Source organism: Anabrus simplex, chromosome 5, assembly GCF_040414725.1.
Source record: "Anabrus simplex isolate iqAnaSimp1 chromosome 5, ASM4041472v1, whole genome shotgun sequence".
Classification (NCBI taxonomy): domain Eukaryota; kingdom Metazoa; phylum Arthropoda; class Insecta; order Orthoptera; family Tettigoniidae; genus Anabrus; species Anabrus simplex.
The window spans coordinates 119,894,849-120,159,694 of record NC_090269.1 but is presented as its reverse complement, the minus strand read 5'-3'; the positions used below and the strand labels follow the sequence as shown (position 1 = coordinate 120,159,694).

General features: G+C 41.1%; 2 protein-coding genes across 3 annotated transcripts in view; one reads left to right on the top strand and one right to left on the bottom strand.

Moving 5' to 3' along the window:
• The first annotated feature begins 21,394 nt into the window (after positions 1-21,394).
• On the top strand, positions 21,395-145,270 carry LOC136874678 (sodium-dependent nutrient amino acid transporter 1). 2 transcript variants are annotated; one of them, XM_067148316.2, is made up of 12 exons: positions 21,395-21,426; positions 45,222-45,311; positions 47,081-47,339; positions 64,512-64,728; positions 75,335-75,605; positions 78,548-78,651; positions 86,141-86,327; positions 109,588-109,764; positions 113,291-113,390; positions 116,698-116,874; positions 128,310-128,404; positions 144,352-145,270. In XM_067148316.2, exons 2-12 carry the CDS (start codon positions 45,234-45,236, stop codon positions 144,571-144,573), a joined length of 1,887 nt encoding a protein of 628 aa, XP_067004417.2. In that variant the 5' UTR covers positions 21,395-21,426; positions 45,222-45,233; the 3' UTR covers positions 144,574-145,270. The 2 variants fall into 2 exon arrangements, with proteins under 2 accessions (XP_067004417.2, XP_067004418.2); XM_067148317.2 differs by lacking the exon at positions 47,081-47,339 and having other exon boundaries at positions 21,407-21,426.
• Positions 145,271-257,967: 112,697 nt separating this feature from the next.
• LOC136874389 (thioredoxin reductase 1, cytoplasmic-like) overlaps positions 257,968-264,846 on the bottom strand; it is a 12,786-nt gene continuing 5,907 nt past the window's right edge. The window contains exons 2-3 of the mRNA XM_067148026.2: positions 263,390-263,497; positions 257,968-259,433 (exon numbers count right to left, since the gene is read on the bottom strand). Of these exons, the coding sequence (XP_067004127.2) occupies positions 257,968-259,433; positions 263,390-263,497 (1,574 nt within the window). The remainder of the gene's footprint in view (positions 259,434-263,389; positions 263,498-264,846) is intronic.

Below are 264,846 nucleotides of genomic sequence, written 5' to 3'. Positions count from 1 at the left end.
ATGTGCTTCATTTTTGTTTTTTCTCTCCGGAATTACCTGCCGGTGAATCATGAGACATTTATGGGTCTCTGAGTTTAGCAACCTTTGAGTAATCTATATAAATAAAGTTGTAGGGGGCCCGTTGTCTGTAATTTGGCTTGTTTTGCCAATTTTTCAGATATTTATCCGTTTTAGGTCAACTCAAGACCGAATCGATGGTTTTTATTTTTCGTGTCTGTTTGTCTGTTTGTTCCACCATCACGGCAAAACGGCTGGATAGATCTCGACCAAACTTCATATTTAGATTATATTCATCCCACGGAAGATCTCGATATGCACATCATTTTAAAATCTTTGAATAGGCGAGGGGTTTATAGGAAAACCAGAACGGTTTTCCTCCATTTTCTCTTATGCTAATGATTTCCTCTTAACTCCGTGGACCGTATGTGAAACGTCTCTTCATTATAAACAACTTTCGTTATGTTCATAATTTACCTTACCGGTACTCTTCAAATGACGGAGTAATTTACTTTCTTCTGCGGGTATCATGCTCTGCATTGAGTGACCGACAGACCGACAACGAACCTACAGGTTACCATGGCAACGTCCCTGACTGCATGATAGCAGGGAGGTAACGTATTGCCATTTTGCTCATCATGCATTTAAATTCGTGGTTGTTCCTTGGGTAGAAGGCAAGAGAGGCATCAATCGGCCATTCTGCGGGATATTGGCGGAATATCGTTGGAGGTTATAACCGTCCTCGAATAGCTTAACTAATAACATCATACATACATACATACATTATCATTATAGACTGTTATGCCTTTCAGCGTTCAGTCTGCAAGCCTCTGAGAATTTACTAAACGTTGCCACAATCCTCGATTTGCAACTAGTGTTGTCGCCTCATTTAGTTCTATACCTCTTATCTTTAAATCGTTAGAAACCGAGTCTAACCATCGTCGTCTTGGTCTCCCTCTACTTCTCTTACCCTCCATAACAGAGTCCATTATTCTCCTAGGTAACCTATCCTCCTCCATTCGCCTCACATGACCCCACCACCGAAGCCGGTTTATGCGTACAGCTTCATCCATCGAGTTCATTCCTAAATTAGCCTTTATCTCCTAATTCCGAGTACCCTCTTGCCATTGTTCCCACCTGTTTGTACCAGCAATCATTCTTGCTACTTTCATGTCTGTTACTTCTAACTTATGAATAAGATATTCTGAGTCCACCCAGCTTTCGCTCCCGTAAAGCAAAGTTGGTCTGAAAACAGACCGATGTAAAGATAGTTTCGTCTGAGAGCTGACTTCCTTCTTACAGAATACTGCTGATCGCAACTGCGAGCTCACTGCATTAGCTTTACTACACCTTGATTCAATCTCACTTATTACATTACCATCCTGGGAGAACACACAGCCTAAATACTTGAAATTATCGACCTGTTCTAGCTTTGTATCACCAATCTGACATTCAATTCTGTTGAATTTCTTACCTATTGACATCCATTTAGTCTTCGAGAGGCTAATTTTCATACCATACTCATTGCACCTATTTTCAAGTTCCAAGATATTAGACTGCAGGCTTTCGGCACAGTCTGCCATTAAGACCAAGTCGTCAGCATAGGCCAAACTGCTTACTACATTTCCACCTAACTGAATCCCTCCCTGCCATTTTATACCTTTCAGCATATGATCCATGTAAATTACAAACAGCAAAGGTGAAAGATTACAGCCTTGTCTAACTCCTGTAAGTACCCTGAACCAAGAACTCATTCTACCATCAATTCTCACTGAAGCCCAATTGTCAACATAAATGCCTTTGATTGATTTTAATAATCTACCTTTCATTCCATAGTCCCCCAGTATGGCGAACATCTTTTCCCTCGGTACCCTGTCATATGCTTTCTCTAGATCTACGAAACATAAACACAATTGCCTACTCCTCTCGTAGCATTTTTCAATTACCTGGCGCATACTGAAAATCTGATCCTGACAGCCCCTCTGTGGTCTGAAACCACACTGGTTTTCATCCAACTTCCTCTCAACGACTGATCGCACCCTCCCTTCCAAGATGCCAGTGAATACTTTGCCTGGTATACTAATCAATGAGATACCTCGATAGTTGTTGCAATCCTTCCTGTTTCCTTGCTTATAGATAGGTGCAATTACTGCTTTTGTCCTTTCTGAAGGTACCTTACCAACACTCCACGCTAATTTTACTACTCTATGAAGCCATTTCATCCCTGCCTTCCCACTATACTTCACCATTTCAGGTCTAATTTCATCTATTCCTACTGCCTTATGACAATGGAGTTTATTTACTATCCTTTCCACTTCCTCAAGCATAATTTCACCAACATCATTTTCCTCCTCCCCATGAGCTTGGCTGTTTGCAACACCACCATGATGATTTCCTTTTACATTGAGAAGGTGTTCAAAATATTCCCTCCACCTCTCCAGTGATTCCCTGGGATCTATTATGAGTTCACCTGAATTACTCAAAACACTGTTCATTTCCTTTTTCCCTCCCTTCCTAAATTTTTTTATTACTGTCCAGAAAGGCTTCCCTGCTGCTTGAACTAGCCTTTCCAGGTTGTTACAAAAATCTTCCCACGACTTCTTTTTGGATTCAACAACTATTTGTTTCGCTCTGTTTCTTTCATCTACGTACCAATCCCTGTCTGCCTCGGCCCTTGTTTGGAGCCATTTCTGATAAGCCTTCTTTTTACGTTTACAGGCTGCTCTCACTTCATCATTCCACCAAGATGTTCGCCTTTTCCCATCTTTACACACAGTTGTTCCTAGGCATTCCCTTGCTGTTTCTACTACAGCATCCCTGTATGCCACCCATTCACTTTCTATATCCTGAACCTGCTTACTGTCTACTGTTCGAAACTTCTCACTAATCATATCCATGTACTTCTGTCTAATTTCCTCGTCCTGGAGATTTTCTACTCTTATTCGTTTGCAGACAGATTTCACTTTCTCTACCCTAGGCCTAGAGATACTCAGTTCACTACAGATCAGATAGTGGTCTGTATCATCGAAAAATCCCCGAAAAACTCTTACATTCCTAACAGATTTCCTGAATTCAAAGTCTGTTAAGATATAGTCTATTATGGATCTGGTACCCCTAGCCTCCCCCGTGTAGCGGTGAATAGCCTTATGCTTGAAGAATGTATTCGTAACAGCTAAACCCATACTAGCACAGAAGTCCAGCAAACGCTTCCCATTCCCATTAGCTTCCATATCTTCCCCACATTTACCAATCACCCTTTCGTATCCTTCAGTTGCATTGCTAGGCTGGCTAAGAGAGCGAGCCTAACCTCACATCCGCCATCTTGGAGGGGCTTAACCTAACTTTAAACGCGTAAGTGAGCTAGCCTTACCTCACGGTGAGATCTAACCTCAGTTTTACAGCCGGATGTCCATCCTGACGACTATGAGAGCGAGCCTAACCTCAGAATCCGCTTTCTTGGAGGGGCTTAACCTTACTTTTTACGCGCAAGACAGCAAGTCTAACATCATGAAGGAGCCTAACCTCAATTTTACGGCCGAATGCCCTTCCCGACGCTATCTTGAGTAGTAGGGCAATGGGTATTCTCGAGATGTAATTTTGAGTAGTAGGGCAATGGAGATTAGCATAATAGAGCACACCTAACCTCATGGAGGAGGCTAATCTCAGTTTTACGGCCGGATACCCTTCCCGACGCTGTCTTGAGTAGTAGGGCAATGGGTATTCTCGATGCGTTATTTTTAGTAGTAGGGCAATGGAGATTAGCATAAGAGAGCACACCTAACCTCATGGAGAAGCCTAATCTCAGTTTTACGCGCGAATGCCCTTCCCTGCGCCAATTGCTCAAGATGGTGGCTATACGCAGCTCCTTAAGAGACGGATGAAGGGAGCTTGCGCAAAATGGAGGCTGCTCTTAGGAGACGGTCAAGGGCGCTTGCGCAAGATGGTTGCTATACGTAGGCTTTTATGATACACCCTAGGGACGTTTGCGCAAGATGGCGGCTATCTAATTCTACGAGATGGAGCTATACACAGCTCCTTATGAGACGGCTTAAGGGTGCTTGCGCAAGATGGCGGCTGGTCTTAGGAGACGGTCAAGGGCACTTGTGCAAGATGGCTGCTTCACATAGGTTCTTATGAGACTCCCTAGGGATTCTTGCGCAAGATGGCGGCTATCTAATTCTACAACATGGCGACTATACATAGCTTCTTATGATACGCCTTAAGAGCGCTTGCAAAGGATGGCTGCTATACATGGGCACTTATGAGACGGCCTAGGGACGCTTGCGTAAGATGGCGGCTATCTAATTCTACAAGATGGCAACTATACATAGCTTCTTATGAGACGGCTTAAGGGCGCTTGCATAAGATGGCTGCTATACATAGACTCGTATGAGACTCCCTAGGGATGCTTCCGCAAGATGGCGGCTATCTAATTCTACAACATGGCGACTACACATAGCTTCTTATGAGACGGCCTAAGGACGCTTGCAGAAGATGGCTGCTATACATACGCTCTTATGAGACTCCCTAGGGATGCTTGCGCAAGATGGGGCTATCTAGTTATACAAGATGGCGGCTATACACAGCACCTCATGAGACGGCCTAGGGGTACTTGCGCAAGATGGCTGCTGCTCTTATGAGACTCCCTAGGGGCGCTTGCGCAAGATGGCTGCTATACACAGTCTCTTATGAAGAAAGATAGCTTAGAGGCTACTGCGCAAGATGGCAGCTGCTGTTATGCATGCGCTGGAGGGCAATTTGAAAATCCACATGCTCTTGTTTGTAAACAAAACTACGTGATGTTTGATAGCGGCCATCTTTAATCAACAAAGCATCGTGCTGCCATCTTTAGCTACTACCTTTGAAATGTGGTGGCGAGCATTTTGAAAAATTCCACGTGTTTTTTGACAGCAGTCATTTTTAATCCACAGAGCACAGTGCTGCCATCTTTAGCTACTACCTTAGGTACGTGGTAGCGGGCAATTTGAAAAAATCCACGTGCGTTTTTGATAGCGGCCATCTTTAATTAACAGAGCATCACGCTGCCGTCTTTAGCTACTACCTTTGAAATGTGGTGGCGGGTAATTTGAAAAATCTACGTGGTTTTGACAGCTGCCAGCCGCCATCTCTAAACAACAACGCATCGCGCTGCTATCTTTACGGCACTATACCGCATCCTTATACATGTGGTAGAGGGTAACTTGAAAAATTTCGCGTGCTTTTCTGACAGCTCCCATCTTTAATCAACAGAGCATCGTGCTGCTATCTTTACAGCACTAAACCTCATACCTTTGAAATGTGGTGGCGGGTAATTTGAAAAATTCTACGTGCTTTTTTGACAGCTGTCAACGGCCATCTTTAAACAATGGCGGCTATACATAGGCTGTTAAGGTCGCCTCCTCCACCTCCTCCACCTCCTCCACCTCCTCCACCTCCTCCACCTCCTCCACCTCCTGCTCCTATGTCAAGGCATAGCTTTATATCTCTATCGAACAAGTTTAAACCTGCATCGCGAAGGCAAGGGTGTGCACGTCTTGCAGCGATAACATCATTGTGCATGTTTATACATGCAGATCACAAAAGAAGTGATTGAAACATAACAAGACTAGAATCAAACACTGTACTCGATGTCGTTAACTTCAACATGCGTTCAGAACATCGTCTGATGTGTTCAGATCACTAAATAAGTGATTAAAACATAACAAGACTAGAATCGAACACTGTACTCGATACAACATGTGTTTAGAACATGTCAGTGGTACCTTTGTTCTAAGAAGATCAGATTACAAAAGAAGTAATTGAAACATAACAAGACTAGAATCGAACACTGTATTCGATGTCGTTAACTTCAACATGTGATCAGAACATTGACTGATGTGTTGCGATTAAAACATAACGAGACTAGAATAGAACACGATACACGATGAGGTTACTTACAACATTGTGTTCAGAACATGTCAGGGGATACCTTTGTTCTAAGAAGATGGATTCGAACAAAGAAAAAGTAAGACTGGAATTCTGAACAGCTTGTGCAAGATAGCGGCTGTTATAACGTCCTCCTCCTCTTCCCGCTCGGTTAAGGCATAGCTTTATATCTCTATCGAACATACAACACGATCTTATGCATAAGGCAGTGCACATACTGCGTAGCCAACTCGCTCGGTAAACGATAATATGAACACAACAAAAGTACAACTTTAAATGATTTGCCTTCTATCATTTGTCTTGTGCGAAAATCAAAAAGTACAGAACAAACCATACTGCGTAGCCAACTCGCTCATTCAACGATAATATGAATATGTCAAACGTACAACTTCAAATGATTTGCCTTGTCTTGTGTGAACATAAAAGAGTATGGAACAAAAACCATACTGCGCAGCCAACTCGCTCGGTAAATATAACCTGATTTAGTTACAATAGAAACGTTCAAACCCTGTTCTCTTATCGCAACTAGGGGAAAGTGAAATTAAACAGAATGCCTAGTGCTATAAGAAATAGATTGGTTACATTCAAGCCCCTAGCAGTCGATCAAGTTATCGCATAAACATGTAACATGAAATAATATCGGTTCGGAAACGTATTGTTTCAACCTGTTGGCATGGGTTACAAGCATGTAGCTCATGCGGAAAGTAAAATTCAACAGAACGCTAGTGCTATAATAAATAAATAAATAAATAAATAAATAAATAAATAAATAAATAAATAAATAAATAAATAAATAAATAAACACTCACTCACTCACTCACTCACTCACTTACTTACTTACTTACTTACTTACTTACTTACTTACTTACTTACTTACTTACTTACTTACTTACTTACTTACTTACTTACTTACTGGTCTGCACTATAGTCCTTATAGGTCCTTGGCCTCCTTTATCACCTGCCTCCATTCATCTCGGTCCTCAGCTTTTCATCTCCAACGTTTAACTCCTAACTTTCTAAGGTCATCCTCAACATCATCGATACATCTTTTCCTTGATCTTTCTCTCCTCCTCCTTCCATCAAGTTTTCCTATAAACACCTTTTTAACGGTACAGGTTTCTGCCATTCTCTGAACATGACCGGACCACCTAATTCTTCCCTGCTTAATTTTAGTAACAATATCTGGCAGCTCTACATTTTTTCTCATTCCCCACCCATCCTGATTTCTTACTGCACCGAATATCTTTCTCAATATCCTCCTTTCCCACCGTAACAGCCACTATCCTTCTCTAGAGGTCATCACCCAATATTCTGATCCATACATTACTATTGGTCTTAGTACTGTTGTGTATATTTTAATTTTTGTATTCCTGCTGACATTCCTGGATTTAAACATATTTTGCAAGGCGTAAAAGCACCGGTTTCCACTTGTTATCCTCTCCTGTATTTCCACGGAGGTTTTATTGTCCTCTGTTATTATAGAGCCTAGATATTTGAAAGATGTGACCCTTTGATTTTCCTTCCCATTTAATCTTACTGTGGTCCTTCCTCTTACTCCCTCTGTATCTCCCTCTTCATATATTTTGTTTTGTTTATATTCACTTCTAGTCCTAGGTCCCGTGCTTTCTCTTCTAATACTGAGTAGCTCTCTTCAAGAGCTCTTTCATTTCTTGCAATAATTGCTACATCATCAGCATATGCTATCAGTTGTACTAATCTGTTCAAAATGGTTCCCCCTGGGTCGATAGGCAACTGACGGATTACTTTTTCCAATGGTAGCTTAAAAAGCAGTGTGGAAAGTACATCTCCCTGTCTTAGTCCTCTCTCCACTAAAAACTCCTCTGACAGATTTTGCTCCACTCTCACCGTGCATACTGTTGTTTTCAAGGTAATTTCTGTTAATCTAATCAACTTCCTCGGGATTCCAAATTCTTTCATAATCTTGTAATTTTTACCCTTATCTAGACTGTCATATGCCTGTTTAAAATCAACATACAGCTGATGTAGCTGTTTGTCATATTCGTAAAACTTCTCTAGCATTTGTCGTAATATAAATATCTGATCCAGAGTAGAGCGATGTTTTCTAAAGCCTGCTTGGTAATCCCCTAATATTCTTTCCATCCATAATTCAAATTTTAAGGCTAGTACCTTACCAAAAACATTGTACGTTCCATCCAGCAAGGTGATCCCTGGATAATTTCCACATACTGCCTTACCTCCCTTTTTATGTATTGGGTAAATTATACCCAATGTCCAATCCTTGGGTATTTCCTCCTTTGTCCAAACCTCCTTAATCAATTCATAAACAGCCTTTTCTATTCCCTCTCCCCCATATATCAACAGCTCTGACTCCATTCCATCTTCACCTGGGACTCTATTATTCTTGAATGCATTAATTGCAGCGTTGACCTCTTCTAAGTCTGGCTGTTTTACTTATTCATCTTCCGATTCTCTTTCTTCCCCATCAACATTTATATTTTGCTCCTCTCTATCATCTTCATTATTTCCATTGAGTAACTCGTAAAAATACTCCTGCCATCTTCCAATCACTTTGCTTTTACCACCCAGAAGGTTTCCATCTTTATCCTTGAAGAAAACAGCTCTTGGTTGAAATCCTCTCTTAAGGTCTTTTGTTCTTTCTTTAATAGAACTTTCGTACCTCGTTTCTATCCATCATTTAATCCAGCTTTTCGATTCTCTTTCTTTCAAACGCTCTTTTCTTATATCTACATATCTTATCTACTCTTCTTCGTTTCTCTCTATACTCTTCTACTGTTTGTCTTCTTCTCCTTTGAAGCATTCTGTTCCTAGCATCATTCCTCTCTTGGATTAATGTTGAAAATTCCTCATCAAACCATTCTGCTCTCTTTACCAATTTCTTCCTTCCCGGGGTACTATCTGCAACTTCACTGATAGCTGTTTTCAGTATCTCCCATTTATCTTTCACTTCTCCTTTCTCCCATAATTCCCTTCTTATTTCTAAAGATTCAGCCATTTTCTTTTTGTATTTCTCTTGCGATTCCTCATTTTTTAGACCTTCAATATTGTGCTTTGCCTTTCTTCTTATTTTTTCCGTTCTTGCCAAATCTATTTTTTGTCTGTACTTGACTCTAACAAGATAATGGTCTGTATCTGCATCAGCACCTCTGCAGCTTCTAACATCCATAATATCTTATGCATGTCGCCTGCCGTATGTCGCCTAGGATGCCAAGTACTTTTAATTATCATCTGCTTTCCACTCACAAAATCAGTCAATCTCAATCCGTTATCCTTACTTACTCCATGCAGGTTTTCTTTCCCTACTATGTGTTTGTACACCTCTTCTCTTCCAATTTTTGCATTTAATCTCCAAGGATAATTTTCACATCGTGTCTTTGAACTTTATTAATTTCTTGCTCCAATTTAGTATAAAATGCATCTTTCTTCTCATCTTCTGCCTTCTCAGTAGGGGCGTACACACAAAACACAGTTACGTTGAAGAATTTTGCCCTAATTCTCACCGAACACATCCTATCATTGATTGGAGTAAAGTTGATCAGGCTTTGCTTTACCGACTTATAGATGAGGAATCCTGTGCCATTACTGCCTACTTCATCTCCACTGTACATCAAGATATGTTGTCCAGACATCATCATCCCTTGCCCTTTCCATCTTAGTCCCTGTAGAGCTGCTATTTTCACTCCATACTTATTCATTTAATTCCTTAATTCTTTCAACTTGCCAGGTCTCTTCAATGTCTTAATATTCCACGTTGCTAATATAATACAATTTTTCCTTCTCTTTAGCCGTTTTTCTCGCCGGTTCGTCACCAAGTTTTCCAGTCCTGCTTTATTCATTCTTAAGGTATCCGTAACAGTGTTTTTACGAGGTAGGGGAGTTAACCCTACGCTCAACCCCCAACTTGGAGGACCGTAAGAAATACACTGCTTACATTTAAGTCCCTAGCAGTTGAACAAGTTATCGCATAAACATGTTACATAAAATATCGGTTCGGAAACATATTGTTTCAATCTGTTGGCATGGGTTACAAGCGTGTAACTTACGCGGAAAGTAAAATGAAACAGAACGCCTGGTGCTGTAAGAAATACACTGCTTACATTTAAGTCCCTAGCAGTTGAACAAGTTACCACATAAACATGTAACATGAAATATCGGATCGGAAACATATTATTTCAATCTGTTGGCATGGGTTGCAAGCATGTAGCTTGTGCAGGCGAGGGCTACTATGCAAGATGATTGTTAAATGCTGAACCGAAAAAATAATTGTGCTACACATGATAGGGAATGAAACCCATGGGTTACGTCTTATCAGAAGGGCAAAAGGATGAAAGGACTCTTCCTCCTCCTCCTCCTCCTCCTCCTCCTCCTCCTCCTGACCGCGTCCTCCTCCTAGCGATAAAGGGCTCCTCCCCCTCTACCACCTCACTGCGACCTCCTCCTCCTACAAGGAGTTAGCTAAAGTTAGTAGATTTTTAACAGCAGCAACATCCTCATCTGTTGTTATCTGCAATAACGCTTCTACTTTGTTAAGTGTAGTAAATTAATCTCTACCGGTAAATGGTTCTGTGTTCAGAACTGAAGAAATTCATGCCACACATAACAGGGAATCGAACCCAGGGATCACGTCTTATCAGAATTACCTAATAAAGAATAAAATCCCCGACCTATTAGTAGTGCAATGAGTTGCGTTTTTATAACAGAAATCAGTATCTGCTTGATAGTTTTTAGTGTTTGGAACACTGAACTTTTCAAGATAACAGCAGTGAGGTTAGCGATGTTCTGTTGTTGGATTTTAAATTCCGCGCTACGACATGCATAAGGTGGCAGCCTTGAGGTTTAGCGTCGTGAATATGGCAGCAGTGACGTTAGCGATGCTCTATTGTCCTTAAAAGTGAGGTTATTTTTGTATGTGAGTCAAGATGACAGCTGTCAAAAAAGCACGTGGCTTTGTATACAAATAAGAGCACGTGGTCGTGACGTCACTGTCATGTAGTATGCTAAGTCAGCACGCTAAATTTAAAATCCACATCCACGTGGTTAGAACGCGTCAAAAGCCCGAAGATTTTAAATTCCATGTTCTACATCGTTAAGAGCAGCAATAAGAATAGCCATGTTTAAAAATCTTGTGAACATAGCAGCGGTAAGAATAGCGATATTTAAGAGCGTGCGCACACCACCTATCTATTATGCATGCATCAACTATCGTACTAAACTCCTTCTGCTAAAGTGTACAACAATCGCATGTGTGTGTGTGTGTGTGTGTGCTGCTATCTAGCATGACCTATGCGCGCGAATTTAAAGCACGAGTTCTAACCACGTGGGTGTGGATTTTAAACTTCGCGTGCTGACGTAGCATACCACGTGAGCGTGACGTCACGACCACCTGCTCTTGTTTGTAAAAAAATCAATGTGCTTTTTGACAGCTGTCATCTTGGCTCACATACAAAAATAAAGGTGTGAAGTACATCGTCAGCATCATTACAATAAACACACAATGGATTGCTCGCTCTGCCTGTTCTATGTAGACATTTTCTAAAGTATCTGTGGCCTGTCAAGAGCTGCGTAAGGTAATAATTAACTTCACCGTGTGCTCGTGCTATCCAGTTAAACATGGTATTAGCAGCATTTCTCTTGTGGATCTTCCTGCCATCATTGCTGCCTTCGTTCCATTCGTTTGCCGTAAGCCAGTTTCTGTAATTCTTAAAGCTGATCTCCGCTGTACTGAAGCTATCCTTCGTCGGCATTTTTCATGATGATGATGATGATGATGATGATGATTATGGTGATTTTTAAAGGGGCCTAACATCTAGGTCATCAGCCCCAAAATGTATTGATTGGTAATAGATCCTTATACACTGTTCGCCCTTGGAGCTCTGTACTGATTGTATAAGTAGCATCTCAATTATTTCATTCTGGGCTGTGTGAGTCCTGCACATCAGGCACCACCTTAGGCGAGAAGAACCCTGTAAAGGGCTCGTAATTGAACTCAATACTACCCATACAACAGCCAGACATTCTAACCCACCCTTACCCAATACTATCCTACAGTATGAAATTTGTTACATAATGACATTCGTACATTACTTCCGGAAAAACCCAACACACACACCCGCACTCACCCACACACCCATACACACCCACACACACGCTCATACCCACACACCCACACCCACCCACACAAACAAACCCACACACACACAGACATACATCTTAGCCTATTTCACATCTTCTGATGATCGACTGACAACTCCAAAATCTTCTGATGGTTAGCTAGCGACTCCTAAATCTCCTTATTGATAAACTGCCGACTCTAAAATCTGCTGATGGCCAGGTGGCGACTTCAAAATCTTCTGATGATCTCCATCGTCAGTCAACTTCACTTCCATCTTGGTGAAAACGTGGGAGGACGTTTAATGCATACAGTAGTCCTGCTTCCGAAGGAGTTCGGTTTTAGAAATGAAACTACCTCGCTGACATAGCTCTTCTCCTAACAGCAGTGTAACTTCCGACATGGAGAAGGCCCGTAAGCACTCAATGTAGGTAAGACATTATTGGCATGCGTTGTTCCCTGGATATCTGTATGTTCCACCTATCTCCGAAGAGGTAGGTGGTTTGTGACTTGCCGGTATCAATGCGCTGTTCCGCGCTCCCCTGTCGACCTGTAGTGTGTGTAAGTCGGTTGTGTGTGATTATGTGGGCATGCGTTGTTGAAGATCGTACTCCTTATGTAGCCAAGGTGCGGACCATACAGTGAACAGCGCCGCACGGCAGTAATACGTTTAGTATTTACTTCGGGCGTTAAATGTTCCCAGAGAAGAAAGTCTTACAGGGGTTCCTTCATTTTGTGGGTCAGACATTTCTTTTATTTCAGAACAAATACATGCCACTATGCAGTAAATACTATAACTAAATACAGAAGATGGTGGATTTTCAATGAATCTGAATGTAAATCTATTCGCCATTTATTTGCATTTTACTGTCAAGTATCATTTTTCTTATGTTACTATTTCTCATAGCATATTTGCCATATAATCATATATTATTTAGTCCCACGAAGGCCTAAGTAAATTTAATTAGTTCAGAATCTTCGTAGTCGAACAATAAACACGATATCAATATCAATATTATTCAAAGAATAAGAACTGTTTCCGTGAAAACTAAAACTTTCCTCCCCAATGTATTAGCATTTGCAATTAATTAAGCTACCCTGTATTTATATGTTTTGCTGATACGGTGTTTGTATTTTCAAGTGGAATGTAAAGAGCAGGGATGGGACGGTTCGGTTCAAGAAAATCCCACATATATTGCTTAGAATTGACTGCTGGTTGCCTGCTGAGATGCCAAAGACGATGTTACCCAGTTACACGCCCCTAGCATTTGTAATTAATTGAAACAAAAATAGACCTATTGTGTGTACTTTTTAAACTTAACCTGATGCTCGGTTCTTATACCGTACTGAACAAATAATAACCTATAAGGGGCGATCAAGATGTTTCCGTTCGACGGCTGTACAGTCCTGAATCGAGATGCCAATCAGGCAAAATCGCCGTGAGCATTTAGGCACTCATCCCGCCGACGCACCAGGTTGAAGATCCCCGTGTACGCCAGCGTGAAGAAGTCCGCGACCGCCTGCAGCACATTCTTGTCTGACAGTCAACGTTGACCCTTCAAGGCCTTTTCGAGGGGACTGAAGGCGTGATAATCGCAAGGGGAGAGATCAGGACTGTAGGGCGGATGCTCGAGTGTCTCCCACTTGAGTTGGCGTAATGGATGAGGCTGGCCTCCCAGATCGACCGGCGTCTTCTGTCGAAACGCGACCCGCGCGGAACTTTGTGCACCATTCCACAACGGCGATTTTCGACGGGCATACACAGTCTTCATTCTACGATGGATATCCACCAGTGTTTGTCCTTCGGCAGCCAAGAACAGGTTAACAGGACGTTGGTCCTGTTTGGACGCATTTGGTAATAAGGTCGCCATAGCTCACGTGGCCGCATTTAATGCATTCACCTCGGCACAACACGACTGCCACATGAATCCCTGTGCCTACATGTCCGTGCTTATATACCCGATCGGAGTTACGCTACGTTGCATGTCCGCTGCCGCAACGCCCTCAAACAGAAACTTTTTGATCACGGCTTATATATTGGACTCATTTTAATTTTTGAATGCTAGTATTCTGATATATGTGATCCTTAATAATGTTATTGCGTGCAGCCATGTTTGATTACTACCTGTCAAGCCACTGTATACACTTCCTCTGATCATGGAAGTACAGGTATATTATTCTGTGATGTTTGTACTCTCTGATTCTCCGACCTTCTCCAGCTTCTTAATACACTTAACAGATGGCAACACTTACATGCTGCTAATAGAAAACCTCCACGTGCGAATAGACGAGAAGGTATCAAGTCGACTTGCCTTTTGTATAACTATTTCCAGTAATAAAGCGCTGGGAAGACCTCTTGAAAAAGTGTGTGTCTAGTCATAAAATAAAATCACTAAATGATCACTCCAATAATTGCAGGAGAAGGCTTACCCTAACCCGCAATACATTCTGTACTTAGCAGGTTGCTAAGCGACTAACACTTTATTTAATATTCTGATATATGCGATTTTCAACCTTAGTAATATAATTGCATGCGGCCATGTTCGATTACTAGCTGTGAAACCAGAGAGTATACACATCTTCTGATAATGGAAGAATACTATTTTCTGCTAGGTACTCTTTGATTCCCTGATCTTCCCCAGCTTTTGAATATAGTCAACAGATGGCAGAACATTCCTAATAACTTAAATGCTGCTTAATGGAAACAGCCGGGCTGAGTGACTCAGACGGTTGAAGCGCTGGCCTTTGACCCCAACTTGACAGGTTCGATCCTGGCTCAGTCCAATGGTACTTGAAGGTGCTCAAATAGGCCAGCCTCGTGTCGGTAGAGATACTGGCACGTAAAAGAACTCCTGCGGGATAAAATCCCGGCACCTCGGCTTCTCCGAAAACCGAAAAAGTATTTAGTGGGACGTAAAGCAAATAACATTACATTATTAAAAGGAAACAGTGTACGCACGTACAGTAGTGAAGGTATCAAGTCCACTAACCTTCTCTATGACCATTAATAAAGCGCAAGGACAAACTCTTGAAAAAGTGGGTGTCTACTTACCCGAACCAGTATCCAGCCACGGACAATTGTATGTTGCACTATCTCGGGCAAAATCGCTTGAAAACGTTACGATCCAGATAGGGCTGAATTGTGGAACCACAGAGAATATTGTATGGAAAGAAGTTTTATGAACTACATTACCGAATTAAATGTTCATAAAACATTGAAGAGGGCAGGCAAGGCAATGTGACTGAGACATGCATATCAAGACGAGTTATCTGACCTATTTTTAAGGAATGCTCCGGAGCAGCGCGGGTCCACTAGTCATTATTATTATTATTATTATTATTATTATTATTATTATTATTATTATTATTATTTCTTTCTTTCTTTCTTTCTATCTTTCTTTCTTTCTTAATTGGTTTACCCTCCAGGGTTGGTTTTCCCCTCGGACTCAGCGAGGGATCGTACCTCTACCGCCTCAAGGGCAGTGTCCTGGAGCGTGAGACGTCGGGTCGGGAATACAACTGGGGAGAATGACCAGTACCTCACCCAGACAGCCTCACCTGCTATGCTGAGCAGGGGACTCGGCGGGGGGTGGAAAGATTGGAAGGGATAAACAAGGAAGAGGGAAGGAAGCGGCCGTGGCCTTAAGTTAGGTATCATCCCGGCATTTGCCTGGAGGAGAAATGGGAAACCACGGAAAACCACTTCCAGGATGGCTGAGGTTGGAATCGAACCCACCTCTACTCAGTTGATCTCCCGAGACTGAGTGGAACCCGTTCCAGCCCTCGTACCACTTTTCAAATTTCGTGGCAGAGCCGGGTTGGCTGCTAATCACACTAACCACTACACCACAGAGGCGGATATTATTATTATTATTACTATTATTATTATTATTATTATTATTATTATTATTATTATTATTATTATTATTATTATTATTATTATTATTATTCGCTAATCGGCCAACTAGTGACTACGGTAAGTCTCATTATATATTCTGGCGTTTATTCAACTTTCGTTTGATCCAGTAGGTTTTCATTAGCTCACTGTGTGTCCGGCTCAATGGCTAAATGGTTAGCGTGCTGGTCTTTGGTTACAGGGGTCCCGGGTTCGATTCCCGGCAGGGTCGGGGATTTTAACCATCATTGGTTAATTTCGCTGGCACGGGGGCTGGGTGTATGTGTCGTCTTCATCATCATATCATCCTCATGACGACGCGCAGGTTGCCTACGGGTATCAAATCAGAAGACCTGCACCTGGTGAGCCGAACTTGTCCTCGGACACTCCCGGCACTAAAGCCATACGCCATTCCAGTTCGCTGCGTCGAGCACAGCGTTCACCCGACCACTTTGCACCAGTTATCCACTTCACATCTCGAAAAGTCCCAAAAGTCTCGATACTTGTCCTGAAAAGTACTCGTCTGTGCGCGTTTTCTGGTCGTAGACCCATTTCTTCGAGGTTTTTTCTGAGGTTAACGTACCAGGGAATTGTTGTTTTCGAGTCAAAATTGTTAAAAATGCGTTTTGTTCATCGAGAGTCGTTCATCCGTCGTAGGTGACCGTAGAAACGAGTCCTGCGTTTGCGCATAGTCTCCGTGATCTTCTCCGTCTTTGAGTGGACTTCTTGTCCGGATTTTTTTATGCAGAACCAGCTTTTGTAATGTGGGCCAAGAGTGCTGTGGAAAATATTTTTCTCTTCGTTCTCTAACTGAGCGAGCGCACATTTCTGAGAGAGGATAAGGCATTTTTATTTGTCTTCATTCTTCTTGCGTTAGAGCGTACTAGGGACCACGTTCTAATTTCAATTATTCATCCTTTGTTGTTGTTGTTCCTCCTTCCCTTCCTTCCAATATTCCTTCATTGTTTCACTACGTTTATTTCTTCTTTCTTCAGACCACTTTGTGCCGGTTTTCTTTGGCTGCCTCCGTTGGAATCCTCCCATCTTCAAAACATTCATCGTGAAAATTTCTCTTTCCATTACTTCTTCTTCTTCTCTGATGTTGTTTCTTTCCAAGTCTTTTTTTTATCTCTTGAATCCAGGTGGTTGTTGACTTTTTCTTCCAAAGGTACGTGAAGAACTTTTTGGTTGGTCTACCGTCGTCCATTCTGTAAATATGTCCAAAAATAGCAGTCTCCTCTTCCGTACTGTTATATATATGTTTTCTACGTTCTGATAAATTTCGTTATTACTTCTTAATTTCCAAAATTCTGTAGTTTTTAAAGGGCTTAATATTCTTCTTACAATACCTACTTTCTAGTACTTCAATCTTTCAAGTTTATAATTGAGTACTAAGCATTCAGTGGCATATAAGCATTCTGATTTCACAACTGTGTTGCTGTGCTTTATTTTAAGATTTTTGGATAAACGTTTTTGTTGTATGTAATTTTTATTTATGCTCTTTCCATTTTGTGTATCCTTGCCTCTATAGCAGCTTTCTCCAAACCATTTTATTGAATTTTTTTTATATTCGACATGAATTTTGTTTTCTCTTCCGAAATTCTTAAGTCTGCCATGTTGGCTCTCTATTCCAGAAGATTTACTTGTATTACTGCATTACTTAGGCTTTCAGAGAATATGGAAAAGTTATCTGCAAATGCTAGGCAATTTATTGCAACACCTTTGTTCTTTCGCTCCAGCATAAGTGGTAATATCTTATGGTGCTTCAATTTTTCGTTCCAAATTCTCACAAATTTTTCCAAGATACAGCTGAAAAGGAGTGGAGATAAGCCATCAGCTTGCCTGACACCTGTTTTTATTTTAAAAGGTCGTGATATATCACCCATAATTTAACTTCTGAGATTGAGTCTGTAAGGGTTTCGCAGGTTTGCGAATTTGGTTTTAATTCCAAACTCACGTACGGTTTTATCTAAGATTTCTCTATCAACAGAGTCAAACGCATTTTTAAAATCGATGAATGTTACGTTTATGTCTTTCGAGTTCATTTGCCTGTGACGAATTATTGACTTCAAGTTGAATATCTGTTCAGAGCAGGACCTGCGCCCTTTGTAAGTCCCACCCAGCTGACTGTCAAGTGTAGATTGTACTCTGTTGAGTAATATTGTTGTGAATACTTTATAAGCAATTGGTATAAGAGGAATACCTCCATAATTGTCGACATCTTGCTTGTTACCCTTCTTATGTAATGGGTGTGTTAGAGCCACTTTCCATTCTTCTGGTATCCTTCCTGTTTTCCAAATTTCTTAAAAAAATTATTTGTAAATCTTCAATGATTTCTCGTTCTGACCATTTCAAAAGTTCAGCTGTTATGGAATATTCGCCACTAGCTTTATTATATTTTAGAGATTTAATTGCATCTTTAATTTCTTCGACAGTTGGTGGCAAATCAGAATTTAAGTTTTCATGAATCTCTGGAAATTGTGGCTTGGTTCCGGACAGTTCAGAATGTTCTGAAAGTGTTTTGCAGGTATTTCACAGTTTTCAGCATTTTTAAGGCCAGTTTTACAATTTCCTTCTCTGAAACAAATACTGGGAACTTGATAGCCCTTCAAGTTATTCTTGAAGGTTTGATGGAAGTTTCGTGAATTATTTTGTAAAAAATTATCCTGTATTTCCAGTAGATGTGATTTTTTATGGGATCTTTTGATACTCCTTATAATTCTTGCTGTTTCTTTCCTTTGTAGTTTAAATATCTCATAGTGTTCGTTCTTTCCAGAACATTTCCATATACTCCATGTTTTCGTTCTTTCCGTTACTGCTTCTTCGCAAATGTCACTCCACCAGACCTACTCTTTTGTTTTAGCTGACCCAAATATCTTTCTTGCTGCAGTGTTAATTTGTTTTGACACTTCTTGCCAATTACCACGTTGAGTTATTTTAATTTCATTCTGAAAATTCTGAATTGCTTCTTGAGAAATGTTGAGCTTAAATTTAAACATTTATTGCAGGTAAATAGTCCGGTGCCTTGAGGTCTATATGAGACTTGTTCTCACTCAAAACTGTCGCTCCGGTGACATCAATCATTACAATGGGATGCGAAAGCACATGAAGAACCCCACTTAAGTGGCAAATACAGCGCATCAATGCGGACTCATTAGGAGGAAAGAATGTTGAGTTTATCTGTGTTCCGAAGTATCTGTGGAACGGCAGAGGTGAAAGAAGGTGCGGGGGTGAACAGGTCCCAAAATACGAAATTAAAGTTAAGATAAAATTTAACAAGGTTATATTTTCTTTTAAAGATTAAGAAATAACAAATAGAACAGGTACTCAGTAGCCGAAACACAATTCGAAAATGTACAATTACAATGATTACAGGATTTGGGCTCCGAGAGCCAGACACCTAATTCTTGAGCTATAAGCCCAACCTTACGATATACAGAATTCAACAAAGGGGCAGAAGACCCCAATCATGCCCAGGAGCACTTGCTCCCAATTACACAGTAAAGCCTCCTCGAGGCGCGCAGAAAACACAATTTTAGAAAGAGCAACCCGCTCTTAAGTTCCAGCCTATCAAAGGCGACACCAAACTCCACTTTCAAGTTGTCCTCCCAGGACATGAAAACAGGGGTTAAACACCCAACCTACTGAGGCCTATTAAGTAAAGAAACAGGTTAATTACCTGGCCTCTAAAATACCAACTTGAGAGGAGGCGAAGCTGCACTCCTAACACATTTTGTTTAAAACCTACTTGGCACTAGGCCGTTAATGCAAGGGGTGACTTATATGAGAAGACAATTTACATTACGCTAGACTGGAAGAAACGGTTGAGAAAATAAGTTCACCTCAAAGCAATATGAGTGGGAGCTCGAGAGGGTTAAGCACTCTCTATCCAAATTTATAGTTTAAACAGATAGAATTGATACCGAGTGTCTTTACATTTTAAGGGAAAGTTACATTGTAAAAGGCTTCGGACCTGCCCCGAGAGTTAAACTGCTGAGCTAGCAAGAAAATAAGTTATTAAACGGCCATTACCTTGTGGATGAACTGCTGCCCGAAGAAAGAGGCGCTTCCCGCCCCCTGCTACGTACTTTACACACTGAAAGATGTTACTGAAGTGGCGCGGAGACCCGAAAATCAGCAGTTTATATACTCTCGCGGAAAGTTCGAGGCGTTTCAGGAATGAGAACACCCTCCCACAAGAATTTTATTGGCTAGGGTTAAGCAACATATCCAAGTTGAAGAAGATACACCTGATTGGTCATAAATTAATTAAAGAAATTCGGGATTGGCTAAATTCAAACCTGGCGGAAGGAAGGGGTTAATATTGCCAACATAAACAATAACTGAAAGAAATTTAACAAAGAACAAACTCATGAACACAAAATTTCTTCAGAAACATAGTTCTTTCACTTCGCACTAGGGTGCATACTGTAATTGTATTTCTTCGGTAGTGCCATCTGGAAGAGAATGTCCACACTTCTTACTACAGGCAAAACAAAAATACATCGAAAACGACCCAGTTCAGAAACTTCAAAATTTACAAGTAGTGACATCTTCTGAGAAACTAAAAAATTAACACCGTAGATAAAGTTCAGACTTCCTCCAGTAGAGGAGTTTCAACTGGCGCAAAGTTTGAATTAGCGGCATGGAGGTGTACCACCCGGTACAATCTGTATTATATTTCATTAGTATTTTTGATTTCTTTTGTTTCTTGGTTGGTAACATTTTCAGCTTAATTTTTGAAGGATAGTGGTCAGAGTCAAAATCCCCACTTCTTATTACTTTAACATTCATGACTTCTCTAATATTCTTTTGAGAAATCGCTACATGGTTTAATTGAAATTCGCCTAACATCGGACTTGGAGATCTTCAGGTTTTAGCTTTTCTTGAGAGTTTCTTGCAGAAGGTCGAAATTAACTTCAGTTGGAAGAATTTACACAGGTTAATAAGCCTTATACCATTCGTGTTGGTTCTTTCATGTGCTGCATGTTCCCCTGCAGTTTTTCTGAAGATCTTTTCTCTGCCCATTTGAGCATTAAAATCTCCCAGTAGTATGATAGCATTTGATTTTGGAATTTTAGATATTTCATTGTCCAGTAGATCTCAGAATTCTTCAGTTTTATTAGGATTCTTCTTTTTATTTTTATTTTTATTATTAAGATGTTTAAATAAGAATCATAATTATCAATGTTTTCCTGTAAACTGATGAATTATTTTATATTCAAACAGGTTTCATAAACAATTTAATTTTGTCAGTATTAGGTCATACTACTGTATTTGCAACTCTTTTTTAATTGGACCGCTGAGAGTCTGATTGGTTCGAGGAAGAGGGCAGGTTCATTGTCGTATCACAGCTCTTGGCGTTAGTCCAGTTTAATAATGTGAGCTGCAGCCGTGGGGTGGGGAATAGGGGGATACACAGTATATTATAGTGCGGGGTACTTGACTCATCAGTGTGATGAGCGACTGCGGGTCAGGGTCTAGTGTACCACCTCCTCCGGTAAGTGGTGCAACTTACAAATGACTGAAAGCTTTAAAATATCTTCTCCTTAATTCTAGTATCTCAATACAAAATACAAAAGGGAATAACTGTCAGCGAAATAACACTTGAAATACATCTCTTTGGAGAACTTTCTACAAAGTTATGGTCTCAATGAATACCTGCATCTATTAGTTTCTCCAAACATGTCGTGATATTTTATGTAAATTTATATTAAACACTGCATGTTTGTTTACTTAAAGTGTCTTACAATGGCTATTCCCATCGTTATATGTCATGTACTTCATGGTTTCAAGTAAATATATTTAAGATAAAATGTGTCTGTAATGGAAAGAAATATGAGTAATTGGGAAGAACAACAAACATGGGAGATAAGTATAAATTAAATGTATAGGGTGGATTTTTATTAGCTTCTCTGGGAAGATTTGTAACTTCAAGGTCGGTTATATCAGATATTATATTATTACATGAGTTATGGTAGACTAAGTTTGAAATATATATGAGTTACTGAATAGAATGCCTTTGCTGGCGAGATGTAGTGTTTACAATGCATTATGTCTTCTGGTATGGGCTATATCAAATTTGTTACTTTCATTGACCTGTCTCAGTCTCATCCTTGGCTTCGACAATATGAAAGTGACTGAGGTATGAGTGATGCTAGTAATACCATTGCTTATGCAGCCAGTCCCTGTTATGAATGGTGTGAAACTATCGCTCATAGGGTCGGTTGGTGCATGCATTTCTGTGGGCTTGGCAGACTGATATGTAATAGCAACTGCTGGCTCGGTGAGGAAAGCAACGGGAAACTACCTCACTCCTCATTTCCCTAGTATGCCTCTTCAGTGACGCCTAGGCTATGTATAACAGCTGTTGGTGGAGCTGCAGAGGATCAAACCAGCCTTCGGGCTGAATACCCAACATACAACATACACTGAATAGAAACAGTAAAATTAGATGGATTAAATTATCTGTAAATATTCCGACGTTAATTTTCAGTCAAGAAGTGTCGGGCTCTATGGCTGAATGGTTAGTATGCTGGCCTTTGATCACAGGAGTTACGGGTTCGATTTCCGGTCGGGTAGGGAATTTTAACTTTCATTAATTAACGCCTATGGCTCTCTGACTCCTTGATTGAAGGTTCAGCGTTGAGGCCTTCGGTTTAGAGGGTTACGGGTTCGACTCCCGGCCGGCTCGGGGAGTTTAATCTCGTCTGATTAATTCTTCTGGCTCGGAGACTGTGTGTTTGTGTTTGTCCCAACACTCTCCTCTTCATATTCAGACAACGCAACACACCACACTAGCAACCACCACAGAAAAACGCAATAATGTTTACATCCCTCCACATAGGGTTGGCGTCAGGAAGGGCAACCAGCCGTAAAACAGGTCCAAACCCATATGTTCGACACAGTTCGCAACCGCAACTCCAAAGGTGTGGGAAAAGTAGAAAATAACAACAATAATAAGAAGAAGAAAACGCTAATTCCTATGGCTCGGGGACTGGGTGTTTGCACCGTGTTCAGCATTAGAAATCATCTTAGGAGAAGTCCCATTCTTACAGACGCGCAGGTCACCTATAGGGAGTCAACTCTAAAACATACTCCAGGCCTCTCTGGAGGCCACATGTCATTATTATAGACAAGAAATAGTTTCCTTAATTAACTCATATTTCATTTCAAAAATGTAAACCAATTAGTCTGATGATGGTGGTGGTGGTGGTGGTGGTGGTGGTGGTGGTGGTGGTGGTGGTGGTGTTTATTGTTTTAAGAGGAATTGGTCTGGTCGGGGCTCGCTATAATTTAAAGTAATTTAAGATGATCGGATACAACATAGTAAGCCAAGTTTGCAGTGTTTGTCTGTTGATATCTTGATCATTGGCATGGGAGTTCCAGCTTTACGTGGAATTTGAACCACTGAGACATGACTTCTTATTTCATAAATCCTATATGCATTGGTCGCGGGGACCGCGGTGTAGGAGTAGCGTGCCTGCCTCCTACCCGGTGTACTCGGGTTCGATTCCTGACCGGGTCAGGGATTTTTACCTGCATCTGAGGGCTGGTTCGAGGTCCACTCAGCCTACGTGATTACAATTGAGGAGCTATCTGACGGTGAGATAGCGCCACGGTTTAGAAAGCCAAGAATAACGGCTGAGAGGATCCGTCGTCCTGACCACACGACACCTTGTAACCTGCAGGTCTTTGGGATAAACAGCGATCGCTTGGTAGGCCATGGCCCTTCGGGAGCTGTTGAGCCATGGGGGTCGAACCGCAGTCGTCTTGATGAGAAGCCAGTAACAATGCTACTCAGCTTCACGCTCCCTGATGATTGGATACAAACAACGTAAACAAATGAAAGTTATCTCCATTAGAGGCCATGAGGGTCCCTGAAGTAGTGAAAAATGAAGGAAGCAAGCTTGAAATTTCGTGATCTTGTGATCATAAGTAGGGAAATGATTTTTAGCTACTAATAAGTTAGAATGGCCAGCGTTGAGGCCTTCGGTTCAGAGGGTCCTGGGTTCAATTCCCGGCCGGGTCGGGGATTTCAATCGCGTCTGATTAATTCTTCTGGCCCGGGGACTGGGTATTTTTGTTTGTCCCAACACACTACATTACCAGTCACCACAGAAACACGCAATAGTACTTACATCCCGCCATATAGGGTTGCGTCAGGTCGTAAAACATGACCAAATACACATATGTGTGACACAGTTCGCATCCGCGAACCCGCAGATGTGGGAAAGTGGAAGAAGAAGTAGAGGAAGGAGAAGAAGAAGAAGAAGAAGAAGAAGAAGAAGAAGAAGAAGAAGAAGAAGAAGTTAAAATGCAAACGTATTTAACCGAGACGCAAATGTTTTCCACCCGTACAACAGTACTGCAATGAGGTTTGCATAAATGTTAGCGATCTGAACTAACAGAACCCCTAAAAGTTATGCAACCCACCTCCATTACTGCAGAGCGGCTAGCTGATACTTGCGCCTTGTTCAAATACGTTTACATTCTCACCTATTTGTGGCTAAAAATCCTTTCCCTAATCATAAGTCACAGAACAGACGGTTCTGCGCAGAACCGAATCACAAGAACGTGATATTTTGTTTCGAAATCCCACATTCACTGTCTGGGAGTTCCTGGCTGTCATGCGGGTCTCAAAGTTGTTAGATTCTGTGACAGACAACGGAAAAGGACTTTGGATACTGCGAGTTCCTAAATTTATTTGTTTCTTTTTTCCACCACTTGTGCCACACCTTGGTTGAATTGCGAGTGCGATATGTGTCACGCAAGTCGACTTGTCCCAGTTTAACGCCGGATGCCCTTCCTGACGCCTCATGATTATTTTTACTACTACTACTACTGTGTGTTTCAGTGGTGGTTGACAATGTGGCGCGTTGTAAATGTACACATTCATAAAATTACTTTTGACATATAGTTAAGAATTGTTCCTTGCTTTTAATAGACAGGCAAGTAACCTTTAATTCCAACTTACATTTTTATGAAATAGGCCTACCCTAATATGTGGAAATCTAAATTCCTAAATTCCTGGTAAAAATATAAGTTTTGGGCGCGTTTAGAGAATATATATTTACGTATTGCCTACCGAGTCAATAGTTAAAACGATAAGAGGTTTATGACCAATTTAGCTTGGAGGGAAAAATTATCAACGAGGCTGTATAAATACATGCATTTCCTACGCTAATTTCAGTAAAGAACAAAACTTTTATTTTGTGGGGGGGGGGGGTATTATAAGATGTTTAGTAATCATAATCATCGGGATGTGCATTTTGTGTTAGGTTTTCTTTATTCAATTTGCTTTATGTCGCACCGACACAGATAGGTCTTATGGCGACGATGGGAGAGTAAAGGGCTAAGAGCGGGAAGGAAGTGACCGTGGCCTTAATAAAGGTACAGCCCCAGTATTTACCTGGTGTAAACATGGAAAAAACCCGGAAAGCAACCTTGAAAGCTGCCGACAGCGGAGTTCGAACTCACTATCTCCCAAATGCAAGAGTTGTGTTAGTTTGTTTCCACATAGGAATAAGATTTTACATTTCGAATATCACATGAATTGTCCGGGGTATGAAAAGAGTCTTATCAGAATGATATGTCTGACAATGTGCGAACTAAATCACGTTACATCTAAGATAAATTGAGGGATATGCCTCATCCATGATTTGAGCACCTTAACATTAAACCAAGTTAGTGGTGGTGGTCTGTGCTCTTTTCTGATGACATTGTAGTTTGGGGAGATAATGATGAGGAAGTACAGATACAAGTTGATTTATGGAATGAGAAGATAATAAATTTTGGAATGAAGATTAGTACTGCGAAAAGCAAGACTTAATCATGAGGAGAGATAACAGAAAATCCAGGAGAGTGATAAAAATAGAAAATGAACTTCTTGAAGTAGTGAAAAATTTTAAATATTTGGGCAGCATGATGTCACAAGGTGGAAATTTGGATGGAGAAGTTGATTTAAGAATACAGCAGTATCCAAGTTTCTACCATTGTATGGAACAAAGATGTGCCAGTGAAGTGCAAGAAGGTTTTATACCCGTCCTTTTATAAACCTGTACTGACCTATCCTTCAGCAGCCTGGACGTTGACTAAGCAGAACCAAAGCAAGACACAAGCAGGTGAAATGAGGTTCTTGAGGAGCATACAGGTAAAAACAAGACGAGATAGAATACGAAATGAGGAAATAAGGAGAAGCGTGGAAGTGTGTAAACTTCAAGAAGAGATTGATATAGCAAATCTAAAATGGTTTGGACACATGATGAGAATGCCAGGAGAGAGAATACCAAAGAGAACATTCATGGATGCAGTGACTGCACAGAGGCTTAGGGAGCAGCCTACAATAAGATGGGAGAGCTCTGTTGTGGACTGTATTGCAAATAGAGGAGTCGATAACAAGAAAGTACTAGAAGAGGAATGGTGGAAAGTAAGGTGGAGGACGTTGGTATACTACCCTATCCAAAGAGAATCTGGAAAAGGGAATGGATGGAGTGGTGGTAATTATTGTTTCAAGAGAAAGTGCAACTGGGCTACCATCCTCTCCCACAGAACGAAAAGAGGAAGCGTTTCGACACTTTTAAAAATCAGGGCATTGGCAAAAGAAGGGGAAGGGCCAAGAAGGGCATGGAAATGAAAGACAATGAAGCAGGGTGTAATGCTAGGGCCTGCAATGAAGGCGGCCCTTTAAACAGACTCCTCGTAAATAATCTAGCCTAATGTCACTGCACAGAAATGACATGGGTGATTTGAGGAGTCAGTGGAAATACGTTAATTTTTACAATTTTTACATAAATAAATTGTCACTTGGTTGCACGTAACAGCAGTTTACACTCGAACCTCGATATCTCGAACCTCCATTACTCGAATTTTCAGTATCTCGAAGTAATATACATTTCCCAGCCGTTTGTCCTGTTCTTCACGTTTATTTATTTATCTATCACTCGAAATTCGGTTACAAGAAATTCTCGATTTCTCGAAGCAAACATTTGCTTCCTTGAAGCAAAAAATACTCTGTAACTCGAATTTTGTGCAGCATTAACTGTGCAATACGGCATTTGTGGTTTGTGAGGAACAGTTGACAAGTAAAGGAAAGGTTACAGTGATGCTGGGAGCCGAAAAACTAAAATGTGTAGTGATCGGACAATCGGCAAAGCATCGCTGTGTCTGGGATGTGAATTAATTACCGGTCACGTACGAGAGCAACCCCCGAAGTCGCGGATGACAAGCTGCATTTACGAACCTCGGCTGCCGGGTATTGACGAGAAGTTTCAACGTGAAGGGTGGAAACGCTAACAGTAACAGACAGAACAGACTCGAAATCAAATTTAATTCCTGTGGAGATTCGAAATATCCAGGTTCCACTGTTTATAGCCTAATGCCACTGCACGGAAATGATGTGCGCGGTTTGTAGAATCAGTCGAAGTAGTTTGATTTTTACAATTTTGACATAAAGAAATTGTCACTTGTTTGTACGTAACAGCAGTTTGTTTTACTGAGTGTAAGAGTACAGCCATCCCTCGTAACATAGCGGCACGCTCCTCAGAAACTACCTGCACCAAATTGAAATACCCAAATATCATATTCTACTTAGGAAATTATACTTTCTTTATGTGTAGAGTACCTAAAATATTATTAAGCACAAATTTTGCAGAACATTTTTCTTTTGCCACACTTATTCGACGACAATGTATAATGCCAATAAGAAGTTGGTGTAGAAAGAATCAGTCAACTCAGTTTCGAACGAACTCTTTTTGTGCCAAGTTAATAATAGGCTTATCAGTTGAGCGGTTTCATAGTTTTCAAACTTTATTTGAACAGTTTTTTATTTAATTTTATTCGTGTATTTTTCTGTGTTGTAATCGAATAAATTACAGTTAATGAAACATGAAATCAGGTAAAGATAAATGGTTCATGGTTGGAAGTTCAGCAGCGCATCGGCCTCTCACCGCTGGATACCGTGGTTCGAATCCCGGTAACTCCATGTGAGATTTGTGCTGGACAAAGGGGAAGCAGAACAGGTTTTTTCTCCTGGTACTCCGGTTTTCCCTGTCATATTTCATTTCAGCGACACTCTCCAATATCATTTCATTTCATCTGTCAGTCATTAATCATTGCCCCATAGGAGTGCGACAGGCTTCGGCAGCCAGCACAATTCCTATCCTCGCCGCTAGATGGGGCTTCATTCATTCCATCCCTGACCCGGTTACTGGCAGAAAAATAAGTTGTAGGTTTTCATTTACAATCTTACAAGAACGAATAATCTTTTTTTTTTTTTTGTCATATAACTTGACACAATATTGCGTTACATCTACCTGCTGTAATTAAATGTATAAAAAGTTATTCATAGGTTTTACATTTTATTTGAAGGGGGACCTAATTTTATTTTGGCCGGCGGGTCCATACTACTGTACATTCGTTACACACCAGACTGAAGGCTTCGTAACCTAATGCCATCGAGGTCGGAAGAGAACAAGAGTTGGACAAGGGCGGTTGGATAGTAAAGATGAAAGTGAGAAGCCTAGTACAAGTAGCAACAACATCAGAATCAGCTAAAGGCCTCATGGTCACCAACTTACACTCCAAAATTGAGAGCCCCTAAGGCCCCGTTTTAGTAATCCTTACGACAAGCAGGGGATACCATGGTAGTGTTCTACCACCTTTACATTCGTTTTAATGTGTTTCCCAATAATAATAATAATCATATACCTTATAATAGCATGCAGACGCATTTTGATTTTACGCCATGTAGGATGCATGCGTGTCAATTGCGACCTTCCCTTTTTACTCTACTAGATGGCAGAGCAAACCGGATCTCTCTTGGGCGATCTGTGGCTGAATTTTAATTAATTTTGTCGATTAACCACCAACTGTGTCACCAGAGATATTTTACTTGCCAACATCACACGACATGGAATGTAGAATGCACTTTCATTCACCCTTCAAAATCCCGACTGCCTCGGCATCTGGAGGCCGACACTCTACCACTGATCCACAGGGGAATGAACAGAACAAGATTGTGACTTTTCTCTTCACTAACTGCATGGTAAACTCGCCCAAGACCTAAGTGTCTACTCGATAAACAATCAGCGGTGAATAAATACTTTCTGTTCGCTATGATGCAACCTCCTATTAAATTTATGCAGACCTAACTTATCCTCGTACGTTAGGTTAGCGTGATAACAGTAGGGCAGCACGTTACGGAGCAGGAAACGACCTTCTCTAGCGGATACAATCCTGGAACGTCCTTGTCTAGACATACGTGGTACGTGCCTGATATCTCAGAGCTGTCTCCATCTGCCAGTAGTCACGAAATATTCAACATTAATTAGTACGGCCAGTATCCAGTATTCGGGAGATAGTAGGTTCGAACCCCACTGTCGGCAGCCCTGAAAATGGTTTTCCGTGGTTTCCCATTTTCACACCAGGCAAATGCTGGGGCTGTACCTTAATTAAGGCCACGGCCGCTTCCTTCCAACTCCTAGGCCTTTCCTGTCCCATCGTCGCTATAAGACCTATCTGTGTCGGTGCGACGAAAAGCAACTAGCAAAAAAAAAAAAAAAAATTATATTTCTCCATGCCATTTCTAATTCCTAGTTGGGGGCAGAGAGAAACATCGAAATAACCACAGAGGTACTTATTTAATAAATATCCTTCGAATTTTCCTTAGATTTTAATGTACGTAAAGGCGTACTCCGGGGATTATTCGACGATACACACCAGTATCTAATCTTTAGTAAACTAAGTATCTCTAGGCCTAGGATAGAGAGAGTGAAATCTGTTTCCAGACGAATAAGGGTAGAAAATCTCCACGACAAGGAAATTAGACAGAAGTACATGCCTATGTTTAGTGAAAAGTTCCAAGTTTCAAACAATGTACAGCAAGTAAATTCAGCATATAGAACGAGATTGGGTGGCATACAGGGATGCTGTAGTAAAAGAAGCAAGGAAATGACTAGGAACAACTGTGTGTAAAGATAGGAAAAAGCGACCATCTTTGAGGAACGATGAAATGAGGGCAACTTGTAAACGTAAAAGGAAGGCGTATCACAAATGGCTCCAAACAAGGACTGATGTAGACAGGAAATTATATGTAGCCAAAGAAAAAGAGCAAAATAAATAATTGTTGAATAGAATAATAATAAGAAGAAGAAGAAGTCATGGGAAGATGTCGATAATAATTTGGAAAGGCTAGTTCAAGCGGCAGGGAAACCTTTCTGGACAATAATAAAGCACCTTAGAACGGAAGGGAAAAAGGAAATGAATAGTGTTTGGGGGAAATCAGGTGAACGCACAATAGATCCGAGGGAATCACTGGACAGGTGGAAGGAATAATTTGAAAATCTTCTCAACGTACAAGGAAATTTTGCTGTTGACGTCGCGAGCAACAGAGCTTATGAGGAAGAGGACACTGATGCCATTTAAATTATGCTTGAAGAAGTGGAAAGGATGGTAAACAAACTTCATTGTGATAAAACAACAGGAAGAGATTAAATTAGACCTGAAATAGTAAAATATAGTGGGAAGGTAGGGATGATATGGCTTCCCAGAGTTATAAGATTAACATGGAATGTTAGTAAGGTACCTTCTGATTGGACGAAAGTATTACTGTAATTGCGCCTACCTCTTAGCAAGAAAACAGGAAGGATTTTAATAACAATCGAGGTATTTTATTGATCAATATACCAGGCAACGTGTTCACTGGGATTTTGGAAGGGAGGTTTTCGATCAATGGTTGAGAGTAAATTGGATGAAAACCAGCGCGGTTTCAAATCACAGAAGGGCTTTCAGGATCAAGGTAATTGAAAAATGTTAAAAGAGGAATAGACAGTTATATAGTATGTTTACGTTTCGTAGATACAGAGAAGGCATATCGTCATTGAAGAAACCAAACCTCGTATGTGGCATGCTCTTCCTATCCATTATTTTCCTTAAGACTGGTCACGCTCCCAGCCACATATGGATATGCAGTCCATCAGAACAAATTTCCGTTGCGTTCATTTTCCTATGCTTCCGGGTAAAAGAAAGTGAAGGGAAGTTAGGGACTGGAATAACTTACCAAGGGAAATGCTCAATAAATTTCCAATTTCATTGCAATCATTTAAGAAAAGGCTAGGAAAACAAGAGATAGGGAATCTGCCACCTGGGGACTGCCCTAAATGCCGATCAGTAGTGATTGATTGATTGATTGATTGATTGATTGATTGATTGATTGATTGATTGATTGATTGATTGATTGATTGATTGATTGATTGATTGATTGATTGATTGATTGATTGATTGATTGATTGATTGATTGATTGATTGATTGATTGGACCTTACTGTACCGTACTCTAGGAATACATGTTTGCGCGACGAATGTACTCACTCTTACAGTATACTGTAGTTAAGTTTCATTTTTCTTTACACTTTTGCATAGGAAAATGAACACAACGAACATTGTTTTGATGGACTGCATATCCAGATGTGATATGGCTGGGGGCGTGACCAGTCGTAAGGAACAAAATGGACAGGAAGAGCATTGTGACATACGAAGTTTGATTTCTTCACTGACGGAAAAATGATAGCCGTACTGAGGTATTATTGGATTTAGAGTAGATTAATAAAAACAATCCAGGGCTACTGCGAGAACTGATGATAGAATGAATTCTTGGTTCGAGGTAATTCCAGAGTACAGAAAAGTCTGTAATCTTTCACCTTTGTTCATACTTCATGTGGATCGTTTATTGAAAGGTATAAAATAACAGGGAGTGATTCAGTTGGGTGAAATAGTAAGCAGCTTCGCCTACCCGACGACTTAGTCTTAATGGTAGATTGCAGAAAGGCTACAACCTAATATCTTGAAAATGGGTGCGATGAGTATAACAAAACTAAACTAAACTAAAATGAAGACAGTATGGAAGAAACCTGAGGGAAATGAATGTCAGGTTGTGATACAAATTTGGAACAGTTATATAATTTCAGATATGTATTTAGCATGTGTATTCTCCCAGGTTGACAGTATAATAAGTGAGACTGGATCAAGGTGCAGCAAAGCTAATGCAGTGACCTCGGAGTTCCCAACCATATTCTTTAAGAAAGAAGTCAGTTCCCGGATGAAACTATGATTATAGGTACTGGTCTGTTTTCAGACCAACTTTGCTCTATGGGAGTGAAAGCTGGGTGGAATCGGGATACATTATTAATGAGTTAGAAGTAACAGACATGGAAGTAACGAGACATCACTGGTACAAAACATGGGAGGATGGTACGCGGAACGAGAATATTAAGGCTAAGATAGAAACGAAGGGTCACGGCCAACTCGCCCGGTAAATTATTATTATTATTATTATTATTATTATTATTATTATTATTATTATTATTATTTCGGAATTGGATTTGCGTCGCACCGACACAGATAGGTCTTACGGCGACGAAGGGATAAGAAAGCCCTAGGAATGGTAAAGGAAGCGGCCGTGGTCTTAATTAAGGTACAGGCTCAGCATTTGCCTGGTGTGAAAATGGGGAAACGATAGGAAACCATCTTCAGGGCTGCCGACAGTGAGGCTCGAACCCACTATCTCCCGGATGCAAGCTCACAGCTGCGCGCTCCCCCAGGCCAACTTGCCCGGTATTATTATTATTATTATTATTATTATTGTTACGGAGATATCCGTGGTAGGTAGAGGTGAAAGAAGGTGCGGGTGTGAATGGGTTTCAAGCTACGAAATTAACGTGCAATGTAAAATTAATTTAAAATTTAACTAGGTTATATTTTCTTTTCAAAGACAAGAGATAACAATCATAACAGGTACAGAGTAGCAAAAATGTAGGTACAATATTACTGGGTTCGGGCTCAGTGCCCTTACTTCATAACTCTTGGGCAATCAGCCCCGCCTTACTCCCAAAGAAAATTTTAGCCAAGGGGCAGAAAACCCCATTCCTGCCCAGGAGCACTGGCTCCAAACATTACACATAAAGCCTGCACGAGGCATACAGAAACAAATTTCAAAGAGCGATCCGCTCTCAAAATTGTAAGCCTATCACAAGGCCACACCAAACTCTACCTTCAAGCTGTCCTCTAAGGACGTATTTACAGGGGTAAAATACCCAAACTACGGAGGTCTATTACATGAAAAGAAGGTTGATTACATGACCTCTAAAATAACAATTTGAGAGGAGGCGAACTTGCACTCCTAATACACTTTGTTTTTAAAACCTAATCTGGCTCTGGGGCCACTAACGCAAGGGCTAATCCCATACTACAGAGGTGACTTAGAGAAGAACACTTTACATTACATAAACGAAGAATAGTTTGAGAAAATAAGTTCACCTCAAAACAAATGTGAGTGGGAGCTCGAGAGGGTTAGCACTCTCTATCCCAATATGTAGCTTTACAAGAAAAAGATGAAAAGAGTAATTACATTTTAGGAAAAGGTTACATGATGGAAATGCTTCGAACCCGCCGCGAGTGTTAAACTGCCGACCTAGCAAGAAAAGAAGTTATTAATAGGCCATTACCTGGTGTTGAACGGCAGAAGAAGAAAGAGGCGCTTCCCGCCTCCTGCTATGTACTTAATACACTGAAAGATGGAACAGAAGTGGCCCGGAGACCCCAAAATCAGCAGTTTATATCCTCTCGCGGAAGATTCTAGGCGTTAGGGGAAAGAAAACACCCTCCCACAAAATCTTTATTGGTTCGGGAAAAGAAACCCCTACATAGAGGAAAAAGAAACACATTATTGGTGGAAAATTAATTAAAGAAATTCGGGATTGGCTAGATCCAAACTAAGGGGAAAAAGAGGGGTATACAGCCAACTTAAACAATGACAGAAGGAAATTTAACAAAGAACAAACTCTTGAAATAAAAATTTCTCCAACAAAATAGTTCTTTGACTCCGCACTAGGTCGCACTATTGTTGATCTTCAGTAGTGTCCTCTAGAAGAGAAAGTTCACACTTCTTACTTCAAGCGAAACAAAAACACATCAAAAGTGACACAGTTCAAAAACTCAAAATTTTCCACGTGGTGACATCTTCTGAGAAAGTAGAGAATTAATAGAATAGATAAAGTTCAACCTTCCTCCAGAAGAGGAGTTTCAACTGGCGCAACTTTTAAATAAACGGTGTAGAGGTGTACCGCCCGGTACAGACCTCCCCCCCCCAAAAGTTCCTCCAAGGGGTAACACAGAAGAACATAAGCTTTGTTTCCAAAATAAGGTCCAAGTTTTGATGTTGATATTAAGATTAATTGCGGAAGCATTTATAAGATTTTAGTAATTTGGTTGGTTGCAATTTCAAAATTTTGTTGTTGCAGGTGCAGTAAAGTTTTTCTGTTGTAGTAGTTGAATTTCTGAAGATAAACCTTTAATGCTTAAAAGTGAAGAAAAGTTTTGCAATGTCCACCAAATATTGTTGTTGAATTCCCAAGTGTAATTATTGCTTATGGTGACTGTCCATGTAGTTGATGTAGATTGAGTCGGATGGCCAGACCGGCCGTTGCAGCTTGCGTCCAACGGAGGCCGCTCGGACCCCTCAAGTACCCTGAGATACCGCTCGCCCGCACTATGAGGGGAGCAGAGGTGTTGAAGTACGCCGCGCCCGCGGTGAACAGATACAGGCTGCGGGCATGTAGTAGGTCGTGCGCCGCACATCAGCCTTGGCCGGGAGGAGAGCTCCGGCTCGCCGTGCACATGTCGTCCTCGCTGGAGAGGAGGGGGCCCATCCCCCTCCCCAGTCGCTGCACGGTGCTGCGCGGCTGCGGGGGCGCTGAAACATTAAAGCTAGGCGGCAGAATTGTGTTGGACTATCATCTTCTTTGAGGGTACAGGCTTGTGGAGAGGTTGAGGGGCCAGCGGCGTGTAGATATCCATGGCATTTACTATTATGAAGCCACAGTGTAAGGTGGAGCAGGAGACGGGAGCGTGGTAATGGCCGTGGCAAGAACAGGATGGCAGTTTAACGTTTCGGGGCAGGTTTTACACAAGGCTTACATCTAAAACCAAAATATTACAGAAGGGGCAGAATGCCTTAAAAGTGAAACTCAAAAAAAATATAACCTTCATATCCTTTCAAAATAATATGAAGCAAGTTAACACAGAAATTACACCGGTTTCACCTGGGACAGGTGAACTCTAAATATCCTCTCGGTGGCTGGATTACTTAGCAATAAGGTAACCGGCGTAAGAAAATCGAGAATGATACAAGGTCCATGAAATCTGGGGGCAAGCTTGCCCGCGGGAACAAAATTTTTGACCATAACCTGGTCACCTACCTTCAAAGTGTTGGGTCTCCGTCCACGATCATACCTTTCCCTAACCTTTTCATGAGACACTTTAAGATTGGCTTTAGTCTTCTTCCAAAGATCTTTAATGTTATCCGGATCTATTGTCTCGGGTAGAATGTCATTCAAAGACCAGAGGTTAGAGAGCGGCGAGTTGGGAACAAACTTGAACATCAAGGAAGCTGGAGTAAACTTGTGAGATTCATGAACCGCCGAATTCAAAGCAAAAGCTATCCAATGCAGGGACGTGTCCCACCTGGAAGGATCTTCATGATGATAGGCAATGAGTGCGGACCTGAGATTACGGTTAACCCGTTCAGCCAGAGATGGTTGAGGATAATAAGCAGATGTAGTTACATGAGAGATGGACAAGTCAAAACAGAATTTACGAAATAAATTAGATGTAAAAGCCTTAGCATTATCAGATACAATATATTGACACGGACCAAAAGAAGCAAAAATAGAATTTAAGCAAGTAATTGTAGACTGAGCGGTAGCCAGCTTAGTCGGGAATAACCACGAAAATCTTGTAAAACCATCTACACATACAAAGATGAATTTGTTGGCATTCCCCTTTGACTGGGGGAAGGGTCCTACATAATCAATATACAGGCGTTCCATGGGGCGCGATGCTTGATGCGAAGACAAGAGGCCTACCTTGGTGGACATGGTTGGTTTACTGAGCAAACAAGATTTACAAGCTTTTACAAGTTCACGGATTTCACCGTCCATACCTTTCCAGATGAACATTTCACGAATCTTTTCACGAGTTTTAAAGATACCCAGATGCCCTCCTAATGGGGTCTCATGATAATACTTGAAGATCATAGGTACAAGAACCGCTGGAACAACAACTTTCATCAACTTATCATGCCTCGAAGGGCAACATAGAACACCATTCCTCAGAACATAAGGGACAGCATGTTCCCCAGAAGAAAGGGTTTCCATTATAGGAGCCAGCGTCGGATCTTCACGTTGGTATTTCTCAATATCCCTAAAAAGCATGGGAGCATCTGTTAGGATGGCATTAACCTCGGATAGTATGGACTCGGAAGGTGATGAACTGTCGACCGGTTCGTGGGTTTCGACGTCGTTATGAAACATACGGCTGAGTCCATCAGCAACAACATTTTCGGTACCTCTGATATGTCGTACATCAAATTGGAAGGCAGAAATACGGATGGCCCAACGGGCTATACGACCAGTACGACGCGGCCTACCTAAGACCCAGCTTAAGGCTTGATTATCTGTCTCCAGGTCGAATTTGACATGTTCCAGATAGAGACGGAACTTTTCTAAGGCGAATAAGACTGCCAACCCTTCGAGCTCATAGATGGAATACTTGGCTTCTTGAGCCGATAGAGTCCTAGATGCATAGGCGATGGGACGCCTCCCTAGTTCAGTCTCTTGAAGAAGGACTGCAGCTACAGCTGACGACGACGCGTCCGTTTGGACGATGAATTTCTTCGAGAAATCAGGCATAGCAAGTACAGGGGCATTACAGAGAGCTAATTTAAGATCTTCGAAAGCGGCTTGTTGAGAAGGTCCCCACTCGAATTTGATGCCTTTCCTACGAAGAAGGTTTAAGGGCGCCGCTCTATTAGCGAAGTTAGGAATAAACTTCCTGAAGAAATTCACCATACCAATGAATCTAGCGATACCTTTGATGTCCTTAGGAGGTTTAAAATCACGGATGGCCTGTGTTCTAGAATGATCGACAGCTACCCCATCGGGTGACACAATATGCCCCAGGAATGACATTGAGGGCTTAGCAAAGGCAACCTTGGACAACTTAACAGTTAACCCAGCCTTACGAAGGCGATCGAGAACTTCTCGCAGATGATCTAGATGTTCTTCAAAAGTCTCGGAAAATACGACGACATCATCCAAGTAGTGATATAAGTACTCAAATTTGATGTCGGAAAAGACCCTATCTAGTAGTCTAGTGAGCACAGCTGCCCCCGTGGGGAGCCCGAAAGGCACGCGGTTGTATTCGTATAAATTCCAGTCCGTGGCAAACGCTGTAAGATGTTTAGACTCCTCGGCAAGGGGAATTTGATTATAGGCCTGATTCAAGTCCAAGATAGTGAAGAACTTGGCCTTTCGAAACCATGAAAAGCAAGAATGAAGGTCGGGAAGGGGCACAGATTGCAACACCACCTTCCGATTGAGAGCCCTGTAATCAATGACAGGCCTGAAGCCTCCTTGGGGTTTCGGGACTAGAAAAATAGGCGAAGAATACGCTGACTTAGAGGGCCTAATAATACCATCCTTCAACATCTGATCGATGATTTCTTTCAGAGCCTTCATTTTAGGTGGAGATAGCCTATACGGTGGAAAACGGACAGGAATCGAATCCGTAACCTCAATTTTGTATTCAATAAGGTCAGTAACACCAAGAGTATCAGAGAACACCTCGGGAAACGACTGACACAGTTTGCGAATACTATCAGCCTGCTCCTCAGGTAGATGTCTAAGGTCTAACAACATCTCATCCTGGGTAGGCGAAATAGATGAACATGATACAGAATTACACTTTAATAGTGGGATTTTATAACTAGAAGCAAATTTGAATGTGCACGACCTAGACCGGAGATCGAGCACAAGACCAGTGTGAGAAATAAAGTCAGCTCCCAATATAATGGGGCAAGACAATTGCTTGGCCACAAACAATTTAACTTTCCATGTAAACTTAAAAACACGAATTTTGACCAGTAAGGAACCTAGAATTTCTAATGGAGATGAATTAGCCGAAACGTATTGAACAGGAGAAGAGACATAGTCAGGGAGTTTACAAACAGATTTCAATTTAGAATACCAATCAGCCGAAATAATGGAACAAACACTGCCTGAATCTAAGAGAGCTGTTATAGGCTCGTTATTTAACTCAATCTTAAGAAAAGGAACAGGTGCGGGGGTATCCGCCGCAATCCTAAGACACTCTTTAGGGCATTCAAAAGATGAATTTGAAGGCTGGTCGTTCTCTGCATTTACAACCTGTTTACTAGGGCTGAGTCTCGGGAAGATGGATTAGTCGGCTCAGCCGACGCCACTAGTCACTTTTTATTATTGGCATAGCTGGAATTTGCACCAGAAGTTGAGCAGGAGGGGGTGCTATTTGAGTTTGGGCAATTCTTGGCGATATGTGAGAAGGCCCCACACTTAAAACAGCCTTGTGATGACCCTGCTCCATTCCTTGTCCCACTTGACTTGATCAGAGGACACTTATTCCGCAGATGGTCAGGCGACCCGCAAGCATAACATTTACGGGGATTGACTGGTCGGCGAGGTGGAGGCCGAGTGTTACTAAAGGAAGGCGGGGGTTCTTTCGCGACACGCAAAGAATCGGCGTATCTAACTCCTTCCGCTGAGACTGCCAATGCTTCAAGTTCCGAGAACGTTTGCGGGCACGCCGCGAAACACAAATATGACCTATAGGATGGTGAAATACCTTCCACAATAGCTTGTACAATTTGATCCTCAGGGAAGTGAAGAGCAAACACCCTAGTATAAAACTTAATATCTTTGATGAAGTCTGCCAGGTTTTCATCCAAGCGCTGTACCCGATAATAGTATTTCTGAATAAGGGAGGACCTGGCCCTAGCCGGGATGAAGTTAGCTAGCAAATGGGCATGGAAATCCTCAATAGAAGATTGCTCAGCGATGGCTCTAACTATTTTGTCAGATAGAACACCAATAGCATAAGGATAGATAATTTGCAAAATTTGACATGGGGAAAGAGAAAACACAAGGGCATGATCCTGAAATTCCACTAGAAATCTTAAAAATGAAATTACGTCACTGGTGGTGTTGACGGAAAACTTAGAGATACCTCTAAGCAACATTGCCAAAGGATGAGGCAAGCTGCTGAACCCAGGTGACATAGTCGTTAAAGGTTTCAATGGCAAAGAAGTTAATTCAGAGCGGATGTTACTCAATGACGCACGGCGTTCAGATTCGTTGTTCGATGGGGCAGAGATAGTTTGAGCAGCAACGGTTATCCTATTGACTTCTCCCTGGGGAGGCTCTTCCTCGTTACCTACATTCACCGTGGCGGGTTGATCAGTTTTGGGAGGAGCTTCGCCGGTTAGCAATTGAGTGACCTTATTAGACAATTCAGAAATAGTTTCAAGGAGCGTATTAGCTTGCTTCCTCTGAACGTCATTCACCTTTAGAGACAACAGATCATTAACTCTATTTGCAAAGTGATACAGCTTGCCTTGCACACGCTTAATTTGATTAGGAGATGGATCGTTTTCATCAAAAAAGCTGACTACCGATGCTAGCCCAGTAATATTCTCGACAATCGTGGAAAGAGAGTCATCAATTTCTTTCTCTCCCAAATTGGGGATGGAAATGGGCAAATCAAGGGACTCTCTAAGCTTGTTAGTGTCTATTGCAACCGTGCCTCCAGATTGAACGTTTCTGATAGTTAACTCATATATCAACTCCTCTTTGCGCAAGTAGTTAAGGAGGAGAACATCGCGAGGGCCGGGCATGATGACAGAACAATTTTGAAAAACTCAAAAAATTCCAGCAACTGAGAAAATTGTTAGAGTTCGAATCAAAGCAATGTTTAGCCGTCAAAAGGGGCTAAATTGAGACCCATTCAACCACGCTCTGCTACCACTTGTTACGGAGATATCCGTGGTAGGTAGAGGTGAAAGAAGGTGCGGGTGTGAATGGGTTTCAAGCTACGAAATTAACGTGCAATGTAAAATTAATTTAAAATTTAACTAGGTTATATTTTCTTTTCAAAGACAAGAGATAACAATCATAACAGGTACAGAGTAGCAAAAATGTAGGTACAATATTACTGGGTTCGGGCTCAGTGCCCTTACTTCATAACTCTTGGGCAATCAGCCCCGCCTTACTCCCAAAGAAAATTTTAGCCAAGGGGCAGAAAACCCCATTCCTGCCCAGGAGCACTGGCTCCAAACATTACACATAAAGCCTGCACGAGGCATACAGAAACAAATTTCAAAGAGCGATCCGCTCTCAAAATTGTAAGCCTATCACAAGGCCACACCAAACTCTACCTTCAAGCTGTCCTCTAAGGATGTATTTACAGGGGTAAAATACCCAAACTACGGAGGTCTATTACATGAAAAGAAGGTTGATTACATGACCTCTAAAATAACAATTTGAGAGGAGGCGAACTTGCACTCCTAATACACTTTGTTTTTAAAACCTAATCTGGCTCTGGGGCCACTAACGCAAGGGCTAATCCCATACTACAGAGGTGACTTAGAGAAGAACACTTTACATTACATAAACGAAGAATAGTTTGAGAAAATAAGTTCACCTCAAAACAAATGTGAGTGGGAGCTCGAGAGGGTTAGCACTCTCTATCCCAATATGTAGCTTTACAAGAAAAAGATGAAAAGAGTAATTACATTTTAGGAAAAGGTTACATGATGGAAATGCTTCGAACCCGCCGCGAGTGTTAAACTGCCGACCTAGCAAGAAAAGAAGTTATTAATAGGCCATTACCTGGTGTTGAACGGCAGAAGAAGAAAGAGGCGCTTCCCGCCTCCTGCTATGTACTTAATACACTGAAAGATGGAACAGAAGTGGCCCGGAGACCCCAAAATCAGCAGTTTATATCCTCTCGCGGAAGATTCTAGGCGTTAGGGGAAAGAAAACACCCTCCCACAAAATCTTTATTGGTTCGGGAAAAGAAACCCCTACATAGAGGAAAAAGAAACACATTATTGGTGGAAAATTAATTAAAGAAATTCGGGATTGGCTAGATCCAAACTAAGGGGAAAAAGAGGGGTATACAGCCAACTTAAACAATGACAGAAGGAAATTTAACAAAGAACAAACTCTTGAAATAAAAATTTCTCCAACAAAATAGTTCTTTGACTCCGCACTAGGTCGCACTATTGTTGATCTTCAGTAGTGTCCTCTAGAAGAGAAAGTTCACACTTCTTACTTCAAGCGAAACAAAAACACATCAAAAGTGACACAGTTCAAAAACTCAAAATTTTCCACGTGGTGACATCTTCTGAGAAAGTAGAGAATTAATAGAATAGATAAAGTTCAACCTTCCTCCAGAAGAGGAGTTTCAACTGGCGCAACTTTTAAATAAACGGTGTAGAGGTGTACCGCCCGGTACAATTATTATTATTATTATTATTATTATTATTATTATTATTATTATTATTATTATTATTATTATTACCGGTTATGGTGTACACTGCTGTCCCTACAGTCTAGCAGAGGCAAGCCTGTCTCTTACCAGGAGATCCTATATCCAGTTTGTGTTTAGATTAGAGATTTTTACCTGGATCGAAGGGCTGATTTCATGTACAGTACATTCAGCCTAAACGAGGGCAATTAATTGATATAGCGGTGATATAGCGACCCCGGTGTAGAAAGCGAAAAAAAATAGCGGAGAGGATTCAACACGCTGACCGCGTGTTACATCATAATCTGCAGGTCTTCTGAACGAGTAGTGGATACATGGTAGGCCAAAGCTTTACAGCTATGAGATTTAGAATGGTATGTTACACTTTTCAATGCAGCCAGTGAAATGTCGTCCATCACAGATGTTCCCTGAAGACGGGCGGGAGTACACGAAAACCCCTCTCATGGTCAGAACTGCACAGGAGTGATTATTGAGGCCATCACTAATTTAAAACCAGAGCAAGTGCCGATTAGGGAGACGCGAAGCCCTTGTGCAGTCAAGGTCAGAGGACGGCCTGCTGCAGTTAACTAATTCAAGGTCATCTCAGTTTAGATTCCTAACCTTAAAGCGTTCACCCTTAAAAATAAAATAATTTCTTCCTCTACCGTGGCATTTTCCTCCATTGTCTGGCGTAGGCTTTAATGAGAATGGAGCCGTGTTTTACGGCCAAATGTCCTGCCTGACACCAATCCTGTTATTGTAGCGGCTGGTAGCGTGGTGTGCCGGCCCCGTGGTGTAGGGGTAGCGTGCCTGCCTCTTACCCGGAGGCCCCGGGTTCGATTCCCGGCCAGGCCAGGGATTTTTACCTGGGCCTGAGGGCTGGTTCGAGGTCCACTCAGCCTACGTGATTAGAACTGAGGAGCTATCTGACGGTGAGACGGTCTAGAAAGCCAAGAATAACGGCCGAGAGGATCCGTCGTGTTGACCAGACGACACCTCGTAATCTGCAGGCCTTCGGGCTGAGCAGCGGTCGCTTGGTAGGCCAAGGCCCTTCAAGGGCTGTAGTGCCATGGGGTTTGGTTTGGTTTGGTTTGGTAGCGTGGTGTGTCGTTTGTAGATGAACGGGTATATTCAGACCAACACAAATACCCAGGTAGGGACCTGCATTTTTTCGCGTTTGCGATAACACCAACTTTAAAAAAAATATTCCCTAAAATGCTAAGGAATGTATTGTTCCTCTTGACAGAGCTCTTTCTCTCTGGAACCCTACTTATCAATAAAAAAATAACGTTGTTAACAATTCGAAAATTAGACAGATTTATGAAACAATAACGCGAATATGTCAATTTTATAAATTTTATATGCATAAGTGTTTAGTCCAGTAATGGAAATGTCGACTCAGCACTAGTGGAAAAACTGAAGTCTACTCCATTCTTTAAAAATGAGAATGATTCAGTGATCACAAAAGGGTACAATGAACTTCAAGAACAAACCAATCACATTGCGAGATGGAAAAATAAATATTGTGAAAGTTCTGATTAGTTTGCTTGACAGACATCCTGAGTTTAGTGGCAGAACTCTCCAAACTGTGTGGTAAACATGTGCTAATGTTGACTGTGAACGTTTCTCTTCACACTACTCAGGAGATTTGAGCTACTTGCATTAAGGCAGGAAAGTGACAATGTTCTTTGACAGTTAGAAAAAAAAGTATATTTCTTTCATATTATGCCTTCTTCAGTGATAAAAATGTGTGTGTCTTTAAATAAAACTACATATTGTTCTACAATAATTTATTTTCATGAAAAGGTACCTTTAAAATCCCAAAACATGATAATAACATGATTAAAAATAACACGAAATTCTTCAAAAATAACCCCGATTTTCACTAAAAATAAATGGAAAAATGCAGGTCCATAGCTATAGGTCATTTCATGTTAAGAAAACAGTGTTGCCATATCGAACGGCTCTGCTCAACAGCATAACGGGGAAACCGTGGCATATACATCGGTGAGCCCGCCTCTGTGGTGTAGTGGTTAGTGTGATTAGCTGCCACCCCCGGAGGTCCGGGTTCGATTCCAGGCTCTGCAACGAAATTTGAAGAGTGGTACGAGGGCTGGAACGGGGTCCACTCAGCCTCGGGAGGTCAACTGAGTAGAGGTGGGTTCGATCCCCACCTCAGCCATCCTGGAAGTGGTTTTCCGTGGTTTCCCACTTCTCCTCAGGGCAAATGCCGGGATGGTACATAACTTAAGGCCACGGCCGCTTCCTTCCCACTTCCTTGTCTATCCCTTCCACTCTTTCCATCCCCCTGCAAGGCCCCTGTTCAGCACAGCAGGTGAGGCCACCTGGGCGAGGTACTGGTCATCCTCCCAGTTGTATTCACAGACCCAGAGTCTGAAGCTCCAGGACACAGCCCTTGAGGCGGTAGAGGTGGGATCCTTCGTTGAGTCCGAGGGAAGAAACCGACCCTGGAGGGTAAACAGATGAAGATGAACAAGAAGAAGAATATATCGGTGAAACTCAGTACTTAAGTTCAAAATAAAAGAAGGAAGAAACTAAGCTACAATTTTAAAAAATCTACGGTACAGGGGTTGTAAAGGACGGAGAGGGTGGTTTATTTATTGTTTTACAGCAACATGCATAGACTACTGAACATACGAAACCTCAGTATTGAAGTTCAAGGCAAAATGGGGGAAAATAGACAACAGGTGATTTTTATAGGCTCGGGGTGGGGTCTGCAGTTAATTGCATTTAATAAATTTGCCCAGCAACGCCGGATACTACTGTGCCGTCATTTCACCCCACGAAAAGAATGATAATAGTTAAATGCTCAAATGTGGCAAAAATACAATGCCTAGAACTATGCGGTCGAAAACGATGTTTACTAATGCAAGGGGTTCATTCGACCGGCCGCGCTGAGTAACATGCTGCGAGTGTGACTCTGTTTCTTATCTCTTCATATTCTGACGTAACCTGCCCGCTGGCAGTAGTTCCCCTGTTAAAATCAGTTGGTAGACACCCCACACATCACTTATGCATGCGGGACATTTATAAGTAGAAATTACGGTGTCCGTGAGCCACCTGGTATATTTATACGAGTTTAGTTAATGTAAGAACGTGTAATTAATAGTATATACTTTATTATTATCTGTATATATGGTATGTAATCCACTGCAATATTGTGCAACACATTGTAATATCCAGAAAAATACTAGGTGAGTCGAGAACTATGGAGAACCTTCCTTCCAATTGTAACTATGTATTAAGCACTCTAGAATTTACTAGAAGATATGCTGTGACATATCCTTCTAGAAGCCTGGCCAGGCGACGTATATAAGGAAGCGGTCTTGATGGTGGAGTGGAGTTATTAGTTAGTTGGAATTGTTTTTGTGAACACGTGTTGTGGTTAGACCGACACGCTAATGTAAACAGTGCTTCGTGATAGGCAGTTGTTAAAGATGGTGGTTTGTTGATGTGTGTGTTTTGTTTGTGACGGCAGTTGGTTAGGTTATGTGTGATTAATGTGTAATAATTAATTGTAAATAGATATCATGGTACGTAAGTTGACAGCATTTTGTGTGCGTCTTTGTGAATAGATCAAGCTGAATGCTGTCAAATACCATGAGCAATCCAGGCCAAAATATTTCTAATTCCTTAAAAATGGTACCATACCCGATCGTGGTTACGTTCAATGTACGTTTTATTATACATTTCTTGAGATTTCCCACAACTGTATGATGGAAACAGCACATTTTGAGCAGACCCTCCTCAATTTATTCCGCCGACTCTTGTACGATCAGTGGACTGAGTAGGTACGAAACATTGTTTTAGAAATTCTTAATATTAAGATTTATTGCTAACTAGTATAAAAATCGATGTTAAACATAGGCTATATTTCTAGGAGCTGAAAGACATGGGCAGAGGACATAAAGGTACAGGGAAATCCTCCTGTAATGGTGCATTACCTCCTGTATCAGAGATGAATAACAAGGTGAGTATAAGAAGAGCTGCGATACATTCTTCCTTTAAAATACGATTGCTTTAAGTGATATGTGATCATAATATATTGCTACCTAGACTCAAGATCTTATGTATTCATATTACTAGGCCGACATATGCTCCATAGCGCAATTAATCAATTTAATCAATTAATTAATTCATGCTAATGAATTGTCTTAAGTCAAATGTAATAGTTATTTATAAAACGTGATCATAAATTGTTTCTACACCTAATATTGAGACAGAGAAAGATGTAAAAGAATCGAAGAGGCTATGATTGCTATGTACTCATTCTTTTAGCGGCTCTGAGTGGATTTTATATATTTCACTGAATAGTTTACTCTTCGAATTGAAGAAATTGACTATGAAATGAGGTATACATTCCATTTCTATGGCAAGAAATTCCTGGCAATAGTGGCAGAACTATCTGTATATACAGTTTTGCCACAAAGTGGACGAACCGCCTTTTGTTTTGTGAACATTTATGTTAAAATGTCGGTAACTGTGTTAGCATTCACGGTAACAACGGTAAACATACAATGCGCAGTCACGTTGCGTGAAGTAATAATAAACAAACATGGTTAATCAGAGTCCGTTTATCATCGAGCAGTGACTGGTGACGGCGGTGACGGCAGTGAGTACCGTGAAAATAAAATTTCTACATCGAAATTTTTACAAGGAAAGCAACAATGGTGGGGTGGAAAAAATACGCATTCGCAATCGGAAGTGTGACAGACTTTTCCCGAAGTGGTTAGGCCGACAACTTTGAGGGAAACATGCCACGCTTTTGATGTCTCACTGCAGAACTCTCCTCAAAAATCCGCACAGAAAAGGTCTGCAGCGCTTGGTATTTCTCGTTCGACTACGGTGAAGCGCATGAAACGGGATTTAAACCTCTAGTCTTGTCATTCATTTCACATTTATGAACTGAGATATAGGCTACCACATGGATCGAAGAGACTATGGTTGCTATGTGCTCATTCTTTTAGCGGCTCTGAGTGGATTCTATATATTTCACTGAATAGTTTACCCTTCGAATTGAAGAAAAACGTGCTCGGTTCGCCCGGAACGATGTGGGTTCGAATCCCCGTCAGGAAGTCGTAAAATTTAAGAAACGAAATTTCCACTTCCGGAGGTGCATATAGCCCGAGGTTCTCTCAGCCTACACCATCAGGTGTGGTTCTCGCGTGAAATATCTCGCTAACACGGAACCCAAGAATCGCTTCTAGATGTCAACATTGGTAAACAGACCGCCAAAATGGCACCATTTCAGAAGGTCACAAGCTGGTAGTTGTTCTTCTTCTTCCTAGCGATTTAACGTCGTACTAACACAGCGAGGTTTTCGGCGACTGTGGGATAGAAATAGGCTAGGAATGGGAAAATAGTGGCCGTGGCATCTGTCTGGTGTGAAAATGGAACCGAGGGAAACCCATTTTCAGGGCTGCGGACGATTATAGAAGGCACTCCGGCCCGATATGCTTGATAGTATGCATTTCAATACTACAGTCACATCGAGGAGAGTCTGTCCAACCCCACCGATGTAGGACTGCGCCAGTTCGAGCAGTGCCACACTGAATTCTGTCCGAGACAGATTGAAACCAGCTATTCTTCTGGTAGGGTCACAGAATTCAATGAGGCCACAAGCTGATGAGTTTAACCATTCTTATCTCCAGGCATTTTGGAGGTTTAACTGAGTAGAGAAGTGTTAACGATAGGTAACGTGTGTGCCAGTGATTACAATTTGGTATTGTTCTGTTAAAGGTTCCTGACCCCATGGCTCGCCAGCAATGGTCTCACCGGCTGGACTTCCTCATGTCGTGCATCGCAATGTCAGTAGGACTGGGTAACATCTGGCGCTTCCCCTACATGGCTCACAAGAACGGGGGAGGAGCGTTCCTCATCCCTTACATGATCGTCCTTATAGTGATTGGCAAGCCCCTCTACTACCTTGAGATGGCCATGGGACAGTTCACTGGTTATGGCTGTGTCAGGGTGTGGAACGTTATACCAGCTTTCAGAGGTGCGTACCCAAATTTAATGTCAAACTGGTGAGTGAGAAGGGCCTTTGCTTTAGCGAGCGTATCAGGAAACCGTTCCTTAATCAATTGTGTACCTATCGATTAAAAGACTTCACACTACCTGTTTCTACACTTCAGGAAACTTATTTCACCATAGTAACAATATTATGGCATTCATCACAAAGAATAGAAGGGCATAAGCATTTCGATTTTAAGTGAAAGTTAATATTCATTGAAAGTTACATCTTACCAACATAGTGTACCTCGTCGACCGTCATTTCCCGTGGTGACTTTCTCAATTTGCCACTCACATGGGTGACAATTAATGCTCACAACGGGGTACATTATCCGTATCGTGCCTTTTCCCATTACTTTATCATAAACTCCGGCCAATAATTCATTATCTAATGTTAGGCGGCCAAATAAATATAATGAATTCCCGCACACTACAAGTTATCATACGGATGGGAATGAGACATGAGGGCATCATCCTAACTCTGTGACCTTATATGAATATAAGTGTCCAGTCTTGTCCTAATATTTGAATATTTCATCCCGTCCGATATAAATACTCCTTCGCCTTCATCGATTTTTACTTATTCTGTGAAATATCTCTTACTTTTCATGTTATGATATCAATTACATATATATTCACTGCACGATACCTTTCAGGGATAAAATTTGTGATAAAAGTATATATATCCGTTTTTTTTACGTGGACTCAACTGAAGATAATGCACAGCCTCATCCTTAAGTCCATTCGTAAACCATCACAGCTCAATTGTAACCCATAACTAAGCAAAACTCTAGGTTCATTTACCAAACAGCTAGTTCATATGCCTCCAAATACCTTTACGAATTATAAAATAAAGAAATAAATGAATGAATAGTAAGAATTCCAATCAAAGTTCTTATCACCTAGTTTATTGAATAATAAAATGATAGTACTTGGAAAATAGTAAAGGAAATCATCTACATGCTCATTTGTATTCACTGAATTCCAATCCCTAAACAAAATATTGTAAATATTTCTTAAAATATTATCTGAATATCATTAATAATAATATTAATTACCATTTAAATATTTTTCAAATATCAATCATCGATGTTGTAACATCTTGTATTACTGTTGAAATAACATCTAAGTATTATTCAAATTTAGGTTAAATATCAAGAATGATGTTTACATATTGTTCAATTGTCCTTTAGAATCATTATACCATATTAAAAAAAAACTGTAGAAATATTTTCAAAATATTATTTAAATCCCAACCAAGTGTCCTCAATTTTCTCAAATGAATTAAATATCTTTCCTCAAGAGTTTCTGACATAGCGTAAGCAACATAAGCGAGTTCCAGAAATCATGGCTTAAAAATTGCCATTCATTATCATATTATCGTAAATCACCTTAAAAAAAATATGTCTATAAAATGAACTTAAATATCCATAATTTTTCCTAAAAGTGTGTAGGAGTAACCTAACACAACATTCATGTGTCAACAAGCAAGTTATTCAACTGATAGTGTCATACCATGATTCAAAAATAACAATAATCTATCTGCGAAAGATTTCGAATAAAATCGTAAATGAAAGTCATCTATTAATGGATGGTAATTTTATGGATCATGAAAACATTTCCTAATTCCAATCATGTCTTTGACCAGAAATCAACTTGAAGTTAGCCTAGCATGTGAAATATTTCTAGAAAAATACTAAGTTTCTCTCGTAAATACGTTACTTCTAGGATATACTCTTGATGATCGTACACCATAAACAGCCTGTAAGTTTAAAAACCTCATATGGTTGTATTCGTATTCCATTTAACCCAACATGACATGCTACCGTATATATCGCGTGACAATAACAACAACATTAACCTAATATCGGCGTTACGCTGCATAAATTCCACCAATTATTAATATATGCCATATTTTCGCCATATACGCAACTTACGTCTCATAATTCCTCATAAATCATCTTTACTACCATAAATCCAACCTATATTCTTGCGCACAATATCCTCATTTCATTGTACATATCGACATTTTCATTCAATTACTTCAATTGCTGCTTTACGAGTGTCACGAAGTACGTATATTCCACTAAACACAATATCATAACATGTCATAAGTTTATGATATTAAATAACACAAGTAACTATATTCCTCCTGCAATTAAAGGCATGTATTAATAATTCAGGCTATGTTACTCACGTTTTTTTATGACGATTAAACATCATGCCATTTCCTTCTGTCTTAGAGTACGATCTCATTTCATTGTACATTGTATTAAGCTTTATTTGCATTATGAAAGACGTATAATCCTGTCACAACGTTGTAATACTGATTTTCAAAGCTTTCCTCAAGTAAACAAACATTCCTATTCTGTTCTGTTCGTGAAGTTGATTTGGGCTCGTTATTTCACCCTGACACAATACTGTATTATATTTGTATTAGCTCTACACACGCACACAATTAAACATGCCTATACATGGAGTATAAATTTTTGGTTTGTCAAAGACTAACTAGATCCGAGTTCTCAAACGATTACATGGATTATTTTTCAAAGACACTATTCATGGAGTTTATATCTCGATGAACCAGATATTAACCTTGCTGTACAAATATTTCAACTTAAACACACACTATTATTCGCACAAATCTAATAATTTAACTACGAAAATTAACTATAAGGAACTCCACTTATCTTGCTTCCGCTATTCCGCTGGGCTGGATTTCATCCTGGGTCTTCTTTGGACAGCATGTCGCGTTCATGTGCTCGTCATTGCCGGTAACTGGACTCGGGCTTCGGGCATGCAGAACGGTTGGTTAGGGTTCCTCCAGATTGTGACCCCATATCCTTGAATTACTCAGCCATGATGTCTCCGTCGATTACATGCAATAATAAAAATATATTGAAGGTCGTCATTAGATACATGTTTCAATTATGAACTGAACAATCCAGGGTATATTCTCTATCTTTTTAGCAAACACTAAGAAGGTGTAATATTTTATATAGTAGTCAAAAATGTTTTCTGCTTGACGCTGATTTTAAAATGTAAACTGGCGACTTCTCCTGCGAGATCAGATCTTCCTTCCTTGCTCTTCTTCCGCGCCAGATATTAATAATTCGTATATGAAATTTGATGTAATTTACTTTACTTTTCGCATATGGTTGTAACTGTATTAATAATTTCTCTTCTCCAGCTTCAATCCCTTCTCTTCTTGTATAGAATCTCGTTCGATACTTCGTTCCGAAATTGACTTCTTTTTAGATTTTTTTAAGCGACTCTTGTTTTTTTAGCTCGGGATAACAATACAATTTTTTTTTCACGGCCGCATGGATTCGTTAGGTCTGTCCGTCTCAAGATTTATTCACGTCCTACTCGACTTGACACATCTGCAGTTTTTCTCTCGACGTGTTCACGGCCGCATGGACTTCTCAAGTCCGATCGTCACAACTGTATTCCGCGGCTTATTTGATTCTTTATGTCGGTGTATTTTCCTAGTAATATATTATTTTTTTTCATACAATTTTCATCATTCCATCGCGATGCATGGCAACTATCAGCGATATAACTGCCGTTCATGACGCAAACTGGGCAATGAAATGGTACATTTTGCTCCCCGTCAAAAGTAAATAAATGTTCTGTTCGCAGTACATTTATTTTGTTTTCTCTTCTGTATTCAAATGGAGCTTTCATTGACCTGTTTGTATAATTCTGTTATTTATGATTTTAACATTCTTTAAGCCTTATCCATGATCTTGTTTAAAGTACAACTTCATGTTGGCAGCATTGTGTGTGTTTCTATATGTACCTGTCAAGTTTTCTATAATGTAGGCGTTGTTACCTAATACCTTCTTTATGATGTATGGGCCGTCGAATAAATGGACAAATTTGGAAAATATGCGTTCTGATGCATTTGAGCTAGGTGACTTTCTTATCAGCACCATATCATTAATCTGAAAGGTGGATGAAATCTTTTATTTTGGACTCTTTTCCGTCGCCTATCAGCCTGTCTCCTCAGTCTTTCGTTTACCATCTGGTTGATTTCTCCGCTACCAGGTCTTTGTTCGTCATTCTCTCCAAATATTGTATCCCATGGCCTCTTCGGATATTGATTTAAATGCACAACACTAGGTATCTGGTCGGTCGATTCATGGACAGTATTGTTAACACTTTCTTCAATTATGTTTAAAACGTCAATCCACATCCAATGACTCTCAGAACAATATATCCTGCAATATTTTGATATTTCCCGCATACAGCGTTCTACAGGATTGGCTGAAGGATGCCTAACGGAGCATAATATCTGTTTAATTTGCATTTCATGCATCGCTTCTTGAAATTCAGCCGATGTAAATTGGGTGCCTCTATCTGTTAGCATTTTCTTCGGCTTTCCCATTTTAGGTATTACGCCTTTATTTATTGCTCTGAGTACCTGCTTGGTTGTGGCTCTTTGAATTGGCTGCAATGTTACAAATTTTGAAAATATGTCCATGGTCACAACTATATATTTACGTCCTTTAGTGGCTGATGGTAGTTTACCAAAAATATCTATTGCAAAAATTTCTCTTGGTGCTGTCGGTAATATGGCAATTGGTTCGTGCTTAGTTAAAAATGAATTGTGCTTCGTTCTCTGACAAGTATCGCAAGTCTTAATGACACTCCTGATTGTTTTTCTAATTCCCTTCCATGTAAATCTTTCTAATATTGTTCTTGCTACTTTCTCCATTCCTCCGTGTCCTATAATCCTATGAGTATGCCAAATCATTTCTTTCTGCAATGCCTGCGGTACCGTTATCCTTAATTTATTCGTATCCTTGTTAATATAGCTCATTAGCATTCCGTCCTTCAGTACATACTGATTGTTCTCATTCGCTCGCCTGTTATCTTCTGGATCATCACGCTCTATTCTTATAATTTCTTGCGCTAGTTTCTCATCTGATCTTTGCAAGTAAGCAATATTCCTTAGTCTTTCTAGGAATTCTTCGTCTTGTTGTATTAACTCAATATGCTGTATTACTTCTTCTTTTTCTACAGGGTTTCTACTCAGTGCATCTGCAAGGATGTTACTTTTCCCACTACAATGTTCTACTTTGAATTGAAATTGCTGAGTAAATAAGATCCATCGTGTGATCCTCTCACTTGCCATTGCCGCTTTGAGTCCAAATTCCAAGGCTTTATGATCCGTTCGAATTGTTATCGGGTATCCGTATATAATTTTCTTCCACTGTTGTAGCGCGTACACAATGGCTAGTAGTTCTTGCTCAGTGGTAGTATAACTTAGCTCATGTTTTCGCAGTTTACGACTGGCAAATGCTAAGTAAGTTCGTTTCCTACTTTCGTCCGTTACCTCTTGATATAAACAGGCACCTATTCCAACATTGGAAGCGTCAGTTTGAATCACGAATTCCCTGGTATAATCTGGATATCCCAGTTTTACACTATTGGTTAATAATCTCTTCATTGCAAGAAATGCTTGCTCTGTCTTGTCATTCCATTTCCATTTGTTGTTCGATTTTAACAGCTCTTGTAACGGTGCTGCTGTATCTGTGTAGCCCGTGCAGTGATTCGCGAAAAACTGGGTCATTCCTAAAAATTGCCTGACTTGCTTAATTCTTGTCGGGCGAGGAAATTCACATATCGCTTGTATCTTTACTGGATTTGGCTTTATTCCTTCACCATCGATAACGTGTCCTACAAACAGTGTTTGCTCTTGGCAAAATCTTGATTTGGCTAAATTAACTTTAAAACCAGTATTTTCTAGATTTTCTAACAGCTTGTTGAGTTTGATACAGTGGTCATCAAAAGTTTCGCTTGCAAAAATCAAATCATCCACGTAGCATGTCACGTAATCTTTGATCTCAGGTAATAAATTCCTGTCCAGAGCTCTTATTAATACAGCGCAACTATTTTTTAACCCAAATGGCAATCTGCAATATGCGTATGTTTGATTATCAAACATAAATCCAGTTAAGAGTCTTGATTTTTCTTCTAATATTATATGGTGGAATGACGATGTGAAATCTAAGTTTGTAAAATACTTCATGTTCTTGAATCTCTTCACTATTTCTTTGATTTTCGGGACTTGATTATATTCCGGTATTAGCTTTTCATTCAATTTTCTAGCGTCGAGACATATTCTCAGACTCCCGTTACTTTTCTTCACAATTACAATTGGACTTAAATATGGTGTTGTAGTCTTAATGATTATTCCATCATCTACCATTTCTTGGATAAGTTTCTTTACATCTTGAAAGTACTTTTCAGGGACGTCGTACAATTTTCCCTTATATGGTGACCAATCATTCACTACAAGTTTGTATTTAAAATTTGGTATCTGGCCAGGTTTGTCCTTAAAGATCTCAGAATATCTTTCTAAAATTGCATTCAACTTCTGTTTTTCCTTAGCATTCAGCTTGGTTTCAGCAATCTTTTTCCATATACTTGGTTCTTCCCTCTCATCTTCAACACTCAAAATCTTTTCTAAACTTTGTATTATCTCCTCTTCTTCTTCTTCAGATTCACTCAGCCTCCTTTGTGCCGTATATTCTTCCGCCTGTCTTTGTATTTCTAATCCCTCCATTTTCATATGTTCTGAATCCTGTGTTTCTTCATTCAGTTTGATTCTTTCTTTTGTTCTCTCACCATCAACCTCGATAACGGGTAATCTTATTTCCTGTTTTCTCAAATCAATGGTCATTCCTGTGGCTACCATAAAATCAATCCCAAGAATGATGTTATATTTTATTCTATTCATTATTATGAACGGATGTTCGAATATCATTCTGCCAAGTTTTATCTTCAAGTATGTTTGTAATTTGCACTCAACTGTTTTATCCGGTATTATTCCTCGTATTTTAGTTTGCGCAACTGGTATTACAGGTAATTTATCCTTTCGATTGATTTCATCAAACAGTATTTTCGACATGACGCTTATGCTCGCTCCAGAGTCAACTAAGCAGTGCGTCTTCAGCCCGTTTACCCGCACAATAATAATGGGTAAGCGTGCTCTGATACCAATATTATCTTTTTGCATATCTTCCAATAATTCATCTGGATCTACATCCCAAGATTCAATTTGTAAAATACACCAGTTTTCAATTTGGTAATTCAACTTATCCCTTGTACTATTTACTTCTTTCCCTAATCTAAAATTGGCGTTTTTTTTGTTCCGGGTATCCAACACATATGCCTGGGCTTCCGGGTTTAGCTTTTGTTCATCTCTTTTTTTTCTTTTATACTCTTGTAATTCCAAGCTCTCGGCTCCTTCTAAGTCTCCGTTTATGATCCGATCCTTGATTGTGTCTTCCCATTTCTTCTTCTCTTGGGTCTCTCTCCTCAGATCCTGAATATATTGCCTATTTCTGTTTTCTCTTCCGTCATAATTGTTAATCTGTCTTCCACGATATATAGGTCTCCTTCTATAATTGCCTCTATCTCCACTATTCCTGTATTTGTTATATGGTCGATGATATGGCACAAATCTTCCGTTTCCATCTTGCCTTCCGACCTCGTGACACTCCTGCCTGCACCTGCATCGGCTCTCTTCCCTCATACTTTCCTCATCTTCTTTCCGTTCTCTTCTTCTATGATCCCTATCATTTTCTCTCCTTTCGGTAAACGATTTCCTCTTGTCGTTTTCCCGAGTCAGTATATTTATTACTTCTTCATTGTTCGGGCTTCTATTTATTCTATTCGATGTATGACTAGATGTCATATCGAGTTGTCTGAGTATACTCTCCATTTCTATTGCCGACTCTACATTTGCAGCCGCAAGTAGCCTTTGGATCTCTGGAGGGAATTGTTTTTGTATAGTTTTTATCGCCTCCAGTTCACTAGGCGCTGAGTCCAGATCTTGAAATCTATGGAACTGGTATGAAAAATACTCGCTGTATCGAGTTTGTGCTGTTGATGAGTATCTCTTTGAATACAACTCTAATCTGAGATTCTGTTGAATCTCAGGATTCCAAAATCGTTTTAGAAAGGCTAATTTGAACTCTTCATAATCGTGAAAAGTATATTTAAAAGCCTGATACCAAAGGTTTGGGTTGGCGTCTAGGTGTTTCTCGACTACCCTGAGCTTTTTCTCATCTGGTATCCTGTTTTCTCGGAAGTACTCCTCAATTTCACGCAGAAATCTATTTGGTGACATGGCTGCGGTATTGTTGAAATGTCTAGGTCGGTCATCGTAAGTTTTAATAATATTTATGATAGCTGGATGTCCATTGCCGTTAGTTCCTATTATAATGTCTTTATTGCTCTGGTCTGTTTCTCCAGATACAGTCGGTGTTCCCTCTCTCTCATTAATCTGCACTTCCACCATCCTCTGTTCATTCGGTTGCTTGGATATTACCGATTTTGTTATCTGGATTTCATTTTTAATATTTTGGATCTCCTTCCTCATCTGATCCAATCCTTGCTCTGTCCTAATCATTCTTTCTTCGGTTTCATTCTTATTCTTTTCTATTTCTTCTTTTATGATACCTATTTTATCTCCAATCTGGTCACGCGCTGTAATAAAGTTCACTTCCATTGTTTTGTTCGTCGTTTGTACAATCTCGTTTATCGTTTCTATCTTTCCTTCGTACTGATTCCATTTTTCTTGTGAATCTATTTTTATTGACTCCATATTGTCAGTTAGTCTCTTGATCTCATCCTCTTTCAAGCTTTGAATATACTTCTTACTTTCTGTTAATTCGCTTCTGATTCTATTTACTTCTTCATAGATCTCCTTATTCTTATTTTCCATTGTTTCAATCATTTCGGTTCGAAGATTCGTTAATCCATTTTTTATTTCGAAAACTTCTCTTCCGATTTTACCAATTTCTGTTTTCATCATCTCCTTCTGCCTCTCTTCCATTTTTCTTATCTCTTCCATCTGGTTTCGCTGCAGCTCTTCCTGTTTCTGTTGGTACTCTTCTTGAAATTTTCCAAATAATTCTCCCAACTGCTTCTTCTGCATCTCCTCTTGTTTTTTGATCATTTCTTCTTGTTTTTCTTCTTGTTTTCTGCTCATCTCTTTCAATATTTCTATTATTCCTTTCTGCCCTTCTTTTGCCTTTTCTAACTCCTCGGTTATCTTCTCTATCTCCTCATCCTTTTCCTTTTGGTATTCCTCAACTTGTGACCTCAATTGACTAATAGTCGCCATTTTATGTCTATTATTGCTTAGCTTCGCTAAAGATTCTATTTTGCTAATCGTTTATAGTTTGCAACCAATAAAATATATCAGTATTTCAATTCAGTATGGGATCTACAATCTGGTCTCCCCCATATAACCAACCGTCTCATTATCCCAGTTATTTCAGAAACTTGAGGAAAAAAAAACAATCATTCTTGATATTTGGGAACTTATTAACCTATTTGCTATTTCTACCTCAACAGAAAAATCATATCATGATCTAAATTAATATTATTAACTATCTAAATCTACTAACTATATGAAATATCTCTGCTATATTATTCACTATCATTATCATCCATTTCTTCTTCAGCTCCCTTCCTCGATCACATGACTCCTCGCCTAACTCTCAACTTCTTCTTTCGGTTTCCCTCGTATGCATCGAATCTCAACCTTTTGCTTCCTATCAGTCTTGCCCCATCTCTGGGTGAAGCTTTCTCATGTCCAACACTTTCTATGTAACTCTTGATGCCTCGTATATCCTCAGATCCACTGCGTTTCTGGGTGTCAATCAATGCAATTATTCTTCTCCAACGACGAGCGTTAGCTAATGCAAAAACTATTTTCCAGAAACCACATTTGTATGTCAAATAATAGGCCAACAATTATCTTATAGTTTGGTTAGGCATCCTCAGCCTTGCTTCAACGGTAAGTATCAATCAATGTTCATAATTATCTTGTCATTGGACTGAGTGTCCTCAATTTTACTTTCATGTTAATGCTAACTCGATGCTGTGCCCCTGGGTATCCACAATCTTGCTTCACTAATGAGCATCAATTATCACACCTGGGTATCCTCCAGGGTATCCTCAGTTTCGCTACAATGATGGGCATCAATTAATGATGTGCGCCCAATATTTATATCTTCAACTATCCTGTGTATCCTCAGTCTTTGCTCACGAATGGGCATCAATTAATGGACCCAGGTATCCTCCAGGGTATCCTCAGTATCGCCCCACTGTTCGGCGCCAAAATAATGTACCTCGTCGACCGTCATTTCCCGTGGTGACTTTCTCAATTTGCCACTCACATGGGTGACAATTAATGCTCACAACGGGGTACATTATCCGTATCGTGCCTTTTCCCATTACTTTATCATAAACTCCGGCCAATAATTCATTATCTAATGTTAGGCGGCCAAATAAATATAATGAATTCCCGCACACTACAAGTTATCATACGGATGGGAATGAGACATGAGGGCATCATCCTAACTCTGTGACCTTATATGAATATAAGTGTCCAGTCTTGTCCTAATATTTGAATATTTCATCCCGTCCGATATAAATACTCCTTCGCCTTCATCGATTTTTACTTATTCTGTGAAATATCTCTTACTTTTCATGTTATGATATCAATTACATATATATTCACTGCACGATACCTTTCAGGGATAAAATTTGTGATAAAAGTATATATATCCGTTTTTTTTTACGTGGACTCAACTGAAGATAATGCACAGCCTCATCCTTAAGTCCATTCGTAAACCATCACAGCTCAATTGTAACCCATAACTAAGCAAAACTCTAGGTTCATTTACCAAACAGCTAGTTCATATGCCTCCAAATACCTTTACGAATTATAAAATAAAGAAATAAATGAATGAATAGTAAGAATTCCAATCAAAGTTCTTATCACCTAGTTTATTGAATAATAAAATGATAGTACTTGGAAAATAGTAAAGGAAATCATCTACATGCTCATTTGTATTCACTGAATTCCAATCCCTAAACAAAATATTGTAAATATTTCTTAAAATATTATCTGAATATCATTAATAATAATATTAATTACCATTTAAATATTTTTCAAATATCAATCATCGATGTTGTAACATCTTGTATTACTGTTGAAATAACATCTAAGTATTATTCAAATTTAGGTTAAATATCAAGAATGATGTTTACATATTGTTCAATTGTCCTTTAGAATCATTATACCATATTAAAAAAACTGTAGAAATATTTTCAAAATATTATTTAAATCCCAACCAAGTGTCCTCAATTTTCTCAAATGAATTAAATATCTTTCCTCAAGAGTTTCTGACATAGCGTAAGCAACATAAGCGAGTTCCAGAAATCATGGCTTAAAAATTGCCATTCATTATCATATTATCGTAAATCACCTTAAAAAAATATGTCTATAAAATGAACTTAAATATCCATAATTTTTCCTAAAAGTGTGTAGGAGTAACCTAACACAACATTCATGTGTCAACAAGCAAGTTATTCAACTGATAGTGTCATACCATGATTCAAAAATAACAATAATCTATCTGCGAAAGATTTCGAATAAAATCGTAAATGAAAGTCATCTATTAATGGATGGTAATTTTATGGATCATGAAAACATTTCCTAATTCCAATCATGTCTTTGACCAGAAATCAACTTGAAGTTAGCCTAGCATGTGAAATATTTCTAGAAAAATACTAAGTTTCTCTCGTAAATACGTTACTTCTAGGATATACTCTTGATGATCGTACACCATAAACAGCCTGTAAGTTTAAAAACCTCATATGGTTGTATTCGTATTCCATTTAACCCAACATGACATGCTACCGTATATATCGCGTGACAATAACAACAACATTAACCTAATATCGGCGTTACGCTGCATAAATTCCACCAATTATTAATATATGCCATATTTTCGCCATATACGCAACTTACGTCTCATAATTCCTCATAAATCATCTTTACTACCATAAATCCAACCTATATTCTTGCGCACAATATCCTCATTTCATTGTACATATCGACATTTTCATTCAATTACTTCAATTGCTGCTTTACGAGTGTCACGAAGTACGTATATTCCACTAAACACAATATCATAACATGTCATAAGTTTATGATATTAAATAACACAAGTAACTATATTCCTCCTGCAATTAAAGGCATGTATTAATAATTCAGGCTATGTTACTCACGTTTTTTTATGACGATTAAACATCATGTCATTTCCTTCTGTCTTAGAGTACGATCTCATTTCATTGTACATTGTATTAAGCTTTATTTGCATTATGAAAGACGTATAATCCTGTCACAACGTTGTAATACTGATTTTCAAAGCTTTCCTCAAGTAAACAAACATTCCTATTCTGTTCTGTTCGTGAAGTTGATTTGGGCTCGTTATTTCACCCTGACACAATACTGTATTATATTTGTATTAGCTCTACACACGCACACAATTAAACATGCCTATACATGGAGTATAAATTTTTGGTTTGTCAAAGACTAACTAGATCCGAGTTCTCAAACGATTACATGGATTATTTTTCAAAGACACTATTCATGGAGTTTATATCTCGATGAACCAGATATTAACCTTGCTGTACAAATATTTCAACTTAAACACACACTATTATTCGCACAAATCTAATAATTTAACTACGAAAATTAACTATAAGGAACTCCACTTATCTTGCTTCCGCTATTCCGCTGGGCTGGATTTCATCCTGGGTCTTCTTTGGACAGCATGTCGCGTTCATGTGCTCGTCATTGCCGGTAACTGGACTCGGGCTTCGGGCATGCAGAACGGTTGGTTAGGGTTCCTCCAGATTGTGACCCCATATCCTTGAATTACTCAGCCATGATGTCTCCGTCGATTACATGCAATAATAAAAATATATTGAAGGTCGTCATTAGATACATGTTTCAATTATGAACTGAACAATCCAGGGTATATTCTCTATCTTTTTAGCAAACACTAAGAAGGTGTAATATTTTATATAGTAGTCAAAAATGTTTTCTGCTTGACGCTGATTTTAAAATGTAAACTGGCGACTTCTCCTGCGAGATCAGATCTTCCTTCCTTGCTCTTCTTCCGCGCCAGATATTAATAATTCGTATATGAAATTTGATGTAATTTACTTTACTTTTCGCATATGGTTGTAACTGTATTAATAATTTCTCTTCTCCAGCTTCAATCCCTTCTCTTCTTGTATAGAATCTCGTTCGATACTTCGTTCCGAAATTGACTTCTTTTTAGATTTTTTTAAGTGACTCTTGTTTTTTTAGCTCGGGATAACAATACAATTTTTTTTTTCACGGCCGCATGGATTCGTTAGGTCTGTCCGTCTCAAGATTTATTCACGTCCTACTCGACTTGACACATCTGCAGTTTTTCTCTCGACGTGTTCACGGCCGCATGGACTTCTCAAGTCCGATCATCACAACTGTATTCCGCGGCTTATTTGATTCTTTATGTCGGTGTATTTTCCTAGTAATATATTATTTTTTTTCATACAATTTTCATCATTCCATCGCGATGCATGGCAACTATCAGCGATATAACTGCCGTTCATGACGCAAACTGGGCAATGAAATGGTACAATAGTTTCCATTACCGAGCTCGATAGCTGCAGTCGCTTAAGTGCGGCCAGTATCCAGTATTCGGGAGATAGTGGGTTCGAACCCCACTGTCGGCAGCCCTGAAGATGGTTTTCCGTGGTTTCCCATTTCCACACCAGACAAATGCTGGGGCTGTACCTTAATTAAGGCCACGGCCGCTTCCTCCCCATTCCTATGCCTTTCCTGTCCCATCGTCGCCATAAGACTTATCTGTGTCGGTGCGACGTAAAGCAAATAGCAAAAAAAAAAGCATAGTTTCCATTATAAAAGGTAGTGTCTCATATGTACTGAATGTTATAATTTATGAATAAAAATAAAATGATATTTAAACTGTGTTCCACTCAAACCAAGCTGATTACACATCATCGGTCTAATAAAAGTTACCACTCAAATGAACAGTGGTATAGTCTGAAAGGGGAGCAAGGAAGACTGGTGCCCATCCAAATTACTTCCTTCAGGCGGTGCAGGAATAAGCCGCGTTCGCGTGTATGCGCGGGTGCACCCGCTTCCGCTGATTCACACACAGCGGGTAAATTAGAGCCGCGCAAAACTCCCTGCACTTTTCAGCAGATCCTTTTCAACACACTTTTCAGTGTAAGTAATAAATATGGACCATCATCATCTTCGTTTACTCTACCTTCTACACTTAAGGAAAAGGAAACGAAGGCGGAGAATTTGGATGCACCCAGTGATAGGACAGACAAGTCAGATGGGAGTATTTGCCACACTGTTTCATGACTTGAGAATGGACGATGGCAAGTTTTGTTAATCTATTTTCGGATGTCAATATACTCCTTTGATAAACTTCTGCGTAAGTTACACAACTATCTCCTTCGGTAAAACACCAAAATGAGGCATTCCATGTCACCATGGCTCTGTTGTGCTTGTTCTGGATGTATTCTTCCAGAGATTGGTCTCACAACACTGGTATTTCCGACACTTATGTTGTTAAGTTTTCAGTGTCTATTTCGGGCTCCATAACAACCGCAGTAAATCACACATCGTGAGTAGAGGGGGCTTCGATTCCCTCCTCACGAATAAACTGATAAATAAATAAATAAATAAATAAATAAATAAATAAATAAATAAATAAATAAATAAATAAATAAATAAATAGTCCGCCTCTGTGGTGTGGTGGTTAGTGCGATTACCTGCCACCCACGGAAGCCCGGGTTCGATTCGCGGCTCTGCCACGATATTTGAAAAGTGGTACGAGGGCTGGAACGAGGTCAACTCACCCTTGGGAGGTCAACTGTGTAGAGGGGGCTTCGATTCCCTCCTCAGCCATCCTCTAAGAGGTTTTCCGTGGTTTCCCACTTCTCCTCTAGGCAAATGCCGGGATGGTGCCTAACTTAAGGCCACAGCCGCTTCCTTCACTCTTCCTTGTCTATCCCTTCCAAACTTCCCATCCCCTCATCCGGCCGCTGTTCAGCATAGCAGGTGAGGCCGCCTGGGCAAGGTACTGGTCCTCCTCCCTGGTTGTATCTCCAACCCAAAGTTTCTCGCTCCAGGACACAGCCCTTGAGACGGTAGAGGTGGGATCCCTCACTGAATCCGGGGGAAAACCAACCCTGGAGGGTAAACAGATTAATAAATAAATAAATAAATAAATAAATAAATAAATAAATAAATAAATAAATAAATAAATAAATAAATAAATAAATAAATAAATAAATAAATAAATCAATCAATCAAATTTAGCAACACTTCCGATGAGTTGGAGCAGATCTACTGATGACGCGGGCGCGGTCGACCTGCTGTGTGTGATGACATTCATAAATACTAATGTCCAATAAGACATAACCGCGGGTGCGGGGCCGCGATTCACTACGGACTCCCCACTCAGACATTTCTCCCGTGCGCGGTTACTCTCCGCCTCCGCGTCATCTGAAAGATTCTATTTGAGCAGTCGGTTTTTACTTTAGGAGGACCCGCGCTAAGCGCGAAAGCGGGTCGAACCCACGCCGTCTGAAAGAGGCCACATCGCACAGGATTCACTCCGTCAACATTAAGAATCCCAGCATGTTTAACAAATGCAGCTTATTGTTGTAACGTCCGGCTCCATGGCTGCGTGCAATGTAAATATCGAAACATAGAATAAACGACTTAATATATTTTTAAAAAAGGCTAAATGGTTAGCGTGCTGGTCTTTGGTCCAGAGGGTCCCGGGTTCGATTCCCGCCCGGGTCGTGGATTTTAACCTTAATTGGTTAATTCCGATGGCTCAGGGGCTGGGCCCTCATCTTCGCAGACATGCAGGTCGTCTAACAGGCCGTATGCGAGAAAAAAACCCGCACCAGGCCTCTCCAGAGGCCATACGCCATTATTATTATTATTATTATTATTATTATTATTATTATTATTATTATTATTATTATTATTATTGTTCTAATACTTTAGCTGTTCATCATCCTCATTATTTAAATCGGAGGGGGCGAATTATTTAAAAAGTCATTATTTAAATTTTAATGATTTATGGTATCGGGACAGGCTCGGTCCAGGTACCTCTAGTTGACGTCCATGGGTGAACAGCATGTCTGTGAGGATGAAACCCTGTCTACGATGAAAACTAATATTGAAGACGATACAGATACCAACATCCAGTCCCCGAGACAAAGGAAATAACCAACGAAGGTTAAAATCTCGACCTGGTCAGGAATCGAACGCTGGACCCATTGGACCAAGTGTCAGCATGCTAACATGTTAGCCACGGAGCCACACCGTCGTGTCGTCATCGCGAGGTGCTGTAACTCTTTTGAGGTACACCCTCGAAGAAGGTGAGCTGTACGTGCTCTTTTAACCACACACCAGCCCTCCTGCCAATCCATGACAATACCAGGAATTGATCCCAGGCCCCCTACGATGACAGCCAATAGCGCTAGCAATTACGCTATGGAGGTGGACCATAATTTAAAACAGAGGAGGTGATGTATCGAAAGTAAAAACATATAGACACTTTGCCTCTAAGCAATGCTGGTAATAGTAATTATTTCTTTCTTTGCCCAATCCCTACATTGCCGGATTTCGTAGTCTGCCGTTAACAGACGCACTTTTGACTAAATGGACTAAAGCTGCAATGAAGCCATCCACGGCATGTACATGATACCAACCGAGTATTCTGCTCGAGATGGAAATTAACGAAAGCCATGTCTAACATTGCCGAGAGTCGTGTTTTCTTATTCTTACAAGGCAAAGTTTAGCCCGATCCAATAATCAAGTCGTGTGCTATAACAAATTAAGTATTTTTTCAGCTTTTAAGTCAAGCTCTAGGTTGGCCTTACCGGGATGGCAGAGGAAACGAGACCGATAGAACCGTGTATAGATCCTCTTTAATTTGTTCGTAGCGGTCGTTGAAATATCCAGCTTTAAAATAATGGATTCTGTAGATAGTACTTGGATCGAGGTGTGGAACAAGATCCTCATTTTCTTCGAAGGACGTGAAAGCTTAGGAATATTGTCATCGAATTCTCACAAAATCGCCAGTAATTGCAATTCCGGCCGATTCATCTGGGATTTTAAAATAAAAGAGTAATGTCCATGTGGTTAGCAACATAGTGTAGAACTTCTCATAGTTCGGAGATTTTTTGCTGTTAAACATGAGAATCCTTCATTTGTAACGGTTCAATGTTTCAGGAATAGCGTACGGGCAGATCCTTGCCAGTGCAATGGCTCTCACCTTCTACTGCGCCCTAATGGCCATCGCACTCTTCTATCTGGGCGCATCCTTCGCGAGCGAGCTACCCTGGGTGTACTGCGACCCCGAATGGGCTGGCGACAACTGTGTGGACTCCATCAACAGGACAGTGGACAACAACACCAAGGCATTCACCTCAGTTGAGCTCTACTTCAGGTGCGTGGTTCTTCTTCTTCTCCTTTTTTCTTTTTATTCCTTCAAACGGGCCAAATCGGGAGTGATGGTGGTGGTGATTGATTTTGTTTTGTTCCTTGTCTATCCCTTCCGATCTTCCCATCCCCTCACTAGGCCCCTGTTCAGCATAGCAGGTGAGGCCGCTTGGGCGAGATACTGGTCATCCTCCCCAGTTGTATCTCCCGACCAATGTCTCACGCTCCAGGACACTGCCCTTGAGGCGGTAGAGGTGGGATCCCTCGCTCAGTCTGAGGGAAAAACCAACCCTGGAGGGTAAACAGATTAAGAAAGAAGAAAGAAAGTAATACTGTATCTCTATATCTACCACTTGATCCCATGTCCGACTCGTTGGCTGAATGGTCAGCGTACTGGCCTTCGGTTCAGAGAGTCCCGGGTTCGATTCCTGGTCGGGTCGGGGGCTGGGTGTTTGTGCTGTCCCCAACATTCCTGTAACTCACACACCACACATAACTCTATCCTCCACCACAATAACACGCAGTTACCTACACATGGCAGATGCCGCCCACCCTGATCGGAGGGTCTGTCTTACAAGGGCTGCACCCGGCTACCAATAGCCACACGAAATTATTATTATTATTATTATTATTATTATTATTATTATTATTATTATTATTATTATTATTATTATTATTATTATTATTATTATACTTGTACGTTTTCTTGATACGGGGTAGGTAAGAAGTGAGATGACTTTATATGGCATGTTTTCATGGCCAATTGCCCTTCGTGACGCCAACCTCAGTTGAGAGCTAATGAATATGAAATGAATGATGGTGAATTAAAATGGGCAAGGAAGTGGAAGGAATCGCCTGTGGCCTATGAATAGGAACTGTTCCTATATTTTCATGGCAGTGAGACTGGGGAAAGTATTGAAAACCATTCCCAGGACAGCTGATGGTGGGGTTCGAACCCACGCGTCTCCCGAATACAGAACTTGGCTCCATAATCGTAGCGCGATAACACGCGCGGAGTCTCCGCTTGGTATTATTAACACCTGTCATCAAAAATATCGAATGCGTTCGATTTTCAGATGAGATAGCAATTGTAGCAGACTCGGAGAAGTAGTTATTTAAGATGCTGAATGTATTGCCATCAGCATTGTCAGATTCACGCTTAAACATTAATGTCAAGAAGACCAAGATATTAGTTGTGAATAAACACCCTGAACGAATTCACGCCAACATTAAGCTTACTGACAAGATAGTCGAACAAGTCACAAGTTTCCCTTATCTAGGAAGCCTGATCACCAATGACAACAGGTGCAGCAAAGAGATCAAACTTGCTAAAAACGTGTTTAGTAATAAGAGAAATCAGTGCAAATTTAGATATTGGAATTAGGAAGAAATATGTGATTTCTTTTGTATGGAGTGTGCTGTTGTATAGGTGTGAATCTTGGACAATCAGAGATCATGGTTGGAAACGAATGGAAGCGTTTGAGATGTTGGTCTGGAGACGAAAGCTCAGGATTAAATGGGTTGGAAAGAGAACAAACAAAAGCGTTCTAGAAGAAATTCAAGGGAAGAGAGAACTGATGTTAACAATACAAAGAAGAAGAGCTAAATTCACTGGCCACATCTTGTGACACAACACCTTTCTTACCAATCTGCTGGAAGGAAAAATCACGGGGAAGAAAGGCCGAGGACGACAGAGGAAAAAGTTCCTTCAAACGAGGAGCTGAGGACAGGAAAGAATAGTTGCATAGACAAGGCGTTGCCTTGAGACACTGATGATGATGATGATGATGATGATGATGATGATGATGATGATGATGATGAAAAACGGACAGTAAGAGAGTGTCTGATGATATCTTACTTTGTAACCTTATACAGTGTTTCCTTACCGAAGCAAATCAGGTTCCGTAACTTCCCAAAACGTCACTTCATGTACCACATCACAGCGATAGGTTTGCTTCCCATATTTTCCCGTTGTTCGCAACGCAGAATGTCGCTGTCGTTTAACCGTACCATGACGTCAATATTATACATGTCCGCCTCCATAGCTAAATGGTTAGCGTGCTGGCCTTTGGTCACAAGGGTCCCAGGTTCGATTCCCGGCAGGGTCGGGAATTCTAACCATCATTGGTTAATTTCGCTGGCAGGGGTCTGGGTGTATGTGTCGTCTTCATCATTATTTCATCCTCATCATGACGCACAGGTCGCCTACGGGAGTCAAATCAAAAGACCTGCACCTGGCGAGTCGAACATGTTCTCGGACTCTCCCGGCACTAGAAGCCATACGCCATTCCAATATTCTGCATGAGAGGTAATGATACAGGAATGCGGGTTCACACCAGTTGCCAAAGTAGTTGTTGGAAGCACAAAAATGTCATCGAATGAACCTTTTAGTAATTGATGCATTTTCCATCACCATCATGAAAAATATTCTGGGCTGCACCAGCAATTCAAAAGGCGATTTTAACCGTTGAAAGGGAAACGATGCTCAGCGAATTTCTCCAGCAAAAAGCCACCGTGAACAATGAAAGATGATAATAGGTACTTACATCCTCATTAACATATTGTTAAGGACAGATGATTGGAAATAAAACGGAAAACCAAGAAGTAAAATAATAGGAGAGGGGACGCAAATCATGGGATATCAAAGGTACGAAGAGAGGAGGACGAATGCAGATCAGAAAGACAAATAGCTGCAACAAATTTTCAAGGGAATTTTGATGTAAGTGATGAAAAATAAGCAAAAAATATTATTTGAGTGATACCAATAGTATAATGGAAGTAAGGAAACGAACCTCCAGGCTGATCGAAGGATAAGTGCATCCTAGAGCAGCGGTTATCACTTATCAGCATTCGAGAGACCACAACACGGAAAATACTTTTTCTATAAGAGGAGAGCCGTCCCAACAAATTTACTTTTAAATTCTTTTCAAATTTATTTATTTAACTCTTATAAGTTTTAATAATTAAATGTTGCATGATCTTAAAGGGAGCACTATGAACACGATGTGATATGTTGCCAAAAAATGAATGAATTATCATTCACTGGATGAATACAATTTTTTAGCATTTTGCAGTTCCTTCAAGCCAGCATTGACATTGACCACAAAAATGTTACAAGCTTTAAAACGGTAATCGTTGTATTATTATATTGATTGTAATAATGATAGTTGGATAAAATAATATTACTGAGAAAAATTATCATGCACTGTACTTCAGCAGAGAAGTCAGCAGATACAGTAGGAGGAGTAGCTGAAGGATATCAACTTAACAGCGAAACACTTGTCACATATACATATTGAACCCGACAGGGGCATGATCCAAGGACCTTTGGTTGATATTGATCTTCGTAATGACGCACGCAATGCTATTTAAGGGAAATAATGCTGAAACTGATTAATATTCATATCATTGATAGAGATAATACCGAAACTAATTAATATTCATACCATTGAGATGGATAAATTGTGTCCTTTAAAAATTATTCTACGAGATTTCTTTGTCTGCAGCTTATTGCGCAGTATTGTCCTTTGTGTGGCGGGGGCCCGCAGAGGAAGCCAAACCAACTTAGACCCGGGAGGGGTTATGAATGGGGATTCCCCGTGACATCACTCGAGAGAAGTCATCCCTCCTCAAGACTCACAGAATGAGGGGAAACCAACTTTTTCGAAACGAAACATAGGAGCCATCTTGGACTCGGACTAGCCAACTTAATTACCTACGATCCAGAAAATTAATGAAACTCAAATTATGGAGTCGTCTCCCGATTTAAAAGGGATAAATGTCACTGGGACATTTATTTAGAGTGTTTAATGTCCCTTTTCTTGATAACTTTCAGAAGAAGAAAGAATACTGTGTGGTTTCTGCGTGGAAAAGTACTGGGCCATCTGGTTAGTCTCATGACACGTCCTCGAAGAAGGGAGTTCACCCCGCAAGGAGGGGGAAGCCGGACAGATTTTAATTAATTGAAGGAGATCCACCGAAGGATAATGGAATGGTTATGTCTCAATCGCATCAACTATATATTGGTCACCGATTAGCGGTACTATTATACCTCGAGTATGCCGTGAATAGGCGATACGCAAATTAGTGGAAGGGGTATCGCTCCCTTGTAAAAACTACTGCAGTAAGGGACGAGCGTCATTCGGGGCTAGCGGCTCATCGACGGCGAAGCTATGCTCGGTTAAGCCCTCGTTAGTTCTTTGTTCAAGTGAAGTTAACTCCCATTTAAAGTGAAATAATAGAATTCGCATAAACAGTGTATAGTTTGGTTTCTGTGACGCCAGTGTTAACCTTTTTATAAAACCGTGATGTGTAAAGTAATATTATTATCATTACTATAGCATAATAATCTTACGTAGCAACAGACTGAATAGTGGCCGAGAGATAGACGAGATTCGGTACTGAACCGCGGACTACGTAGTCGCTTACGAGATCGTGACCGCACGTTCACAGTGAACGCTGTTAACCGGAGTGTGAATTAAACAGTGACGTTGTGTGTGTACAGGATTAACTGCCAGCGGCTCCACCAGCATCGAACAATGGATCTTCAACTTCAAGATGGAATGGAAATGGAAGTAATCATTGCGGTGCCCATGGACCAGAAGTAAGCTCAGGATGGACCTCCTGAGCTGACGAAGGTGTCATCATGTGATAGAGATGAGTACAAAGTTTCAATATCTGGCATGCATAGTGGGAATGGGAAATGTTTATTGTAAACTGACGCTATAAGAGATTAAAGATGTAGTCCTGTTGAAATAGAGCGCCGAAATGTGCGCGTAGTTGTTAATTCTTAGTTTAGGAAAACGACGACAGGTCTGAGTAATTGATTGTAAATAATTTAGGGAATATAATACGTTAGCTTTGCATGGGGTAGAGATTTATTCAATTATTTCTTTCTTGGGAGATTCTGTTTGTTTATTGGCGTCAGAAGACCAGGAGTAATCAGTTTAGGGGAGTGCAGTGAGAGTAGTTATTAATTAGAGTAATCATTAAATTGATAAGTGCATGGCAAGTAAAACGGTAAGTACTACAGTGCGTAGGGCACGTAACTACGAGGCTCAGCGGCCGAACTGACAGCCAAAAACCCCACCCTTTGAAATACTTAGTTAGGAAGTGATATGATTTAAATTGATTATGTGATTAAATTTACCAGGAAGTGATCATAATGCGTGTGTCAAATATCAATCCGTGTGAATATTAATTAATGAATGTACTGCCGTGTGACGATAAAGCAACCATGTGCTGACCATCGATTAATTAGCAGTCAGTAATCAGATGTTAATTGCCGCGCGAGCACTTAATTGTGTTGTAATTGCTGAATAGATTCCGCACGATGACCGTGTATAATTAATGTAGCGGGTAAGCCATGTAGGACGGCAGGAATAATAATAATAATAATAATAATAATAATAATAATAATAATAATAATAATAATAATAATAGTGATGTGGTTCATGTTTGTGGGTTACTGTAGTCACGTCCTAGTTCGTGAACCATGGGCAACGGCTGAGTGGCCTAGTAAGTGGTCCTGAGAGTCGGGATACCAGTTGCTATGGAATGGGAGTGGGCATCTCGGACATATTCTGAGTCGTGGTCCTCCTTGTGCTCAGGCGCTAGGACTATACAATCCACCGGTGGTCCATAACCCGTTAGAGGAGAGATCCTCACTTGGACTATGTGCAAGTAGGGCAGCATCCTGCTTCATGAATTTACCGAGCTCAGAACACTTTAAGCAAGCCTCGGACCTATGGGAGTAATGGAGTCCCACTCCCATTTGACAGGCGAGGGACTCCTTGGAAACAACTTGGCGAACGAAATGGAATTCGATGGGGAGCTATCAATATTAATGGGGCTTATGGAAGAAAGAAAGTAGAACTGGCTGAGTCAGCAAAGAGGATGCATCTGGATGTGCTAGGAGTAAGTGATATTCGGGTAAGGGGAGATAACGAGGAAGAGATAGGAGATTATAAAGTGTACTTGACGGGTGTTAGAAAGGGAAGGGCAGAGTCTGGGGTAGGGCTCTTTATCAGGAATACCATTGCACGGAACATAGTTTCTGTTAGGCACGTAAATGGGCGAATGATGTGGGTAGATTTGTCAGTTGGAGGAATTAGGACTAGAATTGTGTCCGTGTATTCACCATGTGAGGGTGCAGATGAGGATGCAGTTGACAAGTTTTATGAAGCATTGAGTGACATCGTAGTCAGGGTAAACAGCAAGGATAGAATAGTGCTAATGGGCGATTTCAATGCGAGAGTTGGGAATAGAACTGAAGGATACGAAAGGGTGATTGGTAAATGTGGGGAAGATATGGAAGCTAATGGGAATGGGAAGCGTTTACTGGACTTCTGTGCTAGCATGGGTTTAGCTGTTACAAATACATTCTTCAAGCATAAGGCTATTCACCGCTACACGTGGGAGGCTAGGGGTACCAGATCCATAATAGACTATATCTTAACAGACTTCGAATTCAGGAAATCCGTTAGGAATGTACGAGTTTTCCGGGGATTTTTCGATGATACAGACCACTATCTGATCTGTAGTGAACTAAGTATCTCTAGGCCTAAGGTAGAGAAAGTGAAATATGTCTGCAAACGAATAAGGGTAGAAAATCTCCAGGACGAGGAAATTAGACGGAAGTACATGGATATGATTAGTGAGAAGTTTCGAACAGTAGACATTAAGCAGGTTCAGGATATAGAAAGTGAATGGGTGGCATATAGGGATGCTGTAGTAGAAACAGCCAGGGAATGCCTTGGAACAACTGTGTGTAAAGACGGGAAAAGGCGAACATCTTGGTGGAATGATGAAGTGAGAGCAGCTTGTAAACGTAAAAAGAACGCTTATAAGAAATGGCTCCAAACAAGGGCCGAGGCAGATAGGGAGTTGTATGTAGATGAAAGAAACAGAGCGAAACAAATAATTGTTGAATCCAAAAAGAAGTCATGGGAAGATTTTGGTAATAACCTGGAAAGGCTAGGTCAAGCAGCAGGGAAACCTTTCTGGACAGTAATAAAGAATCTTAGGAAGGGAGGGAAAAAGGAAATGAACAGTGTTTTGAGCAATTCAGGTGAACTCATAATAGATCCCAGGGAATCACTGGAGAGGTGGAGGGAATATTTTGAACATCTTCTCAATGTAAAAGGAAATCATCCTGGTGGTGTTGTGAACAGCGAAGCTCAAGGGGAGGAGGGAAATGATGTTGGTGAAATTATGCTTGAGGAAGTGGAAAGGATGGTAAATAAACTCCATTGTCATAAGGCAGCAGGAATAGATGAAATTAGACCTGAAATGGTGAAGTATAGTGGGAAGGCAGGGATGAAATGGCTTCATAGAGTAGTAAAATTAGCGTGGAGTGTTGGTAAGGTACCTTCAGATTGGGCAAAAGCAGTAATTGCCCCTATCTATAAGCAAGGGAACAGGAAGGATTGCAACAACTATCGAGGTATCTCATTGATTAGTATACCAGGCAAAGTATTCACTGGCATCTTGGAAGGTAAGGTGCGATCAGTCGTTGAAAGGAAGTTGGATGAAAACCAGTGTGGTTTCAGACCACAGAGAGGCTGTCAGGATCAGATTTTCAGTATGCGCCAGGTAATTGAAAAATGCTACGAGAGGAATAGGCAGTTGTGTTTATGTTTCGTAGATCTAGAGAAAGCATATGACAGGGTACCGAGAGAAAAGATGTTCGCCATACTGGGGGACTATGGAATTAAAGGCAGATTATTAAAAGCAATCAAAGGCATTTATGTTGACAATTGGGCTTCAGTGAGAATTGATGGCAGAATGAGTTCTTGGTTCAGGGTACTTACAGCGGTTAGACAAGGCTGTAATCTTTCACCTTTGCTGTTTGTAGTTTACATGGATCATCTGCTGAAAGGTATAAAATGGCAGGGAGGGATTCAATTAGGTGGAAATGTAGTAAGCAGTCTGGCCTATGCTGACGACTTGGTCTTAATGGCAGATTGTGCCGAAAGCCTACAGTCTAATATCGTGGAACTTGAAAATAGGTGCAATGAGTATGGTATGAAAATTAGCCTCTCGAAGACTAAATTGATGTCAGTAGGTAAGAAATTCAACAGAGTTAAATGTCAGATTGGTGATACAAAGCTAGAACAGGTCGATAATTTCAAGTATTTAGGTTGTGTGTTCTCCCAGGATGGTAATATAGTAAGTGAGATTGAATCAAGGTGCCGTAAAGCTAATGCAGTGAGCTCGCAGCTGCGATCGACTGTATTCTGTAAGAAGGAAGTCAGCTCCCAGACGAAACTATCTTTACATCGGTCTGTTTTCAGACCAACTTTTCTTTACGGGAGCGAAAGCTGGGTGGACTCAGGATATCTTATTCATAAGTTAGAAGTAACAGACATGAAAGTAGCAAGAATGATTGCTGGTACAAACAGGTGGGAACAATGGCAGGAGGGCACTCGGAATGAAGAAATAAAGGCTAATCTAGGAATGAACTCGATGGATGAAGCTGTACGCATAAACCGGCTTCGGTGGTGGGATTATGTGAGGCGAATGGAGGAGGATAGGTTACCTAGGAGAATAATGGACTCTGCTATGGAGGGTAAGAGAAGTAGAGGTAGACCAAGACGACGATGGTTAGACTCGGTTTCTAACGATTTAAAGATAAGAGGTATAGAACTAAATGAGGCCACAACACTAGTTGCAAATCGAGGATTGTGGCGACGTTTAGTAAATTCACAGAGGCTTGCAGACTGAACGCTGAAAGGCATAACAGTCTATAATGATAATGTGTGTATGTATGTATGTGTAATAGTGATCGGGCAAAGATTACCATTGTAATACCGGAGTCGCGTTGTGAAAATGACGTGATACTGTTGGGTAAATATGTGTTGAATTCATGGTGATTTGCGCGAGTCTTTGAGACCGCAGTTTATTGTAGACGTACTTCCGAGTGAAGTGTTACTGTTTCCTTTTAAAAGGGAATGTCACGCGTGTTATGTGGGCTGTTGACCCTTGGGGTGGCGGACGCGCCCGTCTGACCTTGCCCCAGTTGTGTTTCCTTTTTTTTTTTTTTGTTTGGGTGTCCCGTAAGCTGAGGAAGGAGGGACATTGCTGTTAAAGAGAAGTTGGCTTCTTTGAATGGCAAAATATGTGATTTACCTAACACGCCAGAGCAGTGTAGTTATTAACAAGCGACCCGGCCGATAATGATAATGTTTGCCAATGAATCATTGTTAATTGTTCGAGTATAATATAGATAGGGATTACAGGACGCTGCCTTCATCGCAAGAGGTTGTCAGTTCGATGCTCAACGTAGGCATAGGAGGCCTACAGCGTCAGAAGAAAGATCAAAGTGCCTTTACGTATTTGTTGCATATCATGTATGATTTATGTGTTCTTTATGCCATGTGTGGTTGTAAATAAGGTCAGTGGTGGTTCTGTCCATCAGCTTGGCGATGTCTATAATAGCGAGGGTCGGTTCGAACCAGGTGTTGTATCATATGTGTGTATTTTCTTTTACGTCATTTCATTGGGGAATCTAGGTCTTCATTAGAATAGGGATTGCTCAGACGTGTTGTCGGGTGCATGTTAGTTTTATGTGTTAGTGATAATATAGCCTCAGTGTTATGATAAAATTACCATTCGCTACATGTCACGATACACCACTTCGCGGTAAACGTACTCATTTCTATCAAGCCTAACGAACAGATGTTCACATGACAAGTCGCAACAAACATTTATAAATTCTAATGTAATTCATTAGTGTTATTTAATGCGCCATTTCCCATCATCATTAAGGTTGAATAAACCGGTTTGTGAGTTAAATATTTTAATTCGAATGTGTTCTCATTTTAGTTATGTATGCCCCGCTTCTCCTCCCCTGTATGCCTTTAAGTTTACTTTAGTTCAGCGCCTATTTATTTCGTTCTTCTTGACCCATGTGCGACCCTGTAGATTCCATGCCGGTGCCATTATGGAGGGGGCGGGTGCAAAATGTTAAATGATTTTATATGCAACACATGTAATTTTATGTATAAAAGGGTGTGAATCTCTCAGTTCTAAAATATAATCAGGAAAATTACTCTCCTAAGAATATTTCCACTGTAATATACTTATTCGTAAAAAAATGCTTAGAAGAGTAAAAATAACCAGAAAAATATCTCACGGCCCGGTGGTTGAGAAGCACTGTACTGCAGACAAAATATAATTACAAAGCCCGGATTTTTATGCAGAAACAGGTTAGATTGCAAACTAATTTGGTTGGTAGGAAGTGTCGGCCACCCGCTCTTCCATACTATAGCAAGAGTAACATAAATTAAAGGGGTTCGCCTTACCCCTAATATTTATGCAAACCGCGTAGCATAATCGTTGTGAAGGTAGACTATACTTGCTACTCGCTTCAGTAAGTTTGCAATCTAACCTAATCTAACCTAATAATGCATCAAAATCTGGGCTCTAGTAATTACCAATGATCGGACCAAGGAAGTATAAATAGCCTAATGCTGGACAAATTCGAAGTCTTGCGGCATCCATTATTCCTATAATTCGTAATGAGGAACAAACTAATCGATCCATTTCGGTTTATTTTATTTCTTGTTTAATAATCTCATTTCACTGTTATAACACATGACAATGTCCCGTAGGAACTTCGTGCTGAACGAGGTACCGAACATTGAGGGCGGTATCGGGATGCCGCACTGGCGTCTCACAATCTGCCTGTTCTTCTCGTGGATCACCATCTTCGTAGCGATTGTTCGCGGAGTAAAGAGCTCAGGCAAGGCTGCCTACTTCCTGGCCATGTTCCCGTACGTTGTGTTAGTGACTCTTCTGATCCGTGGTGCCACACTCCCAGGAGCGAAAGATGGCGTCCTCTATTTCTTGACACCACAGCTTGAGCGTCTCAAAGATCCAGAGGTAAGTGGAGAACAGTCCATAATTAATGTGGGGTTGGTATATTCATTTTACGTGATAGGAACTAGGGAGAAAAGTCATGATATTTTCTTAAAAAGAAAGTATCCTTTCCATCAGCATTAGTGAATATACGAGTATATACTGTATATAAATTTGAAAATGTAACAAAATTGTAAGAAAACCGCAATACTAATACCTATATCTTATATATCAAAAGAAAGGTCTCCAACTCAGGATTACTAGAAAAATACATTGGCAGAAAAAATATCCAAACACCATGAAATAAGGAACGTAGAATACGGAAATTTTGGCAATATATTTGTCGAGGCAACATATTTAATTGATTAAAGGTACAAGACTACAGGTTAATATCCACGCTAGAAAAGCCATCGCACTGCCGGGCTGAGTGGCTCAGACGGTTAAGGCGCTGGCCTTCTAACCCCAACTTGACAGGTTCGATCCTGGCTCAGTCCGGTGGTATTTGAAGGTGCTCAAATACGACCGCCCCGTGTCGGTAGATTTACTGGCACGTAAAAGAACTCCTGCGGGACTAAATTCCGGCACCTCGGCGTCTCCGAAGACCTTAAAAAGTAGTTAGTGGGACGTAAAACAAATAACATTATTATTATCATTATTATTATTAAAGCCATCGCAAATATGCGCCATGCTGGTCCATTAATAACCGGTGTAATCGCCTGATTGTTGAATGCAGGCATGCAAACGTGCAAGCATTGTGTCGTACAGGTGCCGGATATCAGCTTGCGGGATAGAGTTCCATCCCTGTTGTATTTGGTCGGTCAATACAGGGACTGTTAATGTCGGTTGTGGATGACGCTGGATTTGTCGTCCAGTGATGTCTCATACGTGCTCGACTAGGGTCAGACCGAGGGATCGAGCAGGCCAAGGCAGCATGTCGACACTCTGTAGAGCACGTTGGCTTACAACAGCGGCGTGGGGGCGTGCATTATCCTGTTGGAAAACACCCCCGGGAATGCTGTCATGAATGGCAGCACAACAGCTCAAATCATCCGACGAACTTACACATCTGCAGTCAGGGTGTGTGGGATGACAACGAGAGTGCTCCTGTTATCACACGAAATCGCTCCCCAGACTAGAACTCCCGTTGTAGGTCCAGTGTGTTGATACCGCAAGCAGGTGGAATGCAGGCACTCAACCAATACACTGCCATCACTGGCACCAAGGCAGAACCGGCTTTCATCGGAGAACATAACGGACCTCGACTCCACCCTCCAATGAGCTCTCACTTGACACCACTGAAGTCGCAGACGGCGGTGGTTTGGGGTAAGTGGAATGCACGCCGCAGAACGTCTGGCTCGGAGCTGTCCTTCAAGTAAGCGATTTCGAACAGTTCGTTACGTCAATGTAGTGCCAAATGCCGCTCGAATTGCTGCTGCAGACGCAGTCCGCTGCGCCACAGCCATACAACGAATACGGCGGACCTCCCTCTCGGTGCTGCCACGGGGACGTCCGGAGGCCGGTCTTCTTGCGAGCGTACCTTCTCGTGACCACTGCTGCCAGCACGCATGCACAGTGGAGACATTCCTACCAAGTCGTTATCCAATAGCGTGGAAGGAAAATTCACCTTCACGTAGCGCTATTATACGGCCTCGTCCAACCGCAGTGAGCTGTTGATACTGGCCTCTTCGTCATCGTAAAGGCATTCTTGACCCACTCAAGTCTCTGCGTCCAATTTCACAGGTAACTAGCGCTCTCGCACAGTACAGCCCGTATTTAAAGCAAACCTGATGTGCAACGTCATAGGGCCGCTACTACCGCCATGCTAATGCGATTTGTGGGAAATTTTAATCATCTTTCAGATGTTTAAACGGAACACATTCGTTAATCTACCTCAACCCCTTCTTGGTGTTTGGATATTTTTTCCGCCAGTGTATAATTTCTTTCATTAAGTCCTTCTTTTGCGTAAAATAGTAATTTATTCGAATAGGGTGATGCTTAGGTTATTGCAGTTAATTGTATCGGAAGGCAGATGGCTCTATGAAAGCGGTTTCTGCTGATCTTTCTATGTCAGCCCGATAAAGGGCTCTGTGAAAGTTATCTGTGCAGATATTCCTATGTTAGTCCGACAGATGTCTCTGTGAAATCAAGTTATCACCAAAATGTAAGTTGTTGCTCCATGTTGGTTATAATAAGCGATGTATTGCAAAATTATAAAATTAGAAGTAATTACAGGTGCTCCAAGAATCAGGTAATTTACCTATCTAGGACTGGATCTGTGTCTACTGACAGTAACCTGCCTTTCAAACTCAAAGGGAGGCAGTTACCGTTACGTCCTGCTTTCGCAATGACCATTAACAAAGCACGGCGTCAAATTTTTCACAGAATGGGCAAAGTATTTACTTATCTCGGTGTGTTTTCAGCCATGGTCAGTTATATTTGGCATTTATCAGAGTTAAAACTGCGAGGGATGTCAAAATTAAAATTATTACACCAGTTCCCGGAACCTGAAGTGTATTTTACAAGAAAACGTAGTTTCAGTGAAAAACTAAAATCGGTCGATGGATAGGACAGTCAAATGCAGTCAATTATAGTGAACTGTAGCCTACTTTATTAAAGTGATTCTTGAATGTTACCAGCATGCACAAGAAGATTATGATAGGGCAATCGTCAAGGTTAAAAAATCCATATTTATATTCACAACGGAAGTGTAAGTTAAAAGGCAAATCAATGGTCTTCCGGAGTGCAGTATATTTTCCGTTATTTTTCTCACGCTTCCTGTATCATCAGTTTCATTTTTTAGCCTTTGTTCGCAGCTATTGCTGCGACAAGCCACTAGTTTATTTATCATTTCGAATTTTTTAGAGTTGCATCAACCTGAGTATGAGCAATACGCATTACACATAAACTCTGAATATATTAAAATGTGTACTTTTCCATTGTTGTTTAACACCAATATTTTATGATAGGTCTGGTACGATGCAGTCACCCAGGCGTTCTTTTCACTCACCGTGTGTTTTGGCACTACAACAGCGTATTCATCCTTCAATGACTTCCGTAACAACATTCACAGGTAAGCTACATTTTCTGTCCACGACCTATGAATATATATATATATATTGAACCCTTGAACTTACCATTCCATCGTTGGTCGGCCACGGCTGCTACAGTAGAACAATATAGAACTCTTAAATCATGGGTCGTTGCGGGAATAAATTCGGTCACGATCTTAACCAAACGATGGGGTTCAGAAGAGAGCCTAACTGCTTGAAATGAGGAGCAAATATGTGCTTACTAACTTTTATTAAATTCGAAATGGCACGACAACATTATTATTTTAATATAAATCCTTGAAAATAAAAAAATTATAAATCATTTATTATTGAATGTTTCAAACGCAGTCACACTGCATAGCGTTGCTTTATTTCTCACAGTATCGAAGAGTTGCTTCGGAGAAATTAATACATTAGTGGACAGCGAAACTGAAAAACTGAAAAAGGAAAGACCTGAAAACCGGGCACCTATTACTCCAAACGAGAACTGAGAATTAATCAACACGATCCGTGGAAAATCTGACTTTCAACAAGTAGAACGCCTTATTTCCTCTCAATTAAGGTTATCCACCAATCGAATACCCTTACGGATACGGAACATCCGCCGAATGGACCCTTAATCGAACCAAATTGACTATCAGTTGCTTTGGATAGGTTGCGAAATATTATGGGAAAGCATGGTGTTCACTACGAGTTAACAGCATCATTCACAATTGAAATAAAATTCCACCATGTATTTGTCATTCATGACACCCTTAAGTGATAAGGTAATCCCGATGCTAAATGTGCATCACCCAAACAACTGTTCGGAAGGAACCAACAACAACATGATCAGCGAGGATCTTACGTTACGTCGTTCTGAAGGAACAAAACTGCGAAATGCAGGAAACACTTATTCAGCACGCATTTAGAAGAAATGCCAAACACTGAAGTTAATTAAAAAGTTATAAATCACTTGAAAAGTATTATTATCAAATCGATTTTCAGGTTAGAAATGGTTATGTTACGCTTAATAAAATTACCAGTCCACATTGAAAAATACAACAACTTTAAGGAATTCTTTCCTTTGAAAACAATGACTACCATTACAGATCCATCTACTTATTGTTTGTCCCAACACACTACCTATAAAGTGATCACTAAATCGAATTCAACTACGTATAAAATGAAAGTACGACAAAGATTGAAAATAAAATAATATTACTGGCTGACGAATCGAAACCACATTCGCAGCTCAAGTCTCGCACTGATACATTGAGTGTCAATATGCACACTATCAAACGAAATTGACGTTAGAACGACAAAACAATTAAGTCCGTGAAATAAAATAACATATCGAAGTCATTAAAACTCAACACGCATGGAGAATTGCGGTAAAATATTTAATCACCATCAGATCGATATCCAAATGTTTGGGCAACCCTCATTCGCCGATAACGGTCCCATATCTTAGGGAACACCTTCCAGCTGTTGGAGCTGCGCACTAGTTGGCCTCATTATTACCGATCTAACCCTCTTCATATTTCATATTTTACTGTAGATGCTACCTTCGTCCAAGTCACTTCGCAAAAACAAAAAAACATCTAATCTGAGACTTGAGTATGTACAGCTGACATCCCAGACCTATCGTCGGGCTCACTTAAAATCTGTACATCCTAACACTAATCTCTATGTACACGATACCTTCCAAATTCTATCGTCGGGTGTGAACTAGGACGTCTCATCATCAATATACTCCAAGGATAACATGTGACGTCCTAAATCTATGGTCGGGCGTAAATAATGGGTCGTGCTACGCATCCCCTAGCATATCAGACGAACTAGCAATTTCAAACCAACTCTAACATTTCAATTGTAAACCTGGTCAGACATAACACACAACGGAACAACGTCTCTTACTATTAAACAAACGCAAGTCGAAAAATGCAGTAAGTCTCTATCTCGTTACAGAACGTGAGCTCGAAAAATAAATATACGTGACGAACAATCCCCCAACTCAAACACAATCTCAGCCTGTGCAATGAAGTTTTTAGCGAAGAAATGATAATTCCCAACACACGTCTACTATTTAGTGGATGTATTCAGAAATAATAATCATCACTACCGCATTGGAAACTCTCAAATCGCCTACCGTTAATTTCCAAATATTTATATCTATGACTATCCCGTGAAACAAAATTCAATAAATTTACACGGTCAAACAACACCGACCGTGTATTCTAAATGCTCTTTTATCCTTGAGGTCACATTATCTTAATATTCATACGGACTTTACGTAACTAGTCACATGACTTTTACTACCAAGATTTTTAATCTTTACTAGAGACGTTTTCACTTGGGATCTTACTAGAAATCTACGGTGCCTCACACAGTAGTCGTCTCAAATTTCGGATTGTTAGCGGAATACAATACAGCCTGTCTCACAAATAATTCCTCGGCAAACATAGCCTGTCTCAAACTCATTCTCCTCGCCTTATCCCAGCGGTATCACTCAAAATCCAGGCTCCCTTTCATCTTCAGTATTCCTATCCCTCTCATCTCCACATATATAAATTCTTCGCTCTCAATCCATTTTTCTTATACTTCCAAGACCCTTTTCATATTTCATCTTCTTGTGAAAACAACAACCATTATAAAATTCACCTCTTTACTTTACTGTTACAACAACTTTCGGACCTCGAGAATACAAGAACAAACCGCGATTTTTTCTTATCATCGACATATACGATGTCACAAAATTTTACTTCCCATGAATAAAACATAACTCTACCGAATTTCACTGGAATTATCTAAATGCCTGCGATCCTTGTAAAACATACTGGTTAAATGCACTTTCAACATAGGAAAATTTTATCCCGCGGTAGACATTATTATTATTATTATTATTATTATTATTATTATTATTATTATTATTATTATTATTATTATTATTATTATTATTATTGACAAAAATTTCTGAATTCAACTGATATTTGAAATTAAGACATTCGCCACGACTACTTTACCATTATAGCTTTCCTAATTTTCCTCACTTCGGACAATATCTCATAGAACATTAACACCAGATATAAACGTCGCATTTTACAGCTTCTAGACGTGAAATTTTACAAACTAAAATTTTCACACGCTGACCAAAATTATAACACTTTTCGCCTGATAATTACAAATATCAACCCGACAATCATCTTGAAAAATTTGTTGGGACAGACAATAAAATCTAACTATAACGTAATACAAATATAGACAGACCTGCAAGTGGCGTCACCTCCAGTATTCTGGCTACATTGTCACCAGCTGACCTCGTGCTTTTAGCCGCACATTGGTACAAATAACATCATCTTCTCCAACATATTAATCTTACAAACACTGCCTTTTCACACGATATTAAATTACAACACAAATCACGCACTTTCCTCGTTATAATTTGTACAACAAACCTCCCTCGTTCTGCAGTCAACTGCGACTGTCAACCTTCTTCCCAGAGTCGTCTCTCTGTGTCACCCTAACACAACAGGTGTTCAACAGATAACGAAATCAGAAATACTCTGACTAGCTTCCCAACTCTCTTAACACTTTCAAACACACATGAGGTGATACAATAAAAACTGCTATGTACTTTAACAGACGCCTATTCTTTCACAGTTTGTCGGCAAAAGTTCAGAAAAATTTCTATCACCTTCCCTTTCTAACAGAAGATGTGGACCTCAGCTACGAACACGTACTAAGTTATTCGTAGATCAATTTCGTACAATTTTCTGCTGACGACGGGCGTAAGCTGCCGCTGCTTCAAAAACCAGATCGACACTGAAAAATATGCAGTGGGGGGTTCCCTTTATAGTCGTACGAGTGACGCCACACACACCACTAAGCTTGATTGCGTAATCTGCCAATTTCGCGTCCAATAGACCGATTCTCATGAGACTTGTTCCAAAATTCCGGATAGACTTGTGATTTATTTGGATGTTAATCTCATAATTTTACCACACTCGCAACAGGTGAAATGAATTATTTCTGCCCGGGCGTTTCGCGGGTTTTCTTCATCCATTGACCTTGGCACGTGGAGCTAGTCCTCGGATCTGACGCTGATTTGTACTTAGGCTTAACTGCATTTATGTTTTACCCTGGGGGTTCTGTCTTCACGTAGGGTTTAAGAATAATTTAAATTATTTATTTCTTTATTTACTGTGTTGCCAAAACCTCTCGTTACGCAGAATTCCGTGAATTTGAAGAATTATTATGTGCTCGAAGTCCGCCGAGGTGTCACGGTATTTCACGAGCTTACCGCGGGTGAAATCGTTCCCACGCGACAGCGAGGCTTTTAGAAGCGCAACATGGCTGCTCTCAAAAATAAAAGTAGCTTGTTATTTTAAATAAATATTGAGGAAAATAAAAAATATTTTTGTCATCGTAAAATTAGGGGTTCATGTCTCGAATGGACTCAAAATCGACTGGAGCGATCTGGCTGAAAATACCCGTGAGAGGGTTTTAGGAAGTGGTTTGAACGAAATCTAATGGGTAGTTCGGCAAAGGGCTTAAGAAAGGTGAAGAAAAGAAAATAGGGGAAGGTAAGTAAACCGCATGACAAGTCCGATCAGCGGATTGCCTAACCAACAGTATGTGAAGATTATGTGTGTTTCTTAAAACTTATCATCATCATCATCATCATCATCATCATCATCATCACCATTATCTTCTTATTCTTATTCTATAAACTGTATATAAAAATGAAAGGTTCAAGTTCAGTCCCCATGGCATAGGGTGTGTGAAGGTGTGCTATTTTTTGCTATTTTGCTTTACGTCGCACCGACACAGATAGGTCTTATGGCGACGATGGGACAGGAAAGGCCTAGGAATGGAAAGGAAGCGGCCGTGGCCTTAATTAAGGTACAGCCCCAGCATTTGCCTGGTGTGAAAATGGGAAACCACGCAAAACCATCTGCAGGGTGCCGACAGTGGGATTCGAACCCGCTATCTCCCGGATGCGCGCTACTAACCGCACGGCCAACTCGCCCGGTGAGAAGGTGTGAAGAAATAAAATGTCGAAAATGACAGAGATTACGGGTGAATGTGTGTGTATGTTTCAGCATAGTTCTCAACCAAACATGATACTCATATAACTTACTGTTTGGGAAAGAAAACTGTAGGGTAAGACACCCCTAAGGGCGGGGGTTGAAAGGGGGGGAAATATTAAAATAAGTAGAAAACGACTAATATTAAAAGTAAAAACGATGTATGTTAATAAATATAGTTTCTTATTTTGCATTTAATTAAACTGTTTAGAAAAAATCTAACGCAGCACGTAACTCATTAATTAATATAATTATTGGTCATGGATCATGCTATTTTTCTTCCAACAAAAATAATTTTTGTGTTATTCACAATATTCTTTTCAACTCCATTTTCGTGCTTGAAATGCCCGTGCTAGTCTTGATGGACAAGAATATTGAGAATTCACAGACATAGCACTTCCATTCGTCGGCGCTAACCCTGCATCTCAGGAAGGAAACAAAAGACGGCACGATGAAGCGGAATGCCACAGAAGAGAGTCGTGTCTACAGTCTCCGTAGTTACGTATCTATATTTCTCTATTAATAATGGTATTTATTAATTTACCGCTAATTTTACTGTTGATTTGTGTCCATTTAGGACAAAAATTACACTGAAATTTCATGAATACAGTTCGTTCACATAACCTACGCCGGTGAAGAAAAGGAATAGTTTATAAAAGAACTAGAAGAAACAATGAGAAAAATACCAGTGGGAGATTTTCTCATGATTAGAGCATTCTTAAGTAGGCAAGTGTAAATATTTAATACTAAAAACTAACAGGGTGTGGGGTAATAAGCTTACTTTTGACAACATACCATATAAGTTCTGGGAAAAGGAGATTGGCGTTCGGTTTCCCCATTAAATTTGAGGTTATCTAATTCTGTCATTGAAATAATACTATAAATTCATTTGATGGAACAAAATATATTCTTTAAATAATATATAAAATATAGTGAGTCTTGTTGCGATAAAACAGATGAGAATATGAAATTATGACATTGCAACTGAAAGAAACTAGGCATGAATTTGAATTCTTCTTGACCGGACATTTAACAATTTATACGAAATATATCCCTCACTGTTTCACTCGACTGTACCTTCAACACTTTGAGTGTAATTACGACGTATTCCTTAGATCTGGTGTTTACTGTAGATGTGTCACGCCTAATTTGGTGATGTATCCATGTGACTGCTTCTTCTCCATATTATATGATTTCTTGGTAAATCTGTATGGTATTCGACTGAGTGACCGTCCAACTTTGGCCTCACTCTTTCAATGACCAAAGACTAATGCTTCACTGAGTCTTCTCCATCTCGTTCCCTTATTGACCAACTGTGACCTCTGCTTCCAGTAGAATAATGACTGTCCACTTATCCATTTGACTTCTTCACTGTTCAGCTTCCGTTTAAATAATGACTGACGCTACAATATGCAGCCACCTTATATAGACGTTGGTTGACGCAGCTACGTAACCTCCAGAAATAACAATAATTTACTCCCACCCGCCTCAAACTGTTGCATGTAATGGTGAAATCCCCTGGGGCGGCCTGAGTATCTGAGTTCTTTGCTAAATGCTCACGATGACGTAGCCATGACGTGGCGATGACTCTGCATTTACTCCAGGAGTATTGCACAATGTAACAATGTCACACTCAACATCTGATATATATAACAATTCTCACTGTACATGTCTTGAGTGTTATTCTACACATACGTATATATGCATACATTTAACTACAATTATGCAAGCGACAAGCGTTACAGAATTGAATTGAATAAGAATGATAATTACAATAATAGTAATAATATCACAGATAAAATAATACTACTGAAATAATAATAATACAGATAAAATAATAAAATAAAAAAATACAGATATCATCTTGTAACGGGATTTGAACCGTTACACAAGTAGGACGGGAAAGGAGTGGACACACAGAATAATATGGAGGATTTGGGCATAGTGAAGGAAAAGTATAACGTAGCAGGATATTGGAGACGGGACAGAGTTTAGAACTAATGTTTGTAAACATTCTTTATAAACAGAGAGAGAGAACAACAATTATGTACAAGAGCGGGCATATCATTAGCCAAATATGTTACATTGTAGCGATGAAAAGGCAACAGATTGCAAGGTTATACCAGGAGAAGCAGGTGTTGGACAGCACAGGAATGGACAATATCACCTAACGATTCAGTCTTGTTGGTTTGCACAATACCTTCAGCGATTGCAAATATAGACTGGTACCCTGTCGGAATTATTCCACCGATTATTCCCCCCCCCCCTTCCATCCTCCTCGTCGTATCTCTCTCTCGATCACACACACACACTCACACACAGGTTCTTCCAGTGTCAACACATGGCCTATCCGCACTTAACTTCCCTGAATGCTGCTTAGAAAATAATTTATTATAATTTGCCGTAAATCACACAAAATAAATTCAATCTTTCTGTACAGGGACACACTCATTGTGACGTCGCTGGATACCCTGACCAGCCTGCTGGCCGGCTGCACAACGTTCGCCATCCTGGGGAACCTCGCACATGAACAGGGCGAGGACGTTAGAAATGTAGTAACTGTGGGCACAGGACTTGCCTTTATCTCCTACCCGAGTGCCATCGCCAAGTTCAACGTAGCACGCCAGGTAAGGACCTCGAACTTGTGTAGCTCATTAGATAAAAACAAGTAAGGACTCTTAACGTATAGAGCACACCAGGTCAAAACAAGTAAGAACTTCAAAAATATACAGCACACCAGGTAAAAACAAGTAAGAACTTCAAAAATGTACAACACTCCAGGTAAAAACAAGTAAGAACTCCAAAAATGTACAGCACACCAGGTAAAATCAAGTAAGAACTTCAAAAATGTACAGCACACCAGGTAAAACAAGTAAGAACTTCAAAAATGTATATCACACCAGGTAAAAACAACTAAGCCGGGCTGAGTGGCTCAGACGGTTGAGGCGCTGGCTTTCTGACCCCAACTTGGCAGGTTCGATCCTGGCTCAGTTCGGTGGTATTTGAAGGTGCTGAAATACGCAGCCTCGCATCGTTAGATTTCCTGTCACGTAAAAGACCTCCTGCGGGACTAAATTCCGGAACCTTGCGTCCCGAAAACCATAAAAGTATTTAGTGGGACATAAAGCTAATAACATTATTATTATAAAAACAAGTAAGACGTCCAAAAAACGTATAGCACACCAGGTAAAACTGGGTATGTATGTCGTTCACTGAAAACCCTGTAGTATTAAGCGGGAAACATTGCTATTGAATATCTTTGCTCTAAGGTAGGCAACTCATGGTGCAGTGTCTGCTTTTAATTGTTTTACCCTATGACGCACCCGCCGGAGGGAGTTGCAAATTGACACCATACATTCTAGTGTTTATGAGGCACCTCCAGTATATAAAGGGCATTAGTCGCACGAATATTTCTATTTGTTCTCACCAAAAATTATTACATTGTAAACAATAAGAATGTCATTAAAATGATCATATTTCATTTTCTTTCCTCTTTCTTTCTTTCTTTCTTTCTTTCTTTCTTTCTCAATCCGTTTATCCTCCAGGGTTGGTTTTCCCATGGACTCAGCGAAGGACCCTACCTCCTCCGCCTTAAGGGCAGTGTCCTGGAGCATGGAACTTTTTGTGGGGGGATACAACTGTAAATAAGGACCAGTACCTCGCCCAGGCAGCCTCACCTGCAATGCTGAACAGGGGCATTGTGGGAAGATGGGAAAATTGGAAGCTTATATACAAGGGAGAGGGAAGGAAGCGACCGTGACCTTAAGTTAGGTACCAATCCGGCATTTGCCTGGAGGAGATGTGGGAAACCACGGAAAGCCACTTCGAGGATGGCTGAGGTGAAAATAAAACTCCCCTCTACTCAGTTGACCTCCCGAGGCTGAGTGGCCCCCGTTCCAGCCCTCGTACCACTTTTCAAATTTCGTGGCAGAGCCGGGAATCAAACCCGGACCTCCGGGGGGTGGCAGCTAATCACACTAAACACTACATCACAGAGGCGGATATATTCAATTTTACACTTTGAAAACTATAAAGGATATTTGTATTGATGTAGCATATGTCCCTGATATTTTGCGGAATTTTTCTACGTCGGGATTCACAGAGATGCACTTAGGAACTACTCACACGTTCAAAGTGGTGCGTTCTCTTAGGGTACGGACCGCGGTTTGGAAATTAATATGCATGTTTCTCCAACGAAGGCTAACAGCTGGTATAAAATAAAACTTGTCCGATTTGACGCAAGGGCAATTTTCTCTGTCTTACCCGACTACAGCTTTCTACACTCGAACTAGCAACATACGAGTGAGTAATGAATACTCCATTTTTTAAGGGAAAACAAGGCACATCATTCAAAAACTTTTTTATTGTTCATTTTATGGCTAACTGATCAACACACTTTGATTAAAACAGTGAAACACTTGACAATGCATAGGTTATATGGTCTTAATTGAAGTATATTACTCTCCGTTCTCTCTAGATTTAAGAACAAGTGGTCTTACTAAAGTATGAAGACATATAACGAGATGTAGCTATATACGAGGTATTACAGAGATTAAGAACTAAATACGATATTTTTTACGGTGATGAAAGAGGAATTCATTTCCAGCATTTAAGCATGCGAGACGGTGGTGCCTGCATGGAGCATGGTGAGAGTTTTGGTGAATCGTCACAGAGTATGCAGTAGAACTGAAAGGACTTAAACCTATTATCACAAGCCTTATGACGATTCATAGTAACTTAAGTGCGGCCAGTATCCAGTATTCGGGAGATAGTAGGTTCGAACCCCACTGTCGGCAGCCCTGAAGATGGTGTTCCGTGGTTTCCCATTTTCACACCAGGCAAATGCTGGGGCTGTATACCTTAATTAAGGCCACGGCCGCTTCCTTCCCACTCCTAGCCCTTCCCTGTCCCATCGTCGCCATAAGACCTATCTGTGTCGATGCGACGTAAAGCAACTAGCAAAAAAAAAAAAAAATTCATAGTAAAGTTATGCGTCCTTGAAACTTCTAGAGGTTTGAATAAACTGGAGAATGCTGGGAAATTATATTCTGAAAGGGATACCTTTTTTTTTACATTTTGGCTTTCGGTCTTAAGGACCATTTATCCAGTTACAACTTTGTATGTTTCTGATTATTAATTATGAATTGACAATTTTTGCATGTTTCTGGTTATTAATTACGAATCGACTTTGAAGAATTGAACTTATACATTTAAGACAAGCAAAAACAACCAGCCCCCGAGCCAGAGAAATGAACCAGACGAAGTTAAAATCCCAGACCCCGCCGGGAATCGAACTCGGGACCCCAGTGACCTAAGAAAGGCATTCATTAACATGCCAGTAAATGTACTGACACAAATCTCCGGCTTTAAGCACCTTGAAATACCCATCGTCTCTGCCATGAAACCAACCTCTAATTCCTGAATTTAAGTGGCACTGATTTTTTCCTCACTCTACAGAGATTTTATAGCTTACCCAGAATGTTGACAAAAGTGAGTCACTATTGTAACAGCAGCAGGGGCGGCCGTACCTTATGTGCAGAAGTGCTGCAGCACATTGTCTATTTAAAAAATAAATACTTTAAAAATATTTTCTGCAATCAAACACAGTGCATTGAAACAGACGTCAGGCAAAGAATAGGAAATGAGTTCAACTCCTCTCACAACCAGGTAACTAGTCGTGCGTTCCACGCCGGGTGCTGTTCAGATCACAGCTCAGCGAGAATTTCTAATCTTTTGCCAGAAAGCGGGAACTCTGCCTTTTGCGCATGCGTGCCCAACTTTTCCGATGTGCTGTGGAAACAACAGCCTAGACCGCCAAGACATAACTTCACAGCGAGTCGTCGTTCGATCACAGAGACAGCACTGGTCACACTTTCATTTCGACCGAAATGAAAACGTGGCAGGTAGCACCCTCTTGGCTCAACTGTAGTATTTAAGAGGAGATCGCTCAAAGCAAACGGGAAAACAAAATACTGTAGAGCTGTTCCCGCCAGATCGTTTAATACTCCCAACTTGCCTATTCCATAGCCACATTTGTAAATCGATGAGCTACAAAAGTTGTACTTTATGTGTTGTCAAAATGAGGACATGATATTGTGATTTCTTTAATTACAAAATGTCTATTGTCGCGGCCACCAAATTAGGCGAGTGAGGAAAACTGCGCTGTCGTCAGATATGGGAACGGCAAAGCGACAGATAGTTGAGAGTCGCTTACCTCCGAGCATGGATTGGCAACGCTGATCGTGCAGTGCTGTCAAGCTGAAGCCCATCCGCTCCAGGCCACCTTACCCACTTGAGTCTAGGGAATGTCGAATGAGCAGCCATCATCGGCTTTGCTCGTGACTGCTCGAGAAACCTCGGCGTTTAGCACCTCCTACCTATCATGGCGATTTCGCGCCACGTGTGGAGCAGGAGAAGAAGAAGAAGCTTTGTTTTGCTGTCAGGCATTGTCGAGCGCGGGGAGCCGCTCCCACGTTTTAAAGTATGAATTTCTTTCATTCTTGAGCAATAGTACAAATAAAATCTGTCCCTCCAGACGCCGTACATGTTTGTATAACTTTAAAGCCTAGAGTTTTAAGTACGGTACTTAACTATATTTTTAAAGCGTTTTCAAGTCCCTAAAAAATAATCAGGCGGCAAGATTGAACAAGGAACGTTACCGGTACGTGTTTAAAATTGATAAAGTAAATAATGATTTTTGCTTCTTTCTATTAGTACAATAGTTGAATGTTAATACTGATAGTAATACTAATAAAACTCAATAAGGATTTCACTTTGTTCGAATCCTTGGCTGTGACCGTCATTTCAGAAGGTCCCGGATTTGTTTTCCATCCGGATCGAAGATTTTAATCACGCCTAATTACTTCTGGCTCATAGACTGGGTGTTAGTGTTTGTTCCACCACTTTTCTCTTAATATTCCGACAACACACTGAGCCTCCCTGTCACAGACGGCAGCCCGTCGGCCTCTCACCGCTGGAAAACGTGGTTCAAATCCCGGTCACCCCATGAGGGATTTGTGCTGGACAAAGCAGAGGCAGGACAGGTTTTTCTCCGGGTACTTACGCTTTTTTCCTGTCATCTTTCATTCCAGCAACACTCTCCATTCTCATTTCATAGTATCTATAAGACATTAATAAATCACCTTGGGAGTGGCGATCCCATCGTACTAATAGCCTAAATATGCTTAATTCATTTCATCCTTGATCCGGTCAAGGAAAACAGAAGGTAGCTTTTTAAATTCAGACAACACACACTGCACTCCCAACCACCACAGAAACTGCAATAGTGATTACTAGACTTCGGATATTTAGGTGTTAAAAGGTCATTTTAGCTGCCTAAAAGACTGTCAAGTAGTTTCTAAAATACTTTTAGGCAGCTTCAATTGTACGTATTTTGATAGGCATTAAGTTAATTAAAATACCATACTTATTTTGCTAAATTGATAATCACTACTGATCTGCATTTAGAGCAGTCATCCAGGTGGCAGATTCCCTACCTGTTGATTTCCTAGCCTTTTCTTAAAGGATTGCAAAGAAATTGGAAATTTATTGAACATCTCCCTTGGTAAGTTATTCCAATCCCTAACTCCCCTTCCTATAAACAAATTTTTGCCCCAATTTGTCCTCTTGAATTCCAACTTTATCTTCATATTGTGATCTTCCCTACTTTTAAAGACAAGACACCACTCAAACTTATTCGTCTATTGATGTCCTCCCACGCCATCTCTCCCCTGACAGCTCGGGACATACCATTTAGTCGAGCAGCTCGTCCGTCTCCTTTCTCCCAAGTCTTCCCAGCTCAAATTTTGCAACATTCTTGCAACGCTACTCTTTTGTTGGAAATTGCCCAGAACAGATCGAGCCGTTTTTCTTTGGATTCTTGCCAGTTCTTGAATCAAGTAATCCTGTCGAGAGTCCCATACACTGGAACCATACTCTAGTTGCAGCCTTAACAGAGACTTCGTGGGCTGAATGGTCAGCGTAATGGCCTTCGGTTCAGAGGGCCCTGTGTTCGATTCCCGGCCGGGCTGGGGATTTTAACATTCACTGGTTAATTTCAATGGCCCAGGGACTGGGTGTTTGTGCTGTCCCCAACATCCCTGCAAATCACACATAACACTATCCTCCGCCATAACAACACGCAGTCACCTACACATGGCAGATGCCGCCCACGCACTTCGGAGGGTCTGCCTTTCATGGGCTGCACTCGGCTAGAAATAGCAAACACGAAATTTAAAAAAACAGAGACTTATATGCCCTCTCCTTTTACATCCTTACAACAACCCCTAAATACCTTCATAACCAAGTGGAGAGATGGGTACCCTTTAGTTACAATCATATTTATGTGATTACCCTAATGAAGATCTTTCCTTAATTTAAGACCTAGGTATTTACAATGATCCCCAATGGGAACTTTCATCCCAACAACCCAGTAATTGAAAATGAGGACTTTTCCTATTTTTGAAAGTCACAACCTGGCTTTTAACCCCGTTTATCATCATCTCACAACATTATCGAGGTCATTTTGCAGTTGCCCACAATCTTGTAACTTATTTATTACTCTGTACAGAATTACATCACCTGCAAAAAGCCTCATCTTTGATTCCACTTCTTTACACATATCATATAAGAAACCGTAAAAGTCTAATAATACTGCGTTGAGGAATTCCCCTCTTAATTATTACAGAGACAGATAAAGCTCCGTCTACTGTAATTCTCTGAGTCCTATTTTCTAGAAACAGAGCCACCCATTCAGTCACTCTTTTCTCAAGTCCAATTGCACTCATTTTTGCCAGTAGTCTCCCATGATCCACCCTATCAAATGCCCACCATAGGTCAATCGTGATACAGTCCAACTGGCCTCCTGAATCCAGGATATCTGCTATATTTTGCTGGAATCCTACAAGCTGAGCTTCAGTGGAACAACCTTTCCTAAACCCAAACTGCCTTCTATCAAACCAGTTATTAATTTTTCAAACATGTCTTTTATAATTAGAAACATTGCTTTCCCAACGTTTACATGCAATGCATGTCAAACTGAATGGACTGTAATTTTTAGCTTTATGTCTATCACCATTTCCTTTATACACAGGGGCTACTATAGCGACTCTCCATTCATTTGGTATAGCTCCTAAATGCAAACAATAATCAAATAAGTACTTCAGACATGGTACTATATCCAACCCATTGTCTTTAGCATATCCCCTGAAACCTTATGAATTCTAGCTGCTTTTCTAGTTTTCAACTTTTGTATCTTACTGTAAATGTCATTCTTGTCCTAGGTAAATTTTAACACTTCTTTAGTATCACTTACCTCCTCTGTCTGCACATTATCCTTGGAACCAACAATCTTTACATACTGCTGACAGAATACTTCTGCCTTTTGAAGATCCTCGCATACACACTCTCCTTGTTCATTAATGATTCCTGGAACCTCTTTCTGCCTTAAAGTACCTATACATACTCTTCCATTCTTCACTAAAATTGTATGGCTGTCAATTATGCTGACTTCTTTGCTAGATTCAATTTCCTAGTAAGTTCCTTCAATTTCTCCTTACTTCCAGAGCCATTTCTAACTCAATCTCTTTCCAACTTGCATCTCCTTCCTAGTCTCTTTACTTCTTTGTTATACCGTAATATAGTGGATCTTTACCATTCCTTACCACTTTTAAAGGTACAAACCTATTTTCACATTCCTCAACAATTGCTTTAAACCCATCCCAGAGTCTGTTTACATTTTTATTTACCGTTTCCCACCAATCATAGTTATTAAAAACTCCCTCATGCCTGTTTTATCAGCCATATGGTACTGCTTAATAGTCCTAATTTTTATATCTTCCTTTCTTACACATTTATTTTTAACTAGCTGACCCGACAAATGTTGTTCTGTCAAAAATAAATTACAATGGAAGGAACTCGAATTCAGTCTGTACTGCACGCAAAAATCAGAATAATGCAAATGATTACGTTATCAACATCGAATGAGTTAATTTTCTACTGCTACCAAAAGTTAATAACAAACTACTGGAAAAATGTATTTTCATAACCTGCAATATGAATATCTTGATTGTGAATAAGGAAATGCTGAAATAGGTCACAGCATATCACTACCTAGAAATTACCCTGATAGACTAACATAGATGTGAACTGTTCAGCAGGTCTATATTTTTTGGATATTTGTAAGGAAATATATGGAATCTGTTCTTGTTCCTGAAACTAATGAGTACAATGGATCTGGTGGTGGAATCAATGGCACTAATTTCATTTTGCCATTTGCGCAACACAATCCAGCGGCTTCATTTTTGTATTTCATTGCCTTACAATATTGGCACACTGAGTTCATAGATACAATAGCAACGCACTGGTAGGCACTGTAGTCAATCGAAACATCGTAACTGAAAGCAGCTCGATTCAAAGTTGCAAGATTATTAGGTGAACGACGCGCTGCACGGGTTTGTAATATCCCAATCCTTTCAGTTTCATTTCACTCTTCACGTTGTTGTGCAGTTCGATTAAACTGAAAATTAGCTTGGCTTGTAGTATGTGGAGTTCTTCGACCAAAGTTGCTCCGCCCGCGTCTAATAGGCGGCATGAGTCTTGAAATGAGTATACTGTACATGGAAGCACACACAAAATAAACCACTCAATCGAAGAAATAGATGAACTTGTTTGTTGAGAATCAAATATTTAAAAACAATCAGGATAGACAAAGGTCTCCAACTATAACAAAACACAACACTGCATGCGACTATCTGGAGAGCGTATGTTTGGGAGATCCGTACCAGCAGTCGAGCCAGCCAGCGGATAATATAGTGGATCTTTACCATTCCTTACTACCTTTAAAGGTACAAACCTATTTTTACATTCCTCAACAATTGTTTTATATATATTAAATTGGCACCGTTGGCGACGGGGGCCGGGCTCGCTACTGCGGGCACCGCTGACGTTGGCCCGGCTGGCGACGGGCTGCGCTAACGTTAGCCTTGCTCGCAGACGGATTTCAGTTGTACTATAAGGTAGGGGAAATTGGGCAGAGTTAAAAGGTCACTTCTAGAAAGCTTTCTTGCATAATTTAAAGAGTATTAATACCCCGCATAGGTATATAAGGACATCAGACTCTCCTCAGCTTCATTATGTCTGCATTAACACCACCTTTGAGCTGGTTCGTTCAAAGTGCCGAGTTGGCGGAGCTGCCGATTGACTGATGTGAAAATGGGAAACTACGGAAAACCATCTTCACGGCTGCTGACAGTGGGGTTCAAACCCACTATCTCCCGGATGCGAGCTCACAGCTGCGCGCTCCTAACCGCATGGCCAACTCGCCCGTTAATAAGTTAATTAATATAGGCTACTACTATACTACTTATTTGTGTGATTTTTAAAATTCCTACAACACCCTAACAGGATGAAAATTGCTGGTTATTACTGCAAACAGAATAACGCACAAGAATTAAACAATTCTTAACTGCAGTTAATAACTCGTTACGGGGAAATAAACAACTTTATTCACCTCTTTGCTGCAAACGTCACAGGAGCAACTCCTGTAACCACTTTTTAATTAAAGACGAGTTGTAACCTGACACTTTCAGCATAATTCATACACTGAACAAACGGAAACACCAAAATATTCTCACAGAATGAAATGCAGTTCTTTTCGCCAGAAGTCAACGGATACTGTGTCATCTTCTGCCTTGTGACAAACTACGGGAGTGTTCACTGCAGGAGGTTCTTAAGGCATTTCGGAGAGTGGTTTATAGCTTCCCGATTTTAAAATTTTCGTAAAGACTGAACATAAGCCAGCAAATATTTTATTTTCTCGAAATATACTGAAAGGCATTTTTAACCGATTTAGGGATAAAAATAAGAATTATATAGGTTTTAACGTCAATTCAGACATTTTTAAGCACAATAGGAGTACAGTTTCTAACTTAATAAATACATGAAACGTGTATATACAACTTCATTTTTAGTCATTTCTTCAAGAACAAAATACGTCTTTCCCTAAAATCTGAGGGCTGGTGATTACATCCCTCCACAGAGTTGGCGCCATGAAGCGAGACATGTCACACCCCCGAATCCACATATATGGGAAAAGCAGTAAGAGGAGAAGAAGAAGAATATTTTTTGTTTTATATATTTTATTTTAAATTTTTCATCAAATAATATATAAACATAAATTTCTTCATTTTCACAAAAAACAGGAAATTTATAACTAATCAGTAGCTAACAAACAATTTAACCACCTAAAACAAAAATCAAGGACAACTTACATAAAGGCAATACTACTGTACAGTAATTGTGGGTAAAACTGAAGACAGCATTTTTTCAGAGATGATAAATTCAATATTGTCAAGAAAGACCGCACTAATACCATCCAAAAGAATCTCAAATAAATACTCAAAAATCCTCAGTTCTTGTTAAATGAACAGCAGACACTGCAATTGATTAACATGAACCCCAAAATACCAACTGCAAGAGCACTCCTTAAAATACACAATATAAACAGGGCCAATGACTTTCGATGTGACGCCTCTTTAAACAACAAGCATCATCCTCATCATCAAAATAAACATACCGGACTTGTGTCTAGGAGCAGCCATAATCGGCTTTAATAGACTTCTGCAGTGTTTTGGGGGTCCACTTCATGAAATAGTGAATTAGTTATGTGAATTAACTGCTTTATTGCACATTGCAGTGAACTTTTTATGCTTGCACAATGGACAATTTCGTATGTAGTGAGTGTAATAAATTTTTCAATTATAGGAAAACTTTAAATCATCACGTAAGAACAAAGCACACTAACAAAAATCCTAAATTTTCGTGCGATTTGTGTAGTTTTACCTCTCACACAAAATACAATTTAGAACGACATAAAAATTCACAACATAAGACTGCGAAGTGTGAACAACCTCAAGTAAAATGTCCGCTTTGTGTAGCAGAATGTGCTACAAAATCCGATATGGTGGCACATTTTATTAATTTTCATGAAATTCGTATCGCAAAGGAAAGTTTAAAATTTGCGAATGAAGAGGATTTCCTTAAGTGGAACCGTGAAAAAGAAAATTAGCAAGTGTGTGAATTTGTTGTATGTCGCTCCAAGTACGAATGTAAAGATGGTTCCTCTAAAATGAAATACAGGTGCCACAGGGATGGGACCTTTAACTCAAGGGGTAATCATGAGCGTCACCAGAAAGTACTTGGAAGCAACAAGATAAGTGGTCATTGTCCAGCAAATATTGATGTTACTTTTCAGTCTGGAGAAGTGCATGTTTCATTTTGTGCAACTCATGTAGGCCACCAAGAAGAGTTAGGTCGCATGAGATTATCGCTGTCGGAAAGAAATGACTTAGCGAGGAAGATTGCGATGAAAATTCCTTTCGATAGAATCCTTGATGAGGTTAGAGATTCTATTGGTGAAACTGACATTGAACGCATTCATTTTCTGACCAGAAAAGATCTATTTAACATTGAGCAAGAGTACAATTTAAAATCTGAAGCTGTGCGGCATGAGAATGATTGTACGAGTGTCGAAGCATGGATTCGTGAAATGGACGAACGTGGAGGAATAGTACGCTTTTACAAGGGTCAAGACATGTCTTCTATGCTGTACCCTCAATTAAAACCAGAGGACTTCGTTCTAATTATAATGCATGAGGCGCAGCAAGAAACGTTACTACGATACGGCGACAAGTTCACTTGTATTGACAGCACACATGGTTTAAATAAGTACGAATTTGAACTAACTACCCTCCTAGTCGTAGATGGCAAGTTCCAAGGATTTCCATGCGCGTTCATGCTATCAAATAGGACGGATGCATTTGTGATGGAAGTGTTTTACAGAGTTATTAAAGAGGCTCTGCAAGTGACACTACAGCCAAAAGTGTTCATGTCAGACATGGCAGAAACATTTTACAGTGCCTGGCTATGCGTAATGATGCCTGCCAAATTCCGCCTGTTCTGTTCGTGGCATGTTGACCGTGCTTGGAGGAAAAACCTTTCTAAAGTTAAAGGCCGAGAGAAACAGGTGGAGGTGTACAAGGAGCTCAGAGTATTGTTGGAGGAAAGAGACGAGGCTGCTTTTTCGAGAATGCTCTATCAAGAAATAAATAAATTAAAAAGTGACCCTGACACAAGAGATTTTGGTATTTATTTCGAGGCCAATTATGAACACTCTGCAAGTAGCTGGGCTTATTGTAAACGTCTCAATGCCAGCCTCAACACTAACATGCATCTAGAGCGCATGCATGGAGTAATTAAACACATATACATGGAGGGTAAGAAGCCTAAGAGACTGGACATCGCAATCCATATCCTCATGCGATTTGTGAGAGATAAACTTTATGACCGCCTTATTTACATGAATAAAGGCAAACACAAATAAACTCTCACAAATAAGACTAAGGCATGCCAATTCATTATCGTTACAACCAGGAGAAATTATTTGCAGTGAGGATGTATGGACTGTTCCATCCACGAAGAAAAGTGAACTGTACGAGGTCAGAAGAACGGGTGAAATGAATTGCGGCTGTGACCTGAAGTGTACAGAGTGCAATACCTGCATTCATTCATACGTTTGTACATGCCACGACTCTTCCATTAAATTTAATATGTGCAAACATATACACCTAGCGGCTAAATATATTGGTGGTGCTAATGAACACTATTTAGAATCAGATACAAATGTAGTCATTCAGGAAGCACCTTCAAACGAAGAAAAGGACATTATTCTGAAGGAATTGCATAATCCCATGAAAAGAAGGCTAAGTGAGGACATAGAAGAGCACAAGGCCAAGCTTCGAGAAAAATTTGAAAGCATTCTTGCAACAATAGAATCACCAAAACATGTAGATATAATTGAGAAACAGCTCCAACCAATAATCCCAACTATACATGCCCATAGCACAAAAGCGATGATCAGCACACCACCTTCTACTTCAAGGGGGATAAAGTGTGAAACACAGTGACGATTATTTTCCACAAAAAAAGTCCCATAAGAAAACTTCTTCTTCCTTGTCAAGGCCTACTGGCCTACAGGCAATTGCTGCAAATTTGTTACTCCACTAAGAAAAATGTGTTATAGGCCCTACTTCAGTACAATTGTTGGCTGCACCTGAGCAGTACTGGTGGAGATGTTCCATTTTTTCTTCTTCTTCTACTTCTCTCTCCCTCTTGTGTGGACTCCCTCTTTTTCTTGATCCCAAAGCGCCCTTCATGCTGCTGCTGGGAAGATTCTGTGTTGGCACAGAATTGGGTTTTAGCCTAAAAAAAGTTTATTGAAACAAAGTTAATATTCATATTAATTATACACATTGCTTTTTGAATAAGCCCATGCTATAGTACTATGAAATGCAAAACTGGTAGGCTATAATAATACAGCATATAAATTACAAGAATATGATGAACTGTTATGAAATACCAATCAATTTCATAGTAGTTGTGTAACAGCCCAAGATGTATTATTATTATATTATTATTTCTTGTGGTCCATGGTGTGGGTTACTGCAGTCACCGCCTAGTTCGAGAACCACAGGCAACGGCTGAGTTGCCTATAACATGGTCCTCAGACTCGAGATACCCTAACATATTCCAAGTCATGGCCTGCTTTGTGCTCAGGTGGCTAGGACCCGTCAGGGGAGAGGTCGTCACTAGGACTATAAGTAAGGTAGCATCCTGCTTCACAGAATCGACCTACCTTGGAACATTTCAAGTAAGCCTCGGACCTATGGAAGTAACGGAGTCCAGGATACAGGCATACAATAGAGAAAGAATGGGTGGCATACAGTGACGCAGCAGTAAAAGCAGGAAGGAAATGCCTAGGAACAACCCTCTCTAAAGGTAGTGAAAAGCAAAATATTGTCGGAATGACAGAGTGAAGGCAGTTTTCAGCGTTCAGTTACCACGGGCCAAGTCCTCAGTGTATCTGTGCTCCATGCGGTGGAGCTTGTCATAGGTATCGCACACTTATCTGTCCTCAGAGAAAATAATTGCTGACATGTTTCTGCTGCAACTAATATTTACTCCCCGTTGTGAGTAGTGAAATGTTGTTTGGTGCCTTTATTATATAATAATAATAATAAATTGCAAGATACTATGCTGTAATGTGCAAAATATTCATGTTCAAATTATGCTCATGTTTTTCTAGTGTAACTTAAAGGATTTATGAACTGTAATTTAATCTTATGACCATTGACTGCAATAAAATACTAAGTTATTATTATTATTATTTAACTCACAGAGGCTTGCAGACTGAACGCTGAAGGGCTTAACTGCCTGTAGCTATGTATGTATGTAATATTCATTTTCTCTATTTCAAGCAATAAAGGGAAGTTAAGTTTTATACACAAGAACTATTTAACTTCATAAAGCATAAAATTACAGGCCAGTCAGTTTGACATGCATTGCATGTACGCTTTGGGAAAGCATTCTTTCTGATTATATTAGACATGTTTGCAAAATTAATAACTGGTTTCATAGAAGGCAGTTTGAGTTTAGGAAATGTTATTCTACTGAAGCTCAACTTGTAGGATTCCAACAAGATATAGCAGATATCCTGGATTCAGGAGGTCAAATGGACTTTATTGCGATGACCTATGTAAAGCATTTGATAGGGTAGATCATGGGAGACTACTGGAAAAAATGAGTGCAATTGGACTAGAAAAAAAGAGTGACTGAATGGGTGGCTTTTGTTACAAGCCCAAGTCAAGGCTTGGAGTGGAGGCCTCGCCCACACATGCTAGAGAGGCATCCTTGGTTCCTCCACCTGGGTGATACGGTGGTTCAGGTGAAGTGGGGCTGGTGACTGAGGTGAAGGCTCACTGCGGGGCGCTGGAACCAACACATCACTTTGCTCTACGTAGCCTGGCCCGAACTCAGTCATGATAATGCCAAGTGGAGACCACGTGAGTAGGCCTACTGAAGGGGGAACAAACCTGGCTAGGTTCGGGCCAGGGGCGGACCGCTGGATGGACGACTGAGGGGCGTGGTCTCTGCTACGGAGAGCCTAAGTTATGGGAGGACAATGTATGGCTGTATGGCTCACCACGGATGGTAGGAACGACGCTCAGGACCCTAGAAGGGCCAAAAAACCTATGATTGATTGAAATATGTTTGCTTAAAAAGAGCCAATTTCAAAAATTTCGATATCAAGGGAAGCCATGGAAGCTCCAATAGAGCATATCCAGGAGCAAGCCCAAGATGAAGAAATGGAGACAGAAGTCCCAATTGGACAGGCTGTCGCTGACTCAAAACAAGAAATGGCAACAGAAGCTCCAGTAGAGCAGACTCCTACTACAAGCAAAGCAGAACGTCCATAGAAACAGAACTGAAGATTTCTGCCTCGAAAATCAACAGATTTCATATCGACAGACCACCTCGCAACAGTGCATATTACAAGGAAAGGAAGGGAGCGAGGAAGGAGGCCAAAATAGCGACTGGAACTTGGACGGAGAAGAAGCCAAGGAACAGGGATCGGCGAGAGGCTATCCCTCCGACAATGCCCAAAAGGCTGAGGCCATCAAGTTCGGCTACAAAACCGCCCGCCAAAAACCAGAAAGAAGAGACGGTCATGTCCTTTTCGGAAAGACTAACTTCAATCAAGGTAGCAATAATACCTTAAACCTCTCCAGATGGGAAACTGAAGGAGGATGACGTGAAGGAACTTACATTTGCTCTTATAGCGCAAATGAAACCGCTGTCAGATGGATGCCTTTCAGGCTTCCTCGAATCTCCGAGGCTGGAAAGTGGAGCAGTGGTACTGATCTGTGTAAATCCAGAAACTAAAAGCTGGCTGGAACAGACAGTGGCCAATTGCTACCCTTGGATAGGGGAGAATTTGGAGGTGGCAGAAGTCAAGAAGGTGCTGAATACTACAAAGGTCATCGCCAAGATTCCTCCTCCATATGACAAGATGAAGGTTGATGATGTGCCTTTCAGGATACATGAGCATGACACCAAATTTCCGACGAAAGAGTGGAGAGTGCTGAATGCAACAACTACTGGCCCTTAATGAAAGAGCTTTTGAAGAGCTCAAGAAGAGAGGCCTTAAGGCCAAGCTTGGACTTGGGCAGATCAACTTTCAAGTAATCAAGGGAAAAACAAAACCTAGCGTTGGCAAGGATGGTACTGAAAGTTCTACAGGCCAACCTACAACATAAAAAGTCAGCTGTTGCCAATTTCGTCAGGAAGTTCAAGTCCGAGGCTATCGATGTGGCTTTTATACACAAGCAACGGGTAGTTAAGGCAGAATAGCAGGACTCACGGAATCTGGAGGTAAGTTAATGTACGATACTACATCGAATATGCCTAGAACATGTTTACTTGTGAGCAGAAGACTACAATGCCTTCTGATGCAGGAACATTGTTCCAAGGATTTATTGGCAGCCAAGATAAAAGATAAAACTTGGAAATTGGGAAGCTCCCAGAGATATAACCATAGGCTCTGCATACCTCCCATATGACTCAACTAATGTGTCCCCACCAGAAGAAGTTGAGAACCTAATTTGCAACGCAAAGAGGAAAGGCGAACACTAAGTCCTTCGAGCAGATGCAAATTCACATCACACGGCATGGGGCAGCAATGCAAGAGGTGAGTCTTTACTAGAGTTTATTATTGGAACTCTTGACGACACTAAAACCAAGAAACAAGCCTACGTTTATAAATAAAAATCGTCGGGAGGTAATAGACATTACACTCAGCACTACGCATATTGCAAACTTTATTAAAGACTGGAAGGTACTGGAGAAACCATGATTGGCAGACCACCAGCACATCCAATTTGCAATAGATGCGAGACTATGTGGGATTGACATGTACAGAGTAAAAAAAGAACTAACTGGGATAGATACAGAGAAGTTCTAGGGAAGGCTGTACAAGAAATTCAAACTAATGTGAGAGGACAGAAAGAATTGGATGGGCACTGAAAGTATTAGAAGAGGCCATAATAGACTCATTCCATGACAACTGTCCTCTCAAAGAAAAGAAACACACCAAAAAGTAAGGTGGTGGAACAACAAACTAGCCAAAATGAAAAAAGAGGTTAGGATGTTGTATAGAATATCATCTAGAAATGGTATGTGGGACGTATATCATAGGAAACTCACTGAGTATAACCTAGAGATATGGAAAGCAAAAAGAAAATCTTGGAGACCGTTCTGTGAGAAAGTGGAAGCACACAATGAAACAGCAAGGCTCCAGAAGATTCTGAAATCAACCCATATAAATCACATGTCTTGAAGAACATCTGAAAATGAACTATAGGAATAAGAACATTTTCATTTTAACGGACAGCCAAGCGGCCATTAAGGCACTAGAGGCAGTCCGGATAATATCCAGAATTGTCTGGTATTGCCACTCATTTCTTCTGAAGCTCTCAAAGTACAACATTGTCAAAATAACATGAGTACCAGGCATAAATGTATAGAAGGAAATGAAAAGGCAGATAAACTGGCCAGGAAAGTGGCAGAAACACATTTTGTAGGCCCGGAACCTGTATGTGGGATTTCCTATGGACAAGCCCGACACTACATAGGAAAATGGGTACAAAAGAGACAAATGGAGAACTGGAAAATTACTCCAGGATGCAGGCTTGCAAAGGAACTGAAAAAGGATTAAACAAGAAGCATACTAAAGAGTTGTTGAAACTCAACAGAGGAAATATAAGATGGGTAGTAGACCTGTTGACAGGATACTGCCATCTGAAAAAAAAAAAACCTACATAGAATTGGAGTAATAAGAGACAACATATGTAGGAAATACAATGAAGCAGAGGAATCAGCTGAACACATACTTTTCGAATGTGAGGCGTTGGGTAGAATCAGACTCTCTACTCTAGGACTACCAGGTGAAGTGAGAGGACAAATCCAAGAAGACCCAATAAGAACAACCTGCTGCTTTGTGAAGGGAGCAGGTATATCTAGGTGGGAATGAAGGAAAAACATGGTAGCAAAAGATCTTAGAGGTCGACACTAATTAGGAACTAATATTTAGAGGCCCCATGAAGAAAACAAGAATGGGTGGCTATATTTCTAGAAAATAGAACTCAGAGAATTAGAGTAGGCAAAGCTTTTTCTGACCCTGTAAAAATCAAGAGGGGAATTCCTCAGGGCAGTATTATTGGACCTTTATATTTTCTTATATATATAAATGATATGTGTAAAGAAGTGGAATCAAAGATAAGGCTGTTTGCTGATGATGTTATTCTGTACAGAGTAATCAATAAGTTACAAGATTGTGAGCAACTGCAAAATGACCTCGATAATGTTGTAAGATGGACAGTAGGCAATGGTACGATGATAAACGGGGTTAAAAGTCAGGCTGTCAGTTTCACAAATAGAAAAAGTCCTCTCAGCTTTAATTACTGCGTTGATATGGTGAAAGATCCTTTTGGGAATCATTGTAAGTATCTAGGTGTTAATATAAGGAAAGATCTTCATTGAGATAAGCACATAAATATGATTGTAACTAAAGGGTACAGATCTCTGCACATGGTTACGAGGGTATTTAGGGGTTGTAGTAAGGATGTAAAGGAGAGGGCATATAAGTCTCTGGTAAGACCTAAACTAGAGTATGGATCCAGCGTATGGGACCCTCACCAGGATAACTTGATTCTCAAGAACCGGAAAAAATCCAAAGAAAAGCAGCTCGATTTGTTCTGGGTGATTTCCAACAAAAGAGTAGCGTTACAAAAATAATGCAAAGTTTGGGCTGGGAAAATTTCGGAGAAAGGAGACGAGCTGCTCGACTAAGTGGTATGTTACAAGTGATAAAAATCATGTTGGGTCCATACTGAATCTCAGTTATGTTCCGAGCTGTCAGTGGAGAGATGGCATGGCATGACATTAGTAGACGAATAAGTTTGACTGGTGTCTTTAAAAGTAGGAAAGATCACAATATGAAGATAAAGCTGGAATTCAAGAGGACAAATTGGGGCAAATATTCATTTATAGGAAGGGGAGTTAGTGATTGGAATAACTTACCAAGGGAGATGTTCGAGAAATTTCCAATATCTTTGCAATCATTTAAGAAAAGGCTAGGAAAAAAAACCAATAGGGAATGTTCCACCTGGCCGACTGCCCTAAATGCAGATTAAGAGACTGAGTGATTGATTCATGACTTACCCCTGACTAAAGTGCCGAGGATTCCTAAAATCTGTGGATTGGAAAGGCTAGGAAAAAAAACCAATAGGGAATGTTCCACCTGGCCGACTGCCCTAAATGCAGATTAAGAGACTGAGTGATTGATTCATGACTTACCCCTGACTAAAGTGCCGAGGATTCCTAAAATCTGTGGATTGGAAAGGCTAGGAAAAAAAACCAATAGGGAATGTTCCACCTGGCCGACTGCCCTAAATGCAGATTAAGAGACTGAGTGATTGATTCATGACTTACCCCTGACTAAAGTGCCGAGGATTCCTAAAATCTGTGGATTGGAAGTGATCTCAACATATCTTGTATGTATGTAGGTAGGTCCCTTCCATTGATCACACCTAAAACATAAAAAAAGTCAAATTAAAGTCAAACCTATGAGTGCAATCTCTGCACCGCCACTAATATTTCACAATATTGGAATTTACTTACACTGGTTTGCCTCGAGGAAAGCAGAAGAAAGAGTTTATTCTACTGACGGAGGGCCTATAACACATTTTTCTTACTGGAGTAACAAATTGATTACACTCACTACATACGAAATTGTCCATTGTGCAAGCACAAAAAGTTCACTACAATGCGCAATAAACCACTTAATGCACGTAACTAATTCACTGTTTCATGAAGTGGACCTCCAAATACTGCAGAAGTCTATTAACACAGTCTGAACACAGCAGCACGATTTAAAAGCAATACTGGCTTCGCGAAAAGCTGCAACCAACAACAAACAAAACAGAGCTTCTTCTTCTCCTTGCCCCACACGTGGCGCGCAATAGCTAGGTAGGCGGTACTAAACGCCGAGGTTTCTCGAGCAGTCACGAGCAAAGCCGATGATGGCTGCTCACTCGACATTCCCTAGACTCAAGTACCTTACCCGAGTCATTCCCTGTCATGCAGCTGTTGAGCTCGCACCGTAAGTGCAGTTAAATATGGATAGTGAACGTGAAGTGATTTGAGCTAGAGTCAAGAGAGAAGTGGCAGAGAGGAACAAAACATTTAAAACAAAGGACGTAGAAAAACTCACGTCAGAAGCCATCGACCGTGTGACTGCTGCAGATTGGGAAAGGTGCTTCAATCACGAGGAAAATCTTCAGACGATTGGGCCAAGGAAATAGTTAGGGACGAAAGAATGGAGCCATTCATCATCAGTGTAAATGACGACTCGGCAGATAGTGAAATGAGTGGTGACAATGACTAAGAAATCTTAGACTGCCTTGAAGCTAGAAACCGATTCTTAATTCCTTGTAAATTAATGTAAACCTATTTTAAAGTAGTTTTTTCTATATTACTCAGTACAATATACAGTTTTCAAATATTTAAAGTCATAATATGTAATACGGAAGTATTTACAGCGTCCTGCAGCCTGTGCTGGCGCGCGCGCCCCGAACTGCCTCAGCTATACTGAAATTCAAGTTAAGAGCTTAGGAAAAGTATCCTTCCGCACGTGAGCACGTCCCCTGTTCCCCCTTCCCGTCTCGTCACCGTTCTCAATCTCCGCCACAACCAGCTTATCATTAACGCCGTGCGTCCATCTGACAAGTACAGTACTTCATTCTGAAATAGTGAAGCATCAAACGAAATCACTGCCTTTCACATTGCTGTACTTTGATTACGTACCACACCTATTTATTCCTCCATTGACCATATAAAACCTACAGATTACTGACGAATTCCGAGGCAAGAGAAGCAAGAATTATTTTTGTTTCATAATGCGATTTGTGTGAGGCACATGGAGACTTACAACATACGTATACGATTCCGCTCTCTTGCAACGACTGTCAGTGGCAGTTTCTCATAGTTAAAAAAGCTGAAAAACCCACCGGTGAGTGGGATTGCAAAATACAATGCTTCCAGGAATGTTGTAAATATTGTAGTCTCGTCATTCGGAAGGTAAAAACGAACTCATGATCCTCTCATGACAACATTTCTGTAGGTAGAGTGCGGTTGCGAATATAAAGAAAAGTACACATTATTATTATTATTAATATTATTATTATTATTATCATCGAATACGCCAAAGATCCTATTCCCATACCGTGTTAAGGCCCTTCCTGTTTTATTTACGGCGAGTGCTGAGCTGACACATCGTTCTTTCCCTGGAGACTTGGATTTTCCATTCCAAGCGAGCGGCGTAAACACTGTACACAGAAACGCCGATCAGCTGCGCGGACTTTTTCACGTCTTCCACAGTCCACAGTGGATTCTAATCTCGTTTAAAACAATTTGGTTTAGATTTTCTACTTTATTTTCCTCTACTTTTGTTAGCTTTAAAGTATTTCACAGGGAACTCAAGCGTCACAGCATCACACACGTCTTGCTCACAGCTGGCAGCCATTATGAATACTGAACAGTGAACACGCTGTTGCAGCCAGTATTGCCAACAGTTTTCTTGGATCCATCTTCAACGTCCCACCTATTATGCGAACTTATCAACAGTGGAATGAACTCGAACAAACTTACTAAGTACACAGTGCAATAAGATATCAATATCATATTAAATTATTATTATTTTGCTACATACACCACTGAGAACAATAACTATTCACAGCCATCTACGTATGAAATATAAGAGTTGGTAACGAACCCGAATAACATACAACCTGTGATATATTTTCCATATTTATACAGGGCAAAAATTTTAATTCATCAAGTCAGTTCACCAGAATATCTAACCAAACTGAAGGAAGTTCCTGACTTCAGGAACAAGTAACAAACCTAGGGAACTATTTGGCGCTGCGGAAGCCTTTTCACCGACCAGAAGTCTGACTAACATCAAAGGGACCGCTAAGGTCTTAAGTTGACTCTCAGTATAGCGACATTTACATGATCGCTTTCCGGGCGATATTCCAGGAAAATTACAAGACTCACGGAAATATGTTTCAGCTAAAAAATATAAGTTAGGCGATTTTTTACATTTTTCTCGCAGACAAAATTTCATTGGCTTAAGAAATAAAAACTTGGCCGCTTACTGAAATTTTCAATACATGATTCTACGGATTTAAATTTACTCGTTCAAGATGCTATTTTCAATAACTATTTAAAGCGGTTTATATAGAAAATAGTTATACCACTGAAATCAGCAGTCTTTTCTGAAGATTGTAATATAATTCGTTTTGAAACATTGTATGAAGTAACATCAGGAGCTTGAGAGAGAACAACTTGCCTCGTGCTCCGAAAAGATGTGTTCAGTTGGACATTTCTTGGCCAGTTGCTACATAACCTTGGCAACAGCGTAATTTCTCTGACCCGCCTAATTTGGTGGCCGCGACAATAGTTCATAAATTTCCCTATAACAACATAACATGTAATTTTCCATTACGACGTTACTGGTTTTATTTCAATGATTTTGGTAATACTGAGAGGTTCTGTTTTCGATCGCTCACACAAAGTGTTTCTGAGTTCGTGAATGTTTTGTGATTGAAGGTGTTATTGTGTGTTTAATTCGTTTTGTATGAGGAATGTATATATGTGTTGGGGTTGTTTGCGTGTTTGTTCAGTATGGAAAGCTCAGAAGGGAGCCTCTTGAAAACCGCGTATGTTTCTTTCTTTTTGGTGGGAGATGGGTTACATAACCGTATTAACTTGTTTTCGCAGTTTCAGCTAACCTCCAACTGAGCGCGCGAGTCAACACAGCGTCATCTTGTAATATAACACAGTTTGCGGGTGACGTCACATATTTAGTACAAATATCTGGAATTTCGTAAAATCATACGAAATGTGGCAATAAGGATAGAAAGGCTTCCTAACACAGAGCTGACAGGAAGTGTGTGGTGGCTTATGGGAATTTATAAAAATAAGGGTCAGAGAGAAAGAAGTAATGAAAATCAGTGTCTACTCTGTGGAGAAGAAATGGAAGAGGCGCATTTCTTAAGAGTTTGTAGGGCAACCGAAGGAATGAGAGTAAAATATCTGGGAACTGAATGTAAAACAAAAATAGAAAGAGAGGGAGAATTGTATACAATTGCTAAAATATTAAATAAAGAGTAGATTAAACCAGGAAGAACAGCAAAATATTTTTATATTTTAAAAAGTATGGGGAAAAGGGAAATTATAAACGTCAAAACAAGTACAAACGAGAGTAATGAAGGATAAGCATAAGATGGAAAAGAAGCCTGCATATCCTAGAATAATGAATATAATTGATAGTGGTTAGTGTGATTACTTGCCACCCCCGGAGGCCCGGGTTCGATTCCCGGCTCTGCCACGAAATTTGAAAAGTCGTACGAGGGCTGGAACGGGGTCCACTCAGCCTCGGGTGGTCAAATGAGTAGAGGTGAGTTCTATCCCCACCTCATCCATCCTGGAAGTGGTTTTCCGTGGTTTTCCCACTTCTCCTCCAGGCAAATGCCGGGATGGTACCTAACTTAAGGCCACGGCCGCTTCCTTCCCTCTTCCTTGTCTATCCTTTCCAATCTTCCCATTTCCCCACAAGGCCCCTGTTCAGCATAACAGGAGAGGCAGCCTGGGCGAGGGAGGTACTGGTCATTCTCCCCAGTTGTATCCCTGACCAAATGTCTCACGCTCCAGGACGCTGCCCTTGAGGCTGTAGAGGTGGGATCCCGCACTGAATTCGAGGGAAAATCCAACCCTGGAGGGTAAACAGATTAAGAAAGAAAGAAAGAAAGAAAACTGAAGTTCTGTCTTTTCCTTTATAGAGGTGGAGATCCTTAAGTAATTAATGACACAAGATTATTTATTGTCTGTAAGAGTTTTCTGAGAAATGCATGCATTTCTTTATGTTTGTAGGTGTTTTCAGTACTATTCTTCATCATGCTGTACGCCCTTGGAGTGGGCAGTGCTGTGGCCCTGGTGGGACTGGTGATAACCGCAATACGAGACCAATGGCCTCACCTACCCTACTGGCCCGTAGCGCTAGCAACCTGTTGTGTTGGCTTCCTGGTCGGCCTGATCTACGTAACGCCCGTAAGTACTGTCATCTGCAGGCTTAAGAAATGGGATTCCTTAAAGAACAGAGTATTTGCAAGAGAGTCGTGAAGAAAGCGTCCATTGAAATAAGCGGCTACTGAAGGCCACTTTGATGAGGTACTGTATGTTTAAAATCGATCGGATGACGTCCGGCTCCATGGCTAAATGGTTAGCGTGCTGGCCTTTAGTTCAAGGTGCCCCGGCTTCGATTCTCGGATGAGTCGGGGATATTAACCTTAGTTGTTTATTTCCACTGGCTCGGGGATTGGATGTCTGTGTCGTCTTTAAAACATAAAATGAAAGGAAAACAAGGAAATAATAAGGCAAAATCAGTATTAAAACAAAACAAAAATTTCATAGTTTCGTCAATACTCGTGAGCTAGAAGTTCTTATTAACATCATGCATAATATATCTTACTTTTGTTTAGTTTTGTATGTTTTTATTATTTTGACTGTTTAGTTCATTAATCAGTGACCGATAACAATATAAGGAATTTCAATCAATCAATCAATCAATCAATCAATCAATTAACAGCTGTCTATCGCTACAATTTTGTTTTCGTTTTATCACTTTCATTTTATCGTGCCTGTACGCACTTTTTAATGTTAATTCATCAGCACATCGATTACAAAAATAAGTACTCCGGAAAACTGGTTGAACTTCATAGCACAGGGTATGATTTAGTTTCAGAAATGCTGGCTCAGATAACAATATCACCAACAACAAAACAGATCTTAGAGGGAGGTCCGTTTACTGCCTGCCCGGATGGGAAGAACGGAGTAAGGGGCATGGTTGCCATGGAAACGTGGACGTCCCCACTGAGGTTGCTATGGAGATACGCCTGCTGGCCTGGTCGAGTTGCTTGGAGTTGCCAAACCTCTCTCTTCTGAGCGGTCTGAAAGAACAAGCGAGCCGGAAACGAGGGGAAGGAGAACGGAATGCAAGAATGTGGCAACATCGTTCAATGGCACGTGTAATGCTCCTCCCTCCAGCCCTATCTGTCAGAATGCTTCTTTAAGTACAACCTGTGACAATAAAGTTCGGTTAATAGTCCTTTACTATCAACATAGATGAACAATACACGACAGTGACCTTACTGCCCTTCGAAATAGTCCCCTCCCATAACTATGCACTGCTGAGATCGGCGATACATGTCTGGAAACTTTGCAAGAAGGCTTAGTTTGGGATGGTGTTCAAACGCCTCGTCGCGTTTCGTTGGATGTCAAGAATATCGTCAAGCCTTTTTCCTCTCAAAGCGAGTTTGATGAGTGACTTTTCGGCTCTGACCTTTTTTCCGACGAGGGTATCCCGGAGAACGTCATTCTATGCTTTGCCGTTTCGTTTCAGGGTCATACCTGAGACACCAGGTTTCATCCTCAGTGAAAATAGAGTTCAAGATATTTGGTGTCGCATCCGCCGTTTCGACAAAATCCTGTGAAGCCTCTAAACGTGCCTGCATCTGATCGTCAGTCAAGTGATGTGGCACAAGACGAGAACACGTTTTCCTCTTCCCTAACTTCTGGGTAACGATTTGTCGCACGGATTCACGGTTAATCTGAAGTTCATCCGCTCTCATGCGCACAGCTAATCGCCGATCGTTTGTGATTAATGTCCTCACCTTCGTCACTGACGGCGGTCGCCGGTTTACCGCTACGGGGGTTGTCAGAAACACTTTCCAGGCCTCCTGGAAAACGGGCGAATCACTCGTACACACACTCCAAGGACAGTGCTTGATCTTCGTAAACACGTACCAGCATCGCATGCGTTTATTTCGGTGTCTTGCCAAGCTTAAAAAACAACTGTACATTGATCTTTTGATCGTTCATGTTCCTGTTCGCAGTTCAGAACCAACGCACTAAACACGCACTGTGTCAAACATGTCTTACACGGCACACACACGATGCTCAATTGAACAACGTTGGGAGCAGGTGGTCAAAACCTGCTGCTACGTAGGTGCAGCGTTGTGTGTGGCCAGTGTTGCCGGATCGACCGTTCTCACTTATTTCACCGAACTTTATTGTCACAGGTTGTATTACGGGGATAGTAAACAATCTAGTAAAAGAATACCTGGTATTTCAACCAATCACAGCTACCTAGAACTACAATTTTATCGTTTCCAGTTGCCGTCAATAGTATCTACACTTGTCTCACAATTTCTCCACCTTGGATCTTTCACGCTCCTTGATGTCTCTTTAATTTTTCCTTCAAACAGCGCCATATCACGGTTCTGTCCTCATTCATCCGCTATATATAGTAGGCCTATGCGTAGCCTCTGTAGCACGGGCATGTCTTACCTTTATTGGTTCATAGTACTTCCATACCAGGATCCCAAGGAACAGGACAGGAATGATAAGAGAAAGGAATGGGGTAACTGTACTGTCCTCGGAGTTGTCCGTGGCTGCTTCTTTCGTATGTTTTCAACATGGCGCCTATTTCCCTGGTCGCTTTTTTCACAAATTCATTTATAACATTTCTCCATGTACTGGTATACGCATGTTCCGTAAGACGGAGTTAAGTATTCAACTGACAGTGAGCAACTGGACCCTACAAATTTCAAGAGTGTAGTAAATGCAGAAATGAGTACGCTTATAAAACTGAACAAATTACAACAAATACAAGTCGTATAAAAATATTGTACAGTAAATGTATCCTACAAAGTGAACACAACATATGTGAATTACTCGATTTTTTAAAGTATTTTAACAATATAACGAGTGCGAGCCTTTCGTTCGCCACGTATGAAGGAGAATATCAACACTATTAGAAACCTTTTATCACAACGAGACAGCTGTAATTAAAAGAAGGAACATAACTTTCGGATGAAATAGAAATCAAAAGGATGTGTTATTCTTCCTTGGGTATTCTACATGTTTTAATGCTATTTATTCGGGGAGTCAACGACCTAAGAAGATGTTTTGCCCCTATATTCTACGTGTACTCAGAAGAAATAATCCAGACAGTTCTGTCAGAAGAAACTGCCGTGTCAAAGTTAATTGAAAAACAAGTGGCCACAGCTGGTTCGTGGTCAGACAACTCTGCGCTCCGACCGGCCAACCGAGCTGAGGACGGGTGGCCACCGGCTCTACCGTGCCTCAACAGTGGCTCTATGGCTCTGCATTCGGTAGATGGGAAAGGGCTGGACCTCAAGGCTGGGCCCAACTGTTGGCTATCCTGAGAATGGTTTTCCGTGGTTTTCCATTCTCCAGCAGTAAGGCGAAAGCTGGGATAGTTCCTCGTATAGACCACGGCTGCCAACCGCCTCACCTTCTCCGAGCATCTCCTTCACCGTAACAAATCTCCCGGCCTGAGAGACGGCGTCACCGTCTAAGAGGCCCGCCTCCCCCTTCAGGGGAGGAATGAAAACATTTTAGTAGTAGTAGTGCCAGCGATCAATATGGAGTCGTACCCTCCAAATCCCCACATTGCCCAGAAAACTGGAAAAGGCACTTTATCTGTTCTATGTAATTGTATGTTCCTATATCCACGGAAGAGCTGTTAAAACCTCATTGCTGTATGTTCCAGGGTGGTCAGTACATTCTGACTCTGATAGATGGCTACTCAGTCACGTTCACCCTGTTCGTCCTCGGCTGTGTGCAGATGGCGGCCGTAGCATGGATATACGGTGAGTGTTACCATTAGAATAATGATTCGTTTATAAGCTATTTTATGATAATAAATATTGAATTTTCACGACCACATTGTACTCGAAGTAAACTTTCAACGTATGAGGTCGTGTTCAGTACATACGAAATGTACCGAAGAGATGTTAAGTACAAAAATGGCCACCTGGACACTAGTGGTATCCGAACACAGAACCTTCCGATTTCAAGTCGGATGTTCTTACTAACTGAACTATGGTGGCTTAGACAACATTTGTTCTCTACTTAAGCCGGGCTGAGTGGTTCAGACGGTTGATGGCACTGGCCTTCTGCCCCTAACTTGGCAGGCTCGAACCTGTTTCAGTCCGGTGGTATTTAAAGGAGCTCAAATACGTCAGCCTCGTGTCGGTAGATTTACTGGCACGTAAAATAACTCCTGCGGGACAAAATTCCGACACCTCGGCGCCTCCGAAAACCGTCAAAGTAGTTCTTCTTGCGGCTCACCCTCACTCGCCCCTTCACTGTTCTGCTCTTCTGTATCCACATTGCATTGTCCACTTCCATATGGGTTGATCTCCACTCCTTTCTCCACTTCACCCCTAGTTGTTTCTGCTTCCTGCCTTCCATCTTGCACTGCCATCATTCCCCTCTCAGAACTGACGTGTCCGTCCATCTCTTTCAGCTTCGCCATTGAGTGCTCCTTCACCCATCTCCCATTCGTCACCACTAGTCTCTGACCTCTTATGCGGGCTTTTAGCCCCTGCTTCCTCGTTTTCCAAAGATGCCTGTTCAGAATTTTCATGTTTTCCACACCATCTTTGCCCACGTCCCTCCTCACCCATACTGTCTGACCCTGCAAGTTACTGCCGTTTCTTAGCACAATTTCTGCCATTAAGGTAGAGAAAAATTGCACCCTAATTGGTTTTCGCCCTTTCCCTTTGCCCACTCTCTCCACATCGTCTATGTCCACTTCACTGAAATTTATCTTCATCCTATCTCCTATGACCTCTACCACCTTATAAATTAAATCAATCCTTCCTTCTTTCTCTCCTTCTTCTACACCATTTTTAAATATGGCTTTCTTCATTCTCTCCTGCCTGAACCCCTCTGCTTCCTTCTTCATCATCAACACCTCCTCTTCTAGATGTTTTACCTTCCCTCTTAATAACTCTGTTTCTTTCTCATTCGTCAAAGTAGTTAGTGGGACGTAAAACCAATAACATTATTATTGCCCTGCATTTAACATTTCTTCTGTATACAGAGTGAACCCGAACTCCACCGACAAATGTTCGGAGGTTGTTCAGGGATGCCTTCTGAGTACATTAGTATAAGAGACATTCGTCACCAGATGGTTCACCGTACGCGGTACAGCGCTAGCATTCGAAGTGGAAACTGACGGAACCGTCAGAATCAGTCTGAGAGGGAGTCACATAACATGTGTACACACATATGAAAGTATGACATTGACACAAGTCTGGAATGAAACATCTGGCGATGGGGAGCGTACGAATTTGGAAAACACTGAAACGAAATAACAATAGTGAAGGGACAGTGAAGGGAACTACTTACGTAAATCCTTAATGACTGGCAACGACGTAATACTCGATAGTCAGTGTCCCTGTTGAAATTGTTAGGATTTCTACGTATTTCCACAGCTTCCCGTCTTCTGAAGACGCAGAGCAAAGTTCTCTGGGAAACGCAGAGAATTTAACCTTATATTCTTGACACGGCATACGCCCAAAAGCCTGTATATCATGTCTATAAGTACGGGCCGTGAAAGCATCAATAGCAACAATAAATGCTAGTTCTTGACAAACGCCGGGATATCGGAATTCAGTCTCGGAGGAGTTCTTTAACGTGCCAGAAGCTAATGATGCCGTGATCATGGTGGTCGACATTTTGAACAATACCTGTGAGGGGACAGTTCTGCATTTGTTACGTACTGTACTATACTGTACACTAGCAGAACAGCGTTTGAGGGTTGTTGCATTACTCTCTGTTTCGTGTTGTACAGTTTGGTTATTGCATATTACAGGTTTTCACTGATATGAAGGTATTTTCACAGAAACAAGTATGATTGGTGTAACAAAACGAATAAATCGTAATTACATGATTACTCTGCAACAAGCCGCCGGAGACCACATGTCCCTTATACGAAAATACTCAGAAGGTATCCCTGAACAACTGCCTAAAGTATGTACTGAGCACAACCCTTCTTTCTCTCTTAATCTGCTTACCCTCCAGGGTCGGATTTTCCCTCGGACTCAGCGAGGGATCCCACCTCTACGGCTTTGTCCCGGAGGGTCAGACTTTTGGGTGGGGATGAAACTGGGCAGGAGGAACAGCACTTCACCCAGGTGGCCTGATCTGTTGTGCTGAACGGAGGCCTTGTCGGGGATTGGAAGATAGGAAGGGACAGACACGGAAGAGGGAAGGAAGTGGCCGTGGCCTAAGTTGGGTACCATTTGCCTGGAGGAGAAGTGGAAAACCACGGAAAACCACTTCGAGGATGGCTCAGGTAGAAATCGAACACCCACTACTCAGTTGATCTCCAGAGGCTGAGTGGACTCCGTTCCAGCCGTTGTGCTACTTTTTAAATTTTGTTGCAGAGCCGGCAATCGAATCCGGGCCTCCGGGGGGTGGCAGCTAATCACACTAACCACTACACCACAGAGGCGGACACTCAGCACGACCTAATAAGTTGAAAATTTTTTTTTAGTGTGTTGTGTTTGACCATCAAAAAGGAATTAAGTATGCTTGAAGTTTTACGTGAGTACTCACACCACCGGGTGAGTTGGCCGTGCGGTTAAGGGCGCGCAGCAGTGAGCTTGCATCCGGAAGATAGTAGTTTCGAACCCCACTGTCAGCAGCCCTGAGGATGGTTTTCCGTGGTTTCCCATTTTCACACCAGGCAAATGCTGGGGCTGTACCTTAATTAAGGCCACGGCCGCTTCCTATCCCATCGTCGCCATAAGACCTATCTGTGTCGGTGCGACGTTAAGCAAATAGCGAAAAAAAATGTACTCACAGAGATCACAACCACAGCATCTCCAATTTTATGAGGAATCCCAATCACACTGACATACTATATTGATCTTTTTAAGAAATCCTCGAGCATGTCTGGAGCCTGTGTATGTTAACAAGTGTCAGCCATGGGGTCATAAAATTTCTTGGTTCTTTGAAGTTTTCAAGATTTCTCAATGACCTCAAAACATATGGTGACGCATATTGAGGATATAATCTGTATGATGGCGTAACATAAAAAACAAAGAAATCTCGAAAGTTATGAGGATTACGTATTTACTTATGTTTACGGATTTTCTTCTCTAGGAGTGGAGAACTTCTGTCAGGATCTGGAGTTCATGCTGGGCCGCAAGACGACTCTGTACTGGCGATTGTGTTGGTGTTTCTTCACACCTGCGTTACTGTTGGTAATCCTGCTGTACGCGCTCAACAACGTGCAGCCTCTCCAATACAACAACGTTAATCTACCATCCGAAGCGTATGGTAAGTTACAGCCTTTGTCATAAACTTTTTAAATGTTTTGATCTTTTCAGTATCAAGGTATGACAGATTTATGTCGCTATGACATATTCCTCAGAAAAAAAGAAATATATACGTGTTTTGAGCATGACAATGGATCCTCACGGTGATGCAATTTTAGGAAAACCTAGCATGTCGTAACATGGTAGTGTAATGGTTTTTAAACGTTTTAAGGCAAGCAGGGAATGCCAAATAATAAACAGGTACGGAACAGCAACCTGTTAGCCAGTTGTAAGAGCTCTCTTTATTGTTCCGGAGATTCCGTGGTTCACAGAGGGATAAGAAGCGTGAGGGTTGAATGGATGGACAAGGAATTAACTAGAGCAGAAGTTAACACAACAAATTTTGAAATTTTATTTCTTTCCTCTTTTTCTCGTTTAAAAATTGAAAAATAGAAAATATGAATGAATAACAACAATATTAATGAGATCGTCAGCTCTAGCAATATAGGGGACTTAGAAGTCCGAACATCAGGTACAAACCAAACCAAACCAAACCAAACCCCATCGCACTACAGCCCTTGAAGGGCCTTGGCCTACCAAGCGACCGCTGCTCAGCCCGAAGGCCTGCAGATTACGAGGTGTCATGTGGTCAACATGACGAATCCTCTCGGCCGTTATTCTTGGCTTTCTAAACCGGGGCCGCCATCTCACCGTCAGATAGCTCCTCAATTCTAATCACGTAGGCTGAGTGGACCTCGAACCAGCCCTCAGGTCTAGGTAAAAATTCCTGACTTGGCCGGGAATCGAACCCGGGGCCTCCGGGTAAGAGGCGGGCACGCTACCCCTACACTACGGGGCCGGCGATAATTATCAATATGTTGATTTACATAGAAAAGCGCCTTATTGCTCTTGACAGGAACAATCTGTTACAAGAGCATGTTTTGCTCCGATCATTTACACAACATAGGAGTCTGCGCTCCAAATATACCATCGTCCCGCCTCGCAGAGACGTTAGGTTCTTATGGCGCACTCCAATTCTGCCTGACTACCTATCGGTTGGCCTCAATTGAAAAAGGGGCCGATGACCTCGAGGTTAGGCCCCTTTAAACAACAAGCATTATCAAGCATCAACCTCAATTGAATTATTTATACTAAGTTGCCTCAATGTGGGCTTATCTATTGCTCGACAGTGATAGGGTTCACTGTTCCCAAAGGGAACTAACACCAGAAAAACTTTACACGCAGAAATAAATATACAGGGGCATAATTGCCCATACTAAGGGGCCTTGGTGTAAAAAGAAAAGGTTGCACATGACCGACCATAAACAAAAGGCTAGGAGGCGAAACACTTGCCCCCCTTACAGGAATAGTTGGGGTGACTTAATGAGAAACATTAGTGCCAAAAGGATTTACGAAGTTTAGAGGTTTTTGAAAACTTTAGTCACCCCATGCAAAGATGAATAGGATACGGCGGAGCGTCACCACTCTTCATTCCCTTACAAGGACCAAGGGGAATGTTTTCATTCCCCTTCCCGAAGGGATGGGGCGGGCCACCTAGAAGGTTACGCCTTTTCTCTGGCCAGGAGATTTCGCGGGGTTTGGAGATTTTAAAGGATTGGAAGATAAAAGGATGGTGCTTTTTAATTTTGGTGGTGTGGGGGATTGGCCTCTTGGCTAAGGGTGCAGTCTCTGCTCTTGTGCTTTGTATTAGATATACTTAGATACATACATTACAAGTTATTAGGTTTACATTTATAAGATACATTGCATATTACAATTGGTGTGATGATTGAGTTACAATTGGTGTTTGTTCAGCTGTTAGGGAGTAGTAGGTTGAGGTTTTGTTGGTATAAGAGGGTTATGTTGTCGAGGGATGTGAGTAGGAGGTGGGATTTGTTAGTTGGATTCGGTAGGTGGTGTTGGGGGGTTGATGGGGACGGTTGCTAGGTGGGTGGGGGCGGGTGGTGGGTTGTTGAGGTGAACGGGATGATTCCACCCTGTAGTGCCTTCCAAACAGTTGTATTCCTTGTTGAATAAGAAGTTGGGCATCTTCTTGCGGTTGGAGTACGAGACGCACCATGTATGTGGGCCCGGCTGAGTTGTATATTCTGGTTGCCTTCTTCAGTTGTGTTCCTGAACGTTGAATTTCGTGGCAGATGAGTTCTGCTGGGATGGCTGGGTTGACACCCCGGACGACTACGCTGGTGGTGGACTCGGGTGCTGGTGGAGGTGTCCTGTTGGGCTCGGGAGCTGGTGGAGGTGTCTGTCTTACTGCGTCTGTAGTCATGGAGGCTTGATCTTCTTCTGACGGCCGGTGTGGACTGGGAGGGGAAGGAGTAATAGGAGACGTCATGATAGGGGAGGAGTGAGTCATCACTGAGGTGGTTATGGGAGTGTTGGTGGGGGAGCGGACGGGAGTAGTAGCGGTGGTGGTGGTGATGGTGATGGTAGTGGTGGTGGTGGTGTATAGATGGGTTAGCGGGTGACGTGGTGGGGTATATGGAGGAGGTGGCCTTGTTGTTGGTTGCTCCAGTTGTCGGGGTGGCTTGGTTCCCGGGTCCGGTCCGAGGTCATTTGCCATGTGTGGTGGACATGGCTCTGCAAAGTGCGGCTTTCCATATATGTAGATCCCAAATCTTATGGCTGTCTGGACGGCTCGTTCTGATGCTAGTTGGATGAGGACTCTGTCGGTGGGTTGGTAGTTCACTTGTATCCGGCGTAAGTTGGTTATAGGTATACCTTCGTTCTTGAGGTACGTGAACAGGGCAGCTTCTGTGAAGGATAGATCTACGCCAGGTAAAATGCAGTTGGGCATGGTGGAGGGAGGCCGACTTCCAGTTTGGTGTCTAGGCCTGATTTTGCTTTATTGTCACGGCTAAGGCACGAAGTTGAAGCTGGAGTGCTCCCTAGCCGTAATAAAAGTAGCGTTTTCGAATTCCGAGTTTATTACCTGTTTCTGAATAGGGAATAGAACAAAGTCCTCAGACTTGACGAAAATTCTACATTTAAAGTACCAGATTTAGAAATTCACATAAAATAAAAGAGGTTTGAAACCTTCCCCTCAAACTAACCGCACGATCTATCACAAATCCAAGGAAAATCTGCCATTACCTTGAGTCGCTGGGCGTTCCTCACGCAGGCCGCGCCCCTGCCTCCCTTCGGACACGCCGCACTCCCAATCACTGGAGCAGTTCAGCTTGCTTGCTTCAATGCTTTCATTCCCCACCCTGAAGGGGTGGGGCGGGCCACCTAGAGGGTGTCGCCCTCTCTCTGGCCAAGAGATGCGGGCGGGTTGGGGAGATGTGATGGAAGAAGGAGGTGGGTAAAGGATGTGGAGAGTGAGGAGATGGGAGAGGAATTGTGCCTATGCCTGGGTATTACACAATTGCTTTATTTAAGTCATAAGTACATGATACATAAAACATATATGGTTTACGAAAGGGTGTGAGGGATAAGGGGGTGTGCAAGGGGGAGAGATGAAGTGTAGAAGGAAGTGCTGGGGTAAAGGTGCAACGTAAAGAGATGAAGGCTGGCTGTCATGTGATTAAGTGAAGTGAGGAGAAGTCGAAGGAGTTCAAACGTTGGGATGGTTGGGGGGATGAAACCAGTCGGAGGAAGGGGAGGACAAACTGGTGGAGATGGGTAAACAGGAGGAGGGTCCGGCCGGGGTCGGCGACGAGGAAAGGTAAATCGGGTCGAAGGTTGGGGAGGCGAACGGGAGGGTTCCACACGATGGTGACGGTCATATAGCTTGATCCCATGAGTGATGAGTTGGTTCACGTCTTCGGGCGTCGGCAGGTGGAGGCGAACTAAAAACGTTGGACCATCAGCGTTGTGTATCCGAAGTGCTCGTTGTACGGGCAGTCCTTGCTGACGGAGGTGAGTAGCGATGATGTCAGTAGGAATACTTGGGTCCACCCCGCAAGCAACACAGCTGTAGTTATGAGTACGGTTGGGCGACGGTGGTGGTGATGGTGAATTGGCCATGTTTGTTGAAGTCCCAGTGTTTGTTCGCTCGGCATGTGGCTGGGAGGTTATACACTGAGGTCTTGGTTGATCAGTGTTGGGAGGGTTAGGGAGTGTAGACATCATAAGGGGTAAAGGATGGGATAGAGTTGTAGTGGTGGTAGGGTGGGTTGGGGAGGTGGATGCAGTGGTGGTGGTGACGGTGGTGGTAGTAGTTGTGGTGGTAACAGGGTTGGTATGACTAGGAAACAACGGTGGCGATGGAGGAGGGGGTGAGGTTACGACGGGCGAAGCAGTTGTAACGGGCGTAGTAGGTTCATCTTCTGGCAGCTGGGCTAATATATATGATGGAGTAGAGGTCGCTCGGTATCGGTAGCCATGGAGGAGCGCTCCGGTTGCTTGGAGGCGATTGCGGTCGTCTTCAAAGGCAAAATACAGAAGTACATCGGGAGATGGGTCGGGGCCATCATAGAGCCGTGAGGCGCTATGGACGCCGGTCCCGCGGAGGGCAGTCTGGATGTCGTCGTTGGAGAGAGCAAGGCTGACTTCTTCGATGATACAGGTATACATGGTGGGAGGCCGACTTCCAACTAGGTGTCAGGCCGTTATGCGTGTTTGGGATCGGCGGGGTGAAATAGTAGAGGTGTGGAATCACCCGGCCGAACAAAAAGAGACCTTGCGTGGAGAAGCGTTCCTTGGCAGTTCAGACAAGCGCCCTGCTTTTATAATACTTTTAAGGGAAGCTTCCAGAACTCTTTACTGATTGGCTGGATTCCAATACATACACCCGGTTTTAACTGGCTAGAGAAAATATTTCCAAGTTGTTGATACGTTGATTGCAATCCAGGAGGAACCAGCAGAAGTGCTGACAACTGCGGAATATAAAAAAACAATACTCCGAAGCAGGTTTATAAACATCGAAAATAAACATGACTTTATGAAATAGAGTTTAGCCCGCTAGAGGGAGTAAATAAACCGATGGTAGAGACATCTACCAGTTGATGACCAAAGTTTCTTGTAGTTCACAAGTTCAGTTTGTTTACATAGATGGCCTTAGAGATGGCACGCAGATAACTGGCCGGGAAAGCTGTACCCCTGGTACATTTATAACTGAAGATCACTGGTGTTCCTCAAAACACTTGGCATCATCACTGTTTGTATGACGGACTCAACGTGTTAAAACATTTATGAAATGTTTTACAACAGAGCGTAAGTTCCAATGAACTCTACATCGCCAAGGAAATAATTCGTTAATTGTAGTCTTCTTTCGTTGGTTATAACTGTCCGTTATTTATTCTGTTATGTCATCATTACGAGGCTGGCGTATTTGAGCACATTTAAATACCTCCAGACCGGGCGAGTTGACCGTGCGGTTAGGAGCACGCAGCTGTGAGCTTGCATCCGGGAGATAGTGGGTTCGAACCCCACTGTCGGCAGCCCTGAAGATGGTTTTTCGTCGTTTCCCACTTTCACGCCAGGCAAATGCTGGGGCTGTACCTTAATTAAGGCCACGGCCGCTTCCTTCCCATTCCTAGGCCTTTCCTATCCCATCGTCGCCATAAGACCTATCTGTGACGGTGCGACGTAAAACAAATAGCAAAAATTACCACCAGACTGAGCAGGGTTCGAACGGCTTTATCAGAAATTACTAAAGGATCCAGCATAGTGGAATAGGAGTATATTTTGAAAAATATAGAGATCCATCCACACTGGGCAGTTCAGTATCCGGCTTCGAAGTTCGAAGGACAATGCTCTCTACTATTGCGACGAATGGCAGACAAGATATATATTGGCCATGAGTGTTCCTGACTAGTTCAACACATGGTCTGCATGGAGCAGCGCCGTGGTTTGGAGATTTTTAACCTCTAACCAAGACACATTCAAACACATGAGATGAACAGAAGTAGCTGGAATAAGTTGTAGAGGTAACAGAAAGAAGAAAAAACAGACACGAGTATTTATTTCTTATTTATGAATTCGTATTGCAGATAATTAGATCTTACTTACCGATACTTGATGAAGACTGTGAAAGTTATAACTGCTATTTTGGATCGCTGCTTTCAAGGCTTGTCAGTTGCTGCGCGTACGACATTAATCGATATCGGATATGGTTAGTTGGAATAACAACAGTACTCTAATGTGTATCATTCAGATTTAGTTACGGGACTAAGGGTGAGACCCACATACAGTATGGTCAAATACAAACACTACTGTGAGTTTTAAAACGGCACTGTACATGCAAGCACAGAAATTGTGTCCCGACGTAAACAATCAACACTGCCCCACTCCAGTACCGAAAAAGAGGGGAGGAACGGGTAGTGCTGAAGGCACAGTGTGTGTATTGCTATACATCCACCACTGTGCCCATTTCAATCACAACACTCTTGTAGCGGGCTGTCTACCTGCAGCAATGCGTTAAGTGTGGAGGTGGTGGTATACCACGTTTTGTTTATACCGGGACACCATTTCTGTGCTCGCGTGTACATAAAGGCGCACGTATTCACTCTTATACACAAAACAACGAACACTTTAACGAGCGAGATGACTACGCGGCTCGGTTCACGTAGCTGTGAGTTTCATTCGGGAGAAAATAGGTTCGATAGTCGGCAGCCCTAAAGACGGCTTTCAATAGTTTCCGATTTTTTACGCCAGGCAAATGCTGGGGTTGTACTTAGTTAGCGCCACTGTCACTTCCTTCCCACTTTCCTATCCCATCGTGACCACAAGATCTATCTGTGTTGGTGTGACGTAAAGCAAAAGTGAAAAAAATACCTGTGTTACAACCACATCTAAGAGTGAAGAAAGCTACTCACAAACGTCTGATCCGAACCGGTATCTCACAGACCAAAAATCGAACATCGAAGTTTGGTCGGAAGGTATCAGAAGTCCAGAATTTATCGATTATAGATAACACATAGAGTTTACTTCCTATAATAATTCACTCTGCGTGTAATTTTAAAAAGCAAATGCATTTACGGGATTTTTAAAAAATGCCAGGATGCTACCTAACTTAAGGCCCCGGCCGTTTCCTTCCGTCTTCCTTGTCTATCTCTTCCAAACTTCCCATCCCCCACCAAGGCCCTTGTTCAGCATAGCAGGAGAGGCCGCCTGGGTGAGGTACTGGTCATTCTCCCCAGTTGTATCCCTGACCCAGAGTCTGAAGCTCCAGGACACTGCCCTTGAGGCGGTAGAGATGGGATCCCTCGCTGAGTCTGAGGGAAAAACCGACCCTGGAGGTTAAACAGATAAAGAAGAGAAAGAAGAAAAAAGTCTAAAATACGCGAAAACCCGGAAATACGGTAGATTTGGTAACCCTAGCCATGTTTGACTTGGAGCCCTGTGCTGGGCTTGCATCACACTTTCTTCCTTCTATCGAACTTAGATTCGTCGGAAAATATAACAGAGTTCGACAATTCGATCGGCTTGTTTCAGTATTCCTTTGCAAACTGCAGGCATTTATTAAGGTTAATTTCCGAAATGTATAGCTTCTTCATAGGTCATCTACCGTTCATATTAACCCGATTCAAAAAACATTGAGTATAGTGTGAAGATTCACTCGCTTGTTGGACGTTATCTGGATATCCGCAGCAATAGTTCTTGCACTTGCAAAGGGTGACTGACTGACAAAGGTTTTCTAGGGCCACCTAGAGAGTTACGCTCTCTCTCTCTCTCTCTCTCTCTCTCTCTCTCTCTCTCTCTCTCTCTCTCTCTCTCCCTCTCTCTCTCTCTCTCTATCTCTCTGTCCAAGAGATTCGGGCGGATTGCGGATATATGATGGAGGAAGGAAGGGGTAGGGGGTACGGAATGTGAAGAAGGAGGAGATGGGATGGGGTTTGGCTTCTTAGCTAACAGGCTTACAACATTATTTTATTTCAGTATTATTTACAAAAGGCCGCCTCTCCGGTGTAGTGGTTAGCGTGATTAGCTGCCACCCCCGGAGGTCCGGGTTCGATTCCCGGCTCTGCCACGAAATTTGAAAAGTGATACGAGGGCTGGAACGGGGTCCACTCAGCCTCGGGAGGTCAACTGAGTAGAGGTGGGTTCGATTCCCACCTCAGCCATTCTCGAAGTGGTTTTCCGTGGTTTCCCACTTCACCTCCAGGCGAATGCCGGGATGGTACCTAACTTAAGGCCACGGCCGCTTCCTTCCCTCATCCTTCCCTATCCCTTCCAATCTTCACATCCTCCTACAAGGCCCTTGTTCACCATAGCAGGTGAGGCCGCCTGGGCGAGGTACTGGTCATACTCCCCAGTTGTATCCCCCGACCAAGAGTCTGAAGCTCCAGGACACTGCCCTTGAGGCGGTAGAGGTGGGATCCCTCGCTGAGTCCGAGGGAACAGCCGAACCTGGAGGGTAAACAGATGATGATGATGATGATTATTATTTACAAAAGTTTTTTTTTTTTTCTTTTTTAACATGTACATGTACATGTTCTACAGTTCGACAGTACCTGGGACATTAACATAAGAGTTTTATTTTTTGTAAACGTTTACTACTACTAAAACGTTTCCATTCCTCCCTTGAAGGGGAAGAGGGGCTGTCTGGACGAGGTGGTAAGGGCGTGCTCGGTTCGCCCGGAAGGACGTGGGTTCGAATCCCCGTCAGGAACTCGTAAAATTTAAGAAACGAGATTTCCACTTCCGGAGGTGCATATTGTCTTGAGGTTCACTCAGCCTACACCAAAAATTAATACCAGGTTAATTCCTGGGGGCAAAGGCGGCCGGGCTTAGGGCTAACCACTCTACCACACCACGTGCCGCGGTTAACAATGGTGGAAGCCTTTACCTTCCACTCCTCCAAGGGCCTTCATGGCCTGTACTGAGGTGACTTTGTCTTTGTTTTGTCTGAAGGGGAAGGTGGGTCTCTTCGAGGGTAACGCCGTCTCTCACGGCGGGAGATATGTGAAGGAGATACACGGAGAAAGTGAGGGAGTTGGCGGCCGTGGCCTATTCTAGGTGTAACCGGAGGTTGACCTTCCCCGGCCAGTTAAACTGTGAGCCTTCTCTAAGGCCATGTAAACAAACTTCAGCTGGTGTACTACAAGATACTATGGTTTTCAACTGTCAGATGTCTCTGCCATCGGTTTAATTGCTCCCTCTAGCGGGATGAACTCTAATTATTTCATAAAGAAATATTTATTTTCAATGTTGATTAACCTGAATCTTAGGACTTTTCTTTTAATATGCCGAAGTTGTTAACACGTTAGCTGGTTCTTCCTCGATTGTAATCAACCTATCAGATTTTTGGACATATCTTCTTTAGCCAATCAAACCCGGTGCATAGGAATCCAGCCTATCAGTAAAGAGTTTTAGAACCTTCCTCTAAAAATACTGTAAAAGCAGGGTGCTTTAGGGCCGTATTGTCTTAATTGATCCAGTGATTGTGAGTGCGGCATGTCCTAAGAGGGCCAGGGGAACGGCCTGCGTGAGGAAGGCCGCAGTGACTCAAGTAATGGCAGAATTTTCATAGATATGTGACAGCACCTGCGGATGGTTTGAGGGGAAGATTTCAACCTCTTTTATTTAATGTAAATTTCTAAAGTTGGTGGTTTAAAGGTAGAATTTTCGGCAAGTCTGAGGACTCTGTTCTATTCCCTTCTGGGAAATATGTAATGTAAGGGAACAAAGAGTGACGACACTCTGTCGGTTCCCATTCTACTTGGCATGGGGTGACTAAAGTTTTATAAACCCCTAAATTTCTTAAAATTTATTTAGAATTAATGTTTCTCATTTAGTCACCCCTGTGTAGTATAGAATTAGCCTCTGTACCATTGGGCCTTAAGGCTACTTATGGTTTTAACTATTTCTATAAGGAGGACAAGTGGTTCGCCTCCTAGCCTTTTGTTTATGGTCGGTCATGTGCAACCTTTTCTTTTTACACTATGGCCACTTAGTACAGGCAGTTATGCCCCTGTACATTTCTTTCTGTGTGTAAGGATTTCTGATGTTGGGTCCCTTTGGGAACAGTGAACCCTGTAACTGTTGAGCAATAGATAAGCCCTCATCGGGGCGTCTGGGTGTAAATACTTTAATTTAGGACAACCGATGGGTTGTCAGATGGAACTTAAGTGCACCATAAGCCTGTGCGAGGCTGGACTATGGTACTTTTGGAGCGCAAACTCCTACGTTGCGTAAATGATTGGAGCAAAACATACTCGTGTAAAGTATTGTTCCTGTCAAGAGCAATAAGGCTCTGTTCTGTGTAAATCAGCAAATTGATAATTATCTCAAGTTTTATACCTGATGTTCGGACTTCTAAGTCCTCTATATTGTTAGTCTTTTAAATTGTTTTCTCTCCGTCTTGCTTTGAGGCTGTTAATTCTATGTGTGAATAACGATAGTCACACAATGTTTGACGCGGAGGATGGTGGGCTTGAATATATCATAGGAAATGGATTCATTATGATCCGATTCCTTGTATTCAGATTTTCTTCTTCTTCTTCTTCTTCTTCTTCTTCTTCTTCTTCTTTTCCTACTGCTTTTCCCACGCCTGTGGGATCGCGGGTGCGAACTACGTCGCACATGTGGATTTGGCCCTGATTTATTTTTTCGCAAGCTGCTTTACGTCGCACACACACAGATAGGTCTTATGGCGAGGATGGGACAGGAAAGGGGCATTTACCTCGTGTGAAAATGGAAAACCACGGAAAGCCATCTTCAGAGCTGCCGACAGTGGGGTTCGAACCCACTATCTCCCGAATACTGGATACTGGCCGCACTTAAGCGACTGCAGCTGTCGAGCTTGGTGGCCCTGTTTTACGGCTGGATGTCCTTCCTGACGCCAACCCTATCTATCTATCTATCTATCTATCTATATATATATATATATAGCGAGAGAGAGAGAGAGAGAGAGATAGATGTAATCACTATTGCGTGATTCTGTGATAGTTGGTAGTGTGGTATGTTGTCTGTATTCAGATTATTATCCCAGCTAAAATTGTGCAAACATGAGTTCACGTAGGTAGTGTATGGAATGACGCGTGGGACTCCGCCTCATTTCAATTTGGGAACATGTTATCATCGGAACTAGTATAGTGGACAATGTAATCGTTGCCTCGTGCAATGGGCAGTGCATTCTAGAGTTTAATATTCGATGGATTTTTTTGAGACCATTCATTCAAAAGTAATTACTTCATGAAAATCCACTGAACCACAAATAACATAATTGTTGCATTCGGGCGAAAACGACCTGATCAAAGATATACCTGCCATCTAGGAACGTGCATACGACTTAACAAGACGTCGACGTCAACTTTGCTGCGAGGTTGGAGGAATTAATTTTGGAAAAAAATCTCATGTAGTGTTTATGCTATACTTCGAAAATAAATTTCGTCAGAAAATCTTTTGCGTTACTGTTTCTTTGGAGTAAAGTGCATTCCATAAATTTCCTACACAATGTCTTTTCAAATGAATATTGTTCTTTTCACATGAAAGTTCCAAGGGACAGATAATATCATTTACTTCAATTTTCTGTATTTCTTTTTCTTTCAGTGGCTGGGTGGGTCCTGTTCGCTTTAGGAGTTATAGCAGTTCCTATCGGTATAGTCTACCAGTTCATCAAGAATCGACACCTACCACTCAACAAAGTGAGTACCGTAGACAACTCGACTGTCAGTATCACAAATATCATCATGCTCTTACTCCCCAATATAAATTCCGTTTTCATCTGCCTAATTTACCTAACCGTACGTGTCGTGACAGAGACGGAGATGAGGATCACATGCTTTTTTCAATGTCATTTAAGCATGTCTGCACGCTTTTCCCGCAGTCTTGTCCGTCTAAAACATCCTTTACCTTAAGCGGCCCTTACACGATCATTAATATTGACAATACAGTATGATATTGACAATAATATTGATCATTTAAGGTGAGAAAAAGAGTATTGACGGTAGATATTGAAGCGATATTGATGATATCCAGATTTTCTGATTTCGGCGCGTCAATATTTAAAAGTCGAGGGGATATTGTTAATATTTTTGATCGTCTAAGGATTACATGTAATTATTGGAACTACATTCCTCTTAATTTGCTTATTAAGACATTTAATATGCCATTCTTCAATTAATCATCACTTTGGATTCGAAGTTGCCGCATTATATTGACACTTTGTCGACGTAGTATGATTATTCTTATATATTTCTATCTACTGATGGGGAAGATAATTTATTTATTTATTTATTTAGTATATAAGTACATTTGACTTCCAATCAAAAAGACTGATTTATTCAAAATAAATAATCTGAAAAAATTACGCTGTTATCCCTAAGGTAACTTTACCTTATAATCGTTATTAACGGATCAATATTCATAAATCAATATTTTAATTACAAAGAGTTATATTTATCTTTGTGTTGCCCCAACAAAATACGGTAAAATACATATTAACGATACCACTAAACAAAATATGTACAATATGTACGTTAATAATATTACCAATACTCAGTTGTTGCCGCGCTTCAATCAATCAGTCAATCAATACTGATCTGCATTTAGGGCAGTCGCCCAGGTGGCAGATTTCCTATCTGTTGTTTCCCTAGCACTTTCTTAAATGATTGCAAAGAAATTGGAAATTTATTTAGCATCTCCCTTGGTAAATTATTCCAATTCCTAAGTCCCCTAAATTATTCTAAGTCATAAGTCCCCTACCTAAAAACTAAAACTTTCCTCAATTTGTTCTCTTGAATTTCAACTTTATCTTCATATTGCGATCTTTCCTACTTTTAAAAACATCACTCAAACTTATTCGTCTACTGATGTCATTCCACGCCATCTCTCCGCTGATAGCTCGGAACATACCACTTAGTCGAGCAGCTCGTCTTCTTTCTCCAAGTTCTTCCCAGCCCAAACTTTTGCAACATTTTTGTAATGCTACTCTTTTGTCGGAAATCACCCAGAACAAATCGAGCTGCTTTTCTTTGGATTTTTCCAGTTCTTGAATCAGGTAATTCTGGTGAAGGTCTCATACCCTGGAACCATACTCTAGTTGGGGTCTTACCAGAGTCTTATATGCCCTCTCATTTACATCCTTATTACAACCCCTAAACACCCTCATAACCATGTGCAGAGATCTGTCCCCTTTATTTACAATCCCATTTATGTGATTACCCCAATGGAGATCTTCCCTTATATTAACACCTAGATACTTACAATGATCCCAAAAAGGAACTTTCACCCCATCAACGCAGTAATTAAAAATGAGAGGACTTTTCCTATTTGTGAAACTCACGTAGGGAACGGAAGTGATCTTTGTGCGGAGTATTATGGATTATACGAGTGACCTTGAGAAGATGTAGTGGCAGCACGTCACCCTCTGTTTAATCAATACATAATTGCTACCACGTTTTGCTTTAAATTCAATATGCGTTTCCCTGCTTTTACTGTCATGCTAACTACTTTCATACAGGTACTTAGGCAGGTAGGAAGGTATCTGGAAAATGGAATTCAAAACACTTACTTTCATGTAGTCTCGTAGGACATGAACAAGAATTCCACACATTTCAATTATAGCATCGCTGATAGTTGCAGCAAACATGATGACAGAGAACTTGAAATCTTCAAAATTTCTTCCTGTAGCTAAGTACCTCAGAGTTAAGGCTAATCTTTCATTAACAGGGGTGTATTCCCTCATGTTTGTGTTCTGCCTTATCGAGAGTGGTTCTACCAAGTGTAATGATTTTATGAACGTCCTTTCTTTCGTTCTGAAATAATTGTGAAAATCTTCCGCATCTGTCATTCTGATTTCCCTCAGCAGCCTCAAATAAGAATATTCTTCACGTTTCTTCAAGCACTCTTTCATCCGCCAATTTCGCTGAACTCGACGAATACTTCCGAGAGCCAGAATTATAGCTACACAACTTCTTTTTTTTTTTCGATCGTCTATGTTTTCAAAACACACAATGCCACAAAAATTCACTTGAAAAGACACAATTTCACTAGTCCGAATGGTGGAAACAAACGTACTGAACACATTTATTGATACAATTTTTGACTATAATATTGATCGTGTAGGGTATGGCGATATTGACCGTGATATTGACAGGAGTAAACGACTGTTTTGATAATACTGATATTGTCAATAATATTGATCGTGTAAGGGCCGCTTACCAGTGTTTCCTGTTTGTTGCATAATCCTACTGCTGATACGACTGACGCGATCAATATGTTTCTTGATGAGTCTAAAATTGCATTATAACACAATGTACTGTCATAACGTTTTATTCTAAAATTATACTCCTGCTTCCACTGTTCTAGTGTTTCCGCCTTGATTGCTTTTTCAGATATACAGTGCAGTGCAATAGGTGTGTGAATGACTCTGTTATTAGGTGTTGTGTATAGTTGGGCCCACGAGAGTTGAAGTCTGATATTTGAGCGGCGAAAGCAGTAACTACGATGTACGCTGCATTGTCATAATTACCTCATTCTACGGCATATCACCCTTTCATACAGGCTGAATATTTAATCAACTATGTTGGCCTAATGCAATTCAATCAACTTTGGCCCGTTCCTAAGCTTGTGCTAATCATCCCGGTATTTAAGATGAAACACGTCATTATCGATAAATATGAGATTTCATATTCACTAAATGACAATAACCTCAACAAATGCACATGATAAATTGAGAATAGAACTGTACAAGTAGCCACACAACTAGCCACTGATTTACTTACAAAAAATAAACTAACAACGAAAATAATATTCAGGAAACAAGCACAATCATTTAAGAAAAGGCTAGGAAAACAACAGATAGGGTATCTGCCGCCTGGGCGACTGTCCTAAATGCAGATGTATTGATTGATTACATAAACCAGCAACAACTAACACAGTTTACACAGTACTACTCCGAATAATATCGCAAAAGCGACTAAGAGCAAGCCAACCAACGTGGCGATAGCATACTTAAATGTGGCATCTCTGTCATCGTTGCCATAGCAACAGACCATCTTTGAGCAGCGTTAGTCAACTTTTTCTCGCCGGTGGCGCTAAACGTCAGACTTCAACTCTCGTGGGCCCAACTATAGATTGTTGTTCTGACGTATCGCAAGTGTATTCGCAATAGATCACGCTTTCGGACTGGGAAAATCATAGGAGCCCATAACCATCAAGAAGATGAAGAAGAAGAACTCGACTGTCAGAAAGGAAATTAATGTAAAACATGTACACTGCTGATATCATGCACAGTGTAATGTCGTGTTTAGACAGATCACCTTTTCTTGCTCGCCCGCTAAGTGCAGGTCTTTTGATTTGATTCCCGTAGGCGACCTGCGCGTCATGACGAGGATGAAATGACGATAAAGACGACACATACACCCACCCCCTGTGCCAGCGAAATTAACCAATGATGCTTAAAATTCCCGACCCTGCCGAGAGTCGAACCCGGGGTTCCTGTGACCAAAGGCCAACACGCTAACCATTTATCCATGGAGCCGGACACCTTTTCTTGCTACTAGAGGCAGACTGAAGCATACCACGCCGCATACATCAGTCTTGTTCTCACGACTAGGAACAAGTACAGTAGTTGCAAGTGCTCCCCATACTGAATGGAAATCCCCATACTTCTATTTAGACAACATAAGCGTTATTTGTGTAATGGAGTCACTGTAGAATGAAATGAATGAAACCCCCATCTAGCGGCGAGGATAGGAATTGTGCCGACTGCCGAAGGCTGTCACCATTCCTCTGGGGCAATGATTAATGAATGACAGATGAAATGAAATGATATTAGAGAGCGTTGCTGGAATTAAAGATGACAGGTAAAACCAGAGTCCCCGGAGAAAAACCTGTTCCGGTTAAATGTGTTTGAAATGCGGGCAGCTTACATAACAAACCCATGTCACAGTCAAGCGACAGAGCGAACATACTGGGCATGGGACAGGAGCAGTGACGTTCGACTGCTTTGCTAGTAGCTTTACGTCGCACCGACACAGATAGGTTTTATGGCGACGATGGGATAGGAAAGGCCTAGGAGTTGGAAGGAAGCGGCCGTGGTATAATTAAGGTACACCGAGCTCGATAGCTGCAGTCGCTTAAGTGCGGCCAGTATCCGGTAATCGGGAGATAGTGGGTTCGAGCCCCACTGTCGGCAGCCCTGAAGATGGTTTTCCGTGGTTTCCCATTTTCACACCAGGCAAATGCCGGGGCTGTACCTTAATTAAGGCCACGGCCGATTCCTTCCAACTCCTAGACCTTTCCTATCCCAACGTCGCCATAAGGCATATCTGTGTCGGTGCTACGTAAATCAAATAGCAAAAAAAATTGAGGTACAGCCCCATAATTTGCCTGGTGTTAAAATGGGAAACATGGAAAACCATCTTCAGGACTGGCGACAGTGGGATTCGAACCCACCATCTCCCGGATGCAAGCTCACAGCTGCGCGCCCTTAACCGCACGGCCAACTCGCCTGTTACGTTCGATTGTGACTACGAAGCTCTCCTTTCTCCACTCAACGAAATATTGATTGGATACATTGCAAGAAGAAACGGCATTTAAAAATTATTCGGGCTTCATTTATACTGCGCTAGATACTGATAGGCATTTTTTATTTAGCTATATTTACACATGCATAGAAAACTGGCGCGTCACAAGTTTTGTGTTACAACGGACAAATATACGGGGCTGAAGTGTGCAAGCTCTAATTTACAATTTCTTGGATGGGAATGACAGAATTTCCACTAAGAAAAGTAAAATTTCTCATTGTTCATTGAGCAAAACGGAATATATTTACATACTTCAACAAGTTTAATGCTTGATTTTGCACAGTGCTGCTATACTATGCGACTTTCCCTGTTCAATGAGTTTCAGAAAATAATATTAAAAGTTATCATCAGACACAGATATTTACTATCCAAGTACAACAACACTGTAAAAATACAATAACAAGTAGATATAAAGTATGTCTTCAAATAAATAATCGAACTAATGTTATTCCCGGTAAACATGATTGGACTCTTAATGAGTTTATCAGATCATTTAAATTTAAACGCAAGCAACAAGAAGTCACAGGTTATCCGCTTTACTCCTTATTATACAGTATTAAGAATGTCTCCAGTCCGCCTCTGTGGTGTAGTGGTTAGTATGATTAGCTGCCACCCCCGGAGGACCGGGTTCGATTCCCGGCTCTGCCACGAAATTTGAAAAATGGTACGAGGCCTGGAACGGGATCCACTCAACCTCGGGAGGTCAACTGAGTAAAGGTGGGTTTGATTCCCACCTCAGCCACCCTGGAAGTGGTTTCTCCGTGGTTTCTCACTTCTCCTCCTCCAGGCAAATGCCGGGATGGTACCTAACTTCAGGTCACGGCCGCTTCCTTCCCTCTTCCTTGCCTAACCCTTTCAATCTTCCCATTCCCCGCAAGGCCCCTGTTGACCGTAGCAGATGAGGCCGCCTGGGCGAGGTACTGGTCATCCTCCCTAGTTGTATTCCCCGACCCAGGGAGTGAAGCTCCAACTGAGTCCGAGTCCGCTGAGTTCGAGGGGAAAACCATCCCTGGAAGGTAAACAGATAAATAAGAAGAAGAAGATTTGCTCTAATCATAGCCCTCTTAAAATATAATTGTGGAAATTGTAATTCATTGTGTACAGTACAAAAATATTTTGAGATACCGGTACTGGAAAACTCTTTATTATATCCGATCAATATAAGTAAAGAGAACAGAAAGAACTAATTTCAAACCGCGTAAGTTATATTGAAAATTACCTGGATTTATGACCACAAGGAATAAATATTAACACTATTCCCTTCATACTCCAATTTATGTTCACCGTTCATTGACCTTCACGGTCTATGACGTAACCACAAAGTTGCTGTCACTGAAGCGCACACACTGATCACTCGATCGCCTCCAAGAAATTAATGAATTTAGTCAATATCTGAAAAATGAAAACCTACAAGCTGTTTTCCAGTCTTTGACCGGGTCAGGGATGTAATGAATGAGGCAGATATAGGCTATTAGTACGATGGGATCGCCACTCCCAAAGTGATTAATTAATGACTGATAGATGCTATGAATAATGAGAATGGAGAATGTTGCAGGAATGAAAGATGACAGGGAAAACCGGAGTACCCGGAGAAAAACCTGTTCCGCCACCGCTTTGCCCAGCACAAATCTCACATGGAGTGACCGGGATTAGAACCACGGTACCCAGCGGTGAGAGGCCGACGCGCTGCCGTCTGAGCCACGGAGGCTCCCTTAGTCGAACGTATTAAGTGGTGGTAGTGTTGATTGTTTCTTTGAACAAGTTACTTTACGTCGCACCGACACAGATAGGTCTCACAGCGACGATGGAATAGGGGAGGCCTAGGAGTGGGAAGGAAGCGACCGTGGCCTTAATTAAGGTACAGCCCCAACATTCGCCTGGTGTGGAAATGGGAAACCACGGAAAACCATCTTCAGGGCTGCCGACAGTGGGTTCGAACCCACTATCTCCCGGATGCAAGCTCACAGCTGCGCGCCCCTAACCGCACGGCCAACTCGCCCGGTGGTCAATTCCTTTACTTGAGTAATTGTTTTTGTTACCGTATTTTTGTGGTAGGTAGAGGTGAAAGAAGGTGCGGGGGTGAACGGGTCTCAAACTACGAAATTAAAGTTAATGTAAAATTTAACAAGGTTATATTCTCTTTTCAAAATCAAGAAATAACAAGCATGGAAGGTACAGAGTAGCAAGGCAACAAAAGAGCAACAACAGTATTTACAGGCTTTGGGCTTCGAGCCCCGAACACATAATTCTTGAGCAGTTAGCCCAAGCTTACATGTACATAAGGTTTAACAAAGGGGCAGAAAACCCCAATCATGCCCAGGAGCACTTGCTCCAAATTACACAGTAAGACCTCCTAGAGGCACGCAGAAACAAATTTCAAAAGAGCGATCCGCTCTCAAAGTTTTAAGCCTATCAAAAGGCCACACCTAACTCGACCTTCAAGCTGTCCTCTAAGGACGTAAACACAGGGGTAAAATACCCAACCTACTGAGGCCTATTAAGCGAGAAAAGGATAATTATATGGCCTCTAAAATACCAATGTGAGAGGAGGCGAACTGCACTCCTAATACATTTTGTTTTAAAACCTAATCTGGCTCTAGGCCACAAATGCAAGGGCTAATCCCATACTAACGAGGTGACTTTAGAAGGAAACAATTTACATTACGTTAAAGAAGAATTGGTTGTGAAAAGGTAAGTTCACCTCAAAACAATATGAGTGGGAGCTCGAGAGGGTTAAGCACTCTCTATCCCAATATGTAGCATAAAAGAGAATAGATACTAAGAGTCTTTACATTTTAGGGAAAAGTTACATGGTGGAAAAGCTTCGGACCCGCCCCGAGAGTTAAACTGCTGAGCTAGCAAGAAAAGAAGTTATTATACGGCCATTACCTGGTTGTTGAACTGCTGTCCGAAGAGAGAGGCGCTTCCCGCCCCCTGCTATGTACTTTACACACTGAAAGATGGTACAGAAGTGGCATGGAGACCCGAAAATCAGCAGTTTATATACTCTCGCGGAAAGTTCGAGGCGTTTCAGGAAAGAAAACACCCGCCCACAATCATTTATTGGTTAGGGTTAAGCAGCATATCCAATTTGAAGAAGAAACACCTTATTGGTCATAAATTAATTAAAGAAATTCGGGATTGGCTAAATTCAAAACAAGGGGAAAGAAAGGGGTATACAGCCAACTTAAACAATACCAGAAAGAAATTTAACAAGAAACAAACTTTTGAAATAAAAATTTCTCCAAAAAAACAGTTCTTTCACCTTGCACTAGGGTGCACTATAGTAGTTCTTCAGTAGTGTCCTCTAGAAGAGAAAGTTCACACTTCTTACTACAAGCAAAACAAAAATACGTCGAAAACGACCCAGTTCAGAAACTTCAAAATTTCCAAGTAGTGACATCTTCTGGGTAACTTGAAAATTAATACATTAGATAAAGTTCGGACTTCCTCCAGCAGAGGATTTTCTACTGGCGCAAAGTTTGAATTAGCGGCGTGGAGGGGTACCGCCCGGTACAGACCTCCCCCCCCCCCCAAAAGTCCCTCCAGGGGTGACACATGAAATTTGTTTGAAAATAAGGTCCAAGTTATGATGTTGATATGGAGATTAATTGCAGAAGCATTTATAAAAATGTTCTAAATTTGGTTTGATCCAGTTTCAAAATTCTTGTAGTAACCGTTGAAGTAATGTCTTTATGTTTGTAGGAATTGAATTCAGAAGAAAACTTTTAATACTAGAAAGTGAAGAAAAATTTTCAAAGTCCACCAAATATTGCAGTAGAATTCCCAAATGTAGTAATTGCTGATAGTAAATGTCCATGTAGTTGATTAAATTGGATGGCCAGACCGGCCGCTGCAGCTTGTGTCCAGAGGAGGCCGCTCGGACCCCTCAAGTACCCTGAGATACCGCTCGCCCGCACTATGGGAGGAGTAGTGGTGTTGAAGCACGCCGCGCCCGCGGTGAACATATACAGGCTGCGGGCAAGTAGGTTGTGCGCCGCACATCAGCCTTGGCCGGGAGGAGGGCTCCGGCTCGCCGTGCACATGTCGACCTGGCTGGAGTAGAGGGGGCCCTTCCTCTATCCCAGTCGCGGCACGGCGCCGCGCGGCTGCGGGGGCACTGAAACATTAAAGCTCGACGGCAGAATTTTTGTTGGACCAGAATGATAGTAGGGTACATTCATTGTGGTGAGGTTGAGGGGCCAGCGGCGTGGAGATATTTATTTCATGTACAAGCCACTGTGTGTAGTGGAGCAGGAGACGGGAGCGTGGTAATGGCCGTGGCAACGACAGGATGGCAGTTTAACGGTTCGGGGAAGGTTTTACAAAAATGCTTACATATAAAACAACATATTATAGAAGGGGCAGAAGGCCTTAAAAGTGAAAACCTCAAAAAAAAAATATAACCTTCATATTCCTTTCAAGATTATATGAAGCAAGTTAGCACAGAAATTATACAGGTTTCACCTGCGACAGGTGAACCCTAAATATCCTCTCGGTGGCTGGATTACTTAATAACAACGTAACCGGCGTAAGGAAATCGAGAATGACACACGGCCCATGAAATCTGGGGGCAAGCTTGCCCGCGGGAACAAAATTCTTGACCATCACTTGGTCGCCTACCTTCAAATTGGTGGGTCTCCGTCCACGATCATATCTTTCCCTAACCTTTTCATGAGACACTTTAAGATTGGCTTTAGCTTTCTTCCAAAGACTTTAATATTATCCGGATCTATTGTCTCGGGTAGAATGTCACTCAGAGACCAGAGGTTAGAGAGCGGCGTGTTGGGAACGAACTTGAACATCAACGAAGCTGGGGTAAACTTGTGAGATTCATGAACCGCCGAATTCAAAGCAAAAGCTAACCAATGCAGGGACGTGTCCCACCTAGAATGATCTCCATGATGATAGGCAATAAGCGCGGACCTGAGATTACGATTAACCCGTTCAGCCAGAGATGGTTGAGGGTAATAAGCAGAAGTCGTCACATGAGAGATGGACAAGTCAAAACAGAATTTACGAAAAAGATTTGATGTGAACGCCTTAGCATTATCAGACACAATATATTGGCACGGACCAAAAGAAGCAAAAATAGAATTTAGGCAAGTAATGGTGGACTGAGCGGTAGCCAGCTTAGTCGGAAATAACCAGGAAAATCTTGTAAAACCATCTACGCATACAAAGATGAACTTGTTGGCATTTCCCTTTGACTGGGGGAAGGGTCCTACATAATCAATATACAGGCAAACCATGGGGCGCGAAGCCTGATGCGAAGACAAAAGGCCTACCTTGGTGGACATGGTGGGTTTACTAAGCAAACAAGATTTACAAGCTTTTACTAGTTCACGGATTTCACCGTCCATACCATTCCAGATGAACCTTTCACGAATCTTTTCACGAGTTTTCAAGATTCCAAGATGCCCCCCTAATGGGGTCTCATGATAGTACTTGAAGATCATAGGCACAAGAACAGCTGGAACGACAACCTTCATCATCTTATCATGCCTCGATGGGCAACATAAAACACCATTCCTCAGAACATAAGGGACGACATGTTCCCCGGAAGAAAGGGTTTCCATTATCGGAGCCAGCGTCGGATCTTCACGTTGGTATTTCTCGATATCCCTAAAGAGCATGGGAGCATCTGTTAAGATGGCATTAACATCACATAGTATGGACTCGGGAGATGATGAACTGTCGACCGGTTCATGGGTCTCGACGTCGTTGGAAAACATACGGCTGAGTCCATCGGCAACAACATTTTCGGTCCCTCTGATATGCCTGACATCGAATTGGAAGGCAGAAAGTCGGATGGCCCAACGGGCTATACGACCAGTACGACGCGGCCTACCTAAGACCCAGCTTAAGGCTTGATTATCTGTCTCCAGGTCGAATTTGACATGTTCCAGATAGAGACGGAAATTTTCTAAGGCAAATAAGACTGCCAAACCTTCGAGCTCATAGATGGAATACTTGGCTTCTTGAGCCGATAGAGTCCTAGATGCATAGGCGATGGGTCGCCTCCCTAATTCATTCTCTTGAAGAAGGACTGCTGCTCCTGCTGACGACGACGCGTCAGTTTGGACGATGAATTTCTTTCAGAAATCAGGCATAGCAAGGACAGGGGCATTACAGAGAGCTAATTTAAGATCTTCAAAAGCGGCTTGTTGAGAAGGTCCCCACTCGAATTTGATGCCTTTCCTACGAAGAAGGTTTAAGGGCGCCGCTCTATTAGCGAAGTTAGGAATAAACTTCCTGAAGAAATTCACCATACCAATGAACCTGGCGATACATTTAATGTCCTTGGGAGGTTTAAAATCACGGATGGCCTGTGTTCTAGAATGATCGACTGCCACACCATCAGGTGACACAATATGCCCTAGGAATGACAGGGAGGGCTTAGCAAAGGCAACCTTGGACAACTTGACAGTTAACCCAGCCTTGCGAAGGCGATTGAGAATTTATCGCAGATGATCTAGATGTTCTTCGAAAGTCTCCGAAAATACGACGACATCATCCAGATAGTGATACAAGTACTCAAATTTGATGTCGGAGAAGACCCTATCTAGCAGTCTAGTGAGTACAGCTGCTCCCGTGGGGAGCCCGAAAGGCACGCGGTTGTATTCATACAAATTCCAATCCGTGGCAAACGCTGTAAGATATTTAGACTCTTCCGCTAGGGGAATTTGATTATAGGCCTGATTCAAGTCCAAGATAGTAAAGAACTTGGCCTTACGAAACCATGAAAAACAAGAATGAAGGTCAGGAAGGGGCACAGATTGTAACACCACCTTCCGATTGAGAGCCCTATAATCAATGACAGGTCTGAAACCCCCTTGGGGTTTCGGGACTAGAAAAATAGGCGAAGAATACGCCGACTTAGAGGGCCTAATAATACCATCCTTCAACATCTGATCGATATTTTCTTTCAGAGCCTTCATTTTTGGTGGAGATAGCCTATAAGGTGGAAAACGGACAGGAATCGAATCCGTGACCTCAATTTTGTATTCAATAAGGTCAGTAACACCAAGAGTATCAGAGAACACCTCTGGAAACGACTGACACAACTTACGAATACTATCAGCCTGTTCCTCAGGTAGATGTCGAAGGTCTAACAACATCTCATCCTGGGTAGGCGAAATAGATGAACATGATGCAGAATTACATTTTAACAAGGGGACTTTACAATTGGAAGCAAATTTGAATGAACACGACTTACTCTGAAGATCGAGCACAAGACCAGTGTGAGAAATGAAGTCAGCTCCCAATATGATGGGGCAAGACAAGTGCTTAGCCACAAACAATTTGATTTTCCATGTAAATTTTAAAATACGAATTTTGACCTGTAAAGAACCTAGAATTTCTAATGGAGATGAATTAGCCGAAACATATTGGATCGAAGAGGAACAATAATCAGGAAGTTTAAAAACAGATTTCAATTTTGCATACCATTCAGCCGAAATAATAGAACAAACACTGCCTGAATCTAATAGAGCTCTTATAGGCTCATTATTTAACTCAATTTTGAGAAAAGGGACCGGTGCGGGGGTATCCGCCGCAATCCTAAGACACTCTTTGGGGCATTCAAAAGATGGATTTGCAGATTGAACGTTCCCTGAATTTTCGATCTGTTTACCAGGGGCTGAGCCTCGGAAAGATGAATCAGTCGACTCAGCCGAAGCCACTAGTCACTTTTTATTATTGGCATTGGTGGAATTTGCACCAGAGGTTGAGCAGGAGGGGGTGCTATTTGAATTTGGGCAATTCTTGGCGATATGTGAGAAAGCCCCACATTTAAAACAGCCTTGTGATGAACCAGCTCCATTATTTGCCCTACTAGTTTTGACCAATGGACATTTATTGCGAAGATGGTCAGGCGACCCGCAAGCATAACATTTACGGGGTGTGACTGGTCGGCGAGGTGGAGGCCGAGTATTACTAAACGAAGGAGGGGGTTCTTTCGCGACACGCAAGGAATCGGCGTATCTAACTCCTTCCGCTGAGACGGCCAATGCTTCAAGTTCAGAGAAGGTTTGCGGGCACGCCGCGAAACACAAATATGACCTATAAGATGGTGAAATGCCTTCCACAATAGCTTGTACAATCTGATCCTCAGGGAAGTGAAGAGCAAACACCCTAGTATAGAACTTAATGTCTTGTGTGAAATCAGCCAGATTTTCATCCAATCTCTGTACTCGATAATAGTACTTCTGAATCAGAGATGACCTCGCGCGAGCAGGAATAAAATTTGCAAGCACATGTGCATGAAAATCTTCAATAGATGACTGTTCGGCAATGGCTCTTACTATTTTATCTGAGAGAATACCAATTGCATAAGGATAAATTATCTGTAAAATTTGACACGGAGAAAGAGAAAAAACAAGGGCATGATCCTGAAATTCAACTAAAAACCTTAAGAATGAAATAACTTCACTGGTGGTATTAACAGAAAACTTAGAGATACCTCTGAGCAACATTGCTAATGGATGAGGCAAGCTGCTGAACCCAGGTGACATAGTAGGTAAAGGTTTCAGTGGCAAAGAAGTTAGTTCAGAACGTACATTATTCAACGACGTACGGCGTTCAGACTCGTTGTCCAATGGGGCAGAGATAGCTTGAGCTCCAACGGTTTTCCTATTGACTTCTCCCGTAGGAGGCTCTTCCTCGCTACCTACATTCACCGTAGCGGGTTGATCAGTTTTGGGAGGAACTTCCCCAGTTTACAATTGAGTGACCTTACTAGATAATTCAGAAATATTTTCAAGCACCGTACTAGCTTCCTTCCTCTGAACGTCATTCAACTTCAGAGACAACAGATCGTTAACTCTATTTGAAAAATGATATAGCCTGGCTTGCACACGCTTAATTTGATTAGGAGAAGGATCATTTTCTTCAAAAAAACTAACTACAGATGATAGCCCAGTAATATTCTCGATGATCGTGGAAAGAGAGTCGTCAATTTCTTTCTCTCCCAAAGTGGGGATGGAAATGGGCAAATCAAGGGACTCTCTAAGCTTGTTTGTGTCTACCGCAACCGTGCCTCCAGATTGCACATTTCTAATAGTCAATTCATAGATCAACTACTCCTTGCGCAAATAGTTAAGATGGAGAACATCGCGAGGGCCGGGCATGATGACAGAACAATTTTGAAACAGGAAAAATCAAAAATTCCAGCAACTGAGAAAATTGTTAGAGTTCGGATCAAAGCAATGTTTAGCCGTCAAAAGGGGCTAAATTGAGACCCATTCAACCACGCTCTGCTACCGCTTGTTACCGTATTTTGTGGTAGGAAGAGGGAAAGAAGGTGCGGGGGTGAACGGGTCTCAAACTACGAAATTAAAGTTAATGTAAAATTTAACAAGGTTATATTCTCTTTTCAAAATCAAGAAATAACAAGCATGGAAGGTACAGAGTAGCAAGGCAACAAAAGAGCAACAACAGTATTTACAGGCTTTGGGCTTCGAGCCCCGAACACACAATTCTTGAGCAGTTAGCCCAAGCTTACATGTACATAAGGTTTAACAAAGGGGCAGAAAACCCCAATCATGCCCAGGAGCACTTGCTCCAAATTACACAGTAAGACCTCCTAGAGGCACGCAGAAACAAATTTCAAAAGAGCGATCCGCTCTCAAAGTTTTAAGTCTATCAAAAGGCCACACCTAACTCGACCTTCAAGCTGTCCTCTAAGGACGTAAACACAGGGGTAAAATACCCAACCTACTGAGGCCTATTAAGCGAGAAAAGGATAATTACATGGCCTCTAAAATACCAATGTGAGAGGAGGCGAACTGCACTCCTAATACATTTTGTTTTAAAACCTAATCTGGCTCTAGGCCACAAATGCAAGGGCTAATCCCATACTAACGAGGTGACTTTAGAAGGAAACAATTTACATTACGTTAAAGAAGAATTGGTTGTGAAAAGGTAAGTTCACCTCAAAACAATATGAGTGGGAGCTCGAGAGGGTTAAGCACTCTCTATCCCAATATGTAGCATAAAAGAGAATAGATACTAAGAGTCTTTACATTTTAGGGAAAAGTTACATGGTGGAAAAGCTTCGGACCCGCCCCGAGAGTTAAACTGCTGAGCTAGCAAGAAAAGAAGTTATTATACGGCCATTACCTGGTTGTTGAACTGCTGTCCGAAGAAAGAGGCGCTTCCCGCCCCCTGCTATGTACTTTACACACTGAAAGATGGTACAGAAGTGGCATGGAGACCCAAAATCAGCAGTTTATATACTCTCGCGGAAAGTTCGAGGCGTTTCAGGAAAGAAAACACCCGCCCACAATCATTTATTGGTTAGGGTTAAGCAGCATATCCAATTTGAAGAAGAAACACCTTATTGCTCATAAATTAATTAAAGAAATTCGGGATTGGCTAAATTCAAAACAAGGGGAAAGAAAGGGGTATACAGCCAACTTAAACAATACCAGAAAGAAATTTAACAAGAAACAAACTTTTGAAATAAAAATTTCTCCTAAAAAAAACAGTTCTTTCACCTTGCACTAGGGTGCACTATAGTAGTTCTTCAGTAGTGTCCTCTAGAAGAGAAAGTTCACACTTCTTACTACAAGCAAAACAAAAATATGTCGAAAACGACCCAGTTCAGAAACTTCAAAATTTCCAAGTAGTGACATCTTCTGGGTAACTTGAAAATTAATACATTAGATAAAGTTCGGACTTCCTCCAGCGGAGGATTTTCAACTGGCGCAAAGTTTGAATTAGCGGCGTGGAGGGGTACCGCCCGGTACAGTTTTGATTCACAACTTAATTCACACAAAACACACGTCCACTCTTCCAACCACCACAGAAACACACAACTGAGAACACATCCCTCCACACAGAATTGGCGGCAGGTAGGGCACTTGGCCGTAAAACTGAGTGTAATCCACGTTGGTGTAGACCCCAGATAACTGGGGAATTATTATTATTATTATTATTATTATTATCATTATTATTATTATTATTATTATTATTATTATTATTATTATTATTATTATTATTATTATTATTATTATTATTATTATTATTATTATTATTATGTTTCCAATATTTTACAGATTATGGCGGTGTCCTTCTGTCCAAATGCCCAGTGGGGACCTAGTAATCCTGAAGTGCGAAAGGAGTGGCAGCAGTTCAAGGAAACACGTCGTCAAAATATGGACAGGCTGAGTGTTTGGCGTCGTGTGCAGCTCAACATGTTTGGATCGCGAAGAAACGACTTGGACCACACAGAAAATGCAACTCCTGCTTTTGAATGTCATCATCGTCCAGAAATATAAGATGTTTTCAGCCTTCAACTGACTATCAGTACAAAGACTATCCTGTGTCATTTGATTTCAAAGCCGACTACCGATTTACGGTTAAGTCTTCTTGGGTGACTTGTTTGTTTGCTTGGCTGAATGGCTCAGATGGTAGAGCGCTTAAGTTTTTAGACCAAGATGGCAGGTTCGATTCCGCCTCAGTCCGGTGGTATTTGAAAGTGCTCAACATATGCTAGCCTCGAGTGGGTAGATATACAGTATTATCACCCAAAAGAAGTCCTGCAGGACACAATTTCCAACACGTCTGTCTCTCCGTTAACTGTAAAAGTAATTAGCGGGACTTAAAACCAATTACATTATTATTATTATTATTAATATTATTATTATTATTATTATTATTATCTCACGGCTGGAACTAGAATTTAGCAACTGCTTTATATAGGTCGTCTAAATAATCATCCAGCGAAGGGACATAGCACCATATGAAATGTTTAATGACTTACATCTTTAATTTCATATCGGTCACATAAATGATGTCAAATTTCTACTTTTGTAAATATTGAAGAGGTGTATTACTTCCTTCAAGAAAGGTGCCTTAAACTGGAATTCTAAATGCAGAAGGGTAACTTTTTCCTTCTCTCTCGGTGTTAAATTATGTAAATATATGTTTTCCTCAAATTTGTAAAAACATGTACTATACGTAGAATATGGACAAATATGGGAAATAAAATGTTTTTAATCGCTCCAAATATCTTAATCCGTGATGGTGTCAGTAAACATTTTCCGAAGTTTCTCCACTCACGACCAAAAATCAAGTAATATTTAGAATCATATTCGTGATGGATTTGTAATTTTTATAACCTATTTGACTCAAATTATTATGTGCGATTGCTGCTAAAATACACTGTATAAAAAAACGACGCACCAGGAAGGAATTGTCCGATGGCGATAAAAATCGCTGGACGTGAGGAACAGACATAGAAAAACAAACGATCAAAAGTGCAGAACAATCGAATGATTTATTGCAGAGTTAGAGCGTTACAAATTGAGGACGTCAATAAGATGTTGGTCCACCCGTGGCCTGCATGAAAGCTGTCACTCGACGTGGCATAGACTGATAAAGTTCCCGGATGGTGTCCTGCGGAATTTCGTGCCAAATGGTCTCGAACTGTTGGGGTAAATCAGCGAGATTCCGGGATGTTCGCAATCGCCTTCCCATGACGTCCCAAATGTGCTCTATGGGAGAGAGATCCGGCGACCGAGATGGCCAAGGAAGGATAGGGCAAGCTTGAAGACAGTTCATAACAACACGTGCCATGTGCGGCCGGGCATTAACCTGTTGGAAAGTAAGGCCTGGATGTCCCTGAAAGAACGGTAACACAACCGGCCGTAGAATGTCATCAACATACCGCTGTGCTATCAGTGTGCCAGGAATGACTACCAGAGGACTCCGGCTATCAAAGGAGATGGCACCCCAGAGCATCATCCCCTGTTGTGGGGCTATGTGGCGTGCGATAGTCAAGGCAAGATTCCCACGCTGGCCTGAACGTCTCCAAACACGTCTCCGGTTGTCGTCAGGGCATCGTTGGAAACAGGACTCGTAACTAAAGACTATACGTCCCCAGTCAGCGCAGTTCCACGTTGCTCGAGCGCGGCACTACTGTAACCTGGCTTGATGGTAAACAGGCGTGAGTGGTAAGTGGCGTAACGGGCGACGCGAGCACAAATTCCTCTCGCTCAGGTGTCTGTTGATGGTCATGGTGGACACATGTGCGTGTTACACGCTGGGTTGTTGATAACGACGACTCCGGTGCTGTGACAGCTGTTCTGACAATCGCTCTGTCTGCCCGTGCTGTTGTGGCCCTTGGTCGACCACTGCCGTCCTGCCGCTGATGCCTGCCCTTGCTGACCCACGCTTGCCAGCATCGTCTGATCGGCGCATCACTTGGACCCAAATATCCAGCGACAGCTTCAACCAGCTTCTTTCAATCCGATCGCACGACCTCTTTCAGACTCTGACATCTGATGGTAATGAGCACGAAACCTTCGGCGTGGCATTCTTACTGCCAACGTTAAGATAGCGCAGTCGAATGCAACAGCTACTTTGAGCATACACTTCAGAATCGCGCCTTATATACACTTGATACTTCGGATGCGCGTGAGCTCCCGCTATTCATTCATTGGACACGAAACTTTAATCATTTGCATGTTCGGTCCCAATGTCTTTGCGTACGTAATTTCCTTACAATCGGACAAAGCCTTCCTGGTGCGTCATTTCATTTGTTATAGAGTGTAAATTCCATATCAATGAAATTCGTAATATAATAATCATGGCTAGGGTTTGTAAATAATAGGAATGGCTAAATATGTTTATACATATAGGCTAAGAGCTTTCAGAATATTGAGTAAAATATGGTATTCTTTTTGAATTTGCAAAATAATGTAAAGCATATCTGCATTATTTCAAATTATACATTGAGTGGCCAAAAGTCACTGAATGTGATATTAATAACGAGTTGCTCCTCCGCGAGCCCTCAAAACCGCAGAATTACGGCGGCATCGAATCCACAAGGTGTTGGAATCGTTCTGGAGGGATCTGGACCAACGCATCTTGCATTGCTACCCACAATTAATCTTTTGTAGTTGGTGAGGGGTTCATGGAGCGTACACTAGCATGGCCAGCATCCCATATATGCTTGATTGGATTAAGATCAGGGGATCTGGAGGGCAAATCCATGGTCGTAAGTTAACTGGAGTGCTGCTCCAACCACCTCCATGCCATCACAGAGCGGTGACATGGCGCATTGTCCTGTTGAAACATTGCGACTAAACCAGGGTACTCTAGGGCCAGAAAGTGATGCAGATGGTCTGAAAGAGTGTCCACATAACGTACACCTGTCAGTTATCCCTGCAGCTAGACAATGGGGCCTAATTGTGACAATAAGAACGCCACCCAGACCAGAACTGAGCCACCTCCCACCTGGACACAACTTGTTGACACGCAAGATCCATAGCTTCATGGTGCATACGCCACAGTCTCACGCACCACCCTTCAGCACGATACAACTGGAACCGGGCTACATTGGACCATCTCACAAGCCACCACTGTTCCATGGTCCATTGCTGATCTTGGCGGGCCCATGCACATTGTTGAGCTCTGTGTCGAGGTGTCAGCAAAGGGACACGATTTGGTCGTCGGCTGGTGAAGTCTATACGGTGCAGTAGCCTCCTTACAGTCCTGTTAGAAATGGGTTCCTGACTCCCAACATTCGACTGGGCGGTGAGCGCTCAGTATGATTCTGCGGAGGCGACGTGACGTCCGTTGGTTAAACACCTGTTGTCTTCCCGTGGGGCGGTTTACGCGGGTGGTAACGTTCTCTCTGACATATTGAAGATCCACCCTCGACACTGTTGACCTCGTAAACCAGAATTCGCGTGTAAACTCCGCAATGCTATGAACCATGCGCCGTGCACTGACGATCATCCCACGTTCAAAGTCGGTTAACTCGCAACGTGTTGCCATCTTCACGACACTGGTGTCTGTGACAGACTGCACAGCTGAGTCGCAGCTAGCCGCAACGCTCACGCTCAGGGGACATTCACGGCCCATTTTCTAATGGGACACCCCATCCCTTGACTTTTGGCCGCTCAGTATAATACTCATTGAGGAACGTATAGATCAAGATTCATTCCTTTAACACGATAGCCTCAGAATAATATTCAAAGGAAAGCCAGGTAAAAGGAATTTAAATGTTTGGATACGTTACACAACGGCCAAAGCCAGCAAGAAAGAAAGAATGTGCATAGAGTGGAATTGACTGTCCACATTTCGAAGAAATACCGTAATCCAGCATTAAAATACCGATGCTGGCAAAAATCAGTTTTGAATTATTCTCTCTCTCTCTCTCTCTTTCTCTCTCTCTCTCTCTCTCTCTCTCTCTCTTTCTCTCTCCCTCTGTAAAGCCATTTCTTCTCAGTTTCGACTCAGTTAATTTATTATAACTTTTAAGTTCCTCAGTCTGTTATTACTAATTAATGAACAAATGAATTTATAAACTACCTAAAATAAGAAAACATAAATATAATAACAGAATTATACCTGAAAAAATTAAAAGGATATTTCTATTTTTTTCTTTCTTTGTTAATCAGTTTACCCTCCAGGGTTGTTTTTTTTCCCTCGGACTCAGAGATCGATTCCACCTCTACCGCTTCAAGGGCAGTGTCCTGGAGCGTGAGACTTTGAGTCAGTGGGATAAAAGTGGGAAGGAGGACCAATACCTCGCCCAGGCGGCCTCATCTGCCATGCTGAACATGGGCCTTGTGGGGGGATGGGAAGGAAGAGAGAAGAAAGTGGCCTTGGCCTTAAGTTAGGTACCATCCCGGCATTTGCCTGGAGGAGAAGTGGGAAAGCATGGAAAACAACTTCGAGGATGGCTGAGGAAGGGATCGAACCCACCTCTACTCAGTTGACCTCCCGAGACTGAGTAGACCCCATTCCAGGCCTCGTACAACTTTTCAAATTTCGTGGCAGAGCCGAGAATCGAACCCGGGCCTCCGGTGGTGCCAAATAATCGCGCTAATCACTACAAAACAGAAGAGGCATTTCTATTTTTGATTAAGTTATTTCCTTTTCAGGCAGTTGGTTTCGACAGACTGAAGAACCTGTTGTTGTTGTTGTTGTTGTGTTGTTGTTGTTGTTGTTGTTTGAGTCATCAGTCCATAGACTGGTTTGATGCAGCCATACATGCCACCCTATCCTGTGCTAAAGTTTTCACTTCTACATAACTATTGCATCCTTCATCTGCTCTAATCTGCTTGTCATATTCATAACTTGGTCTATCCCTACCGTTTTTACCGCCTACACTCCCTTCATGAACCAACTGACAAGTCCTGGGTGTCTTAAGATGTGTCCTGTCATTCTATCTCTTCTTCTCGTCAAATTTAGCCAAATCGATCTCCTCTCACCATTTCGATTCAGTATCTCTTCATCCGTGATTCGATCTATCCATCTCACCTTCGGCATTCTTCTGTAACACCACATTACAAAAGCTTCTATTCTCTTTCTTTCTGAGCTAGTTATCGTCCATGTTTCACTTCCATACAATGCCACGCTCCAGACGAAAACCTTCAAAAGACATTTTTCTAACTCCTATATCAATGTTTGAAGTGAGCAAATTTCTTTCCTTAAGAAAGTTTATCCTTGCTTCTGCTAGTCTGCATTTTATGTCCTCCTTATTTCTGCCAACGTTAGTTATTTTACTACCCAAGTAACAATATTTATCTACTTCCTTTAAGACTCAATTTCCTAATTAATATTTCCTGCATAACCTGCCTTCGTTCGACTGCACTCATTTACTTTTGTTTTGGACTTATTTATTTTCATCTTGTACTCCTCACCCAAGACTTCGTCCATAGCATTCAGCAACTTCTCCAGATCTTCTGCCGTCTCAGATAAAATAACAATATCATCGGCAAATCTCAAGGTTTTGATTACCTCTCCTTGGATTCTTATTTCCTTCCCAAATTCCTCTTTGATTTCCTTTACTGCCTGTTCTACGTAAACATTGAAAAGGAAGGGGACAGACTTCAGCCTTGCCTCACTCCTTTCTGGATTGCTGCCCCTTTTTCAAAACCATCAATCCTTATCACTGCAGACTGATTTATATATAGATTGTAGATAATTCTTCGGTCTCGGTATCTAATCCCAATCACCTTCAGAATCTTAAATAGCCTGGTCCAATCAACATTATCGAATGCCTTTTCTAGATCTACGAAAACCATGTACGTGTGCTTGCCCTTCTTAATTCGATCCTCTAAGATCAGACGTAGAGTCAGGATTGCTTCACGTATTCCTACATTTCTTCAGAAACCAAATTGATCTTCTCCCAACTCAGCTTCAACTTGTCTTTCCATTCTTCTGTAAATGATACGCGTTTTCAGGCATAAAATATTAAACTAATTATGTGGTAGTTTTCACAGTTGTCAGCACTGGCTTTCTTGAGAATAGGTATAACATCATTCTGCAGAAAATCGCATTGCACTTCTCCTGTCTCATACATCTTACACACTAGACGGGATAACCTTGCCAAGCTGGTTTCTTCTAAGGCAGTCAGTTATTAGGAGGGAATGTCATCAATTCCAGGCGCCTTGTTCCTATTTAGGTCTCTCACAGCTCTGTCAAACTCTGACCTCAAAACTGGTTCTCCCATTTCATCAACATCAACGGACTTTTCTGGTTCCAGAACCAAATCATCTACGTCTTTACCTTCACACAACTGTTGGATATGTTCTTGCCATCTTTCTGCTTTGTCTTCTTTCATGAGAAGTGGCTTTCAATCTGAGCTCTTAATATTCATACACCTAGATTTGCTTTCTCCAAAGGTTTCCTTGATTTTCCTGTATGCAGCATCTGCCTTTCCTAGGACCATTCAACCTTCAACAACCTTGCACTTCTCCTTCAGCCATTCTTCCTTAGCTGCCTTGCACTTTCTATCCACTTCATTCTTTAATCGCCTGTATTCTTTTCTGCCCTTTTCATTTCAAGCATTCTTGTATTTTCGTCGTTCATCAATCAGGTTTTGCCTGCTGCCATTTCTTGATGGATACAGTACTTTTGTATCCATCCCTTGGCACAGGCCAGAGTAAAGTGTAGCTTTTACCGAAGTCCCAGTCTCATCCATGGCTGTGACAATATGGAAGCTGCTGGGGTATGGGTGGTGCTGAGTATTGACATTCCGAGCACGATTAGTGCATCTGAGTGTTATGAAAGGTGTTGCTCATAGGGTCAGTCGTGCTGCAATAGCACTTTCTGACCCAGTGAGGAAAGCAATGGCAAACTACCTCGCTCCTCGTCTTGCCTAGTACGCCTCATTTTGGTGCTGCCATTGGTTTTTGCTGTTTCCTTATAACCGCATAACCTTTGGTGGTGCTATTTGAGGATCCAACCAGCTTCTGGGCTGATGACCTAACAGACAGACAGATCAATCAGATCTAGTATCTCCTAAGTTATATATTGATTCTTGATTGATCTTTTCATCCTTCCTAACATTTCTTCAGCAGCCCTACTGACTTCATTTTTATGACTATCCACTCTTCCTCTATTGTGTTTCCTTCAGCCTTTTCATTTAGTCCTTGCGCAACATGTTTCTTGAAACAATCCCTCACACTCTTTTCTTTCAACTTGTCTAGATCCCATCTTTTTGCATTCCTTCGTTTCTTCAATTTCTTCAACTTCAGATGGAATTTCATGACCAACAAGTTGTGGTCAGAGTCCACGTCTGCTCCTGGGAAGTTTTGCAATCCAACACCTGGTTTCTGAATCTCTGCCTAATCATAATGAAGTCTATTTGATACCTTCCAGTGTGTCCAGGTCTCGTCCACGTATACAACTGCCGTTTATGATGTTTGAACCAAGCATTAGCAAGGAGTAAATTATGATCAGTGCAGAATTCAACCAGCCGACTTCCTCTTTCGTTCCTTTATCCCAATCCGAATTCTCTTCTGTATTACCTTCTCTTCCTTGGCCTACCACTGCATTCCAGTCTCCCATCACAATTAGATTCTCGTCATCTTTTATATAAATTATTAAATCTTCTATCTCTTCATTTATTCTTTCGATTTCCTCATCATCCGCTGAACTAGTAGACATATAGACCTGCACTATTGTGGTGGGCATTGGTTTGGTGTCTATCTTGACGACAATAATCCTTTCACTATGCTGGTCGCAGTAGCTTACCCGCTGCCCTATTTTCTTATTCATTATTAAACCAACTCCTGAATTTCCCCTGTTTGATTTTCTGTTGATAATTCTGTAGTCGCCTGACCAAAAGTCCTGTTCTTCCTGCCAGCGTACTTCACTTATACCAACTGCATCTAACTTTAGTCTATCCATCTCCCTTTTCAGATTCTCTAACCTACCACAACGATTCAAACTTCTAACATTCCACGCTCCGACTCGCAGAATGTCAGTATCCATCTTCCTGATGATCGCCCCCTCTCGTGTAGTCCCCACCCGGAGATCCGAATGGGGGACTAGTTTACCTCCGGAATATTTTACCCGGGAGGAAGCCATCATCAGTACACCATTCATACAGAGAGAGCTGCATGTCCTCGGGAGTTAGTTACGGCTGTAGTTTCCTGTTGCCTTCAGCCGTGTAGCAGTATCAACATAGCTAAGCCATGTTGAGTATTATCACAGCATATCAGTCAATCATCTAGACTGCCGCCCTTGCAACTTCCGAAAGGCTGCTACTCCCCTTTCGATGAACCATTCGTTAGTCTGGTCTCTCAACAGATACCCATCCGATATGGTTGCACCTGCGGCTCGGCTATCTGCTTCATTGGGACACGCAAGCCTCCCCACCGCGCAAGGTCACATGGTTCGCAGGGAAGAACCTATCAGTTATGAAATGAAATAAAGAAATGATTCTCTGACAGGAATAACTTTGGAACAATAAAATAAGGAGCATATTTAAAATAAAATGTTAAATTATGTAAATATATTCCAGTTCTCCTCAAATGTGTAAAAAAATAAAACATGTACTATGTGTGGAAATATTAATAAATATGGAAAATAAAATACGTTTTAAATCACTTCAAATGTCTTAATTCGTTAATATAGGACAAAATTATAACTGTAGTTGATGAGAAAACAAATATGTATTTACATAGAAATCCTAGTCCTTCTGCGGAGATTAGCTGGCACAATAGAAGAAAGGGAACTTAATACAACCATTACGTAAAAGCTAATATAGGGAGTAAGAGCATGCTTTACTGAGAGCAGAATAAACCAAAACCTCTTCTCAAAAGATAAGAGGTGAAATAAATGGGCGGTTGCTACAGTATGTTCTACCAAATAAGTTTCAGTAGGGAGGATATCTTGAGATTTCCTCCGACAGAGACGAACCAGCGAGTCTCTCTTCCCTCTAGGAATGTTCTGAGTGTTCATGCTGCCCACGCTGGATGAGTCAGCAGAGGCAACGTTTTACGACACGCATATATATTCTACTTTACAAAAATTGGTTGTATAAAGTTCTTATATTCTGTTAGACAAAGTCGGTGACCTTAAAGATGACAATCACAGGAGAATAAATGCTATATTTTAAGTATTTAGAAGTAAGAGGCGGTGGTATACGAGAGCTTTTTGTCTTACTTCGCGCCGATACAGGCAGGTCTTAAAGTGACGATGGAATAGGACAGGGCTAGGAGTGGGAGGGAAGTGATGTACAGCCCCCAGTACTTGCCTGGTGGAGAAATTGAAAACTACGGAAAACCTTCGTCAAGGTTGCCAACAGCTGAGTTCGAACCAGTGCTGTAGTTGGAAAAAGAATGAAGGGGGTACTGTTAAAATAATTTACCATTAAGTCAAACGAGGCTCCAGATGGACCCGTGCTGCAGTTCTTTTGATGAAATCTCTTATGTTAGTGGGTAAATGAACTTTTGAATATGTTAAGCAATATATTTCAACTTCAAAGCTAAATAAATTATATAGCTAAATCATTCCTTAGAAGTCTTAGATTTAGCCACAAGTCGTTGCATTGATAACGCTGATAAGTCCATTTTCCTCTCCAGGACCGCGCCTTCGCAATTCTTGAAATAAGCGAATCACTGCAGTGGAATTCTTGAGGCGTCACATTAGAACTGTGTCCGGCTCCATGGATAAATGGTTAGCGTGCTGGCCTTTGGTCACAGGAGTCCCGGGTTCGATTCCCGGCAGGGTCGGGAATTTTAACCATAATTCGTTAATTTCCCTGGCACGGGACTAGGTGTATGTGTCGTCTTCATCATTATTTCATCCTCATCACGACACGCAGGTCGCCTACGGGAGACAAATCGAAAGACCTGTATCTGGCGAGCCGAACATGTACTCGGACACTCCCGGCACTAAAAGCCATAAACCATTTCATTATTAGAACTCTTAAGGGGCCCATTCACAGTCGAGCCGGTTGGCGAGCCCGCCCATGTATAAAATCCACACCCCGAACCCGACTGGCTCGACGGTGACCGTACACTGGCGAACCCGTTGGCGGACCAGTCCGCCAGTCTGTATTGCAAATAGTATGTGCATTGCCTAGTTTTTGTTATAGAGAAAGTGGGTTCGAATCCCACTGTCGGCAGCCCTGAAGATGGTTTTCCCTTGGTTTTCCATTTTCACACGAGGCAAATGCTGGGACTGTACCTTAATTAAGGCCACGGCCGCTTCCTTCCAACTCCTAGGCCTTTCCTATCCCATCGTCGCCATAAGACCTATCTGTGTCGGTGCGACGTAAAGCCACTAGCAAAAGAAAAGTTTTTGTTATGGCCCAACGAAAACATTCCAAAGTGGCTGTAGCTGTTGCAGAATTTGTGCAATGATGAAGTAAAGAAGAAGAAACGTGTGTGAATGAAGGAATTGTTGAGAGATAAACTAGGATTTTCACACGTTAGCCTATTAAGAACTCTGTGCGTACAAGAACCTGCAGATTATAAGAACTTTCTGCGTACGGATAGCGACAGTTTTTGCGAAAAATTGTTGGAGTTGATTCGGCCAAACATAGAGAAACAGGAGACACACATGAGAGATACCATCTGTGCTGAAGAGAGGTTAATTGTAACATTGCGATTTCTAGCGACAGGGAAAAGTTATGAAGACCTGAAATTTAGCAGTGTAATATCTCCTCAGCTAGTTGGAAAAATCATTCCTGAGACGTGTTGGGCAATTTTCGATACGTTGCAGTCGGAATATTTGCACGTAAGTGGGCCTACACAATTTTGATTGTGATGTATTATAAGATCGTTTTTATAAAACAAACGTAATATTCTTTTGAAAGTGATAAGTTTGGGAAATGTTATTTCACTACTAATTATGAAATACAGACCACTACTGTAGTAATGTACGATACATACTTACAGTATTAACAAGTTAGTGCAGAGGCGCGAGAGTCATATATGTCATAGCACAATGGTCTATAGGCTAATACTATTTGTACGAGAGTATCGGGAGACCATGGATTCTTCTTCTTCAAATTACTATTATTACTATTAATATTGTTGTTGTTATTGTTATTATTATTAGTGTTCGAATGTCACACTAACACATGGAAGGCATTGCGTGACGCAAGGATGGGAAAGCTCCAGGACTCGCCCGGTACATTTCAATAAATTCTTCCCGGAACTGCTTATTCTTCTCAAAAGTCATTGTTATTTGAGGTAGGCCTAATTAACTCACACAGAAACCAAATTAAGCTACAGACGAAACCACAGTAGTGGCCATACACACACTGACGGGTTGGCGAACCGGTCGGGTTCGCTGGTTTAGCAGTCGAACCGCCAACACGGACCCAACCTCGAGCCCAACCCTCAACAACCCCCCATACACCTTCGAGTCGGTCAGTGCGACCAAGGTCACGAACGGGCTCGCCAACCAGCTCGGCTGTGAATGGGCCCCTTTAGTGTTAACTAGCTAATTCGGGAGCAAGCTGTGAAATTTTTTGAAATTAAGTGAACACAGCACGGCAACTGTAACGGTTATTTAGTTCATTACATACAATAAGAAATTAAACACCATGTGATAAAATTTAGAAATGTTAAAACATCGTAATATCAAATTTAAATTAGGCTAGAAAAACAACGACATCTACACTCAGGATGCGGGATACGATGGGAACCCTACGAGGCAGAGGAACGAAGATTTTCATGACTGAAACTACAAAAAGAAAAATGATATTCCTAAGAGTCCTGTTTATTGTATAAAAAATATGATTAAAAATTCAAAATAAAACAAAGAAACGACATTTACCGAACATCGGAACTTAATAACATAAAATACAAAAGTTATCTAAGTTTTACCAAACAAATGTACAAACGTGCTTACAGGCACGCGAATGGAGAATGACATCTTGGTGCTAACAGTTCCAACCTGTAACTTGCTCTACCGTATATTAAAACGGAGGGCAAATCCCCGTACCTATTAAAGAGAAAATACATAAAAGAAAGGTTGAAACATTTAGTTTGTATTACTAAAAACCTGATAAACAAAATAAGGAAGTCACATAATTCGCAGGAAAAAAAAGGTGAAACAGAGTTACGGAGGTAGTATTATGAGATAGGTTAGCTTTACAGTTTATCTTAAGAAATGTTAGAAAGGACACTTTCCTCGTCAAGTTAGGATGGAGGTAATTGAAAATTACCCCATTGATATTTTAAAAATTCGTCAATAGACCTTAGCGGAGAAAACGCCTGCACATTGAAATTAATTAAATTTTCTTTACCATAATTAGAAAAATATTAAGTCCGAAAAGAAGCAAATGCTTATCCAAGAAACACTGAACTCTCCCACGTGAGTGAGAGCTGGTAACGGACCACGTCAGTAGTATAATACAGGGATTCGGCGGCCACCTCCACCTCGGGCTCCCAGAGGCCACCTCCACCTCCACCTCAGCCAGAGGCCTCCCAGATGCCTCCTCCACCTCCACCTCAGCCAGAGGCCTCCCAGATGCCTCCTCCACCTCCACCACAGCCAGAGGCCTCCCAGAGGTCTCCTCCACCTCCCGCGGGAAATTTGAATTTGTAAACAAAGCCACGTGCTTTTTGACAGCTGTCATCGACAACAACGCATCGCTAACCTCAGTACTGCCATCTTGACGGGCCTAAACCTCAGTAGTACCAACTTAACCTAACTAGCGCGAGGTAAACAAAGCCACGTGCTTTTTGACAGCCACGTGCATTTTTGACAGCTGTCATCCGCCATCTTTAAACCACAGAGCACTGTGCTGCCCTCTTTATCGTAGTAGATGTAAAATTCGTCACCTGTCACCGGCAGTGCTGCCATCTTGGTGGGCCTAAACCTTAGTGGTGCCAACTTAACCTCACTAGCGTGTGGTAAACAAAGCCACGTGCTTTTTTGACAGCCACGTGCTTTTTGACAGCTGTCATCCGCCATCTTTAAACCACAGAGCACTGTGCTGCCCTCTTTATCGTAGTAGATGTAAAATTCGTCACCTGTCACCGGCAGTGCTGCCATCTTGGTGGGCCTAAACCTTAGTGCTACCAACTTAACCTCACTAGCTCGAGATAAACAAAGCCACGTGCTTTTTTGACAGCTACGTGCTTTTTTGACAGCTGTCATCCGCCATCTTTAAACTACAGAGCACTGTGCTGCCCTCTTTATCGTAGTAGATGTAAAATTCGTCACCTGTCACCGGCAGTGCTGCCATCTTGACGGGCCTAAACCTCAGTGCTACCAACTTAACCTCACTAGCTCGAGATAAACAAAGCCACGTGCTTTTTTGACAGCCACGTGCTTTTTGACAGCTGTCATCCGCCATCTTTAAACTACAGAGCACTGTGCCGCCCTCTTTATCGCAGTAGATGTAAAATTCGTCACCTGTCATCGGCAGTGCTGCCATCTTGGCGGGTCTAAACCTTAGTGCTACCAACTTAACCTCACTAGCGTGTAGTAAACAAAGCTACGTGCAGCTGTCAACCGCCATCTTTAATCACCGTACTGCCCTCTATGTGGTGGCGGCAAATTCCACGTGCTCTTGTTTGGAAACAAAGCCACATGCAGCTGTCATCCGCCATCTTTAATCACCGTGCTGCCCTCTTTAGCTACTTACCTTTGAAATGTGGTGGCGGTAAATTCTACGTGCTTTACAAACCTATATGCTTTTCTGACAGCTGTCATCCGCCATCTTTAAGCTGTAAATCCCCGATTCTCGTGTTAGAAGTTATAAAACAGATTCTTAATCCGAGTTCTTTGACGTCAGGAAGGGCAACCGGTCGAAAACAATAGTGTATGATGTAAGAGGCTAGATACTGCTAGTTTTGCGTTAGGAAGGGCAACTCAACAAATTCTTGCGATTTAAAAATCTTAGTTTTGCGTCAGGAAGGGCATCCGGCTGTAAAACAATAGTTCGTGATACAGTGATTTAAAATCTAAGAAGAGCATCTAGCTGTAAATCCCCGATTCTCGTGTTAGAAGTTGTAAAACAGATTCTTAGTCCGAGTTCTTTGACGTCAGGAAGGGCAGCCGTCGAAAACAATAGTGTATGATGTAAGAGGCTAGATACTGCTAGTTTTGCGTCAGGAAGGGCAACTAGTCTTAAAACATATTCTTCTGATTTAAAATCTTAGTTTTGCGTCAGGAAGGGCATCCGACTGTAAAACAATAGTTCGTGATACAGCGATTTAAAATCTAAGAAGAGCATCTAGCTGTAAATCCCCGATTCTCGTGTTAGAAGTTGTAAAACAGATTCTTAATCCCAGTTCTTTGACGTCAGGAAGGGCAGCCGGTCGAAGACAATAGTGTATGATGTAAGAGGCTAGATACTACTAGTTTTGCGTTAGGAAGGGCAACTAGTCTTAAAACAAATTCTTCTGATTTAAAATCTTAGTTTCGCTTCAGGAAGGGCATCCGGCTGTAAAACAATAGTTCGTGATACAGTGATTTAAAATCTAAGAAGAGCATCTAGCTGTAAATCCCCGATTCTCGTGTTAGAAGTTGTAAAACAGATTCTTAATCCCAGTTCTTTGACGTCAGGAAGGGCATCCGGTCGAAGACAATAGTGTATGATGTAAGAGGCTAGATACTACTAGTTTTGCGTTAGGAAGGGCAACTAGTCTTAAAACAAATTCTTCTGATTTAAAATCTTAGTTTCGCGTCAGGAAGGGCATCCGACTGTAAAACAATAGTTCGTGATACAGCGATTTAAAATCTAAGAAGAGCATCTAGCTGTAAATCCCCGATTCTCGTGTTAGAAGTTGTAAAACAGATTCTTAATCCGAGTTCTTTGACGTCAGGAAGGGCAACCGGTCGAAAACAATAGTGTATGATGTCAGAGGCTAGATACTGCCAGTTTTGCGTCAGGAAGGGCAACTAGTCTTAAAACAAATTCTTCTGATTTAAAATCTTAGTTTCGCGTCAGGAAGGGCATCCGACTGTAAAACAATAGTTCGTGATACAGCGATTTAAAATCTAAGAAGAGCATCTAGCTGTAAATCCCCGATTCTCGTGTTAGAAGTTGTAAAACAGATACTTAATCCGAGTTCTTTGACGTCAGGAAGGGCAACCGGTCGAAAACAATAGTGTATGATGTAAGAGGCTAGATACTCCCAGTTTTGCATCAGGAAGGGCAATCGATCGTAAAACGGATTCTTGCGATTTAAGCTCTGTAAAACATATTTTTAACCCCAAGAGAATCGAACCCGAGACTGCCGGGTGAGAGGCAGGCACACTAAACCAAACTGTAGGAGCCGGCAATTCTCTTTCTATATAATAATTTTATGTAGCTATTTCTAGCCAAGTGCAGTCTAAAAAATAAATCCTAGTCTTGTTACATCAGGAAGGGTAAACACCGGATTTAGAATAAGCAGACTCTAGAACGAGGAAAAAAATATCTGGGATGTGTTTTTGAAGCATGCCTACACACACGCGCGCACGCAAGCTGCATCCGGCTCGCTAGCTCCTACCTGGAATGTGTTTGCCTCAGCAGGGTACGAAGTCCGCTACACGCGTACAGTACGCATTAAAATTATTAGCAGCTTCTCGAGCTGAGCTCAAACCTCCCCGTTCAATCATAGTACAAATACGTCAGCTTGTAGAACTTGTATATTTCGGTACCTCAGCGTTTCGTGTTGTTGCTAACAGGTAGGGGGGGTACTGTAGATGTAGACTTAGCTTAGTAAAACTCACGACAATGTCCGACCTCAGTAGGTTGAAACTTGGTTTCTTCCGAACATTGCAACTTTAGTCTATTGATAAATAGTTGTTCTCTTCAATCCTCATGCTATAGAAGAGGTCAATCTTATAATTTCAAACTTACAACCATGTCTGATCTCTATATGTTGAAACTTTTACACTATAGTTTTACGACCGGTTGCCCTTCCTGACTAGGATTTTAAATCGCAGTATACGTGATAAATTTGTTATAGCGGGTTTTATAACTAGATATCCCGGTACCGGCACATAGCCTACTCCTACCGAAGAAGCCTGCACAAGGCTTAATGCTTCCATCCGACAGATGAATCACCATCAACGTCTTGTACTCAAAATCATTTTCGAAGGAGCCTGCACAAGGTTTAACGCCCCCATCAACAGCCCTTACTTATTGCTGGCTTTTTTGCACACCCCGCCTCTTAGATCATAAACCATAGTTTTACGACCGGTTGCCCTTCCTGACTAGGATTTTAAATCGATAACTAGATGTCCCGGTACCGGCACAGAGCCTACTCCTACCGAAGAAGCCTGCACAAGGCTTAATGCCTCCATCCGACAGATGAATCACCATCAACGTCTTGTACTCAAAATCATTTTCGAAGGAGCCTGCACAAGGTTTAACGCCCCCATCAACAGCCCTTACTTATTGCTGGCTTTTTGCACACCCCGCCTCTTAGATCATACACCATAGTTTTACGACCGGTTGCCCTTCCTGACTAGGATTTTAAATCGATAACTAGATGTCCCGGTACCGGCACATAGCCTACTCCTACCGAAGAAGCCTGCACACAGCTTAACGCCTCCATCCGACAAATGAATCACCCTCAACACTCTTCAATCATTCTCGCTACTTCGGAAGATAGCGGGTTCGAACTAGAAGCCGTAAAAAATAGCAAATGCTAGGCGAGGGGCCTGCGCGATCGTCATAACATGATCTAGCTAAATGTAGTTTTAGCTCAATACCTTTAAGTGCCTACAGGTAAGGAATACCGCGGATGTAGCTTAGTACCCTCCCGTTTAAGTCCAGAAGTCGAGGATCGCGCGCTAACTTTCCAAGGCTCGATCCGCTGCAGAACTCTTAAATTCTGACACCTCGGTATCAACAGGAGGTTCGATTCCGGCTTAAATACGTCAGCCTGCGGGACTACAGGAGAGCTCTTGTTGCATAAACACTTCGTTCCGACTGTACTGCAGTTGTCAGCGATTTTCACATCCGCTTGGTAACAAGCAGCATATTGACTCGCTGCAGTCTGCGTGAAGCGCTCACAGTTCTCTGTATGCGTTTATCACGTACACATCTCCCGTCTAAGTACTGTCTGCTGTGAATATTATTCTTCAGCCTTTATCTTAAGGTAAGCTAGAACTGTTAGTTACTGTTTGCAAAGCAACTTCTACGCTAGGTAATAGACATCTACATTCATATATGTTTTTTCTTTTCTTTTTTAGGTACCATTCGAGTTACAGGCTTGAAAGTACGCATTTTATTCATCCGAGTAACAGTCTGTAGCACGTGCATTTTTTTAAGGTATGTTTTCGAACTTTGAGTTGTAAAGATAACTAGGCTAGCTGATACACCCTACACTACATTCATATATGTTTGTTCTTTTCTTTTTAGATTCGACCAGAATATTATCATTCGAGTTTCAGGCTTGAATGTACGTATTTTATTTATCCGAGTAACAGTCTGCAGCACATTCATTTTTAAGGTATGTTTTCGAACTTTGAGTTGTAAAGATAACTAGGCTAGCTGATACACCCTAAACTACATTCATATATGTTTGTTCTTTTCTTTTTAGGCACAACCAGAATATTATCATTCGAGTTTCAGGCTTGAACGCACGCATTTTATTCATCCGAGTAACAGTTTGCAGCGCGAAGATTTTAAGGTATGTCTGACCTCTATTCGTTGAAACTTGGTTTCTTCTAAAACATCGTAACTTTAGTCTATTGATAAATAGTCATTTTCTTTAATCCTCATGCTATAGACGAGGTTAAATTTATAATTTCAAACACGCACATAGCTATGTCTGACCTCAGCAGGCTGAAACTTGGTTTCTTCTAAAACATCGTAACTTTAGTCGTTCTCTTCAATCCTCATGCTATAGAGAGGTTAATTTTATAATTTCAAACACACACATAGCTATGTCTGACCTCAGCAGGCTGAAACATGGTTTCTTCTAAAACATCGTAACTTTAGTCTATTGACAAATAGTTATTTTCTTTAATCTGCATGTCATAGAAGAGGTTAATCTTATAATTTAAAACTCACAGCAATGTCCGACCTCTATACGTTGAAACTTGGTTTTTTCTAAAACATCGTAACTTTAGTCTATTGATAAATAGTCGTTCTCTTCAATCCTCATGCTATAGACGAGGTTCATTTTATAATTTCAAACACGCACACATAGCTATGTCTGACCTCAGCAGGCTGAAACTTGGTTTCTTCTAAAACATCGTAACTTTAGTCTATTGATAAATAGTTGTTCTCTTCAATCCTCATGCTATAGACGAGGTTAATCTTATAACTTAAACACGCGCACATAGCTATGTCTGTCCTCAACAGGCTGAAACTACTTGGTTTCTTCTAAAACATCGTAACTTTAGTCGTTCTCTTCAATCCTCATGCTATAGAGAGGTTAATTTTATAATTTCAAACACACACATAGCTATGTCTGTCCTCAGCAGGCTGAAACTTGGTTTCTTCTAAAACATCGTAACTTTAGTCTATTGACAAATAGTCGTTCTCTTCGATCCTCATGCTATAGTCGAGGTTAAATTTATAAATTCAAACACGCACATAGCTATGTCTGACCTCAGCAGGCTGAAACTTGGTTTCTTCTAAAACATCGTAACTTTAGTCTATTGATAAATAGTCATTTTCTTTAATCCTCATGCTATAGACGAGGTTAAATTTATAATTTCAAACACGCACATAGCTATGTCTGACCTCAGCAGGCTGAAACTTGGTTTCTTCTAAAACATCGTAACTTTAGTCTATTGATAAATAGTTATTTTCTTTAATCCGCATGCCATAGAAGAGGTTAATCGTATAATTTCAAACTCACAGTCATGTCCGACCTCTATAGGTTGAACATCGCAACTTTAAGCTAATCTCTATTGGTTGTTCTCTTTTCAGATGTTTCCCTGCTCGCAGTGCGATGTAACTTTTACAAGACGAGATGCCCTTACACGACATTTAAAAATGAAACATAGAGAAGCGTCTACTACGTTCACCTGCGAGCAGTGTGAGGCATCGTTTACAAGGCGAGATAACTTCATGCGCCATATGAAATCAAAACACCCTAGCATAACATCTGCTTTATGTGATGTTTGCGGGCTGTACTTCGCTAATGTAGAGCAATACCAGGCTCACTTAGCAGAGGTACATCAAATATCTACTTGCCCTCAGGTAGTAGTAGGGAAAAAGCGTGCAGCTACTGATGTAGCTGTAGAAAGTACTAGTAGTAAAAAACCTAGGAAAAATGAACTTCAAACTATTCACTGCGAGCACTGTAACACCGATGTACCATCTTCGCATTTTCAGGGACACTTACGGAGTAATGCACATAAAAATAATGCGTGTAGAAGTGGTAGTAACGCAAACATCGAGGAAATTAATACAGCATTTAAAAGTAGGATTGCTAGTTACCGAATTCGCACCAGTCAAAAGTTTCAGAGCACTTCAAACTTTTTAAATTGCGTTCAACCGGATGTACAACAGCTTCTTGCTAAATCTTTGTCCAATCATAGTTTATTTAAAGTTAATTTTGAACTTTTCGCCTTGTACATTAAAAGCACGGATGAATCCGAAATAACGGACATTAAATCATTTAATACGAAGAATTTTGTCATAAGTGAGTCGACTAATTTTGGTGATGTACTTAGGGATGTCTCTAACATTATTTCAACTAAGAGCGAGGAATTTCAGGAAAAGGAATCAGGGTGGGCTTTAGTTGAAATAATGTATCTAGAAGTTAACATCAATAAGTACAATCCCATGCGAGGTTCATCGTTCATCGAGCTGCCGACATGGATTCAGCGAAAAGAAGCTGTTGTAAACATCCAAAACAATGATGAAGCATGTTTTGCATGGGCGGTGATGTCGGCTTTAAATCCTGAGAAATCAGACGTAGCTAAGAGAACATCATCGTATCCACACTATTCAACGCAACTAAATTTCGATAGTATAGAATTTCCTGTGCAGATAAAGGATATTAAGCGCTTTGAGGAACTAAATAACATTAGCATTAATGTGTATGGTGTAGAGAAAAAGTCTGTAGTAGGTCCTCTGTATTATACATGTCATAAGAAGAGTACTCATGTTAACTTACTCTATATTGAAAACAGTGAGAATAGCCACTTTTGCTGGATTAAAAATCTGAGTAGACTTGTTGGTAGTCAGTTGTCCAAAGAAAGGTGTAAAAAGTGGCTATGTGATGGATGCTTGCAGTATTTTAGAACTGAAGATCAGTTAACGAAGCATTCCAAGAATGACTGCAATCATGTACGTACCGGGATACCTACTACAGGCAATAATGTTTTAAAATTTACAAATTTTCACAAGCAGATGTGGGTACCGTTCGTGATTTATGCAGACTTTGAAGCCATCCTCACGCCATGCAACACATGCTCACCTAATCCTGACAACTCTTTCACTAATACTACACACATGCATGTCCGGTATAGCTTCGCGTATTACATCAAGTGTAGTTACGATAGTACGCTTAACAAGTTAGAGCTGTATCGAGGACATGATGCTGCTAAAGTATTTTTAGAAAGACTTGAAAGTGATGCAGTTCGTCTTGGTCGTATTCTGAATAGTAATATTCCTATGAAGCCACTCACCGAAATTCAGTTAAATGATCATGAACGTGCTACAAAGTGTAGCATTTGTGATGGGGAATTTTCCGAAAATGACCCTAAAGTTTTTGATCATGATCATTTAACTGGTTTCTACAGATGTGCCACTCCTTATAGCTGTAATCTTAAGTACAGAGTTCCTAAATTTATCCCAGTAATTTTTCATAACTTATCTGGTTACGACTCTCATTTCATCATTTCACAATTTGGAGCTTCAGATGAAAAAGTAGATATAATCCCTCAGAATAAAGAGCGGTACATTGCGTTTGCAAAGTCTGTAAAAGTAGATGATGAGCATTCTATAAAACTGAGATTCCTTGACTCGTTTCGCTTTATGGCGAGTAGCCTCGATAAACTTTCTAGTCATTTACAGCCTGAACAATTTACGGAAATTCGACGCGTTTTTCCCGAAGAAGCGCAGTTTAATTTACTTCGGCGTAAGGGTGTTTTTTGTTATGAATATCTCGACTGCTTAGAACGCCTCGAAGAACGTGCTTTACCATCGAAACAATCCTTTTACAGCTCGCTGAATTCAGCGGATATTAGTGATGATGACTATTTACATGCACAACATATCTGGGAGCAGTTCCACATTCAAACGCTGGGTGAATACTCTGATTTATATTTAAAGACAGATGTACTTTTGTTAGCTGATGTTTTTGAAAAATTTCGCTGTGTTTGCAAGAAAACCTACAGCCTTGACCCATGTCAGTATTTCACCGCACCTGGGTTAAGTTGGGACGCGATGTTAAAATACATGCAGGTGAATTTGGAACTGCTAACTGATATTGATATGGTGCACTTTATAAAATCATCTATTCGAGGCGGTCTAAGTCAGTGCAGTAGGCGGTATTCGAAGGCAAATAATAAGTACATGCCGAGTTTCGATTCTAGTCAGGAATCTCAGTATATCGTTTACCTCGATGCTAATAATCAGTATGGGTGGGCGATGAGTCAGCATCTACCGGTGAGTGGTTTCCGCTGGCTAACGCAGCGCGAAATTGATGCTTTACAGCTGCACGCCCCAGGCGATGAAGCTGATAAAGGCTATTTCCTCGAAGTTGACTTAATCCTAAAGAGTTACACACTTCTCATAATAACCTACCGTTCTGCCCTGAAAATATGAAGCCCCCGTACATCGCATCAACGACGAAAATGCTCATTGCTAATTTATGCGATAAATCTAAGTATATCATTCATTACCGAAATTTAAAACAGTGTTTGCAGCATGGTTTGAAGTTATCCAAAATTCATCGCGTACTAGAATTTAATCAGTCACCGTGGCTAAAGCCATATATCGATCTGAACAATAATTTAAGAACGAATGCGGTTAACGAGTTTGAAAAAGATTTCTACAAGCTCATGAATAACAGTGTGTTTGGTAAGACTATGGAAAATGTTGACAAACGCGTTGATGTAAAATTGATTACAAACTGGGAAAATATTAAGAAAAGGTATGGTGCTAACTATTTAATAAGTAAACTAAATTTCCACAGCTGCACCATCATACATGAGAATTTAGTTATTATACAGATGAATCGTGTTAAGGTTAAGTATGACAAACCTACCTACGTCGGCTTTGCAGTACTTGAATTGGCTAAAACACTCATGTATGAATTCCATTACGATTATATGATGAAGAAGTACGCGCATAATGCGCAATTGCTCTACACAGATACCGATTCGTTTAATTACCAAATCAAAACTGATGACTATTACAATGATATAAAGCCAGACTTGGGTAGGTTTGATACAAGTAACTATCCTGCAAATAATCAATATCATCTACCGCTAGTGAACAAAAAGGTTCTAGGTAAAATGAAAGATGAATGTGCTGGGAATATTATCAATTCATTTGTAGGTACTAAATCCAAGTCATATTGCATAAAACTCTTAAATGAATTACAAATAAAGAGACTGAAGGGGGTTAAAAAGAATGTCGTTCAGAATCAGCTAAGTTTTGAAAACTATAACAATTGCATTAAAAGTAATCCACCTGTTTTGCATAAGCAAATGTCTGTCATTAGAAGCAAGAAGCACCAGCTGTACACTCATTTAATTAGTAAGGTAGCAGTTAATAGCGATGATTGCAAACGGTTTGTCATTCCAAATTCTACCAACACTCTAGCCTGGGGGCATAGTAGTATTGATCGGTACTACTTTACATAAAGCAGATGTAAACATTATGCTAGAGGTGTGTACTTACGTTACGCTGTCTTACATCACAATTCACTGTACATATTGTAGGGAGAGGTACGCTGAGAGAGTAGTATGGCAAGTTTAAACTTGTACATTCAAGAATTGCATCGAGAAGTACGCAAACATCACTAGGGTAAAACGATTCGAGATAAAACTTGTACATACAAGATGTAAATAAATAATGTAGAATTGGCATATTCTTTTATTTTAGGTTAGGTATTACCTTCCTCCCGCTCCTTATTTGCAAGATAGAGGTTTTGTTTATTACTCATAGAAGAAAAGCAAGAAAGAAGGTGATGAGCAGATTCGTAAGTATAGTATCGTCTAGTTCGGTAATTATGTTGAGAACAGAATTTTTTTTCCCTCAAAATGTTTGAATCTAGTCTTGCAATGCAGTGTTCTACAATATCGAACTATGAACAGCAGTATGTGTTCAAGTATAAACATGTAGGTACGCGATAAGTGCAAGATTGCGTTGTATGTTCGATAAACCTATGCCTTAAACACGAGAATCGGGGTTTTACAGCTAGATGCTCAAAGCAGTATCTAGCCTCTTACATCATACACTATTGTCTTCGACCGGTTGCCCTTCCTGACGCTGAAAGACCGGGATTTAGCCAGTTACCCTTCCTGATACAACAAGACTAGGATTTTTTTTTAGACTGCACTTGGCTAGAAATAGCCACATGAAATTATTATATAGAAAGAGAATTGCTGGGCGGATGACAGCTGTCAGAAAAGCATATAGGTTTGTAAAGCACGTAGAATTTACCGCCACCACATTTCAAAGGTAAGTAGCTAAAGAGGGCAGCACGGTGATTAAAGATGGCGGATGACAGCTGCATGTGGCTTTGTTTCCAAACAAGAGCACGTGGAATTTGCCGCCACCACATAGAGGGCAGCACGGTGATTAAAGATGGCGGTTGACAGCTGCACGTAGCTTTGTTTACTACACGCTAGTGAGGTTAAGTTGGTAGCACTAAGGTTTAGACCCGCCAAGATGGCAGCACTGCCGATGACAGGTGACGAATTTTACATCTACTGCGATAAAGAGGGCGGCACAGTGCTCTGTAGTTTAAAGATGGCGGATGACAGCTGTCAAAAAGCACGTGGCTGTCAAAAAAGCACGTGGCTTTGTTTATCTCGAGCTAGTGAGGTTAAGTTGGTAGCACTGAGGTTTAGGCCCGTCAAGATGGCAGCACTGCCGGTGACAGGTGACGAATTTTACATCTACTACGATAAAGAGGGCAGCACAGTGCTCTGTAGTTTAAAGATGGCGGATGACAGCTGTCAAAAAAGCACGTAGCTGTCAAAAAAGCACGTGGCTTTGTTTATCTCGAGCTAGTGAGGTTAAGTTGGTAGCACTAAGGTTTAGGCCCACCAAGATGGCAGCACTGCCGGTGACAGGTGACGAATTTTACATCTACTACGATAAAGAGGGCAGCACAGTGCTCTGTGGTTTAAAGATGGCGGATGACAGCTGTCAAAAAAGCACGTGGCTGTCAAAAAAGCACGTGGCTTTGTTTACCACACGCTAGTGAGGTTAAGTTGGCACCACTAAGGTTTAGGCCCACCAAGATGGCAGCACTGCCGGTGACAGGTGACGAATTTTACATCTACTACGATAAAGAGGGCAGCACAGTGCTCTGTGGTTTAAAGATGGCGGATGACAGCTGTCAAAAATGCACGTGGCTGTCAAAAAGCACGTGGCTTTGTTTACCTCGCGCTAGTTAGGTTAAGTTGGTACTACTGAGGTTTAGGCCCGTCAAGATGGCAGTACTGAGGTTAGCGATGCGTTGTTGTCGATGACAGCTGTCAAAAAGCACGTGGCTTTGTTTACAAATTCAAATTTCCCGCGGGAGGTGGAGGAGACCTCTGGGAGGCCTCTGGCTGTGGTGGAGGTGGAGGAGGCATCTGGGAGGCCTCTGGCTGAGGTGGAGGTGGAGGAGGCATCTGGGAGGCCTCTGGCTGAGGTGGAGGTGGAGGTGGCCTCTGGGAGCCCGAGGTGGAGGTGGCCGCCGAATCCCTGTATTATACTACTCACGTCCGTCCTCTACGATAACCATATCAGAAAGACACACCAACGCTCGCACCGCAGTGGGTACGCTCGAGAGGCGGAAGACAAGAATTATTTCTTCTTTTTCTTCTGTATCTGTTTACCCTCCAGGGTCGGTTTTTCCCTCGGACTCAGCGAGGGATCCCACCTCTACCGCCTCAAGGGCAGTGTCCTGGAGCTTCAGACTCTGGGTCGGAGATACAACCTCGCCCACGCGGCCTCATCTGCTATGCTGAACATGGGCCTTGCTGCGGGATGGGAAGATTGGAAGTGTTAGACAAGCAAGAGGGAAGGAAACGGCCGTGGCCTGATGTTAGGTACCATCCCGGCATTTGCCTGGAGGAGAAGTGGGAAACCACGGAAAAACACTTCCAGGATGGCTGAGGTGAGAATCGAACCCACCTCTACTCAGTTGACCTCCCGAGGATGAGTGGACCCGGTTCCAGCCCTCGTACCACTTTTCAAATTTCGTGGCCGAGCCGGGAATCGAACCCGGGCCTCCGGAGGTGGCAGCTAATCACACTAACCACTACACCACAGAGGTGGACAAACAGGAACTTACTTAATCAAAATTAATATCCAGTCAAAGCGCAAAATTATCCTCTCCTGATATATATTGACTAATAACACAAGTTTTTATTTTGAGCGATACGAGTAATCTTCTTTCTTGCTGGCGCTTTGGCAATCAAAAGTTCTAGACAATGCAACGTTATGCAACTCCTAAAACACGCCGCGTGTTTCTTAGGGTGTTAAAAAAGGTTTTCCACCAAATAAAATTTTACGCAAATAGGGTTTCATAAATCAATTTCCAAAATAAAATAATTATTTCTGACAGCCGCATTTTCCGACTGTTACAGTAACATTTGAGGTACCTGTCTATAGTGTTCAAGCAAAATAAACAACGGACAGTACTTCAAGAAAGGGAATAAAGTACAATATTTTAAATTGAAATTGCAGTTATAATAAGTGTAGCCTAATTAAAAAGGTTTCAAACAGCTATCAAAATCAACTTCAATAGTGAATAAAAATTAAAGAAGTTTTTTTAATCCCGTAACTTTTTGACGTTACGCTAATCGCATGCTTATTTGTGTCGATATGGTACAGTGTACCGGACCAACTACAGCACTGGTTCGAACTGACTGTCTCCCGAATGCAAGTTTATTGCTGAGTGGCCCAAACTGCGGTGACCAAAAGAACAACGCTATTACGAGTGTAATTAAAATCTAATTCTCTCCATGGTCATTCTGAAAATCCATTTAGCAAATGATGGATCAAGTTACAGTATGTTGCACTTTCAAGTAATGGTAAATCATTAACACGACTAATGTTTGGCAAAAGCTTCAATATAAAATGATTTTCACTCAACAACGTACCCGTGTTCAATAGTCAACATAATGGAGGTTGACTGACTCGCACCGATCCCATCCTTGGGGCGTTAATCCAATACTCCAACTCCTCCCGGACATGTAATGATAGGTGAAACTGGTAGTCCCAACTCGTCCCGGTTATGCAATGTTAGATGTAACCGATAGTACTACTCGACCCATGTGTAACATTGAGAGTTAACCTCAAGGTAAAATATTCCCTTCCATTTTTGGAGACTTAGAACTGCAAACCACTTAACAGGCTGATGTAGTCAAAAAAGTTGTCTTTTTAAATTTGTCGTTTATATAACACACGATGAAGTACACGCAGGATGCATTCAGTATATAACCTGATTAAAAACAAACTAACATGACATTTCGGTACACAATATATATACATACCATCAAATAATGATTCAAAATGTTTTGAAGTACAGTTATTATTATTAGCGTATGATGTGTACATGACAATCAAAATATACAAATATAATACAAAATATACAAATATACAAGTTGGTGACAGCAGCAGGACTTCACTTTATATTTTAATGTCCATTTTTTTATCCATGTAATCATTTCCGGTGTTACTTCAAAAAATTCCTCCGCAGAACCAGGAAATGCACGTTGGGGGCACTCTAGAACTATGTGCTTGATAGACTCCACTTGAGCACCACAGTCGCAGCAGGGAGAATCTCCCCATCCCCATAGATGTAAGGCTGCGCCAGTCCTACCAACACAACATCGGATCCTGTTCAGGGTTGACCAAACAGCACGGGGCAAACTGAAGCCAACCAGTTTCATGCTGGGGTCGGAGATACCACATAAGCCACTGGGAGACGACATCCTTCACTCTTCTCTCCAGGCATTCCTGGGATGAACCGAGGACATGACTGGTCCAAAGCTGTCTTCTTGATTTCAGCATAGTTGTAGTGTGCTGCTTAATATCTTGATGTACGGAGGAGGGGCCTCATTCTTCACTATTCTGCACCATAAGCTAGTAAGTGCTTGTTGTCTCCTTATATGAGGGGGAGAGATATTGTAAACGACATTCAACCATTGCACCGGAGTTGAGTACAGCGTGTCGGATACAGTACGCATAGCCTGGCGAAGTTGGATATCTATTAGGTTGAAGTACAGTAATGTCACAGTTTAATCATACTGATGTGACATTATTTTCGCAAGTAATCACAGTCAAAAATAATGTCCAATTTTGTACTTCTTGAGCCTTCCTAAAAACTGCATCACCTTACGGATTCGAAGATGATATTTAAAAGGGTAATTGCTGCTGTTGCACTTAAAATAGGAATACGTTTGAAGATTAATTAAGATTGTTATGGAGTGACTGTGGGCGGATATGGAAAGTAGAAAGCACTGGCAAGGTGCGAATGAAAGGACTCTAAAAGCATTTGCAGTTTTGGTCCGTGCCATAGAAAACGTAGCCCATAATAAGGAAGAGGATGTAAACAAATACTTTCTCATCAAATAATCTTCAACTTTCTTCGTCATACTGTGCGATTGGTAAATCAAAAATAAAACTGTCTTCAACTTCAGATATTAGGGGAATACACGAACGGCATCTGGTAACGAGATTCAATAAACAAACTTCAAATGGGAACGAAACAGGCTATTTGTTTACGTATAGGAAACAAGACATGCAACGCCAGAAAATAACCTGAGAAGGAATCTGAACAGGTCGAATTTGCTAAATACACGTAGCAATCTTTCATTTTGTCGAAGAATGAAACAGAGGAACTTTCTTGTACCCTGTAATTGTTCTACAAAGGTGATCACTCCTGGGCGGTACGCTAACGCTGCGTATAGTAATCAAGTAAGAGTGATCTATTTGTGCCTGGCCAGAGAGAAGGCGTAACCTTCTAGGTGGCCCGCCCCACCCCTTCAGGGTGGGGAATGAAAACTTTCTCAGACAGACAGATCTAGTTGTTTGTTTACAGACTCAGCGCTCAGCTCAGCCCCATCAAGCATATTAAAATCGGTATATAAAATTATTCTTACATTTTAGTATCGGGAAGACTTACATTGGACTATATGTTTATCCACGTGGTACGTAACTGTCAAAATTATTTCTACCTTTGGTAGAAACTATCTACCTCACTTTAGAAATGTTGTCAGTCATGTAGTTCCAGAAATATATTATTATTATTATTATTATTATTATTATTATTATTATTATTATTATTATTATTATTATTATTATTATTATTATTGGAATTGAGCAGTCCAGGAAACAATTGCATCGGCCGGAGGTGAAAAGCATTAGGTCAAAACTGCGCGTTTTTAAAACATTCAATATTCTGACGCATTGAAGCAAGGGCCTTCGAACGGCGTAATAAAGAATTAAGACATCCTTCTTTTTATAACGCAAACCACTGCTGCGTCTAGCGCGATTGGAGGAGGAAAGCATTAAGTTAATGACTTGCTGCCTTTCAGCGACATATTACTTAGTTAATGATCGCCACACTGCAAGGTTTCAGCGTGTTACATTATTTCGCGGCATTTCTTAGTCGCACATTGTTTACTTTAGAGATCCTAATTATAAGAAGCGTGTGTTACTTGGGAATTATGTCTCCCAAAAGAAAAACATCATAAAAAATGCTAACAAAAAAGATCTACCTTACAAAAACTACTGTAAGAGAAACATCAATGAGAAGAAAACAAGCGAAGACTGCAGGTTAGTAAAGACAGTATAGCTGAACGTAAGTGGCCAAATACGGCGAATGAAAAGGGAGTCTTTGCAAAGTTCCATGTCATGAGTGGTGTTTTCGATTATGTTTGTACAGGATTTAGGTCCTTTTATTGTTACAAATACCATTTTTAGACAAAATACCATTTGAAATATTCATTATAGATGGCTGTATGCCATATTAAACTGACCAAGGATCTGAAAGGCATTAAGTCACTTTTTTTTAAATTGATTCTGGAAATGAAAAATGAAACATCCACAGCCTGTTCCCAATTTCAACCGCTTATTGTATTTTCCTTTGTTTTATAACAAGTAACAGTTCTTTTTGCTTTTTCCATCTGTGAAGGACTTCGACATTTGAAATTTCAATATCCAAGGTATACGCAAGAGACGACGATACGGATACATTTCAAGGGCATCTATACTTTTTCAGTGCTTGAATCCAGGGTCCAGCTTTCATATCCATATAGGAAATTAGAGAATATGTAACAACGGATCATGCGAATTGGTAGTTGCAGACTGAGATATGACCTTGCAAAGAATTTCTTCGTGTTAATGAATTCAATCTGCCGGAGGTGAAAAGCATTAAGTCAGTTTTCAATAGTTTTTTCGGAACGAATGTTATTACCCGAACAGAACATAACAAAACGCTATATTAATGTTGTATATTGTGGTGCAGATAATCAAGTTATATTTGTGTTAGGGGAAGGCCATTTCTAATATAATAAACAATTTACAAAATCAGTAGCCTTTGTGGCTTAGGTGGCAGAGCGCCGGCCTCTCACCGCTGGGTTCCGTCGTTCAAATCCCGGTCACTCCATGTGAGATTTGTGCTGGACAAAGCGGAGGCGTGACAGGTTTTCCTCCGGGTATTCCGGCTTTCCCTGTCATATTTCATTCAAGCAACACTCTCCAATATCATTTCATTTCATTAATAATTTCCCCAGAGGAGTGCGACAGGCTTCGGGAGCCGGCACAATTCCTATCCTCGCCGCTAGATGGGGGCTTCATTCATTCCATTCCTCACCCGGTCGAATAACTGAAAACAGGCTGTGGATCTTCATTATTATTATTATTATTATTATTATTATTATTATTATTATTATTATTATTATTATTATTATTATTATTATTATTATTATTATTATTATTATTATTATTATTATTATTATTATTATTATTGTACTGGGAGGTACACCTCAATACCGCACATTTAAAAGAAGCGCCTTAAGGGACACTATCTATCGAACAAAACGTGAAACTGTTAATGCATAAAGTGGGGACATTGATCAGAAGTTGTCACTACTGAATAACTGAGTAATACGTTATTTTGAAGTTTCCTAAACTGATTGGATTTATTTGTTTTGTTTTGGTGTACATCAAGAAGTTTGAACTTTTCTCCATAGATGTCTCTACAAAAAACTGAGGTCATGCACTCCGGTGCAAGGTGGAAGAATGAGTGTTTTAAAGAAGTTGTGTGTGTATAGGTTTTCTCAACTAAATTAACTTTAATTTATTTTGGTACTTCAAGGTTTGCAACACTTCCTTCTAATCCCGCCAGCTTTTGAGTCTGGTCATTAACAAATTTTCTGTAATTATTTTTCAGCCAATCATAGGCTCCTTGTAGCTTCTTGTTTAGCCAATAAAAATGAGAGGGTGTGTCCGGATTTAGTCCAGAGCTTTTTCGAACCCTCCTGTTGGGTATATAAGCTGCGGCGTTTCCAAGTTGCCTTGTCTTATTCACCGTCGAATCTCTGAACGTGTGTGTTAAGATAGGAGGCGGGTGCCTCATTCTTCGGCAGGCAGAACATCAGCCCAGGTAATGGCCACCAGTTTTCTATTTCTGTAGCTATCTCCGCAAACTGCCCCGAGGGGAACGTTCTAATTTCTAACTATGTAACCATCCGTTTCCTAAAAATATAAATTACTTCTTGCTAATGTAAAATGTCATAAAGACTTAAACTGTAAATCGGGGATAGAGAGTGCGTTACCCCCTGGAGTTCCCTTCAATTTATCTCGAGGTGACTACGATTTTGTAACTGTTTCTCTTCCTGTAAAGCATTAATTAACATTTATTTCTAGTCACCTCAGTAGTGAGGGATTAGCCTCTGCATCATCGGGCCACAAGCCCAAGTAGGGTTTTAAAACTTGGTTTTCCAGGAGCGCAACTGTAAGCCTCCATACATTTTTTTGTTTGGGCCAGTAATTTAACCTGTTCTTCTTTTTCACGAAGTCCCAGTAGTAAGGGTACTAGATACCCCTGTGTTAACTAAATTATAAATTGTAGGTTGGGCCTAGAGAGGCCAGAAATTGTAAGGTTTGTGTAAAGTTCCCTTGAGTAGGTTGTAAGAAATTGGGAGCCAGCCTCCTTGGTAAAATTTGGAGAGCAGGCAAGCTCTTTTCTGAGATTTGTGTAATAATGAGCAGTGCCTTTGGAAGGCCGTAAATTGTAACGGTTGGAGCAAAGTGCTCTGTAAAATTATTTTTTAGGAGATATCTCCCCTTATATAATTAAACGCTACATTAGCGACGTTGTAAAATTGAAAATTTGGAGCTTGAAGCTCAAAGAACTTGTACATTATCTATTCTCAGGTTTTCCATTCTGGTGTCAAAATTGTTATTGTACCTGATTCCGTGTTCTTTCACAAAGTGAAGAATTTTGTTTGTTAACAATTGATTTTCTGAAAAAAATATATAACCTTTATTTCAAAGTTTTAAAAGAATATTTGACTTTCGTAGATAGACCCATTCAGCCCGCGCCTTCTTTCACCTCTCTGCGTTCGACAGAAAATCCCGGAACAACTATTATTATTATTGTGATTATTATTATTATTATTATTATTATTATTATTATTATTATTATTATTATTATTATTATTATTATTATTATTATTATTATTACCATGTTTTTGTGGACCAAACAGGTGTAAGAAGGTGCGGGCGTGAATGAGTGGACAGAGAAAAGATTAAATAATTTAAAACAACCCCATACTAAAGAGGTGACACGATAGGAAAACTATTACATTAAGAAACGAAGAAAAATGGTTGAGAAAACGTAGTCACCTCAAAAACAATATGAAAGGGAGCTCGAGAGGGTTAGGCACTCTCTATCCCAATTTGTAGTTTAAGGAGATAGAATTTATACCAAGAGTCTATTACATTTTAGAGGAAAGTTACATGATAGAAGGTTTCGAACCCGCCCCGAGGGTTAAACTGCTGAGCTGGCAAGAAAATAAGTTATACGACGGCCATTACCTGGTGGTTGAACTGCTGCCCGAAGAAAGAGGCGCTTCCCGCCCCCTGCTACATAATTTACACACTGATAGATGTTACTGAAGTGGCGCAGAGACCCGAAAATCAGCAGTTTATATACCCTCGTGGAACATTCGAGACCTTTCACGAATGAGAACACCCGCCCACAAGCCTTTTATTGGACGACCAAAAGATTACATGTCAGAAGTGAAGAAGAAAACCAGGATTGGTGGAAAATTAATTACAGAAATTACTCATTGGTCGAATTCAAAACTGGCGGAAGGTGAAGGGTTATACAGCCAACCTAAACAATGACAGAAAGAAATTTAACAAAGAACAAACTTATGAACACAAAATTTCTCCCAAAACACAGTTCTTTCACTTCGCACTAGGGTGCATAATTGTAGTCCTTCAGTAGTGCCATCTAGAAGAGAATGTTCACACTTCTTACTACAGGCAAAACAAAAATACATCGAAAACGACACCGTTCAGAACACTTCAAAATTTACAAGTAGGGACATCTGCTGAGAAACTAGGAAATTAACACTGTAGTTAAAGTTCAGGCTTCCTCCAGTAGAGGAGTTTCAACTGGCGCAATGTTTGAATTAGCGGAGCGGAGGTGTACCGCCCGGTACAGACCTCCCCCCCCCCCCAAAAGTCCCTCCAAGGGGTAACACAGAAGAACATAAACTTTTGTTTTAAAATAAGGTCCAAGTTATGATGTTGATATAGAAGTTAATTGCAGAAGTATTTACAACCAAATTTTCTTAAATGATCGGATCCAGTTTCAAAATTCTTTGTAGTTACTTTTGATGTAATGTCTTTATGCTTGTAGAAGTTGAATTCAGAAGGAAAAACTTTTAATACTTGAAAGTGAAGAAAAATTTTCTAAGTCCACCAAATATTGCAGTTGAATTCAAAAATTGTAGTAATTGTTGATATTAAATGTCCATGTAGCTGATTAAATACATTCACGGTTGATTAAGTTGGACGGCCAGACCGGCCGCTGCTGCTTGTGTCCAGAGGAGGCCGCTCGGACCCCTCGAGTACCCTGAGATACCGCTCGCCCGCACTATGAGAGGAGCCGTGGAGTTGAAGCACGCCGCGCCCGCGGCGAACATACAGGTCGCGGGCAAGTTGCAAGTTGTGCGCCGCACATCAGCCTTGGCCGGGAGGAGGGCTCCGGCTCGCCGTACACTGGTTGGCCTCACTGAAGAGGGGCGGGCCCATACCCCACCTCAGTGGCGGTACGGCGCCGCGCTGCTGCGGGGGCACTGAAACATTAAGATCTCGGCGGCAGAATTTGTTGGACCATAATTCTTTTAGGGCACAAGCTTGTGGTGAGGTTGAGGGGCCAGCGGCGTGGAGAAATTTATTTCATTATATAGCCACTGTGTGTTGTTGAGCAGGAGACGGGAGCGTGGTAATGGCCATGGTAAGGACAGGATGGCAGTTTAACTGGTCGGGGAAGGTTTACAATAAATGCTTAACTACAAAGAATTTGATTCCCAGGGCAGAAGGCCTCACAATGAAACCCCCCCAAAAAATATAACCTTCCGAATACCTTCAAGATGTTAAAACAATAATAAATGCAGCTACGTTAGCGCGGAAGTTACACAGGTTTCACCTGCGACAGGTGAACCCTAAATATCCTCTCGGTGGCTGGATTGCTTAGCAATAAGGTAACGGGTGTAAGGAAATCGAGAATAATACACGGCCCATGAAATCTGGGGGCAAGCTTGCCCGCGGGAACATAATTTTTGACCATCACCTGGTCACCTACCTTCAAATTGGTGGGTCTCCGTCCACGATCATATATTTCCCTAACTTTTTCATGAGACACTTTAAGATTGGCTTTAGCCTTCTTCCAAAGATCTTTAATATTATCTGGATCTATTGTCTCGGGTAGAATGTCACTCAGGGACCAGAGGTTAGAGAGCGGCGTGTTGGGAACAAACTTGAACATCAAAGAAGCTGGAGTAAACTTATGAGATTCATGAACCGCCGAATTCAAAGCAAAAGCTAACCAATGCAGGGACGTGTCCCACCTAGAATGATCTTCATGATGATAGGCAATCAACGCGGACCTCAGATTACGATTAACCCGTTCAGCCAGAGATAGTTGTGGATAATAAGCAGAAGTTGTCACATGAGATATGGTCAGGTCAAAACAGAATTTACGAAATAGATTAGATGTGAAAGCCTTAGCATTGTCAGACACAATATAATGACACGGACCAAAAGAAGCAAAGATTGAATTTAAGCAAGTAATGGTGGACTGAGCGGTAGCCAGCTGAGTCGGGAATAACCAAGAAAATCTTGTAAAACCATCTACACATACAAGGATGAACTTGTTGGCATTCCCCTTTGACTGGGGGAAGGGTCCTACGTAATCGATGTAGAGACGTTCCATGGGGCGCGACGCTTGATGAGAAGACAAAAGGCCTACGTTGGTGGATATGGTGGGTTTACTAAGCAAGCAAGATTTACAAGCCTTTACTAGTTCACGAATTTCACCGTCCATACCCTTCCAGATAAACATTTCACGGATCTTTCCCCGGGTTTTGAAGATGCCTAAATGCCCCCTTAATGGGGTCTCATGATAGTACTTGAAGATCATTGGCACAAGTACAGCTGGAACTACAACTTTCATTTTTTGATCATGCCTCGACGGGCAACATAAAACACCATTCCTCAATACATAAGGGACAACATGTTCCCCAGAAGAAAGGGTTTCCATGATTGGAGCCAGCGTTGGATCTTCACGTTGATATTTCTCAATATCCCTAAAGAGCATGGGAGCATCTGTTAAGATGGCATTAACCTCAGATAGCATGGACTCGGGAGGTGATGAACTATCGACCGATTCATGGGTCGCGACGTCATTGGAAAACATACGGCTGAGTCCGTCTGCGACAACATTTTCAGTACCTCTGATATGCCTGACGTCAAATTGGAAGGCAGAAATTCGGATGGCCCAACGGGCTATACGACCAGTACGACGCGGCCTACCTAAGACCCAGCTTAAGGCTTGATTATCGGTCTCCAGGTCGAATTTGACATGTTCCAGATAGAGACGGAACTTTTCTAAGGCAAATAAGACTGCCAAACCTTCGAGCTCATAGATGGAATACTTGGCTTCTTGAGCCGATAGAGTCCTAGATGCATAGGCGATGGGTCGCCACCCTAGTTCAGTCTCTTGAAGAAGGACTGCAGCTACCGCCGACGACGACGCGTCGGTTTGGACGATGAATTTCTTCGAGAAATCTGGCATAGCAAGGACAGGGGCATTACAGAGAGCTAATTTCAGGTCTTCAAAAGCGGCTTGTTGCGAAGGCCCCCACTCGAATTTGACGCCTTTCCTACGGAGTAAGTTCAAGGGCGCCGCTCTATTAGCGAAATTTGGAATAAATTTCCTGAAGAAATTCACCATACCAATGAACCTGGCAATACCTTTAATGTCCTTGGGAGGCTTGAAATCACGGATGGCCTGTGTTCTAGAGTGATCGACTGCGACACCATCGGGCGAGACAATATGCACTAGGAATGACATAGAGGGTTTAGCGAAGGCGACCTTGGACAATTTCACAGTTAACCCAGCCTTACGAAGGCGATTGAGAACTTCCTTTAGATGATGTAGATATTCTTCAAAAGTCTCCGAAAATACGACGACATCATCAAGATAGTGATACAAGTACTCGAATTTGATGTCGGAGAAGACCCTATCTAGCAGTCTAGTGAGTACAGCTGCTCCCGTGGGGAGCCCGAAAGGCACGCGGTTGTATTCATACAAATTCCAATCCGTGGCAAACGCTGTAAGATGTTTAGACTCTTCAGCTAAGGGAATTTGATTATAGGCCTGATTCAGGTCCAAGATGGTAAAGAATTTAGCTTTACGAAACCATGAAAAACAAGAATGAAGGTCAGGAAGGGGCACAGATTGTAACACCACCTTCCGATTGAGAGCCCTATAATCAATGACAGGCCTGAAGCCACCTTGGGGTTTCGGGACTTGAAAAATAGGTGAAGAATACGCCGACTTAGAGGGCCTAATAATACCATCCATTAACATTTGATCGATGATTTCTTTCAATGCCTTCATTTTAGGTGGAGATAGCCTATAAGGTGGAAAACGGACAGGAATCGAATCCGTGACCTCAATTTTGTATTCAATAAGGCCAGTAACACCAAGGGTATCAGAAAACACCTCTGGAAACGACTGACACAACTTACGAATACTATCAGCCTGCTCCTCAGGTAGATGTCTAAGATCTAAGAACATCTCATCCTGGGTAGGCGAAATAGATGAACATGATACAGAACTACACATTAACAAAGGGATTTTACTATTAGACGCAAATTTGAAAGTGCACGACCTACTCTGAAGATCGAGCACAAGACCAGTATGGGACAAGAAGTAAGCTCCCAATATAATGGGGCAAGACAAATGCTTAGCCACAAACAATTTAACTTTCCAAGTAAATTTAGAAATACGAATTTTGACATTTAAAGAGCCTAAAATTTCTAATGGAGATGAATTAGCCGAAACATATTGAACCGAAGACGAACAATAGTCAGGAAGCTTACAAACAGATTTCAATTTCGAATACCATTCAGCCGAATTAATAGAACAAACACTGCCTGAATCTAATAGAGCTGTTATAGGCTCATTATTTAACTCCATTTTGAGAAAAGGTACGGGTGCGGGGGAATCCGCCGCAATCCTAGGACATTCCTTAGGGCCTTCAAATGATAGATTAGAAGACTGACATTTCCCCGATCTTTTAACATGTTTACTTGGGGCTGAGCCTCGGGAAGGTGGGTTCGCCGACTCAGCCGAAGCCACTAGTCATTTATTATTATTGGCATTGGTGGAAGTTGCACCAGAAGTCGAGCAGGAGGGGGTGCTATTTGAATTTGGGCAATTCTTGGCGATATGGGAAAACGCGCCGCATTTAAAACAGCCTCCAGATGACCCTGCTCCATTCCTTGTCCCACTAGATTTGATTGCTGGGCACTTGTTCCGAAGATGGGCAGGCGACCCACAGGCGTAACATTTACGGGGAAAGAATGGTCGGCGAAGTGGAGGCCGAAGAGTACTAGAGGATGGAGGGGGTTCTTTCGCGACACGCAAGGTATCGGCGTATCTAACTCCTTCCGCTGAGACGGCCATAGCCTCTAACTCGGCAAAAGGTTGCGGACGCGACGCAAAACACAAGTATGATCTGTAAGATGGAGAAATGCCTTCCACAATGGCCTGTACAATCTGATCTTCAGGGAAGTGAAGAGCGAACACCCTGGTATAGAATTTAATGTATTGTATGAAGTCAGCAAGATTTTCATCCAGTCTCTGTACTCGATAATAGTACTTCTGGATCAGAGATGACCTCGCACGAGCAGGAATGAAATTTGCAAGAAGGTGTGCATGAAAATCTTCAATAGATGACTGTTCCGCTCTTGCCCTAACAATTTTGTCTGAAAGAACACCAATTGCATAAGGATAAATTATCTGCAAAATTTGACATGGAGAAAGAGAAAAAACAAGAGCATGGTCCTGAAACTCAACTAAAAACCTTAAGAATGAAATTACTTCACTGGTAGAGTTAACCGAAAACTTAGAAATACCTCTGAGCAATATTGCTAATGGATGAGGTAAGCTGCTGAACCCAGGTGACATAGTAGGTAAAGGTTTAAGTGGCAAGGAAGCTAATTCAGAACGTACATTATTCAATGAGGTACGTCGTTCAGATTCATGGTCTAATGGGGCAGAGGTTTGTTGAACTCCTATCGATTTAGTACTTTCTTCCCCGGTGGGAGAACGGTCCTCGCTGACTACGTTTACCGTAGTGGGTTGGTCGGTTTTGGGAGGAACCTCCCCGGTTAACAATGGAAGTAGGAGGAAGGGAAAAGGTAGGAAAGGGAAATGTAGAGTACAGGATAGGAAAAGACAGGTGGAACAGGGTCATGGGAAGGAGAAAAGGGAAGAGGAAGTAGCTTCTGCAGCTATCAGGAAAGATAGGGCTGACCAGGAGGGGAGGGGATCAAATGAGGTGGGTAGGGTTGAGGCTATGGTCATGGGGGATTCCATCGTTAGACACGTGGGGAAAGTGTGTGGAGGAAAGGGAACCAGGGTAGAATGTTATCCAGGAATTAGGTTGAGGCAGATGTTGAGGAAAGTAGAAGAGAGGGAGGAGGGGAAGGAGAAGGTGGTAGTGTTTCACGTTGGTACCAACAACGTAAGGCAAGCTGATATAAGTACCAACATAGTTGGAGATGTGTGGGATCTGGTAAATGCAGCACGGGTGAAGTTTAAGAAAGCGGAGATTGTTATTAGTGGAATACTGTGCGGGAGGGATACTGACTGGAGGGTGATTGGGGATTTAAATGAGACTATGGAGTGGGTATGTGGGAAACTGGGAGTGAAATTTCTAGATCTTAATGGGTGGGTAGGAGATAGGGATCTGCGCTCGGATGGCCTTCATTTAAACCGCAGTGGTACGTATAAGTTAGGAAATTTGTTTGTAAGGGTAATAGGGAGGTACATTCAGGGAAACGGGATGGCCTAGGGAGCGGTGATAAGGGAACAGGGAACTGGAAATCAAGTAGGGATGACATAAAATTGTTAGTGTTGAACTGTAGAAGTATTGTAAAGAAAGGAATAGAATTAAGTAATTTAATAGATATATATTTACCAGATATTGTTATAGGAGTTGAATCATGGCTGAGAAATGATATAATGGACGCAGAAATTTTCTCACGGCACTGGAGTGTGTATCGTAGAGATAGGATAGGAAAGGTGGGAGGGGGAGTTTTCATTCTGGTGAAAGAAGAATTTGTAAGCTACGAAAAAGTTAAAGATGAGACACATGAAATTCTAGGTGTAAGGCTCATTTCTAAAGATAATAGGCAACTTGATATATTTGGAGTGTACAGATCGGGAAAGGGTAGCACTGATGCGGATTCGGAATTATTTGATAGGATAGTCAGCTATGTGGGAAACGACATGGAAAGAAATGTGATTGTAGCGGGAGATCTGAATTTGCCAGATGTAAATTGGGAAGGAAATGCGAACGACAGGAAGCATGACCAACAAATGGCAAATAAGTTAATATGGGAAGGACAGCTGATTCAGAAAGTGATGGAACCAATTAGAGGGAAAAATATCCTGGATGTGGTGCTGATAAAACCAGATGAGCTCTATAGGGAAACTGAAGTAATAGATGGTATTAGTGATCATGAAGCTGTTTTTGTGGTAGTTAAAAATAAATGCGATAGAAAGGAAGGTCTTAAAAGTAGGACTGTTAGGCAATACCATATGGCTGATAAAGCAGTTTCTAAAAAGTAACTATGATCGGTGGGAAACGGTAAATAAAAATGTAAACAGACTCTGGGATGGGTTTAAAGAAATTGTTGAGGAATGCGAAAACAGGTTTGTACCATTAAGGGTGGTAAGGAATGGTAAAGACCCACCTTATTATAATAGAGAAATAAAGAGACTAAGAAGGAGGTGCAGACTGGAAAGAAATAGAGTTAGAAATGGCTGTGGAAGTAAGGAGAAATTGAAGGAACTTCCTAGAAAATTGAATCTAGCAAAGAAGGCAGCTAAGGATAACATGATGGCAAGCATAATTGGCAGTCATACGAATTTTAGTGAAAAATGGAAGGGTATGTATAGGTATTTTAAGGCAGAAACTGGTTCCAAGAAGGACATTCCAGGAATAATTAATGAACAAGGGGAGTGTGTATGTGGAGATCTTCAAAAGGCAGAAGTATTCAGTCAGCAGTATGTAAAGATTGTTGGTTACAAGGATAATGTCGAGATAGAGGAAGAGACTAAGGCCAAAGAAGTAATAAAATTTACATATGATAACAATGACATTTACAATAAGATACAAAAGTTGAAAACTAGAAAAGCGGCTGGAATTGATCAGATTTCTGGGGATATACTAAAGACAATAGGTTGGGATATAGTACCATATCTGAAGTACTTATTTGATTATTGTTTGGTCGAAGGAGCTATACCGGATGAATGGAGAGTTGCTATAGTAGCCCCTGTGTATAAAGGAAAGGGTGATAGACATAAAGCTGAAAATTACAGGCCAGTAAGTTTGACATGCATTGTATGTAAGCTTTGGGAAGGCATTCTTTCTGATTATATTAGACATGTTTGTGAAATTAATAACTGGTTCGATAGAAGGCAATTCGGTTTTAGGAAAGGTTATTCCACTGAAGCTCAACTTGTAGGATTCCAGCAAGATATAGCAGATATCTTGGATTCTGGAGGTCAAATGGACTGTATCGCGATTGACATGTCTAAAGCATTTGATAGGGTGGATCATGGGAGACTACTGGCAAAAATGAGTGCAATTGGACTAGACAAAAGAGTGACTGAATGGGTTGCTATATTTCTAGAAAATAGATCTCAGAGAATTAGAGTAGGTGAAGCTTTATCTGACCCTGTAATAGTTGAGAGGGGAGTTCCTCAGGGCAGTGTTATCGGACCTTTATGTTTTCTTATATATATAAATGATATGAGTAAAGGAGTGGAATCAGAGGTAAGGCTTTTTGCGGATGATGTTATTCTCTATAGAGTGATAAATAAGTTACAAGATTGTGAGCAACTGCAACGTGACCTCGAAAATGTTGTGAGATGGACAGCAGGCAATGGTATGTTGATAAACGGGGCTAAAAGTCAGGTTGTGAGTTTCACAAATAGGAAAAGTCCTCTCGGTTTTAATTACTGCATTGATGGGGTGAAAGTTCCTTTTGGGGATCATTGTAAGTATCTAGGTGTTAATATAAGGAAAGATCTTCACTGGGGTAATCACATAAATGGGATTGTAAATAAAGGGTACCGATCTCTGCACATAGTTATGAGGGTGTTCAGGGGTTGTAGTAAGGATGTAAAGGAGAGTGCATATAAGTCTCTGGTAAGACCCCAACTAGAGCATGGTTCCAGTGTATGGGACCCTCACCAGGATTACCTGATTCAAGAACTGGAAAAAATCCAAAGAAAAGCAGCTCGATTTGTTCTGGGTGATTTCCGACAAAAGAGTAGCGTTACAAAAATGTTGCAATGTTTGGGTTGGAAAGAATTGAGAGAAAGAAGAAGAGCTGCTCGACTAAGTGGTATGTTCCCAGCTGTCAGCGGAGAGATGGCGTGGAATGACATTAGTAGACGAATAGGTTTGAATGGCGTTTATAAAAGTAGGAAAGATCACAATATGAAGATAAAGTTGGAATTCAAGATGACAAACTGGGGCAAATATTCATTTATAGGAAGGGGAGTTAGGGATTGGAATAACTTACCAAGGGAGATGTTCAATAAATTTCCAATTTCTTTGAAATCATTTCGGAAAAGGCTAGGAAAGCAACAGATAGGGAATCTGCCACCTGGGCGACTGCCCTAAATGCAGATCAGTATTGATTGGATTGATTGGATTGGATTGGAATTGGGTAACCTTACTGGACAATTCAGAAAGATTTTCAAGAACCACACTAGCTTCCTTCCTCTGAGCATCATTCAACTTCAGAGACAACAGATCGTTAACTCTATTAGAAAAATGAAATAACCTGGCTTGCACACGTTTAATTTGATTAGGAGAAGGATCATTTTCTTCAAAAAAGGTAATTACAGATGCCAGCTCAGTAGTATTGTCCGTGATCGTGGAGAGAGAGTCGTCAATTTCTTTCTCTCCCAAAGTGGGGATGGAAATGGGCAAATCAAGGGACTCTCTAAGCTTATTTGTGTCTACCGCAACCGTGCCTCCAGATTGCACATTTCTAATTCTTAATTCATAGATTAACTCCTCCTCTCGCAAATAGTTGAGATGGAGAACATCGGATTGGATTGGATTGGAATTGGGTAACCTTACTGGACAATTCAGAAAGATTTTCAAGAACCACACTAGCATCCTTCCTCTGAACGTCATTCAACTTCAGAGACAACAGATCGTTAACTCTATTAGAAAAATGAAATAACCTGGCTTGCACACGTTTAAAGCAATTTTGAAAACAAACGGAAAAATCAAAAAATTCCAGCAACTGAGAAAATTGTTAGAGTTCGAAAACAAGGCAATGTTTAGCCGTCAAAAGGGGCTAAATTGAGGCCCATTCAACCACGCTCTGCTACCATTTGTTACGGAGTTACCCGTGGTAGTTAGAGGTGAAAAAAGTGCTGGGATGAATAGGTCTCAATCTACGAAATTAAAGTTAATTTAAAATTTAACAAGGTTATATTTTCTTTTCAAGATCAATAAATAACAAATATAACAGGTACACAGTAGCCTAGCAACCAATCAAGAATGTGCAATTACGGTAGTTACAGGATTTGGGCTCTGAGACCCAGACACACAATTCTTGAGCAATTAGCCCAACTTTACTCGAATATACAAGATTCAACAAAAGGGGGAGAAAAACCCCTATCATGCCCGGGGGCACTTACTCCCAATTACACAGTAAAGCCTCCTCGAGGCACACAGAAACCTTTTTTGAAAGAGCAACCCGCTCTCAAAGTTCCAGCCTATCAAAGGCCACACCAAACTCAACTTTCAAGCTGACCTCCAAACACATGAAAACAGGGGTAAAATACCCAACCTACTGATGCCTATTAAGTAAAGAAACAGGACAATTACAGGCCTCCAAAATACCAACTTGAGAGGAGGCGAAACTGCACTCCTAATACACTTTATTGAAACCTACTGGGCACTAGGCCGCATATGCAAGGGCTAATCCCATACTAAAGAGGTGACACGATAGGAAAACTATTACATTAAGAAACGAAGAAAAATGGTTGAGAAAACGTAGTCACCTCAAAAACAATATGAAAGGGAGCTCGAGAGGGTTAGGCACTCTCTATCCCAATTTGTAGTTTAAGGAGATAGAATTTATACCAAGAGTCTATTACATTTTAGAGGAAAGTTACATGATAGAAGGTTTCGAACCCGCCCCGAGGGTTAAACTGCTGAGCTGGCAAGAAAATAAGTTATAAGACGGCCATTACCTGGTGGTTGAACTGCTGCCCGAAGAAAGAGGCGCTTCCCGCCCCCTGCTACATAATTTACGCACTGATAGATGTTACTGAAGTGGCGCAGAGACCCGAAAATCAGCAGTTTATATACCCTCGTGGAACATTCGAGACCTTTCACGAATGAGAACACCCGCCCACAAGCCTTTTATTGGACGACCAAAAGATTACATGTCAGAAGTGAAGAAGAAAACCAGGATTGGTGGAAAATTAATTACAGAAATTACTCATTGGTCGAATTCAAAACTGGCGGAAGGTGAAGGGTTATACAGCCAACCTAAACAATGACAGAAAGAAATTTAACAAAGAACAAACTTATGAACACAAAATTTCTCCCAAAACACAGTTCTTTCACTTCGCACTAGGGTGCATAATTGTAGTCCTTCAGTAGTGCCATCTAGAAGAGAATGTTCACACTTCTTACTACAGGCAAAACAAAAATACATCGAAAACGACACCGTTCAGAACACTTCAAAATTTACAAGTAGGGACATCTTCTGAGAAACTAGGGAATTAACACTGTAGTTAAAGTTCAGGCTTCCTCCAGTAGAGGAGTTTCAACTGGCGCAATGTTTGAATTAGCGGAGCGGAGGTGTACCGCCCGGTACAATTATCATTATTATTATTATTATTAAAATTATATTCAATAAATTCGCTTTAATAATTCCGTACTATTTTGAAAAGGTACTCTTAATTTATAATACACTTTTGTACATGATTAATTGAGAACTTTGTTTCTTTTCCACACAGCGCTGTTGAATCACACTGTACATACAGAGTGTAACAATAAGGCAGACCAAATTTTCAGGACACATTCCTCACACATAGGAAAAAAATATGTTATATGAACATGGGTCCGAAAATACTTTTGTTTGCATGTTATAACTCATTTTCTACAACTCTACATACACTCAACTCTCGATTAACCGGGATAATGTAGGCTTAAGGCTTCCCGGATAAATACAATCGCGGTTAACCCGCAAAAAGTTAAAAATAGAACCCGGGTACTGAAAGTAGAGTTAAAATGATAATAAATGGCAGTATTGTGTTGTTTTTTATTAACTTACTCAATAAGTTGCAGTACAGGTAGCACTTAGCGCATATATAAACGGAAAAATAAACAGCACTTTACGTTGAAACTAAGAAGGCAAAGAAAAATACTCAGACTACCTAACTTTACTGTTTCTGAAGATAATCAGTCATTGTTTTCTGCTTTAGTGGCGTGCATTTTTAGTGTTTTTGATATCGCGGTTAAGCCGCAACGCGGTTGATCCGATTGCGGTAAATCGAGAGTTGAGTGTAGTATATTAATTATGAGAAACACACTGGCACAGAACGTACCAGCATATCACATTATATGAAATGTCGAAAATGTTCTCCATACGTAATCAAGAGACTATACGCAAACTCCAGGGATACATCAATGCATCCGCGATTCAGCGAGATGGCGGGTTGTTACATTTAACGGAGGGCATTTTTAACATTTCATGTAATGTGATATGCTGGTACGTTCTGTGCCAGAGTGTTTCCCATGATTTTTTTTTTTTGCTAGTGGCTTTACGTCGTACCGACACAGACAGGTCTTATGCCGACGATGGGATAGGAAAGGGCTAGGAGGGGAAGGAAGCGGCCGTGGCCTTAATTAAGGTACAGCCCCAGCATTTGCCTGGTGTGAAAATGGGAAACCACGGAAAACCATCTTCAGGGCTGCCGACAGTGGGATTCGAACCCACTATCTCCCGGATGCAAGCTCACAGCTGCGCGCTCCTAACCGCACGGCCAACTCGCCCGGTACACGAGAGATTTATGCATTATGTATAGTTGTATTTCTAACACGGAAATAAACCGTTTCCGGACATATGCCCACATCACTAATTCTCTTCTTCTACATTAGAAGAATGTCCTGAAAGTTTAGCCGATCTTATTGTTACGCCCTGTATATATTCACACTGGTCGGCTCCATGGCTAAATGGCTAGCGTGCTGGCCTTTGGTCACATGGGTCCCGGGTTCGATTCCCGGCAGAGTCGGGAATTTAAAACATCATTGGTTAATTTCGCTGACACGGGAGCTGGGATACGTGTCGTCTTCATCGTCATTTCATCCTCATCCCGATGCGCAGGTCACCTACGGGTGTCAAATCACAAGACCTGCACCTGGCGAGCTGAACGTGTTCTCCGACACTCCCGGCACTAAAATCCATACGCCTTTTTTTTTTTATATTCACACTAACAAAACTGAAATGATACATTTGGAGATAATAAGCATCGTGTGCTTAAAATCACAACATAAAAATTCATAGCCTCAAACACAAATTAATAAAACAATAATATGTCTACATACACTAGAATAATAAACCGTAATTTCCTTCTTTGAGAAAGAAACCACGGCCACAGAAAATTACATAAGAACACGTTATTATATCAACAAATGAATTAATAAGTATACGGTACGTTCATTCATCGGGAGCAGAGTAAGGTGATTATGCGCGCACACACAACTGATGTAAAAATTACCTTACATAATTTATTTTCAAAGATAATATCAGTCGTAGACAACGATAATTCTCCCGACAAGAACAGATATTAAACACGCAGACGTCAGTATCTCATGTCAGCGACGAAATATGTCCGCTGTTACATTCTCTTTTTTCCTGGTACTGCAATGGAGTTTATCAGCAGTAAGCTCTTTCACTTACGATTCTGTCGCTGTTGAGATGATGCAAGACGTAATCCTAACAAAGAGACTGAGCCAGGGAATAGCATTCATCTGCTGGCAGCGAGGTAAGTTAGGTGTTACAAGATGATGTGGACTCCCTACTGATAAACAGTATCTTCTTCTTCTTCTTCTTCTTCTTCTTCTTCTTCTTCTTCTTGATATAGCTACATGGTTAGTGATAAAATTCTCCTTTTATAAAGTCTTAACACACGTCATTATGAACACTTAACGTTCCGCACACAGCTATTCCTATTGTAAGCTGAAAAGGCGAAACTTTAGCATTCGAATACGAGCCAAAATCACACTGCATGCACATCACCAAGTACCATAGCTAATACTAATAAATCAGACAAAATGACCACGTGTAGTAAATACACAAGACCCATAAAATACATTCGTTCGTCACATTCCTTTAAAACTGTAATAATAATAATAATAATAATAATAATAATAATAATAATAATAATAATAATAATAATAATAATAATAATCATCTATATACAGTATATAAAATAACATGTCCTGACTGACTGACTGACTGACTGACTGACTGACTGACAAATACATCATCGCCGAGCCAGAGTTACTGGACATACAGAAATTAAATTTTGGGAATACATTTATATTTCAGTGTAGGCGCTCACTAAGAAAGGATTTTGGATATTGCGTCGCTAGGTGGGGGGGTGAAAAGGGGGCTGAATTTTTTAAAGTGAGTATATCTATATCTCGGAAACTTAACAGTTTGTTAAAGACTTGAAAAATGATATTTGGAATCCCCTTTAAATATAAAGAAGCAAGTATTTTTCGTGTTCGGAAAATCCACTTTGGTGGGGGGGAGGCAAAACTAAGCGAAAAATGGGTTGAGTCCTTTTTATGAGGATACTTATATCTTAAAAACTGAAGATGTTACAAACTCGAAAAGTGGTATATGGCTTCTTCTTTAAAAAAAGAAATACGAACTTTTTCTTTTCGGATAATCCATTTAAGGGGGTGAATTTTAAAAATGAGTACATCTCAAAAATTTAACATGTTAGAGACGTAAAAGTTGGTATTTGGAATCTCCTTTGAAAATAAAGAAAGATGTATTCTTTTCAGAATACCAATGTAGAGGGGGGAGGGGGGTGAAAATGACCAAAAAAGGGTTTGAATTCTTTGTATGAGGATACTTACATTTAAAAAGTGAACATGTTACAGAGGTGAAAATTGGTATTTAAAATCTGAATTAAAAATAAAGAAATACATGAGCTGGTATCTGGAATCTCCTTTGAAAGTAAAGAAACACGTATTTCTGTTTTCGGGAAAGTCCAATTAATGGGGGAGGGTGGTGAAAAGAAGTGAAGAAGTTGAATTATTTTTATGAGGTTACATACTGGGTTGAAAAGGACTGCAAAAGGGGTTGAATCCTTTAACTGGGATGCTTAAAGCTCAAAACTGAATATGTTACAAACGTGAAAATTGATACTTTGGATCTCCTCTAACAGTAAAGAAATGCGTATTTCTTTGTTTTCGGAAAAATCCATTTAAGGGGGGGGTCAAAAAGAGCGAAATAGGGGTTAAAGTATTCTTATGGGGATACTTATACTTAAAAAATTGAAGATGTTACAGGCGTGAAAATTGGTATCTGGAATCTTCTTCTTCTTCTGATACAGCTTTTCCCCACACCAGTGGGGTCGCGGTCGCGAACTGCGTCGCACATGGGGATCTGGCCCTGTTTTACGGCCGGATGCCCTTCCTGACGCCAACCCTATATGGAGGGATGTAATCACGATTGCGTGTTTCTGTGGTGGTTGGTAGTGTGGTATGTTTTCTGAATATGATGGGGAGAGTGTTGGGACGGACACATACACCCAGTTCTCGAGCCAGAAGAATGAATTAGAAGTTTAACATCCCCAACCCAGCCGGGAATCGAACACGGTACCCTCTGAACCGAAGGCCAGTACGCTGACCATTCAGCCAACGAGTCGGACGTGAAAATTGGTATCTGGAATCTCTTTTAAAAATAGAGAAACATGTATTTTTTTGTTTTCAGAAAATCCACTTAGGTTGAGTGGGGGGGGGGAAGGACTGATTTATTTTTATGAAGATACTTATATCCCAAAAGCTAAAGATGTTACAGACGTGGAAATAGGTATTTGCAACAACCTTTAAAAATTAAAAGAACACACACACACACACACATATATATATATATATATATATATAAAGGGTGCAGGGAAAGAAAGGGCTAAGTCCATTTTTTTTTTCATTTTTAAATGTGAATGAGATGTTTATTCCCGGTCCTAAACAATATTTCAGGTGGATTTGGAAAGAAGGAGCTAGGTTCACAAATACAGCAAAAACAAGAAACAGTGCACTGGGAAAGAAGGGGTCATGTCCAGTGAGTCAGGGAATAAACGGGCTCTTAAACAGCAGTTTTGAACCTTTAAGTTTCCCACCCCTGTCATATTAATTATTATAGACATGATACTGTATAGGCTTTTGGGCTTATGCCATGTCAAGAAAATAAGGTGGTATTCTTAACGTTTCGCAGAGAACTGTGCTCTGCATCCTCTGAAGAAATCTCGACTGTCCACGAGAAAGGCTTGTAAAACAATGACACTTTGAATTTCGACGTTATAATAGAAGTGGAAATGGTACGTTCATTCGCCACCAGATGGCGTACCATTTACCGTTCAGTATTCAACAATGAATTCAATATCAGTTTTGGATACCCACGAACGAACACTTGTTCTACCTGCAATGAATACAAAGCAAAAGTCATCGTTTTAGAGAAAGAAAAAGCAAACTGTGGGGACTTTGCTAGAGCTGCACGAATTTCTGATGAAATAAGAAGACTTTCAGTTGGAAATGGCTTACACGGGCTGACACGTTCTATGTCAGAAAACGGAAAGCGTGCTTACGTTGTAAACGTTCAAGCGTAAAAGAAGCAATTTGTATTGATTATGGTAGATCTGCCTTTCCCTAACATACCAACTAATGACGCTTATTACAAGAGACAGCTGTCTCTTTATGTATTCAATATTCATAGACTATCCTGTGGGGAATGTCAGTTTTATCTCTATACAGAAGTTGAAGGAAGGAAAGGCAGCGATGACGTTTGTTCGTTATTGCATGCTTATTTTTATAATCATCTGCCCATGAAAATTAGAGCCATTCGAATATTCTGTGACTCTTGCGCAGGACAAAATAATAATCACACTGTTTTTCGATTTCTTCACTATCTTGTTCATTTTGAGAAGAGATTTGATTCAATCAAAGTAACATTCCTTATTCGAGGTCACATTTACATGGAGTGTGACCGCAACATGGGCCTAGTTAACCAAAAGACACGTATTGAAACCCCGGAAGACTGGGCATACGTCTTCAGCACAGCCAGAGAAAAAACCCTCACCTTTTCAAGTTCGGCTCCTTCATACATCGGAAGAACCGTTTTCCACATCGTCTGCCATAAGTGATTTCATTTTTGCGAATTGGACGTGCACCTCTCTCAGTTCTACAAGAAGAAATTCCCCAGTCGACCTATTTGCGAAATTGTTCTGGACAACAATGACAGAGGAATAAAGTTCCGCTGCACATACAAGGGGGAATGGACTGATCAGGAATTGATTTCCAGAACCCAGAAGCAGCTTCCCAAAGGACAGTTCTTCTTGCCAGGACATAGCTACTCTACTGGTAAGTTAAATTTACATTACTTTGTAACCTGTATCCACCAATGGAAAATAAAGTTGCACATGATGAGCAAAGTGAGTTATGGTCGAATTACTTTTTGTTTCAGGTTAAATCTCAATATCTAAGGCCAAGCGCGATGACTTGCAACACCTGGCCAAATTCTGTGGACCAAAGGCCCAAGCATTAGGAGACAGTAGGAGTAGAGAGAAGTTAAACAGTGACATATATATATTTATTTATTTGTTCGACTTGAGAGAAAACTGTTTCTCACTTGTCGCATTTTCCAAAGTTATCTTTGCCAGTAGCCTTGTTATCTTAGCCCCAAAAGGCAATGCTACAAACGTGGTTTATTAAGGGGTTCTGGGGTAAACGAAACTCAATTTTCGGTCAGTTTTTTATAGTTTAGGGATTTTCAGATAATTTCTTAGTGCAGTACGAGGAACGATTACTATTATCAAATTACGAAATCCCCCCGTGCGAAGCCGCGGGTAAAAGCTAATATAATAATAATAATAATAATAATAATAATAATAATAATAATAATAATAATAATAAACACCAATTTTCAATTGTAAAAATCACATCAAAATGTAACTTCGATGTAAAATATCCTAAATGTTCTCACCAATTCATGTTCAAACCAATTCACTAATAAAGGCAACCTTAACCAAGAGGTCGTTAGCCTCCCGCATTCAGCTCCAACTCCTCAATTCCACTTTACGAACCACCTTTCTCCCGTACACAGTCCTTAACACCCCCATCTCTCCTGGCCAGAGAGAGAGAGTTACCCTCTAGGTGGCCGCCCCTCCCCTTCAGGGAGGTGAATGAAAACGTTAAAAACTAATAATAATAACATAGGCAGGCTTAGCAATAATCTCAAAATAATAGCAACTTGTCCAGCTACTTGGCTCAATGGACACTGTTGAAACCTTTGGTTCAGAGGGGCCCCGGTTTCGCTCCTAGACAGGTTGGGATTTTAATCGTGTCTGGTTAATTAGTGTCGTGCCGCATGCGACCCGTGCCACTAGCGACCGCATAATCTGTAACCGTACCGGGTGCGACAGGCGTTGACAATCAAATTGTCATTTTATACGCTGTGTCATCACCCAAGATAACGTATGCTAAATCAGAACCAGAAAAAGTTAGAAAGTGGCCAAAAATTGAGAACACTGCTTACGGAGTAGGGAATGAAACTGTCTTTGTTCTGTTCAACTACTAAACCGCAAACTGTGCACAACATTAATGTACACTGAATTAGTCATCGGGAAATACAACCTATACAGCTCTTTACGGAGAACAGTTCGAACTATCGCATGAACGGCTCACAAATAATAATGAATGAGTACATTCCTTTACAAAAGTTTAAATAAAACATACAGTATTTCACACACGTAATATCTAAACCCAATTCAAGAACTCGTTGTTGAAATATGTCAGTGTAATGTATAATTTGGAATGCCATAAACTGTGGTATTCCTTCCCCAAATAAAACATAGATGGGTCATAAATAGGCATAACGCAAGAGACATTTTAAGGACAAAATTCAAACAAATGGGGGAAATGTACAATCAAGCGATTTTCTTCTGAATACTAGAATAACACAAGTTCGGTTACATTTCAACAAAGATTATTTGTTTCACAGTGAACTGATCTGTAAGTTCAGCTCTGATCAGCAGGATCAGTTCCTGGATTTTCGGGAAACAGATATGACAGAGCAGCATTTTCCTCAGTTGCTTCAAGAACTTCACTGTGAAGTACCAGTATGAAGTGCAATGTCATTTCAACATGTCTACAAGCTGCTACTGCTGATTTCCGTAACACTTCTGGGTGAAACTCGTTGTTTTACAACACGAAGTTTGGTGATGCGTTTACGTCTTTTCCAAAAATATGTCTATGTATGGAGCTGCGTGTCCATGTCTGGGAGAATACACCAAGCAGGTTCGGTCAGTGCGTTGCGGCACGACTAGTTACAGCTACTTCGGTAGGCTACTGGGTTCGAATAACCCGTCGGCCATCCTCGAAAATGGTTTCTCGTGGTTTCCCATTTTCATCTTCAGGAAAATGCCTTGATGGTACCTTCCTCAAGGCCAGTGCTCTTCCTTACAATTTCTAGCCCGTGGAATTACACTCAAAGCAACACCCTCACACAGCGTACATCCTCGGACACTCCTGGCACTAAAAGCCAGATGCTCAAAAATAAAATGTTAATCAAACAATCAATGATTTGTTGTGTCTTCTAGTGAGATGTGTTGTAGCAGGTAACTTATAGGCCCTACAGAGAATAACTGACATTGGACACGTCATACCCATGCATCAGTGGCGTGCGGAGGTTTTGAAAAGTGGGTATGCTGTCCAAGGTAGGACGTACTAATTACCGGACGTAGGAAGTATAATTTAAAGAGCATCATTATATAAACGAATGTAACCAAGCTATAACCATATAGACTTACGGGTACCTATGTGTAATCTCATGAAAATTGAAGAACTTCTAACCAGAGCGTACGGTATCATGTCAAATCCTTGGCTCTTCAGGAAACACAAAATAACTAGTGACATCACATCTATAGATTTAAAAAATCAATATAATTTTTAAAGCTGCAATTAACTTATTGAGATGTATAGAAATAGTTTATTTATGCGCAATGACATTGCATAATCCGTTTAAAAAATAGGAAGACAAACGTGTCATTCTTGCATTTTTGTATAAAAATTGTTATTTTATTCAGTTTCCTACATCAAAGTACATAGATTAGTAGAAATCACATCTATTTCATGTATCACCCCTCACTATTCAGTTTAAAAAACTCTTTGATCTCTTATGTATGTATCAGAAAACTCTCTGTCATGTTACACTTTTCACCCTTCAGCATAGAAGCCAACTTGAAATAACTCTGACACTAATGCTGCAGCATCATGCATATTGCATTGTACATACAGGCCTATCAAAAATTGATAGTAACTTATTTGCTACGTGTTTGTGAGACGTTCTTCTATTGTCCACTGTATGCTCTACTACTAACAAAACTGTGCATTAAGTCCCTCCACAAGATTTTTGGTTGCTTTGAGTCTACTTGAAGGTGAAATCTAGTCGTCTCTCTTGTTTTGTGAATGTTGTGATGACATTATCATAAAATGTGTCTGTGCTTTTGAGTTGGTGCAGAACTTCCTTTTCTATGGACAGAACTGCCAAGCCTGATAGCCGCTCTTGACTCTGTGTTGACCTCTGATAAGTCTTAATCCTCCTGAGGGCTGAATACGATCTTTCAACTGACGCTGTTGGTGCTTGGAACAGTTACTATAAGTACACCCAATTTGTACACTTCAGGCAGGGCTGTATCTAATTGTTTGCTTTTCAGAGAACACACTAACTGATGAGGGTGCTGACCATAAAATTCATCAAACGAATACAGCACGGTAAGTTCATTCTTCAATCGGATAAAATCAAACAAGTCTTTATAGGACAGTTTAAGACCTTTCAAAAGCAGAATGAGGAAAAGTAGCTTTGTACGCTTCATATTTCAGAGGATCCAACAAGGAAGTAAACTGTAATTCGTTTAATGACCCAAATCGTTCGTCTAATTGTACAATAATGTTGTCAAAAATAGAGCGGTGAAGGAATTTCCTTGACATTATTAGATCTTCTTCCCGACATTGTCGTTTAGTTGGTAGAGAGTCTTCGACACCATGATAGACCAGAGACTCGGCCCAAATTACGTCGCACTTTTTCCTGAGGTTTAGTATCTCTCTTTTGATTTCCTGAACTTTTTGAGAGCAATATAGGACGTCTAAATGCTTGGATTGAAGGATATTGAAAAGGATATCAGTGAAGGTGAAAATGTTGCTAAAAATCAGTAACAAAAAGGAAGTTTCAGTGCTGGTTAGAAATTTCATGAAACCTTATGCCGCTACAACTGTTTCACTGTCCCAGTTTGAGCTTTCATCTAAAACATTCCGAAAGAATTCAAGGAATGAAGTGCGATGTTCTTTCACTGTGTGAACAAGACGAGATGAAAAATTCCACCGTGTTGAAGCATTTCTAGGCATCCTCTTTGCGGTAAATTCTTTCAGTTGATGAAATCGTTTAGAGGACTTGTGAAAAAATGATCCTAATTCCGTTAAGGTCTGAAAAAATATTCTACATTCCTTGATACAGGAAAATGACTGTGACAAAAACAGATTAAGCTTGTGAATAAATAAATATGTATAAATATGGCCTTCGGAAAGAATTCTTGTACTTGTGTGGCCGGCCATCACAGCTGCTCCGTCGAACGTTTGTGCAACCAACATGTAGTTTAAGTCAAACTCAGTAACAATGTTTTTCACATGTACAAACAAACCACTGGCTGTTCGATCTGCGCTGACATCAGTGAGAGAAATGAACCTTTCGTGAACTTTACCACTTTCAGAATCAACGTATCTCAGAGTGGTTGATAGTTGAGACAAATTCATAATGTCTGAAGTCTCGTCAAGAAGAAGGGCAACAAAAATAACGTGTTTTATTTCTGACTTCACTTTTCCAAAACTACATCACTGACTGCTCTTATTAAGTCATTTTGTATCCTGTTTGAATTCCCGCGGAACACGGTCAATGTTTCTAGGTGTGTACTTAACGTCGCATCGTAAGTGGCGAGTAAGTTCAATGCACCCAAATAAGCACCCCTGTTCAAAGAATCTTCACCCTCAGAATGTCCATGGAATGGTGATTCGTGAGTAGCTAAAAAACACACAACATCAATCAATCGCTTGAGCACCTTCCTGTTTTTCCGAACGGTCTCATTATATTGCACAGTGCTTGCACGCAATTGAGCATCAAGCTGAACATCAATTCTAGATTTTCCAAACGTAATAGTGCAGAAATGTGTGACTGCGATTTTTCATGCTTTTGAATGGCATTGTGCAAGTTACTCAGATTATCATAACCAGTGTCAGACCAAACAGTCCGGTCTCTTGCAAAGAGTAAACATGGCCAGCAAACAGTTTATTAAATTTGGAACTTCCAGCAATCCATTCTATTTTACTGTACTGTGAAGTTTGGAAATGACCAAGGTACTCTTGACTTTTGTTTTTATGCGTCCCTTTAATGTTGGGCATATCTGGAGAAGATTTTCCAGATTGAACAATTTCTAGTTTCTCACATGGCAAATATTACGATAGTTGAAACTAATAAGAAATTACCGTACCGTATATTTCACTAATACTTCTACGTAAATACACAATTATGCACTCACGACACAGCACTGTCCACGTTTCATGTTATTATTATGAAAATTATTAGAACGTAGCCCCTACAAACATGCCACATGGTCCACAGCAACGCTGGTACCTACTATATACAGTAGTAGGCAAGTTTTTCTCACACTGTTACATTTAAGAAAAAATAATTTTCAATTCTAAAATGAACTGGGTATTCGTACTTTTAAAACGTTCTTCACTGCTGTCAGTTATCACTCGCAAGAGCTGTTTCAGCAATAGGCCAAATTACAATAAATAAACGTATCATAAACCAGCACAAAGTTGCTTCACACTGCTACACTATGCGATCAGGCCGGGCAGCGTTGAGCTGTCGGCTTACCAAGCTCGCTTACTGGCGCGGTTACTACGCATGCGTCACTTTGAACTCAACGCTGGGCGAGCCAAGCGGTAGGTGTGTCGCGTACCCTCGCTAATGCAGAAATTCGTACTGCAGAATAACCTTCCTGCATACTGCAGAAAACCATACTGCAGCAAATGCTCTTAGTTAAAAAAAAATAGTATTGCCAACTGACAAGATAAAATTATTTGTTGCACTTACAGTTGCATTATTGCTTACTTTGCTTCTCAAGTCCAACGGGTAAGCCCGGCTTAGCCTGCATACCCACAATGCACGCCACTGCCATGCATGAAGCTGGTGGGCCTAGGCCTGATCTTCGTACAGAGGACCGCATATTAGAATTTACTGCAGAGGACCCCGAGTACTCGCGGCAGTGGTAGGAGTGAACCGTCCTACGAACATAACGGGAAAACCGGCAACATCAGTATCATCTGCAGTGTGTTCAGCACTAACGGAAATAAATTATGCACCGCAGATGGCCTCTGTGAATAGGTCCATCTTCAGCCCAAAGACTTCATCTATACTAATATTATAAAGAGGAAAAATTTGTTTGTTTGTAACGAATAGACTCAAAAACTACTGAACCGATTTTAAAAATTACTTCACCTATAGAAAGCTACATTGCCAATGAGTAACATGGGCTGTATTTTATTTTCAAAACAATTCGAGGTGAAGGGCACGGGGGGGACATACAAAAATAATAGGTTAATATGTGCAAAATATCGAATTTGTCGTATAAGGACGAGACAAAGCTCAATTTAATCCTCTTGACGCAAAGAACAAAACTCGGTAAGCCCTACGGGCCCGAAAACCATGTTTTAAGACCCTAAAACCAACCGTTGCGGAGATATTGGCACCACACTACCCCTGCTCTAGGAATCGGATAAAAGAAATTAACTGCCGTAACCATAGCAACGTCAGCTCCAGGATTCTAGAGCAGCGAGATTATGCATGTACGTTTGGGCATAGCTACCAACCAAAATTGGTACACATAAGACTTACTATTTTTAAAAAAATATACTGTTGTGTAAGGCACTCATAGGACTCCTTTGGGCGGGGATGGAAAGGGGGTGAGGTATAAAAATCTTACTATATCAAAATGGACATACGTGTGTGTGTAAATGACACATCTCCTCCTAAACCACTGGAGCAATTTCAACCAAACTTGGTATACGTATTACTTACTATCGGGAGACGAGCACTATGGGGGTAAGCCATCCCTAGCGCCCTTAAGAGAGGGGTTCAGGGGGGTTAGTTATAAAAATAATCGAGATTAGTGTCGAATTCATATTTTTCGTGGTCGTTGAGTTGAAAAGTAATATTTCAGAAGTTTTTAAAGTCCAAGTTCAGCCCCCTTTTAGTTGGGGAGCGAAGGGGGTGAGATATAGAAATAATTAAAAACAGTTTCGAATCCATAGATTTCAGCGTCTCTGGGATGAATAGTAATACTCCGGATGTTTTACAAGTCCAAGTACGGGGTGGAGGGGATGAGATATAAAAATAATCGAAAAACTATATATAAAAACATTATCTTCTTATTATTATTATTATTATTATTATTATTATTATACATAAACATGAATGTATGTGTGTGCGTGGGTGTGTGTGGGTGTGTAAATGACACTTCTCCTCCTAAACCACTGGAGCAAATTCACCAAACTTGGTACACTTATCAATTAGTATCAGGAGACAAACCGCGTGGGGGTAAGACACCCCTAGTGTGCGGGTGTCGACGGACGTAAAGATGCAGTCGTATAAACTGTCGCTGTAGTCGATGAAGGATGGTGCAAAATACTACTACTTATAATCTTTCATTCCCCTGCCTGAAGGGGAGAGGCAGGCCACCTAGTAGGTTGCGCCTACTCTCTGGCCAGAAGAGTTGCGGAGTTTGCAGAGAGGTGAGGGATATGGGAGGTGGTTAACGGATGTGGTGGGATTGGTGGTTGAGATGATCGGGTTCCTGGTAAGCATTTTAATTTGTTTCTTGGGTAGTATATACATAATTAGACATGCTCGATAAGTACAAACAGAAATGTGTCTCCTGATAGCATTATATGAAAAACTGGAAAACAAAATTGTAACTAGCTAACTTCATAATAACTTGATAAATGTGGATTAGATTACCTTTTATTTATTTTTTTATTTTTAAATTGTGTTATTTTTCCTTTCTTGTTCTTTTTTTTATTCTTTCTTTTTATTTTCTTGTTTAATATATATAAAACTGTTACGGAGTTATCCGTGGTAATTAGAGGTGAAAGAAGGTGCTGGGATGAACAGGTCTCAACTTACGAAATTAAAGTTAATTTAAAATTTAACAAAGGTTATATTTTCTTTTCAAGGTCAAGAAATAACAAGTATAACAGAAACTCAGTTGTATATCAACAAGTTAAGAAAGTACAATTACAGTTTTTAATGGATTTTGGGCTTTGAGCCCCAGATTCACAATCCCTGAGCAATGAGCCCAACTTTACTTATACACAAGGTTGGACAAAGGGGCAGAAAACCTCAATCATGCCCAGGAGCACTTGCTCCCAATTACCCAGTAAAGCCTCCTCGAGGCACACAGAAAATCTACTTTTAAGAAAGAGCAAACCCGCTCTCAAAGTTCAAGCCCATCAAAGGCCACACCAAACTCCACCTTCAAGCTGCCCTCCAGGAACACAAGAACAGGGGTAAAATTACCCAACCTACTGAGGCCTATTCACTAAAGAAACAGGACAATAACATGGCCCCAAAATACCAACTTGAGAGGAGGCGTAACTTGCACTCCTAATACGCCTTTTTAAAACCTATTTGGCTCTTAGGCCGCTTATGCAAGGGCTAATCCCATACTACGGAAGTGACACGATAGGAAAATTAATTACATTATGAAGCGAAGAAAAACAGATATGAAAACGTAGTCACCTCAAAAACAATATGAGAGGGAGCTCGAGAGGGATAGGCACTCTCTATCCCGATTTGTAGTTAAAGAGACGGAATGTATACCAAGTGTCTTTTACATTTTAAAGGAAGGTTACATGATAAAAGTTTCGAACCTGCCCCGAGGGTTAAACTGCTGAGCCAGCAAGAAATGAAGTTATTAAAAGGCCATTACCTTATGGAAGAACTGCTGCCCGAAGGAAGAGGCGCTTCCCGCCCCCTGCTACATAATCACACTAGGAAAGATGTTACTGAAGTGGCCAGGAGACAAAAAAATCAGCAGTTTATATACCCTCGCGGAACATTCGAGACGTTTCATGAATGATTACAACCCGCCCACAAAATTTTATTGGATAACAGCAAAAACTAATACACCAGACGAAGAAGAAACACCTTATTGGTGGAAAATTAATTACAGAAATTCCTGATTGGCTACATTCAAAACAGGCGGAAAGAAAGGATTATATTGCCAACTCTCAAACCACAGAACAAAATTTAGCAAAAACAAAACTTATGAATGTTAAATTTCTTCCGGACAATTCATTCCTTTACACCAGAGAGCGTTATCAGTTTTGGTAGAGACATCTGTTAGAGAATGTTCAAAGTTCTTGCTATGGAGCAGACAAACACGACTCGAAATTGACATAGTTCAGAACACTACAAAATTTACAGTAGAGACATCTTCTGAGAAACTTTAGAATTAACATGGTTGTTAAAGTTCAGGCTTCCTCCAGTAGAGGAGTTTCAACTGGCGCAATGTTTGAATTAGCGGCGCGGAGGTGTACCGCCCGGTACAAAAACATTTGATACTAAACAGTTACAGGGGTACGGGGCCTTCTCGCCCACCCTATATATTACAAAAATAATCATCAAATTATTGTTATACTTTTTTATACGTGCAAGTACACATGAATCCTTCCTGATTGACGTATAGCAATAACTAATTGATTTTCTTAATCTACAGTTGTGTTTAGAATATTGAAACATAATGTACCGTGCTGACTAGAACAGAAATACCTTAACTGCTATACGTACAACTGTTCTTTTTATACCATTAATGACAGTTTTGCAGAGTGAACAAAATTAATTGATCTCTACTTTGTAGTGTCGATAATATGATCTTACATAAAGATATTCGAAGTAAAATTAACCAACATTGTGTTTACCCTGTTTAGAATAAAATTAACTTATCCTTTACATACATTTTATCTAATTGAACAAATTCGCTATCTTCTATCAGATGCGAAATTTGTCAGAAGCCCATTAGCAGAGGCACAATCTGACAGCTGCATACGAGAGATAAAAATATCCACAATGGAACATTTTCCACCTAACAATTCTCAATGCAAAGTCTAAGTTCCCGTTCAGATAATTACATTTTTCACACTGGTTTCAAGGCTGGTTTTATAGAGTTAACGCCTGCAAAAGACTTACATCTAATTTTTTATATGCTCTATTGGTGTGAAAAATCTAAATCTCATCGAGCAATTTACATTAATTCTGTCTATGTCTCATAAAATGTGCCGTTCATACAACTCACTCACATTCGTCTCTTTCCCACTCACTCGCTCTCTCTCTCCTTTGGGGGTCACTTTCAGCCCTGAGAACCCGGAGCTGCCCTGCTAGAGGCCCCGGGTTCGATTCCCGCCTATGTCTTGTTTATGTAGCATATTTCCTTCCAGGTGACTTCAAGTTCTTGAAAAAGTTATGGTCCGCGGGAGTTCAGTTGGCAGTGTGGAAACCGAGTGAGAGAAATACAGCAGAACTGTCAAAACTGAAGAGATCTTGGTTCCAAATGTTCATCATCATAGACCTGAGGTGCGAAGGAAGTGGAAACTTGGTAGAGGTAAGTAGATCACTTTCTGTACTTCAAAATATCGTAAGCAGGTACAGTCATGTGCCGACCCCGCAGTGTAGGGGTAGCGTGCCTGCCTCTTAGCCGGAGGCCCTAGGTTCGATTCCCGGCCAGGCCAGGGACTTCTACCTGGTTCTGAGGGCTGGTTGGAGGTCCACTCAACCTACGTGATAACAACTGAGGAGTTATATGAAGGTGAGATAGCGGGCTCAGTCTAGAAAACCAAGAATAACGGGCGAGAAGATTCGTCGCTTGGTAGCCCATGGCCCTTTGGGGCGGTTGCGCCATGGGGTTTGGGTTTGATACTAAACAAACTTTCAAAATGACTGCTCACAAGCAAAGTTTGCATGTCACATTCGTGTTATTTTCAGGGCCAACGAATTCAACATATGTATTCAAATAGGGGAATGGAAATTCCTCAACCCCTTCACCGTCACATGTTTATTCCAGTTCTGTTCTCGACATCGTAGAACACGATTATCTAAATCTCAATCCGACTCGTTGGCTGAATGGTCAGCGTACTGGCCTTCGGTTCAGAGGGTCCCGTGTTCGATTCCCGGCCGGGTCGGGGATTTTAACCTTCATTGGTTAATTCCAATGGCTCGGAGGCTGGGTGTTTGTGCTGTCCCCAACAACTCACACACCACACACAACACTATCCTCCACCACAATAACACGCAGTTACCTACACATGGCAGATGCCGCCCACCCTCATCGGAGGGTCTGCCTTACAAGGGCTACACTCGGCTGGAAATAGCCACACGATTTAAAAAAAATCTAAATCTCAACTAGTAACCACAATCAGTTGTGAGTAAATGAACGAGTGCGCTTCATGTCCTGGGCATTGTATCTCTGGCCCCACGCCTTGCAAGGGCTGGGGTTCCGAAGTTGCCAAACTCTCGGTGCGATGTATATCGAATACTAGAATGTAACGATTACTAAAATGTAACGATCACAATTTTATTTCAAGGAGTAAATCACGATTAAAAATTACAATTTGTGAAAAGTAACGATTACAAGTAATAATGACTTAAAAAAGAGTAAACTTTACTTTCACTCGGTTTCTTCCCAACTCTAATGGCTCTGTACTATAGAGTAAAATTGAATGTATGATACCGCTATGTGAAATATTTCATCTAAGAACTTGGGCTGCTAAGGATCTGTCATCCAAGGTCCATTGTCGTGCGATAAACTTCAAAGAAGTTCTTTGAGATATGTACTGCGGGTGAGTTTCTTCTACAACTTCCTCGCACAGCGGTTTTTGCAGGCGCAACGACAATATGTATTGTAGTCAAGTTGTTACTCTAATCCTCACTAAGCAATTCTCGTAAGACAAAATGGCATTAGAAAAAGTTGTTTGTTTTTGTATCCTATACAACCTCTGTAAGTTTGTAAATCTAATTTTTATACGTCCTGTATGTGTTTTTTCAGTCCTCAGCCTGAAGGCTGGTTGGATCCTCAACAGCCCCACCATTAGCTGTCATAGATGGCCCAGGCATCACTAAAGAAGTGTACTAGAGAAACGAGATCGTTTTCCGTTGCTTTCCTCATTGATCCAGAAGTTGGTATTACAAGCCAAGCCCACTGAAATGTATGCACCAACCGATCCTATGAGCAACATTTTCACACCATTCATAGCAGAGACTGGCTGCATTCGAAATAGCATTACTACGTAGCATAGCTCATTCAGTCATTGTCATATTGTGAAAGAAAAGGATAAGACTGAGACAGATCAATGGAAGTAACAAAATTGCTCTAGATCAGACGTCATCACGTAGTTGCTCTAGGGAGCCGGTGTTACTTGCTCCGCTCGGGACAGGTGTTTGTCACGTGACAAGGAAGCAGCAGTCAGGCGGGTTGCATAACATGGCCGTACTGTACTTGCGCCACTGGCCTTCAGCACATACAGTACTACGTCATGCACTTCCCCTACTTGCTCGCTAAGCTGTTCTCGTTCCTGGAGAACGGGGAGCAAACTGGCTCCGAAGGCATTTCGCTCTCTATTGACGATGCCTGCTCTATATCATACCAAAAGACATAGGGCACTGTACACACTAGGTCTCGACAGCAAAGGCATACACGAAGGGTGTTCAAAAAAGAAACCGAACTTTTGCTGTAAAATCCTTATGGCTTTAAGTACAACATTTTAAGTACTGTCCCCCCTCAAGTAGTCTCTTCTATTGTACGCGCACATTTTAGTGATAGATTTTTGTACTCGGTTGAGGAGTAAGGAGGAAGCACTGCCGGTTCCGGTAATACTGCCAACTGAATGGAAATTAAATCTGAATTGAATCGATATGATAGATCGATATGAATTTTCTAAACCTTAATTATCTTACGCCAACAACTGTGTCACACACACACAAAATATATATTATATAACATTTTTCGATGCGAAACTTGTTCCTAGCATGAATTCTATAATTTGGCTTTGCTGTGTAAACAACAACAGTACGAGTACGTTAAGTGTACGCCAGATGTCACACAGCGTTCATAAGCGATTCTTAGTTAGTGTTTCAAAGGTTGCCAATACGAATCTCGAAGATAACCAAGATCGAACGATTCAGCACTAGGGTGTCCATTTATCACTAAAAAGTGCGCGTACAATACTGGCAATATACCGTTCCCATCGTTTCTTCCATTTTTGGAAAGCCTTCTGGAACGTACTTTCTGGGATGGCGCGCAGGTCTATAGTCGCATTGTCCTGAAGCTCCTCTATTGTTTAGAAACGATGTCCTTTCAAAATGGCTTTAAGTTTGGGGGACAGGAAAAAGTCTCCTGGGCTAAGTCCGGAGAATACGGTGGATGGGGCACAAACGGAGTGTGATGTTTTGCTTGATAGCTAAGGATAAGGAGCGACGCGTGAGCCGGCACATTGTCATGATGCAACACCCAAAACTGGTTTTCCCAAAATCCAGGGCTCTTCCTGCGCACAGCATCATTCAAACGCACTAGATTCCCTGGTGACATCAACTTGATTTTCGACAAACTCATGTGTGCTCTCTCTCTCTCTCTCTCTCTCTTTTTTTCTTGACGAGGAGACCCACCCCGAATGCTTGGCTAAGCAATTGAAATGTATTAGTGAATGTATTGTCAAGTTTATAGCAAAGGTTTACACACAGACGTTGTTCTTCAAGCTCTTCAATTGTCACTTTGGCACTAATCCGACGAACAGCTTGTGCACGTGCTCACTTCAGCGGCTGTAGCGCGCCAACTAACGTCAGAGCGAAACGCTGTAAATGGCAGTTTATTGTTGAAATCTGCCGCTACGTGCGCTCAGTAGCCGCAGCACGCTCCCTGTGCTGGATGACATGCTATTTCAAAAGTTCGTTTCTTTTTTGAACACACCTCGTATTTAAGCTGGGTTTTTCTCTCTCTCTCTCTCTCACACACAGTTTCACCTTTGAGAGACACTAACTCAGTTACGGATAACTAGAAAGTATGATCAGTGATAGGTCTATTTTGTTGTAGTTGTTGCATGTTGACTGCGGCTCTGCGAACTACCACTGGCTGATCCTGGAAAGTGGTGTGCAGCGAACTCACTGGAGACGTGACGGAGAAGTTCTGTTGGCGGAACGCACTAACCACTCGACATTCAACCTCAGTGATGTGTACACGGACGTGGATAACACCAACGTAACTGTGTTCAGAGGCACGTGGGTTTCCGGAGAAGACAATGCATCCAATATTCTTCACAACGTTTATAAATTCAGTCGTCGGAGGCGCGGCAACTTGGCGAGGCAGCCTCTGCGAATTGCGGCTGCGGTGAGTACAATACTTCCTATGGTTTCAAGGCCCTCAGTAAGACTTGTACCGACACTTCTGGAACGGAAATTTTGGGGCGAGAGCAAGACAAAATGTAGGAATTTTTGTTGTCGGAATGTGTGTTCGTAGTAGGTCGACATCAAACTACGGTAGGCCAGACGTCCCGGATTAGGCGGGTCAATCCCACTTTTAGGCAGTGTTTACTGCTGTCCCACTAAACGCTCAGGGTACGCCTAAATGTTCTGCTTTCGGGCTGGCCTTCTGGCCCCAACTTGGCAGATTCGATCCTGGCTCAGTCCGATGGTATTTGAAGGTGCTCAAATACATCAGCCTCGTGTCGATAGTCCTGCGGCCCTACATTCCGGCCCCTCGGCATCTCCGGAAAGTGTAAAAGTAATTAGTGGAACCTAATGCCAATAACATTAATAACATTTAGTTTTCCACAAGCTGAGCATATCAAGCATGGGCAGTGTGTTGGTGACATCTTAGTCACTCACTACAGGAACGTCTTTGGGTGCTGTGATTTTTACCCTTCGGTTTACTGATTTGGCATGTATAACCTAAAATTTAGGCTAAACACCAAAATCAGTATTATTTGTAGAACCAGTAATGTATTTTCACTGCAGTGTGCAATTATGTTCTTTATTTCAATAATATTATGATAATTATTATAACTGAGCAGAGTTAACTTATAAGACTGAGACCACCCCAACCGACAAGAATTTGTTTTGCAGAGGTATATATTTGTTAAATTTACGTTGTTTTCTTTCATGATGTACACGCCTACTTTTTGTTATATTATAGAGTATTTAGCTGTAGCCTGAATTTGTTCACAAATGTAAGCTCTTCAATAAAGAAATAAATAACTGTCGCATGCCAAGATAAATGTGTATAATCAGAGCTGACAATTTGGTTCATAGACCCTTTGATCTATTACTTTGACATGGATCAACCAAAACTTGGGTTAGGTTGGAGAATACTTTAATAATCAGCATGAATTTAAGTGCTGTTTATTACTTTCAGATTCCAACATATAACTGATGTACAGTATTTAATTAAAGCAACATAGATTTAACCATTCAGTTTTACCATTTGAATAGCACTCATGGAAAAGTGATTAAAAGTTCTAACAAATTCACCTTACATTAAAATGATCTTCACAGCAATAAACTGTATACTTTTCTGATATACCACCGGCATTTCTCCGGCTCGCTAAATCCATTTCTTCCGTGTTTTACGCCCTTTGTCACATTAATTTATATTTTAGCGGTGGTATTTGACGTATTAGTGCACATCGGAACTATACACCATTTATAACTTTTCTGCCTCGCTGTCTGTGCAGGATTCGTTTTATGTCCAAATTATAACACTCAGATTATTATACAATGTATAGACATCGTATTTAACTATACCAGACACTAACATAAAATAGAAATATGTGAAGTGTATCCTGTTTCTCGCAGTACACTATGTGTTATTTCGTCTGCTAATAAGGCCAACCTGTACGATGACGTCAGACCAATGAGATCGCGTACTTCCGACACGTGACATGTGTGATCCGGGGTTGTAATTAAAAATGTGCTAATCTGATTCAAAATTGTGGTGATAATGTCGAAATAATAAGTCCAAATACGATAAAAATCCAAATTAAACTAAATAAATGTCACGCATGTTCCTAATTGGTCCAGAGAACTTTTATTTCCTACGCTTAAATGTGCAGAGCTGAGAAATCATCAGCAACAGTACTACCAACCATTAAGTGGAAACATGACCAAAAGATGAATGCATTCGCTTATTCTGGCTTCTTGACTGAATGGTCAGCATTCTGGTCTTCGGTTTAGAGGGACCCGGGTTTGCTTTCTGGCCAGGGTGAGATTTTAACTACGTAGCTTAACTCGTCTGGCTCTGGGACTGGATGTTTGTGCTCGTCTTAATACACTTCCCTTCATCTACATACAACACAATACACTACAAACCAGCACAGAAGCACGCAAGAGTGAATACATCCCTCCACAAAGGGTTGGCGTCACGAAGGGCATCAGGCCGTAAGGCTGAGTCAAATCCCTATCAGTGCTGACCCCACCGTGATTCATAAATATTGTAAATTAACGTTTCGCTTCTTTTAAAAACGATTTAAGATGTATTTATTTTTACAATCTGTTTTGCGTCTCACCGACACAGATAGATCTTATGGCGACGATGGAATAGGAAAGCGCTAGGAGTTGGAAAGAAGCGATCGTTGCATTAATTAAAGTACAGACCCAGCATTCGTCTGATGTGAAAATGGGAAACCACAGAAAACCATCTTCAGGGCTGCCGACAGCGGAATACGAACCCACTATCTTCCGAATGCAAGCTAACAGCTACGTCACCCAATCAGCACAGCCACTCCCTCGGTGATTAATGCTTGGCTATGATCATTAACAAATAAAACAAAGTTACGATATTTCACTCTGACTCTGCAGCATTTGTCAATATTCCGTGAGCTCCGTTAAACGTACGACTTCTCTTGTACACCTAGAATTTTGTCACTGGTCGATGTGACAGAGGAAACATCCTTTCAGTGGCAATAATGGTTCCAGAAATGGAATAAAAGAAGCAGTTGACTTCGGTGCTTTTAAAACTGGATTATTATCCTGGTTGAAATGAGTGACTTCTGAGTTAGAAAATATATGAAAACAGTGAATTTGCATACCTTTTGTGAGGTAACTTATTGTACAGAGTGAGTTGGCTACACAGTACGGTTTCTACTTTTCACACCACGGAAATACCGGGAATGTACCTTATACCAGGTATTCAATTTAGGGGTTGTAGTAGTAAGGAGCCAACGGCCGTAGCCGTGTTGAAACACCGAATCCCGTGAGATCTCCGAAGTTGAGCAACATTGGATATGGTCAAGATTTGGAAGGGTTGCCACGCGCTGTTGGTGGGGGTAAGGGAATGGAGGAGCGGAAAGGAACTGACCACCCTACCATACGTAAACTCCGGCTCAGGCACACCTCTGCGGAGGTTCGGACCTGCCTTCATGCAGAATACACCTTTACCTTACCTAGTAGTAAGGATGTAAAGGAGAGTGCATATAAGTCTCTGGTAAGACCCCAACTAGAATATGGTTCCAGTGTATGGGACCCTCACCAGGATTACTTGATTCAAGAACTGGAAAAAGACCGAAGAAAAGCAGTTCGATTTATTCTGGGTGATTTCCGACAAAAGAGTAGCGTTACAAAAATGTTGCAAAGTTTGGGCTGGGAAGACTTGGGAGAAAGGAGACGAGCCGCTCGACTAAGTGGTATGTTCTGAGCTATCAGTGGAGAGATGGCGTGGAATGACATTAGTAGACGAATAAGTCTGAGTGGTGTCTTTAAAAGTAGGAAAGACCGGTCGAGTTGACCGTACGGTTAGGAACGAGCGGCTGTGAGCTTGCATCCGGGAGATAGTGGGTTCGAATCCCACCGTCGGCAGTCATGGAGATGGTTTTCCGTGGTTTCCCATTTTCACACCAGGAAAATTCTGGGGATGTAGCCTACCTTAATTAAGGTCACGGCCGCTTCCTTCCAACTCCTAGATCTTTCCTATCCCATCGTCGCCATAGGATCTATCTGTGTCGGTGCGACTTAAAGCCACCAGCAAAAAAAGGGGGGGGGGGAGATCACAATATGAAGATAAAGCTGGAATTCAAGAGGACAAATTGGCGCAAATATTCGATTTTAGGAAGGGGGGTTAGGGATTGAAATAACTTACCAACGGAGATGTTCAAAAAATTTCCAATTCCTTTATAATCATTTAAGAAAATGCTAAGAAAACAGCAGAGAGGAAATCTGCCACCTGGGCGATTGTCCTAAATGCAGATCAAGTAGTGACTGATTCATAAAGTCGACGCACTAAAAATTTCTTACTTTTTCCTTAATTTGTATATCACAAAAAAGCATCTAATGATTACATATAATTGCTACAGATACGGTTATATGAAGAAGAAAGATGTTAAACTTCGATAGAATTATTCTGGACGTACTGTATTGAGAATAATGAGTGTACAAGCACAACAGTAACTTGTTTCCCGCCCATTGCTTTCTCGTAGTTCCAGTTCACAAGAGATTTTGGAAAATGACCACCATTTTCTTTCAGGTACAAAACTACACGCCTACACATGTTTTACGACACTTTTCTCAAAGTTATTGGACTACATCTAAAAGAGTGTATCTCAAGCCGAGAGATTTGTTACGGTGAAGGAGATGCTCGGTGAAGGTGAAGGGGTTGGCGGGCGTGGTCTATACTAGAAATTGTCCCTGCATTCGCCTTAGTGCAGGAGAATGGAAAAAAATTCTCAGGACAACCGACGGTAGAGACCAGCCCCTATCCGTCACCGTATTATAGAGGCGTAGGCGTAGAGCCACTGTAGAGCACTGGCCACTCCTCTTCTGCTCGGTTTGTCGGTCGGAGTGCAGAGCTGTGGGACCACGGACCAGCCGTGGGCAATTGTAGGCCGAAACATACTCTGCAACCGCCAACGAAGGTGCTGGATTTATTTCTGCAATACGTTTATAAATTATTTGATTGAATGCACGTAATGAATGCAGATTTTCTTTGTACAATTTGTCTTTAAAAACATTCGCAGAAAAATGTCTGGAGAGGAAAAACCGCGTGAATAGGGAGTGGGAAGGGGGAAGGAAAACAATTTCTTGAGATTGTTGGATCACCTAAGAAAAACGTGCAATATTTTCATGACAAGTGGTGCCATCTTGCCGGAATAGGGAAATAGCGCTCATGCTGTTACAATAAATCCGCATACTGTTGCGCAATGTCCTTGCATACGACGCTCTCAACTGTTGTGCCAAAAAAAAATAGGACGATACGGTACCTCAGATACCGATGTTTTCTGAATGAAACTGTACTTCATGCAAGGCATGCGAATTTTCGGGTGCGCTAATTCTAGTGGTCTAGGAAGTAATGCAACCAGGCTTCATCTGTGAAAGTGTATTTTTCAGAATGGCTACATTATTACGTGTGAAGGTATGAAGCCAAATACACTATAGACGACACTGGACACTTCCGTATTCTCCCGTTCTAAACTGAGAGACCAAGGTCTGTCTAGGGAGGTCAAGTCACGAATGCTTCTTATGGAGCCGCCATATTGGGTCTTTAAGCGAGCGTAACCAAAGGCAAGTGTATTTGAATTTAGAGGATTTCCGTCCCGTACATTGAAATAAAAACAGATCAACAACTATTTTTCGTAAAGAATCTAATTGGGCATGTACTGTGCATGTATATATAACTGTATAACACTTAAATGATATTAATACATTCACAGCTATTTGAGTAGGAAGATAATTAGCAGAGCCTGAAATTCCTTTTTTTTTTTTTTTTAAGAAACAAGAATCAACAGGAAAGCTCATGTCCTACTCTTTTACTTCCTTACAACTTGGTCTTACTGTGTTTCCTATTAATATCATCTGTCAAATACGGAATCTTATTGCCAGAAACATAGAAATCTCTACAGTACCTGTGTCATATTATGATTAACGGTACATGAAATACTGAACTTGAAGTACTATACTTAAAGTACTAAGAGGCAGTTGTAATAAATTACCTTCAGCATTTTCTTTATTAAGAAAGTAATTACCGATACTGCGTTTCTAAGGGGTTACCCCAGTGTGTTGACAAGCACTGAATGCCTCTTGAGTTGAGTGCATTAAATGATGTATGGTAACTGTTGTTATCCATTCATGTGGTATTTCTTTGGGTTCTAAGGCAAAAATACTCTGTACATGTGCAACAAGAGTGATGTTCTTAGCTACTCTTAACTAGTTTATTGATAACCCATGCAGCTTATATAGTACCAAGTGGTGGTGGTGATTGTTGTTTTAAGAGGAAGTACAACTGGGCAACCATCGTCTATAAACACTGATCAGAAGAAAACAAATGGAAGGGGTCCAACACTTCGAAAAATGGAGGTATCGGCAAAAGAAAGATGAAGGCCACAAAGTGCCTGGAAATGAAAAACTTCTTAGGCTTCGAATGCGCTAATGCCGTCGCGGTCGGAAAAAAACAAGTGTTGGCCAGGGGAAGTCGGATGGGATAGAATAGGTGAGAGCCTAACACAAGTGAAAGCAATGTCAAGACTCAGCTAAGGGCCTCGTAGTCACAACCCAAATTGATTTCCCCCTGTGGGCGGGGGCAATAGAATAACACCCACGGTATCCCCTGCCCGTCATAAGAGGTGACTGAAAGGGGCGTCAGGAGCTCCTAACTAGGGAGCGTGGGTTGGCGACCACGGGGCTCTCAACTGAGTCCTAACGTTCATGCATATAATAATAATAATAATAATAATAATAACAATAATAATAATACCGAGCTCGATAGCTGCAGTCGCTTAAGTGCGGCCAGTATCCAGTATTCGGGAGATAGTGGGTTCGAACCCCACTGTCGGCAGCCCTGGTTTTCCGTGGTTTCCCATTTTCACACCAGGCAAATGCTGGGACTGTACCTTAATTAAGGTCACGGCCGCTTCCTTTCCTATCCATTCGTCGCCATAAGACCTATCTGTGTCGGTGCGACGTAAAGCAAATAGCAATAATAATAATAATAATAATAATAATAATAATAATAATAATAATAATAATAATAATAATAATAGTTAAGAAAATTACAGCCATTGGTAGACACAATTCCTTAAGAAATAGAAATTCAGTCACTATTAAGTTGAGTAAACCTAGGTCAGGCTATTTTAGGGATTACATTAGCATATTATGTTAGGCTACGGTAGGTTAAATTACAGTAGTTGGTTAGTGCGAGTGTTGTGATCTTTAAGTATTTGTCCAGCCAGATAATGTACTCAATAGAGCATTTACGGTAAATGAAATATAGCTGTAAATAATAACTACAGTTCCGTAAAAGACTGCTATTAACAATTATTGTTGTAATGATGACAAGCTGGACACAAATTGTTGGTTTGATGAGATAGCCCAGCGAAATTAACCAATTACGGTTAAAATTCCTGACCTTGCCGGGAATCGAACCCGGAACCGCTATGACAAAAAGGCAAGCACGCTAATCATTTAGCCATGGAGCCGGACGCATGAAAAGGAAACTTTCGTAAACAACAATACTACTATTACACATTTCCTGTTACTTTCCTTGCTTGTTTTGAAAGACAGTTCCCTTTCTTTGGGAGGTTTCCTATCATATGTCAAAGACTTGGGTGGATTAGGGACGTTGAAAATTGTTGGGATGGAATTCTACTTGAGTAGTTTCCGTCCATCTGCCCTCTTTATTTCAAATAGCGATTCTTCAAAATTATGCTAGAAGAAAATACATAATAAGACCTGTAAATATAAAACATCGTTCATACAAACATATTACTGTACTATTCAGGAATAATACGAGTGTATAAGTTCACAAAACCGCGCACAAGACGGAATAATCTGTAGATTACCATTTCTCATGCCTACAGTTTTGTACACACTGAGCTCTCCTTTGCTTAGCTTTCGAGAAGCGAAACACTCTAATTCCGTCAGTTGTCTTATTTTGACAATTTGGTGCGGCACAGTATCCCATTTTCTTTCAAAATACAAGTAATAACTCACATCATTACATCGTGCACGCCCACATAACAACGATATTTGAGACCCAATATGGCCGCCACCGCAAAGGATTGTGGTAGCGTGACCAGACCTCCCTAGACAGACCTTGTGAGAGACATGTTGACAGTGGCGCACCTGGCGGACCGACTTTAAACATCAGGCGGCAAGACTGAAACTACAAAAGTTATTGATAGAAATAATGAAACTAAATAATAATTTTTGTTTTGTTCTGCTACGAAAGTTGAATGTAAATAGGCCTACCGATACAAATGGCTGAATGGTCAGCGTTGAGGCCTTCGGTTCAGAAGGTCCCGGATTCGATTCCCGGCCGGATCGGGGATTTTAATTGCGTCAAATTAATTATTCTGGCTCAGGGACTGGGTGTTTGTTTAAACACCTTTCTCTTCATATTCAGACAACACACTACACATCTAAACATCATATAAACATGCAATAGTGATTACAAAGTACTAGACCTCCAATAGTTAGGTGCTTAAGTGTTATTTTAGCTGCCTTAAATAGACTCTCAAATAGGTTCTAAAATATTTTTATACGGCTTCAATTTTACGTATTTTAATGGGCATCAATTAAAATACCTTGTTTATTTTTCTAAATTGATAACTCGTTATGGGGAAATACAAAACAAGTTTCACTCACCTCTTTGCTGCAAACGTCACGGAATATAATGTTACCATCCGATAAGAAAGTGGGAACTCCTGTAACCACTTTTTAATTAAAAACGACTTGTACCAGACACTTTCGGCACAATTCATAATGTATGCTGTGCTACTACACGGCCGACTTGATGCGTCGCTCTAGCTAGCTCCTTACTGCACTCAGTTTCAAAGCCATCCCGCTAGGACGCTGGAATCAATGTTTTGCGATATCTCGCAAAGTGGAGCGTATTCTCTACAGTGTGTTTGATGAAGTCACTGGGAGAAAAGACGACTTTTCTCTAAATCTGGCAACGTCAGCTCCTAGCCGGCTTTGTTTCAGTACGAGTATAGGCCTACAGTAGCTTGGTCACCTTCAGCCCTTTATGTATGGACCCACTTTGTACTCCTAGTTGTTTTGAATAACGTCTTACAGTTTTCCGCGGATATCTTTTAATATACCGTTAACCATCGCGAACAAAACTCTCCGTGTTTAACTTGGGTTTCCCACTTCGTTGTCCATCACCCCCGTAGCTCGTGGGACAAAACCAGCATACAAGTTCATACACGGCAGTTTTACATGGTATGGGTTCATCAGGAAATCGACGTCTCCATTTTCCACACATCTGTCATAATATTTCTACTAAAAATAATTTTCCGAAAACGCAATCCCGATGTGCGCGCGAAAAATGCATTGTCGCTTGACACAGTGTAACAGCTGCATTATTACGAAAACTACACAAGCTGTTCTATTAATTAGGCCCGGTTTCATCAACACATGTTAAATATATACTAACAAGTAGTTAGTTAATACGGAGTTAAAATGTTAACATCTTGCTAGGTTTCTTGCGTTTCATCAAACTTTTTTTGTGAAATGTTAACTAATCGACTGTTAACTCTCCCAATATTGCGAACTGGTGCGAATCAAGGAGGCAGTGGTACGAACATGCTGTTTTACAGCGCGCTCCGATGCGCTTTTGTTTGCGTACAGCTGTAAAATATGGCGCGAGACGTGAAACGGAATCGTAGTTCTAATTTTTCCTCCTTCGAAAAAGAGTTGTTAATTGAATTAGTTAGTAAATGTATATGAGTTATTGAGTGCAAGCGCACGGATGGCCTGACGATAAAACAAAAGGACGAGGCGTGGGAGAAAGTCCGCGAGGGTTTCAATGGGGTTAACAGATACATTTTTAGCGGGTATCCACTGTCACCTAACAAAATCACTTCGTTAATTGTCCAACTTCAAACTGTGCTCCGATATGGGAGTTACCGGTATTAAATATTGTATTGTCGTATACAGAACCAGATCACCTAGCAAGTATATCCCTGATTTGGAGGTTAGGCTCATTAATCACCTGAACATTAACAGTGAAATATCCCTTCCGATTACGATATATTTCGGCCCAATTGCCTCCAGGTGATTGGATTCTTTCATGTGTGTAATCTATTGCACCTAGAACAAACACTAGGAAAACGGCTTATTTCATAGAAGTCGCGGATAATTTGCTGACGCTCTTCTACTGAAGGGAATGTAATGTTATATGCCTCCTCCTCATGGATGCTATTGCTGCAGACACTCGTCAAACAACTCTACTAACAGTGGCTTTAGAAATTCCAGCATTGTCTCCGACCATTATGTAAAATAACCAGTAGCAAACAATCGTAATATTATCAGTACCTGCAACATTGGAGAAAGAGGTTAAGTTTCTCTTCGTAGGATATTCTAACCTCACTCGAATTTCGTCAACAACTTTAGCAACGACTATTTTCGATAACCTGTATCCATGAAGAAATTCCGCATCCGTCAAATTTTCAAAAGTCATTACGTCGCTGAACTCTTCTTCGACTAGGATTGTTTTGTAAAAGATCTAAATAGAGCAATTCAGCATCGAAGCGAGATTCACGGCAGCCATTTTGGAACAGGTTGCTAAATGCTAATGTTAGCCATTTAACATTGGAAATGGCTGATTACATTTGTTAATGTTAACAGTTGTTGATAAAACGCATATTTTCTTAAATCGTATGTTAAAATAATTTAACACCTTGTTAAGTACTAACATGTGTTGATGAAACCGGGCCTAAGTCTGAGAATATTACACAATCAAGCTTATCTACTTATTCCGTCAGGTACGTGAGCTTCGATTCTTAAAAGTTTGAGCACGCTGAATTTACGAACGCTCTGTAGTGATGGCCATGCCCGCTACATTCCCGTATCCCAGTATTGCTGAAAAGTATCTGAGTTAGTGCAAAAAAAATACGTAGACATACTTATCATACATTTAATTTTCAGCTAGTTGAAGAACAGTCCGAAGTTCTTTCCCATGAAAGTGTTTTAGTTTAAGGTTATCCACCTGTAAGATCAAGGGCCCTGGAAGTTATTTCATTCCATTTATTTATGTGACACAAGAGTAGTTTCCTCGAATTACAACACAATGGCAAGAATTCTCTTAACCCCTCCACGATATTGCACTTCCTCTGTCTTCCACTTGTTGAAGTATTATTTTAATTGTTAAACGACCGACGGAAGCTGTCTTCAAGTTCAGACATATGAGGAGCGTCCAGGCATAACCAAACATATCCATCAAAATTAAGTACGGTAAGCGTTGATTTTGATACAATAGTATCATTTGAATCTGTTTCTCAATTAAAATATGACCAAAATTGAACAGATCCTCCTAATATTAAAAACCACTAGGTCTGAGCTAAAGCAGACGTGCTAGGGTGAGCTCAAGCAAATAAGAAAATTTTCTTCCTAGCCAATCACTGGCCGATTATTTGTTACCGTACGTGATTTCCCGCTCCCCGCAGGAATAAGTCCTGCTACAGTCTGAGCAAAAACAAACAAGTCACATGCGGTTCAAGCAAAACCAACCATGCCCATTAAATGGAATAAATTATTGATTTTTGATCTGTGTCAGCTACAAATAGACCTTTTATGTGTCAATAAAGAAATACCCCTATTTGAAAAGTTGCACATGGGGTCGATGACCTAGCTATTAAACCCCTTTGAACAACAAACACCTTCATCAAAAGTTGCACATTAAAAAGCTACTATCCAGTTGCTAATTTACAGTTTTCTTTCGTCTTGAAAGTCTGGATCTGACGGACATGCTTGGTTTTGCCTGGATACTCCTCGTGTTGTTTGAGTCATCAGTCCATAGACTGGTTTTATGCAGCTCTCCATGCCACCCTATCATGTGATAACCTTTTCATTTCTACGTAACTATTGCATCCTACATCTGCTCTAATCAGCTTGTCATATTCATACCTTGGTCTACCCCTACCGTTCTTACCACCTACACTTCCTTCATAAACTAACTGAACAAGTCCTGGGTGTCTTAAGATGTGTCCTATCATTCTATCTCTTCTTCTCGTCAAATTTATCCAAATCGATCTCCTCTCACCAATTCGATTCAGTATCTCTTCATTCGTGATTCGATCTATCCATCTCACCTTCAGCATTCTTCTGTAACACCACATTGCAAAAGCTTCTATTCTCTTTCTTTCTGAGCTAGTTATCGTCCATGTTTCACTTCCATACAATGCCACGCTCCACATGAAAGTCTTCAAAAACATCTTTCTAATTCCGATATCAATGTTTCAAGTGAGCAAATTTCTTTTCTTAAGAAAGCTCTTCCTTGCTTGTGCTAGTCTGCATTTTATGTCCTCCTTACTTCTGCCATCGTTAGTTATTTTACTACCCAAGTTACAATATCCATCTACTTCCTTTAAGACTTCGTTTCCTAATCTAATATTTCCTACATCCCCTGCCTTCGTTCGACTGCACTCCATTACTTTTGTTTTGGACTTATTTATTTTCATCTTGTACTCCTTACCCAAGACTTCGTCCATACCATTCAGCAACTTCTCGAGATCTTCTTCAGTCTCAGATAAAATAACAATATCATCGGCAAATCTCAAGGTTTTGATTTCTTCTCCTTGGACTGTGATTCCCTTTCCAAATTTCTCTTTGATTTCCCTTATTGCCTGTTCTATGTAAACATTGAAAAGTAAAGGGGACAAACTGCAGCCTTGCCTCACTCCTTTCTGGATTGCTGCTTCTTTTTCAAAGCCCTCGATTCTTATCACTGCTGACTGATTTTTATACAGATTGTAGATAATTCTTCGTTCTCGATATCTGATCCCTATCATCTTCAGAATCATAAAAAGCTTGGTCCAATCAACATTATCGAATGCCTTTTCTAGATCTACGAATGCCATGTACGTGGGCTTGTCCTTCTTGATTCGATCCTCTAAGATCAGACGTAAAGTCAGGATTGCTTCACGTGTTCCTACATTTCTTCTGAAGCCAAATTGATCTTCTCCCAACTCAGCTTCAACTTGTTTTTCCATTCTTCTGTAAATAATACGTGTTAAAATTTTGCAGGCATGAGATACTAAACAAATGGTGCGGTAGTTCTCACACCTGTCAGCACCGGCTTTCTTGGGAATAGGTATAACAACATTCTGCCGAAAATCGGATGGGACTTCTCCTGTCTCATACATCTTGCACACTAAATGAAATAACCTTGCCATGCTGGTTTCTCCTAAGGCAGTCAGTAATTCAGAGGGAATATCATCAATTCCAGGTGCCTTATTCCTATTTAGGTCACTCACAGCTCTGTCAAACTCTGACCTCAAAATTGGGTCTCCCATTTCATCAGCATCAACAGCGTCTTCATGTTCCAGAACCAAATTATCTACATCTTTACCTTGATACAACTGTTGGATATGCTCCTGCCATCTTTCTGCTTTGTCTTCTTTCCCTAGAAGTGGCTTTCCATCTGAGCTCTTAATATTCATGCACCTAGATTTCCTTTCTCCAAGGGTTTCCTTGATTTTCCTGTATGCAGCATCTACCTTTCCCAGGACCATACAGCCTTTGACATCCTTGCACTTCTCCTTCAGCCATTCTTCCTTAGCTGCCTTGCACTTTCTATCCACTTGATTCTTTAGTCGCCTGTATTCTTTTCTGCCCTCTTCATTTCTAGCATTCTTGTATTTTCGTCGTTCATCAATCAGGTCTATTATCTCCTGAGTTATCCACTGATTCTTAGTTGATCTTTTCTTCCTTCCTAACATTTCTTCAGCAGCCCTACTGACTTCATTTTTCATGACTCTCCACTCTTCCTCTATAGTGTTTCCTTCAGCCTTTTCACTTAGTCCTTGTGCAACATGTTCCTTGAAACAATCCCTCACACTCTTTTCTTTCAACTTGTCTAGATCCCATCTTTTTGCATTCTTTCCTTTCTTCAATTTATTCAACTTCAGATGGAATTTCATGACCAACAAGTTGTGGTCAGAGTCCACGTCTGCTCCTGGAAAAGTTTTGCAATCCAACATCTGGTTTCTGAATCTCTGCCTAATCATAATTAAGTCTATTTGATACTTTCCAGTGTCTCCAGGTCTCGTCCACGTATACAACCGTCGTTTGTGGTGTTTGAACCAAGTATTGGCAAGGACTAAATTATGATCAGTGCAGAATTCAACCAGCCGACTTCCTCTTTCGTTCCTTTGTCCCAATCCAAATTCTCCTACTGTACACTCTTCTCTTCCTTGGCCTACCACTGCATTCCAGTCTCCCATCACAATTAGATTCTCATCACCTTTTACATATTGTATTAAATCTTCTATCTCCTCATATATTCTTTCAATTTCTTCATCATCCGCTGAACTAGTAGGCATATAGACCTGCAGTATTGTGGTGGTCGTTGGTTTGGTGTCTATCTTGACGACAATAATTCTTTCACTACGCTGGTCGTAGTAGGTTACCCACTGCCCTATTTTCTTATTCATTATTAAACCAACTCCTGCATTTCCCCTGTTTGATTTCGTGTTGATTATTCGATAGTCGCCTGACCAAAAGTCCTGATCTTCCTGCCAACGTACTTCACTTATACCAACTACATCTAACCTTAGCCTATCCATCTCCCTTTTCAGATTCTCTAACCTACCACAACGATTCAAACTTCTAACATTCCACGCTCCGACTCGCAGAATGTCAGTATCCATCTTCCTGATGATCGCCCCCTCTCGTGTAATCCCCACCCGGAGATCCGAATGGGGGACTATTTTACCTCCGGAATATTTTACCCGGGAGGAAGCCATCATCAGTACATCATTCATACAGAGAGAGCTGCATGTCCTCCGGAGGTAGTTACGGCTGTAGTTTCCCGTTGCTTTCAGCGGTGTAGCAGTATCAACACAGCTAAGCCATGTTGAGTATTATTACAAGGCCGTATCAGTCAATCATCTAGACTGCCGCCCTTGCAACTACCGAAAGGCTGCTACCCCCTTTCGATGAACCATTCGTTAGTCTGGTCTCTCAACAGATACCCATCCGATATGGTTGCACCTGCGGCTCGGCTATCTGCATCATTGGGACACGCAAGCCTCCCCACCGCGGCAAGGTCACATGGTTCGCAGAGGAGGGGATACTCCTCATAAACCTATTAATATTATCAACTACTTCGAACAGAGTGACAGCTCCTCTACCTTTTCTTTTTTTTTTTTTTTCACAGCTTTAGGAAGTGCTGCAACCTAACTGTGAACAAAGTGCAGCCACAGGTACTTCAACCAAAGGGTGTTTAAAGAAATATTGCAGTAGACACTGACTGTATGATTTTAGGTGATTAAAATTTTGAACAACTCTTTCAATAACAGGCAGCAGTACCTATCCATCTTGTTTGAGAATAATCTAATCTCAAATTCTATGTATAGAAAATACTATGTAAGGCTTTAAGTACAAAATAATATTGGGGGCAATTATCTCTACACAACGTTTAAAATACACTTAGCTGGTAGGACATCGATTGTGGAATACATGTCTGCACAATCAATTCCTGTGAGACCACCTTTTCTTTCAACACTTCCGTAATACATTAATTCCAACGCCTTTCCCTATTAAACTATAGGGTTCTGCCATCGTAACTTGGAGACTCCAGCGTATAATACATAACTTCGTGAGTTTAAATATATAAATGTTACCTTAAAATTCTTGTAGAGAAGATATGTGTTTATTATGAAAGCCAGGGTCCCAGCCAGCCCGCCTCAATAAGTAGACCTAAATGTTTCCATTTATTTGGGAACAACCTTCTGTATTTACAGGCTGCCACGAAAACAAGGTAAAACATGTCAAACTTTATCTGTACAGTTCTGTTAATTGAAGAAAGCCCTAAATTATAAGGAAGATATAGTAAACAGTAATTAGTGCTGCATTTCAGTGCTACAGAGATTGTGTCTCTGGATTTTTATGAAGCCTCAGAGAAGAGTCACGATTTCGGGGATAAGCTTCACTGGAAGTTGGGAGCGCTTCCACGTGGCGACGAAGTAACGAGGTACGGTACCACGAGCTCCGATCATTATCCCTATTATTTCAATTTCTTGAAGGTGGCATTTAGTTTTGTAGTAAGGGATAGTGGGTTTGTATTTTTTAATCTTTTCTAGATTGATCTTTGGCAGACCGCTATGGTGCTCGAACCTGACATTCAGATCTAAAATGAATCCGTGAGAACTGTTGTCTTTAAAGACTATGATGTCAGTTCTCTGCGAACTGCCGTTTATGGCCAGTCCATGTACCTCCTCGTGTACACTGAATCCCTTCTTTCTCTGTTCTTCGGCAATGAATGGTCTGTTAAAACCTAAAGAAATGTTGCACACGCCAGTGACCATTAGTTGAGCAGCTACTAGCACCGCAATTGGCTGTCATTTAACGGGAAATGGCGTCATTCCCATAATTGTTTTAGATAAAAGAGATATTTTGGAGCAGATTTGAAACTTTGTGAAAAATATTATAATCGTAAAAATCTCCGTTATATTTATCTGGTACGGTAAAATCGCACGAAACTTAAAATATCGAAAATTATATTTTTAACAGCTTTCGTTATTAACTGTAGACCTACAGGTTATCGTTAATGCTGATATTGACGGATATATATATATATATATATATATATTTTTTTTTTTTTTTTTTTTTTTTTTTTACATTTGCTACCTTGGTCTCGTTAAAATTACTAACCCATTTTGTTATCATTATAATGCATGAGGCAACTCTACTCGTTGCTAGGTGCGTCTTATAACGTGGTACTTTCAGGGCTGTAAACAAGGAATTGTCCAATTTTATTTTTAAAACCCTTTCCGAATCTGGTTCTGAATTCATAAGCACAACAGTCTGGCGTGATTTTCTTCAAAACTCAGACTTCAGAATTACGTAAATTCACACACATTTCGAATCGATGGCACTTCCGTGCCCGGCGGGCAGACTTCGGGAGGAGAAACATCATATAAAAACGATGTGCAACGATACCTTCAGTAGTAGAAATGAGAGATCCTTCCTTTATGCTTGCCAGGGACCTGATAACCCGCCCTTGCTGCTACTACCACTAATTGTTTTCATTCCTCCCCTGAAGGGGGAGGCGGGCCTTCTAAACGGTGACGCCGTCTCTCTCAGGCCAGATTTGTATCGGTGAAGGAGATGTGTGGAGAAGCTGAGAGGGTTGGTGGCCGTGGTCTTTACTAGGAACTCTCCCGACATTCACCTTAGTGCATGAGAATGGACAACCATGGAAAACCATTCTCAGGACAGCCGACGGTGTAGACCAGCCCTTCTCCGTCTCCCAAATACAGAGGCGTAGAGCCACGGTAGAGCCAATGGCCACCTCTAGTCTGCTCGGTTGTTCGGTCAGAGTGCAGAGCTGTCGGACCACGCACTAGCCGTGGCCACTTATGGACCGAGACCCACTCTGCGTCCTCTGAAGCGGTTGCATAAGACTGATCCCGCATAACGAAACTTATCAACGACGGCTAACACACTCACATCACGGCCTAACACTGTTCTGGTATTTGGTGCCTCCTTATTAAATCGTTCCTCGTATTGTTCTTTAACGTGAAGCGAACTAGGCCCACGATTAACACGTTTTCCTCTGCTGTTTTATTTTATCGTAAGCCTGCATGAACTTCAAGTATGTCTAATTAATCTAGTACTTCGAGACAAAATCAAGCATAAATCAAGGCAACGTCATTGCTGTTCATTGACACTAGCGACTATTCATGAGTATATCTCATCATTGTTGATATTATTGGAGTACGAAGGGTCGCTACAAAAATATTACTTATATACAAATTAGAGCTAAGTTATTCGAGGAATAACTATAGACAGTGCCATATAGCACTACAGGAAACTGCACCAGAGCTGTAGTTGTTTAATTTGAAATACTTTGTATATCTCAGTCAACAGACCGTGTAGTTAGCGTAAGGAAACTGTGTAATGGTGAGCATATTTCTAAATAATTGGCGCTACAATTGAGTAGAAAGTGACGTGGCCAATTATTTGATATCATTCCGATATTCCTCTGGGTTGAAATGGAAAACCGTTTCTAGGATGGCCGGGATTGAATTTTAACTTATTGCTCTTAAAGAGATAGCTAAAGTCAGGCTCCATGGCTAAATGGTTAGCGTTCTGGCCCTTGGTCACAGGGGTCCCGGATTCGATTCCTAGCAGGGTCGGGAATGTTAACCATCATTGATCAATTCCGCTGCCAGATCGCCTATGAGCGTCAAATCAGAAGATCTGCACTTGGCGAGCCGAACATGTCCTCAGACACTGCCGGCAGTAATAGCCATACGCCACTTCAGTTATAGCTAAAGACGATACTCTTTTACACTATAAAATGCCGAAATATGCTTGAATGACCACGGATGAACACGAAAATATGCACTTCCATTTTGGTTCCGAAATTCTTATTTCACTTTCCTTTTGCGCAGATAACAACTCAGATCATTTGTAAATTCCTTCTTTCATTACAGCTCACTTTTTGGCTCGGTTATCGAGCATTAACATTTATAAATTGGTTTCTGTGAGGTTCCTGCGCTTGACAGTCAACATGTTTTCGTAAACGAACATAAATTTGTGACAGTGTCAGGTCAACGTTTTCACCCAAATTTTCGCAACAAAATAACAAAATAATCCGTAGTCCGATTTGGCGCTTATGACCCTGTCCACTTTTTTCTCCATCGCTACACCCACATTTCCACGGGCATAACTGATGGATCAATGAAATTCCTCAACAATTGACATTGGGTTTACCATTGGCAGAAATGTGACTTCTAATTTGGTTATTACAGAGGGTAGTTGTCCCGTCTCTCTACGCGGTAGAGTATGAAGTGAGATGAATCTTCGTAGCGAGTTTCTACGACCAACAGGACACAGACCGGCTAACCACGATGTCAGACCTTATAGACTTCACGCTTTAACGATCACGGCCACATATGGAAACCATGTTGGATTATACGGGACCACGGGGGTTTGAATATGGTGATATCATTGCCGCACGCAAAATACGTCTCGAGGTAAGGAAGCAGATGCACAACCAAAAGCAAAGAACCATTAAAGACTTTTCAGAGCACAATAATGTACGTGAGATATCTCTATAAATGTATTATAGCCTACTTTATATGGCACTGTATTTAAAAATTTTATACAAGGTATTTTTCTTGCAATAAAAACATGCTTTTGTATTATCCGCGTTTTCCGATTATCTGTGCCATTCAGCCTGGTCATTAGCCCGTGCGCTTAGGAGCGCACAGCTGTGAGTTTGCATCCGGGAGATAGTGAGTTCGAACCCTACTGCCGGCAGCAGTGAAGATGGCTTTCCGTGGTTTCCCATTTTCACACCAGGCAAATATTGGGGCTGTACCTTAATTAAGGCTTCGGCCACTTCCTTCCCACTCCCAGGCCTTTCCAATCCCATCGTCGCCATAACACCTATCTGTGTCGGTGCGACGTAAGCAAGTTGTAAAGAAAAGAATTTTTTTTAACAGAGCAATGGACTCCACCAGGTCAGAACGCGGTCCATGTGCTAGCAACGCAGGGGCCGAAAGGGCCCCCAAAAGGAGGTATATCGTGCTTAATAAGTCCAGGTCTATCACCTTTTGAACTGATTCTTAAAAGAGAGAACGTTTTAGCTGTAAAAACTACACAGTGCACCATAATGGGAGTATGCTTCCCACCAGACACTCATGAAAGAATCATAATAGAGGAATGCAGCACAGCCTTCAATAACATAAACGAGGATGTGCCCTTCATAATAGCTGGTGATTTGAACTGTAGAATAGATCATCAGTTCACTAAGACAAAACTAGTTCTAGATTTCCTAGAAACAGAGGGTTTGTCCTTTCTCTATGATTCAGAGAAGAAAGCATACTTCTCACATTTAATTAATTTCGTGTGGCTATTTCTAGCCGAGTGCAGCCCTTGCAAGGCAGATCCTCCGATGAGGGTGGGCGGCATCTATCATGTTTGGGGACAGCACAAACACCCAGCCCCCAAGCCACTGGAATTAATCAATGAAGCTTAAAATCCCCAACCCGGCCGGGAATCGAACCCGGAAACCTCTGAACCGAAGGCCAGTACGCTGACCATTCAGCCAACGAGTCGGACACTTCTCACATAACAGGAGCAGTCTCATCGATCTCGTCTTCTCAAACATGAAGGGACTCAACCTTACGAAGCAGACAGTCCGTGAAGACATAAGTTAATCGTCAGGAAGCACTTACCAGTAGTAGAGACGACCTTCATCATAGACAGAAGATACGACGGGGTCCTCCACTCACGACAAGAGATGAATTGGAGGGTGATTAATAACGCCCGCCTAGTTGAGAGATGAGCGAAAACATCGGATCTGCTAGAGAGGATAGGTTTGGGAAATCTGAACGAAGCAGTACGTACTATAGAAAATATGTTGAAAAACTCAAAGGCAATAGCACGATCAAACAAACGTAGACTTAAACCATGGTTCAATGCTGCTTGCTACGAGACAAGGAGGGGTGTATTAGATTATGTACATAAAGTAGCCAGATTTCAAACAGAAACAAACATATCCGACACTAAGGAGCCTTTACAAGAAGGTGATTAAAGAAACCAAGGAATCATTCCAGCGTCTACTGCAATTTAGTTGACAGAAAGAGCGGAATAAAATCCGTACACGGTTCTGCAACCAAGGCAACCAAAATTTCCAAGGCATATGGCAATGGAAACACGAACATCACATTTCAGTAAGGTACTACAGACCAAGGGTTCCATACCATCCAAGCAGAACGACAATAACAATATTACCATTACTCGGTTGTTCACAGAAAACGAGGTAGAGGTGGCAATCTGTAAAGGTAAAGACCACAAGGCTTGTGGTCCAGATAACCTATTTAATGAACAATTGAAACAGAGCATTACAGAGCTCAAAGCAGCTAGGGCAGCCGTTATGAATCAATGCTTCATCAGAGGATCCATTCCGGACAGATGGAGATACGCCACACACGAGGTACAGAACTGCACAAAGGGAAGGGAAATAATGAGGATCCACACGCTTACCAGGGGCACTGCATTAGAATGCACTCCATTTAAAATACTGACTAAGCTCCAAAAAGAAAACTAACAGAACTTGTGGACCGTGTGTTACCGAAAGAAAAATTCGAGTTTCGAAGTGGCAGATCTATTCTACAGGCTGTTCAGTGCTTACAAAACGGCATACAAGAAACAACAGTGAGAATGAAAAATGAAAATGAAAACTACATGTTGCTTTCATAGACTTCTCAAAAGCTTTTGACTCGGTCAACAGAGTATTACTAATAGGAAATCTGAAGCCTCTTATTGGAAGTGATAATGCTCTATTATTTTTTTTTCTCAAAAACATACTTGCAAAGAACTACATACGAACTGACGACAATTTGACAAGGTTTTTTCCGATGGAACAAACAACAGGAGTGCTTCAGGGGAATCCGTTGAGCCCAATTCTGTTCAACATAGCGACCATAGACGCAATCAGGAGAGTAGGCTTAGGTATATGCGGATGATATGGTAATTGCGTATTCATCAAGTGAAGATCTACAAGCAGCTTTTGATAGATTAATTGAATGGGCAGGTAGAAACGATTTACAGCTGAATGCACGTAAAACAGAAGTTTTGATATTCAGACGAGGAGTAGTAATGATGGTGGTGTTGATTATTGTTTTGAGAGGAATTACAACTAGGCAACCATCCTCTATTAACACTAATCAGAGAAAAACCGAGCTCGATAGCTGCAGTCACTGTGTGGCCAGTGTCCAGTATTCGGGAGATAGTGGGTTCGAACCCCACTGTCGGCAGCACTGAGGATGGTTTCCCGTGGTTCCCATTTCCACGCCAGGCAAAATCTGGGGCTGTAGCTTCTGGGTAATTATGTTAGTACTAGTTGAAAGGCAGTTAAACTGGGTACATATTTATATTTTTATCAGGGCATTCACTGCAAAAGGAAAATAGCAGCTCAAGCGTGAGCAATCTGCCTTCGCGCGACCTCTCGCGTGTTAACAGAAAGTGGGAGAAGTTATCCCCTCTATATTTCTCAATTAGCTGCTATCATAAGAGCTCTTATATAGACTATAACTATCCGCGAAATTTTTAGTGGCACTTCGTTTTACGGGGTGAGGTGGAAGGAGGGAGCTGCAATGGTTCCGGTAGAATTGCTAATTTAATGGATCTGACATCTATTTGAATCGATAGTATGATCGATATGAATTTTCCAAACTGGTATTATCTAAAGTCCACAACTGTGTCTCACACACACCCACACACACACATAAATCCTGTCTCGTTGTGACTTTTTTCTTTACTCTCCATAATAATAATATCAATCATAATAGACTGGCCTACCCATTTTTACCTGGGTTGCCTGGAGATTTGCCAGGTTGAGAAGCAGAAATGTTTTAATCATCTTAATAGCGGAAACAAATTTTCCCTTACATGCGGCAGCTCGTTCAGTCGATTTAGGCTACTGAGTGGGAAGGGCAACTGTTCATTTTCTTCTTCGGTAACACAGACATCTGATACTTTAGTAATTATTTCTCTGCTCCCTCTGCCTTTAAGTCCGTGATGTTCGTTTCCGAATAGGAGTTCCAAGGTGTTCCTGGTGATCAATCAATCAACAATCAGTAAACATGGATCTGCATTTAGGGCAGTTGCCAAGGTGGCAGATTGCCTATCTGTTGTTTCCCTAGCACTTTCTTAAATGTTTGCGAAGAAATTGGAAATGCATTGAACATCTCCCTTGATAAATTATTCCAATCCCTAAATCCCCTACCTATAAACTAATATTTGCCCCAATTTGTTCTCTTGAATTCCAACTTGTCTTCATATTGCGATCTTTCCTACTTTTAAAAACACCACTCAAACTTATTCATCTACTAATGTCATTCCACGCCATCTCTCCACTGACAGCTCGTAACATACCACTTACTCGAGCAGGTCGTCTCCTTTCTCCCAAGTCTTCCCAGCCCAAACGTCGCAACATTTTTGTAACGTTACCCTTTTGTTGGAAATCACCCAGAACAAACCAAGCTGCTTTTCTTTAGATGTTTTTCCAGTTCTCGAATCAACTAATCCTGGTGAGGGTCCCATACGCTGGAACCATACTGTAGTTGGGGTCCTTTACGTCCTTACTACAACCCCTAAACACCCTCACAACCATGTGCAGAGATCTGTACCCTTTATTTACAATACCGTTTATGGTGATTACCACAATGAAGATCCTTTCTTATACCGGTATTAACACCTAGGTAATTACAGTGATTCTCATAGGGAACTTTCTCCCCATCAACACGGTAATTAAACCTGTGAGGACTTTTCCTATTAGTGAAACTCACAACCTGACTTTTAACCCCACTTATCATCGTGCCATTACCTACTGTCATCTCACAATTGTCGAGGTTATTTTGCAATTGTTCACAATCTTGTAACTTATTTATTACTCTATACAGGAATATCAACATCCGCAAAAAGCCTTATCTCTGACTCCAGTTCTTTACCTATATAATTTATCTATACACATATACATAAAGGTCCAATAACACTGCCTTGAGGTATTCCCCTCATTATGTATTTTTGTTATTAGATTTTGCATATTAACTGATACATTTAAGTTACGATGGCAATTATTTTGTGCAAAAGGATGCTGTTTTGAAATTACGCAAAAGAATTAAAGAATTACTATATAATCTAGCTCAGAAGGAATAATATTTACACAAAGTATAATCTGACAATGAACTAACTTTACTGCTAACTAGTTGAAACATTGGGGTCAACGGAGCAAATATCTAGTGAAGGATTTCCTTATAAAAGGAAGTCATAATTTATTGCACATGATTTTAAGGACATAATCCTTGTTGGAATTCTGCATCGACTGAACTCAATGTACCGTACTACAAATGTTAATTGTTCATAAGATAGACACGCCTGAAGTTGGAAATTTAAACAACGATTTCTTAAACAGGAAATGTTGGAATAAGACTGTAATAATCGCACAACGCATGTCAAAATATTAGCAATAGTCTGCACGAACGAAAATTTCTCTCTTGTTACTGAAGGATATGCTCGGTTTTATATGTTTTGGTGCTAAGGAAGGAAGAGGGGAATGTAGGAAATATGTTCCAGGAAACATGTTCCGTAAGGATGGCAGTACATAAATAGTTTACGAGCCACCTCTGTAAATCATGAACCCCAGGAGAGGGACTGGGAATACACTGGTCATGAGGGAATAAAGATATCAAGAAACTATTCATCACCGTCATTTGTCATTTTGCTCATTGCTGAGGGTCGAGACCTCATCACTCTATCATTTCTGCGTTGCATCCTTGACGAGTGCCTCCATCCAGAGCGGTCTTCAGCTTTCCTTAACTTGATCTGAAGAGGTAGGCCAGTGAGCTTTGCTTCATCTAATCATCTACTTGCTGTTCTTCCTCGTGGTCTACTGTCTTCAACTTTGCCTTGCAAAATGGTGTTTCCCAAGTTTTCTCCTTCTCTTCTGAAAACGTGGCCAAGGAGTTGGAGATAACAATCACTCACACGGGAAGATAGACGTTTATTGATGCTCATTTCATTCAAAATGGAAACACTGGTTCTTCTTTCCGTCCAGGGTACACGCAACATTCTCCGCCAACATCACATCTCAGGGGTAGAGGAGAATCGGGTAATATGGAATAGTCGGGCAATATGGAATACCACAATATCTTGCCTGTAAGGTACTCCTCTCAGGTGGAAACTCGTCGAATTACGGTAAATGTTCTCATGATGCTTTGTATTCAGTTTCGACATGCTCGTGAGTGAGGTTAGTGCGTGGAGCAAGAATATTTGTTTCTCATACTTGAAAAGTTTTTGCAGGTAATTCTTTTAAAGCTTGTATTAATTACCAACACTGAGTTTAGTCCTGGGAAATCCAATGTTACATATTGTACAAGAGTTGCTTATATTGCTACACCAGTGTAACTTCCTTGTTGTGCAAAGTTAATGGCATGACGAATCCTTTAATTCAAACATGGTGTGTCGGGATATATGGAATACTGTTTTAGTTTCAAAGTAAAATGAGGTTTAAAATTAATTAAAATTAATTACATTAATCCTGGTATATTATAACATTTAACTACCTATAGATCTCAGTTTCTGCATCTGTGACGTTTGTCACTGAATGAACAAGTGACTGTAAAAAGAAAACTCTGAATAATTAGTGTATACAGATTATCATTTAAGTTAATTACCAATTTTATTCTTTCGATTTTTTAAAATTTCTGTACGTCCACCTGTAAGAACGTTCCTTAAATATAACTGAAAGAATTTATTGAAGCTGTATTTTAATTTACATATTATTTACCCTACTATTCCATATTAGCAGACTATTCCGTATTACCCACCAAGAGCAACTTTTTGAAAGAAATAATTTTGACGTGAAGACATTAACAATTTACAATTTAAAAATATAGAGAATCTTGGCTAATTATTTGAATTTTCAAACCATATTTATTTATATTTCATAATTGATTTCAGTAAGAAGTTATACTGCCAAAAGTAAATGGTATTCCATATTACCCGATTCTCCTCTATCAATTCGATTTTTCTCTCTAGCCGTATAAATAGAATGAGAACACTAGTGATTCCACCAAGCGCATCTTCGTAGCTTTTGATAATGCCCGGTTATCACAGATCTTAATGAATTTAACCATTGTAACACGACCTAGAACAATACGTATTTTGATATCTCTTTCACATCTTCCCGTATCATTGATGACTGACCCAAGGTATACACATTCCTTTATTGTCTCCAGGTCCTTTACACATCCTGTAAGTTGGAGTTGACCTTGCCGATCAACGACCATTATTTTGGTCTTTTTCGTGTTTATCTCTAGACCATAGTGAAGGCTAATATTCTTCACTCCTGTAAATAGGCCAGTGAGTTCCTTTTCACTTCCGGCTATAAGGGAAGTTTCTTCTGCAAATCGCAGGCTGCTCATTTTTCTGTCGCCAATCGAGATTCCACCATTCCAGCATCTTGTAGAGTTGAGGTGATAATATTGTTACGTGCCAGCCCCGTTGTAGTCTCTTTCGATGCTTCCAGGAAGGGGTTAGTGACTCAGACGACCAGGGATCTCCCAGCCGGCTTGAGGGGTGGGGCCGGCCTTCTGTGTATTGTTCTCGTCGGCCAGCTTACCTGTGAGTTTCTTGGAGATTCAACGGAAATGTTCTGCCTCTAGCCCCTTCGCGAAAATTCTGACTCAAATCACTCGAGGTATAAAAAGAGAGGCTAGCCGCGAACAGTCAGTCGGGATGAGACTCCGTGGTGGAGTCAGTGTGAGACTCAGTGTGTTGAGGTTCGGTGGCTGGACTGAGAGCGACAGAGATGTTGGCTGTTGCTAGTGTCCCACCGAGGTCTGAACGAGGAGCTATTGTTGTAATGTCGGAGAGACCAGTGAGTGGGTGGGCTGGAGACGACGGAACGGAAGACTGTACTGTGTGGTCGTGTATTTCTGTGTACTAAGGCTCGGCGTAGCGATTGTGAAAGTAAATGGATCTGTGTTAATGTTCACTGTTGTGAGTATAGTCCTGCTGTTGAATACTGTTGAGCTGTTTAGTTGTTCACTGCATGTGACTGTGTGAATTACTGGACTCTCTATGGAGTCGAACCAACGAACAGTCATAGTGTGTCGAGTGGCCCGTAGCCCTGTATTCAGATCCAACAGTTTACACACAGCTGCTGTATGTGGTGGCTGGACTTGGAAAAGTTAAAGTAAGGATTAAGCGCCTGCAGATATACAACGGGCTGAACCGCCTACTGTGTCATAAGGAAGAGAAAGACTTGTAAATAGACAACAATTAGTGAATGTGCCCATTCATGTTTAATTACAATTTTGTGTGTGTGTGTGTGTGTGTGTGTGTGTGTGTGTGTGTGTGTGTGTGTGTGTGTGTGTGTGCATTTATTGGATCATCCTGAAATAGAGTAATGAAACAAACGTTGTTTATTTGTAACAATATACAGCATTGTCTTAACTCCATTTGTCACACTGAAAATGTCCGAGAGACCACCATCCACGTTTCTGTTTGCTGCGTGCTTTTTATAGAGCCCATTCAATAATGATATATTAAATGCAGCGGAAAGTTCCTTTAACATCTTCCACAACTTATCCCACATAACACATCCAAAGGCCTTTTAATAAAAGAAACGATTAAGGACCACAAAAATCAAAAGTAAAGATAAAAAGATATCTTAGGCTTCAAATGCCCTAACACCTTTGATGGTGGGGAAGAACAAAAGTTGGCTACGGAAAGTCGGACAGGAAGGTTGCTAGGAGAATCCTGGCAGAAGTTTAAGGGAGTGTTGTGACAATCTGCTGAAACATTGTGGAAGTGATTAATGTCACATCCTGTGACTCAAAATTAGTGGAACAAACGACGACATGCTTATGCTAAAAAAAATTAGGTATGGAAAATTGGGCCGATAGATTTACCTATTAGTCAGACGAAAAGGAGTTCAATTACATATTCGTTTGAGATTTTACTTCTATGAGCGTATTAATTTAACATACTAAGAAAAATTTTCTTTGTATTGAGAAGAAGTACATACACGGGTGCACATTTCTTGTTTAGCTGCTCTTGGTAATGAGCAGCCGAGAAAATATGAAACATTCTCATGGGAGTCTTCTCAGCGAATCTCCAATATAAACAGCTGCATAAAAAGTAAGAACAGGAGATTAACGGTGTAGGAACCATTATGACCACTGTACTGCATTGAGAATAATAATAATAATAATAATAATAATAATAATAATAATAATAATAATAATAATAATAATAATAATAATAATTGTTACGGAGTTATCCGTGGTAGTTAGAGGTGAAAGAAGGTGCTGGGATGAATAGGTCTCAATATACGAAATTAAAGTTAATTTAAAATTTAACAAGGATATATTTTCTTTTCAAGATCAAGAAATAACATATATAACAGGTACTCAGTAGCCTAACAACAAATCGAGAATGTACAATTACAGTGTTACAGGATTTGGGCTCCGAGAGCCAGACACACAATTCTTGAGCAGTAAGCCCAACTTTACCCGTATACAAGATTCAACCAAGGGGCAGAAGACCCCAATCATGCTCAAGAGCACTTGCTCCCAATTACATAGCAAAAGCCTCCTCGAGGCACACAGAAACCAATTTCTTTGGAAGAGCAACCCGCTCTCAAAGTTCCAGCCTATCAAAAGGCCACACCAAACTCCACCTGCAAGTTGTCCTCTAAGGACATAAACACAGGGGTAAAAATACCCAACCTACTGAGGCCGAATTACAAAATAAACAGGAGAATTACAAGGCCCCAAAATACAAACTTGTGTGGAGGCGAAACTGGCACTCCGAATATACTTTATTAAAACCTAATTTGGCCCTAGGCCACTTATGCAAGGGCTAATCCCATTCTACGGAGGTGACACGATAGAAAACTTTATGACATTACGAGTAGAAGGGAAACTGTTATAAAAACGTAGTCACCTCAAAACAAAATGAATGGGAGCTCGAGAGGGTTAGGCACTCTCTATCCCAATTTGTAGATTAAAAAGACAGAATTTATACCAAGAGTCTTTTACATTTTAGAGGAAGGTTACATGGTAAAAGGTATCGAACCTGCCCCGAGAGTTAAACTGCTGAGCTAGCAAGAAAAGAAGTTATTAAAAGGCCATTACCTTATTGATGAACCGCTGCCCGAAGAAAGAGGCGCTACCCGCCCCCTGCTACATAATTTACACACTGATAGATGTTACTGAAGTGGCGCAGAGACCCGAAAATCAGCAGTTTATATACCCTCGCGAAACATTCGAGACCTTTCATGAATGATAACACCCGCCCACAAGCATTTTATTGGACGGCCAAAAGATTACATGTCAAAACTGAAGAAGAAAACCAGGATTGGTGGGAAATTAATTACAAAAATTACTCATTGGTCGAATTCAAAACTGGCGGAAAGAAAAGGGTTATACAGCCAACCTAAACAATGACTGAAAGAAATTTAACAAAGAACAAACTTATGAACACAAAATATCTCCAAAAACACAGTTCTTTCACTTCGCACTAGGGTGCATAATTGTAGTCCTTCAGTAGTGCCATCTAGAAGAGAATGTTCACACTTCTTACTACAGGCAAAACAAAAATACATCGAAAACGACACAGTTCAGAACACTTCAAAATTTACAAGTAGGGACATCTTCTGAGAAACTTGAGAATTAACACTGTAGTTAAAGTTCAGGTTTCCTCCAGTAGAGGAGTTCCAACTGGCGCAATGTTTGAATTAGCGGAGCGGAGGTGTACCGCCCGGTACAGACCTCCCCCCCCCCAAAAGTCCCTTCAAGGGGTAACACAGAAGAACATCAACTTTTGTTTTAAAGTAAGGTCCAAGTTATGATGTTGATATAGAAGTTAATTGCAGAAGTATTTACAGCCAAATTTTCTTAAATGATTGGATCCAGTTTCAAAATTCTTTGTGGTTACTTTTGATGTAATGTCTTTATGCTTGTAGAAGTTGAATACATACATACATACATACATACATACATACATACATACATACATACATACATACATACATACATACATACATACATACATACATTATCATTATAGACTGTTATGCCTTTCAGCGTTCAGTCTGCAAGCCTCTGAGAATTTACTAAACGTCGCCACAATCCTCGATTTGCAACTAGTGTTGTGGCCTCATTTAGTTCTATACCTCTTATCTTTAAATCGTTAGAAACAGAGTCTAACCATCGTCGTCTTGGTCTCCCTCTACTTCTCTTACCGTCCATAACAGAGTCCATTATTCTCCTAGGTAACCTATCCTCCTCCATTCGCCTTACATGATCCCACCACCGAAGCCGGTTTATGCGTACAGCTTCATCCATCGAGTTCATTCCTAAATTAGCCTTTATCTCCTCATTCCCAATTCCCTCCTGCCATTGTTCCCACCTGTTTGTACCAGCAATCATTCTTGCTACTTTCATGCCTGTTACTTCTAACTTATGAATAAGATATCCAGAGTCCACCCAGCTTTCGCTCCCATAAAGCAAAGTTGGTCTGAAAACAGACCGATGTAAAGATAGTTTCGTCTGGGAGCTGACTTCCTTCTTACAGAATACTGCTGATCGCAACTGCGAGCTCACTGCATTAGCTTTACTACACCTTGATTCAATCTCACTTACTATATTACCATCCTGGGAAAACACACAACCTAAATACTTGAAATTATCGACCTGTTCTAGCTTTTTATCACCAATCTGACATTCAATTCTGTTGGATTTCTTACCTACTGACATCAATTTAGTCTTCGAGAGGCTAATTTTCATACCATACTCATTGCACCTATTTTCAAGTTCCAAGATGTTAGACTGCAGGCTTTCGGCACAGTCTGCCATTAAGACCAAGTCGTCAGCATAGGCCAGGCTGCTTACTACATTTCCACCTAACTGAATCCCTCCCTGCCATTTTATACCTTTCAGCATATGGTCCATGTAAACTACAAACAGAAAAGGTGAAAGATTACAGCCTTGTCTAAATCCTGTAAGTACCCTGAACCAAGAACTCATTCTACCATCAATTCTCACTGAAGCCCAATTGTCAACATAAATGCCTTTGTTTGATTTTAATAATCTACCTTTAATTCCATAGTCCCCCAGTATAGCGAACATCTTTTCCCTCGGTACCCTGTCATATGCTTTCTCTAGATCTACGAAACATAAACACAACTGCCTATTCCTCTCGTAGCATTTTTCAATTACCTGGCGCATACTGAAAATCTGATCCTGACAGCCTCTCTGTGGTCTGAAACCACACTGGTTTTCATCCAACTTCCTCTCAACGACTGATCGCACCCTCCCTTCCAAGATGCCTGTGAATACTTTGCCTGGTATACTAATCAATGAGATACCTCGATAGTTGTTGCAATCCTTCCTGTTCCCTTGCTTATAGATAGGTGCAATTACTGCTTTTGTCCAATCTGAAGGTACCTTACCAACACTCCATGCTAATTTGACTACTCTATGAAGCCATTTCATCCCTACCTTCCCACTATACTTCACCATTTCAGGTCTAATTTCATCTATTCCTGCTGCCTTATGACAATGGAGTTTATTTACTATCTTTTCCACTTCCTCAAGCATAATTTCACCAACATCATTTTCCTCCTGCCCATGAGCTTGACTGTTTGCAACACCACCATGATGATTTCCTTTTACATTGAGAAGATGTTCAAAATATTCCCTCCACCTCTCCAGTGATTCCCTGGGATCTGTTATGAGTTCACCTGAATTACTCAAAACACTGTTCATTTCCTTTTTCCCTCCATTCCTAAGATTCTTTATTACTGTCCAGAAAGGTTTCCCTGCTGCTTGACCTAGCCTTTCCAGGTTATTACCAAAATCTTCCCATGACTTCTTTTTGGATTCAACAACTATTTGTTTCGCTCTGTTTCTTTCATCTACGTACAAATCCCTGTCTGCCTCGGCCCTTGTTTGGAGCCATTTCTGATAAGCCTTCTTTTTACGTGTACAGGCTGCTCTCACTTCATCATTCCACCAAGATGTCCGCCTTTTCCCATCTTTACACACAGTTGTTCCTAGGCATTCCCTTGCTGTTTCTACTACAGCATCCCTGTATGCCACCCATTCACTTTCTATATCCTGAACCTGCTTACTGTCTACTGTTCGAAACTTCTCACTAATCATATCCATGTACTTCTGTCTAATTTCCTCGTCCTGGAGATTTTCTACCCTTATTCGTTTGCAGACAGATTTCACTTTCTCTACCCTCGGCCTAGAGATACTTAGTTCAGTACAGATCAGATAATGGTCTGTATCATCGAAAAATCCCCGAAAAACTCGTACATTCCTAAAAGATTTCCTGAATTCAAAGTCTGTTAAGATATAGTCTATTATGGATCTGGTACCCCTAGCCTCCCATGTGTATCGGTGAATAGCCTTATGCTTGAAGAATGTATTCGTAACAGCTAAACCCATACTAGCACAGAAGTCCAGCAAACGCTTCCCATTCCCATTAGCTTCCATTTCTTCCCCACATTTACCAATGACCCTTTCGTATCCTTCAGTTCTATTCCCAACTCTCGCATTGAAATCGCCCATTAGCACTATACTATCCTTGCTGTTGACCCTGACCACGATGTCACTCAATGCTTCATAAAACTTGTCAACTTCATCCTCATCTGCACCCTCACATGGTGAATACACGGACACAATTCTTGTCCTAATTCCTCCCACTGACAAATCTACCCACATCATTCGCTCACTTACGTGCCTAACAGAAACTATGTTGCGTGCAATGGTATTCCTGATAAAGAGCCCTACCCCAGACTCTGCCCTTCCCTTTCTAACACCCGTCAAGTACACTTTATAATCTCCTATCTCTTCCTCCTTATCTCCCCTTACCCGAATATCACTTACTCCTAGCACATCCAGATGCATCCTCTTTGCTGACTCAGCCAGTTCTACTTTCTTCCATAAGCCCCATTAATATTGATAGCTCCCCATCGAATTCCATTTCGTTCGCCAAGTTGTTTCCAAGGAGTCCCTCGCTTGTCAAATGGGAGTGGGACTCCATTACTCCCATAGGTCCGAGGCTTGCTTAAAGTGTTCTGAGCTCGGTAAATTCATGAAGCAGGATGCTGCCCTACTTGCACATAGTCCAAGTGAGGATCTCTCCTCTAACGGGTTATGGACCACCGGTAAATTGTGTAGTCCTAGCCGCCTGAGCACAAGGAGGGCCACGACTCAGAATATGTCCGAGATGCCCACTCCCATTCCATAGCAACTGGTATCCCGACTCTCAGGACCACTTACTAGGCCACTCAGCCGTTGCCCATGGTTCACGAACTAGGACGTGACTACAGTAACCCAATTCAGAAGGAAAAACTTTTAATACTTGAAAGTGAAGAAAAATTTTCTAAGTCCACCAAATATTGCAGTTGAAGTCAAAAATGTAGTAATTGTTGATATTAAATGTCCATGTGGCTGATTAAGTACATTCAATGTTGATTAAGCTTGACGGCCAGACCAGCCGCCGCTGCTTGTATCCAGAGGAGGCCGCTCGGACCCCTCGAGTACCCTGAGATACCGCTCGCCCGCACTATGAGAGGAGCCGTGGAGTTGAAGCACGCCGCGCCCGCGGCGAACATACAGCTCGCAGGGAAGTTGCAGGTTGTGCGCCACACATCAGCCTTGGCCGGGAGGAGGGCTCCGGCTCGCCGTACACTGGTTGGCCTCACTGAAGAGGGGCGGGCCCATACCCCACCTCAGTGGCGTTACGGCGCCGCGCTACTGCGGGGGCACTGAAACATTAAAATCTCGGCGGCAGAATTTTGTTGGACCAGATGATTTTAGGGTACAGTCTTTGTGGTGAGGTTGAGGGGCCAGCGGCGTGGAGATATTTATTTCATTTAAATAGCCATTGTGTGTTGTTGAGCAGGAGACGGGAGCGTGGTAATGGCCATGGTGAGGACTGGATGGCAGTTTAACTGGTCGGGGAAGGTTTTACAATAAATGCTTAAATACAAAGAACTTGATTCCAAGGGCAGAAGGCCTCAAAATCAAACCCCCCAAAAAATATAACCTTCCGAATACCTTCAAAATGTTAAAACAATTATAAATGCAGTTACGTTAGCGCGGAAGTTACACAGGTTTCACCTGCGACAGGTGAACCCTAAATATCCTCTCGGTGGCTGGATTGCTTAGCAATAAGGTAACGGGAGTAAGGAAATCGAGAATAATACACGGCCCATGAAATCTGGGGGCAAGCTTGCCCGCGGGAACAAAATTTTTGACCATCACCTGGTCACCTACCTTCAAATTGGTGGGTCTCCGTCCACGATCATATCTTTCCCTAACTTTTTCATGAGACACGTTAAGATTGGCTTTAGTTTTATTCCAAAGTTCTTTAATATTATCTGGATCTATTGTCTCGGGTAGAATGTCACTCAGAGACCAGAGGTTAGAGAGCGGCGTGTTGGGAACAAACTTGAACATCAAAGAAGCTGGAGTAAACTTATGAGATTCATGAACCGCCGAATTCAAAGCAAAAGCTAACCAATGCAGGGACGTGTCCCACCTAGAATGATCTTCATGATGATAGGCAATCAACGCGGTCCTCAGATTGCGATTAACCCGTTCAGCCAGAGATGGTTGAGGATAATAAGCAGAAGTTGACACATCAGAGATGGACAGGTCAAAGCAGAATTTACGAAATAGATTAGATGTGAAAGCCTTAGCATTGTCAGACACAATATATTGACACGGACCAAAAGAAGCAAAGATTGAATTTAAACAAGTAATGGTGGACTGAGCGGTAGCCAGCTTAGTCGGGAGTAACCAAGAAAATCTTGTAAAACCATCTACACATACAAGGATGAACTTGTTGGCATTCCCCTTTGACAGGAGAAGGGTCCTACGTAATCGATGTAGAGACGTTCCATGGGGCGCGACGCTTGATGAGAAGACAAAAGGCCTACCTTGGTTGACATGGTTGGTTTACTAAGCAAACAAGATTTACAAGCTTTAACTAGTTCACGAATTTCACCGTCCATACCCTTCCAGATAAACATTTCACGGATCTTTTCACGGGTTTTAAGGATGCCTAGATGCCCCCCTAATGGGTCTCATGATAGTACTTGAAGATCATTGGTACAAGAACAGCTGGAACTACAACTTTCATCATCTTATCATGCCTCGAAGGGCAACATAAAACACCATTCCTCAGTACATAAGGGACAACATGTTCCCCAGAAGAAAGGGTTTCCATGATCGGAGCCAGCGTTGGATCTTCACGTTGATATTTCTCAATATCCCTAAAGAGCATGGGAGTATCTGTTAAGATAGCATTAACCTCAGATAGTATGGACTCGGGAGGTGATGAACTATCGACCAGTTCATGGGTCTCGACGTCGTTGGAAAACATACGGCTGAGTCCGTCTGCGACAACATTTTCAGTACCTCTGATATGCCTAACGTCAAATTGGAAGGCAGAAATTCGGATGGCCCACCGGGCTATACGACCAGTACGACGCAGCCTACCTAAGACCCAGCTTAAGGCTTGATTATCCGTCTCCAGGTCGAATTTGACATGTTCCAGATAGAGACGGAACTTTTCTAAGGCAAATAAGACTGCCAAACCTTCGAGCTCATAGATGGAATACTTGGCTCTTGAGCCGATAGAGTCCTAGATGCATAGGCGATGGGTCGCCTCCCTAGTTCAGTCTCTTGAAGAAGGACTGCAGCTACCGCCGACGACGACGCGTCGGTTTGGACGATGGATTTCTTCGAGAAATCTGGCGTAGCAAGGACGGGGGCATTACAGAGAGCTAATTTCAGGTCTTCAAAAGCGGCTTGTTGCGAAGGCCCCCACTCGAATTTTATGCCTTTCCTACGAAGAAGGTTCAAGGACGCCACTCTATTAGCGAAATTAGGAATAAATTTCCTGAAGAAATTCACCATACCAATGAACCTGGCAATACCTTTGATGTCCTTGGGAGGCTTAAAATCACGGATGGCCTGTGTTCTAGAGTGATCGAATGCGACACCATCGGGCGAGACAATATGCCCTAGGAATGACATAGAGGGTTTAGCGAAGGCGACCTTGGACAATTTCACAGTTAACCCAGCTTTACGAAGGCGATTGAGAACTTCCTTAAGATGATCTAGATGTTCTTAAAAAGTCTCCGAAAATACGACGACATCATCAAGATAGTGGTACAAGTACTCGAATTTGATGTCGGAGGAGACCCTATCTAGCAGTCTAGTGAGTACAGCTGCTCCCCTGGGGAGCCCGAAAGGCACGCGGTTGTATTCATACAAATTCCAATCCGTGGCGAACGCTGTAAGATGTTTAGACTCTTCGGCAAGGGGAATTTGATTGTAGGCCTGATTCAAATCCAAGATGGTGAAGAACTTGGCCTTACGGAACCATGAAAAACAAGAATGAAGGTCGGGAAGGGGCACAGATTGTAACACTACCTTCCGATTGAGAGCCCTATAATCAATGACAGGCCTGAAGCCACCTTGGGGTTTCGGGACTAGAAAAATAGGTGAAGAATACGCCGACTTAGAGGGCCTAATAATACCATCCTTTAACATTTGATCGATGATTTCTTTCAATGCCTTCATTTTAGGTGGAGATAGCCTATAAGGTGGAAAACGGACAGGAATCGAATCCGTGACCTCAATTTTGTATTCGATCAGGTCAGTAACACCAAGAGTATCAGAGAACACCTCTGGAAACGACTGACACAACTTACGAATACTGTCAGCCTGCTCCTCAGGTAGATGTCTAACATCTAACAACATCTCATCCTGGGTAGGCGAAATAGATGAACATGGTGCAGAAATACATTTCAATAAGGGGATTTTACAATTAGAAGCAAATTTGAAAGTGCAAGACCTACTCTGAAGATCGAGTACAAGACCAATATGGGACATGAAGTCGGCTCCCAATATAATGGGGCAAGACAAATGCTTAGCCACAAACAATTTAACTTTCCAAGTAAATTTAGAAATACGAATTTTGACATTTAAAGAGCCTAAAATTTCTAATGGAGATGAATTAGCCGAAACATATTGAACCGAAGACGAACAATAGTCAGGAAGCTTACAAACAGATTTCAATTTCGAATACCATTCAGCCGAAATAATAGAACAAACACTGCCTGAATCTAAAAGAGCAGTTATAGGCTCATTATTTAACTCAATTTTAAGAAAAGGCACATGTGCGGGGGTATCCGCCGCAATCCTAAGACATTCTTTGGGAGCTTCAAAAGATAAATTTGACGCCTGAGTTTTCCCAGAAATTTCAATATGTTTACTTAGGGCTGAGCCTCGAGAAGAAGGATTCGCCGACCCAGCCGACGCCACTAGTCACTTATTATTATTGGTATTGGTGGAAGTTGCACCAGAAGTCTAGCAGGAAGGGGTGCTGCTAGCATTACGGCAGTTCTTGGCAATATGAGAAAACGGGCCGCATTTAAAGCAACCTTGCGATGACCCTGTTCCATTCCTTGTTCCACTACATTTAATTAATGGACACTTGTTCCGAAGATGGTCAGGGGACCCACAAGCATAACATTTACGGACCGTGATGGTTCGGCGAGGTGTAGGCCGAAAGTTACTTGACGGCGGAGGGGGCTCCCTGGCAACACGTAATGTGTCCGCATACCTAACCCCTTCGGCTGACACAGCCAATGCTTCAAGTTCAGAGAAGGTTTGCGGGCACGCCGCGAAACACAAATATGACATATAGGATGGTGAAATACCTTCCACAATAGCATGAACGATTTGGTCTTCGGGAAAATGAAGAGCAAATACCCTAGTATAGAACTTAATATCTTGGATGAAATCTGCCAAGTTTTCATCCAACCACTGTACACGATAATAGTACTTCTGAATCAGGGATGACCTCGCACGAGCAGGAATGAAATTTGCAAGAAGGTGTGCATGAAAGTCTTCAATAGATGACTTCCGCTATTGCCCTAACAATTTTGTCTGAGAGAACACCAATTGCATAGGGATAAATGATCTGCAAAATTTGACATGGAGAAAGAGAAAAAACAAGAGCATGGTCCTGAAATTCAACTAAAAACCTTAAGAATGAAATAACTTCACTGGTAGTGTTAACCGAAAACTTCGAAATACCTCTAAGCAGCATGGCTAATGGATGAGGCAAACTACTGAACCCTGGTGACATAGTAGGTAGAGGTTTAAGTGGCGAGGAAGCTAATTCAGAACGTGCGTTATTCAACGAGGTACGGCGTTCAGACTCGTTGTCCAAAGGGGCAGAGATGTGTTGAGCTCCAACGGTTTTCCTATTGACTTCTCCCTTAGGCGACTCTTCCTCGCTACCTACGTTCACCGTAGTGGGTTGATCAGTTATGGGAGGAACTACCCCAGTTAACAATTGGGTAACCTTACTGGACAATTCAGAAAGATTTTCGAGAACCACACTAGCTTCCTTCCTCTGAACGTCATTCAACTTCAGAGACAACAGATCGTTAACTCTATTAGAAAAATGAAATAACCTGGCTTGCACACGTTTAATTTGATTAGGAGAAGGGTCATTTTCTTCAAAAAAACTAACTACAGATGCTAGTTCAGTAGTATTGTCAGTGATCGTGGAAAGAGGGTCGTAAATTTCTTTCTCTCCCAAAGTGGGGAAGGAAATGGGCAAATCAAGGGACTCTCTAAGCTTATTTGTGTCTACCGCAACCGTGCCTCCAGATTGCACATTTCTAATTGTTAATTCATAGATCAACTCCTCCTTGCGCAAATAGTTGAGATGGAGAACATCGCGAGGGCCGGGCATGATGACAAAACAATTTTGAAAAAAAAAGGAAAAATCGAAAAATTCCAGCAACTGAGAAAATTGTTAGAGTTCGAAAACAAAGCAATGTTTAGCCGTCAAAAGGAGCTAAATTGAGACCCATTCAACCACGCTCTGCTACCACTTGTTACGGAGTTCTCCGTGGTAGTTAGAGGTGAAAGAAGGTGCTGGGATGAATAGGTCTCAATATACGAAATTAAAGTTAATTTAAAATTTTAACAAGGTTATATTTTCTTTTTAAGATCAAGAAATAACAAATATAACAGGTACTCAGTAGCCTAGCAACAAATCGAGAATGTACAATTACAGTGTTACAGGATTTGGGCTCCGAGAGCCAGACACACAATTCTTGAGCAGTAAGCCCAACTTTACCCGTATACAAGATTCAACCAAGGGGCAGAAGACCCCAATCATGCTCAAGAGCACTTGCTCCCAATTACATAGCAAAAGCCTCCTCGAGGCACACAGAAACCAATTTCTTTGGAAGAGCAACCCGCTTTCAAAGTTCCAGCCTATCAAAAGGCCACACCAAACTCCACCTGCAAGTTGTCCTCTAAGGACATAAACACAGGGGTAAAAATACCCAACCTACTGAGGCCTACTCAATAAAAGAAACAGGATAATTACATGGCCTCCAAAATACCAACTTGAGAGGAGGCGTCCTTGCACTCCTTAATACACTTTATTTAAAACCTATTTGGCACTAGGCCGCATATGCAAGGGCTAATCCCATACTAAAGAGGTGACACGATAGGAAAATTTATTACATTACGAAACGAAGAAAAATGGTTGAGAAAACGTAGTCACCTCAAAACAAAATGAATGGGAGCTCGAGAGGGTTAGGCACTCTCTATCCCTATTTGTAGATTAAAAAGACAGAATTTATACCAAGAGTCTTTTACATTTTAGAGGAAGGTTACATGGTAAAAGGTATCGAACCTGCCCCGAGAGTTAAACTGCTGAGCTAGCAAGAAAAGAAGTTATTAAAAGGCCATTACCTTATTGATGAACCGCTGCCCGAAGAAAGAGGCGCTACCCGCCCCCTGCTACATAATTTACACACTGATAGATGTTACTGAAGTGGCGCAGAGACCCGAAAATCAGCAGTTTATATACCCTCGCGGAACATTCGAGACCTTTCATGAATGATAACACCCGCCCACAAGCATTTTATTGGACGGCCAAAAGATTACATGTCAAAACTGAAGAAGAAAACCAGGATTGGTGGGAAATTAATTACAAAAATTACTCATTGGTCGAATTCAAAACTGGCGGAAAGAAAAGGGTTATACAGCCAACCTAAACAATGACTGAAAGAAATTTAACAAAGAACAAACTTATGAACACAAAATATCTCCAAAAACACAGTTCTTTCACTTCGCACTAGGGTGCATAATTGTAGTCCTTCAGTAGTGCCATCTAGAAGAGAATGTTCACACTTCTTACTACAGGCAAAACAAAAATACATCGAAAACGACACAGTTCAGAACACTTCAAAATTTACAAGTAGGGACATCTTCTGAGAAACTTGAGAATTAACACTGTAGTTAAAGTTCAGGTTTCCTCCAGTAGAGGAGTTCCAACTGGCGCAATGTTTGAATTAGCGGAGCGGAGGTGTACCGCCCGGTACAATAATAATAATAATAATAATAATAATAATAATAATAATAATAATAATAATAATAATAATAATAATAATGATAATAATGTAATGTAAAATAGTGAGAATGCAAAAGTGCTTAGAAGCTCAAATATTTATTTCGACCATTACCTTTCCAAAATCAAAGTTAAATCCATTCCAAGCAACAGCAGAAGGTTCTGCCGAAGAGAGATCAACAGGTTTGACACAGAGAAGCTACACTGTAATCACGAATTTACTGAGAAGCTTGAATCCTTGGATCCACAGAATTGGAAACAACTACGAGATGCCATGGTAAGAACAGTTCAAGAAGTTGTCCCGCTAACAAAAAGAAGGAAACATCCCTGGTGGACCAGTGAATGTGATGCGGCAATAAGGCAGAGACAACTTGCATGGCAGAGATGGAACTTTCAGAAGAATTCAGATAAGTGGGAGAGTTTCCTGTTAGTGAGTAAATATGCCGCAAAAACCATTTGTCGGGTAAAATGTGTCTACGATAAAGATCGGTTGGAAAATATTCAACAAGATTTCAAGAAGAACAACACTCGAGATTTCTATAGAACCTTCAAGCAGAATCTCACTAAATGCACTCCACCTAGCGTACATTTCAAAGATCCTGACGGAAAACTTCCTATAATGGCAAGGACAACTGCAATATCCTACCAAATTATTTTGAGACTTTCCTTAACTGTGAAAGTCCAGAATCCCCATTCTCATTTGAAGACAATCCAAATATAAACCCGGATTCTACATCACCAACAAAAGAAGAAGTTATTCAGTCGCTTAAACACAACAAGGCACCAGACGATGATTCGAAAATCGCCGAATTATGGAAGCATGCTGGCGACGTAGCTATCGATAAGCTAATCGAAATAATCAGTGAGATTTGGGAAAAGGAGGAACTCCTAATATCTGGATATCAGCTCTGCTTCACCCTCTTCACAAAAAAGGCGACAGAGCGAATGTGAACTATTACGTAGCATCTCTCTCCTCGCAGTAACTTGCAAAATCCTATCAAAGGCCCTTCAAACTAGAGCAGAAGAACAGTTGGATCCACTATTAGGAAAATATCAAGGGGGATTTCGGAAGGGACGATCATGTGCCGAACAGAGTATGAACTTTAAATCTATTCTTTCATATCTGAAGCTTAGAAACAAACAGTTTATAGCGACCTTCATTGATTTCACAAAGGCTTATGACTCCATTGATCGACCCACCCTATTTGAAATACTGAAAGCACTGGGACTGGGCTACAAAGCAAGAGCAATTATTCAGAAAACCTTAACCAACACTACTTCCAATGTGAAATTCAGGGGAGAAATTTCATAGCCCTTCGAAATCAGGACTGGTGTAAGATAGGGAGATGGACTTTCACCTTTGCTCTTCAACTGCATGCTCGAAAAAGTCATCCGAGAGTGGCAAAAAGTAATGAACGTTAACAGGTGTGAAAATGGGGTCGGACTGGGCTACAGAAAACAGAACCTGACAGTTCACTGCCTAACATTCGCAGATAACCTCACAATTTTTTCGGATTCCGTAGATGCAGCTGCAGTGCAAATTAATGAACTCCAGGTTCAAGCAGCAAAAGCGGGCTCAAGATTTCCTCTGAGAAAACGGAATTCATCACTAATATCAAGCAAGCGCTCAAAGAGCTAGATGTAGGACAGGAGAAAATTAAGCAGACAAAAGCGTTCAAATATTTAGTTGAGTGGATAGACACCAATCTCTCTGAGAAGGCAGCTTTCGAGTCAAGTATCAGGAAAATGGAACTGGCATATAATCGAACAAAGGTCATACAGCACGAAATCCATATCTACAAATTCCAGGTTAAGACATTCCCACGCAGTCATCCGTCCAGAGGCCTTCTACGTTGCAGAGTGCATTGCATTGTATCGGAAGGAACTAATAGAGGAACTGGAAATGAAGGAATGTAAATTCTAAGAAAATTATTGGGCCCAGTAAAAGAAAACGGGGAATATAAGAGACGGCACAACCACGAACGTTACACCCATGTGGAAAAAAATAACTGACACCATGAGGAAACGGAGAATTAACTTTTACTGCCATACTTCCAACAGGCAAGAAGTGGACTGAAGAAAGGAATCAACGGCATCGAGAACTAATGCGAAAGTACTGGGAGGATGCTAAAGCTCGATGCAGCAAGCACAGCCGACTTGATACGTCTCTCTAACTAGCTCCTTACCGGCCTTGACAATCGGGTCCACGCACTGTAATCGGAGTAGTTACACAGCTCGACACGTGGCGCTGGCGGCCGACCTATTTGCGGTAGAAATGCATACTTCTTTATGGAAAATATGACTTTTGATTGCCGATTTATCATAATTTAGAGTTATGGAGAATGTTACATAGGTTAATACTGTTAAAATGATTAATCCTAAAGGTTACTTTCGTTGATATTTGCCAAAATGATGTTGTGAAATGAAACTGCGGGGAGATGACTTAGTCCAGCTGACGTTCTGATATTGACTCTGATTGCCGATGTATCTTAATTTAGGGAATAAAATAGTATGTTACATTGACTAATATTGTTAAAATGATTAATCCTAAAGGTTACTTTCGTTGATATTCGCCAAAATAACGTCGTGAAATGAAACTGCGGAGAGATGGGGTAGTCCAACTGACGTTCCTTAGCTGTGAGGAATAATAGTAATCGTTTTTATTATCATGGCATTTAGATACATAGCAGAACTTACCGCAATACTTTTGTCTTCTGATGTTAATCTTGAGATTAAGAGTCATTGTTTAATTAGAATTTTAAAATTCTTCAAGCGCATAACATAAATATTTTGACTTAAACATGTTTAAATTTTAATTTCATAATATATAGTTTCAGATTACATTTCATTCATACCTTCCACTAGAATATTAAATAGGCCTACCGGGCAAGTTGATCATGCTGAATTCAGACAATAAATTTTACTTGAAATGCAGTAGGACGGAATAAGTAGGCCGCGCGACTAGAGGCGTGCAGTGTGAGCTGTGAGCTTGCATCCGGGAGATAGTGGGTTCGAACCTCACTGTCGGCAACCCTGGAGATGGTTGTCCGTGGTTTCCCATTTTCATATCAGGCTGTACCTTAATTAAGGCCACGGCCGGTTCCTTCTCACTGCTAGCCCTTTCCTATTCCCCTGGCGTCATAAGACCTATCTGTGTTGGTGCGACGTAAAACAAATAACGAAAAAAGAAGAAGAATTATAAATAAAAATTCAGTGAGAGTAAATAAATTGTAAACTGTTCTCTGCTCGATGATGATGATGCTTGTTGTCTAAAGGGGCCTAACATCTAGGTCATCGGCCCCATTGCTCAGGTAACAACACTTCATACGTTGGCCTTACCGTCATAGCAGTAGTTATTCTTACTCGTCAATGTTTAAATGTTAAAGTTCAGATTATCTTGGATTAAAATGTGTTGTGTTGCTGTCATATGGCAAATACGACACCGCCTAAAGGATTATTCTATGAAAGAAAATTCATGGGTAACAATATCTGATTAGCGTGATTAGCTGCCACTCACGAAGGCCCGGGTTCGATTCCTGGCCCTGCCACGAAATTTCAAAAGTTGTGCGAAAGTTGGAACAGGGTCCACTCAGCCTTGGGAGGTCAACTGTGTAGAATGGGGTATCGATTCCAACCTCAGACATCCTCGAAGTGGTTTTCCATAGTTTTCCACTTCTCGTCCAAGCAAATGCCGGGAAGGTAACAAACTTAAGGCCACGGCTGCTTCCTTCCCTCTTCCTTGTCTATGCCTTCCAATCTTCCCATCCTCAACACAAGGCCCCTCTTCAGCATAGAAGTTGCGGCCGCCTGGGCGAGGTACTGGTCATCCTTCCCAGTCGTATCCCCCGACCCGCAGTCTCACGCTCCAGGACATGTAGTATACGAGTAATATCCTATTAGAATTTAGTGTGCTTATTTTATTATTGTAAAATATTTGTGTAGTACTGGTGTAGTAGAGGTATCCATAGAAACTCTTACTAAAATACTGTTGTTGTAATTAGGATAGGTTTAATTGCAGTTTGGAATTGTGTAGTTCTTGTGTATTACTTTCGATATTCGGTATTTAACAGCAGTTTTTACCCTGTTAGGGGTTGTAGGATAAAATAATAGAGCACGACTAAGTAGTATTGTAGTGTAGTCGTATATTAATTACCTTATTGTTGTGTACTATCCCAGACAATATATCCCTCCGTTCTTTTATTTTTTGCAAATAAGTTATTTTATTTTTAATTTCATTTTCCCCCGTAAAGAATGGCTAAGGAGCGCGAGTGTACTTACTGTGGGTGTGGCGAGGCATTGAGGGGTATGAGGGAGGAGTTGGAAAGTTTGAGGGAGATAATTAGGATTCTCACAGAAGACAGGAAGGAAGATAGGACTCCCTCAAACAATGTACAGGTTACAGTAGGTGTACAAGAGGGCGGGGAAAGAAAGGGAGGAGTTGTAGAAGACAGGTGGTCTAATGTTCTAAGGGGAAGGAGATTGCAGGCTAAGGGCTCTATTCAGAATCATAATTCAGGACAGATGTCTGTGCGAAATCGGTACGAGTCACTCCAGGTAGAACAACAGAGGGAAGATGAGGGACAGTGAACTGTTGCTGAGATGTGTGGAAGTAGGAGGAAGGGAAAAGTTAGGAGAGGGAAATGTAGAGTAGAGGATAGGAAAAGACAGGTGGAACAGGGTCATGGGAAGGAGAAAAGGGAGGAGGAAGTAGCTTCTGCAGCTATCAGGAAAGATAGGGCTGACCAGGAGGGGAAGGGATCAGATGAGGTGGGTAGGGTTGAGGCTCTGGTCATGGGGGATTCCATCGTTAGACACGTGGGGAAAGTGTGTGGAGGAAAGGGAACCAGGGTAGAATGTTATCCAGGAATTAGGTTGAGGCAGATGTTGAGGAATGTAGAAGAGAGGGAGGAGGGGAAGGAGAAGGTGGTAGTGTTTCACGTTGGTACCAACAACGTAAGGCAAGCTGATATAAGTACCAACATAGTTGGAGATGTGTGGGATCTGGTAAATGCAGCACGGGTGAAGTTTAAGAAAGCGGAGATTGTTATTAGTGGAATACTGTGTAGGAGGGATACCGACTGGAGGGTGATTGGGGATTTAAATGAGACTATGGAGTGGGTATGTGGGAAACTGGGAGTGAAATTTCTAGATCCTAATGGGTGGGTAGGAGATAGGGATCTGCGCTCGGATGGCCTTCATTTAAACCGCAGTGGTACGTATAAGTTAGGAAATTTGTTTGGAAGGGTAATAGGGAGGTACATTCAGGGAAACGGAATGGCCTAGGGAGCGGTGATAAGGGAATAGGGAACTGGAAATCAAGTAGGGATGACATAAAATTGTTAGTGTTGAATTGTAGAAGTATTGTAAAGAAAGGAATAGAACTAAGTAATTTAATAGATACCATATATATTTACCAGATATTGTAATAGGAGTTCAATCATGGCTGAGAAATGATATAATGGATGCAGAAATTTTCTCACGGCACTGGAGTGTGTATCGTAGAGATAGGATAGGAATGGTGGGAGGGGGAGTGTTCATTCTGGTGAAAGAAGAATTTGTAAGCTACGAAAAAGTTAAAGATGAGACACATGAAATTCTAGGTGTAAGGCTCATTTCTAAAGATAATAGGCAACTTGATATATTTGGAGTGTACAGATCGGGAAAGGGTAGCACTGACGCGGATTCGGAATTATTTGATAGGATAGTCAGCTATGTGGGAAACGACATGGAAAGAATTTGCCAGATGTCAATTGGGAAGGAAATGCGAACGACAGGAAGCATGACCAACAAATGGCAAATAAGTTAATTTGGGAAGGACAGCTGATTCATAAAGTGATGGAACCAACCAGAGGGAAAAATATCCTGGATGTGGTGCTGATAAAACCAGATGAGCTCTATAGGGAAACTGAAGTAATAGATGGTATTAGTGATCATGAAGGGATGACATAAAATTGTTAGTGTTGGACTGTAGAAGTATTGTAAAGAAAGGAATAGAACTAAGTAATTTAATAGATACCATATATATTTACCAGATATTGTAATAGGAGTTGAATCATGGCTGAGAAATGATATAATGGAAGCAGTTTCTAAAAAGTAACTATGATCGGTGGAAAACGGTAAATAAAAATGTAAACACACTCTGGGATGGGTTTAAAGAAATTGTTGAGGAATGCAAAAACAGGTTTGTACCTTTAAGGGTGGTAAGGAATGGTAAAGACCCACCTTATTATAATAGAGAAATAAAGAGACTAAGAAGGAGGTGCAGACTGGAAAGAAATAGAGTTAGAAATGGCTGTGGAAGTAAGGAGAAATTGAAGGAACTTCCTAGAAAATTGAATCTAGCAAAGAAGGCAGCTAAGGATAACATGATGGCAAGCATAATTGGCAGTCATACGAATTTTAGTGAAAAATGGAAGGGTATGTATAGGTATTTTAAGGCAGAAACAGGTTCCAAGAAGGACATTCCAGGAATAATTAATGAACAAGGGGAGTGTGTATGTGAGGATCTTCAAAAGGCAGAAGTATTCAGTCAGCAGTATGTAAAGATTGTTGGTTACAAGGATAATGTCCAGATAGAGGAGGAGATTAAGGCCAAAGAAGTAATAAAATTTACATATGATAACAATGACATTTACAATAAGATACAAAAGTTGAAAACTAGAAAAGCGGCTGGAATTGATCAGATTCCTGGGGATATACTAAAGACAATGGGTTGGGATATAGTACCATATCTGAAGTACTTATTTGATTATTGTTTGGTCGGAGGAGCTATACCAGATGAATGGAGAGTTGCTATAGTAGACACTGTGTATAAAGGAAAGGGTGATAGACATAAAGCTGAAAATTACAGGCCAGTAAGTTTGACATGCATTGTATGTAAGCTTTGGGAAGGCATTCTTTCTGATTATATTAGACATGTTTGTGAAATTAATAACTGGTTCGATAGAAGGCAATTCGGTTTTAGGAAAGGTTATTCCACTGAAGCTCAACTTGTAGGATTCCAGCAAGATATAGCAGATATCTTGGATTCTGGAGGTCAAATGGACTGTATCGCGATTGACCTGTCTAAAGCATTTGATAGGGTGGATCATGGGAGACTACTGGCAAAAATGAGTGCAATTGGACTAGACAAAAGAGTGACTGAATGGGTTGCTATATTTCTAGAAAATAGATCTCAGAGAATTAGAGTAGGTGAAGCTTTATCTGACCCTGTAATAATTAAGAGGGGAATTCCTCAAGGCAGTATTATCGGACCTTTATGTTTTCTTATATATATAAATGATATGAGTAAAGGAGTGGAATCGGAGGTAAGGCTTTTTGCAGATGATGTTCTTCTCTATAGAGTGATAAATAAGTTACAAGATTGTGACCAACTGCAACGTGACCTCGAAAATGTTGTGAGATGGACAGCAAGGAATGGTATGTTGATAAACGGGGTTAAAAGTCAGGTTGTGAGTTTCACAAATAGGAAAAGTCCTCTCAGTTTTAATTACTGCGTTGATGGGGTGAAAGTTCCTATTGGGGATCATTGTAAGTATCTAGGTGTTAATATAAGGAAAGATCTTCATTGGGGTAATCACATAAATGGGATTGTAAATAAAGGGTACAGATCTCTGCACATGGTTATGAGGGTGTTTAGGGGTTGTAGTAAGGATGTAAAGGAGAGTGCATATAAGTCTCTGGTAAGACCCCAACTAGAGTATGGTTCCAGTGTATGGTACCCTCACCAGGATTACCTGATTCAAGAACTGGAAAAAATCCAAAGGAAAGCAGCTCGATTTGTTCTGGGTGATTTCCGACAAAAGAGTAGCGTTACAAAAATGTTGCAATGTTTGGGTTGGGAAGAATTGAGAGAAAGAAGAAGAGCTGCTCGACTAAGTGGTATGTTCCGAGCTGTCAGCGGAGAGATGGCGTGGAATGACATCAGTAGACGAATAAATTTGAATGGCGTTTATAAAAGTAGGAAAGATCACAATATGAAGATAAAGTTGGAATTCAAGAGGACAAACTGGGGCAAATATTTATTTATAGGAAGGGGAGTTAGGGATTGGAATAACTTACCAAGGGAGATGTTCAATAAATTTCTAATTTCTTTGAAATCATTTAGGAAAAGGCTAGGAAAGCAACAGATAGGGAATCTGCCACCTGGGCGACTGCCCTAAATGCAGATCAGTATTGATTGATTGATGATTGATACCCTTGAGGTGGTAGAGGTGGGATCCCTCACTGAGTCCGAGAGAAAAGCCATCCATGGAGGGGTAAACAGAGTAAGAAAGAAAGAAAGAAAGAAAGAAAGAAAGAAAGAAAGAAAGAAGGTAAATACCCGAAATAGAAACGGAAAACTAAGATGAGAGTGCTACCTGCTTTTAGAAACTCCGTAGTTTTGTCCTGGTCTACAGAGACTTCGTGAAATGATAGTGTCCCTTTGCTCTTTTTTTCCTGTTCGGAATACAAAAAAGGCACACAGCAATATATGTTCGAATATTTCCTAACACAGTTAAAGAAAAGCTAATCACCACACCATTAAAAACGGATTAGCGCATAAATTAAAATCCTTGTTCAGGACGAAGTTACAGCGAGAAATCACTTTTTTCTTGTTTCCATAAAATTTCTGCTCGAAGTACGAAAAGGTGCACAAGAATGTCACAAATTCCAAGATTTGTAAACACAATTTAAAAAATATAATCACCACACTACACAATAAGAAATAAACTCACTGGCGCATAACTATCAGATCTCAATATCAAGCCAACAAGCACCTCATTGCGAACATATTGCCAACATTTACGACAGCAAAACTATATAGTCTAAATAAAACTGGAAATGCGCCAATTTGCGGTGTACAGCTTCCTGTCAGTGGGTAGTAGGCCAGCGCTCCAGCGGCATTACGGGGAAACTTTTCAATTACAGCTTTATGCTGGGCTTCACAAGCCATTGTCAAGGCCGGTATAGGAGCGCAGCGAGGGATCCAGTCGGCCATGCAGCAAAAAACAGTTGAAATGACGTGGTACTTAGATGGCCGAATCGAAAGGAGAAAAAGAAGAAACTATGTATATGCCATGAGAATGTTTAGTATTATCTCGGCTGCTCATTACCAAGAACAGCGTTACAAGGATTGTGCACCTGTGTATGTGTTCGTTCTCAGTAGAAAGAAAATGTTCTTAGTATGTTAAATTAATACGTTTATAGAAGTAAAATCTCAAACGAATATGTAATTGAACTCATTTTCTTCTGACTAGTAGATAAATTAACTACACAATTTTTCATAACTATTTTTTTTTTACATAGGCAAGTGTTTGTTTGTTCCACTAATTTTGAGTCATAGGAAGTGCCATGTGTAGCTACTTGGATGTCCCCCAGCCATTGCAATAGGTTTAAAAAGTTCATTTTTCACTTATATTTCTTTGTTTTGCTGTACAAATGACAATAGTTGTCGATGTTTTTTAATTACACCACCAGATGTCTAACGGCGATGCATAATCGATTATTTTTTGTCGTCACAGGTTGCCAATCCGTATCTCGTAGATAACCGGGTCTACCGATTCAGCGTTAGGGGACCAAGTGTCAGTAAAAGTTTGCGGATAGCAATTCTGCTTCTTCACGGGCTGACAGTGCAATACCTTCAATCAACATTGACATGAGGAAAAAAATACGGCCTCGGAATAAATGAACTTAACCCTCATATGAACATTGTAGCAGACCTACGTCTTGTGCAAACTCGTATTACTCAAAGCAAGATTGGCTGTTATTTGAATCGTACCTTTATTAATATATAGGTTACGTCTCTATTTTTTATTTTTCCCCACATTTGTGTATTTTTGGTGTTATTCATGATGCATTTCGTGAAATAATGAGAATTCTTCTTTCTTTCTCACAGAAGTAGTTAAAAGGAATATACCTATTATATTGATACGGCATCTCAAATTAAAAATAACTCAACTTAAATAACACTGTAACATAAATTCATTTTAAAATTACATTTATTTTCACATCACACGATGCTCACCCTAGTGTAGGTTTTCAGCAAAGTGATCATAAATGTCTCACGGACAGAAAACTTCATGTAATTTCCATGTAAGTTGCTGCTGCATTCTCAACATTAGTCATTTATTTTAAATGAAAATGCTCATTGAATGAACAGCAGCAACTAACTTCAACAACCAGTTCTTAAAACACTTAAGCCCGATGCTTTTGTTATTTCCATCGTAGTCAAGATTTCAGCACAGGTGGGATGAATTCCTATCAAATTACTGAAATCTGACTTTTTGGCACCTAACTTTAAACCAATGGCATATCCTTGAGTGATCTCTCCTGCATTTGGGCCTAATATGTGTAACCCAACAACACGTTCATGATCCTTTTTGAGACAAATTAGTTTGGCATAACACACATTATCTTCCTTAGCAGGAATCACAAATTCCAAGGGCTGAAAATGAGTATGATAGACTTCTATGTTATTCTTGCCATACACCTCTATTGCTACCTCCTCAGCCAATCCAACAAAGCCGTACTCAATTGGAGTGAAGACAGTAGAGGGTACATTGATATAATCAGTAAGAACTTTACATTTGCCGAACAATCTACGTGATAAAAATTTACCTGCATGGATAGCTACTGGGGTCAGTTGGGGTCTGTTATTAGCAACATCACCTATTGCATAAATATATGGGCATGAGGTTTGATCCTTATCATTACAAATTATTCTCCCATTGTCTGAATTCAGCTTCACTCCAACAATCTCCAGACCCAAGTCCTTGATTCGTGGTTCACGTCCAACAGCTAATAACACTGTGTTGTATTCGCCAACAATTACTTCCGTATCTTTCTGACTTGTGACCTTAAGACGACTAGCCACACCTTCGGATATCTTCTCAATGGATATAGGGACACATTTGTAGATAAATTTAACGCCTAGTGAAGTCAAATGCTGCCCCACCATGTTAGCCATTTGCTGATCATACCCCCTAAGAAGAATAGATCGGACCATAACAGTGCAGTCGAAACCAAGGCCAATTAAAAACCCAGCACATTCTAGAGCAACGTACGATGCACCTACAATAAGAGTTCTCCCAGGACTACGTTCGAGAGAAAATATATCATCAGAAGTAATAGCAAACTCGTTAGCTCCTGGGATATGTAGGTACTTAGGGCGTTCCCCTACTGCAATAATAAAATGTTGGCCAGTTATTTCTGAAACAGTCATCTTTTTGTCAGTCATCTTAATCCTATTGGGGCCTATGAACTGTGCATATGCATTGAAGTACGCAATACCTTTCTCTCTGAAAATTTTCCTATAACCAAAGTTTAGAGATTTTACGTAATTCTGAATTTCTGTTATCATTTCAAACCAATCATGTTTAATACGTTCTGGAACTTTCCAACCAAAGCAACGTGCATCTTGAAGGTCCATGTTAAGTAATGCTGCTTTATGCATAAGCTTCTTAGGGACACAGCCAACGTTCACACATGTGCCACCAACTCCCCATTGTGTGCCAGTAGGGGTTGGAACAACAAAATCACATACAGCAACCTTCTTCCCTAAGACTGCTGCTTCCTTGGCTGCTGCTATACCTCCCGAGCCCCCTCCTATCACAACAAGGTCATAGTCATGAGACTTAGAGATTGACATTTCAGCAACTAAATCTCCTTTATCTAAGTTTGACATATGTCTCTGAAACGAATAACTCCTGGTAATATCTTCGACATCTCAAGTGAAATATCTAAAAAGTATCTAGCAGAAAACAGTCATCGTATTCTGAACATTCCACCCTAAATTCCACTGAAAAATAGTTTCTAATAAACATCCTGTCTCACTGATTAACTTCACTCGTCATAGCACAGCCCGTACTTGTGAATTTTCATCACCTTGATCCTAATAGCAACTTGAAAGGTCTAGTATAAAAGAAGTGTAAATAAAAGTATTTTAAACAGTTAGTAACTATGCACCCAGCTTATCAAAAGAAAAAAATCAACATAAAAATAATATTATTCAGCAATAACGCGCAGCGCAAGGAACAAACTGTCTACATTGGCTGATAAGCCATAGAATAAAAATGATAAGAGCATGGTTAGGTCTACTTGAGATCTTTGATAGCGAAAGTTACGGTTTATTGCTCTTGGCGGCTCTGGGCAACATCGAACTCGTACACAGTTTTATGAACAACCAATCGATGCGAAGAGTGCAGGCTTTACATATATAAAATACGTTGTGTTCTTCTTGTTAAATTGCGTGGAGCATAAAGAACCCTGAAGTGAAAATGCTTAAAATGAAATTAACTGGATACGCGCAAAGTTCATGGAAGTTTATATACATAAGTGACGTCTTCTTAGGAGGAAATCGGTCAATGATGTTTCTCTTCGTTCACATTACAGGAGCAACCTTTGTAAAATTGATCATCTCTCATACGTGTGCTGTGCATTCTTCACTTCAGTACACGGCTTTCACTACAAGCTGTGTATTAACAAGACATAACACAAACCATAGATTACCGAGCTCGATAGCTGCAGTCTCTTAAGTGCGGCCAGTATCCAGTATTCGGGAGATAGTAGGTTCGAACCCCACTATGGCAGCCCTGAAGATGGTTTTCCGTGGTTTCCCATTTTCACACCAGGCGAATGCTGAGGCTATACCTGAATTAAGGCCACGGCCGCTTCCTTCCCACTCCTAACCCTTTCCCATCGTCGCCATAAGACCTATTTGTGTCGGTGCGACGTAAAGCAACTAGCAAAAAAACAAAAAACATAGATTGCGCGCCAGCTTCTCCAGCGAGCTTCCTTGCTGGTGCGAAAGAGAGCTACACCAGCGAAACTGAAGTTGTTTGGATGACGCATGCACTTGAAGCTTTCTTGTCCTGGGAGCGGGGCGGGACTGTTGGCCCACCCCGACAGCAGTTTACGGCGCAGGCCAGGGAGCTTAGGTAAGGCATGTTAGTTTTAATACTTGACACTCAAAGTGTTCAGCGCCACACGCTAGAGGCTACAAGGAAAATCTCAACATGTTAACAGTATAGCCACTTGCACATTGTCTTGCTAGTAAAAATAGAGCCAGTTTATGAAATCAATTGTAATACAGAAGAATATATTTTATTTTTGGATTTCGGAATGTAAAAATTTTTTTGAGCAATTCATTGATCGCATGTAGGCCTATAGAATATGGTTTCCGATAGCCACAGAAACAAAAAAATATTTTGGTAGTGGCTTTACGTTGCACCGACCCAGATAGATCTTATGGCGACAATGGGATAGGAAACGCCTAGGAGTTGAAAGGAAGCGGCCGTAGCCTTAATTAAGGTACAACCCCAGCATTTGCCTGGTGTGAAAATGGGATACCACGGAAAACCATCTTCAGGGCTACTGACAGTGGGATTCGAACCCACTATCTCCCGAATGCAAGCTCACAGCCGCGCGCCTCTAACCGCATGGCCATCTCCCCCGGTAGAAAATATTTAGGTTACCCAGTATGAATACAGAGTTAAGCGCGAAGTAAAATAATTATGTATTTGGTTGTCTGCGATGGTGGTATATAGCGAATTTTTGTAGTGTTCCTCTTGGGTAATAGGTGAAGGTTTCGCGAGTTCTGTGGCATTCTTCATGAATATAACGTGTGTTATACGTCGTGACGAATATTTTCCCTCGTTTGTCGTTGATGTGTGTACACTCAGTAAGCGAGTAAAACTATACAAAACTTCGGCGACGGTAAAATACCAGTTAAATGTTGCTGATTAAGTTTAGGTTAGGCTTTTTAAGTCAAAAACAAATAGTCCCAGTGTACTTTTGTGAAAACCATGACTGTACTACGAAAAGTCACCGGGTGTAACTGTAGGCCCTAAGTACATTGTTTAAAATTTGCTGTACATTAAGTTATGATGGTGTCGTCACTGCCGTGAATATCAATTTGGAAATATGTGCGAGCGTGTAGTTGAAGATATTCTTTAAGACCTTTCTCAGGTAGACCTTTACAAGAAAATGCAGCGTTATAAAATGGTACTGTTTACTTTTCAGAGTGTAGTGGGGGCTACGATTGCTTACATTTAAAAAACATTTTTGCAGCTGGGGTAACGAATGTGTTCTCCGCACGCCACTGCTTCTCTGTGTACCTTCCTCTTTCCTGACCTAAACTTAGTTTGAGCTCGCACTCTCGGGTTTCTCTCGGAAATAATAGCCGTTTGGTCTGTCCGACTTGGCACCAGTGCTCGTGTTACACATCTAAGTGCCACTTCTATAAAATTAAATTACGCCTATGCACATTAAGGTGCCCGTACACTTGAGAGTACCGGTAAATACTGGCGAGAACCTCTCGATAGCAGTTAGGTCTACTCGTCAATGGACACAGCGCTGAGAATAACTAACGGAAATCAGCTCGCAACTCTCCGAGAGCTAATTTGTCCCGACTTGCTCGCTAATCGACACGTGCTCCAGGCCCTCTCGGAAAGTAAGTCGCAAGATACGAACTGCGTTCGAATTGTGGCGAGGCTATCGACAGCTTCGTTCAATTTTCAGTTTCAAGATGTCTAAAAATTGGTCATCGGAGGAAACAAAACTGTTAACAGAAATGTATGAAAGTCGAGGAATTTAGCGGAATGTACCGGTTACTGTGAGAAAATAAAAATTTAGGGGAAATAGGAGTGACGTTTTAGTGTTCCGGAGGTGAAATTCAAAGGAAACTCCACAATTTAGGTAAGACTGTTTAATAAAGTTGAATTAAGATTCATTTGTTAGTTCATATTTTATTATAAGAACATCGATTTGCATTAAAATAAATATAATTATTATAGCCTGGTAATTATTATGATAACAAGTATATTATAAATTAATCAATAATCTAATGCGTTCTATTGTTAGGTACCGGTATGTCAAAAACTGCAAAAAATTGAAAAACAAGAAAAGCGGTTGCGGGACACATGAAAATGAACAAAGTAATTGGCCTTATTTCAATGCACTGAAATTTGTCATCCCTGGCTTATTCCCTGTTCAGCACAATCTAATTTGGTAAGTTCATATTCTCAGTTAAGACTTACTCCCTCCTCAACACAATCTAATTTTATAAGTTTAATATTCTCTGTTGTGGGTTGCGATTTGTCTATACTACTAGTCCACTTCACCTCCATTAGTCATAAAATAGTCCTCGAAATCGTCTCTCACACCCTTTGTAGAGTCGTACAGTTATTTCTTTTGCCTTGATCCAGCGGAAAAAGTGTATTTACAGGGTTATCTTCTTCATGCCAAAGTCCAAATAACACATTTCGACTTACCGCATCTTCTGAATCAATCATTCCATTTCCTAAATAGGCTAACGCATTTACATTCAGTAGGAAATTATGAGGGACACATATTGACGACACATCGTCTTTAACTGTATTCGAAACCAAGAGCCTAGGTTTTCTGAGTGCCGGTACTCGATATCTGTTGCTAAAATTCCGAAACTGTTTTTCCACGGTTCTAGAAGCCTTTGACAGGCGATAATTAAAAATTCGGTTGGCTGCTGGTTGATAAGGGATAAGGTTTCAAAAGATATGTTTTCATTGCAAATGCATCGTCACGAAAAGGACGATATGGCACTGGAATATTTCTTCCAAGAAGTGGTTCAGGACCGGATAAAGGTAGTACCTTTTGTTCCAATTTATCGAACAAACTGCTGTTAGAAAGTACACCTCCATCAGAAATTCGGTCCTTACAACCGATGTCTATGAAAACAAATTTGTAATTACCATCTGCGATTGCCAACAAAACAATACTGTGCGTTCCTTTTTAGTTGTAAAAGAGACTCCCACTGTTATTAGGAGCTTGTATAACATGTTTCCTGTCCAAGGCACCCAGGCAATGAGGGAAATTCCATCGTCTTTCAAAAGCTTCTGCTATTTCAAGCCGTTTGTCCGTGTTTCGTGGAAACTGTAATGATAGAATAATAGTATGCTTAGTCAATGAATAACTAGGAAAATTTATTAATTAATCGCAATAAAAACTGCCTTACAAGTAAATAATAATAAGTTAAATAACAGTAACAACTGATTTTATTCTTTTCTTATTAGATCTGTTTTTAATTTAGTATTTTGATATTTAATTTTAGGTGGGGAGTTCTTCTAATTCCGAAATAGACCTATCAAAGGAAGGAGACATAGTTGAAACTTAGCAAAAGCCATGCGGAAACGAGACTACTCTAAGGGAAACAACTCCAGTGTCTTCTAAAAAGAAACGCGAGGAACATGACATCGCAATAAAAACTGTACTACAAGTACCGTTGCTTCAGAACTACGCACTCTTCAAAATGATTATGTTAGAAGGAAGTTGAAAGATTAAATAAGAAAAGCCATAGTTCGTGCGGAAGATGAGGATGATAAGAAGAAAAGGAAGAAGAAGAAGCAACGCATTCATTCTCTTCAGTGAGTTTCAGTAACAGCACTTCACCAGGATAGAATTATTTTCTCTCATCTCCGTCCGCGTTACCACAGACTTCTAAGTCGAATTCGGCAAGAGATTTTATTAAAACTTTTAATTTGGCAGATCTTTAACGCAAAATTATGTACACTCTATATTTCTTTCTTTCCGGTACGAAGTAAAAACTTACACGTATGCCTAAAATTGTACTTCTCATTTTCTTTACCTTGAATTATCAGTTTGCTTTACTATATCATGATGACATCCGTTCAGTGGAATCCGGCCATCGGCGATTCTATGAATTAGTGCTCTCCAAGTTGTCCTGTTCCACACTGCCTCCTTTAGTTGTTCCAGGGTGAGGGTTGTGTCTGATTTAATGGTGTCTAACCAACGAGTCCTCTGGTGCCCTGGTCTTCTTGTACCGCTGATAATTCGTTTACTATAACTCATGTAATAACTTTCACGTTAAATGATTATGTTACGGAGTTCTCCGAGGTAGTTAGAGGTGAAAGAAGGTGCTGGGATGAATAGGTCTCAATGTTCCGCGAGGGTATATAAACTGCTGATTTTCGCGTCTCTGCGCCACTTCAGTAACATCTATCATTGTGTAAATTATGTAGCAGGGGGCGGGAAGCACCTCTTTCGTCGGGCAGCAGTT

Coding starts and splice junctions, on each gene's coding strand:
- LOC136874678 (XM_067148316.2), top strand. CDS start 45,234: ATGGGCAGAGGACATAAAGGTACAGGGAAATCCTCCTGTAATGGTGCA. Junction 86,328..109,587: donor AGTTCAACGTAGCACGCCAG/GTAAGGACCTCG, acceptor TTATGTTTGTAG/GTGTTTTCAGTACTATTCTT. Junction 116,875..128,309: donor TCTACCATCCGAAGCGTATG/GTAAGTTACAGC, acceptor TTTTTCTTTCAG/TGGCTGGGTGGGTCCTGTTC.